Source organism: Chlorocebus sabaeus, chromosome 17, assembly GCF_047675955.1.
Source record: "Chlorocebus sabaeus isolate Y175 chromosome 17, mChlSab1.0.hap1, whole genome shotgun sequence".
NCBI classification, from domain to species: domain Eukaryota; kingdom Metazoa; phylum Chordata; class Mammalia; order Primates; family Cercopithecidae; genus Chlorocebus; species Chlorocebus sabaeus.
The window spans coordinates 34,317,285-34,596,196 of NC_132920.1; the positions used below are offsets into that span (position 1 = coordinate 34,317,285).

The following is a 278,912-nucleotide window of genomic DNA, read 5'->3' on the forward strand; positions in this document are numbered from 1 at the left end:
AGATTGTGCCGTTGTACTCCAGCCTGGGCAACAAGAGCAAAACTCCATCTCAAAAAAAAAAAAAAAGAAAGAAAGAAAAAAAAAAGATAAAGACAAAGATAAATAACTTAAAATAAAAATAGGCAAAGGATCTGAACACGCTTTTCAAAGAAGAGCAGGTCACTCATGCCCAATATACATGAAAAGCTGTTTAGTCTCACTAGTAATTAGGGAAATGCAAATTAAAACAAGATTGAAATACCATTTCACACCCAACAGACTGGCAAAAATTAATACACCCAACAAGAGTAATTGAAGAAATGGGAGTTGTATAGTTTGTCCATGGGAGTGTAAATTGGTACAACCACTTTGAAGAGCAATTTGACAAATCTTCATCAAGGTGAAGATGCGTGAGCATTATGACCCAGAACTTCCGTTTCCAGTTGATACTGTAGAGAAGCTTTTGTTTCTCTTCCAAGGAGATGTGCTCAAGAAGGTTCTCTGAGGCATTGATCATAATCATGAAATTTTACAAGCAACCTATTCTCAGCAGGAGAGTGGTTAAAATAAAAGACACACAGAGATTACAATGAATGGATTAAATTTACAAAGATAAGCACTGATCGATCTCAAAAGCATAATGTTGAGATAAAGCAATTTGCAAAATGACATACAACATTATGATACTGTTCATGTAAAATTTTAGAATATAAAGCAATACCATATATTGTTTAAAGATAAATACCTGGGCCAGGATAGTGGCTTACGCCTGTAATCCCAGCACTTTGGGACGCCGAGGAGGGCAGATCACAAGGTCAGGAGTTTGAGATCAGCCTGGCCAACATGGTGAAATCCTGTCTCTACTAAAAATACAAAACTTAGCTGGGCATGGTGGTGTGCACTTGTAATCCCAGCTACTTGGGAGGCTGTGGCAGGAGAATTGCTTGAACCCAGGAGGCGGAGGCTGCAGTGAGCCGAGATCACACCACTGCAGTCCAGCCTGGGTGACAGAGCAAGACTGAATCTCAAAATAATAATAATAATAATAATAATAAATAAAATAAAGATATATACCTATTGGGTGAAAGTTTTAAAACATGTTTGAGAATAAAAAATACAGACCAGGTGCAGTGGCTCACACTTGCAATCCCAACACTTTAGGAGGCCAAGCAGGGGTGGATCACGAGGTCAGGAGATCGAGACCAGCCTAGCCAATGTGGTGAAACCCCGTCTCTACTAAAAATATAAAAATTAGCTGGTTTTGGTGGTCTGCGCCTGTAATCCCAGCTACTCGGGAGGCTGTGGCAGGAGAATCACTTGAACCCGGGAGGCAGGGGTTGCAGTGAGCCGAGATCGTGTTAACTGCACTCCAGCCTAGGCGACAGAGCAAGACTCCCCCTCAAAAAAAAAAAAAAAAAAAAAAAACTTCAGGGAAGGGAGAGGGGTGAGGCCACAAGGGTGGTCTTTAGTTATTTCTGTGACTTTTTGTATTTTAAAAAAAAGAGGTCGGCTGTGGTGGCTCACACCTGTAATCCCAATACTTTGGGAGGCCTAGACCGGAAGATTGCTAGAACCCAGGAGTTCAAGACCAGTCTGAGCAACATGGAGAAACCCTGTCTCTACAAAAAATACAAAAATTAGGCCTGCCTCCGTGGCTTACTCCTGTAATCCCAGCACTTTGGGAGGCTGAGGCGGGCGGATCACCTGAGGTCAGGAGTTCAAGACCAGACTGACCAACGTGGAGAAACCCTGTTTCTACTAAAAATAGAAGATTATCCGGGCATGGTGGTGCATGTCTGTAATGCCAGCTACTCAGGAGGCTGAGGCAGGAGAATCGCTTAAACCTGGGAGGCGGAGGTTGCAGTGAGCTGAAATCGTGCCTGGGCAACAAGAACAAAACTCAGTCTCAAAAAAAAAAAAAAAAAAAAAAAATTAGTTAGGCTTGGTGGCACCCCCATGGTCCCAGCTACTCTGGAAGCTGAGGTGGGAGGATCACCTGAGCTGGGGTGAGGTCGAGGCTGCAGTGAACCGTAATCACGCCACTGCACTCCAGCCTGGGCAACACAGTGAGACCCAGTCTCAAAAAAAAAAAAGAAAAAAGATGCCCGGGTGTCGTGGCTCACTCCTGTAATCCCAACACTTTAGGAGGCTGAGGCAGCCAGATTACTTGAGCCCAGGAGTTTGAGACCAGCCTGGGTAACAGGAGACCTTGCCTCTACAAAAAATACAAAAGTTAGCAGGATGTGGTGGCATGCACCTGTAGTCTCAGCACTCAGGAGGGTGAGGTGGGAGGATTGCACTTAAGCCTGGGAGGTCAAGGTTACAGTGAACTGTGATTGCACTACTGTACTCAAACCTGGGCGACACAGTGAGATTGTCTCAAAAAAAAAAAAAAAAAAAGATCTGAAGCAAATAGCCAAAATATTAAAAACAAAATAATCTTGTTGGAGGGTGTATATGTATTTTTCTTTATGCATCAAATATTTTTAAATTAGTAATTAAAAGTAAAACAAACAGCTAGAGTGCTGGGATACCCTAGTGATGCCTGCCTGGTGCCGACAGGGCAGGGTAGTGACAGCGAGAGGGCACTGTTTTCCATCCCTGCCTGGAATCCCAGGGTCTCTGACCTCCTGCACCCCTGCCCTGTGTCCCCAGGACTCAGTGCCCCTACAACAGGGCTGGCTGGCACCGCCCCAGATCCCTAGAGGTCACCTGCCCTCCAGCCAGAGGACACTGAGAAGCAGAAATCCAGAGGGGCGTGCTCCTACACAGACGCTCCCTGGGCCCCCAGACACAGACCTCGCCCTAGACCTGTAGGGAGCCCCCAGTTTTCGAGACTCATTATCGACCTCACCCACTGACTTCTCCAGAAGGGGCTTTTGTCCCCTCTCAGGGTAGCTGAAGGCTGCTGACTGGGACCAGGATCCGACAGCACTAGCAGTGACCGTCTCATTTGCAGACAGACCAGTGCTTCTACCCAGTTTTTATATTGACCGCTTTTTCATTCATTTATGTGCAAAGTCTTCCTGATTAAAGTGTTTAGGTTTATATGTTGGCTGAAGAAGAAAAGAGTGGAGAAGAGAGTGTGAACCACCGGCGTAAGGGATTTACAACTGAAAGGCTGCGGGACTGAACGGTGGAACCTGAGCCTTGCCTCCTGAGCTCCAGGAGGGTCCTTGGCCCCAGTCTGCCTCACTCGGTGTTTCCTTCCCAGCTCGCCGCAGGCCTCAGAGGACCCTCAAAGCCTTGGTTTTCCCTCCCTCGGAAGACAGGAAACAGGTTTGGGAGTTTGTCGCAGTATCGCAGCCCAAGAGCCCAAATTGTCCCAACCCCAGTCCACCCGCGCCCTCCAGCAGCTCTGCTTTTAGAGCAGGCGCGGCGACGCGGGCCACGACCGCGAGGTGGCGCCAGGCAGCCACGCGGGACTCCCAGGGTCAGGCCCACGCGGGCCACCGGCCGCACTACTCTTCCGCTCCCCAAGTCGGCACCCACGGCCCCCCTGCCTCCACGCTGCTGACTGCTGCAGGTCGAATCCCTCCCAACTCCTGCCCGCACGGGACCCCAGTTTACAGGGGAGCCGGCTGCCTGGCATCCCTGTGCGGCCGCAGGGGCGTTCTCGTGGAAGGAGCCTGGGGACCGCTGCGCCCCATCAGGTGCGCCGCACGCCCTCCGTGCCCGGCCCGTCGGAGTGCACCTTGCTCCTCCTGCATTGTGAAAGGGAGTGGGAAGAACGGAACATGGACCCAAAGACACTGGCACTGGGAGAGCTCCGCCTGGGGCCGATGCCTTAGGCAGTACAGTACTGGCCATCTTGATTGGGGTGCTTCTGTGGCTTGCCGTTCTATGTGTGGATAAACCAAAACCTGGAGGGATTTTCTGCCCTGCCCAGGCTGCACAACTCACCAGTGGTGGGGCTGGCATTGGAGCTTCCGGTCCACACCTGGGCTCCTCAACCCATGGAAAGGCAGAGGTGCTGACCAGGAATCACCCCAGGTACCTGGCACATGCCTGACCGGAAGCCCAGGCTCCGCCTGCCTGAGCAAGCCGGGTCCCCAGGACAGGCCCACCCCAGTACTGGAGTCAACCCCCCACACACCCTCCTCACACTCTCCCCCCGACCCACCTCCTTGAGGCTCCCTGTCCTGGGAAGAGGAATCATAGAAAGAACAGGGGCTTTGGAGCCCCAGAGATCTGGAGATCTGGACTAAAATGGGTTCTGTCACTACTGGTTGTGTGATCTTGGACATGTCATTCAACTTTCCTTATGCTCCCCCTGGAGAAGTGAAACCATATGTGTGACATAAAATACCTGGAGTATTTTATTCCAGGAGTAGTGATTAACTCCTATTTTGTGCCAGGCCCTCTGCTGGGGTTCAGGGAACCCCAGAGATGAATGAGATGTTACTGCTGCCCTCCAGGAAGGACTGTGGGCCAAGATAAGGTTATTTTCCAGAGATAAAGCGATCCAGGAGAGGGAGACATGGGTTTGCCTGAGGGGAACCAAGAAGGGGTGTTGACCTTGAATGTGCTGCAGCTGACGGTCACTGTCACTGCCTTTGTGGAGCGCATACTCTGTGCCAGGTTCTTCACCTACATTCATTCAACAAATAGGTATTGAGGCCCTTTTGAGTGCCAGGTACTCTGCTGGGAGCTGGGCATAGCCATACACAACGGGGACCACCCACTTGGAGTCGAGTAGACAGCCTAGTAGGGAACAGATCTCTAAGAATCCATGACACCCTCCCTAAAAATAGAGAACAGAGGGGAAAAAATGAAAAAAAAAAAAAAAAAAGAGAAGTTATGACACAAACACAGTCTGAACTCATAATTGAGGCAAGTGCCTCGACGGGAAACGTCGGGAGTCAGAATCTCAGAGAGTGCACCAGGGGCAGGTGGCTGCGTGTCTGCACTGATGCCAGCAATAAGAGGCGGTGTCGGTAACACATTTTCAAACAATAAGAACAAGCTAAAAGCCACTCTGCTCTTCAGGATCACTACACACAAGCGACTCTAAACAACGTTCTCACCCGCAAATTATTTTGGTGGTTTAAAACCTCAACAATTGCTTCCCTTACTGTTGACTTTTAATAACCTATATGTAAGTTTCAAATTAACACATTTCTATTACTTATTATTTAATAAACATTGATTTTACCTGGAAGTTAATTGAGAGAATTCCCTATTATTTTAGCCAATCCCCAGCACAGGAGGACCCAGCTGCCCCTGTCCATATGGATTCAGAATTATTTACACTCACTGCAGAGAAAAGTTGCGTCTAGAATTCCTGTTGTACTATATTGTTCTGGGTTTAAACACTGGATTTGAAATAAACATTGGTAGCATAATTTTATGCGGTCACCTGGGAGTTTTATTTGTTTAAAGTTTTTCCACTGGGAAGATACTCAAAAGCTTTTAAAATCAATCTCAAAGAAACACAGATATTGACAGTACTGTAATTTCTGGAATTTAGTGTAAAATGAATTTTTTTCTGAATTTCTGCCAAACTTACCCTTATGTTTAAGGCTTTCCCTAACTATTTGTGTATCTATTGCCTCATGTGAAAAGAAACATTTCCAAATAATTTTTTTTTTTTTTGGAGATGGAGTCTCACTCTGGCACCCAGACTGGAGTGCAGTGGCGTGACCTCAGCTCGCTGCAACCTCCGCCTGCTGGGTTCAAGCAATTCTCCTGCCTCAGCCTCCCGAGTAGCTGGGACTACAGGCACAACGCCACTATGCCCAGCTGATTTTTTGTATTTTTAGTAGAGACAGGGTTTCACCATGCTGGCCAGGCTTATCTCCTGACCTCATCCTCCAACCTCAGCCTCCCAAAGTACTGGGTTTACAGGCGTGAGCCACCGCGCCCGGCCCCAAATAAAAACTAGTAAGAAGTGTTTTTCGGTCAACTATGATAGAAGATAAACAAATCTTCTCTGACAAATTTGCCTACACTAGAACACCAATATGCAAAGATCAGTTTTGACAAAGTCTTTGACAAATTTGCAGAAGGCTGGAAAGCAAAATGTAATATTGTTCATTGCTGAAATAGATCTAGATATTCATGTTTCTCTTTTATCAAAAAACCCATTAATATAATTTAAAAATATTAACCTAATACTTTTTTCTTTTTCTTTTTTTTTTTTTTTTTTTGGAACGAAGTGTCGCTCTGTCACCAGGCTGGAGTGCAGTGGTGCGATCTTGGCTCACTGCAACCTCCACCTCCTGGGTTCAAGCGATTCTCCTGCCTCAGCCTCCCGAGTAGCTGGGACTACAAGCACACGCCACCACGCCCAGCTAATTTTTGTGTTTTCAGTAGAGATGAGGTTTCACCATGTTGGCCAGGATGGTCTCTATCTCTTGACCCTGTGATCCGCCCGCCTCAGCCTCCCAAAGTGCTGGGTTTACAGGCGTGAGCCACCGCGCCCAGCCTCTTTCTTTCTTTCTTTCTTTTTTTTGGTTCTATCATATTTGTTTTATTTTTTACTAGGATAATTGTATATGTATGAAATTCAATAAAAGAAAATTTTTGGCCAGGCGTGGTGGCTGACACCTGTAATCCCAACACTCCAGGAACCTGAGGCAGGAGGGTGGCTAGAGCTCAGGAGTTCAGGACCAGCCCAGGCAACATAATGCAACCCAGTCTCCAGTAAAAATAAAAATAAGTGTGTCTGTAACTCCGGCTATTCAGGAGGCTCAAATGGGAGGATCAGTTGAGCCCCGGGTGGTTGAGGCTGCAGTGAGCTAGGATTGTGCCACTGCACTTCAGCCTGGGTGACAGAGTGAGACCCTGTCTCAAAAAAAAAAAAGGAAAGAACGAACTTTTTTTACTGCATTTTTATTGGTCGTTATTATTCAAGTCATGATTATTATTGAAGGTAATGTTGAATAAAGGAGAGGTGTTAAAAAAAAAATACCTGCTCTATGCTGTCCAAAAAAACCTTAAGAAAATTATGCTCTAGGTATAAAATACTGTAGGTATGACCTTGCAGTCAAGGAACGCTTCCTGGAGTAAGGAACATCCCACCTGAAAGGGTGAGTTGGAGATGACCAGGAACGTGTGATGAGGAGGGTGCTGCAGGCAGAGGAAAGAGTATACGCAAAGGCCCTGAGTCAAGAAGGTGGGTGTGCAGAAGAAACTCAACACTACCACTGTGGCTAGAGCAGAGGAAGCAAGGGGAAGGGCCCAGCAGGGCCATGTGATTCAGGTAGGATTTGTTTGGGCTGTGAGAAAATGCAAAATAGTGAGTCAAACAAGCTCAGCGCTTAACTGTTTTCCATAACCAAAGCCCGAAGGTAGGTTTGTGATTTAAGGCTAGTGTGTGTTCTTCTAAGGTAGCACTGCACCAGCCTCAGCAATCGTTTCCTCCTGCTGGTCCATGATGGGGGCTACGGTATCAGCCATCTTGTCTTCATTCTTATCAGCAGGCAAAAGGAGAGGTCAAAAGAAGCCCTGCCCCCTCTCTACCTAAGAACATTACATTTCTGTCTGCATTCAATTGGCCAGGATTTAGTCACGTGGTCCCACCCAGTCACAAGGGAGGCTGGGAAGTGGAATCTTTATTTAAGTGACTTTGTGTCCAGCTACAAATTGAAAATAATGGACAAGGGAGGGGCAACTGTTCTGCCACATCATTTAAAGAATGTTGGTCTTTATCCTAAAAGTAATGGCAAGCCATTGAAGACTTTTTTGAAGATTTTTAAGATTAGTGTGATCATACTTGCATTTTAAGATAGTAAAGAGCCAGGCGCGGTGGCTCACGCCTGTAATCCCAGCACTTTGGGAGGCCAAGGTGGGTGGATCACAAAGTCAGGAGTTCAAGACCAGCCTGGCCAACACGGTGAAATCCTGTCTCTACTAAAAACACAAAAATTAGCCTAGCAAAGTGATGCAAGCCTGTAGTCCCAGCTACTTGGGAGGCTGAGGCAGGAGAATCGCTTGAACGGGGAGGTGCAGGTTGCAGTGACCCGAGATCACACCACTGCATTCCAGCCTCGGCAACAGAGAGAGACTCCTTCTTGGAAAAAAAAAAAAAAGATAGTAAGGAATGGATGGGCAAGCAAGTCAGGGTAACTTCAGGGAGGCAGAGTAGGAGGCTATGGCAATAATCCAGTATGCAGGGGGATGGATGTGGAGGAAGAGGTAAAGGAAGGCATCAAAGGTGCCAACATTGCTAGTTGGAGGGTGGAAGCAGTTACTGAGATTGCCGAGAGTGGAAAAGCAAGTTTGTGGGTGATGTCATGAGTTTTTGTTTTGTTTTGTTTTGTTTTTTACACAGGGTCTCAGTCTGTGGTGAACTGGAGTGCACTGATGAGATCACGGCTCACTGCGGTCTTGTCTTCCTTGGCTCAAAGGATCCTCCTGCCCCAGCTCCTGAGTAACTGGGACTGCAGATGCATGCTACCATGCCTGGCAAATTTTTTAGTTTTTTGTGGACACAGGGGTCTCACTATTTTACCCAGGCTGGTCTCAAACTCCTAGCTGGGCTCTAGGATCCTGCTGCCGCAGCTTCCCATAATGCTAGGATTACAGGTGTGAGTCACCATGCCCAGCTATGAGTTCACTTTTTTTTTTTTTTTTTTTTGAGACAGAGTCTCGCTTTGTCGCCCAGGCTGGAGTGCAGTGGCGCGATCTCGGCTCACTGCAAGCTCCGCCTCCCGGGTTCACGCCATTCTCCTGCCTCAGCCTCCGAGTAGCTGGGACTACAGGTGCCCGCCACCTCGCCCGGCTAATTTTTTGTATTTTTAGTAGAGACAGGGTTTCACCGTGTTAGCCAGGATGGTCTCAATCTCCCGACCTCGTGATCCACCCGCCTCGGCCTCCCAAAGTGCTGGGATTACAGGTGTGAGCCACTGCGCCCGGCCATGAGTTCACTTTTAAACATAACATCAGGGTGCCTGTATGACACCCAAATGGGGTGTCAGATGGGCAGCTGGATACACAAGCCCAGAGCACACAGAGAGGTCTAGGCAGATAAGAGTGTTATAGGGTCGGTCGGGCGCGGTGGCTCAAGCCTGTAATCCCAGCACTTTGGGAGGCCGAGAAGGGCGGATCATGAGGTCAGGAGATCGAGACCATCCTGGCTAACACAGTGAAACCTCATCTCTACTAAAAACACACACACACACACAAATTAGCCTGGCATGGTGGCAGGCGCCTGTAGTCCCAGCTACTCCGGAGGCTGAGGCAGGAGAATGGCGTGAACCCGGGAGGCAGAGCTTGCAGTGAGCTGAAATCGCGCCACTGCACTCCAGCCTGGGTGACAGAGTGAGACTCCGTCTCAAAAAAAAAAAAAAAAAAAAAAAGTGTGTTATAGGGTCTTTGGGGTGTCAGTTTCAGGCCAGAAACCCCTGTGACCCTGGCACCTTTGCCAAGTTCTTGTCCTGTGTCCAGGTGCCCCCAGGAAGAATGAGGTACGCAGACAAGCAAAGCGTGAAGATGAAGATGAGCTTTATTGAGTGTTACAACAGCTCAGAGACCAGCAGTGGGTAGCTCCTCTCTGTAGACAGGTCATCCCTTGAGTTTTCAGTTCTTAGCAGAGAGGAGGCCCTGGAGAGGGTAGTACTTCTCTGCTGGCGGGTTGTCTCTGCAGCTCTCAACAGAGAGGTAGCTCTTCTCTATACCTGGTCACTCTGTCAGCTCCAGCTATCAGCAGAGAGAGCAGCTCCTCTCTGCAGCTGGTCATCCTGCCATCACTCTGCCCTCTTTGTCCTCTGGCCATCCTCTGCCCTGTTCTGGCTGAGCCCAGGGCTTTCATGGACCTCAGAGGAGAGGAAGTGCATGCTGATTGGTCCATGGGTGGCTATGGGCAGCCCAGAGAGGCACCACAAGTTCCCACTCCAGTCCTCGGGACTGGCAGCCTGGCCCCCAGACTTCAGGCTCTCCTTGGCCTGAAGGTAGGGCCTTACTAGAGACCTACCCACTTCCACTCAGGAATCAATCAGCCTCCCACTGCCATTCATGGCCCCTGGGGCTCTGCCCCAACCCCTGCTCCAAGATCCAAGCAGGCCCCGGGAGGGGAGAGAAGCTAGGCAGCAGGAGCAGACACCCCGAGCTTGCAGGAACAGAAGCGGGGTGGGTTCTTCCTGGGGCCCCAAGGGTGCAGGCTGCAGAGATGCCTGGGTCCTGCACAAGGGAAGGTGGTCGCAGTAGCACCTGGGAGCTCCCACCCCACCAGCTCAGAAGGGGCTCAGTTCCTGCTTGTCCTGGCTCCTGCCTGCTCCATATAGCGAGAGGTCCAGGTCTGCAGCCAACGGTCAGGTGGTTGCAGCTGCACCCAGGAGGGCAGCTCCTACCTGCTCCTGGCCCCGCTAAGAGCACAGGGAGGCTCAGATCCACAGCCACAGTTTGGGTGGCTGTAGTCCTGCCAAGGAGGGCAGGGCTTCTGTCAGCTCCATGGAGCTGGAGGCCCGGTCTGCCTCCGTTTGGTTTGGGTGGCCACGATTTGGGTGGCTGCAGCGGCACCCCAGGGCGCTCCTGCCCCAACTCAGAAGGGGCGGGGCTCCCACTGGCTCCATGGAGTGTGCAGCCCCACCCGTACCTCCCTGCTGCAGCCGGCGTGATGGCAGCAGCCACTGCCAGGAGTGTGGGGACATGGCAAGAGATGATATCTGATTTGGACCAGCGAACACAGGTGCAAGTGAGCACCTAGGGAACTCTGGAAGTGACAGGCTGGAAAGAAAAGAAAGTGGAGGAGCCTGAGGAAGAGAGGTCAAAGACCTGAAGAACAGCAGGAGAGAGAGGACTCAGGAAGCCAAGGGGACTGAGTGTCTTGAGAAGAGGATGTGGCCCTGCATGCCAAGGCCGGTGGGAGGCTCCCCCTGCCCACAGCCTAACCTGATCTGTATTGCTGCAGAAGCAGGAGAAGAATGGAAGAAAACTAAAGTCAGGAGTCAGCGGCCTGGCTTCTGGAGCCGGCAGCAACACCACCCACTCAGAACCCAGTCCCTATCTATAAAACGGGAACACAGCACCAACCCTACCATGGCAGATACTGCTGTTGCCTCCAACACCATTCCTCCTGACTCCCTAGTAGAATCCCAGATTTAATGGGGTAACTGTGGCACACACCACCAATTGCCCCAGTGTACATTCTCCATTCTTAGGTAGAAATGAAAATTTTAGGCCAGGTGCAGTGGCTCGTGTCTGCAATCCCAAGACTTTGAGAGGCTGAGGAGACAGGACTGCTTGAACCTAGGAGTTTGAGACCAGCTTGGGCAACATAGTGAGACCTCATCTCTACAACAACAAAAAATAATTAATTTAAAAAATAAATTTAAGTAGCAGTGTGCAGTAGCTCACGTCTGTAATCCCAGCACTTTGGGAGGCTGAGGCAGGCAGATCAACTGAGGTCGGGAGTTTGAGACCATCCTGACTAACATGGAGAAACCCCATCTCTACCAAAAATATAAAATTAGGCTGGGCCTGGTGGCTCACGCCTGTAATCCCAGCACTTTGGGAGGCTGAGGCAGGTGGATCATGAGGTCAGGAGATCAAGACCACAGTGAAACCCTGTCTCTACTAAAAAATACAAAAAATCAGCCAGGCGTGGTGGCGGGCGCCTGTAGTCCCAGCTACTCGGGAGGCTGAGGTAGGAGAATGGCATGAACCCGGGAGGCAGAGCTTGCAGTGAGCCGAGATTGCACCACTGCACTCCAGCCTGGGCAACAAGCAACAGACTTTGTCTCAAAAAATATATATATATATAGATATATATATATACACACACACACACTTATTTATTTATTTATTTATTTATATTTATATATATATATAATTAGTCGGGTGTGATGGTGCATACCTGTAATCCCAGCTACTTGGGAGGCTGAGGCAGGATAATTGCTTGAACCCGGCAGGCGGAGGTTGTGGTGAGCCGAGATCGTGCCATTGCACTCCAGTGCAACAACAGTGAATTTCCAACTCAAAAATAAAATAAAATAAGTAAATAAATTTAAAAAGCCAGGCATGGTGGTGTGTACCTGTGTGGTCCCAGCTACTTGAGAGGCTGAGGTGGGAGGTTCGCTTGAGCCCAGGAGGTTGAGGCTGCAGTGAAATGTGATGGCACCATTGCACTCCAGCCTAGGCAACAGGGCAAGACTCTGTTGCAAAAATACATACATACACACACACATACATACAAGAAATGGAAATTATAGCTAAGCACATGACTGTCTAGCTAAAGATTACATTTCCCAGCATCCCTTGTAGTGAGGTGTAGTCATGTGACTGAAGTGGGTTATTACAAGGGAGAAACCCTGAGCTTAAAGAATCCAAGTCTTGGCCGGGCGCGGTGGCTCAAGCCTGTAATCCCAGCACTTTGGGAGGCCGAGACGGGCGGATCACGAGGTCAGGAGATCGAGACCATCCTGGCTAACACGGTGAAACCCCGTCTCTACTAAAAATACAAAAAACTAGCCGGGCGAGGCGGCGGGCGCCTGTAGTCCCAGCTACTCGGGAGGCTGAGACAGGAGAATGGCGGGAACCCAGGAGGTGGAGCTTGCAGTGAGCTGAGATCCGGCCACTGTACTCCAGCCTGGGTGGCAGACCGAGACTCCGTCTCAAAAAAAAAAAAAAAAAAAAGAATCCAAGTCTTTTTTTTTTTTTTTTTTTTTTGAGACAGAGTCTTGCTGTATCACCCAGCAAGCTGTATCACAAGCAAGATGTGCAGTGGCACATCTCAGCTCATTGCAATCTCCACCTCCTGGGTTCAAATGATTCTCCTGCCTCAGCCTCCTGAGTAGCTGGGATACAGGCGTGTGCCACGACACCTGGCTAATTTTTGTATTTTCAGTAGAGACGGGGTTTCACCATGTTGGCCAGGATGGTCTCCATCTCCTGACCTCAAATCATCCACCCACCTTATCCTCCCAAAATGCTGGGATTACAGGTATGAACCACCGCGCCCGGCCGGGAACCTGAATATTTTGTAATGGGACCTAAGCAAACCTGCCCTTTGGTCAGAGGAAAACATTATCTTCCAAAGCTGTTGCCTATATAAACCTCCTTGAAAAGATAGAAAAAAGACAGTCAGAATATGTACAGCTATTATGTATCCAAAGAAAACACAAAAAAGACAGAAAAAGACAATCTCTGCTCACCTGATATGTGGAAACATGAATCATGGAGAAGTAATTGTCTCCCAACATTGCACTAATATCAGATTATGAGAGCAATGCTGTAATTATGGCCACTGAAACAGGAGGACATATTGTTGGCAGCTCCTGGGAAGGCTACTGTCTTTTCACTGCATGTTGTCGTGTCTAGACATAGTGCCTGGTGACAGGCAGTCATCTTGTGACCATGAGAAAAAACATGGCCTACCCTTTGGCAATGGCAGAAATGAAAGCTAAAAACAACCTCAGTCCTTGATGACGCAGTTGAGTCACTCAATTAACCAGCACGGAAACAACCAACTCTGGCCACCTTGTTACCAGAGAGTATAAATGTCCTCATAGTTGGAGCCATTTGAGTCAAGGTGTCCAGGGATAGGCAACCTGAATCCTGCTCACCAGTACAGCACTCCTCCCTCCCTCCTGGGCGTGTTGTGAGACCATCCAATGCAAAAGCCCCAGGTGAGAAGCACTTCCCCATGAGAGAGATGCTGGTATTATCCAGGGAGGTGGATAATACCACCCATTAAATACCTCATTCAAAACCGTGGACAATCAGCAGTCCCTCGCCTGCCTAACAGCAGGGGACTGGGCCAACTTGGGGTGCCTTGCAACTCTGAGCCCTGTGGCTGTATGACCCCACCTTACTCCACCCCAGCACAGCTGCACCTGCATTCCATGGGCGAAGGCTCAGGACAGGGCCCTACATCCCTGCCCAGGTAGTGTGTGGGGAGAGGAGTGGAGGCAGGGGCAATTTCCTCTCAACGCTCTGAACAGGAGCTTATCCTGCCTCAGGCTGTTAACCACCAGGGAGCCCCAGGAGGACCCTGAGGACAGCCCTTGGCCCTCAGAGCGGTAGGCTCAGGAGGGGAGGTGACCATGGGGACGGAGTCACTCTGGGGAGAATCTGGACCATGAGGGGGTGGCTTGGGGGCCTGAGGGGAGGACCCTGAGGAAGATAAAAAGCTGGTGCCACCCTAGCAGTTTCACAGTGTGGCTTAGGGCTGTGGGTGACAGGTGGTTTGTCAGATCAGTTAATCAGGACTCATGGGCCCTTTATTCCTCTCCCATGGAGCACACTGGGTGCAGGTTGGGACGGGAGCTTTCTGAAGATACCAGCTTTTAAGCTGGGACATGATTCTAATAGGAGGATTTCAGGCACCTTGAGCAAGCTGGTGTGGGGTTTATTTGGGGGAAAGGCAGGGATTTTATTACTCCACAAATGCTTAAATTACACTTCTCCCATCTAAATTCAAATTTTAATTTAACTATTGAGCACCTAAAGTGTGCAGATGAAAAAGATTCAATTTCCACCCTTTGCTGGCTAGACATCCTGGAGGGGCGGGAGGGAGGGACACCACTCATCCCCTCCGGGCAGCCTTCCTGGGCAGCTCTCCCCTTCCTCCTTCTCTCGCTGCTCCCCGTCTCAGTGGGTTACCCCGCTACTCCCCAGTCAGCCCAGTTAGCCCCTGGTGGCCCTTATCTCAGTTGAGTCATTGACACAGTCCCTGTGTGGATTTCTGCCACCCCAGGCTGTGCCCAGCGTGTCTCCAGGCACAGAGAACAAGGCAGGGACACTCCTGAGAAACATAGAGTACTCTGGGACAAAAAGCAGGTGAGGCCCTATCTGGGAGACCCCAGAGGGAAAAGCCTGGAGAAGAGATGAACAGAAGGAAGAGGCTGGGCAGGGGGATGGCCTGTGGGGTGGCGGGAATGGGGTCGCACAGGCATGGAGATGAAATTCAGCTGGCAAAGGTAGGTCAGGGAAGGCTTCGAATGCCCTTGGTGATGCAGGCTAGGGGAAGCCGCAGAGAATTCTGAGCAGAGAAATTAACTGTCAGAAAGCTTTATTTGAGTAATTCTGATGTGCCAGGCACTGTGTCGGCATTTTACATGTATTTCCTCTCTCAATCCTCACAACGCCCTGTAAGACGGATATTGGCATCCCCATTTGATGGCTAAGGCACTGCAACTACCAAGCGACGAAGTGGGGACTTGATCCTCAGTCTTTCCAACGCTGTCCTCACCAGGAGCTGACTTTGCAGTTGTTTGAAACAGGGTCTCACTCTGTCACCAGGGCTGGAGTGCAGTGGCAGTGGCACGATCTCCGCTTACTACAGCCTCAACCTCCTGGGCTCGATCCTCCCATCTTAGCCTCCTGAGTAGCTGGGACTACAGGCACACACCCAGCTAATTTTTGTATTTTCTGTAGATACGAGGTTTCACCATGTTGCTCAGGCTGCTCTCAAACTTCTAGACTCAAGCGATCTGCCTGCCTCAGTCTCCCAAAGTATTGAGATTATAGGTGTGAGCCACACTGCACCTGGCCTCAGGAGCTGAAATTTAGTGAGTACTTCCTGTGGGCCTTGTGCCTTATACACATGATTTCTCTTAATCATCAAAACTGCCCATGCTAAAGCTTCTCAGAGGCCACATAGCCTTCAAAAGCCCCGCCTGCGTGTCTAACCACCATGTGACACATGCCCAGGAAATGGCATCAATCTTTGCTCCCATGACATTTTCAGCACAGGGCAGGTTCCCATAACAAGTCGGCTCCTGTCTCCTCCAGCCCTTACTGATCTTCCCTATGTAGGAGCCAGCCTCAGGATTAGGCCCTGGGGTCCCCACCTCCTGGCACTGACACCTTTGTGTGGTCCCTTCCACATTGTATAAGGTGACCTGCATTACCAACAAGATACGGCAGAACTGACAATGTGTGGCTTCCAAGGAGGTCATAAAAGGCATCACAGTAACTGCCTTGCTCGCACTCTGGATAACTCACTCTAGGGAGACCAGCCACCACGTCACGAGGAGGCCCACGCAGCCCTAGGGAAAGGCACTTGTGGTGAGGAACTAGGGCACCTGCCTACAGCCATGTGAGTGAGCCATCATGTAACTGGCTCCTCTAGCCCCAATCAAGCCTTCAGATGACTGCAGTCCTGGCCAAGATCTTAACTGCAATCTCAGGAGAAACCTCCCAAGCCAGAACCACCTAGCTAAGCAGATCTCAGATTTCTGACCCCCCACTCATTAAGGTTTTGTAGTAATGTGATACTCTTTAATAGATAACTAATACGCACCCCATTCAGAGTTCAGCCCTCCCGGTCATATTACCAGGGGCATCTTTACCTCTCTGAACGTATCTATTTTCTCCAGTTCAGACCTTTCTACTGAACTTCAGATCAACTCAATCAGCAGCCCTCATGAAGGCCCTCAGGCCCTAGGAGCTTGGCATGTCCCAGACAGATGTCTCTTCAATCCATTCTCTGCCACTGTTCAGGCCCCTGGTCTCTTCCCTCAATTACTGAAACAGCCTCCTCATCAATTTTCTTGCCTTGTATACAACTGCAAAGAACAAAATCCCCCAATATCTGTAGATTCTGCTAGACAGAGGTGTATTTCTCTCTCCTGTTTGAGAAGGCCCAAGGCAGGCAGTCCAGAGCTGGTATGATGTGCTGCAGTGTGCCAGGAAGCCAGGTGGGTACCTTCCATCTGGTTGCTCTGCAGTGGGCAGCTTTCATCCCCAAGGCTACCTCATGATCTAAAATAGCTGCATGTATGCCAGCCATCATGTCCACACTCTAGCCATTAGAAAGGAGTAACTGGAGAAACATAAAACATGCCTTCCCTTTAAAAACATTTTGCTTGTTTTCCACTAACCATATCTAGCAAAGGAGGCAAGGAAAAGCAGTCTATTTTGAGGGTCAAAATGTGTCATGTGCTCAGCTAAAAATACAAAGCTTTAGTACTCAGGAAGAAAAGGAGATCAGGCATGAGGGACAGTCTGCAGTGTTCTCCACACTGCTGCCCAGCAACAGGGTTTTATTATTACTTTCATTTGCTTATTCTTCATTATAAAATATTGCAGTTTAGAAGGCTGAGGCCCAGAGAGAAGTCACAGAGTTGGTGGCTGGGCCAGAAGTACATCCTGCCCCCTGCAGTCCCTCCCTACTCTGGCCTTAGTTTCCTCAGCTGGTATTATTTTATAATCAGGGAGATGAAACACACAAACATACAACAAAAGAGGTTTTGACCCATGTTACAAAAGAAATTGAAAGCGAGTATTTATAGTTATATATTCTAAAATAACAAAAAAGGGCCAGGTGCGATGACTCACGCCTGTAATCCCAGCACTTTGGGAGGCCGAGGCTGAAGCAAGTGGATCACCTGAGGTCAGGAGTTTGAGACCAGCCTTGCCAACATGATGAAACTCCGTCTCTACTAAAAATACAAAAAAATTAGCCGGGCGTGGTGGCGGATGCCTATAATCCCAGCTATTCGGGAAGCTGAGGCAGGAGAATCCCTTGAACCTGGAAGACTGAAGTTGCAGTGAGCCTAGATCATGCCACTGCACTCCAGCCTGGGTGACAGAGCAAGACTCTGTCTCAAAAAATAGATATATAAAATAAAGTAAAAATAAAATAAAATACAAAAAAGGGTGACTCCATGTTTCAAGGAGGCAGATTTTCCTCGTCCAGTTCTCAGAACCAGGAGAAGTTATTGCACTATACTTTCTCTTCACTTCAGGATCTGTGCCTTGAACCTGTAGAAGAGAAGCCATTTTCTAGCCGGTGCGGTGGCTCACGCCTGTAATCACAGCACTTTGGGAGGCCGAGGTCAGGAGATTGAGACCATCCTGGCTAATTTGGTGAAACCCCGTCTCTACTAAAAATACAAAAAGTTAGCCGGGCATGGTGGCGGGTGCCTATAGTCCCCAGCTACTACTCAGCAGGCTGAGGCAGGAGAATGGCATGAACCCGGGAGGCAGAACTTGCAGTGAGCCCAGATCGTGCCACTGCACTCCAGCCTGGGCGACAGAGCGAGACTCCTTCTCAAAAAAAAAAAAAAAAAAAAGAAGAAGAAGAAGCCATTTTCTTTCTTTAAACATAAAACTTATTGCTAGGTGATGTTAACAATGGGAAATAAAACTAAAATATGTCGGAGCTGCCTAGTTTTTGGTTTTGTTTGTTTGCTTGCTTTTTACTTTTTTATTATTTATTTATTTTTAGAGACGAGGTCTCAGGTCTTTTGGTGTGGCCCAGGCTGGCCTGGAACTCCTGGGCTCAAGTGATCCTCCCACCGCAGGCTCCTGAATAGCTGGAACTATAGGCGTGCACCACCACACTTGACTTAATTTTACTTGTTTTAACTGACAAAAACTATATATAAGAGCTGCTTAATTTTGAAAAGATGACAAAATATGAAAGCAACAAACCTGAATGTAAGATTTAGCCTTTAGGGCCAGGTATTGTCGCTCCTGCCTGTAATCCCAGCACTTTGGGAAGCTGAGACAGGCGGATCACTTGAGGCCAGGAGTTTGAGGCCAGGAGTTCAAGGCCAGCCTGGGCGATATGGTGAAACCCCATCTCTACAAAAAATACAAACATTGCTGGGTGTGGTGGCTCACGCCTGTAATCCCAATACTCTGAGAGGCCGAGGCGGGTGGATCACCTGAGGTCAGGAGTTCGAGACAAGCCTGGCCAACATGGCAAAACCCCATCTCTACTAAAAATACAAAAACTGGCCAGGCACGGTGGCTCACGCCTGTAATCCTAGCACTTTGGGAGGCCAAAGCAGGCAGATTACAAGGTAAGGATTTCGAGACAAGCCAGGCCAACAGGATGAAACCCCGTCTCTACTAAAAATACAAAAATTAGCCAGGTGTGGTGTCATGTGCCTGTAATCCCAGCTACTCAGGAGGCTGAGGCAGGAGAATGGCATGACCCAGGAGGGGGAGGTTGAAGTGAGCCGAGATCACGCCACTGCATCCAGCCTAAGCAACAGAGCAAGACTCTGTCTAAAAAAAATACAAAATAACAAAAATTAGCCAGGTATGATGCCAGGTACCTGTAATCCCAGCTACTCAGGAGGCTGAGGCAGGCGGATTGCTAGAACCCAGAAAGTGGAGGTTGCAGTGAGCTGAGATCACGCCACTGCACTCCAGCCTGGGTGACACAGCAAGATTCCGTCTCAAAAAAACAAAACAAAACAAAAAAATACAAAACTTAGCCAGGCTTGGTGGCTCACACCTATGGTCCTAGCTACTTGGGAGGGTGAAGTGGGAGGATTACCTGAGCCTCGAAGGTCAAAGCTTCAGTGAGCAGTGATGGCACCACAGTACTCCAGCCTGGCAACAATGCAAGATCCTGTCTCAAAAAAAAAAAAAAAAAGAAAAAGAAAGAGAGAAAAAGAAAAAACATGTATATTTAGCCCTTAGAATATACACAGATTATTAACAGTGTCGGGAGTGAGCACAAGGGATTTGCCCTTGGGGGATTACAGATTTCTGTATGGTTTGAACCTTACAACAAGCATGCATTGCACATGTAAATTTTTTTAAAAAGCATTTCAAAAATATAGCCTATAATCTTCCTAAATAATATATGCTGATTAAAGAAAACACATGAATACAGGCCGGGAGCAGTGGCTCACGCCTGTAATCCCAACACTTTGGGAGGCTGAGGCAGGCGGATGGATCACCTGAGGTCAGGAGTTTGAGACCAGCCTGGGCAACTTGGTGAAAAAAAAGTACTCTCTACTAAAAAAAGTAAAACATTAGCTGGGCATGGTGGCAGGCGCCTATACTCCCAGCTACTCCGAAGGCTGAGGCAGGAGAATCACTTGAACCCAGGAGGCAGAGGTTGTGGTGAGCCGAGATCACCCCATTACACTCCAGCCTGGGGGACAAGAGCAAAACTCCGTCTCAAAAAAAAAAAGGAAAACAAAATAAAACACATGAATATGCAAAAACATATTTGTAATTACCAGCATTTTCACTCTTCAGCAAGATCACCACTGGTAATACGTTGGCATAATGCCTTCACTATGTTCCCTACACATATAGGTGTAGATAAGCAGAGAGAGAAGAAAGAGAGACCTTTTTTTTTTTTTTTTTTGAGTTGAAATCTTGATCTCTATCACCCAGGCTGAAGTGCAGTGGCGTGATCTCAGCTCACCGCAACCTCCTCCTCCTGGGTTCAAGCAATTCTCCTGCCTCAGCCTCCCTAGTAGCTGGGACTACAGGCGCCTGTCACCACACTCGGCTAATTTTTTTGTATTTTTATTAGAGACGAGGTTTCATCATACTGGCCAGGCTGGTCTCGAACTCTTGACCTTGTAATCTGTCCGCTTCAGCCTCCCAAAGTGCTGAGATTGCAGGGGTGAGCCACCGCACCAGGCCGAAAGAGAGATTTTTAAAACAAACTCAGTGCCACTGTGGATATAGATTTTTTTCAACATTTTATTATGAAAATTCAAACAGCAAAGCTAAAAGAAACGTTTGTTGAACACTCATCCCCACCACCTGGATGCTCCCATTAACACTGTTCTAAACTTGCACTTGCTTTATTACTCAGTTATCCAACTGGATATGGTTTTTTATTGTTTTGGGTTTTGTTGTTGTTGTTGTTGTTGTTGTTTTTGAGACAGAGTCTCGCTCTGTCACCAGGTTGGAGTGCAGTGGCGCCATCTTGCTCACTGCAATCTCCTCCTCCCAGGTTCAAGAGATTCTCCTGCCTCAGCCTCCCAAGTAGCTGGGACTATAGGCGTGCACCACCACCCCCAGCTAATTTTTGTATTTTTAGTAGAGACAGGGAGGATTTCACTGTGTTGGCCAGGATGGTCTCGATCTCTTGACCTCGTGATCCACCCACCTTGGCCTCCCAAAGTGCTGGGATTACAGGTGTGAGCCACCTTACCAGGCCTGGTTTCCTTTGAATTTTCATACAGTTGTGCTGACCTCTTTTGGTGTATAGTTCTATGAATTTTACTTGTACAGATGCACGTAACCACCTTGACAATTAAGATTCTGAACAGTTCCATCACTCCCAAAAAACTCCCTAGTTGTTCTTCCCTGTGGCCACACCTTCCTCCATCCCTAAACCCTGAGAAGCACTAATCTGCTCTCATCACCATTGTTTTGTCTTTTCTAGAATGTTATGAAAATGGAATCATGCAGCATGTAAACTTCTCAGTGTGACTTCTTCCATCCATAATGTTATGTGTATCAAAATAGTTCATTCCTTTTGATGACTGAGCAGTATTCCACAAATGGATGGACAGTTTATTTGTCCATTCACCCAATTGCGATTGCTTACAGTTTTCAGTGATTATGAATAAAGCTGCTTCAACATTCTCATATAAGGCCAGTCATGATGACTCACGTCTGTAATCCCAGCACTTGGGGAGGCTGAGGTGGAAGAATCACTTGAGGCCAGAAGTTTGAGACCAGCCTGGGCAACACAGCAAGACACTCCCTTCCCCCATCTCTACAAAAAATTTAAAAATTAGCTGAGTGTGTTGGTATGGACCTGTAGTCCCAGCTACTCAGGAGGCTGAGGTGGGAGGATTGCTTGAGCTCAGGAGTTCGGGACTGCAGTGAGCCATCATCACACCACTGCACTCCAGCCTGGGTGACTGAGCAAGACCCTGTCTCAAAAAAAAAAAAAAAAAAAAAAAAGGTTATACAGATTTTTGTGTGAACATAAATTATTTCTCTAGGGTAAATAACAGAAGTGTGAAAGGTGGGTCATTGTGATTTCAATTTACACTCATCCAGTGGCTAATGATGTTGAGCATCTTTCTTTCTTCTTCTTTTTTTAATTTTTTTTTTGAAACAGTGTCTCACTCTGTTGCCCAGGCTGAAGTGCGATGACCTCTTTTGGTGTATAACTCTATGAATTTTAGAGCTCACTGCAACCTCCACCTCCCGGGCTCAAGCAATGCTCCTGCCTCAGCCTCCTGGGTGGCTGGGATTACAGGCGCCACCACACCCAGCTACTTTTTGTATTTTTTGTAGAGATTGTGTATAGCCATGTTGCCCAGCCTGGTCTGAAACTCCTGAGTTCAAGTGATCAGCTTGCCTCAGCCTCCCAAAGTTCTGGGGTTACAGGCGTGAGCCACCACACCTGGGCAATGTCTCTCACGTGCTTTATATTCTGCACACTTGCATATTCTTTTTGGTGAGGTGTCTGCTCATTTTAAAATTGGTTGGTTGAAGGAGGGGTTGTGGAAATTATTTGGTTGTTTTCTTGCTGTTGAGTTTTTAGAGTTTTTTTTCTTTTTCTTTTATTTTTTAGAGAAGATCTCACTCTGTTGCTCAGACTGGAGTGACTTCAGCCTCGCCCTCCTGGGTTCAAGGGATCCTCCCATTTCAGTGTCCTGAGTAGTAAGAAGAGGTTTTGTTTTTGTTTATTTTGTTTGTTTTTGTTTTTTGACACAGAGGCTTTGTCATCCAGGCTGGAGAACAGTGTCATGACCTTGGTTCACTGCAACCTCAGCCTCCAGGGTAGCTGGGATTACAGGTGCCCGCTACCATGCCTGGCTAATCTTTGTTTTGTTTCACTATAGACAGGGCTTTCGTCATGTTGGCCAGGCTGGTCTTGAACCCCTGGCCTCCAGTAGTGATCCACGCATCTTGGACTCCTAAAGTGCTAGGATTACAGGCGTGAGCCACCGTGCCAGAGTTTTTAAAATATATTCTGGATACAAGTCTTTTGTCAAATATGTGACTTATAAATATTGTCTCTCAGCCTGTAACTTGTCTTTGCATTCTCTTAATGGTGTCTTTTGCAGAGCAAAAGGCTTTACTATTGATGAACTCCAATTGATCAATATTTTTTCTTTTCTGGATCTGGCTTTTAGTGTCTTTTTTTTTTTTTTTCTTGAGATGGAGGCTCACTCTGTCGCCCGGCTGGAGTGCAGTGGCACGATCTTGGTTCAACCTCTACCTCCTGGGAGTTCAAGCAATTCTGCTTCAGCCTCCTGAGTAGCTGGGATTACAGGCGCACACCATCATGCCCAGTTAATTTTTGTATTTTTACTAGAGACAGGGTTTTATCATGTTGGCCAGGCTGGTCTTGAACTCCTGACCTCAGGTGATCTGCCCGCCTCGGCCTCCCCAAGTATTGGGATTACAGGTGTGACTGTAATCCTGGACTTTTTTTTTTTTTTTTTTCTTGAGACAGAGTCTTGCTCTGTCGCCCAGGCTGGAGTGCAGTGGCGTGATCTCAGCTCACTGCAACCTCCACCTCCCAGGTTCAAGTGATTCTCCTGCCTCAGCCTCCCAAGCAGCTAGGATTCCAGGCACCTGCCACCACGCCTGACTAATTTTTGTATTTTTAGTAGAGACAGGGTTTCACCATGTTGGCCAGGCTGGTCTCAAACTCCTGACCTCAGGTAATTCACCTGCCTTGGCCTCCCAAAGTGCTAGGATTAGAGGCATGAGCCACAGCGCCTGGCCTAGTGTCATGTTTAAGAACTCTTTAATCCCAGATCGTGAAGATTTTCTCCTATGTATTCCTCTAGATGTTGTATATTAGATCTAATTATTATTTCCTTCCTTCCTTCCTTCCTTCCTTCCTCCCTCCCTCCCTCCCTCCCTCCCTCCCTCCCTTCCTTCCTTCCTTCCTTCCTTCCTTCCTCCCTTCCTTCCTTCCTTTTTCTTGACAGGGTCTCACAATTTTGCCCAGGCTGGTCTCAAACACTTGGTTCTAGCAGCTCTCCAGCCTTGGCCTCCCCAGGTACTGGGATTACAGACGTGAGTCATGCATATTTTGCATGTGGATGTCCACTTGTTCAAGCACCATTTGTTGCAAAGACTATCCTTTCTCCATTGAATTGCTTTTGCACCTTTGTCAAATATCAATTGACCGGCCAGGCATGGTGGCTCACGCCTGTAATCCCAGCACTTTGGGAGGCCGAGGCAGATGGATCACAAGGTCAGGAGATCGAGATCAGCCTGACTAGTACGGTGAAACCCCATGTCTACTAAAAATACAAAAAAATAGCCAGGCGAGGTGGCGGGCGCCTGTAGTCCCAGCGACTCGGGAGGCTGAGGTAGGAGAATGGCATGAACCCAGGAGGCGGAGGTTGCAGTGAGCCAAGATTGTGCCACTGCACTCCAGCCTGGGCGACAGAGCAAGACTCTGTCTCAAAAAAAAAAAAAAAAAAAGGCCGGGCGCGGTGGCTCAAGCCTGTAATCCCAGCACTTTGGGAGGCCGAGACGGGCGGATCACGAGGTCAGGAGATCGAGACCATCCTGGCTAACACGGTGAAACCCCGTCTCTACTAAAAAAAAATACAAAAAACTAGCCGGGTGAGGTGGCGGGCGCCTGTAGTCCCAGCTACTCGGGAGGCTGAGGCAGAAGAATGGCGTTAACCCGGGAGGCGGAGCTTGCAGTGAGCTGAGAGATCCGGCCACTGCACTCCAGACCGGGCGACAGAGCAAGACTCCGTCTCAAAAAAAAAAAAAAAAAAAAAATCAATTGGCCATACTTACGTGAGTCTATTTCTGGAATCTCTATTCTGTTTCACTGATCTATGTGTCCATTCCTCTGACAATACCATACTGTTGCTATACAGCAAATCCTAAAATCAGGTAGCATAATTCCTCCAACTTTATTCTTCTTTTTCAAAATTGTTGTAGCTATTCTTTGCCTTTCCATATAAATTTTACAATTAATTTGTCCATATGTATACAAACTCCTGCTGGCATTTTTATTGGAATTGTGTTAAATCAACAGATCAGCGTTATGGTTTGAATTGTGTCTCCCAAAAAGATATGTTGGGCCGGGCGTGGTGGCTCATGCCTGTAATCCCAGCACTTTGGGAGGCCGAGGCGGGTGGATCACCTGAGGTCAGGAGTTTGAATCCATCCTGGCCAACATGATGAAACCCCGTCTCTACTAAAAATACAAAAAATTAGCCGGGTGTGGTGGTGCATGTCTGTAATCCCAGCTGCTCAGGAGGCTGAGGCAGGAGAATCACTTGAACCTGGAAGGTAGAGCTTACAGTGAGCCAAGATCTCGCCACTGCACTCCAGCCTGGGCGACAGAAAGAGACTCTGTCTCAAAAAATAAATAAATAATAATAATAATAAATTGGCCAGGCACGGCTCACGCCTGTAACCCCAGCACTTTGGGAGGCTGAGGCAGGTGGATCACGAGGTCAAGAGATCAAGACCATCCTGGCCAACCAACATGGTGAAACCCCGTCTCTACTAAAAATACAAAAATTAGCTGGGCATAGTGGTGCACGCCTCTAGTCCCAGCTACTCGGGAGGTTGAGGAAGGAGAATCACTTGAACCTGGGAGGCGGAGTTGCAGTGAGCCCACATCACGCCACTGCACTCTAGCCTGGGCGACAGAGCGAGACTCTGTCTCAAAAAATAAAATTAAATAAATAAATAAGTAAATAAATTGGCCGGGCGCGGTGGCTCATGCCTGTAATCCCAGCACTTTGGGAGGTCAAGGCAGGAGGATAATGAGGTCAGGAGATCGAGACCATCCTGGCTAACACAGCGAAACCCTGTCTCTACTAAAAATACAAAAAAAATTAGCTGGGCGTGGTGGCAGGAGCCTGTAGTCCCAGCTACTTGGGAGGCTGAGGCAGGCGAATGGCGTGAACCCGGGAGGCAGAGCTTGCTGTGAGCCTAGATTGAGCCACTGCACTCCAGCCTGGGGGACAGAGCGAGACTCCGTCTCAAAAATAACGTCTCAAAAATAAATAAATTAACTAATTAATTAAAAAAAAGATTTACCAGGTGTGGTGGCCCACACCCCTGGTCCTAGCTACTCAGGAGGCTGAGGCAGGCGATTGAGCCTGGGAGGTCAAGGCTGCAGTGAACTGAACTGTGTTTGTGCCACTGTACTCCAGTCTGGGTGATAGACGGAGATCTTGTCTCAAAAAAAGAAAAACAAAAAAAAAGATATGTTGAAGCCCTAACCCTCAACACCTTGAAATATGACCTCAGTTAGAAATAGGCACATTGTAGATGTAGTTAAGATGAGGTCAACCCTTAATCCAATATGTTTGATATTCTTATAGGAGGAGAAGAGACACAGAGACACAGAGAGTACGCCAGGTGACAACTGAGGCGAAGTTAGAGTGCTTCTGTCGCAAGCCAAGGAACACCAGTGACTGCAGGTAAGCCACCAGAAGCTGGGAAGACGCTGAAAAGAATCCTCCCCTGGGGGCTTAAGAGAAAGCACGGCCCTGCCCACATCTTAATTTCAGACTTTTGGCTTCCATAACTGTGAGACAAAAAATTTCTGTTGTTTTCAACCACCTAGTTTGTGGCACTTTGTTATGACAGCCCTAAGAAACTAAATTCAATTAGTTTGGGGAGAAATAACATCTCTACTACATTGAGTCTTCCAGTCCACGAACACAGTATGTTTCTCCATTTGTGTAGATCTTTGATTTCTTTCATCAGCATTTTTTGTAGTTTTCAGCATAGGCATCCTGTGTATGTTATGTTAGAACATCCTGTGTATGTTGTGTAGGTTTAGTTATACCCAAATATTTCCTTTTTTGTTTCTTTCTTTTTAGAGATAAATAGTATTGTGTTCTTAATTTCAGCTTCCAATTACTCATTGCTAACATGTAGGAACACAATTGAATTTCATGTGTTGATCTTGTATTCTGTGGCCACGAGAAACTCAGTTATTAGTTCTAGGAGTTCCATAATAGGTGTCCAGCATTCCTAATGGCATTTACTCTGAAAAAATTATATTCATTGCTATAAAACATTCCATCATCTGGCCAGGCACGGTAGCTCGCCTGTAATCCCAGCACTTTGGGAGGCTGAGGCAGGTAGATCACTTGAGGTCAGGAGTTGGAGACCAGCATGGCCAACATGACGAAACCCCATCTCTACTAAAAACATAAAACCTAGCCGGGTGCAGTGGCGCGCACCTGTAATCCCAGTTACTTGGGAAGCTGAGGCAGGAGAACGGCTTGAACCCAGGAGGTGAAGGTTGCAGTGAATTGAGATCGAACCACTGAAAGCAAGTCTGGGTGACAAAGCGAGATTTTGTCTCAAAAAAAAAAAAAATTCCATCATCCTTCACTCTTTTTCTTTTCTTTTCTTTTTCTGAGATGGAGTTTCACTCTGTTGCCCAGGGTGGAGTGCAGTGGTACTGTCTTGGCTCACTTCAACCTCTGCCTCCTGGGTTCAAGTGATTCTCCTGCCTCAGTTTCCCAAGGAGCTGGGACTACAGGCACCTGCCACCACACCCAGCTAATTTTCGTATTTTTAGTAGAGACAGGGTTTCACCATATTGGCCAGGCTGGTCTCGAACTTCTGACCTTGTGATCCCGCCCGCCTTGGCCTCCCAAAGTGCTGGGATTACATGAGTGAGCCACCACACCCGACCTCTTTTTTTTTTTTTTTTTTTTGAGACAGAGTCTGGCTCTCTGGTCCAGACTGGAGTGCAGTGGCTCCATTTCGGCTCACTGCAACTCCACCTCCCAGGTTCAAGCGATTCTCCTGCCTCAGCCTCCTGCTAACTGGGACTACAGACGCACACCACCATGCCCAGCTAATTTTTGTATTTTTAGTAGAGACACGGTTTCACTGTGTTGGCCAGGCTGGTGTCCAATTCCTAACCTTGTGATCCACCCGCCTTGGCCTCCCAAAGTGTTGGGATTACAGGTGTGAGCCACCGCGCCCTGCTGTTCACTCTTAATATGTTTTACCAATTGCCTCCTGTTGGGCATTTATGTTGTTTTCTTTTATTGCTGTTATTATTATTACTATAATGATGGAATAAATTTCAGATGCTGGGACATAAACCTCTGACCCCTTTTTAAATTATGTCAGAGGAGAGATTCCTAGAAATGGGATTAGCAGGCCAAAGAGCTGAACCCTTCTCAAGTCCTACACACGATTGAGCTGCTTGCCAGAAAGGTCAAGCATGTTTCCCATTCTCATCAGCAACATGTGAGAGGACTCAGTGGGCTGAAACACAGCCAGCACTGAGACTGGTCATTTAAAAACTCTGCCAATTGGGGCCGGGTGTGGTGGCTCACAACTGTGACCCCAACACTTTGGGAGGCCCAGGCGATTGGATTACTTGAGGTCAGGAATTCGAGACCAGCCTGGTCAACATGGCAAAACCCCATCTCTACTTAAAAAATACAAAAATTAGCCAGGCGCAGTGGCTCACACCTGTAATCCCAGCACTTTGGGAGGCCGAGAAGGGCGGATCACAAGGTCAGGAGATCGAGACCACGGTGAAACCCCGTTTCTACTAAAAATACAAAAAATTAGCCGGGCGCGGTGGCGGGCGCCTGTAGTCCCAGCTACTCAGGAGGCTGAGGCAGGAGAATGGCGTGAACCCGGGAGGCGGAGCTTGCAGTGAGCCGAGATCGCGCCACTGCACTCCAGCCTGGGCGACAGAGCGAGACTCTGTCTCAAAAAAAAAAAAAAAAAAAAATTAGCCGGATGTGGTGGCACATGCCTATAATTCTAGCTACTCAGGAGGCTGAGGCAAGAGAATCACTTGAACCTGGGCGGCAGAGGTTGCACGTCTAAATGACTAATAACCCGTACCTGTTTCACACACTCATCGTGATGATTTAAAGATTTATGGGGGCCACAAACAGCGGCTCGCAGAAGTAATCCCAGTACTCTGGGAGGCTAAGGTGAGAGGATCACTTGAGGCCAGGAGTTTGGCAGGAGACACAGGTCAACCCATAACAGATAGCATTACAAACAATGAAGGATGGCTTGAGGTCAGGAGTTCAAGCCCAGCCTGGGCAACAGAGTAAGACCCCTGTCTCTACAAAAAATTTTAAAACAGGTGGGCTGATCACTTGAGGTCAGGAGTTCGAGACCAGCCTGACCAACATGGAGAAACCCAGTCTCTACTAAAAAATATAAAATTAGCCAGGCGTGGTGGTGCATGCCTCTAATCCCAGCTACTTGGTAGGCTGAGGCAGGAGAATCACTTGAATCTGGGAGGCGGAGGTTGCGCTGACCCGAGATCAAGCCATTGCACTCCAGCCTGGGCAACAAGAGTGAAACTCCGTCTCAAAAAAAAAAAAAAAAAAAAAAATTAAAAAACTAGCCAGACCTGGTGGTGTGCACCTGTAGTCCCAGCTACCTGGGAGGCTGAGGTAGGAGGATGCCTTGAGCCTAGGAGTTTGAGGTTCCAGTGAGGTTCCCTCATGCCACTGAACTCTAGCCTGGGCAACACAGCAAACCCTTGCCTCAGAAAAAAAAAGAGCTTTTTAAAGCTATGCATCATTCCCCTCATGATTATCATTTTTGCCCACACCCCTATTCTTGAAGGAGCAGGATGATGATGTTAAGAGCTGTGATTTATTGAGCACTCACTGGATGCTAAGTCCTGTGCTACCTCACTTAGTGCTCACCCTGCTGTATAGCAAACAGGGCCCAGGCAGGAAATGGAATCCAACCAAAAGGTACAAGAGGTTTTAATGGAAGGACGACAGGGGTGGGAGCAGGGTGAAGGAGATCAGCCTGGGTATTGGGACTAGCAATGATGACAAGCCACTGCAATTTCTGGGCTGAAAGGGTAATGGGAAAATGCAGTGTTCCCGAGCTGCCACCATGGAGGAGCATAGCCACAGTCAGACCAAGGACCAAAACAGGGCCAGGAGTACCCTGACTTCTCTCTCGCCACTCAGGTCGGCTGCATGGGTGCTGCTCAAGAGGAAGCCAGCTGGTAAGGGAGCCCGGGCCAAGAAGTCGGTATGGGAGGGGAAGGGGCGGGGCGAAGGAAGAATAACAAGCATAGGGAAGCAGGGTTATCCTGCTTCATGCCATTTCGCAGATGAGAACACTGAGGCCCAGAGACATGAAGTAACCTGCCGGCTGCCACAGAGCTGGGAAGGTGGCGCTAGAGTAAAGCCAGGCTCTGAGGCCTTCCGCCCAGCCTCCTAATACAGTCCCAGCCCCAAGGCGCGAGGAGAGCGCGGAGCAGGCCAGCACCCCATGCTCCCGGTCTCTCTATTTCTCCTCCCTCTCCTCACTGCTCAGCTCTCCCACCCTCCCACCTTCTGTCTGCCTTAGCTGGGCCTCCCCTGGCCTCCTCTCAGGAAGGCTATGGCCCCTTTCCTCTGTGTGCTTCCCCACTTTGTCTCTCCCTTTTTTATCAGTCTTCTTGTCTCCCTCACTCAGTCGCTGTCTTCATTTCCCTCAGTCTTTCCCTATAGCAGGCTCATAAGGGTGCATCCTCCTAAGGCTGTTTCTTTGCCACTCCCGAGCTCCGCCCCCTCTGCCCGCGTGGCTCCGCCCCTGCCGGGCCGCCCTCCCCTGCGCTGGGCGGCTGGCCGGGTGGCAGGCGGGGGCGGGGCCGGGGCTGGCGCGGCGCCGGCCTGAGTCACACGCATGAGGCAGCGTGAGTCAGGCGCGGAGGGAAGTCCCTGCGGAAGGGGCTTTCGGAGCCGCAGTCGAATCGCAGGGAAAGAGAAAGTGTTCGAAACGCTGTTTTGACACAGTGACCGTGTGTGAGCCCTAGCTGCACACACCCCCCACCCACGCCCTCCCCGCAGACAGAAGCACGCACACCCCCGACCGGCTCCCGGTACGCGGCCGTTGCCCGCACTCCCGGGCTGGGCCTGTGCGTCCCTGTGGGGATGGGCGAGCGGGGTATCGAGGGTCCAGCAGCCTGGACCCGGCGCCTCCACAGGGCAGTCCCTTTCCAGCTTCCAAAAGCTAGCGTTGCTAACCTATGGCTAGACCCCAGACCCATTTCTCCCACGAGGTGTCAAGAAGGACCCCTTGAGGGTCTTCCACGTCACCTGGTGGAGCCTCCTGAGGTATGGCAGAAGGAGGCGGCCAATCTGAGGTCCTGCAGCGCCCCGGGGAACCAGAGATGAACTCCCTCCTGCCCCCAGCCTCTCCTCCTCATCCTCTAAGGTTGCCCTAGAATCAATCGATGCGATTCAATTACAGAAATATTTATTAAACACCGACTATATGCCAAGTTATAAAATCCTGGGACAAGACGGTAAACAAAGCAGGACAGTAAACAAAATATATTAACCCCTGCCTTTCAGGAGCTGGCATTCTGGTTAAGTGAGGGAGATGATAAACAAAAAATTAGCAAATGATCTAGGCTAGTGCTGCCCGATAGAAATAGAAGGGAAGCCACGAATGTAATGTTTAATTTTGTAGTAACCATATTAAGATGGTAAAAAGAAACACATGAAATTAATTTTTTTTTTTGAGACCAAGTTTCGCTATTGTTGCCCAGGCTGGAATGCAATGATGTCGACTCACCACAACCTCTGCCTCCTGAGTTCAAGCAATTCTCCTGCCTCAGTCTCCCAAGTAGCTGGGATTACAGGCATTCACCACCACGCCCAGCTAATTTTGTATTTTTAGTAGAGACGGGTTTTTTCCATGTTGGTCAGGCTGGTCTCAAACTCCCGACCTCAGGTGATTCGCCTGCCTCGGCCTCCCAAAGTGCTGGGATTACAGGCGTGAGCCACAGTGCCCGGCCAATTTTAATTTTTTTTTTTTTTTTTTAAGGAACCGAGTCTCCTTAAAGGGTTTGTTAAGAAACTGGGTCTGTACTTTGTGGTCCAGGCTGGCGTTCAGTGGTGCGATCATACCTCAGTGCAGCCTCCAACTCCTGAAGCTCCTGCCTCAGCCTTCCAAAGCCCTGAGATTACAGCCGTGAGCCACTGGGCTTGGCCAAAATTAACTTTAATAATATATTATATTTAATCCAGTATATCCAAATGTTACCATTTCAACATGTAATCAATATACAAAAAACTATTTTTTTCTTTTTTCTTTTTTCTTTTTTTTTTTTTACTAGGTCTTGTAAATCCAGTGAGTACTTATGCTACCAGCACATTTCAGCTTAGCCTGACCACATTCCCAGCACTCAGTGGCCACATGTGCCTAATGGCTATAGCAATGGGCAGCACAGTCTTGATGTTAGATGTGGGCTGTAGAATATAAGGAAAGTAGAGGCGGGCAAAGGGGCTGGGATAGGAAGCGCTAAGTGGGGGTGGTCTGCCCTGGGCAGCCCTGATGGGGTGGTGAGGACAGGAGTTGGGCCACAGGTAAGACCTGCAGATATCTGCAATCTGAATCCAGGCTCAGCCACTGGCCTTCGCAAGTCACCTGACCTTGCTGAATAAGGGCATTTCCTCCAGTGTGGATTGGAGTTATGCATCTGAGGCTCTAAGGCACTCATTAAATGTTAGCCTTATCTCACCTATCTGTCTGCAGCAGCAGGCAGGACACAGGCCCCCAATCTCAGAGTCACATCCTCTCCACCCCCAACTCTTTTTTTTTTTTTTTTTGAGACGGAGTCTCCCTCTGTCGCCCAGGCTGGAGTGCAGTGGCGCGATCTCCACTCACTGCAAGCTCTGCCTCCCGGGTTCACACCATTCTCCTGCCTCAGCCTCCCGTGTAGCTGGGACTACAGGCGCCCGCCACTGCACCGGCTAATTTTTGTATTTTTAGTAGAGACGGGGTTTCTGTTTTTTTGAGACAGAGTCTCGCTTTGTTGCCCAGGCTGGAGTGCAATGGCGAGATCTCGGCTCACTGCAAGCTTCGCCTCCCGGGTTTACGCCATTCTCCTGCCTCAGCCTCCAAGTAGCTGGGACTACAGGTGCACACCACCACGCCCGGCTAATTTTTTGTATTTTTAGTAGAGACAGGGTTTCACCGTGTTAGCCAGGATGGTCTCGATCTCCTGACCTCATGATCCGCCCGCCTCGGCCTCCCAAAGTGCTGAGATTACAGGCGTGAGCCACCGCGCCTGGCCCACTCCCAACTCTTATGGCCACCAAAAGTGGCCTAGGCCCCACCCCACCCCCAGACCCTCCGTCTTTTATCCATTTCTACTCCTTGCTACAGCAAGATACTTAACCTTCTCAGGCTTCTGTTTCACTATGTAGTAGGTGCTTTAAGCTCTTCAAAGAAAAGCATTGTAGACTTCCAGAAGACCAAGCCACCCTCTTAAGATGGACTCAGGCCAATGCTGAGGTGGGTGGGGCCACCAGGTTCCAGGTGCCAACCCCACCACACTTCTTTGGGAACAGGGAGAAAGACTGGCCCTCTTTTCGGAAGGTTGCAGTGAGCCAAGATCACGCCATTGCACTCCAGCCTGGGCAATGAGCGAAAATCCCTCTCAAAAAAACAGACGGGCCCTCTTTTCTGCCCACAACAGCCATCCTACCCTCAAAGCCCCTTCCAGCCAAGGGCAAAAATGATGTGAAAGGATGCGTCTGAAATTCGGACAGATCCCAGGGAGCAGGGATGGAGGAGAGGGCCCCAAGTCAAGAAGCTGCTTCAAAAGGAGCTGTTGATCACTGTTACACACTCCACCTCCACCTGGGCTGGTAGCAACAGGCCCACAAACACAAGAGAAGTACTGGGATCAACAACCAGCCCTTCCTGGGGGACCTGTGGGTCCAGGATTGAGACTGCAGCAAGGCTGGAGGTGGGAGATGAGAGCAGGCCCAGAAGTGCCCAGACAAGAGGCAACAGGACCAGCCTTGGGATGCAGACCCACCCTTGCCCCTCACCAAAAGCTGGGGAAGTCAACAGGCCCCCTGTATGATGACACAGAAACCTGACTGTCAGCAGCTCCAGCCTGACACTGCCCATGGTGAGCTCCACTGCTCTTTGGGGGAGTCCCTGGCAGCTGCCAGCAGGGCAGGCCCTGGGGTTTCTCTGCTCGCTAGCTTACCAATCTGCCCTATAGATTCCATCCCAGACTGCAAAGCATGCCCAGTTCTCAGTAGCTGTATTTCCCACCATCCAGCAGACCTCAGAGAGAAGCCAGGAGTTGGGAGGTGTCCCAGCCTGGGCTGGCCACCAGATTTACGCTGCTTACCTCCTAGGCCACTCAGGTATTCTAGAGACCCCCTAGTGGCTGGGTTCCTAGAAAATAAGAAAATAAAGAGGCTCCAACCCAATTTACAGCAAGGACTAACTAGGTCTTAGAGGGCATATTGACCCCTAGGATTTATGGGTGGGGGAAAGGCCTGAGGACTGGGTGAGCAGGGAGCAGAAGAGGAGGTTGGTGTGGAAGCGGGAGCCGGCTGGGCCGCTCCCCGCCACCATCTCCTAGCCAGATTCCAGACCAGCAGGCTTGCCCAGCTCAGCCTGCCTCCCTCCTCCGCTCTCCCGCCAGTGGCTACCTCCCTTCCCCCACTCTGCTTTCCTCCCCTCCCCCAGCTACCCACTTCCTCTACCCCTCCCCCAGCCCCTTTCACTCTCATTCAACCATCCATTCACCAAACTTTTGCTGAGCGCCAAGGTCCCCTTAGGCCCTGGTGCGAAGCTTGTGGGTGTGGAGAAGAACAAAACAAAGCCTTGGAGGCTTCTCACGAATCTCCAGCGTGGTGTTGGCCCCTTTCCCCCCGCCCACCTCCTCCCCAGCCCAGACCCCCGCCCCTCGACCTCCACCCTGCTCTCAGTTCCATCTCCTGACTTTGGCCCACAGCTTGTGAGGCTGTACATCCCGCCCCAGGCGCCCCTGTGCTTCTGGTTTCAGGCAGGCAGCATACCCTCCTGCCCCTTCTAGGACGGAGACCCCATTACCACACTCAGCCTTGAAAAAGATTCGGGGTAAGGACGCAGGGTGGCCTGGAGTTCTGGTCTCACATGTCTCCCTAATCAGGGCAGTGTCCCCTAGCTGTGACACACCTTCGGTAAATGGTGCAGCCTGTAGCGGCAGAAGGAAATGACCCAAAACTCATGCAAACCCAGACTGCAGTGGGAGGGAGCCTGCCCACAGCTAATGATGGAGAACAGTCAGGCTTGGAGGCTCAGGGCAGCCAGCCTTGGGGTCACTGTTCCCCCTCCACAGCCCACGACACATTCCCACCTGGCTTAGAAAGCGGGAAAGAGACCAGGGTGTGGTAACTCACACCTGTAATCCTAGCACTTTGGGAGGCTGAGGTGGGTGGATCACTTGAGGTCAGGAGTTCAAGACCAGCCTGGCCAAAATGGTGAAACTCTATCTCTGCTAAAAATACTGAAAAATTAGCCAGGCATGGTGGCGTAAACTTGTAAGCCCAGCTACTCAGGAGGCTGAGACATAAGAATTGCTTGAATCCTAGCCAGGCGCCATGGCTTATGCCTGTAATCTCAGCACTTTAGGAGCCCGAGGTGGGTGGATCACGAGGTCAGGAGTTCGAGACCAGCCTGGCCAATATGGTGAAACCCGTCTCTACTAAAAATACAAAATTAGCTGGGTGTGGTGGCATGCGCCTGTAGTCCCAGCTGCTCAGGAGGCTGAGGCAGGAGAATCGTTCAAACTCGGGAGGTGGAGGTTGCAGTGAGCCGAGATCGCACCACTGCATTCCAGCCTGGGTGACAGAGCAAGACTCTGTCTCAAAAAAAAAAAAAAAAAAGAATTGCTTGAACCCAGGTGGCAGAGGTTGCCCTGAGCCAAGATCATGCCACTGCACTCCAGCCTGGAGCCTGGGTGACAGAGTGAGACTCTGTCTCAAAAAAACAGAGGCCGGGCACGGTGACTCACACCTGTAATCCCAGCACTTTCGGATGCCAAGGTGGACAGATCACGAGGTCAGGAGTTCGAGACCAGTCTGACCAACATGGTGAAACCGTGTCTCTACTAAAAATACAAAAATTAGCCGGGTGTGGTGCCGTGAGCCTGTAATACCAGCTACTCGGGAAGCTGAGGCAGGAGAATTACTTGAACCTGGGAGTGGAGGTTGCAGTGAGCCAAGATCGTGCCACTGCACTCCAGCCTAGGTGACAGAGCAAGACTCCATTTCAAAAAAAAGAAAAAAGAAAAAAAAAGCAGGCAAGAAATAGAAACAAGAGAAATAAGTTAAAGACCATATGAGAATCCCCTGAAACTTCAGTCAGTGCCTGTTCCCCAGCGGGTGTGACACGGGTAGCAGCAGTGGCTAAAGTTACAGGACTTGACCCCCCACAACCTAACGCTGGCTAGTGAGCCGACATGGACTTCCAATCCTGGTGTGTGGCCTGGGAGGCAAACCCAGCCCAGGCCTCAAGCTGGATTCCAGAAAACACACCAGCACCTGGGTAATGGGGTCACATGTGTGTGCAGTAGCCATCCTAACAGGCCTTCTTCTACCGGCTCACACGAATGCGGCTTTCACAGGCTACGCAGCTTAGTAGGGCATGTGTTTTCAGCTGGTCCTGGGTGGAAAGGGGCATTGTGTTTGGGGGTATTTTACCTGCAGACCCTGTAACATTGGACTGTGGGCTGCACGTTACTCAGACCAAAGGGTAACTATTTTGTTCCACGGAAAGCCAAAATCTTGCACTCATCCAGGCCAACTCACAGTCTGGTGAGCTGCCACCACGCCTGGTCACCAACAAGCAAACCAGCCAGTCTGCCCCAAGAAAGGGACAAAGTGGTTGTTGTCAGATGGTTGCCAGCTCCTGTGACTAAACCTGAGATCAAGTGAAAAAATTTGTTATTTTTAGTAGAGACAGGGTTTCATCATGTTGGCAAGGCTGGTCTCAAACTCCTGGTCTCAAGTGATCTGCCCACCTCGACCTCTCAAAGTGCTGGGATTACAGGTATGAGCCACCACACCTGTAATCCCAGCACTTTGGGAGGCGGAGGCGGGCAGATCACCTGAGGTTAAGAGTTCGAGATCAGCTTGACCAACATGGAGAAACCTTGTCTCTACTAAAAATACAAAATTAGCCGGGCATGTAATCACAGCTACTTGGGAGGCTGAGGCAGGAGAATCACTTGAACCTGGGAGGCAGAAGTTGGGGTGAGCCAAGATCATGCCATTGCACTCTGGCCTGGGCAATAAGAGAGAAACTCCACCTCAAAAAAAAAAAAACAAAAGCACTTACCTCTGGAAGGTGCAAAAGCCCTTGCACCTGTCTCAGGCTTGGCCACCCTGCCATTCCCATGATGATTGCTGGGTTCCCCGACCTCTTCTTTGCCTTGAGGTTTGGGGACAGAAGCCCTGTGGCTTGGCCTTTGCGGATAACCACTCTGGCTAATCATTCTTCATTTAACGCATTTTTTTTTGTGAGTTTGAACACTACGCTAGGCCCTAGGGATACCCCAAGGAACACAAAAGATAAAATTCCATAACCTAATGGAGCTGGCTTTCCAGTGGAGGGAGCTGCACGGAAAATACCACACATATTTACACTTGATAGCAGTTAAATAGATGAGTTTATTTATGTTAGAAATTGACAGGTGTTACAAGAAAAAAATAAAGCATGGTCAAATAGATGGTGGACTATAACGGGAGATGTACAGGTTGTTTGTTTGTTTGAGACAGAGTCTCTATCTGTCCCCCAGGCTAGAGTGCAGTGCCCTCGCCCTCTTGAGTTCAAATGATTCTCGTGCCTCAGCCTCCTAAATAGCTGGGATTACAGGCATGCGCCACAACGCCTGGTTAAATTTTTTGTATTTTTAGTAGAGACGGGGTTTCATCGTGTTGGCAAGGCTGGTCTCAAACTCCTGGTCTCAAGTGATCTGCCCACCTCGACCTCTCAAAGAGCTGGGATTACAGGTATGAGCCACCACGCCTGGCCAGAGATGTACAGTTGTAAATAGTGTAGATGAGTAATACTGAACAGAGACCTGAAGGCAGTGAGAAACTAAGCCCTGAGGACATCAGGGGAAAAGCAGGCAGAGGACACAGCAAGTGCAAAGGCCCTGCGGTGGGCTCATGCCTGGCAGGCCTGGGGAACATCAAGTGGCCCATGTGGCTGAAGCAGAGAGAGCAACGGGTAGGAGATGGGGTCAGAGGGCAGACTGCAGGGCCTTGAAGGCCTCTCTTTTTACTGTATGAGATGAGAACCGCTGGAGGAATCTGAGCAGAGGAGAAACATGCCTTAGGTCTCATGTAGAGAGATTGAATGCCAGGAATTAGGTGCTTACAAAACCATTGCAAGAACTGGAGGAGCCGGCTCCATGCCGGGCCCTGTGGAACAACATGACTGAACTGCCGGCCTGGCCTCTGCCCTGATGAGGAGGGTAGGGAATCAGGAGGCCCCACCGCCATGGTTGAGATCTGACCTAGGGTCAGGAGGCCTTGTGCCACTGCACCTGCCTCTTGAACACCACGAAGCTGGTGACTAGATGCTGGATGTCTTGTAGAAAACCCGTATCTCCATAGCCCACAGAGCAGTATTTCCCTCTGCGCTTCCTCCCACCAAATTTCACTTTATTATTTTTATTTTTTTTGAGATGAAGTTTCACTCTTGTTGCCCAGGCTGGATAGCAATGGCGCGATGTCGGCTCACCACCACCTTTGCCTCCCGCGTTCAGGCGATTATACTGCCTCAGCCTCCTGAGTAGCTGGGATTACAGGCATGCACCACCACGCCCGGCCAATTTTGTATTTTTAGTACAAACGAGGTTTCTCCATGTTGGTCCGGCTGGTCTCGAACTCCTGACCTCAGGTGATCCACCAGCCTCGGCCTCCCAAAGTGCTGGGATTACAGGCGTGAGCTACCGCGCCAGGCCACTTTATTAATTATTTTATTTATTTATGTTTTTGAGACGGAGTCTCACTCTGTTGCCCAGGCAGGAGTGCGGTGGCGTGATCTCGACTCACTGTAACCTCTGCCTCCAGCGTTCAAGCAATTCTCCTACCTCAGCCTCTCGATTAGCTGAGATCACAGGCATGCGAGACCATGCCTGGCTAAGTTTTTTGTATTTTTAGTAGAGATGGGGTTTCACCATGTTGTTGAGGCTCGTCTCAAACTCCTGACTTCAAATGATCCTCCCGCCTCAGACTCCCAAACTGCTGGGATTACAGGCATGACCCACTGTGCCTGGCCCCAAATTTCTTTCTTTGATGGAACCCAATTAATATCCAAAACTTGCTTCAAAGGAACGTAGGGCATGGTGCATACCAAATACCTGCCCACCACATCTCTCACAGCTCCAAGCCCATCCCCATGCCAAACACCCTACTGCTTCCACCTGCCTGCTTCCTAGGCCTCCTGGGATGCTCCACCCATGCCCTGGGCCCCTGCCCTGTGCTTCCTCAAGCCTGCATTACAGCATGTATCACATTGGTGGAACTGCCTGTGTACCTGTCTATTCCCTCATGCACCCCACTCAATGCAAGCCCCTTGAGGACAGGAATGTAGCTACCCATTTTAAGGCCACACCCGTGGTGGTGGTACCTGGAGGGATCCATCTGGCCAGGCTGGGAGGAAGCAGCAAGCCCACCCAGCCTGGGAATAGAAGCAGTAGAGGGTAAAGAGGCAAAATCCTTAGCTATTTAACTGCCCCAAGACTTGTTTGGTTATTTTTTTGAGAGGGAGTCTCACTCTGCTGCCCAGGCTGGAGTGCAGTGGCGCCATCTTGGCTCATGGCAACCTCTGTCTCCCAGGTTCAAGTGATTTTCCTGCCTCAGCCACGTGAGTAGCTGGGATTACATGCATGTGTCACCACGCCCAGCTTATTTTTGTATTTTTAGTATAAATGGGGTTTCCCTATGTTGGCCAGGCTGGTCTCGAACTCCTGACCTCAGGTGATCTGCCCACCTCGGTCTCCCAAAGTGTTGGGATTACAGGCGTGAGCCACCGCGCCCGGTCAAGACTTGGTTTTAATACCTGTGAAATGGGGCAATAGCATCACTCACCAGTAGGGACGTAAGAGAACATATGCATTCAGTATATGCTCATAAACTCCACCCTCTCCTTAGATTTCTTCAGGGGTTGGAGAGGAGCTGGGCTTCCTTGGGTAAAGCCCTGAAGAAGTAAGCTAAAAAGTCCATGGCATCTTGGGGCCATGCAAGGTGGGTTATTAGCTCAAGTAGGAAGGCGGAGAGGGCCCTGATTCCTGGGCCCTCCTTTTCACTTGAGAGTTTTTCCCTCGAAAGTTGGAAGCAGCAGAGGCCCTCCTCCCCTTCTAGGCCTGCCAGCCTTGCTGGCAGCAGAACTTGTGGTCAGCAGAGCCTGGAGGCCTGATCCTGCCAGATGACCAGATGCACTAGTAGCTGGGTGACTCTCGAGGAGAGTGGTCAAACATTGTGTACCAGGGTAGCCCCACCTCCTACCGGCCTGGGTCAGTCCTGGTTGATAGGGGCCAGGTCAGGTTTATGCCTGTTGTCTGGTCATAAGTATTAATCATGCCGCTTTCACTCTGAAGTGCCCTGCTCGTCTTTTGAAGCTGAGCATACATATCCTGTGATCCAGTAATTCCTCTCCTAGGCACGTACCCAACAGAAATTTGCACATCTACTCACCAAGATATATTCTAGAACATTCATGGCAGCACTATTCACAATAGACCCCCGCCAGAAACTATCCAAATGTCCTTCAACAGAATGGATATAAAATTGTGGTACATTCATATCACATCACTAAGCAGTCCTGAAAATGAACATTCTGCAGCCACACACAGTAGCATGGATGAACCTCACAGACATAAGGGTGAGCAAGGAAACTAACCCAGGAGAATACAAAATATAAGACTCCATATCTCTACATGTGCATAAACAGGTGAAATGAAACGTTGCTTAAGGTTGGGATGGTGGTTACATAGGGGTACTGCAGATGTTGTATTTATTGGTCTGCATGCTGGTGACACAAAGGTGTTCACTTTGTGAAAATGCATCAAGCCAAATACTTAATAGAACTAAATGGAAACATCCACACTAGTTTTTTCACCTACTCAACTAGAAAATGAGCTTAAGAGTCAGCGTCCCAATATATGTAAAGTTAACTCGAACTCCCCATTCCCTGGACATTCCTGTTGGGTTCACTGAAGCTCACTGGGTCGTCCTTAAGGAAACTGTACAGGCTGACTCCAGTAACCGAAAATGCTTCCTGTGGGGAAGACACGTTCTGGTATCGACCAACCCCTCAATCCTCCAGGCCTTGACCATGTCCTTGGCCTGGAATAGCTCCCTCTTCCTGCCTGCCCTGTCCCCAACTCCTCAGCCACCCAACTATCCAAGTCTCATGAAGGCCTGCTCAAGTCCGTCTCCTCCAGGACTTCCCTGACCACCCTGGGCTCCCATCCTCTCCTACTGTAGTTCCTTCTAAGTCTTTAAGCGCCTGACCCCTTGGTCCAAGTTTCAAGAGTGCGGGGGACTTTGTTCACTGATTGTACCCCAAGAATTTGGCCCAGTTCCTGCTACACAGTAGGTTCTCAATAACTACTGAATGAAATGTTTTCTAACATGGCATCTCCTGTACTGCTATTCAGTTTTCTCTAGGGCAGGCTTGATTTTGGTTTCTCTAGACGTGAAATTCGCTGGGACAAGGACTAGATCCTACTCATCTTTTTATCCCTACCACTCGCTCCTCTGCTTAATACTTATTCAAAGGGGAAAGAAAGGCAAGGCAGTGAACTCAGGGAATTTACAATCCAGAAAGCGTGGAGGTGGGGGTCAGTGAGTCGAGTTATTTGGATTTCAAGGGTGTGGGTAATCCTGGAGGGGAACAAGCTACTATATTTATTTGCCTACGAATTTATTTATACCTGCCTCCTTCCAGAGAGGGTTTGAGGTGGCTTACAAAAATACACACAATACAAGGTAAAAAACAAGTCGCTGAGGAAATCAGGCCGAGGGGAAAATAAGAGTAGGAAAAACAAGATCGAATCGCCTTGCTAGAAGTGGGCCAAAAAGTTGGCCAAGTTTTCCCACAGCCCACTCGAGGAGGAAGTCCCTCTCCCCTCCCCGTCCCAGGGGCGGCCGCGCGTCCCACACGGACGGGAGAGATGTACCCGAGAGAGGGGACCGACAGGACCCTCTCCGCACCTCCCCAGCCGCCAGGCCGCCAACCCGGGGCCGGGCCTAGCAGCCTCCGCGGCCTTGGAGAGCGCGAAGTGGAGAGGCGCGCGGCTCTGGGGGGCAGCCTGAGCCCAGACCTGGGTCCCAGGGTGCTGGCGGGGAGCTTGTGACCTGGGAGGGGGTGCTGGAGGCTGAGGGATCGCGCCTCCACGCCACGCCGCAGAGGTTCCCGCGCTCGAAACCTGAACGCCCTCCAGCCACCACCACTCATGGCCTACTAAGCGTGGGCTCGGGGCCCAAGGCACAAAGATGGAGGGAGCGGCGCGATCCACCGGCCCCACCCCCACCCACCCGCCCGCCAGACAAAGGGGCAGGTCGCCCCTCCCCCAGCCTCCTTCGCGGGCCCCGCCGCCCTCTCCTCCCCTCCCCTCGGGCCGCCCTTTGGTGACTTCCTCTCCCCTCCAGGGGCGGCCCCGGGACTTCTCAGGAACTGCGTTTCACCTGGACGCGGGGCGGGGAGCCGGCGCGCAGAGGGCGGCCTCCGGGCCCACCCCTAGGCCGGGCCGGCCCCAGGCCCGCGCCCTCCCCTTTGAACCCGCGCTCCCAGCCCCTGGCGCCTTCCCGCCCAGGCGCCCCCGCCCCCACCCGGCCGAGCACGTGCTGCCCGGGCCCCGAGCGCTTCCCGCCGCACGGGTGGGGGCTGGGCCCACCCCCCGCCCGCTCCCCACCCCCACCGGAAACATTCCTGCCACATTCCTGCAACTGCGAGGCCCAGCCCGCCGCTCCCCACCCCGCCTCCGCGCCGGGCCCAGGGCTTTCCTGCGTCCCCTCCACCGCCGGCTCGCCCCCTGAGGAGGGGGCTGGGCCAGGGCCTCGGCTGACCGGGAAGAAGGGGAGCAGAGAAAAACATGAGTCACAGCCGTGTGTCACTGGAGCGCATTTCAATTCCCTGCATCACAGGAGGTGTGGAAGGCCGCCTCGGGGACCGGGCGCGGGAGGTGCGCCCGAGAAGGCCCCGGGCCGGCCTGCAGGGCGCGCCTCTCCGCCTGCGCCCTTTCCTCCCCCACCGCCCTCCCCGCCATCTTCCCCTTTGGCTTCCTTCTCGCTCGGTGCAACAAGTCTTTGTTAAGCCGGGCGCCAGGCAGGCCAGGCGTGGCGGAGATGGCCTGCGTGCTCGGCCCCTGCCCTCAAAGCGCTTCCAGGCGACCTCTGGCCCACGTTTTATTTTTATTTACAGTCCCAGCGTAAGGGCCCAGGTCCCCAAGTGGGCCTGCGTACCTCCAGAACACCATCTAAGTCACCTCAAGGCATGAAGCTTCCCTTGGGTGTACCTGCCAACGAGCCAATCGTTGGTTTCGCTGGAAGGCTCCACCTTGATCATGGCTCGCTGGTGGCCATTAATAAAACACTTTGGATTTCACAAGTTTCACGTTTGAATTTCACAAGACTTGCATCTCACCAATCAACCACACGCGGGTTGACACTGAAAGGCACATGCTGACACCTGTCCGCCCAGGGGAAATCTACCAGCCCTCTATTTCAGTGAGGGGGCGGCGTGTAGGCCGCGGAACTCTCTAACGAGCGCGTTTCTCTTCACCCCCTCGGCCCGCGTGGACCCCCGTCCACCCCCGCACACCCTGGGGGGGGGCCTGGCCCACACGCCCAGGAAGCCCCTAGAGGTGACTCTCCCTGGGACCACTGTACCAGGGAGGAAAGATACCGCCACCCGTCACCACCCCCCGCGAGAAGCTCTTTCGTGACTCCTCTGTGCGTGCCTTCCCACACCTCCTCCGTCCGGGACTGCGAGGAGTGGGCGGTCGACTCGAGTTCGCAGCCCAGGCCTCCCACACGCCCCTCCCCGCCGTCAGCACCCACCCGCGCGGCAGCGGCGGCTGGCGGGCGGCCGCCCTTTTAAATCCCCGGGCTCATTTGCATGGCCCCGCCCCCTGAGTGACACGGCTGGCGCGGGCGGGCCCGTCCCCCCTGCCCCTGGGTCGCTCTTTTTAAGCTCCCCTGAGCCGGTGCTGCGCTCCTCTAATTGGGACTCCGAGCCGGGGCTATTTCTGGCGCTGGCGCGGCTCCAAGAAGGCGTGAGTTCGCGGCCGCTCCGGTGGCTTCTTTTTTTTATATCTATAATTTAATTAAATTATTTATTTATTGAGGCCGCGCACGGGCCGTGCCCAGCTTCCTGCCCCTCGCCATCCTTCGGGGGAGGGGGAATATTTTTGTCCCCCCGCCTGGCTGTGACACATAAATACCCCGCGGGGGCCTGGGCGGCGAGCACGCGGCGGCGGCGGTCTCTGAGCGCCTCTGCTCTCTCTCCCGGTTTCAGATCCGCATTTGCTACCAGCGGCGGCCGCGGCGGAGCCAGGCCGGTCCTCAGCGCCCAGCACCGCCGCTCCCGGCAACCCGGAGCGCGCACCGCAGGCCGGCGGCCGAGCTCGCGGTGAGTCGTCCCCGGGGCCCGCGGCGGCGGCGGCGGAGGGGGGCGCCCGCGCCCCCGCCCGCACGCCGCCCCTCCTGTGAGCCGCCCGGGGCTGCAGCGCGCGCCGCCGGCTTTATTCCCAGGCCGGGGCGGTGCGAGCCGGCGGCGGGGGAGGGCCGCGCGGCGCGGGGGCGGGCGGCGGGGCCCGGCGGCGCGGGGAGGACGCCCGCACCCCTTCCCCCGCGCCGCGGGCGCCCTGCGGGGGGCGGGGACCCGGGAAAGGCGCGCGGTGGGGGAGGGGGCGCGCAGCTGCGGCGAGCGCGAGTTGTGCACCCGGCGGAGCCCGGAGGAGCCCGGCGCACCTCGCGCGGCGGCCGCTCCCGCCGGAGCCCGAGCCCGGGCCCGGGTGAGGGGCGAGGAGAGACACGGGCTGCGGCGCGGCAGGAGAGTGGGGGGTCGGGCGCCCCCCGCAGCCCAGGGAAGTTCTGGAAGTGAGGGGGATGGGGAGGAACCCCGAAATTCGGCCCTACGCCCTCTCGGCCTTTCTCTCGCGCCCCCTCCGCAGATGAGGCCGGAGCGCGGGCCTGGGTTTGGGGCTTCACCCCGACCCCACCTCTGGCCTGGCCTGCGCCTCTTCAGCCCCAGGGGCCGGGCCTGCCCTCCGCCCCCACAAACTGGTTTCGCTGCTTTGCTGGGCTCTGTTGGAACTAGTCCCTTTGACTCCCCGTTTCTATTTTTTTTTCTTCTGGGGCTTTATTTTGCGGGGAGGGGACGGAGGGAGGGGGCTTTCTTCCTCTCCCCCGCTCCCGCGCGCGCCAGGTTTCCTGCCCCAAGGCGGGCTTGGGTGCCCCCTCTGGCAGGAAGTGGGGCCGGGTGCACCCGCGTGGCGGTGCATGCGGTCGGGGTGCGCTGCTTTCCCGCGCCTGCAGGAGCGGCCTGCGCCCCTCCCCCCGCGCGCCCTGGCCCCTAGTCCCGCCGGCCGGCCTGCAACGGCCAGGCGCAGACACTTGCAGAGTCACCCTGGGGCCGGGTCTGGAGCCTGATGCCTCGGGGGCTTAGCCCTAGCCGCTAGGCGGGTAGGCAAAGTGGCGGGTTGAAAGGGTCTCCGGGAACCTACTTTTTCCTGCTCGCCAACTTGCTGTGTGACCTTCGGCAACTCATCAGGCTTCTCTGGGCCACCATTTTACGGGGGACGGGGAAGAAAATAAGGGAACCCCCAAGATAATTTCCTAGGGCCTTTGCTGCAGAGTCCTTAAATATTCGGGGAGCACACTTTGCGTGCACAGCGTATGGAGGAGATAGGCTTGAGGCCCAAGCGGGCTTATTACAAAGTGAGGGATTGGGGTTAGGCCCTAAATGTAGTTCCTACAGGACAGGCCTCTGATGTTCCGAAACAGGTGGAAGAGACGAGCGTTTCTTGGCCTCACTGGAAAGGGCCTTGGGCCTTCGTTTAGTTCGTGGGGGGTTGGCTGAGGGGGATTAAAGGGTCCCCAGCAGCAAGAGGTGGGGAGGCACCAGATGGTATGAGAGCTTCCAGGGAGACCCGCCAAGATCTCTAGGCAGGCCGGGCCAGGCTCTCTGGGATTCCGGACTGGCTTCGCCCAACTGGAACCCCCTCGATGAGGGGGCCTCGGGCAGACCTTATATGAGGTCAGCACTCGTTTAGTTGATTAATTTTGATGTTTAGTTTGAAGGGGGACCTGTGGTGTAATATAAGATTCTAATCATTGCCTGTAATTGCATAGCAGGCCAAGCCACTAATGATGGAGCAGGATAAATCACCAACCACCTTGTTTAAAAGGGTCTCCAAGTCTGAAACATTATAAGATAGAATAATTAGCAAAGTCCCGCTGTCTGGAGGGTCTCTTGATGCTTGAGAATGGAGGTCCTGGGCCCTCCAGAAATCACAAGTTCGGAAAAATGTTTTTTTCCTCTCATTGGGGTAAAAACTCTTTTTTTTTTTTTTCTTCTTTTAAATTAGACACGGGGGTCCCACCGTATTGTCCAGGCTGGTCTCGAACTCCTGACCTCAAGCAGTCCTCCTGCCTTGGCATCCCAAAGTGCTAGGATTACAGGCATGAGTCACCTCACCTGGCCCATAAATCATTTTCAAATGGTCTAGTTCTTATTTTGGTTAGAGTGAAGATTTCTTTCCATTATTTTAAGTTTTTCTAAACTGTTACCTAGTTTGATCCTTGAAGCAGTCAGGAGTAGTTCAGGCAGGCACCTTATAATTACCTTGATCTTACAGATTGAGAGGGTTTCAGAAGTGGAGCCGCTTGGGCCCACCCCTTACTGTGGGCAGGCAGGGATTGGTTACTGGAAAAATGTGGAGCCTAGGCCTCCGGCGTCTCATCTATCTGTAGCCTGTGGGTGATAAGGACTGGGATGAAGATGTGGAGAACTGTCGTTTCTAAGCCTGTAGTACAGGGTGTTCAAAATACTGGTTGCAGGCCATCCTTCCAGTGGGAAGTTTTAGGAAAACTAAAAATTGATAGGGTTAATTAAACCCCAACAGACCCTTAAGAAGAAGGAAGATGCTAGAAAATGACCAAGAAGCTTTTTAGGATGAGCCCTGCCAGGGGGCCAGCTAGGGTCTGTTAGTGCATTTCAGTTGGGAGAATTCCCTGCCCATCTGACAAAGTCCCATCTGACTCCAGTTGGGCAGAGAAGGGGTAAGGGGAAAGAGGAGGATGGCCTTTGGCTTTGGGCTCCCTTTCCTCCCTCACCTCACCCACTGTAGCTTCAACCATCTCCTCCCTCCCTCAATTATACCAATCTTTGAATCGTCCAGGGATTTACCCTGGGTGAGAACAGAGAAGAGAGCTGATGGGTGGGCACCCCCTAGCTATGTGATTGGCTCTTTTTGGTCCTGAGTCTTGGACCTTGCCAGATAGGCAATATTGTCAGTGAGGTGGGCAGGGGATCAATGTCCGTAGCTGCCGGATCGCAAGGTCTCATTCTTTCCATTTTTTTTCTAGTCCCCACTGAACTGCGTAGACTGGGTTTTCTCTTAAAGACAAAGGGCAGCAGTTGGCTACAGAAGGAGGGGATGCTGGCAATATGTCAGACCCCACCTCCCCACACCTTTGTCCCAGGGCGGCCTCACCCATGTAGCTAGGTCTGGGCTGGCTGTACCTCCTGGGACCCCCCCACCCTGCTCCATTGGGGCGGTGTTAAGGCAGGACAACAAAGAGCCCTTCTTAACAGGAGATAGATAAGGAGCTGATTAGGGCCAACGGCCCTTCCCCGCCCTTGGCAGCATCTGGGGGTGGGCAGACCCCTCCATCCTGGGCAGAGTAGGAGGCCTCAGGGCCCCTGGGAGCAGTTTTCTGCAGTGTGCCTCGAAGGTATGGGTGATGAGGAGGTAGAAAGTGGCTGAAGTGAGATGTTTGTCTAAAAGCACTTTTCTGTTTCCTAGCATCCCAGCCATCACTCTTCCACCTGTTCCTTAGAGAAGGGAAGATGAGCGAGTCGAGCTCGAAGTCCAGCCAGCCCTTGGCCTCCAAGCAGGAAAAGGACGGCACTGAGAAGCGGGGCCGGGGCAGGCCGCGCAAGCAGCCTCCGGTGAGTCCCGGGACAGCGCTGGTAGGGAGTCAGGTGGGTGTCCAAACCTTTGCTTCACTCGGTTTACCCTTTGGGGCTAGGGAGGTGCCTGGAGTTTCATTCAGCAGGCGAGAACATGCATGGAGGGTGCAGAATAATTCTGTGCAGTAAGCATGTGGGTGTGTCCTCCCACCTGTGTCTACTCCTGCCCCACTTGCAACTCTGCTCAGATCTCTAGAGACCACCAGGAGAGAACGGGGGGCCGAGGAATTCAAGATGAATTCTGAAGCCAGTGGCAGAAAGTCAAACCTAAAGCACCCCAGAGGTCATGTACCCGGTGCTTGCTTAAAACACTCACCTATTTCTTAATTTCCAGTCCACTGTGGACCGGTGATTTTAAAATGTAGTAAAGATGAATGAACATCCGGATGCAGTGGCTCACGCCTGTAATTCCAGCACTTTGGGAGGCAGAGGCGGACGGATTACTAGGTAGATTGAGACCATCCTGGCTAACACTGTGAAACCCCGTCTCTACTGAAAATACAAAAAATTAGCCAGGCGTGGTGGCGGGCGCCAGTAGTCCCAGCTACTCTGTAGGTTGTGGCGGGAGAATGGCCTTGAACCTGGGAGGTGGAGCTTGCAGTGAGCCGAAATCATGCCACTGCACTCCAGCCTGGGCGACAGAGCGAGACTCTTTCTCAAAAAAAATAAACAAATAAAAAAGATGAATGAACAAAAATAAAAACACACACAGAAGCTCAGGGTTTTTAATAATTAGTTTCAGTGCACGTAAAATGATTTTTGTCAATTTGCTGTAAAGTTTCTGAGTACTTATGGTTGATTCTTGTACTTCCTCATCCCAGGTGAGAAACAGGTACCTACGTGGACCTGCACCTGTTCATGCACAGGCCATGTTATGAGTAGTTCTGGAATGGGCATTGCCCCTGGCACTGTAGATGGAAATTGAAGCCCAAGAAGTCAAAAATGTTGGGGAGTTTGTGTCAGTGACCCTCAGAACCCTGGTGCTGCTCTCCCCACAAGGTCCTCATAGAAGGATGAGGCTGCCAGCCTGGCACTGTGGGGCACCCTAGGGAGCATGGCCACTTGGGCTGGGGGGGCCGTATTGGCCTCTTACAGAGGCAGCTGTCACCCAAGTGAGGGGTAGCTGTTGGTGAAGCCCAGTTACTTCCCTTCCTTGGGGAGGAGGTAAGAGGAGTTGAGGTTGACCTCTGCCCTTTAAACATGATGTAGGTTGTTCATCTGCAGGTTTTCCCTGTCCATAAGGTGGAGAGTGGTCTGTGCTGACCTGGGCCTAGGGAGACATGAACTGTGATGAGTCTGCTGTGTTGGAATTCGGCAGCCACCTTTAGAGCCTGGGGTGGGATCATTTGTCCTCTTAGCCTAGCTCCCTCAGCCTCCCCTCCTACCCCAGCTGTTAGCCATGGTCAGTGGGAGGTGTCAAGCGGGGTGCTGGATTACTGGATCCTGGTTATAGACAGGCCATGGGCAGCCCCCTAGGAAACAGTAGCTGGCGCGCCTTCACCATGTACCTTCTATGCATTATGCAGCAGCTTTTTATTCTATTTAGGGCTTATTAAAATTTCAGTGGGAATGATGGCAGGGATCTCTGGGGTCCGGCTGTAATTCCCCTTATCTGGGGGCAGCCTGGATGGGCTCCAGGTTTGTAAGTGCAGGCAGGGAGTGTGTGTCCAGCATAGGTCATCTGAGAGGGTGGGCAGTGATCACAGGACAGTGCCAAATAACCATACATTACCCATTTAATCTCCATGACAGCCCTGCGAGGGAAGTCTGTACCATTTATAGATGAGGAAACTGAGGCTCCAGCATTACATATCCTGCCCAAGATCAGTGTCAGAACTGACACTTGGGCAGAGCCACCTAACAGTATCTTTCTGTCCCCAGAATGCTTTTCCTAGGGGTCTTCTGGGCTCTTGTCATTTTGCGTCTTAGAAGTCTGCAGGGAGGCAAGGGGAGGGGTGGGAGGCACTTTGCAAAGATGCTCAAACTGGAGCTTTGGATCCTGACGGGATTCCTGGGTCAGAGGTGGTTCTTGGTTCTTGCTGACTTAACCTTGTTGAGGAGGCAGAGGGCTGTGTCTTCTAAGGGGATGGAAACACAGGTAGTGACTGTCCCTGACTATCCTCTCTGTCTTTACAGAAGGAGCCCAGCGAAGTGCCAACACCTAAGAGACCTCGGGGCCGACCAAAGGGAAGCAAAAACAAGGGTGCTGCCAAGACCCGGGTGAGACTTGAGATGGGACCAGCCCTGGGTGGATGACCAGCAGAGGATCCCCTTATTGGCTCCATGGCCACGGCTGTGGGGAGGTCTGGGAAGGGGCTCAGTCATCCCAGTTGTGCACCCCCTTCCCTGGTACAGGGGTGGCAATGAGTCTTTGCTAATTGGGGAGAGTGGGGCAGTGACTAAGGTCTCACTTCTGTGGGGTTGGTCCTGCTCAGGACAATGCGGAGATGAGGTCAGAAGTCCCACGGTTTTCCTGATCTAGAGAAAGGCGGAGTGGGAAGAGTGGAGGGTCCTTGCCAGCCCCTGGGCTGAGAATGTTACCTTCTCCTCTTGGGGTCCCCTGGAGCCTGAAGGGGTGGGGACAGGCAGCAAAGGCCAGATTCACAGTGGCATCAGCCTTTCAGAAAAGTTGTTTTGTTTTTTATTTTATTTTTTCTAAGACACGACTCATATCCTCTGAGTCATGGGTGGAGATGGGAGTAGGGGGCGTGTGTGTATGTTGAGGGGGCAAATGTGGCTGGCCAGTCATCGCCAGCTGGACTTGGGTGGGCCTGTTGGGTGAGAGTGTTGGGCCGCCCTGAACAGGCAGGTAGGTCTGCCCCTCCCTCACCATTGGGCATCAGGTGAGCACTGTTGAGCATTTTGGACTTAGGAGATATTTTCTCTAACCCTCTAGAAAACCACCACAACTCCAGGAAGGAAACCAAGGGGCAGACCCAAAAAACTGGTAGGTGAAGAAGCAGACTGCTGCTTGCCTCGTGGGCTCTTTGAGTGAGGGTATTAAGAGTACACAGTACCTAATGCTATGCATCCCCTATGGAAAGGCTGTCCCTGACCTGCTGGGACATCAGATTTTACAGAAGTCCAGAGCGGGGAGGGTGCCTGGCCTGGGCTGTGCCCATGAGAAGTGAGGGGTCCCAGGTACAAACCAGACCACATCCCCCTGCCCTGCCCTAGTTGTGTGGGGGGTCCCTCTCCTGCTCCTAGAATCCTCAGAACTTCTGGGGGAAATCTGGGAAGTCATCTAGCCTGCATCCCCCTCAGTTAGAGATGAGGAAAGGAAGCCACAGGGCAAGGTTTGTCCTTCCTATCATCCTCTGGAGAAGAGAAACAGTGAAGGAGCTGGGCCCTGGGAGGGGTCAGTGCTGGAGTTCTGATGTAACCCACCACACTGCACTGAAGGGCACCATCCACTTCTGGGCCCTCAAACAGCTGGTGGAAAGGCTCGGTGGGCTGAGTCAGTAGGCTGCCTCTAGGGGGCCACTGCAGTTAGGGTCACCCCAGCCTTCCAGCTCCTGGCCCTCTCTTACCCCCAGCCTGCCCCCTCAAATCCCTGAAGCTGTCATTCCTCGAGCTGAGCCACTGCTGGGGTGGAGGGGGGTAGGGGGTGCTGCTGGCCAGGCCCCAAGAGTGAGTAACAGGAAACAAGTTGTTTTGGAGTTTGTGCCTGGCACGGGGGCTGTAGCCCCGTGTGGTGTCCCGACATTCCCGCCCAGTGAGTGAGCCCCGGCGGCACACACTTCCCCTTCCTCCCCACCCCGGCCTGGGGTCAGCCCTCGGCCACTCCCGAGGGCCAGGGCACCACAGCATAGCATCTGCCCCTGTGGGCCAAGGACCTGGTTCCCCTGCACCCACCAGAGGGCTCATGTACCTTCCAGCCACCCCTTCCCATTTCCTCCCCCAGCCACCTCCTCCCCACCTCTTCTCCCCTAGGGAGCCAGTCACGTCCTGAAGCTCAGTGCTGCCCTGAGCTCTGTCCTGTGCTCCATGGGCTTAGGGGCCAAGGGGGCTTGGCTTCTGGCTCTGGGTGACAGCAGCATGTGTGTGGGGTTTTTTCCTCCTTTTAAATTCTTTTTATGAATGAAGCCGGGCCGTGGAGGTTGCTGAGTCACCCACACACTCAGCCCTGACTCATCCCTCTTCAGGAGAGCCAGGGAGTGCAGGGAGCGGGTGGGGGCCAGCCTCTGGGGGTGGAAGAGGGGGGCCAGGCCAGAGCTCACACCAACAACTGCCCACCTCGCAGGAGAAGGAGGAAGAGGAGGGCATCTCGCAGGAATCCTCGGAGGAGGAGCAGTGACCCATGCGTGCCGCCTGCCCCTCACTGGAGGAGCAGCTTCCTTCTGGGACTGGACAGCTTTGCTCCGCTCCCACCGCCCCCGCCCCTTTCCCAGGCCCACCATCACCACCGCCTCTGGCCGCCACCCCCATCTTCCACCTGTGCCCTCACCACCACACTACACAGCACACCAGCCGCTGCAGGGCTCCCATGGGCTGAGTGGGGAGCAGTTTTCCCCTGGCCTCAGTTCCCAGCTCCCCCCGCCCACCCACGCATACACACATGCCCTCCTGGACAAGGCTAACATCCCACTTAGCCGCACCCTGCACCTGCTGCGTCCCCACTCCCTTGGTGGTAGGGACATTGCTCTCTGGGCTTTTGGTTTGGGGGCGCTCTCTCTGCTCCTTCACTGTTCCCTCTGGCTTCCTGTAGTGGGACCTGGGAGGGTTCCCCTGGCCTTAAAAGGGGCCCAAGCCCCATCTCATCCTGGCCCGCCCTACTCCACTGCCCTGGCAGCAGCAGGTGTGGCCAGTGGAGGGGGTGCTGGCCCCAGCATTCCCCCAGCCAAACTGTCTTTGTCACCACATGGGGCTCACACTTTTCATCCTTCCCCACCTTCCCTAGTCCCTGCACTAGGTTGGGCAGCCCCCTTTGGCTCCAGGAAGGCAGGAGGGGTGTGTCCTTACTCCCGCTTCACTGTGGCCACAGCCCCCTTGCCCTCCGCCTGGGATCTGAGTACATGTGGTGGTGATGGAGATGCAGTCGCTTATTGTTCAGGTGAGGCCCACGAGCCCTGTGGCCGTCACCTGAGGTGGGCTGGGGCTGCTCCCCTCACCCTACTTTGCTTCCGCCACTCAGCCATTTCCCCCTCCTCAGATGGGGCACCAATAACAAGGAGCTCACCCTGCCCTCTCCCAACCCCCCTCCTGCTCCTCCCTGCCCCCCAAGGTTCTGGTTCCATTTTTCCTCTGTTCACAAACTACCTCTGGACAGTTGTGTTGTTTTTTGTTCAATGTTCCATTCTTCGACATCCGTCATTGCTGCTGCTACCAGCGCCAAATGTTCATCCTCATTGCCTCCTGTTCTGCCCACGATCCCTCCCCCAAGATACTCTTTGTGGGGAAGAGGGGCTGGGGCATGGCAGGCTGGGTGACCGACTACCCCAGTCCCAGGGAAGGTGGGGCCCTGCCCCTAGGATGCTGCAGCAGAGTGAGCAAGGGGGCCCAAATCGACCATAAAGGGTGTAGGGGCCGCCTCCTCCCCCTGTTCTGTTGGGGAGGGGTAGCCGTGATTTGTCCCAGCCTGGGGCTCCCCCTCTGGTTTCCTATTTGCAGTTACTTGAATAAAAAAAAAATATCCTTTTCTGGACTGGAGTCTACTGTGGTGTGTGCCCCTAAAGCCTGGGGCAGGTAGGGTAGGTGACACTTGTGTTCTGGCCCTGTCCTTCAGGCTGTGGGAAGGGAGGGGAAACAGCACTGGAATCACCTCAGAGGAAGGTCATTTTAAGCCTCTTGATGAAATCAACAAAACCCCTAGCCACAAAACGTTTTATTTACAAAATATATACTGAATACTATACATCTGGCCCCATCACCATGGAAACAACTCCAAAGCCCTCCTGGGTATTTATGCCCAAGCCAAGCCCAGGAGGGCTAGAGAAAGCAAAGGTGTCTCCCAGCCACCCCCATCCCAGAAGGAAAACCTCCCATGAGTGCCTGTGGGTGGGCAGTGAGCTCGATACCCACAAAGGGCAGAAGGCCTGGGGGCAGTGAGGTGATGGTGAGGGCGTGGGAAGCAGATGCTGAGGGTGGGTGGAGGGAGAAATGGGAGACCCAGCACCCAGCAGGGGGAGCCAGGGGAAGCAGGCTGATGGCAGGGCCCCAGGCAGTCCAGGACGGCAGGCTCTGAAGGGTGGGGCAAGGGGGTCAGGTCACGTCTTGACATCCAGCAGCGGCATCCGCTTGTGCTGGTAGCCACTCTGCCAGCCATGTACCACCTGTCGGGCAAGGGACCACACCACAAGGCTGGGCTGTGTTCCCTGGGAGTCTGCAGCACTCAGTTACAGCCCAAGTAAGCAGAACCAGGCTCTGGTTTCAGTGTGGACGAGTATGGCTGGGAACAGGGCTAACCCCCACCTTGCCTCATTCTCCCCCTGGTGCCCAAGTGCTCACCTTGGGGTCTCCCATGTCAGAGAGCAGCTCCTGCTCAGCCTCATGCAGTTCCTCGGCTGGGTCATAGCTGTACATGGGGAGCAGGTGATGGCGCAGCCGGTCCACCCTGGGGAGCAGGGGAGGGGACTCAGCCTAGGAGGCCCCCCAGCCCTCATCAAACACCTGGCTGCCCCATCTCGCCTCCCTCTCCCAGGCAGGGGCACTTCCAGTGGGTGCCTTTTGGGACACACTATAGTTCCAAGAATACAACCCTGATTCTACAAAGGGGCTTTCCCCAGTGAGTAACCTCAGGCTGGGGCAAGGAAAACAAAATTCAGGCTTGTATCAGGATGGCTGAGGGACATCTTACAGAAAACTCAGAGCCTATGAGCAGGAATTTCAGAATGGGTGTGGGGATAGGGCAGGTGGGGAGACAGGGACACTCACCGCTTTTTCTTCTGTACATACATCACCTGCAACAGAGACACAGCACTATGGGGGCTGCTGAGCCCGGGAAGGCCCACAAGCAGAGAGAGGCCCACCTCCACACCCTTCACTCCCTCAACAGGACAGTGGGGACTCTGTGCAGACTGGACCAGGCCCACCCAGCCCCTGCCTTAGCAAAGCTGTGGGTGTCTGTGTGTGTATATGAGGGCTCCTTACCACAGCCACCACCACCCCGACCAGGGTGATGAGGAAGAAGGGCCCCAACACATAGCCCACCATGGAGTCGCTGTTGGCCTGGGGGGCATTGGGCACAGTGGTGTTACTCATGACATCAGCAGCCGGAGGGCTGGGTGGTTGGTCAGCATGGGCAGTGGCACTTCGGGAGGGCGCCTCCACTGGGCTCCCTGGGGAGGAGGAAGGGAGGTTATCAGTTGCACCCAGGTGACATCCAGACTCTGGATCCCTTCCCCAGAGCTGGAGATCTATGAAAACTGGTCCCAGGTCAAATCCTGGGAGGAGGGATCCTCCAGGTAGATGTACCGGGTATAACCCTCCAGTGAGTCTTGGCAAATCCTGGCAGGAAAGGGGATCAAGGGAAGGCCTGGATCCAGGGCTGAGTCCTGCCCAACTCCTATCCCTATATCAGGGCGGGGCCCAGCTAGAGACATTTACAAGTCTCAACTGGGGAAAGAAGTGCAGGTTTCCAGTGCCTGCCCCAGCCCTTTTGGGGCATTGGGCTGCCAGTACCTGTCCAGTGGAGCAAAATGGATAAATGAGGTCTAAAGGAGGGACCTGCACTGCAGCCAGGGGTGAGGTGGGAGCATCTGAAGGAGTTCCGCTTCCATCCTGGTCCAATCCCACTTCAAGCGATGGGCTCCATGCCTGAGTTATATGCCCTTGTCCCTGGTGTCACCTCAGACATACAGCCCGAACACCCTCTGCCCCATCGGTTTCGTGTGCCAGGGTGGACACGAGTGGGTAAAGCTGGATTGTATCTTCAAGATGATGTCACCTTCCTCTTGTCTCCACCCAGGGCTCCGCCCAGGTCCCTCCCCTCCTGGCCTGGGCTGACAGGCAGAGGTGGAGAGGGTCAGTCCCCATCGACAGAAGCAAAGAGATCGTCCTGGGGCGGTTTGCACGCTGATGGCCCAAGGTCCGCGACCCAGGTTCGCTTGAGTCTCTATCAGAGGGCAAGGTATGAACGACCTACCCCCGTGTCCGTAGGGCACGGGGCATCGAGCTTGCCCTTACCCAGTCGTATGCTCATCGTCCCAGGCCAAGGGGGCATGCCAGGGTGGGGAGGGCGTCAGGCCGCTGCTAGGATGCGGGCCAGCAACAGCGGACAGGAGGTGGTTCCCACGGCGCTGGGAGGCTCAGGCCGGAGGTGGGGGGTGTTGGGGGACGCGGATGAGCCGCCCCGCGCCCGAACATCCTGGAAGCCTGGCACCCCGAGGCGTGGACCCGTGCCGGCGCTCTGCAGCCCAGCCGGCCTGGCCATGCCTTACCTCCCGCCGCTGCAGCCCCGACAGGAACGCCCTCGGTTGGCTCCCCGGCCCCGGAAAAGCCGTCAGGCGCGTGATCAAAGGACCCGGGGAAATGGGCCGGGCCTTAGCGCCCGGGCGCAGCCAATCCGGTAGCGGAAAGCGGGTGGCCTGGAGATTTCTGGAGCCGCCAATCCGGAGGCGGGGGTGGGCGGTGCGAAGGCGGGGACAGCGGGGCTTGCAGGGTCCGCCCCGCGGCGGCAGGGGGCAGCCGAGGGCTACGCAGCGGGGGAGGAGCGGGCGGCTCGGGGCAGGATTGGGCAGGGCGGGGCGCGCGCAGTTTTCCGGAGGCCCCTGGCCCTCCCGCGTCAGGAGCTCTGATTCCGGGAGATCCCCGGCGACCACCTCACTCACCCGTCTCGTTGCAGCCAGAGTAGGGTCGCGCCGCGCTCTAACGTTGAACTCAGGCCCTTCGCGGCAGGACCCTGTTCCGGGCCCACTCGGCCTCCTTCTGTGTTTGTTCCCTGGCCTTCGGGCTGTGCTCGACTGGTAGAGTGCGGCAGGACTGGGCTACCGGGGGCCCTAGCACGCCCACCCTCTCTGCGCCTTTTTTTTTTTTTTTTTTTTTTTTTTTTTGAGATGGAGTCTGGCTCTGTCGCCCAGGCTGGAGTGCAGTGGCGCGATCTTGGTTCACTGCACCCTCCGTTTCCTGGGCTCAAGCGATTTTCCTGCCTCAGCTCTCCAGTAGCTGGGATTATAGGCGCGCACCACCACGCCCGGCTAATTTTTTTGTATTTTTAGTCGAGACAGAGTTTCACCGTGTTGGCCAGGCTGGTCTCGAACTTGTGACCTCAAGTGATCTGCCTGCCTCAACCTCCCAAAGTGCTGGGATTTCAGACGTGAGCAACCGTGCCCGGCCTATTGTGAGGATTAAATGATGACATGAGCAGGGAGCTTACCACATAATATCCCCTGAAATGTTAAGTTCCTCCTGTTCACCTGTTGTCGGTTTTAGGGAACACACGAAGCGGTGGGGTGAGGTTCCCCTGGGTCAAAGGCAACTTGCTAAGTTGGTAAACTTGGATCAAAGCTTTTGTGGTCTTATCATTAAAATGGCACACATTTACTGGGAAAATCTGACTAAGGCCAGTGGAATTTACCAGTGTCAATATTCTGGTTGCGATTATTACAGTTTTGTAAAACGTTATCATTCTGGGATTTTTTTTTTTTTTTTTTTTTTTTTTGAGACAGAGTCTCGCTCTGTCACCCAGGCTGGAGTGGGAGTAGCTGGAACTAGGGGCGCCCACCACCAGGCCCGGCTAATTTTTTTGCATTTTTAGTAGAGACAGGTTTCACTGTGTTAGCCAGGATGGTCTCGATGTCCTGACCTCGTGATCTGCCCACCTCGGCCTGCCAAAGTCCTGGGATTACAGGCATTGGGGGAATTTAAGCAAAGTGTACACAATCTTTCTGTATTATTATTATTATTATTATTATTATTTGGAGATGGAGTCTTGCTCTGTCAAGCAGGCTGGAGTGCAGTGGCACGATCCTGGCTCACTGCAATCTCCGCCTCCCAGGTTCAAGTGATACTCCTGCCTCAGCCTCCCGAGTAGATGGGACTACAGGTGCCTGCCACCATGCCCGGCTAATTTTTGTATTTTCAGTAGAGACGGGGTTTCACCATGTTGGCCAGGCTAGTTTAGAACACCTGACCTCAGGTGATTCGCCCACCTCAGCCTCCCAAAGTGCTGCAATTACAGGCGTGAGCCACCGCACCCGGCCTCTCTGTATGATTTTTTTTTCTTTTTTTTCTTTTTTTGTTTTTTTGAGACGGAGTCTCACGCTGTCACAGGCTGGAGTGCAGCGGCGCGATCTCAGTTCACTGCAAGCTCCACCTCCCACATTCACGCCATTCTGCCTCAGCCTCCTGAGTAGCTGGGACTACAGGCACCGGCCACCACGCCCAGCTAATTTTTTGTATTTTTAGTAGAGACGGGGTTTCACGGTGTTAGCCAGGATGGTCTCAATCTCCTGACCTCCTGATCCGCCCGCCTCGGCCCCTCAAAGTGCTGGGATTACAGGCATGATCCACCGCACCCAGCCCTCTCTGTATGATTTCTTACAACTATATATGAATCTACAGTTACATCAAACATGTATGTGTGTGTATACATATGCATATATATATATACACACACACACACACACATACATATATATAGTTTTGTAGCAGACCCTCCTCTACCCCCCCAAAATCACACGCGATTGGGAAAACTGACTGGCAGATTATGGAAACCACCCCAGAACCTGGCAGCTGAACCAGGCTAAAGCCCTCCTGGATCACCAGGTGGTAATGGGCAAAAGGCATGATCTAGGTCACCTGTTCTTGCCAGAGGAACCCTTAGGGGCAGATGTGAGGTTCTGGGAGCCCAGGCCCTATTAGCTAGAGGCAGCCAATGGTGCCAACATGGGTGAATTGCTTCGTCTGGTCCAGCTACAGGTTTCCTCAGGCCCTTCCAGGGAAGGCTGGATGAGGGCAGGTCTGGTGCAGAGGTCAGAGGGCAGATGGGAACTTTGATCCCTTGTCTCCAGACACCACCATCTGACTGTCGTGGGGAATCAAGGATGGAGGGAAAGGACTGAAAGAAGTATGTGAGTCTGGAAGCTCCAGTTGGATCTCCTACTGCTCTCAAGCTTTTGAGTCTGGAGAGTAGGGAGACCCCTCACCCTAGGCTTCTGTCAGACAGAGCTGGGCCTGCCACGCCTTGCAAGCAAGCTGAGGGTAAGTGATGGGGTTTGAGAACTTAGGCCCTTATGACTGCCCACACATTCAACTTTTGTCCAGTTCCTCAGGCCTTCTAACCACAAATCTTGAGGGCCCTCTATGAGCAGGCCCAGTGGTCACATTGCTTAGAGGGGTATGTGGAGAAAGCCACTCTCAGGGCCAGAGACCCAGTAAAGATTTTACTTTCTTTTCCTTTTTTTTGCCCCCCCTCTCCTGAGATGGAGTTTCGCTCTGTCATCCAGGCTGGAGTGCAGTGGCACGATCTCAGCTCACTGCAACCTCCACCTCCCTGGTTCAAGCGATTCTCCTGCCTCAGCCTCCTGAGTAGCTGGGACTATAGGTGTGCACCACCATGCCTGGCTAATTTTTGTATTTTTAGTAGAGATGGGGTTTCAACATGTTGGCCAGGCTGATCTCTGACTCCTGACCTCAGATGATTCACCTGCCTCAGCCTCCCAAAGTGCTGGGATTATAGGCGTGAGCCACCACGCCTGGCCAGGTTTTACTTTCTTTACTCCTAAGAGAGAACACCCTTGTGAGCTAGGCAGGGCAGGTGGAGCAACCGCGATTTGCAGATGAGTCAGTTGATGCCTAAGCAGTGTGATGACTTCTCAGGGCCCTTGGCCTGATCATTAACGGCAGAGTGGGATGACATGACAGGTGGGCCTCTCTTCTTGGACAACTCTCTGCTGACAGCTGCCCCAGAGCTACATTTGAGGCCTGGTGTCTTCCTGTGTTCAAGCTTCATATCTGATGAGAGTACCTCCAAGTATAGCCAGGAAAACTGCCGCTCTGCCTTCCCTCTTCGTGCAGCTGCCATTTCAGGAAGCGGGAGGCTGGGGGGGCTGAGACGACATTGTGCTCTGCTGCTCGAGTTTTGACTGCCTCCTTATCCATGCTGCTGTGGTTAGTGCCTGGACTTGTCTGCCCACTTCAGCTAATGCCTCACTCATCCTGGTGTCCTCCAGCTCCGGATGCACTGAACAAACCAAAAAAGCAAGACCTGAAAGGATTGAACTATTTTCGGTTAACTTCTAGAATGAAGCTCAAGAAGATTTATAGGAAGGCAAAAATACCCAGTTTTTATAATATCTGACATCCGTTAAAAAATGGACCCTGGTGGCCGGGTGTGGTGGCTCATGCCTCTAATCCTAGCACTTTGGGAGGCCGAGGTGGTGGATCACCTGATGTCAGGAGTTCGAGACCAGCCTGGCCAAAGAGGTGAAACCCCGTCTCTACTAAAAATACGAAAATTAGCCGGGCATGGTGGCGGAAGCCTGTAATTCCAGCTACTCAGGAGACTGAGGCAGGAGAATCACTTGAACCCAGGAGGCACAGGTTGCAGTGAACCAAGATCACGCCATTGTACTCCAGCCTGGGTGACAAGAGTGAAACTCTGTCTCAAAAATTAAAAAAAAAAAAAGGACCCTGGCTGGGTGCAGTGGCTCACACTTGTAATCCCAGCACTTAAGACAAGGAATGTATGAAAAATATCCCAGTGATCTTCTAGAGATGAAAACTACAATATCAGATTTTTTAAAAAACCATACTTGACAGGATTAATCACACTGGACAGGATTAATGGCAGGTTAGATATTACAGAAGAAAAGACAAGTGAACTTGAGGGCATAGCAATAGAAACTACCCAAAATGAAACCCAAAGATTAAAAAATTAAAAAAAAAAAAAAACAAAGAAAAATTTAAAAAGGATCAGTGAGTTGTGGGATAACCGTAAATGGCCTAATATATGGATAATTAGAGGTCCAAAAGGAGAAGAAAAAAAGGACAGAAAAATATTTGAAGAAATCATGACCAAAAGCTTTCCAAACTTGAGCCAGGCGTGGTGGCTCACTCCTGTAATCCCAGCACTTTGGGAGGCCGAGGCAGGTGTATCACCTGAGGTCAGGAGTTCAAGACCAGCCTGACCAACATGAAGAAATCTCATCTCTACTGAAAAATACAAAAATTTGCCAGGCGTGGTGGTGCATGCCTGTAATCCCAGCTACTTGGGAGGCTGAGGCAGGAGGATCGCTTGAACCTGGGAGGCAGAGGTTGCTGTGAGCTGAGATTATGCCATTGCACTCCAGCCTGGGCAACAAGAGCAAAACTCTGTCTCAAAAAACAAAACAACAACAACACAAAACTTTTCAAACTTAAAGATGACTATAAACCTACAGACCCAGGAAGCACGATAAACCCAAACACAAGCAACATGAAGAAACTATGCCAAAGCACATCGTAATCAAATTGCTCAAAGCCAGTGGTAAAGATGTTACACACAGAGGAACAAAGTTAAGAATGACATAAGATTTCACTGGAAACAATCCAGGTGAGAAGATGGTGGAGCAACATCTTTTAACTACTTAAAGAAAAAACTCTCAGTCTAGAATATTGGGGAAAAAATCTGTCAAAAACAAGAAATAAAGATGTTTTCAGGCTGGGCGTGGTGACTCACGCCTGTAATTCCAGCACTTTGGGAGGCTGAGGCGGGTGGATCACTTGAGCCCAGGAGTTTGAGACCAGCCTGGGCAGCATGGTGAAAGCCTGTCTCTACTAAAAATACAAACATTAGCCAGTCTCATAACCCAGTCTCAAAATAAATAAATAGATAAAAATTGAACCATAAAATTTAAAAATTTTTGAAAACCATGTTTTCAGATATACAAAACTGAAAGGAATCATCACCAGTAGACCTGCACTACAAGAACTGTTAAAGGAAATTCTTCAGGCAAAAAGGTAATTGTACCAAATAAAAATATGATCCAACAAGAGAAAGAAATAAAGAGCATCCAAATCGGTAAAGAGGAAGTCATACTGTCACTGTTTGCCGATGATACGATCTTTGACAAAGCAAACAAGAACATAAAGTTGGGAAAGGACACCCTATTCATCAAATGGAGCTGGGATAATTGGCTAGCCACATGAGAATGAAACTGGATCCTCATCTTTCACCTTTTACAAAAACCAACTCAAGATGGATCAAAGATGTAAATCTAAGACCTAAAACCATAAAAATTCTAGAAGATAACATCAGAAAACCCCTTCTAGACATTGGCTTAGGCAAAGACTTCATGACGAAGAACCCAAAAGCAGATGCAACAAAAGCAAAGAGAAATAGATGGGATTAATTAAACTAAAAAGCTTCTGCACAGCAAAAGAAATAATCAGCAAACAGACAACCCACAGAATGGGAGAAAATCTTCACAATCTATACATCTAACGAAGGACTAATATCCAGATTCTACAAGAAACTCAAACAAATCAGCAAGAAAAAAAACAAAACAATCCCATCAAAAAGTGGGCTAAGGACATGAATAGACAATTCTCAAAAAAAAAAAAAAAAAAAGATATACAAGTGACCAACAAACATGAAAAAATGCTCAACATCACTAATGATCAGGGAAATGCAAATCAAAACCACAATGTGATACCACCTTACTCCTGCAAGAATGGCCATAATCAAAAAACCAAAAAACAGGCCGGGCACAGTGGCTCACACCTGTAATCCCAGCACTTTGGGAGGCCTAGGCGGGTGGATCATGAGGTCAGGAGATTGAGACCACCCTGTCTAACACAATGAAACCCCATCTCTACTAAAAATACAAAAAATTAACCAGGTGTAGTGGTATGCCCCTATAATGTCAGCTACTTGGGAGACTGAGGCAGGAGAATCACTTGAACCTGGGAGGTGGAGCTTGCAGTGAGCTGAGATCGTGCCACTGCACTCTAGCCTGGGTGACAGAGCCAGACTGACTCCGCCTCAAAAAAAAAAGAAACAAAAAACAATAGATATTGGCATGGATGTGGTGAAAACGGAACACTTTTACACTGCTGGTGGGAATGTAAACTAGTACAACCACTATGGAAAACAGTGTGGAGATTCCTTAAAGAACTAAAAGTAGATCTACCATTTGATCCAGCAATCCCACTACTGGGTATCTACCCAGAGTAAAAGAAGTCATTATATGAAAAAAGACACTTGCAGCTGGACTCAGTGGCTCAGCACTTTGTAGTCCCAGCACTTTGGGAGGCCGAGGTGGACGAATCACCTGAGGTCAGGAGTTTGAGACCAGCCTGGCCAACATGGTGAAACCCCATCTCTACTAAAACTACAAAAATTAGCTGGGCATGGTGGCGCACACCTGTAGTCCCAGCTACTTCGGAGGCTGAGGCATGAGAATCACTTGAACCCAAGAGGTGGAGGTTGCAATGAACCGAGATCACGCCAGTGCACTCCACTCCAGCCTGGGCAAAAGAACGAGACACAGCGAGACCTTGTCTCAAAAAAAAAAAAAAAAAAAGAGAGAGAAAGAAAGAAAGAAGACACTTGCACACACATGTTTATAGCAGCACAATTTGGAATTGCCAAAATATGGAACCAGCCCAAATGCCCATCAATCAACAAGTGGATAAAGAAAATGTGATATATATATACACACCATGGAATACTACTCAGCCATAAAAAGGAATGAAATAATGGGATTTGTAGCAACCTGGATGGAGTTGGAGACCATATTCTAAGTGAAGTAACTCAGAAATGGAAAACCAAACACCTGTGTTCTCACTTGTAAGTAGGAGCTAAGCCATGAGGATGCAAAGACATAAGAATGATACAGTGGACTTTGAGGACTTGGGGGAAAGGGTGGGAGGGGGTGAGGGATATAAGACTACACACCGGGTACAGTGTACATGACTCAGGTGATGGGTGCACCAAAATCTCAGAAATCACTGCTAAAGAACTTACCAAACACCACCTGTTCCCTAAAAACCTACTTTAAAAAAACAACAAAAAAAATATGGACCTACCTAAAGGAATGAAGAGTACTGAAAATGGTAGTTATGTGAGTAAATATATATGTAAATATATTTATGTGTCAGTGTGTATATATGTTCATACACATATGCTCATATATTCCACACACATATACACATATATTCCCCCCCACACACCCCACCATTTTTGTTTGGTTGCTTTTTTTTACTTTTTTTTTTTTTTTTTTTTTTTTGAGACGGAGTCTCGCTCTGTCACCCAGGCTGGAGTGCAGTGGCCAGATCTCAGCTCACTGCAAGCTCCGCCTCGCGGGTTTACGCCATTCTCCTGCCTCAGCCTCCCGAGTAGCTGGGACTACAGGCGCCCGCCACTTCGCCCGGCTAGTTTTTTGTATTTTTTAGTAGAGACGGGGTTTCACCGGGTTAACCAGGATGGTCTCGATCTCCTGACCTTGTGATCCGCCCATCTTGGCCTCCCAAAGTGCTGGGATTACAGGCTTGAGCCACCGCGCCTGGCCTTTTTTACTTATTTTTGAGACTGAGTTTCACTCTTGTTGCCCAGGCTGGAGTGCAATGGTGCCATCTCGGCTCACTGCAACTTCCGCCTCCCTGGTTCAAGTGATTCTCCTGCTTCAGCCTCCTGAGTAATTAGGATTACAGGCACCCGCCACCACGCCCAGCTAATTTTTGTATTTTTCATGGAGACAGGGTTTCACCGTGTTGGCCAGGCTAGTCTAAAACTCCTGACCTCAGGTGACCCGCCCGCCTCGGCCTCCCAAAGTGCTGGGATTACAGGCATGAGCCACTGCGCCCGGCCTGTTTGTTTTTGGAGACCAGTTCTCCCTATATTGCCTAGACTGATCTAGAACTCCTTGGTTCAAGCAATTTTCATGCCTCAGCCTCCCAAGTAGCTGGGATTACAGATGCGTGCCACCATGCCCAGCTTGCCCCGTCTTGTTAGTTAAATCTTTTTAAAGAGGTAATTGAGGCCAGGCATGGTGGCTCACACCTGTAATCCCAACACTTTGGGAGGCCAAGGTGCGCAGATCACCTGAGGTCAGGAGTTTGAGACCAGCCTGGCTAACATGGCGAAACCCCGTCTTTACTAAAAATAGCCAGGTGTGGTGGCGCACACCTGTAGTCCCAGCTACTCAGGGAGACTGAGGCAGGAGAACCGCTTGAACCTGGGAGGTGAAGGTTAAAGTGAGCCGAGATCATACCCCTGCACTCCACCCTGGGAGACAGAGCAAGACTCTATCTCAAAAAAAAGAAAAAGTAATAGATTGTAACAAAAAACCCAATATTGTGTTGTGAGACTTTTGCACATGGAACATTTATCAAGACAGACCATATTCTGAGCCACAAAACAAGTCTTGGCTGGGCATAGTGGCTCATGCCTGTAATCCCAGCACTTTGGGAGGCCTAGGTGGGTGAATCACCTGAGGTCAGGAGTTCCAGACCAGCCTGGCCAACATGGTAAAACCTCGTCTCTACTAAAAATGCAAAAATTAGCCAGGTGTAGTGGCACATGCATGTGATTCCAGCTACTTGGGAGCTGAGGCAGGAGAATCACTTGAACCCTGGAGGCGGAGGTTGCAGTGAGCAGAGATCACACCACTGCACTCCAGCCTGGGTGACAAGAGTGAAACTCCATCTCAGAAAAAACAAAACAAATAAAACCAAGGCTCAATAAATATAAAGGATGCAATTTATGTATTACTTTAATAGCATAAAGGTTGGGAAAGAAATGGGAATATACTACTATATTCATATATATATGAGTTGTATAATATCACTTAATGATAGACTGTGGTGAGTTGACGATATATATAGTATGAACCCTAAAGTAACTAATAAAGTAACAAAGAGTTATAGATACCAACAAAGAAAATAAAGTGGAATATAAAATAAGAAATCTTAAAAAAATAAAAGGCAGAAAAAGAGGTACGGGGGGTGGGGCGTGGTGGCTCACACCTGTAATCCCAGCACTTTGGGAGGCCGAGGCAGGCGGATCACGAGGTCAGGAGATCGAGACCATCCTGGCTAACATGGTGAAACCCTGTCTCTACTAAAAAATATAACAAAAATTAGCTGGGCGTGGTGGCGGGTGCCTGTAGTCCCAGTTACTCAGGAGGCTGAGGCAGGAGAATGGTGTGAACCCGGGAGGTGGAGCTCGTAGTGAGCCGAGATCGCGCCACTGCACTCCAGCCTGAGTGAGACTCCATCTCAAAGAAAAAAAAAGAAAAGAAAAGAAAAAGAGGAACAGGGGAACCAAGAACAGGTAAGACAACTATAAAACAAATAGCAAAGGCCAGGCACGGTGGCTCACGCTGTAATCCCAGCACTTTGGGAGGCTGAGGCGGGTGGATCACCTGAGGTCAACAGTTTGAGACCAGCCTGGCCAACAGGGAGAAACCCCATTTCTATTAAAAATACAAACATTAGCCAGGCATGGTGGCGGGTGCCTGTAATCCCAGCTACTCGGGAGGCTGAGGCAGGAGAATCACTTGAACGTGGGAGGAGGAAGTTGCAGTGAGCCGATATCATGCCACTGCCCTTCAGCCTTGGCAACAGAACAAGACTCCATCTCAAAAAAAAAAAAAAAAAAAGGATGATAAAATGAAACATAACTATATCAACCATTACATTAAAAATAAACAGGGGCCGGGTGCGGTGGCTGACGCCTGTAATCCCAGCACTTTGGGGGGCTGAGGCAGGCGGATCACGAGGTCAGGAGATCGAGACCATCCTGGCTAACACAGTGAAACCCCGTCTCTACTAAAAATACAAAAAAAATTAACCACATGTGGTGGTGGGCACCTGTAGTCTCAGCTACTCAGGAGGCTGAGGCAGGAGAATGGTGTGAACTTGGGAGGCGGAGCTTGCAGTGAGCCAAGATCGTGCCACTGCACTCCAGCCTGGGCAACAGAGTGAGACTCCATCTCAAAAAAAAAAAAAGTAAATGGGAGCCAGATGCGGTGGCTCACGCCTGTAATCCCAGCACTTTGGGAGGCCAAGGCGGGTGGATCACGAGGTCAGGAGTTCAAGACCAGCCTGGCCAACACAGTGAAACCCTATCTCTACTAAAAATACAAAAATTTGCTGGGCGTGGTGGCACATGCCTGTAATACCAGCTACTCAAGAGGCTGAGGCAGGAGTATCTGCAGGAGGCAGAGGTTGCAGTGAGCCAAGATCACGCTACTGCACTCCAGCCTGGATGACAGAGCTAGACTCCATCTCAAAAAAAAAAAAAAAAAAAAAAAGTAAATGGGAGGCCAGGCGTGGTGGCACTTGCCTATAATTCAAGAACTTGGAGTGGCTGAAGTGGGAGATTTGCTTGAGCCCAGAAGCTCAAGACTTGCCTGGGCAACATAGGAAGACCCTATCTCTACCAAAAAAAAAAAAAAAAAAAAAAAAAAAGGCCAGTGTGTAGCACATGCCTGTAATCCTAGCTACCTGGAGGCTAATGTGGGAGGATCACTTAAGGCCAGGTGGTTGAGGCTGCAGTGAGCTGGGATTGCATGACAGAACTGCAGCCTGGAAAGCAGAGTAAGACCCTGTCTCAATAAAAATAAAAAAAAAATAATAATAAAGTAAATGGTTTAAACAACCTATTTAAATATCAGAGATTTTTAGACTGGATAAAAAAGCAAGATTCAATACATGCTGCCCACAAGAATACATTTTGAATGTAAAGATTCAAATATGCTTAGGGTGGAAAGATGCTTACACTATGTTTACATTAATCAAAAGAAAGCTGGAAGGGCTATGATAATATCAAGCAAAGTTAATTTCAGAGCAGAGTATATTACCAGACACAAAGAAGGTAATTTCATAATAACAAAAACGTTAATCAAGGACATAACAATCCTAAATGTCCATGTGCCCAATAAGAGAGCTTCTAAACGTATGAAACAGCTCACGCCTATAATCCCAGCACTTTGGGAGGCCGAGGTGGGCAGACCACCTGAGGTCGGGAGATGGAGACCAGCCTGACCAACATGGAGAAACCCTGTCTCTACTAAAAATACAAAAATTGGCCTGGCGTGGTGCCACACGCCTGTACTCCCAGCTACTCGGGAGGCTGAGGCAAGAGAATTGCTTGAACCTGGGAGGCGGAAGTTGCGGTGAGCCAAGATTGCGCCATTGCACTCCAGCCTGGGCAACAAGAGCATAACTCTAACAACAACAACAACAACAAAATATATATATATTATATATATATATTATATTATATTATATATATTATATATATATTCGCCACAAAAACTGATAGAACTGCAAGAAATGACCAGGTGTGGTGGCACACCTGTAGTCTCTGCTACTTGGAGGCTGAGGCATGAGGATTGCTTAAGCCCAGGAGCTAAAGATTGCAGGACACTATGATAGTGTCTGCGAATACCCACTACACTCCAGCCTGAGCAACACAGCAAGACCATGTCTCTAAATAAATAAATATTTTTTAAAAAGAAGAACTGCAAGGAAAAAAAAATCACAATTATAGTCAGCGATTTAAATACTCCTCTCAGTAATTGATAAAACAAGTAGAGAGTATAATCAGCCAGGACATGCAGACTTGAACAACACTGTCAATCAATCAACTTGATCTGATTGACATTTATAAAACACTCTACCTAATAATGGCTGCACAGAGAACATTTATCAAGATAGATAATATATTGGTCCATAAAATAAGTCTCCAAAGATTAAAAAATATTCAAGTAATACAAAGTATGGAGTGGGTGTGGCTGCTCACACCTGTAATCCCAGCACTTTGGGAGGCTGAGGTGGGTGAATCCTGAGGTCAGGAGTTTGAGACCAGCCTGACCAACATGGTGAAACCCTGTCTCTACTAAAATACAAAAAGTAGCTGGGCATGTTGGTGCATGCCTGTAATCTCAGCTACTCAGGAGGCTGAGGCAGGAGAATCTCTTAAACCCAAGAGGCAGAGGTTGCAGTGGGCCTTGCACTCTAGCTTGGGCAACAAGAGCTCAACTCCATCTCAAAAAAACAAACAACAAAAAAACACAAAGTATGTTATCTGATCACAATGAAATTACATTAGGAATGAATAACATAAAGATTCTTGGGTCTGGGCGCGGTGGCTCACGCCTATAATCCCAGCACTTTGGGAGGCCAAGGCGGGCGGATCCGAGATCAGGAGATTGAGACCATCCTGGCTAACACAGTGAAACCCCATCTCTACTGAAAATACAACAAAAAAATTAGCCGGGCGTGGTGATGGGTGCGTGTAGTCTCAGCTACTTGGGAGGCTGAGGCAGGAGAATGCGTGAACCCGGGAGGCGGGGCTTGCAGTGAGCCGAGATCGCGCCACGTCACTCCAGCCTGGGCAACAGAGTGAGCCTCCGTTTCAAAAAAAAAAAGAAAAAGAAGAAGATTCTTGGAAGATCCCCAAACACTTGGAAACTGAATTAACACACCTCTGGATCACAGAATAATTAGAATTTATTTTGAACTGAATGCAAATGAAAACAACATATCGCAATTTGTGGGATGCCTCTAAAATGAAGAGACACTTATAGCACTAAATGCCTGTATTACAGAAAAAAGAAAGGTCTCGTGTCAATGACTTTAGCTACCACCTAAAAACAAAGTAAGAAGAGGAAAAGAAATACCAAAAAAACCTGCAGAAATAAAAAAAATTAGAAAATAAAAAAATACAGAAAATCAATGAAATCAAAAGCTGCTTCTTGAGATCAACAACATGTATAAACCTCTAGCCAGATTGATGAGGAAAAAAGACACAAATCACTAATATCAAAAATGAGGGCCGGGCTTGGTGGCTCACACCTCTAATCCCAGCACTTTAGGAGGCAATGTGGGGGAATCACCTGAGGTCAGGAGTTTGAGACCAGCCTGGCCAACATGGCGAAACCCCGTCTCTACTAAAAAAGTACAAAACTTAGCCAGGAGTGGTGGCACGCACCTGTAGTCCCAGCTAATCAGGAGGCTGAGGTGGGAGAATTGCTTGAACCTGGGAGGCGGAGGTTGCAGTGAGCCGAGATTGCGCCATTGCACTCCAGCCTGGCTGACAGAGTGTCTCAAAAAAAAAAAAAAAGAGAGAGAGAGAGATAGGTAACTTCACTACAGACTTCACAGATAATAATAAAAGAATAATTAGGGAATATTAGGAACAACTTTACGCCAATACATTTGGCAGTTTAGGCTAAGTGGAGAATACATGGAAAGACACCAATTGCTAAAGTGTACTTAAAAAGAAATAGTTTCAAGTCCAGCCTGGGCAATATAGCAAGACCTCATGTCTAAAAAATGAAAGAAGAAAAATATAGATAAACTTAGAATAATCATAATCAGTTTGAACTGATACCACCTCAGCTTTAATAATGTACATTAACAGCCAGGCACGGTGGCTCATGCCTGTAATCCCAGCCCTTTGGGAGGCCGAGGCAGGAGGATCACCAGAGGTCGGGAATTCGAGACCAGTCTGACCAACATGGAGAAACCCCGTCTCTACTAAAAATACAAAATTAGCCGGGCATGGTGGCATATATGCCTGTACTCCCAGTTACTCGGGGGGCTGAGGCAAGAGAATCGCTTTAACCTGGGAGACAGCGGTTGCGGTGAGCCGAGATCGCACCATTGCACTCCAGCCTGGGCAACAAGATTAAAACTCCATCTCAAAGTAAATAAATACATAAATAATGTACATTAACAGCTCCTATTCAATTCTGCCCCTCCCTTTATGCTGTTATTGTTACAAATTTATCTTCAGGCTGGGCACGGTGGCATACACCTGTAATCCCAGCTACTTGGGAAGCTGAGGCAGGAGAATCGTTTGAGCATGGGAGGCGGAGGTTGCTATGAGCTGAGATCGTGCCACTGCACTCCAGTCTGGGTGAGAGATGGAGACCCTGTCTCAAAAAAAGAAAAACAAAAAAACCCAAAAACTAACAAAAAATTTATCTTCATATATTATGGACATATTAACACAGATTTATAATAATTGTTGGGCTGGGCACAGTGGCTCACGCAGGTAATCCCAGCACTTTGGGAGGCCGACGTGGGCGGATCACAAGGTCAAGAGATTGAGACCATCCTGGCTAACACGGTGAAACCCCGTCTCTACTAAAAAATGCAAAAAATTAGCCGGATGTGGCAGTGGGTGCCTGTAGTCCAAGCTACTTGAGAGGCTGAAGCAGGAGAATGGTGTGAACCTAGGTGGCGGAGCTTGCAGTGAGCCAAGATTGAGCCACCGCACTCCAGCCTGGGCAACAGAGCGAGACTCCGCCTCAAAAATAATAATGATAATAATAATTGTTTTATGCATTTGTCTTTTAAATCATACAGGAAACAAAAAGAGGAATTATATACCAAATATACACTAATACTAGCTTTTATATTTACCTATGTAGTTACCTTTACCAATGACCTTTATTTCTTTGTATAGATTTGAGTTATTGTCTAGTGTCCTTTTGTTTTAGTCTGAAAGACTTCCTTTAGCATTTCTTTACCAGAAACAAATTCCCTTAGTTTTTGGTTTTCCAGGAATGTCTTAATTTCTACTTCAGGTTAAAGGATTATCTTGCTGGATATAGAATTCTATTTTTTTAGAGACAAGGTCACCCAGGCTGGAGCTCAGTGGTGCAATCATAGCTCACTATAACCTTGAACTCCTGGGGTCATGCAGTCTTCTCACCGTGGCCTCTGGAGTAGCTGGGACTACAGGTGCACATCAGCACACTTAGCTAATTTTTTTTTTTGTAGAGATGTGGTCTGACTGTGTTGCCTAGGCTGGGTTTGAACTCCTGGGCTCAAGCATTCCTCCTGCCTCAGCCTCTCAAAGTGCTAGGATTATAGGCATGAGCTACCATGCCTTGCCTAGAATTCCTGGTTGAAAATTTTTTTCTGTTAGTACTTTAAAATATCAACCCATTGGTTTCTGGCCTCCATAGTTGTTTATGACAAATAGGCTATTTATTGGTAAGTTAGCTGTAATTCCCATAGTAATCATTAAGAAAATAACTAAGAAATAGGGCCAGGCGCAGTGGCTTATGACTGTAATCCCAGTACTTTGGGAGGCTGAGGCAGGTGGATCACTTAAGCTCAGGAGTTCAAGACTAGCCTGGGCAACATGGTGAAACCCTGTCTCTACAAAAATAAATTTAAAAGACAAGAAAAGAAAACAACTAAGAAATATATAGAAAATGAAATATAAATGGTATAGTAGAAAAATACATCAACCAAACACAAAAGAAGGCAGTAATGAAGAAATTGAGGAACAAAAAAGATAGGACAGGATGGGGGCAGTGGCTCATGCCTGTAATTCCAATGCTTCGGGAGGCCAAGGTGGGAGATGATTGAGGCTAGGAGTACAAGACTAGCCTGACTAACATAGTAAGACCCTGTCTCTAAAAAAAAAAATTAGCCAGGTGTGGTGTTATGAATCTGTAGTACCAGCTACCCAAGAGGCTAAGGCAGGAGAATCACTTGAGCCCAGGAGTTCAAGGCTGCAGTGAGCCATGATCTCACCACTGCACTCCAGCCTGGGTGACACAGTGAGACCCTCTCTCTTTCTTGAGGCAGGGTCTTGCTTTGTTGCCCAGGCTGGTCTTGAACTCCTGGCCTCAAGTGATCTTCCCACCTTGGCCTCTCAAAGTGCTGGGATTACAGATATGCTCCACCATGTCTGGCCAAGACCCTTTCTTAAAAAAAAAAAAAAAAAAAGCAAGGGAGGTAAGACAATAGAACACAATACTATGGCAGAAATAAGTCCTTTGAGATCAGTAATCACTTTCAATGTACATGGATTAAATTAACCAATTAAAAGACAGTGAATGTACTTAATGACACTGAATTCTACACTTAAAAATGGTTAAAATGGGCCAGGTGCAGTGGCTCATGCCTGTAATCCCAGCACTTTGGAAGGCTGAAGCAGGTGGATCACCTGAGGTCAGGAGTTCGAGACCAGGCTGGCCAACATGGTGAAACCCTGTCTTTACTTAAAAAACACAAAAAATTAGCCAGGTGTGGTGGCAGGCACACCTGTGATCCCAGCTACTCGGGAGACTGAGGCAGGGGAATGGCTGGAACCCAGTGGGTGGAGGTTGCAGTGAGTTGAGATCACTCCACTCCAGCTTGGGCAAAAGAGTAAAACTTCATCTCAAAAAAAAAGGTTAAAATGGTAAATTTTATATTTTATATATATACACACACACACATATATATACATGTATACATATGTGTGTGTGTGTGTGTATATATATATTTTTGAGACTTGTTTTTTTGGGAGTCTTGTTCTGTCACCCAGGCTGGAGTGCAGTGGCATGATCTCAGCTCACTGCAACCTCTGCCTCCCAGGTTCAAGCAATTCTTGTGCCTCAGCCTCCCGAGTAGCTGGGGTTACAGGTTCGCACCACCACGCCCAGCTAATTTTTATATTTTTAGTAGAGATGGGATTTCTCCATGTTGGCCAGCCAGGTCTTGAACTCCTGACCTTAAGCGTTTCCCCCACCTCGGCCTTCCAAAGTGCTGTGATTACAGGCGTAAGCCACCATGTTCGCCCTATTATTTATATTTTACCACTCAGAATACAAGACAGAGATTGGCAGAATGGATTTTAAAATGATCCGACTATTCTTGAACAGACATTTATCCAAAGAAGGAAGACAAATGGCAAATAAAAATATGTTCAACATCACTAATAATTAGGGAAATGCAAATCAGAACCATAATGGGTCAGGCATGTTAGCTCATGCCTGTAATGCCAGCATTTTGGGAAGCTGACATGGGAGGATTGCTTGAGCCCAGGAGTTCAAGATCAGTCTGGGCAATGTTGTGAGACCCCCATCTCTACCAAAAAATAACATAAAATTCAGAACCACAATGAGATACCACTTCCTACCCATTAGGATGCATATTTTCTAAATAATACATTTTTAAAATAATATATTTTTAGAAAACAGAAAAAGTGTTCATGAACATGTGAAGAAATTAGAACCCTTATACCCTGCTGGTGGGAATGTAAAGTGATGCAGTCACTAAGGAAAACAGTATGGAAGTTCCTCAAAAAATTAAAAATAAGCCAGGCATCATGGTGTGTGCCTGTAGTCCCAGCTACTTGGGAGGCTGAGGTAGGAGAATTGCTTGAGCTCAGGAGTTTGAAACCAGCCTGGGAAACATGGGAAGACCCCATCTTTAAAAAAAAAAAAAAGAATTACCATATCACTCAGCAATTCTACTTTTTTGGATATTGTATTAGTTCATTTCCACGCTGCTGATAAAGCCATACCCGAGACTAGAAAGAAAAAGAGGTTTAATTGGACTTACAGTTCCACATGACTGAGGAGGCCTCAGCATCATGGCAGGAGGCAAAAGGCACTTCTTACATGGTGGCAGCAAGAGAAAAATGAGGAAGAGGCAAAAGGGGAAACCCCTGATAAACCCATCAGATCATGTGAGACTTACTCACTATCACAAGAATAGCACGGGAAAGATCCGTACCTATGATTCAATTATCTCCCTCTGGGTTCCTCCCACAAAACATGGGAATTCTGGGAGATACAATTCAAGTTGAGATTTGGGTGGGGACCCAGCCACACCATATCATTCTGTCCCTGGCCCCTCCAAATCTCATGTTCTCACATTTCAAAACCAATCATGCCTTCCCAACAGTCCCCCAAAGTCTTAACTCTTTTCAGCATTAACCCTTAAGTCCACAGTCCAAAGTCTCATCTGAACACAAGTCCCTTCCACCTATGAGCGTATAAAATCAAAAGCAAGCTAGCTACTTCCTAGATACAATGGGGTGTACAGGTATTGGGTAAATATAGCTGTTCCAAATGGGAGAAATTGGCCAAAACAAAGGGGTTACAGGGCCTATGCATTCTGAAATCCAGCAGGACAGTCAAATTTTTTTTTTTTTTTTTTTTTTTTTTTTTTTTGAGACGGAGTCTCGCTGTGTCGCTCAGGCTGGAGTGCAGTGGCCGGATCTCAGCTCACTGCAAGCTCCGCCTCCCGGGTTTACGCCATTCTCCTGCCTCAGCCTCCCGAGTAGCTGGAACTACAGGCGCCCGCCACCTCGCCCGGCTAGTTTTTTGTATTTTTTAGTAGAGACGGGGTTTCACCGTGTTAGCCAGGATGGTCTCGATCTCCTGACCTCGTGATCCGCCCGTCTCGGCCTCCCAAAGTGCTGGGATTACAGGCTTGAGCCACCGCGCCCGGCCAGGACAGTCAAATTTTAAAGCTCCAAAATGATGTCCTTTGACTCCAGGTCTCATATCCAGGTCATGCTGATGCAAGATGGGGGTGCCACGGTCTTGGGCAGCTCCGCCTCTGTGGCTTTGCAGGGTACAGCCTCCTTCCCACTGCTTTCACAGGCTGTCATTGAGTGTCTGTGTCTTTTCCAGGTCCACGGTGCAAGCTGTAGGTGGATCTACTATTCTGGGGTCTGGAGGACGGTGGCCCTCTTCTCACAGCTCCACTAGGCAGTGCACCAGGAAGGACTCTGTGTGGGGGCTCCGACCCCACATTTCCCTTCCTCACTGCCTTAGTAGAGATTCTCCATGAGGGCCCTGCCCCTGTGGCAAACTAATCAGATCTTGTGAGACTTATTCACTATCATGAGAATAGCATGGGAAAGACCGGCCCCCATGATTCAATTACCTTTCTCTGGGCCCACGTCACGTGGGAATTCTGGGCGATACAATTCAAGTTGAGATTTGGGTAGGAACACAGCCAAACCATATCTGTATATACCCAAAGCACTGAAAGCAGGGATTTGAACAGATATTTGTACACCCCCGTTCACAGCATTAACAACAGACAAAAGGCGGAAGCAACCCAAGTGCTCCTCAACAACTGAGTGAATAAGCAGACTATGTATATCCATACAATTGAATGTTTTATTCAGCCTTCAAAAAGAATGGAATTCTCACATGTGCCACAACAGAAATGAACCTGGAAGACAGTGTGCTAAGTGAAATAAGCCCATCAAAAAAAGAACAAAAACTGTATGATTCCACTCATGAGGCGAATTCATAGAAAGAATAGGACTTTCCAGGGACTAGGAGGAGAGGAGAATGAGAGTTATTATTAAATGTGTACAGAGTTTCAGTTTGAGAAGAGGAAAAAGGTTCCAGAAGTGGATGGTGGCAATAGTTGTACAATGTGAATGTACTTAATGCCCCCGAACTGTAGACTGAAAAATGGTTGAAATGTTTATTTTATTTTATTTATTTATTTATAGATGGAGCCTCACTCTGTTGCCCAGGCTGGAGTGCAGTGGCGCGATCTTGGCTCAGTGCAACCTCTGCTCCTGAATTCAAGTGATTCTCCTGCCTCAGCCTCCTGAGTAGCTGGGTTACAGGCATGTGCCACCATACCTACTTTTTGTATTTTGTTTAGAAGAGACAGATTTCCCCATGTTGGTCAGGCTGGTCTCGAACTCCTGACCTCATGATCTGCCTACCTCGGCCTCCCAAAGTGCTGGGATTATAGGCGTGAGCGACTGCGCCTGGCCAGAAATGTTTATTTTTATTTTTATTTTTATTTATTTTATTTTATTTTTTGAGATGGAGTCTTGCTCTGTTTAAAAAAACAGAAAAAGTATTTTTTCTGAGCCACCATACCCAGCCTTGAAATGATTTTTAAAATCCAAGTGGCTGGGTGCGGTGGCTCAGGCCTGTAATTCCAGCATTTTGGGAGGCTGAGGTGGGTGGGTCACCTGATGTCAGGAGTTCAAGACCAGCCGTACCAACCCGGTGAAACCCCATCTCTACTGAAAACACAAAAACGAGCTAGGCGTGGTGGCATGTGCCTATAATCCCAGCTACTCAGGAGGCTGAGGCAGGAGAATCGCTTGAACCAGGGAGTCAGAGGTTGCAGTGAGCTGAGATCACGCCACTGCAATCCAGCCTGGCAACAGAGTGAGACTCTGTCTCCAAAAAAAAAAAGAAAAGAAAAAGAAAACAAATCCAAGTACATTAAGTATATGCGGTTTATAAGAAACTTAGACTCAAAGACACAAATAAATTGAAAGTGAAAGGATGGAAGAGGTATCCCATGAAGAGCATAAAGAGAGCAAAAATGGCTACACTAATATCAGACAAAATCGATTTTAAGTAAAAAATTGTTACACAAGATAAAGGAAGACATTTTATAATGATAAAGGAGTCAATTCATCAAGAAGATACAGTCAGTATAATAATATACATGTTGAACAACAGAATACCATAGTATATGAAGCAAATACTGACAGAGTTGAGGGGAGAAATAGAGTTTTCAAAAAAGAATTAAAGATACTTAATTTTTAAGAGAATATGGCACAACTGAAATTCTCATGCATCACTGGTAGTAGTGTGGCATGGTATAACCACTTTGGAAAACTGTTTAGAATTTTCTTATACATTTAAATATAAACTTACCTAATGACACAACAAGTGCACTCCCAGAAAAAAATGAAAATATATGTCTTCACAAATGTGTACAAGAATATTTATAGCAGATTATTATTTTTTGAGACAGGGTCTCACTCTGTCACTCAGGCTGGAATGCAGTGGTGCTGTCTTGGCTCACTGCAGCCTTCGCCACCTTGGCTCAAGTGATCCTCCCATCTTCACTTCCTGAGTAGCTGGGATTACAGGTGTGTGCCACCATGCTTGGCTAATTAAAAAAAAATTTTTTTGGCCGGGCTCAGTGGCTCACGCCTGTAATCCTAGCACTTTGGGAGGCTGAGGCGGGAGGATCACGAGGTCAGGAGATCGAGACCATCCTGGCTAACACGGTGAAACCCCATCTCTACTAAAAATACAAAAATTAGCTGGGCGAGGTTGCGGGCGCCTGTAGTCCCAGCTACTCAGGAGGCTGAGGCAGGAGAATGGCGTGAACCCAGGAGGCGGAGCTTGCAGCTTGCAGTGAGCTGAGATCGTGCCACTGCACTCCAGCCTGGGCGACAGAGCAAGACTCTGTCTCAAAAAAAACAAAACAAAAAATTCTATAGAGGTGAGGTCTCACTATATTACTTAAGCCAGTCTAGAACTCTTGGATTCAAGTGATTCTCCTACCTCGGACTCCCAAAGTGCTAGGATTACAGGTGTGCACCACGGTGCCTGGCCTATGCAGCATTATTTTATTTAGTTGCTATTTAAATTTTTTAATTTTTTGACAAATTATAATTTTACATCTTTAAGGGGTACAAAGTGATATTATGATATATGTATATAGTGTGGAATTATTGAATCAAGCTAATTAACATATCCATCTCCTTAAATACTTATCATTTATTCCTCCTGTCTAACTGCAACTTTATACCATTTGACCAACATCTCTCCATTCCGCCTACCCCCAGCCTCTGGTAACCACCAACATACTCTTTGCTTCTTTTTTTTTTTTTTTTGAGACGGAGTCTCGCTCTGTCGCCCAGGCTGGAGTGCAGTGGCGTGATCTTGGCTCATTGCAAGCTCCCCTTCCCGGGTTCACACCATTCTCCTGCCTCAGCCTCCCGAGTAGCTGGGATTACAGGCGCCCGCCACCACACCCGGCTAATTTTTTGTATTTTTTAGTAGAGACGGGGTTTCACCATGTTAGCCAGGATGATCTGGATCTCCTGAGCTCGTGATCCGCCCTCCTTGGCCTCCCAAAGTGCTGGGATTACAGGCGTCAGCCACTGTGCCTGGCCAATATACTCTTTGCTTCTATGAGTTTGATTGTTTTATTTTTCCACATATAAGCAGGAACATGAGGTATTTGTTTAGAAATAGACAGTTCTATAGTAGTTGGAGACTTCAATCCCCTACTCTCAATAATGGGTGGAATACATTCCTACAGAGATGATCAATAAGGAAACAGAGGACTTGAAAACCAGTATAAACCAGGCCGGGCGCAGTGGCTCACGCCTGTAATCCCAGTACTTTGGGAGGCAGAGGTGGGTGATCACCTGAGGTCGGGAGTTCAAGACCAGCTGGACCAACATGGAGAAACCCCATCTCTAAATACAAAATTAGCCGGGCATGGTGGCGCGCACCTGTAATCCCAGCTACTCGGGAGGCTGAGGCAGGAGAATCGCTTGAACCTGGGAGGCGGAGATGGCAGTGAGCTGAGATCGCTCCAGCCTGGGCAACAAGAGTGAAACTCTGTCTCAAAAAAAAAAAAAGAAAGAAAGAAAAGAAAACCAGTATAAACCAACTAGACCTAACAGACATACACAGAGCCCTCCACCAGCAAAAGCAGACTATACAGTATCCTCAAGTGCACATGGAACACGCTCCCAGATAGATGGTATGTTAGGCCACAAAACAGATCTTTTTTTTTTTTTTTTGAGACGGAGTCTCGCTCTGTCACCCAGGCTGGAGTGCAGTGGCCGGATCTCAGCTCACTGCAAGCTCCGCCTCCTGGGTTTATGCCATTCTCCTGCCTCAGCCTCCCGAGTAGCTGGGACTACAGGCGCCCGCCACCTCGCCCGGCTAGTTTTTTGTATTTTTTAGTAGAGACGGGGTTTCACTGTGTTAGCCAGGATAGTCTCGATCTCCTGACCTTGTGATCCGCCTGTCTCGGCCTCCCAAAGTGCTGGGATTACAGGCTTGAGCCACCACGCCCGACCACAAAACAGATCTTAATAAACTTAAAAACCTTCCAACAAAGAAAAGCCCAGAATTAGATGACTTCACTGGTGAATTTTTTTTTTTGTAACCAAACATCTAAAGGAGAATTAATACCAATCTCTCCTAAACTCTTCCAAAAAATTGAGAGGAGAGAATATTTTCTAACTCATTCTGACTCAGTTTTTCTCTGATATCAAAAGCAGAAGAAGGTGCAAAAGAAAACTACAGGTTAACATCCCTTACTAACATAGGTGTTAGCCCACAGAAGAATTCTCAATTAATTTCAAAGGACTGAACTCACACAAAGTACTTTCTCAGACCACAGTGGAATGAAGCTAGACATCACATGTGGAAAGAAAACTGGAAAATTTGCAAATATGTGGAAAGTAAACCACACACTCTTAAACCAGCAAGTCAAAGAAGAAACCACTAGGGAAATATAAGATATTTTCAGACCAATGAAAACATACCAAAACTGATGGGATGTAGTAAAGGCAGTACTCAGAGGAAAATTTATAGCTGTGAACGCCGGAAGATCTCAAATCAACAACCTAGCTTTACACCTTGAGGAACTAGAAAAAGAAGAGCAAACAAAACCTAAACCCAGCAGAAGGATGGAAACAATAAATATTAGATAACAGATAAATGATGTAGAGAATTTTAAAAAATAGAATTGGCCGAGCTTGGGGGCTCACGCCTATAATTACAGCACTTTGGGAGGCTGAGGTGGGTAGATCATCTGAGGTCAGCAGTTCAAGACCAGCCTGACAAATACGGTGAAACCCTGTCTCTACTAAAAATACAAAAAAGTTAGCTGTGTGTGGTGGCAGGTGCCTGTAGTCCCAGCTACTCCGGAGGCTGAGACAGGAGAACTGCTTGAACCCGGGAGGCGGAGGTTACAGTGAGCTGAGATCGTACCACTGCACTCCAGCCTGGGCGACAGAGGGAGACTCTCTCAAAAAAAAAAAAAAAAAAAAAAAAAGGTAGAATTAGTAAAACCAAAGTTGGTTCTTTGAAAAGACCAAAGAAGAAGTAAAACTTTAGACTAAGAAAAAGAGAGAAGATGCAAATACCTAAAATCGGAAATAAATGCAGAAATATTGCTACTGACCTTACGGAAATTAAGAGGATTATAAGCAAATACTAAGAACAATTTTATGCCAACAAATAAGATAATCTGGATGAAATGGAAAAATTCCTAGAAACACACAAATTATCTAAACTGACTAAAGAAGAAATAAAAAATCTCAACAGACCTATAATAAAAGATAGAATCAGTACTCAAAAATCTCCCAACAGCTGGGCACGATGGCTCATGCCTGTAATCCCAGCACTTTGTAAGCCCAAGGCAGCTGGATCACCTGAGGTCAGGAGTTCAAGACCAGCCTGGCTAACCAATATGGTGAAACCCTGACTCTACTAAAAGTACAAAAATTAGCTTGGCGTGGTGGCTCGCGCCTGTAATCCCAGCTACTTGAGAGGCTGAGGTGGGAGAATCGCTTGAACCAGGGAGGCAGAGATTGTACTACTGCACTCCAGTTTGGGCGACAGGGTGAGACTCCTCAAGAAAAAAAAAAGAAAAGAAAAAAAAGAATGGATACCAACCCTACACAACCTCTTGCAAAAATTGAAGAGGATCCACTTCCTAACACATTCTATTAGGCCAGCATTACCTTGATACCAAAGCCAGAGAAAGAGTCCACAAGAAAACTATAGACCAATATTCCTTATGAATATAGATTCAAAAATCCTCAACAAGCACCTATAGTCCTAGCTACTCAGGAGCCTGAGGCAGCAGAATCCCTCGAGCCTAGAAGTTCAAGGCTGCAGTGAGCTATGATTGTGCCAGTGTATCCAGCCTGGGCGACAGAGCGAGACACTGTCTGCAATCAACCAATCAATCAATCAATCGATCAATCAAATAAAAAGTTTTTTAGCCACGCGTGGTGGCCCATGCCTGCAGTCCTAGCCACTTGGGACATTGAGCCAAGACAGTTGCTTGAGGCTGGATGTGGTGCCTCATGCTTGTAATCCCAGCACTTTGCCAGGCTGAGAGGGAGGATCACTTGAGCCCAGGAGTTTAAGACCAGCCTGGGCAACATGGTGAGACCCCATCTCTACAGAAAATACAAAAAATTAGCTGGGCATGGTGGTATGCGCCTGTAGTCCCAGCTACTTGGGAGACTGAGGTGGAAGGATCACTTGAGCCCAGGGAGGTTGAGGCTGTAGTTAGCCGTGATAGCACCACTGTGCTACAGCTTGGGCAAAAGAGTGAGACCCTGCCTCAAAAAAACAAAAAACAAAACAAAACAAAAAACCCTCAACCAACTACTAGTAAACTAGTATAAAATGCCTGTAATCCTAGCACTTTGGGAGGCCAAGGCGGGAGGATCACGAGGTCAGGAGATCGAGACCACAGTGAAACCCCGTCTCTACTAAAAATACAAAAAATTAGCCGGGTGCGGTGGCGGGCGCCTGTAGTCCCAGCTACTTAGGAGGCTGAGGCAGGAGAATGGCGTGGACTCGGGAGGCGGAGCTTGCAGTGAACAGAGATCCCGCCACTGCACTCCAGCCTGGGCGACAGAGCAAGACTCCGTCTCCAAAAAAAAAAAAAAAAATCCAATAGCATATCAAAAAGGATTATATACCATGACCAAAGATTTATCCTAGGAATGTAAGGGTAGTTCACCAGAAAATCAATGTCATACACCACATTAATAGGACAGTGAGACAATAACATATCCCGTGTATGTTATTTCTTTCAATCTACTAATAATCTTTATGAGGTAGCTGTCATTATCTCCATTTTGAAGCTAGGGACTCTGAGATTAAGGTACTAAGTGACTGGAGGCTCCAAGGGTAGTGAGTAGTGGGGTCAGGGTACTCCATGCCAACCTGGCAAGGGTGAGCACAGGCAGTGTGATGGTGGGAAACAAGACTGTCCACATGATCATCTCTTTTTTTTTTTTTTTTTTTTTGAGACGGAGTCTCGCGCTGTCGCCCAGGCTGGAGTGCAGTGGCCGGATCTCAGCTCACTGCAAGCTCCGCCTCCCGGGTTTACGCCATTCTCCTGCCTCAGCCTCCCGAGTTGCAGGGACTACAGGTGCCCGCCACTTCGCCCGGCTATTTTTTGTATTTTTTTTAGTAGAGACGGGGTTTCACTGTGTTAGCCAGGATGGTCTCGATCTCCTGACCTCGTGATCCGCCCGTCTCGGCCTCCCAAAGTGCTGGGATTACAGGCGATCATCTCTTTTTTAATAAAAGTATTATATTATTTATGTTTGAAACAAAATCTCGCCTGTCGCCCAGGCTGGAGTGCAGTGGGATGATGTAGCATGATCATGGCTCACTGCAGCATCAGCTTCCTGGGCTCAAGTGATCCTCCCGCCTCAGCCTGCTAAGTAGCTGAGACTACAAGTGCACACCACCATGCCCAGCTAACTTTTTTAAAAAAATGTTTTGTAGAGATAGGGGGTCTCACTATGTTGGTCAGGCTGATTTTGAACTTGGGCTCAAGCAATCCTCCAGCCTTGGCCTCCCAAAGTGCTGGGATTACATGCGTGGGTCACTGTGCCAGCCATGATCATCTCAATGGATGCCAAAAAATGCATTTGACCATTCAACACCCTTTTATGATTGAAAAATCAGCAAACTAGGAATAAGAGGATTTCAGCAAATGGTGCTGAATAATTGGATATCTACATGGAAAAAAATCAATTTGGCTCTATACCTCACAACATATACAACATTTTAAAATACAACTTTTAAAAAAATGTGATAAAGAGGTTGGGAGCAGTGGCTCACACCTGTAATCCTAGCTCTTTGGGAGGCCAAGGCGGGTAGATCACCTGAGGTCAGGAGTTCGAGATCAGCCTGGCCAACATGGTGAAACCCCCTCTCCATGAAAAATACAAAAGTTAGCTGGGTGTGGTGGCGGGCACCTGTAATCCCAGCTACTCAGGAGGCTGAGGCAGGAGAATCACTTGAACCTGGGAGGTGGAGGTTGCAGTGAGCCGAGATCGTGCCATTGCACTCCAGCCTGGGTGACAAGAGCGAAACTCTGTCTCAAAAAAAAAAATAATAATAATAATAATAAAGAATGCCTTTTAAAGTCGGGTGGGGTGGCTCATGCCTATAATTCCATTATTTTGTGACACCAAGCAAGAGGACTGCCTGAGCTAGGAAACAGGAGATTAACCTGGGCAAAATAGTGACACCCACCATCTCCACTAAAAAAAAAAAATCAGCAGAGCGCGGTGACGTGTGCCTTTAGTCCCAGCTGGTCTCAAAATCCTAGGCTCAAGCAATTCTCTTGCCTTGGCCTCCCAAAGTGCTAGAATGAGGCACTGTGCCTGTCCTAAAATTATTTTAAATTTATTTTAAATATTTTAATTAATTAATTTTAATTAAAAAAAATTTTTTAGAGACAGGGTCTCATTTTGTCACCCAGTGGCACCATCATAGCTCACTGCAGCCTCAAACTCCTGGGCTCAAGGGATCTTCCTGCCTCAGCCTCCCAAGTAGCTGGGATTACAGGCCTGTACCACCATGCCTGGCCAGGTTTTTATTTTTAGTAGAAAAGGAGTCTCAGTTTGTTGTCCAGGGTGGTCTTTAACTCCTGGGCTCAAGCCATCCTCCCACCTCGGCCTCCCAAAGTGCTAGGACTGCAGGTGTGAGCCACTGAGCCTGGCCAAAAAAAATTGTTTCTTAAAGAGTCTTTTAAAAATTAAATAGTGGAATGAATGACTGACGACTCCACAGACCAAGCTCCAAGGACTGGGAAGGGGCGGACACAGTAAGGAAGAAGAGCTGAGGCTGCCCGCGGACTCTTCCTGCCTGCCATTTTGTTGCACAGGCCCAGCCTTGCCAGGCCAGCCCACGGTGTCCTGACCCCAGGCGCGCCTCCTTCCAGGCTTTTCCCTACACTGACTCACTTCTTTGTGAAATCACTTGGTGTTCCTTGTGCAGCCCCTGTGTTTTCCCACTTTCCTGCCTTCGCTCGAGCGGTTTTCCCACCATCTCAGCCAGTAAGAAGCCTGTTGGTCTCCTGTGGGAGGCTGGAGCTGGGGCCAGGTCGGCCTCGGGCTCCCACCCCACTCTGAGGTAAGGGGTCAGCGGGGCTGGGCAGGGCCCAGGCTAGGAGGAGGGAGGATGAGGTGCCCATGCCGGGCCTGCATACCCGCAAGGGACAAGTGAGCAGGGACTAAGTGAGTCCTGAAGATTTAACAGAGGGAACCCCTCACTGACCAGCCCCTGAGAACACCAGAGGCCTGACTTGCAAGGTATTTGTTCTCCGTCCCCAGCTTCCTTCACCTTCCCAACCTGCTCCACATTCAACTGATTTTCCCTCCTGTCCTCCAGCTCCCTGCAGGCTTCAGCTGCCTCTGCAGCGAGGCGGGGATGGAAGTACCTGCCCCTCAAGGTAGATGTGAAGGTCTGGGTCCTGGGCCTGTGCAGGTAGTAGGTGTTCAAGGAATGGTCTGAATTGATGGGAGAGTGTTTTATAAGTTGAAAAACATTAGAAAAAGAATATTAGCTCTTATAATTGGTCCACTCAACTTCCTCAGATGGAGTTTGCCCCAAGCAAAACAAATTTTCCTCAACTCCATCCCATAAACTGCAAGCCCCCATAACTTCCCCTCTTCTTCTCCTTTCCAGGCTCACCCAAACTTGGCTTCCTCTGCCTGGGCACAAGCCTGGCAGGAAGTGACCAGCCTCCCATTAGCTCTTGCCCCAGGTCTGGGAGAGTTCACAGGCTGCTGAGCTGAGCTAAGAGCAGCAGCAGGAACTGAGGGTTTCCTTATCCTAGAAAAGCACCTCCTCCTCCTCCTCCCTTGCCCTCCAGACTCAAGGCAGGAAGAGAAACCTGGGGAAGGGGCCTCAGAGGAGAAGCCTCCATCGCGTATTTGTTTTGACTGGTCAGTGAGTGCCACACTATTTGAATGTCACCCTTGCCCCAAAGGGAAGAGCCTCTTTACCTGGCTCTCCCCACCTCCTCCACCTGCTCCAAACGTCTCTGGCACCGGGTGCCAGGGGACCTTGCGTTTGCTTCCAGGGTTTGGGGGAAGTGAAGGGGTATGTGGAGGGAGGGGGTTGAGGGGACCCGGTGACACTGGCACACATTTCTTGTGCGGCAGACATCCCCAAAATGTCATTTGGCTCTCTGCTTGTTCCAACCCATATTTCATTTCCAGGGTACCTGCTCTGCATCACTTAGCTGATACCACAATGGAGAAATATCTTTCCTTCCTTCAGAAGGCACCTTCAGAACAGGGGCATGTCCAAGCAGACACACAGTCCAGTGTAGGGAGAAGTCTCAGAGATCTTTCCCAAAGGAGGGTACAGAACATGTGAAACAGTGTGATGGTGTAGCATGCATTTGGAGAACTGTAAGAAGTTCTATGAGGCCAGGGGAAAACAAGGATGAGACAGTGGCAAGAAATTAGTCTGGTGAGGTGGGCAGGGGCCAACTCACAAAAGGTATTGGGTACTCATCTAAGGAGGTGGAACCTCACCTAAAAGCTATGGGTAGGAAGAGAGCAAGAAATATTGCCAAGGACACCACAGGATTTGGGGGCCAGTGGTCAGATGAGAACTGATAAGTGACCTTTGGACTTGTCAATGTGATTGTCACTGGCTATTGACGGGAAGCACTGGAGGTGGAGTGGAGGGGAGACATGAACCCATAGTGACCCCATGGTATATATGGTTTTCTCTGGGCAGGCTCAGCTCTCACATAGGAGGGGATGAAAATGGATGGATTATCCCAGCACTTTGGGAGGCCGAGGTGGGCAGATCACGAGGTCAAGAGATCAAAACCATCCTGGCCAACATGGTGAAAGCCTGTCTCCACTAAAAATACAAAAATTAGCTGGCTGTGGTGGCATGCGCCTGTAGTCCCAGCTACTCAGGAGGCTGAGACAGGAGAACTGCTTGAACCCAGGAGGTGGAGATGCAGTGAGCCAAGATTGCGCCACTACCCCCCAGCCTGGTGATAGAGCAAGACTTCATCTCAGAAAAAAAAAAAAAAGATGGATTAATTCAGGTCTGGGATTCTGAGGGAGACTACACTGGAAGGACATGGGGACAAGAAAGATGGAGTAATTAATGGTGAATGAGTGATGAAGTCACGGGCATGGGTCTTGATGTGGCACTGGCTGATAGAGTTTGGTGGCCAGAGTGGGATAACCCTTTTTTTGGAGACAGAGTCTCACTCTGGCTTCCAGGCTGGAGTGCAGTGGCACGATCTTGGCTCACTGCAACCTCCGCCTCCTGGGTTCAAGCAATTCTCGTGTCTCAGCCTCCCGAGTAGCTGAGATTACAGGCATGCACCACCACACTCTGCTAATTTTTTTGTATTTTTAGTAGAGATGGGATTTTGCCATGTTGGCCAAGCTGGTCTCAAACTCCCAAGCTCAAATGATCCACCTGCCTTGGCCTCCCGAAGTGCTGGGATTACAGGTGTGAGCCACCATGCCCAGCCAGGATAACCATTTTTTAAAAAAGATTTTCATGTCAATAGAAACAGAGCAGCTATTTACAGCATGGCCAGTGATCTGTATTTTCCACTTAGAGTTCCAAATTAGAATACTGGTGAAATCCCTTCTCATTGTGTCTATTTCTAAATCTGTGAAACAGAGGATTGGACTAGATGATCCCTAAAATCCTTCCTGCTCTATCATGCAAGGATTCACTGCTATTGCTTTATCTGCATCCTCTTCACACCTACCTAAGCATAATGGCCACCCATCTGCCCTCAATAGATGTTTGTGGAGTACCTGATGGTCTCTCTCTCTCACACAAGAACCCTGTGAGCATCTAGGCCCATCACCAGTGCCTGTTTATTGAGTGATGGCGATGTCATGAGGAAGTCCCTCCCTCCACCTCCCTTGCAACCCTTCCTGTGAGGTGTGTAGGGAACAGGTGCACATCTAGCCTTCATTCGCCCCTCGCCACCTTCAATTTCTCCTTGCCCTGGTCCTTCTTACAGTCTGAAGTGACCAAGAAAGAACTGCCAAGTGGGCAGGTTCTGGCGAGCCAGACCCCCATGTTGAACTGCAGTTCTATTACCTTGGATATGTTACTTAACTTCCACATTTTCTTCTAAACGTTTATATGAGTCTTTTTTCATATTCGTGAATTTATTTTCATATGGTGTGTGAGGTCGGGATTTTTTTAGATGGAGTCTTGCTCTGTTGCCCAGGTTAGAGTGCAGTGGTGTGATCTCGGCTCACTGCAACCTCCGCCTTCCAGGTTCAAGCGATTCTCCTGCCTCAGTCTCGTGAGTAGCTGGAATTACAGGCACCCACCACCATGCCCAGCTAATTTTTGTATTTTTCGTAGAGATGGGGTTTAACCATGTTGGCCGGGCTGCTCTTGAATTCCTGACCTCAGGTGATCTGGCCTCCCAAAGTGCTAGGATTACAAGCGTGAGCCACTGTGCCTTTTTTTTTGGTCAGGTCTCCCTCTGTGTCCTAGGCTGGAGTGCACTAGTGCAATCATAGCTTACTGTAGCCCCCTGCTTCTGGGCCCAAGCAATCCTCCTGCCTCTGCCTCCCAAAGCACTGGGATTACAGGTGTGAGCCACTGTGCCTGGCCGCTATATCATTTTTTCCTGTTTGGTTAATTGATAGTCCCAACACCACTTGCTAAAGATCTCTTCCTTTCCCCACTCAGGTGCATGGTTCCTCTGGCTCCTACCATATTCCCATGTATGCACAGGTCTGTTTTTTGGTCCCCTGCTCACTTTTATTGTCTAATTGACTTCTATTTCTATCCAGCTATTCCATTTATCACATTTAGTTACTGTATCTTTATATTAAGTCTTGATACTGATTGAACACAGGACTTCCATTGTAGTCCTGTGTTTTCCCTGGCAGTTTCTCCAAATTGTCTTAGACATCCTTGGTGCTTTACCCTGTGGTTTTTAGACAAGTTTGTCTAGGTCTTTTAGAAAACAGTTAGCTTCCCTAAGCCTCCATTTCCTTTACCATGACCTATGCCTCACAGGACTGCAAAGATTAAGTGTAAAACAGTGAACACCACCTGGCCAAGAACACAAGAAACACTGAGTAGATAGTATCATCTTCCCCAAATGCCCAACCTGATGCAGTCACTGTTCTGTTAAAAACATTGTTGGCTTCCCAGGCATGCAGAGTAAAGTTCAAACACAGCCTGCTAAGCCACCTGACCCCAGCTAACCTTTCCCATGGCACCACCTGCCTCTCCCTCCTCCCTGCCCACTATCCCTATCATGTTCCCTGAACACAGTGCTCTGCCCTCGAACATGCTGTCCCTTCACGCTGGGATCCCACGCATCCCTCATGGATCCTCTCAGACAATGCCTCCTTTGAGGAGTTAGGCACTCCCTCGGGCTTCTTGTATTGCATGTATCGCTTTGCATTGTGATTACTTGCGTCTGTTGTGACTTTGTGTCTTATCTAGTGAACTCAGCACAGGCCTTGGCATTTCCAAAGAGGTGCCATCATTTGATAATCACACCCTGACTTTGGTGTCACACACACTCCTTCACTTATTTAACACAATAATCCTGCGAAGTAGACTTCTCCCCCACTGAACAGGAGGGAGCAGGGATGGTAATTTGTTCAAGATCAAAGAGCTTGTCAACAGAGGAGCAGAGACCTGCATCCTGGGCTAATTCCCAACATTTGTATCTTCTATTACAGCAGGCAGCCTTCGGATGACTGTCCTTCTTCCCTTTTCTCAATTTCTTATCTCCATCTCATCCTTCCATGGTCCTCCCACCTGAGCTCTCTCTGATATTGGTCCTTTCTACTTCACCCCCCACCCGAGACTTACTTTTCCCAGGTTGTCACCTCTCCCATTTCATGCCATCTGTCACCCAAGCAGGTGCCTCTGTGAGGACTGTGTGTCCTAGGTTTAGCACATTGCTGGTATTCAGAACATAGAACATGGAACCTCATGGCTACATCCTCAGATGTTGAGATGTTAGCTTGGTGTCACAAGATCAAGGATATAAAATAAATCCTTCACAGCCTCAATCTGTTGGAAACCAGAAAGCAAGCAAAGCCATGGCTTGTAACACCAGGCTTTCTTGGAACAGTTATCAGGTGTCCAGAGATGGAAGCCACCCTGACTGGGGATGAGCAGTTATTCTACCAACTCAAACTGGCCTAGACGGTCAGTGCTACCACCCGGCATGTCAACAAAGGATGGAGGAAGTGCAGTGCTGGTCCTCACAATGACAGGAGCTGCAATGGTGTCCTCAGGGCTGATTTTCTCTCTCCACCCATGTCCGAAGTTTTGGGGCGTCTCTTTAGAGTTCTTTCTCTCTAGCCACAAGTCCTGCAGGCCATTGGAAGACTAGGCTGCAGAAAGGTAATCCTGAACTTTGCAAATGAAATAGAATCAAGTAGTAAATGTGATGATGGATCAGCTTTAGAATGGTCCATAATGATCTGACATGGGCGAGTGGGGAGTTTCCAGAACACTCAAATCCCAATTAGAGGTGGCCAGTTGGTGGTTTCCTGAGTACATCACCTGTATCAGCATGTATGAGCTCACAGCCTCATCATACACACTAAATCTGGCAAAAGGAAGAATCCTTTGATGGAGGAATGAAGGGTGATCATCATGGAATGGACAAAGGAAGTCTGCAGAATCAGAATTTTAGGGGGAGAGTTCTCTGACCAACTGAAAGGCAATTCGTCTTGTGGTAGAATGGTCAACAGGTTATTATTATTGCTCAGTAACCCACTTTCTGCCTAGTTTTGGCCTCCCATACAGCCAGCCAGTACACAAACCAGGTAACTTTGATGTTTACCATCATATAAATGAACCGATTAGCATCTGGGCATATACATTAGTCTCTTACGAGTTAGATTTGTGTGAGTCTTGTTCCTGGAAGCGACTCTCTTCCACTGACCCCATCAGGTTTCTTGGCTTAAAATACTTGACCAGTGGTGATGCCAACAAAGTCCCATCCTAGAGAAGCCAGCTTGTCTTGGCGGATGGGTGTTTCTCTGTGATATGCTGTTCATTCTTGTTTCTATATCTCCCACTGCATTTCCAGGGAACTCCTTGAGTCTGCAGAGCCTCATGCATGGTATCACAACGGCTTCCAGACTGTTCCACTCCAAACTCTCCTGCTGGCTCCTCCTCAGACATGGTTGATACCACATGACTGCCCTGTTCAGGAACACGCCCATGCATAAAACAAAACTCTCTGGACTGGCTTTTGTGGTTTTCCATAATTTGATCCCATCAGACTTTATTTTCCATTACAGCTCAAACTGTTCCTTCCATTTTGGGACCAGGGGACAGAGTTCACTTAATGCTGCTCTCCCACTAAAGACACTCACCCATTCTCTGCCTGCAAGCCCTACCACTACACAACTTCAAAAATGGCTCCACCCTTCCTGATTCCACCCCACACAGAGGAAAGCAACTTCTTGCGACGCTTCCTTATTCTGGAAATGGCTTACCTCTTTCCCCTTCCAGCTCCTTTGTGCCCCCTAGAAAGCCTCCCTGGCTAAGGGGGACAGGCCCTCTCCTCAGCACTGGGCACTGACCGTCTAACCAGGGCTCTCTGGGCACCTGGTTGCAAGGATGGCAAGATACAACAACATGCTGATTTTAATAGCCTCTGGCTTCTCCACTGCATTTCTCACCTGAATGCCCTGCACACCAAATCTTCCATGGGATCACCCTTGACCTCTAGGGCAATTCCCATGAATCCAGCAGAGGAGTGGGGGAAACCAAAAGACTGACATGAAGGACTCAAGGGAAACCTCTGGAAAGAAGACACCAGACACTAAAAGGGATATGTGTGAAATACTGGTTTTTATTGGTTGGCACAAGATTACAACCTACAGTTTCAATGCCCTTCCCTCCCACACAGCTCAAATGGAAGGAAACTGATTAACACATAGAAAGGAATGGCAGGCTCACAGGTTTAAGCATTTGTTTTTACAAAAAGGAGTGGAATATGGGGGTGGTCAAGTTTTACGGGTAGTAACAACATTCTCTCCAGGTGGCAGGGGGTAAGTCTGCCTGTCCTCCATTGCTGATACCACATAAGGGACATATTAGTAAAGTAGGGAAAGGGTTATATGTGTGGCTGGCCTGTTCTTAAGAGAGGAAGGTGGGATAGTATCTGCTGTGTGCCTGTCTCAGACCAAACCTGGGGCTGAACCAGTGCCCCTTTCTTCTGAGCCCTCCTCCACAACCTGACAGTACTGCCAGCCGCACCCATGGGAAGGAGGTGTGAAGGAAGCCTGAGAACATCCGCCTCGAGAAAAGGAAACAGGAAAACTATTTCCTTCCGCCTTCTCTGGACCAAATTCCACTCCCCTCAGCTCCAGAGAGCGCTGCAAAAATCTTCCTTAGGAACGCTGTGAAGACACGGGGAAAAGGCCAGCCCAGACAGGTAGTCCTGAGCGGGCAAGAAGAAAAGCTTGAACTTTCCATGCAGTACCAAGCAAGATTGTTTTGGAAACACGCAAACAAAAAATGGAAACCAACACCATATACCCACAGGTTGGGTAGCTCCCAAATCCCAGACAGCATTTGGATTGGAAGTAAGGACAATTTTACTCCAGCTCCTTGTTTTATAACCCACACCAGGTGCCAAGAGGTTTAAGGACCAAAACTGACCTCTCTTTCCCTACAAGCACCATTCCTTGGATTCCCAGTTTTGTTGAGCTCATTTGGGGTCATCCTTGCCATCCTCTTCAAAAATGATGCAGCCTCTTGGTGGTTCCATTTGCTATCCCTTTCTACAATTATGAACACACTGTCTAAACAGGAGATCTATATATGCTGTCACCCTGCAGCCCAAGAGATTAGGTGATCTAACGATGAGAAGGCCAGCTTACTTGCTTTCCCGGGTGGTCCTGATGGAAATGAACAGCAGCAGAGTTCTGGTGGGACAGAGCAGTCTAGTCGGAGCCACTGTGTGATTCCCCAGGGGACTGGTCCCTGGGTACATGGGTCCCTGGCTCTGTCTCAGTTCCAGAGACATTACTCAACTTGGCCTTTTAAGCCTCAGCTAAAACATATGAGCATGAGGGAAAAGGGACAAGAAATACTTTTGTCCTCTGGAAAAACGTAAACGCAATACATTTTGGCTACTTAGGCTCAAGCCACACGGTTCCCTGGAAACACTTGTTGAACCTGGCCAAGAGGAGACTGTATATGGATGGCACACCTGGAAAAGGGGAGAAAGCACACTAGAGTTCATCTCTTTTATAAGTGGAATGGTCCCAGGGATGTTAACCTTTCTGATGCTGATGGTAGATGAGTGGAGTGGAGGTAATCCTGTGAGAAAACTCCTTAAAAACCCTTAAGCTGTGTGGAGACTACACATCACAGCTGAGCAAACCAAGGTGGGGCCTCACTGCCTCCTCAGAGCCCATCCCTGACCATGTCATTGGATAGGATGGAAGACAAAGTCTTTGAAATGGAGGCTGGGCTGGCAAAAGTAAGTATGAAGATGCTACTACTGTCCTTCCACTTCCTCTCTCTGATACACCTAAGAAGGCGAGAGACACTTACTTCAATTCCATTTTACAATAGTTCTTAACATCCTGAAATACTCTTGACTTCCTTAATTCAGCACAGGGAAAACTGGTAAGCTATCTTTCTAACTGAAATTTGACTTATTCTAACCACCAACCTTTTCTTTGATTATCAACCAGTTTGATAGTCTTCAGATCATAAAACAATAGAACAGACCTGACATTTACAAAACTGTACTACTTACTTCTTTTACAGTAGAGTTGACCAATCACTTTTCTAACTACTAATGCAACACCATGCCACTGGGCCCTGGACTCTGATGTTTCTGATCCCTGAGCAACACATCTATGTCCATTCACAGATGGAAGTGAAAGGGTGAGATTCTCAGAGTCTAAACAAAATTCTGGTAGCAAATTGGATTTCTGAAGGGAGAGTCCTCTTAGAAAATTCTGAGCAAAAATGCTCTCAGTCACCAGGGACGGGGTGAGTGGGCAGGTTTCCGTCTGTGAGCTATAGCTCAGGTACCTGTTACTCCCTTCGGAACTCCACGTTCTTGGGAACAAGCCTCTTGTTCATTAAGCAAAGGCCCTCCAAGTCTCCTTTTTCCTTCAGCACTTTGGAAACTCTCCAAGACTTAACTTCAGATCTGGGGAGGTTCTATGTAGAACAGACCTATCCCTTCTTATTCCTGCTCCTGGGTGTCTCCATAATCAGCTTCTACGTTCCCTGGCATAAGTCGTATCTGTTATGCTGCAGGAACTGAGTAACCAAAGCTAGATATCCTTTGGACCACTGATTAGTGACACATTTTCTCCACAACAAAGGGAGGTTAAAGACCAAGGTTTAACCTGAGAAACTTTTTTTTTGGCAAGACAATAAAGAGGTTAAAGAGGCTATGTGGATCTGTCACTGCTTTAGCTTACCATTTTCAATTTAGCACCAAAGTGCTCAGGAAGACAGGCTCAGATCAGGACGACTTCTTAAAAGGGATTCACAGGCAATCTTACTGGCAAAATGATTTTCCAAAGCTGAGCCACTTGCCCCACCCTACAGGGAGGGGAGTAGAGTCTTAAGGCCCAGCATTGGCATTGAGGCATCTTCCTTTTTTCTCTCAGAATTCCACAGAGGCTTAAGAGTGATCTAAATGCCTGGCTGGAAGCTCAAGTCTAGGAGAGCTAATTTACTGCACTGTTGAGATATTCTCTGCAAGGTAGTCACAGATAATAAGCAATTGAGTAGATAATTAATCCAGACAAGAATTAATGTTCTCTGAATCAGTGATTAATGTAATCTTCACATCTGGTCTGGCTGGGAGGCTTGGCGGCAGGAAAGGGACGGTGGAAGAATGGGTAGTACATCCAAATGGTGATGAACAAAATGACAATGCTGCTGTTTTTGTATCCTTTAAAGCCTCTATCCAGGGTTTTAAATGGCGCTTTTTTTGTCTGCTTCCTGATAGGAAGTCAAATAAGTTTTAGTAGTAAGAACTGGGGATAAAAACGAAAGGAAACCTAGAGTTATTAAACAACTGACTGCTGGAGGAACAGAAGCAATGACTTCTTTCTACCTTCTAGGTAGTAATCTTACTTTTTTGGCTAAAAGCACTTTCTTCAGCATTCTGAGTTAACATGGGTTCCCTATAAGCTCCCCTCCCCAGGTGGACAGTCTTATTTTCTAAGACAAGCTCAAACTCACCAAATTATCACCGTAAACAAAGCTTCAGGGAAGAGACATAACTCTTACTTCAAAAGCTTCAGGTCAGAGACATCCAAAATCACATGACTGCTAGCCTCAGCTCAAGTAGTGTGCCCAAATCATCACAAAATGGGATTCTCTTCCTATTTTTTTTTTTTTTTTGAGACAGAGTCTTGCTCTGTCACCTAGGCTGGAGTGCAGTGGCGGGATCTCGGCTCACTGCAACATCTGCCTCCCGGGTTCAAGCGATTCTCCTGCCTCAGCCTCCCGAGTAGCTGGGACTATAGGAGTGTGTCACCATGCCTGGCTAATTTTGCTATTTTTAGTAGAGACGGGGTTTCACCATACTGGTCAGGCTGGTCTTGAACTCCTGACCTTGTGATCCACCCACCTTGGCCTCCCAAAGTGCTGGGATTACAGGCGTGAACCACCGTGCCTGGTCCTCCATTTATTAATTTATAAGGGGACTAGGAGGACAAACTATTTGATTAATTTGAAGGTGAGAGGTATCATTTTCTCAGATGCTCCAACTAGGCTTCTCACATCCCTCAAAGGTTATCAGCTAAAGACAAGAGTTTCTGAGGCTAATGCAAAAACATGGTCAAATGTGAAACCACCCTTTTAGAGGCAGGGTTTGTGAAAGGCTGCTGGCCTCCAAAGGACAGCATGCCTAAACTCTCTGGGCTCCCAGGACCTGTGGTGATCTCAAGTCAACCTGATGCACAGATAACAGTATCTTTTAGGGATTGCAGCCAATGCTCCCCAATTCACTTTTTTTTGTTTTAATACCTTAAAATATCAAGTGTTTCATTTTTAGGTGATATTCCAAGTGACACAGAAACACAGCTCTCCTGAATGAAGTCTCCGCTGCAAAACTCACCAAACAGCACAGAGGATGACTCTGGGGTCCTCTCCCACTTGCTCCAAGTTAGGTGGGTGCCCTGATGAAGGCAAGGCTGAGTCACTAACATGCACAGCTCCACATCCTGGAAGCCTCTGGAGCCTCGAGGAGACAGGCTCTATCCAACAGGACTCCGAATAAATGACTGCCACCTCAACTGGGCAGTCTGACCTCTTCCACCGTCTTTAAGAAACAGAAGGGCCATCTGCATTATTTAATCACCATTCAATAATGTCCTCCCTCCCCACAGCTGCTTGAGTTAACTGTCTCACAAGTGTCCTATGTTTTGTAAAGATGAGGGTTATTTTCTGAAATGCAGATGAGACTAGGATAAAGCTGTATTATCAATTACAGCCAACTCTCATTTCTCTTAAAGCAAAAATTCATCCCACTGTGATTTCTCCAGGTATTTCCTTCAATTCTAAATCCACCCTTGATATTAGAGAATATTAAAATCACACAGTTGTGGCAAAAATCACAATGTGGCTATTAAATCCTTTTTGTGAACTAAAAAATGTGCATGTGACTTAGGCTCAGCTGGTTTTTTTTTTTTTTTTAAAAAGATGAGGATGGGGACTCCAACAAAGGCATTAAGAAAGTACTAGATGAAATGAGAAATAGGTGAAGGATAACATGTGAAACGTACACTCAGGTCTAACAAGTACCTATTACTTCTCTGGTTAAGAAGGTTTAGCAGGAGCCCCCAATGAGCACTGTATGTAGAGAAAAGGGAAGGAGCAGGGGGAGGAATGGATCGGCACAGAATTTTTTTCTTCTTTTAAAAACCACAGAGGGTGACTTTTTTCTTCTAAGCAAGCAAGCCTAAGAGATAATACATGGGCTGACTCCTAATATCAAAACAAAATATTGCTTTGCCACAAAGGAACTTGACTATGTAGCAACACATTTACAAAACTACTGCAAAACACTCCCAGAGGGCAGTGACCTACTCTGCTCCCCAGAGGCTACAAGAAGCAAGGCCTCAAGTGCCTCACGTTCCATGGGGCTGTGCAGCGCAATGCAGAAGGCGGAAATCCTGCTGTGACACCACCCTCAAGACCTTCTGCAGCCTGAGAGGCAGTGATACTCCCACACCCTTTGATCCTTCCAGATGGCTCAGCCTAGACCTAGCAGTGAGAGAGCCCTCTCCATGCAGGGCGGATGGAGTGGTGGACACTTGCAAAAACAAAACAGTCAATTCACTAACTGTTCCATCCTGTTATATTTGCAATGAGGAAAATTAAGATTCCTGTTTCATGGGCTGCACTGTTTCTGGAAGGCTACAGAAAATCTAACATGGTTGACACCTCCTGGTAGCCCTTCTGTCCTCCTACACACACACACACACACACACACATATACACACAGAGACAGAAGAGAGGAGAAAATCCTGGTCCAAAAGACCACATGACCTTACTAGTGTTTCCCCAATGATTATAATTTATAAACTAAAAAATTTTTAAAATTCACTGCTATCTTTTTCTGTCCTGAGTTTGGTAGACTTTAATGGATGCTCTAGCAATAACCAGAATCTAGGACATGCAAATTCACTGTGAGCAAGAGGCTAGGTTTCTGCCCTAAACATAGGAATCTGTTTCCACCAAGTCTGAATGAGGTCAGCACTGGCAGAATTAATGACAAATCAGTGTCAATGAAATATTCTGCAAACAGGGTAGTTTTTGTGCTTTCTTTTGATTCTTTTCTTTGGGGAGATAAAGGTATTGCAACCATGGGTCTAATGTATCACTAAAGGACTGTGATGATATTCTCAGTAAAGACAGCCATGGTGTTTACAGTGCCAGGGAGGGAAAATCCCAGATCATCAGAATCCCAGTGCAACAGAAAACAGCACCAGTTTCAACAATTCTGATGTTGGACAAAGCCTCTTTTTGTCAGTTAAGAAAGCATAAGCACAGTGTCTCAGTTAATTGCATTAACAGGAATCCATTCATGTCACTGAAAAATACTTGTTGGCACAGTTCACTTTCCTGACCCAAAGACACCAACAACAATCAAAACTGCCCTTTCAGGGTAGTATATTATTACACTAGCCCAGTCAAAACACACTCAGACCATTAACAAATGTATACATTACTGTTAGCACTGCAGGTCTGTTTTATTTTCTAATTTATTTATTGAGACAGAGTCTCGATCTGTCACCTAGGCTGGAGTGCAGTGGCATGATCTTGACTCACTGCAACCTCCGCCCCCCAGGAAGGTTTAAGTGATTCTCATGCCTCAGCCTCCCAAGTAGCTGGGATTACAGGCGTGCACCATCACGTCCAGCTAATTTTTGTATTTGAGAAGAGACAGGGTTTTGCCATGTTGGCCAGGCTGGTCTCAAACTCCTGTCCTCAAGTGATCCACCTGCCTTGGCCTCCCAAAGTGCTGGGATTACAGGTGTGAACCGCTATGCCCGGCCCTGCAGTTCCTTTTTTAAAAGAGTATTGACTTTTCCTGCAAAGGACTTTCAAATCCATACCATAAAAGTAGTATTTATCTGGAAGAATGTGTTTCTTGAATTCCACTTAGCACTTGGTTAAATCTACTTTATTTTGCTCTTTATTTGAACAGAACTTTAGAATGCTCTAGGTCAGGATAAGAAACAGTGTGTTCGTTTTTAAGAAGGGTATGTGAATAGGAAGTTGGCATTCAGACTCAAGTTCCACAGTGTTGTTCTTCTCCAATGGGACCTCTCCTTGGGGATATAATTCCTTTCCCAGAGGTATCATGGTATCCCAAGAATACAACTGCTCTTTGGCTCTGTGTTTCAAGATTGGGAGAGAGGATGTAAACTAAGAGTACACAGCAATTTTTTTTTCTTTTTTGAGATGGAGTTTCAGACTCTTGTTGCCCAGGCAGGACGACAGTGGTGCAATCTCGGCTCACTGCAACCTCTGCCTCCCAGGTTCAAGCGATTATCTCGCCTCAGTCTCACAAGTAGCTAGGATTATAGGCGCCCACCACGCCCAGTTAATTTTTATATTTTTAGTAGAGACAGGGGTTTCACCATGTTGGCCAGGCTGGTCTCAAACCTCTGACCTCAGATGATCCGCCTGCCTTGGCCTCCCAAAGTGCTGGGATTACAGGTGTGAGCCACCATGCCTGGTGAGTAGACAACAAAATTTAAAGTTCACCAACTGATGTTCCCAAAAGTGCTGAACACTAAATGACACAGGCCTATGAGGTACATACATTTCTTTTAGTAGGAGGGAAAAGTAAAAGTTTTTCAAAGTTTGAGTGCTTTATTAGAATTTTTAAATAAGGAGAACTACGATTTTAATTTCACATCTTGGCTAAGGAGATGACACTGGGGTACAGAGATAATCTCTTGTTCTAAGCCAGGGATCAGTGTACTCCTCCCTATCCCTCAATCTCAAGACCCTCTTACTTCCGAACTAAACAACACAATTGGCAAATGAAGTCAGCACGAAACCTGTATCAAAAAACAACAAGAGTCTGCAGTGAGCCAGTGTATTATGTAACCACTGTAATAAGTGATTACGTGGCTTCCCATATGGACCTTTCATATCCTGGTGGGAGATGGGAGACCAATTTAATAGCTCTGAGCATGCTTCATGGTGCAATCACAAGTGCCGTGCCATTACAAAGACAAGCAAGCAGGTGAATTTCCCCAGTGTACTTTTCAGGAACACGGTTACCCAGTTTGGGGACGGGACTACATTGATGCACCTGCAAAGTACAGTTGGATGCTTCAGAGCACAAGGACAATATCCAGGTCAGCACGGTGTAAGGCATATACGGACACAAAGAGAGGTCGTTGTCGGTAATAAGTAGCATTACGGAAAAGATTCCAAACCAGCAGGATAGAAATGGTACCTGATGCTCCAGTTTTTTAGATAAGCAATCCCACGAATCCAGTTCAAACCCTACTGTCAACATGTGGGGCAGAATTCAATTGCTATCATTGTTTTTACAGATCTGGGCTGAGACATTTGTTCCTAGCTTGGTTAAAAAAAATAATAATAAAATAAAGGTTTCTTCCTGTTTCTTTCTTGGTATGGAAATACAGCTTAAAGAAGGAAAGACCATTAGTCCTGGGAGCACTATGAAGGTAGCTAAACACTTCCCATACCTACAGTCAACGACTGGGAACTAGAGAGAGGACAGGGCAACCTGCCCAGCCACTAGCATCAAAAACGAAAAGGTATATTAATTGTGAGGCTCTCAATTCCAGAAATGCCCAAATTAAAAGAGAAAAAAATCTTGAAAAATTAAACAAATTTCTCTTTCTACAAGTCATTTATTTACATATTATATGTCCGATATATAATGTGTAGATAAATGTATCCTGCAGTGGAAGTGACCACTCTACTGAACTGTACAGCATATTATAGGACAAATTCTTGAAAGATTTCATCTTATACTGGTATCTTTTAATAAAAAAAAATTAAAAATCAAAGAAAACGTCTGGCCAGGGCTAGGATAAGACAAACAGGAACACTTCAGAATCCAGGGCAGGGGAAGGCTGTTGGCCTCTCTTCAGAGGACTGCAGGGGTAGGAAGAGGAAGGGACAGATCATGCACAAAAGTACTTACAAATTACACACCCAACCCCCACCCCACAATAAAAAGAGAAGAAAAAGCCCCATCACTTAACACCAAACAGCAACATTATCAATACACCCTTTCTTTGCTGCCCACCATGCCTTATTTGAAAGAAGAGGCCTGTGAGGAGAAGTGGAAAGAGCCAGGGTGAGAGGGAAGATTTGCATTTCAGTCTAGTTTCCAATTTCCATTTCTCTTACAGGAAGTCTTCAGTCATCTGATGCCTGACATCGAGCTCTGAGCAGAAACCGAGTATGTGGTGGCCACGACTGGGGTGCCATTGTTGGCTGAGTAGCCTTGCCTCAATGTTTCAAAATACGATGCCTGCACGGGTTTGTGATACTGCAGCACTTTTATGGCATCTTCTATTTTAAACCATTCCCTCTTCCTTCCTGTGGAGGCAGAGAGAAAAGAAACTAGTACAAGAGCAATAAGGTTTCTGAGCCTAGACCTTTTGAGAAAATGTAGAAAACGTTAAAGCAATGTTTCTTAATACTTTTTTTCCTTATAAAAGTAACTCAAGCGCACTTCGTATGCTTCAAATATTATACAAATGTCTATGTAGAAAATAGGCGAGAAACCTGAAAACTGAAGAGCTAAGAGTAATTGTGTAAAACCTGCCCTCCAGAGAGAACTATGGCTAGTGTTTTCCTCCTGCCCTCCTGGGTCTCTGAGCTTTCCTTGCTTGCACATACATAGGGATCAAAGCCCAGCAGCATCCCCATCTCTTGTAAAAAACTGACATGAGGGCCTGACGAGGTGGCTCATGCCTATAATCCCAGCACTTTGGGAGGCTAAGGTGGGCGGATCGCTTGAGCCCAGGAGTTTGAGACCAGCCTGAGCAACATGGCAAACTTGTCTCTACAAAAAATACAAAAATTAGCTGGGCATGGTGGCACAAGCCTGTAGTTCCAGCTACCCAGGAGGCTGAGGTGGGAGGATCACCCTAGCCCGGGAAGTTGAGGCTGCAGTGAGCTGTGATTGCGCCACTGCACTCCGGCAGGATGACAGAGTGACACCCTGATCCAAGCAGGGGGAAAAAGAAAATCAACACAAACATCAGCTTCCAGAATTACTAGGATGGCTGGTTTGTAATCACTAATTTATTTAAAAGTTTTCTTATAAGAGTGAATGTATTGACATAATAGAAAAAAAATTTTTACATATATATATATATATATATAGAGAGAGAGAGAGAGAGAGAGAGAGAGAGACAGAGTCCTGCTCTGTCGCCCAGGCTGGAGTGCAGTGGCCTCCCGGGTTCATGTCATTCTCCTGCCTCAGCCTCCCAAGTAGCTGGGACTGCAGGCGCTCGTCACCACTCCTGGCTAATTTTTTGTATTTTTAGTAGAAATGGGGTTTCACCATGTTAGCCAGGATGGTCTCGATCTCCTGACCTCGTGATTTGTCCACCTCGGCCTCCCAAAGTACTGGGATCATAGGCGTGAGCCACCACCCCCAGCCAGAAAATATTTTTTAAAATAAGAAAAAACAATCTCAATACAATCACACTTTTATTTTTCAGTTTATTTTCTTACTCTTTTCTAGTCCACGCTTTAGAATCCTTTATATTTTTTCTCTTATAAAAGTAATAAGTACCCATAATTTTGTAAACCAGAGAAGACCACTCTCAATACCCTAGCACAATTGCCTTTTTTGCATATACTTGAAAAAGAAACAATCTTGAGATAACTGAAACTGGATCATGCTTTCAGGTGCTCCGAATCCTGACCAGCTCTGCTAGAGTGTTATGGGCAGGAACACGGACTCCGAAGCCAAAGTGCTGGGCTCCAATCACATAAATGGCTCCAATGAGCTGTGCAGCCTCAGATAGCTGTGCTCCTGTTCCATTTTCCTCATCTATAAAACAGACAATAAATAGGGCCTATCTCACAAGTTTGTTGTGACGATTAGTATGCAAAGCACCTGAAGAGTACCTGGCTGCTAAAAGTATGTACTACTGAATTTGCTTTTTAATTTTTGTTACTGGTTCTTTTTTTCTTCACATTATTTTTTCTTTTCTTTTTTCTTTTTTTTCCCCCAGAGATAGGATCTCAGGCTGGATTGCAGTGGTATGATCATAGTTCACTGCAAACTCAAGCTCCCAGACACGAGGAATCTTCCTGCCCCAGCCTTCCAAGTAGCTAGGACTACAGGCACACGCCACACCTGCTTCTTCTTCTTTTTTTTTTTTTTTTTTGGTGTAAATGAGGTCTCAAATTCCTGGCCTCAAGTGATCCTCCTGCCTTAGCCTCCCAAAGTACTTGGAATTACAGGCATGAGCCACCACGCCTATCCTATGTCACACTATTTCTTAAGCAACCTATGTTATGAAAAAAATATGACATTACCATTGCTAGGAAGGTTAAGGCAGGAGGACTGCTTGAGCCCAGGAGTTTGAGGCTGCAGTGGGCTGTGATCCACTGTACTCCAGTCTGGACAACACAGTGAGACCCTGTCTTTTTTTGGTCAGACATTTATGGCTGCGTTATATCTTAATATCTGGCATGGATGTACTATCATTTATTTACCCATTTCCACATCACTGGACATCAATTGTCTGTGATTATTATTATTTTTGAGACAGAGTTTCAGTCTGTCACCCAGGCTGGAGTGCAACAATGTGATCCTGGCTCACTGCAACCTCTGCCTCCCAGGCTCAAGCGATTCTCATGCCTCAGCCTCCCAAGTGGCTGGGATTACAGGCACCCACAACCACGCCCAGCTAATTTTTGTTTGTTATTTATTGAGACGGAGTCTCACTCTGTCATGCAGGCTGGAGTGCAGTGGCATTAGCTCATTGCAATCTCTGCCTCCTGGGTTCAAGCAATTCTCCTGCCTCAGTCCCCAAGTAGCTGGGACTACAGGTGTACACAACCACGACCAGCTAAATTTTTGTATTTTTAGTAGAGATGGGGTTTCAGTATGTTGGCCAGGCTGGTCTTGAATTCCTGACCTTAAGTAATTTGCCTGCCTCAGCCTTCCAAAGTGCTGGGATTACAGGCATGAGCCACCATGCCCAGTGATTTTAACTATTATAAATAATCCTATTTTTAAAAAATGTTCCCCATTTTTTCTTTCTTTTTAACCATCTAGGGAAAGATATATAGCACAAGGACTACAAAAATAGAGCTTCTGAACTTTTAAGGGCTCCTGATTTATACTGCAAAATTGCTTTACAGAAAGGTGACACTGATCCCAAGTCCTGCTTGTGTCTGTCAGGATGTCAGTCTCACTACATCCCTGCCAATATTAGCTTTTCTTTAACATTGACTTTTTTTTTTTTTTTTTTTTGAGACAGTCTTTATCTGTTGCCCGAGCTGGAGTGCATTGGCGTACTCTTGGCTCACTGCAACCCCCACCTCCCGGGTTCAAGCGATTCTCCTGCCTCAGCTTCCTGAGTAGCTGAAATTACAGGTGTGTGCCACCACACCTGGCTAATTTTTGTATTTTCAGTAGAGACGGGGTTTCACCACATTGGCCAGGCTGGTCTCGAACTCCTGACCTCAAGTGATTTGCCTTTCTCAGCCTTCCAAAGTGCTGGGATTACAAGCGTGAGCCACTGCACCAGGTGGTGTTAAACTATGGTGTTTAACAGCTGTATAACATTCCATCAGACACATGTCATTCATTGATTTGTCATTCACTGAGTTATACATTTAAGATGCAATTTTTAACCAGTAAGAAAAATGGTAGTAAGATCATCTGAAGGAAGGCTCCATAGGCTTGTCATATTTTAGATTATTTCATTAGGGTCAATTCTCAGAAGTGGGAGTACAAGGTGAAAGGTTTGTTTGAATATTAATAGAGCAACGGTACCTAAAAAAATTAGTATCACAAGTGTGTGACTCCTGCCTGACAGAGTGCTCTGAGGATAGGGCCACACCACACATCCATTGCTGTCTCCTTTTCTGGCGCTAGCACAGCTGTCAGGGAGTCTGTTTTCAGCATATCCACAATGAATTTATTTCCTTGAGCACCCTGCATTATTACTAGATACAAAGCCATCAAGAGTCAAAGGGCTACAAACTGCCCAGAGTAACAATGTGAGGAGCATGGCAGCAAGGAAAACACTAACATTAAAGGGAGAATGTTGGCAAGTAAATTTTATCTGTCTGCCAATTTGTAACGGAAATTAGTGTTCTACTTTCTAGAATATACTTTCCTTCAGAGGTAAATAATCAAACCGTGAACCAACCTTTGCACCACCACAGTTTATAGTTCAAAAGATGTAAACAATAGCCATCTGAGATAAAAGAAAATGACTCCTTTGGGAGAAAGCTGGGTGTACCTAAAGAGTGCACCCAGCACCCTTTTATAAAAGTTAATAAATTTTATCATTTTTATATTCATATAAAACATGAAAAATATAAAAATATATATTGTAGATATATCATATAAGAATAAAACTAGAAACTACCTGCACTATTCTGCATCTACTAAATGATTTCTAGAGGGACTCACACTACCAAACAAACGGTTTTCTCAATAGGAACAAGACCAGGGTCCTGCTCTCACTCAGGTCCCCACGGCCAGCAGTGAGCCCGGCATGGCGGAGGCCCTCAATCAGTATCTGCTCAGGAGGTGCAGAAGTATAGCCCGTTTGGGAAGGACTCAGTTTGATTTTAGAAGCAACATTTCTTATTTTTAGGGGTCATGCGTCTATTTGTGGACCATATACTCACTTCAGATTCCATTTAAACATTTCAAAATACTATCGGGTTCAAAATGTACATGCTTGTTTTATTATACACATCCCTCAATTATTTCTATTCTTTATCCAGTTCTTGTTTTTTTGGTTGTTGTTCGTTTTTGAGACAGTTTCACTCTGTTGCCTAGGCTGGAGTGCAGTGGCATGATTATGGCTCAATGTAACCTCAACCTCCCAAGCACAAATGATCTTCCTGCCTCAGCCTCCTGAGAAGCTGGGACCACAGGCATGTGCCACCACACCCAGCTAATTCTTCTGATTTTTGTAGAGATGAGGTCTTACTAGGTTGCCCAGACTGGTCTTGAACTCCTGGGCTCAAGGATCCTCCTGTGTTGGCCTTCCAAAGTATTGGGGTTATAGGTGTGAGCCACTGAGCCTGGTAAGCTCTTGTTTCTGATTCTGGTAATGACCTGTGGCATGGCAAGGGCTGGTTGTGAGGAGCCCTTTCCAGGCTGTCTGAAGACGGCTTACCAATGTTAACTGAATCTTCCCAGTCTTCCAGCACTTCAGTGACAATGAGCACATAGACATACGTCCTGTGCTTCCTCTCCTGGTTCTGAAGGGCAAAGAGAGAAGGACAGAGAGAGTTTTTCCTTAGAAAGCTGGAATTACTTAAATGAAACACACTCTTAAGCATATGTCCAGAGAGCTTAGACACAAAGATTCTAAACTTTTACTTTTTATGGTCCTACATGATTTAAAACAGGCCACACTTGAATTTGAGGGTGTGCTCTTTGCCTGGACTTCTAAAACCAAGTATTTATATTGTTTTTTCCTCCCCTTCCCCTAAACACAACTTCACAGGAATGCTGTGACTCCTTAAGAAAAAGGCATCATGTAAATTTAACTAGCTAGAACACCAGGGAAAGGACTGTCGATGGGTGGGCCACCACAGAGGTCTCAAACTTCAGTGACCCCAGCAAGGCAAACAAGCTGAGTGTGACACACACACACACACACACTCCCCCACCCACCCCTTTTCCCACTAACCCCACTTACCTATTTTTTTGAGAGAGGGCCTTATTTTGTCACCCAGAGTGGAGCGCAGTGGCATGATCATGGCTCACCTCAGCCTTGACCTTCCTGAGCTTAGGTGATCTTCTCACCTCAGCTTCCTGAGTAGCTGGTACAGGCACGCACTACCATGCCCGGCTAATTTTTGCATTTTTAGTAGAGACAGCGTTTCACCATGTTGGCTAGGCTCGTCTCAAACTCCTGACCTCAAGTGAGCTGCACACCTAGGCCACCCAAAATGCTGGGATTACCTATGTGAGCCACCATGCCCAGCCAATTTTTGTATTTTTTTTTGTAGAGACAGGATTTTACCATGTTGCCCAGGCTAGTCTTAAACGCCTAGGCTCAAGCGATCCTCCCATTTTGGCCTCCCAAAATGCTGGGATTACAGGCATGAGCCACAGTGCCCAGCCACCTTTTAAAAACTTTTATTTATTGCCAGGGGCGATGGCTCATGCTTATAATCCCAGCACTTTGGGAGGCCAAGGTAGGTGGATCACCTGAGGTCAGGAGTTCCAGACCAACCTGGCCACCATGGTGAAACCCTGTCTCTACTAAAAATACAAAAATTGGCCAGATGTGGTGGTGGGCACTTGTAATCTCAGCTACTTGGGAGACTGAGGCAGGAGAATCGCTTGAACCTAGGAGGCGGAGGTTGTGGTGAGCCGAGATCGTGCCATTGCATTACAGCCTGGGTGACAGAGCAAGACTCTGTCTCAAAAAAAAAAAAAAAAAAAAATTATTTATTTACATATCTATTTTTTCATTAGAGATCTTTCTTCTGATATTTTTATTTTTAAAACTTTTTGTAGAGATAGAGTCTCACTCTCTTGCTCAGGTTGGTCTTGAACTTCCACCCTCAAGAGATTGTTGTGCATCAGCTTCCCAAAATGCTGGGATTACAGGGGTGAGCCACCATGCCCAGCATCTGCTCATCTTTATTTCTCCTGATTTCTCACTTTTTTTCCTGCCTTCTTTCAAATTTGTATCACAGCTTATTTCCTTGTTTTTCCTCTCTTTGTTATAGTTACTTATCTTCTATTTTTCTTGTCTCTCTACACTCAGCTACCCTTCCTCCTACCTTGGTAGGAGAGGAAGAAAGGTAGGAATGGGGTAAAATAATACTTAGAAATAATTCTAGTAGTTTAGAGGACAAGGCTATGGGATTTCTTTCTTTCTTTTTGTTTTAAAGCATGTTATCCTCTGTTGGTGCTGCTTTCTTTAAAAAACTAACCGAGGTTGGGCACGGTGGCTCACGCCTGTAATCCCAGCATTTTGGGAGGCTGAGGCAGGAGGATCGCTTAAGCGCAGGAGTTTGAGACCAACCTGGGCAACCTGGCAAGACCCTGTCTCTACAAAAAAATTTGAAAATTTAGAAGGCATGGTGGTGTGTTCCTGTAGTCTCACCTACTTGGGAGGCTGAAGCAGGAGATTGCTTGAACCCAGGAGTTCAAGGCTGCAGTGAGCTATGACTGTGCCACTGCACTCCAGCCTGGGCGACACAGTGAGACCTTGTCTCAAAAAGTTAAAAATAACTAAAAAAAAAAACCCAAAAACTCGCTGAAACAGAGATGGCATTTTTCCTATGTTAATATCTGTGTGGTTATTAATACATATCATTTGTACCAAAGATTTTAACAGACTTACCTCAAAAATTCCAACTAATCTTCCCAATGTCCCTTTTACTCCAGCCTGGAAAGTGAAAAGAATAATTAATGCACTGATAGTATTATATTGCTGGTCTCATTCTCAGTCTTCTTAAGCAGTTTATAAAATAGAAACAAAAAACAAGAGGACACAGCTTGGGCAGACTCCACACATCTGTGAAGTGATACCAGTGTTTCCTATGTGTCACAGACTGCTAACAGCAGTGTATGCTCTAGGAAGTTAGAATGCCTTTCATTTCTTCTCGTCTCTCTCTCTACTGCAAAGCTAGCTAAACCTAGCAAGATAATCAAGGCCATGAAGCCACCATACCAAAAATATTTTGAGGGATTGATTACTTCAGGTCAGGCACTGCCACTTTGGGAGGCTGAATTGGGAGGATCACTTGAGGATAAAAGTTCAAGATCCACTTGGGCAACATAGTGAGACCCTGCCTCTAAAAATTTGTTTTTAAATTAGCCAGTCATGGCAGCATGTGGCTACAGTCCCAGCTACTGGGGAGGCTGAGGTGAGAGGATCACCTGAGCCCAGGAGTTCAAGGTTGCAATGAGCTATGACTACACTACCGCACTCCAGCCTGGGTGACAAAGTGAGACCATGTTTCAAAATTAATTAATTAATTAATTAATTGGTCAGCTACTATGGCTCACGCCTGTAATCCCAGCACTTTGGGAAACTGAGGCGGGTGGATCACTTAAGCTCAGGAGCTCAAGACTAGGCTGGGCAACATAGTGAAACCCTGTCTCCACAAAAAATACAAAAATTAGCTGGGTGTGATGGTGCACGGCTGTAGTCCCAGCTACTCGGGAGGCTGAGGTGGGAGGGTTGTTGGGTCCAGGAGGTGGAGGTTGCAGTGAGCCGAGATCACACCACTGCACTCCAGCCTGGGTGACAGAGCCAGACCCTGTCTCTAAATACATACATACACACACAGATTACTTCATTCACTTATTCATTCAACAAATATATACTAAATGTCTAATGTGAACCAGAAAACAGTGTATGTGCCAGAGGTATAACAATGAATCGGCTAGAATGCAAGATCCCATAAGATTAAGACCCTTGTCTGACTTGGCTGTCCGTATACAATATGCTGGAAGAGAGTTCAGCACCCTGCAAGAACTCAGGAAAGCCTAGATCAACAAGAACATAAACATGGTAATTCTGCTATGGGCAAGTATCATGACAGAAATACACAGAGTGATGTGATGACAAGAAGTGGCAGGGAGAGGGGCAACTTCAGTGGTCAGACCTTTTTCTTGAGTGGGGGGATGAAGTCTCACTCTGTTACCCAGGCTGGAGTGCAACCTCCGCCTCCCAGGTTCAAGCGATTCTCCTGCCTCAGCCTCCCAAGTAGCTGAGACTACAGGTGCCCGCCACCACGCCAGGCTAATTTATTTTTATTTTTATTTTGTATTTTGAGGAGAGATGGGGTTTCACCGTGTTGGCCAGGCTGATCTCGAACTCCTGACCTTGTGATCCACCCACCTCAGCCTCCCAAAGAGATGGGATTACAGGCGTGAGCCACCATGCCCGGCCTAGACCTTCTTAATATACACTTTTGTTTTTTTCTTTTCCTTTTCTGAGACAGAGTCTCACTCTGTCACCCAGGCTGCAGTGCAGTGGTGCAATCTTGGCTCACTGCAACCTCTGCTTCCAGGGTTCAAGCAATTCTACCACCTCAGCCTCCCAAGTAGCTGGGACTACAAGTGTGTGCCACCAAGCCCAGCTAATTTTTCTATTTTTGGTAGAGACAGGGTTTCACCATGTTGGCCAGGCTGGTCTTGAACTCCTGACCTCAGGTGATCCGCCCGCCTCACCATCTCAAGTAGCTGGGACTACAGTCGTATGCCACCACACCCAGCTAATCAAACAAATTTTTTTTTGTAGACAAGATCTTGTTGTGTTGCCCAGGCTAGTCTCAAACTCCTAGCCTCAAGTAATCTACCCACTGTGACCTCCCAAAGTACGGGAATAACAGTTGTGAGCCACTGTGCCTGGCCTGGATGACATATTTTGAAATTAATTTTTGCTAATTATCTGTCAATGAACTCTGTTCTTTTCTCTTGCCAACATGTCTGCTTTCTCTACCATTTTATATTCATCTACCCACGTGGCTTTTGGTCTACTTGAATGGAAATGTCTGCCTTTTCTTAAATAAGAAAATAGTAAGTTGCTTCTATTTTTAGAAATAACTGCCCTCCACAGTCAGCTAAAACTAGCTAGCTTATACTTCATGAATTAACCAATGAAGCTGCCTGACAAGTGGGACAAGCTGCCAGGCCAGCCTGAGTTGGAAAGCCATTTCTGTACTCTGATCCCAGGCAGCCTGAACACACTCCGCTCATCTCCTGAGACATGTCACCTGTGCTCCTGCCACAAGCCTCCACTGAGGGTCTGGGAGGAGAGCTGTTGGGGCAGATGAGGGTCTTGGGGGACAGAGGTAAGAAAAAAAATTTCTTTTTTTTTAAAAAACTCTTGTCGCCCAGGCTGGAGTGCAGTGGTGCGATCTCGGCTCACTACAACCTCTGTCTCCCAGGTTCAAGCGGTTCTCTTGCCTCAGCCTCCCAAGTAGCTGGGACTACAGGTGCATTACAGGTGCACACCACCACACCCAGCTAATTTAAAAAAATATATTTTTAGTAGAGACAGGGTTTCACCATATTGGCTAGGCTGGCCTTGAACTCCTGGCCTCATGATCTGCCCGCCTCGGCCTCCCAAAGTGCAGGGATTACAGGCGTGAGCCACTGCACCCGGCCCGAGAAAAGATTTAAGAGGCCATCATTCACCTTTCTCCTCCGCAAAGGAGAGAGAGAGAAAGCATTCTCTTTAGCAGCTACTATCCAATTATTTTTTTCTTAAACTAGAAGTTTATAAAACAATCTCCAGGCTGGGCGCGGTGGCTCAAGCCTGTAATCCCAGCACTTTGGGAGGCCGAGATGGGCGGTGGGCACCTGTAGTCCCAGCTACTCGGGAGGCTAAGGCAGGAGAATGGCGTGAACCCGGGAGGCGGAGCTTGCAGTGAGCCCAGATTGCGCCGCTGCACTCCAGCCTGGGCGACGGAGCGAGACTCTGTCTCAAAAAAAAAAAAAAAAAAAAAGATCCCCAAACTTTTAGGGCACATATCAACTTAGTATTATGACAACTCAATATAATTCATTTAAAACCTTTGTTTGGCTGGGCACGGTGGCTCAAGCCTATAATCCCAGCACTTTGGGAGGCCGAGGCAGGTGGACTGCTTGAGACCAATAATTCGAGACCAGCCTGAGCAATAAGGTGAAACCCCATCTCTACAAAATACAAAAAATTAGCTGGGCATGGTGGCACATGCCTATAGTCCCAGCTACTCAGGAGGCTGAGGTGGGAGGATCACCCAAGTTCAGAAAGTCAAGGCTGCAGTAAGCCACGATCGCACCACCGCACTCCAGCCTGGGCAACAGAGACACCTTGTCTCAAAAAAACAAAACAAAATAACTTCAAAACACAAAACTTTCGTTTAGTAATAGTACCTCTGCATTTGACACCAACATGTGTCTATGATTCACTCTGTGTCAGATGCAGTTAAGAAAAATGTAGCCGGGCGCAGTGGCTCAAGCCTGTAATCCCAGCACTTTGGGAGGCTGAGACGGGCGGATCACGAGGTCAGGAGATCGAGACCATCCTGGCTAACACGGTGAAACCCCGTCTCTACTAAAAAATACAAAAAACTAGCCGGGCGAAGTGGTGGGCGCCTGTAGTGCCAGCTACTCGGGAGGCTGAGGCAGGAGAATGGCTAAACTCGGGAGGCAGAGCTTGCAGTGAGCTGAGATCCGGCCACTGCACGCCAGCCTGGGTGACAGAGCGAGACTCCATCTCAAAAAAAAAAAAAAAAAAAAAAAAGGAAAATGTAAAAAAAGTACCTACCTGAAATAGACACAAATGTGTAAAATCTAGTGTAAGTCAAATTATGCTGCCATTTGTGCATCAACATTTCGGTGGTATTTTTCACTTCCAATTAGTCTTCCAACTTGTAGAATGTAGAAAGTAATGATACTTGTTTGTTTAAAGAGGTGGTGTCTATGTTGCCCAGGCTGGCCTCAAACTCCTGGGATCAAGCAATTCTCCTGCCTCAGCCTCCTGAGTAGTTGGGATTACAGATACATGCCACCACACAGGGCTAAAGATATTTTTTATTTGTCCCTTAGCCTTTCTTTCATAGTATTTATGGGATCTAATTAGCAGAATCTATTTAATGTGATCTTACCAATAATTCTATACCATAAAGCAAATAAATATTTCTCTATTTACCAATTTTAGAAATTGGAATTCAGCATTTTTCTCAGGAAGAGGTTCCCCCTTTAGTAAAAGGATTTCAGTTCTTTAAGGTCATAGTGCTGACAAAAAAGAAAACTTTCTCACAGGCAAAGGTTCTCCCAGTTTACCTTAGCTATCTTACTTTTTCACAATTTTCCCAGACTCAGAGTCCAACTTTCATCTCCTAGTTTTTTCCCAAATGCTGCCACAAGCAATCTGAGAGTGAGTTATTTTTATCTGTCACATGATTCCTGCATGCAGGTCGGGATGTGTGTCAGGGCCACATCTGACAGATACTTGGCTCACACATTTGGGGATAAGATTAAATTCAGGGATATATTAAATTCGGTTCCATAAGGATGCTGGTATGGATCTGTCTTTTGCAAAATCATATGAAAGCAGTTACAATTTCAATCTATATGTCAAAAACCACTAATCTGGAGAAGGAGTCTTTATTTAAAAGTCCATCTTAGTAGAGATAGTTCTTTCACCCTTTTCTAGTACTTTAGGCCTGGTTAACAAAAATAATCTGAACAATTGCCTACCGTTTCTCTTTTTTTTAAGACACAGGGTCTCAGTCTCTCACCCAGGCTAGGGCGCATGGTCATAGCTCACTGCAGCCTTGAACTCCTGGGCTCAAGTGATCCTCCTGTCTTAGCCTCCCAAGTAGCTGGGGCTACAGGCATGTGTCACTACAACCGATACTTTCTTAATTTTTTTTTTTTTTTTTGGTAAGGCCAGGTGCGGTGACTCACGCCTGTAATCCCAGCACTTTGGGAGACTGAGGTGGGTGGATCCCCTGAGGTTAGGAGTTTGAGACCAGCCTGGCCAACATGGCGAAATCCCATCTCTACTAAAAACACAAAAATTACCGGGTAGTGGTAGACGCCTGTAATCCTAGCTACTCAGGTGGGTGAGGCAGGAGAATCACTTGAGCCCAGGAGGCGGAGACTGCAGTGAGCCAAGATTGTGCCACTGCGCCCAGGCTGGTCTTGAAATCCTGGTCTCAAGCGATCCTCCCACCTTGGTCTCCCAAACTGCTGGGATTGCAGGTGTGAACCACCTGCCTGGCCCTGCTTTTTTAAGAGGAAAAAACACAAGTGTCTCTTTCTCCTTTGAGGTGTTCTACTGGGATTGAGGTATTTCTCTGGAAAGGGCTGGATCTCAGCTTGCTCTGTGGCAGTCTCCCTGTATATGTACAAAAGCTTAGGCAGAGGCACTAATGTGGGTGATGGCCCTTTGAACCTGTGTCTAAAATGATCTACCACAAGGAATCCTGACTTTGTTGGCACAAAGTGGACCGCCATCTTCTGTAACCAGCTTTTCACTCTACAGTAGACATTTTGACCAACACTGATGCTGGCTCAGCCCACAGGCATTCCCCTTCCCTTGCTGCTACCAGGGAGACCCAGATTCTGTCCAGGTGGGGGCTGTGGTGTACTTTCAGAAGGCATACCTAAGCAAGGCATAGGAAATTCTGCTCCCCTCTGCAGGGACTGCTTCATGGGTGTTGCATGTTCAACAGCTCCTTAGAGGCTGTCTCTCAGGGACTTCTGGAAAAGATCTCCCACCACGATAAAAAGACTGCACAAAAAGAAACCCTGTACTTCCTTGTCAAGTGGGGATGTGAAAGCTGGAGCTGCTACCATCATCTGATCATAAGGGGAAGGCCAAAGAAATCTAGTGAGAAGCTGACCCAGCGCCCTGATGCTGGGGAGCTGTGAAGCAATGAGGTAATAACGGCCAATGTCTGGGCCCTTCATGTTTCTCACATAACTGATGATGCTGAAGCCACTTTTAGACAGGTGTTCTGTTATTATTCGCAGCTGAAAGGTTCCTGCACTTCTTCCCTTGATTTACAAGGCAGCTCTCTGAGAAGACCAAGAACTGTATTCCCCACTCCCTGCAAGAGGCAACTACTCACCTGTAAATGGTGTTTATCATTCTCTTGCATGTTTTTATACTTTTACTACTTGGGTATGTATCCACTATTAACAGTATTTGTGCAAGTTTCTCTACTGAATTAAAAAAAGGTATTTTACCTTCTATAACTTTTTCCCTCAGTATTATGTTTCAGAGTTTTAGCTATATTGACACATGTAGTTCTAGGTAATTCATTTTAATTGTTGAACAGTTATCTATTTTAGGAATTTACCATAATTTATTAATCCACTCACCTGTCAGTTTACTTCTGCTATTATTAAAAATGCTGCAAAAAATTCTCTTGTAGATCTAATCTATCTCCTCATTGTCAAGTGAAAGAGTTTCTCTGAGATTTACACTAAAAGTCAAATTTCTCAGTCACAGAGGATAAGTACCTCCAGATAATTTCAAGTTGGTCTCTTTTGGTAGGTCAACTGCAGATATGGTGACCACTCTCCACCTCTCCCTACATCCATATCCTTTGACACGTAATTCTGCAGCTCTTCCTATCAAGGGATAGAATCTACTCACCCATCCCTACATCTAGGCTTGCCTTGTGTCTTGCTTCGGCCAACAGAATGTAGAAGAATGGTTTACCAGGTCCAATCCTAGGCCTCAAGAGGCCTTGTAGTTTCCACTTTTCCTCCTGGAACTCTGCCATCGGCATATGAATAAGCCTGAGCTTAGGCTCCTAAAGGATGAAAGACCACAGCTGTCTAGGCTGAGTGGCCTACCGCCAGCTAACCTCCAAACTGTGTGAGAGCATAGCCAAGATCAGCAGAGGTGCCTACTCAACTCAGAGCTGGCTGCAGATATCTGAATAGTCCAGCTGACACCAGAAGTTGACCTTGGCTTGTAAGTAGTAATATGTACTATTTAAAGCCATTGCATTTTGGAATAGTTTGTTATACAGCAAACTGATACACTCTCCAAAGTACACAGGCAGTGTATGAGGTGCCATCACTCTTGTTCTTCAATACTTAGTATTTGTTGTTAGCCATTTTCCCTCCCCACTTTTGGGTCAATATAATGAGCGTGAAATTGTATTACATTAATTTTTTAACTGAAACTGTGTGCTTTTTCCTACTTCAGTGAACATTCAGATTTCCTCTTTGGAGAATTATATATTCATATTCTTACTTGACAGGTGACCATCATAATGAATCTACAGTTCTTTGTGTCTTTATTAATTATTTTTTTGAGACCAGTCTCTGTAGCCCAGGCTGGAGTGCAGTGGTGCAATCATGGCTCATTGCAGCCTCAACCTCCCAGGCTCAAGCGATCCTCCTGCCTCAGCCTCCTGAGTAGCTGGGACTACAGGCACATGCCATCACAACTGGCTTTTTGTTTTGTTTTGTTTTGTTTGTAGAGATGAGGTTTTGCCATGTTGCCCAGGCTGGTCTCAAACTTCTGGGCTCAGACTATTCTCCCATTTCAGCTTCCTTCTTGATACTTATGCTTTACGCTCTGTGGTAAATATTTTCTCCCAATCTGGCACTTGTCTTTTACCCTTGTTTACAATGTTCTTTCCTGAGCATGTTTTATTAGACACAGTTTATTTTACTTATCTTTACCTTTTGTGTTAGCTATCTTGTTTAAGAAACACATCCCTGGCTGGGTGCGGTGGCTCATGCCTGTAATCCCAGCACTTTGGGAGGCCAAGGTGGGCGGATTGCCACAGCTCAGGAGTTCCAGACCAGCCTGGGCAAAATGGTGAAACCCGTCTCTACTAAAATACAAAAAATTAGCCGGGTGTGGTGGCATGTGCCTGTAGTCCCAGCTACTCGGGAGGCTGAGGCAGGAAAATTGTTTGAACCCAGAAGGCAGAGATTACAGTGAGCCGAGATCATACCACTGCACTCCAGCCTGGGTGACAGAGTGAGACTCTTGTCTCAGTAAAAAAGGTAACACATCCCTATTCCTATGGCATAAAATTAGAGTCACATTATCTTTTCTAATTATCTGAGAGTTTTATCATATGATCCATCTGTAATTTATTTCCAAATAGCCAATGGTCTAGAGAGTCCAGAATAGAGCCATAGATATTAATTACTGTTTTACTAATCTAGTTGTTAATTTATGTACTAATAGCATATGCTGATGATTTTAACTAATACAACTTTATCTTAATACTTGGAATACCCTTCTCTGCTCTTCTTTTTCTTTTGAGACGGAGTCTTACTCTATTGCCCAGGCTGGAGTGCAGTGGCACGATCTTGGCTCACTGCAAGCTCCGCCTCCTGGGTTCCCACCATTCTCCTGCCTCAGCCTCCCAAGTAGCTGGGACTACAGGCGCCCGCCACCTCGCCTGGCTAAATTTTTGTATTTTTAGTAGAGACAGGGTTTCACCGTGTTAGCCAGTATGGTCTTGAGCTCCTGACCTCATGATCCACCTGCCTCGGCCTCCCAAAGTACTGGGATTACAGGCGTTAGCCACTGCGCCCGGCTTCTGCTCTTCTTTAACAAAAACTTCTAAGCCATTTTTGTACCTTTACATATAAATGCCAAAAATCAGTTTTTTCAGATATTTTGGCAGTGGTGCAAACACAGCTTACTGCAGCCCTGACCTGCTGGGCTGAAGTGATCCTCCCTTCTCAGCCTCCTGAGTAGCAGGCATCACAGATGTGTGTCACCATACCTGGCAATTTTTTTTTTTTTTTGGTAGAATTGGGGTTCTCATTATGTTGCCCAGGCTAGTCAGAAGCAGCAATACTCAGCTGGTTTTCTTGCATATCAATCTTCTCTCTTGCAATCTTTCTAAATGTGTTCACTAATTCTATTAATACTAGAGTTCCTGTTGTTTTTCTTTCATTTTCTAAGTTAATAATCACACCTTCTGTAAATAACAACAATTTTGTTTCTTTGGAATCTTTTTTTTTTTTTTGAGACGGAGTCTTGCTCTGCCGCCCAGGCTGGAGTGCAGTGGCCGGATCTCAGCTCACTGCAAGCTCCGCCTCCCGGGTTCCCGCCATTCTCCTGCCTCAGCCTCCCGAGTAGCTGGGACTACAGGCGCCCGCCACCTCGCCCGGCTAGTTTTTTTTGTATTTTTTAGTAGAGATGGGGTTTCACCGTGTTAGCCAGGATGGTCTCAATCTCCTGACCTCGTGATCCGCCCATCTCGGCCTCCCAAAGTGCTGGGATTACAGGCTTGAGCCATCGCGCCCAGTCGTTTCTTTGGAATCTTTACAATTTGTATTTATTTTTATTGTCTTAATTGCAGTGGCTAGGATCACAGTTCAATATTAAATGTTAGCATAAGAGCAAGCAGAACTATCTTATTCTTATCTGTCATGGGAATGCTTTGAACATTTCAAAAATATGATGTTCGCTCTTGGTTTTATTAGATGCTCTATCAGGTTAAGAGAGTTCCTTTTATTTTTAGCTTGCTAATAGTTTTTATAATGAATAGTTGTTGAATTTTAATAAATTTTTACTTAGAATTTGTGCAAATTCTCATTCATAAATGACAATTTACTGTTCCTTTCTAGTTTTAATTATCAAGATCAGGGGTCAGCAAACTATGGCTTATAGGCCAAATGCATCCTGCTATCAGTTTTTACAATTAAAGTTTTACTGGAACATAGCTATGTCATTCGTTTAAGTATTGTCTACAGCTGCTTTCACATTACAACAGGAGAGCTGAGATACCATATGAATTCTAAAGTCTAAAACATTTACTATCTGGCCCTTCAAAGAAAGTCTGCTATGAGGCCAGGCACGGTGGCTCATGCCTGTGATCACAGCACTTTGGGAAGCCGAGGCGGGTGGATCACCAGAGGTCAGGAGTTTGAGACCAGCCTGGCCAACATGGTGAAATCCCCCCATCTCTACTAAAGTTACAAAATCAGCCGGGTGTGGTGGTGCATGCCTGTAATCCCAGCTACTCGGGAGGCTGAGGGAGGAGAACCGCTCGAACCTGGGAGGCGGAGGTTGCAGTGAGCTAAGATTACGCCACTGCACTCCAGACTGGGTGATGAGAGTGAAACTCAGTCTCAAAAAAAAGAGAAAATTTGCTATTGCTGGGCATGGCTCATACCTGTAATCCTAGCACTTTGGGAGGCTAAGGTGGAAAGACTGTGAGCCCATGAGTTCAAGAACAGCCTGGGCAACACAGTGAGACCCCCTTATATAAAAAAAGGAAGGAAGGAAGGAAGGAAGGAAGGAAGGAAGGAAGGAAGGAAGGAAGGAAGGAAGGAAGGGAGGGAGGGAGGGAGGGAGGGAGGGAGGGAGGGAGGGAGGGAAGGAAGGAAGGAAGGAAGGAAGGAAGGAAGGAAGGAAGGAAGGAAGGAAGGAAGGAAGGGAGTTTGCTAATCATTAATCAAGATCTTACCAGTCTTACAAAAGGTATGTAACTATCCTCTAAACTGTCTTCAAGAATATACATATTTAAAATTTTTAGTAAAATTAATCTAGTCTGATCTTGGTATTTTTTGGCAGGAAGGAAGGTGCTTACTACTTAATTTATTTAAGGACTAATGATCTACATGTAGGTTTTCAAATTTTTCTTTTTCCTTTTTTTTTTGTTTTTGAGAAAGGCTCTCATTCTGTCTCCCAGTCTGGAGTGCAGTGGTGCAGATCATGGCTCATTGCAGCCTTGACCACCCAGGCTGAAGCAATCCTCCCACCTCAGTCTCCTGAGTAGCTGGGACAACAGGGTTCACCATCATGCCCAGCTAATTAAAAACTTTATTATTTTTTTTTTTGTAGAGATGAGGTCTCATTATGTCACCCAGGCTGGTCTTGAACTCCTGGGCTCAAGTGATCCTCCTGCCTTTGCCTCCCAAAGTGCTGGATTACAGGCATGAGCCATTGTGCCTGGTCTGATTTTTGTTTGTTTTTTTGATATGGAGTCTTGCTCTGTCGCCCAGGCTAGAGTGCCATGGTGTTATCTTGGCTGACTGCAACCTCCGCCTTCCGGGTTCAATTGATTCTCCTGCCTCAGTCTCCCTAGTAGCTGGGACTACAGGCACGCGCCACCATGCCCGGCTAATTTTTGTATTTTTAGTAGAGATGGGGTTTCATCATGTTGGCAGGCTGGTCTCGAACCCCTGACCTCAAGTGATCCAACTGCCTTGGCCTCCCAAAGTACTGGGATTACAGGTGTGAGCCACCACGCCTGGCCTGGATTATTCTAAAAGTAAATTTGGGTAGGACTTTCTGGAAAATTTATATGAAAGTTTTCAAATCTTTCTGTTTGTTACTCTTTGTAACATTCTTATAATTTAAAAACCTCTATTATAAATCTGTGGTTATTTCTCTTTTTTGTTCTTCATTTATTTTTGTCTTATTTATCAGTCTTGCCAGAAGTTTATCTATTTTATTAGACAAATAAAAATAATCCACTTTTGGTTTTGTTGATCATTTCTATTTTTCTATTAATTTCGACTCCTTTCCTTGTTATTTCTGTCCCTTTACTTCCTTTGGGCTTGCTCTTATTTTTTCCAGCTTGAGTTGATGGCTTAACTTATTTAATGTCCATTTAACTTTCTAATATAAGCATGTATGTAAGCATCAAAGAACTGACTGAGCTGTGTCCCCTAAGTCATGATGTGAAGTGCTTTCATAGTTCTTCAGCTCTATTTGCTTATTTCTATGATTAATTCATGGATTATTTAGAACATTTTTTTTTGTTTCCAAACCTGTTTCTCTTTTGATTTCTCTTTCTTCTCTTGCTGATTTCTAATTTTACTGCATTCTATCAGAGTATACACAGTCTATAAATACTGATGCTCTGGAATTTGTAATAATTCCTGTACAACATATGGTTATGTTCTTATCCTTCCATGCATGCTTGAAAAAATTACATAATCTTCGTTGGGTGGAAGCTTATCTCTCAACATAGCTACATGCTCAATCTTGTTAATGGTGTTATTTAACCTCTATTTTTCTGTTTGCCACTTTTTCAATCACTTTCTAAATGAGATTTTATTGTTCTTCATAGGGACTATTAAGCACAAAATGAGATGTTTTGAAGTCTTCAATATGGCTATTGAGTTGTCGATTTTCCCCATAATTCTGATAATTTTTACTTTATATTGATGAAGGTTTACTAGGTGTACATAAGTTCATGACTACCATACTGTCCTGGCAGTCCTTAAATTTGCTTCCTGTGTAGCAAGCTTTGTGATAAGCAGCTTGTATTTGTAAGTCCATGGAATTAAGAGAAAGCTGTTAAGTGGCAACTCGGCCGGATAAGTTAGAGTTGTCTAAATCCAGCAGCTGTTGGTAGTTTAATGATTGTGGCATCTCCAGAGGCAAGGGGTGCATTTAGTGTTTGCTGAAACCACTGTTAATTATATTGAAGTCAATGGAAAGTAAGCTGTGGATATATTTCCTAATGACTAAAAATCCTTTCCTGGAATGTGGAGCTGGATGGGAAAGCGAACACAACTGTTTTGGAAGACTCTTCTGGACTCAGTTCACTTCGCAGAAGGCAACTGGCTCCTGTCCCAGTAATTCCACCTCTATTCAGGGTTCCAACACAAACCAGCTCAAATACAGTACTATATTCTCTCTAACAGGGCACATTCTAATCTGTACACTTAGTCACTAAGCTTACTATTCGTCAACAGGTAGCATTCAATGTGTGTTATAACACAGACCACTAAACGGAGTAAAAAGATATCTTTCATTCCAATTGTTAAAAAGTGGTTAAAAACTAATTTAGGGTAGTTATTTGCACCAAAAGTATGCTAACAGCAAAATACCTGTAAATTAGTCAATTTAAAATACCAGCTCCTTGACTAAGGAGCAATTCTTTTTTAAATGCTACTAGCTTTTGAGATAAATCATACACAGAAATGAGTGATTTACAAATGTGGCCTATGTGCAATTTGTGAAGAGTAGTCTATTAAAAGCAAGATACTCCTGTGTAGTATCTTAGAGAAACAAAAACATTTATATCATTATTTTCAAGTCAAAGGAAAAAAAAGAGATATAATTCTAAAATGTTGGGTGTGGTGGTACACAACCGTAATCCCAGCTACTTGGGAGGCTAGGTAGCAGGACTGCATGAGCCCAGGAGTTCAAGACCAGCATGGGCAACATATCAAGACCCTGTCTCTAAAAATAATAACAATAATAAAAAACAATAATAATTCTAAAACTTAAAAAAAAGTTAAGGCCAGGTGTGGTGGTTCATGCCTGCAATGCAGCACTTTTGGAGGTCGAGGCAAGAGGATGGCTTGAGGCCAGGAGTTAAAGCCCAGGCTGGGAAACAAAGCGAGACCCCATCTCTACAAAAATAAAAAAATTAGCCAGGCATGGTGGCACGCCTGTAGTCTCAGATACTCAGGACGACGAGGTGGGAGGATCACTTGAGTCCAGGAGGTTGAGCCCGCAGTGAGCTATGACTGCACCACTGCTCTCCAGTCTGGGCAACAGAGGGAGAACCTGTCTCTAAAAATTTTAACAAAAAATGTAGTGGCAGACTATGTATATTATCTCTTCTTCCAAGGAACCCATTAAAATGAAGGATAAGAACAAAATAAAGAGAAAAATGAAATAATATAAGATGCTCAGTTAAACCCACAAAAGGCAGAGAAAGAATGGAAGACAAGAACAGGAACAGAAAACAAAGGGCAATGGATAGAAAGCTATCAAACATGGGAGATATTAATCCAACTACATCAATAATCACTTTAAACATCAATGGTCTAAATACATCAATTAAAAGACAGGGTCGGGCGCAGGGGCTCATGCCTGTAATCCCAGCACTTTGGGAGGCTGAGGCAGATGGATCACTTGAGGTCAGGAGTTTGAAACCAGCCTGGCCAACATAGTGAAACTCCGTCTCTACTAAAAATATAAAAAAAATTAGCAGGGCATGGTGGCACATGCCTGTAGTCCCAACTACTCAGGAGGCTGGGGCAGGAGTATCGTTTGAACCTAGGAGGCGGAGGTTGCGGTAAGCCAAGATCGTGCCACTGCACTCCAGTCTGGGAGATACAAAGAAATTCCGTCTCAAAGAAAAAAAAAAAAAAAAGGGCCAGGTGCGGTGGCTCACACCAGTAATCCCAAGACTTTGGGAGGTGGAGGTGGAGGATCGCTTGAGCCTAGAATTTCGAGATCAGCCTGGTCAACATGGGGAGACCCTGTCTCTACAATAAATAAATAAATAGCTAGGCATAGCGGTGTGTGCCTACATGTAATCACAGCTACTCAAGAAGCTGAGGTGGGTGGACAGCTTGAGCCTGGGAGGTCGAGACTGCAGTGAGCACTGATTGCACCATCGCACTCCAGCCTGGGAGACAGCGTGAGATCTTCTCTCAAAAAAAAAAAAAAAAAAAAAAAAAAAAAGACTGAGACTGTCAGAGTGTATCACAAAACAAGAGTCATCTAGTATGTTTAATATGTTGTCTACAAGAAACCCCGTTTAAGTATAAAAACACATACCTTGAAAGTAAAGGGATAGAGAGTGATACATACCATGCTAACACTAATCAAATGCAAGCAGGAGTAACTACATTAATCTCAGAAAAAGCACACTTCAGAGCACGAAAGTTATCAGGAATAGAGAAACATTACATAATGATAAAGGGATCAGTTCTACAAGACGATGTAATAATCGTCAATGTGTATATGCCTAACAACAGAATATCAAAATATATGAGGCAAAAACGGACAGAACTGCAAGGAGAAGTAGATGAATCCATTATTACTGTTGGGGACTTCAACACCCCTCTATCAGAAATAGGCAGATCTAGGTGGCAGAGAATCAAACTGACATAAGTGACCTCTATAGACCACTTTATCCAACAACAGCAGAATACACATTATTCTCAAGCTCATGTGGAACATCCAACAAGACAGACCACATTCTGAACTACAAGACACACCTTAACAAATCTGAAAGAACAGTAATCATAAAAATGTATGCTCTCAGACCACAATGGAGTTAAGAAATCAATTAACTTGGCTGGGCACAGTGGCTCACTACTGTAATCCCAGCATTTTGGGAGGCTAAGATGGCAGGATTGCTTGAGCTCAGGAGTTCGGGACCAGCCTGGGCAACATAATGAAACCCTATCTCAAAAAAAGAAAAAAAAAAAAGAAAGAAAAAAAAGAAGAAATCAATAACTGAAAGATTTCTGGAAAATCCCCTAGTATTTGGAGATTAAACAACACACTTCCAAATAACATATGAATCAAAGCAGAAATCTCAAGAAAATTTTTGAATAAAAATAAAAACATAACATCAAAATTTGTGGGATGCAGTGAGAGTGGTGCTTAGAGGAAAACTTTAGCACTAAATGCATATATTAGAAAAGAAAGATCTAAAATTAATAATCTAAGCTTTTACCTTAGGAAACTAGAAAAGGAGCAAATTAAATCCAAGTAAGCAGAAGAAAATAATTAAAAATGAGAACAGAAGTCAATGAAATTGAGACAGAAAATCAATTGAGAGGATGAACATAACCCAAAACTGGTTATTTAAAAGGTCAGTAAAATTAAAAAGCCTAAAAGTATACAAATGTATGTTTAAAATATACAATAAAAATAAAATCATATAAAAATTGATAAGCCTTTAGCCAGGCTAATTAAGAAAAAAAGAAGACACAAATTACTAATATGAGACATGAAAGAAGAGACATCACTAAAGATGCCATGAACAAAAAAGAGGAAAATAAAAGAAAACTATGAACAACGCTGTGCCCATGGATTTCATAATCTACACGAAATGACCAATTCCTGGAAAGGTAGAATCTGTCAAAACTCACACAAGAAAAAACAATCCCAATAAATTTCTATCTATTAGAGAAATTAAATCAGTAATTAATAACTGGCTAGGTGCGGTGCTGCATGCCTATAATCCTGCTGCATGCCTATAAACTTGGGAGGCTGAGGTGGGAAGATTGCTTGAGGCCAGAGTTTGAGACAAGGAGGAGCAAAACCAGTGAGACTCCGTCTCTGCAAAAAATAAAAAAATTAGCTTAACATAGTTGCCTATTCATGTAGTCCCAGCTACTCAGGAGGCTGAGGCTGGAAGACTGCTTGTGCCCAGGAGTTTGAGGCTCCAGTGAGCTATGTTTGTGCCACTGCCCGCCAGCCTGGCTGACAGAGCAAGACCCTGTCTCAAAAATAATAACAAGAGCAGGGCACGGTGGCTCATGCCTGTAATCCCAGCACTTTGGGAGGCTGAGGAATGAGGATCACTTGAGGTCATGAGTTCAAGACCAGCCTGGCCAACATAGTGAAATCCTGTGTCTACTAAAAATACAAAAAATTAGCTGGGCGTGGTGGTACATGCCTGTATCCCAGTTACTCAGGAGGCTGAGGCGGGAGAAACACTTGAACCAGGAAGCAGAGGTTGCAGTGAGCTGAGATCATGCCATTGCACTCCAGCCTGGGCGACAAAGTGAGACTCTGTCTCAAATAATAATAACAACAACAACAACAATAACCATAATAATAACCTTCCAAAACAGAAAGCACCAGGCCCAGATGGGCCACTGGTGAATTCTACAAGTTAAGGAAAAAATTATACCAATTCTCTACAATTTCTTTTAGAAGGAAGAATACTTTCTAACTTAAGTCTATGAGGCCAGCATTACCCTAATACCAAAACAGGACAAATACATCACAAGAAAACTACGGACCAATATCTTGTAGTAAATCAAATCCAACAATGTGTAAAAAGAATTACACCTACAACCAAGTGGGATTTATCTCTCCCAAGCCTGGTTCAATGTTCAATAATCAATTAATGTATTCCATTACATCAACAAGCTAAAAGTCACATGGTCAGGCACAGATGCAGAAGACGCATGTGACAAAATCTACCTACTCATGATAAAAAAATCTCTCAATCTCCAATCATAGTTGGACACAGAAAAAAAAAAAAAAGGAAAAAACCTCTCAACAAACTAGGAACAGAGGGAGACTTCCTCAATTTGATACAGAATAAGTACAAAAAACTATCGCTAACATCATGCTTAATGGTGAGAAACCAGAAGCTTAATGGTGAGAAACTAGAATAAAACAAAACTGTATTCGTTTGAGATGACATTATTTTAATTTTTTAAAAATCCAAAAGAATTGACAAAAAAATTGTGAAATTAAAACAATTAGCTTGTTTTTAGACTGCAAGACACAAGGGTAATATACAAAAGTCAATTGCTTTTCTACATCCCAAGAATAAACAAGTAGAATTTGAAATTAAAAACAGTATCATTTACATTAGCACCTCCTAAAGTGAAATAATTAGGTATAAATTTATAACATACACGTACAAGATCTATATAAGAAAAACCACAAAACTTTCCGATTTCAAAGAAAAACTAAATAAATGGCAACAATCCATGTTAATTAATAGGAAGACTCAACATTATTATGTCAGTTCTTCTGAACTTGATTTACAGATTCAACACAATCCCAATTAAAATCCCAGCAAGTTATTTTGTGAATATTGAAAAAGTGATCCTAAAGTTTATAAGGAGATGCAAAAGCCCAGACAGCCAACTCAGTAAGAAAGGAGAACAAAGTTGGAGAACGGATATCCAACTTCAAGACTTACTATAATGCTACAGTAATCAAGACAGTGTGGTTTTAGTAAGAGACAAATAAATAAATAAATGGACAAATAGCGAGCCCAGAAATAGACCCACATCAATACAGTATACAGATCTTTGACAAAGGAATGAGAGCAACACAATGGAGAAAAAAATTGTCTTTTCTACATATGATGCTGGCATTTTTGCCTGGCCATCCACATGCAGAAAAATCAATCTAGACACAACTTTATACCCTTCAAAAAAATTAACTCAAGATGAATCACAGACCTAAATGTAAAATACAAAACTATAATACTCCCAGAAGATAACACAGGGGAAAATATAGGTGACCTTTGGTTTGGCAATGATTTTTAGATGCAACACCAAAGGCAGAATATCTGAAAGAAAAAATTGATAAGGTGAACTTCATTAAAATAGAAAACACCTATTAGGATAGCTAAAATTTGCAGGGCACGGGTGGCTCATGCCTATAATCCCAGTACTTTGGGAGGCTGAGGCGGATGGATCACTTGAGGTCAGAAGTTCAAGGCCAGCCTGGCCAACATGGCAAAACTCCGTCTCTACTAAAAATACATAAATTAGCTGAGTGTGGTGGTACACGCCTGCAATTCCAGCTACTTGGGAGACTGAGGCAGGAGAATTGCTTGAACCTGGGAGGTGGAGGTTGCAGTGAGCTGAGATCTCATCACTGCACTCTAGCCTGGGCAACGAGACTCCGCCATCAAAAAAAAAAAAAAAAGGATAGCTAAAATCTAAAACACTGACAACACCAGATGCTGGTGAGGATGTGGAACAACAGGAACTCTCATTTGCTCACTGGAAAGAACGCAAAATGACACAGCCACATTGACAGCTTCTTACAAAACTATACATACTATTAACCATATGATGATAAATCAACTGCTTTATTGGTGTTTACCTAAATTAGGAGGTGAAAGCTTATGTCCATGAAAAAACCTACACATAAATGTGGGTCTGTTTCTGGGCCCGCTATTGTTCCACTTATTTATTTGTCTCTTACTAAAACTACACTGTCTTGATTACTGTATAGCAGCTTTATTAATAACTGCCAAAACTCGGAAGCAACCACGATTCCCTTCAGTAGGTGAATTCAGTAGGTGAATGGATAAATAAGGTATGCTACATCTACACAAAGGATTATTATTCAGTGCTCAAACAAATGAACTATCAAGTTATATATGTAAGGACATGGAGGGGGCCGGGCATGGTGGCTCACGTCTATAATCCCAATACTTTGGGAGGCTGAGGTGGGTGGATCACCTAAGGTCAGGAGATCGAGACCAGCCTGGCCAACATGGTGGAACACCCTCTCTACTAAAATTACAAAAATTAGCTGGGCATAGTGGCGCACAACTACAGGCCTGTAGTCCCAGATACTCGGGAGGCTGAGGCAGGAGAACTGCTTGAACCTGGGAGGTGGAGCTTGCAGTGAGCTGAGATTGCACACCTGCACTCTGGCCTGGGTGACAGAGCGAGACCCTGTCTCAGAAAAAAACAGAAAAATAAATAAAGACATAGAGGAATCTTAAATGCATATTACAAAGTGGAAAAAGTCATCTGAAAAGGCTACATACTGTATATTCCAACTACAAGACATTCTAGGAGAAGCAAAACTATGAAAACAGTAAAAGATCAGTGGTTACCAGGGGTTTAGGGGAGGGAGGGATGAATATACAGAGCACAGAGGATTTTTATAGGGCAGTGAAACTATTCTGTATGATACTATAATTCTGGATACATGTCATTATGTCTTTCTACAAATCCAAAGAAAGTACACCAAGAGGGAACCTTATGAAAACTATGGATTCGGGGTGATTATGATGTGTCAGTGTTGGTTTTTTTTTTTTGGAGACAGAGTCTTGCTCTGTCACCCAGGCTGGAGTGCAGTGGTACAATCTCGGCTCACTGAAAGCTCTGCCTCCCGGGGTTCCCATCATTCTCCTGCCTCAGCCTCCCGAGCAGCTGGGACGACAGGCGCCCGCCACCATGTCCAGCTAATTTTTTGTATTTTTACTAGAGACAGGGTTTCACTGTATTAGCCAGGATGGTCTCGATCTCCTAACCTCGTGATCCGCCCGCCTCAGCCTCCCAAAGTGCTGGGGTTACAGGCGTGAGCCACTGCGCTGTCCGGTGTCGGTACATTGATTGAAGCAAATGTACTGCTGTGGTGTGAGATGTTGATAATGGAGGCTATGCACATGTAGGGTCAGTAGATATATGGGAACTCTGTGTGGTTTACACTCAATTTTGCTGTGAACCTAAAACGGCTTAAAAAAAAAAAAAAAGTTAAGGCCGGGTGCAGTGGCTCACGCCTGTAATCCCAACACTTTGGGAGGCCAAGGTGGGCAGATCACAAGGTCAGGAGATTGAGACCATCCTGGCTAACACGGTGAAACCCCATCTCTACTACAAATACAAAAAATTAGGCCAAGAGTGGTGGCTCACCCCTGTAATCCCAGCACTTTCGGAGTCCGCGGCGCGTGGATCATCTGAGGTCAGGAATTCGAGACCAGCCTGACCAACATGAAGAAACCCATCTCTACTAAAAATACAAAATTAGCCGGGCATGGTGGTGCATGCCTGTAATCCCAGCTACTTGGGAGGCTGAGGCAAGAGAATCACTTGAACCCAGGAGGTGGAGGATGCAGTGAGCTGAGATTGCACCATTGCATTCCAGCCTGGGCAATGAGAGTGAAACTCAGACTCAAAAAAAAAAAAAAAAGAAAAAAAAAAAGTGAGCATAGAAAAATTAAATAAACCCTGGCTGGGGGTGGTGGCTCATGCCTTTAATCCCAGCACTTTGGGAGGCCAAGGCAGGTAGATTACTTGAGGTCAGGAGTTTGAGACCAGCCTGGCCAATATGGTGAAACCCCGTCTCTACTAAAAATATAAGGCCGGGCGTGGTGGCTCACACCTGTAATCCCAGCACTTTGGAAGGCCAAGGTGGGTGGACGATCTGAGGTCAAGAGTTTGAGACCAGCCTGGTCAACATGGTGTAACCCTGTCCCTACTAAAAAAAAATACAAAAATTACCCAGGCATGGTGGTGCGTACCTGCAGTCCCAGCTACTTGGGAGGCTGAGGCAGGAGAACCACTTGAACCTGGAAGGTGGGTGTTGCAGTGAACCAAGATCCCACCACTGCATTCCAGCCTGGGTGACAGAGTGATACTCTGTCTAAAAAACAAAAAACAAAACAAAACAAAACAAAAAACATTAAACCCTAATGCCAAAAGTAGTTTCTTTCCTAACTACGTAAAGAAGCCTAAAATTATTCATATAGTTCATTAACTTGATTAGCATACTCCTGACAAAGGTAATAGGGTGATGGGAGGGGAAAAGGGAACATGAAAGCCCAGGACTTTGGGAGACAGTCCTGAGGGTTCAGGTCATAAGTCACTGTGGGATTCAGGGCAAATTAGTACGTTTTCCTAGTAAGAATAATACCTAGCATTTGAGTTCTTACTAAATGTCTACCTGTGAAGCAGGTATTATATCATGATATCTATGCTCCACACAAGAAAACTGGTATCTAGAGATGATAATCAGCACCAGGACTAGAACCTAGGTGTCTTCGATTTTAAGCATATACACGTACCAACCTCCTGATCTCCGCTGCTGGGAAAATAAATCAGGACAGTTTCTGCAGGGGAGATGTTTATTTAGATGGAATATTAAATTATTTTTTGAATTTGCAGTTACTATTGGGGTATTACATAAATCCTTTGCCTTTTAGACTACCTGAAAAATCCGTATGAAGGGCCAGCTTTAAAAAGGGAGTTGGGGGAACAAACACTTAAGAAAAACTGGTTTTGCAGCCTTAAGTGATTCTGGTTCTCTTACTACCCGAAAGCCTCCTCAATTTTCTAGCTTTCATTTTAAAGGCAGAACTGGCAGTTTCAGTTTGAAATGACAAAAAAATTCAACTTTGCCAAATATCACTACAAACGTGGTCTTGTTCTTTCTGAAACATTTAATATCACATCTATTCACTCACCAGAGATGAACAGTTTATTTTAAAGCAGCAATAAGCTGCATCTACCTTTCTTATTTGCTAAATGACATCACTTTTTTATTTTAGACAAATAGGTATGTAGTGGCATCTCACTATTCAATGGCATTAAAGGTAATTTATTTCGTTAAAATTTTTTTTTAAGACAGCGCACAACCCTGTCTCAAAAAGAGTTTACTCATTTAGATCATGTACAGACGTATCTTTTATAAATATGTATTCAAAAGAAAAAACTGAAGGCCTGCATAGTTATAGGTTTCTGTTTGACCAAAAGTATGCTAAACTAGATAACTTCTTGATGTCCTTTCAACAATGTGATTCTATGACCCCATAAAAATAAATTCCACTTAATATCACAGTCCCTATATATGACAGGCATACTACCTTAGGCTTCTCAAGTTTAAGGATTTTCTCACTGATGTCCTCAATTCAGTTTGACGCCCAGAGCTTTGCTGGTCACACGGCCAGAAATAGCTGATCGTCTTTCTTCCTGCTTTCATAAGTCTCTGCTAAAGCATGTCATGGAGGAGCTCTCGTCATCTTGGTTAAAACAATCTCTTCCCCTCTTTGACTGCCTTACTCTCCACTCTAGAAACCCACTTCAAAAGCGTGGCTCTTTTCGCTTCGTTTTGTAGAGACAGGTCTCTCTCTGTTGCCCCGGCTGGTCTTGAACTGACCTCAAGCAATCCTCCCACCTCAGTCTCCCAAAGCGCTGGGATTACAGGTGTCGGTCACCACACCTGGCCCAAAAGCTTGGCTCTTTTGAGATAGTTTTTATGGCTTATTTTGAAACTAAAACCGTATCTATTTTAGGGCCTGATGTGGACCCCTACCAAGTCTCTTAACGGACAGAATGAGTTATTCAGATGGCATCCCAGACTGCCCTCAAATTCCCCTCAATCACAAAAGGTAGTAAAGAGGAACAATGGAGCCAAATGAAATGAACACTTCAGTGGCAAAGAGAGTCTCCTAGAAATTCCCGCCTCATCTGAAGGACAGGACTGCTTCATACGGAAGAGAAACTAATGAGCAAGAATGGCAGGTAGGTAGATGAAAAACAGTATTTCATGTGGCATAGGTGTGAATGCTTGGACCTGCTACTTCTAGTATAAACACATTCTGTTATTTGAAACTTAATTTCTCATCCTCAGTACCATGGCATTTCTTCACCAATAAAAGGCACTTAATAAAACACTGAAAAAAGCAACAGGATAAAGTCTCTCTCCTCCAGGTTTAATGTGAGACTGTCTTATTTCCAACCACGGTGATTTAGGCAGAGGGAACAGCAATCACAAGGGCACTGAGAGGGAAAAGGCCTAGTATTAGAGGAGCAGCAAGGAGGCTACCAGTATTGCTGGAGCACAGTGAGAAAAGGGGAGTGAGAGCTGAGGTCCCAGAGGCAGAAAGATCACAGGCCAGTCTAAGGGTTTCAGCTTAGAAAGCCTTTGAGTGACATGATCTGACCTGGTTTCTTTTTACAGGATCATTTTGCCTACTGTGTTGAAAGTAGTAGAGTGAAGAAGGCAAGAGTGCAGGGGGTATAGCTAAGGAATCGAGGTGAGTGGTGATGGTGGCTTGGACCAGGGGGATAGTGAAAAAGATGGTGAGAAGTGGTTGAATTCTAGACACACGTATTCTGAAGGTAGAGCCAACAGTATTTGCTGATGAACTAGGTATTAGGTGTAAGAAAAGAACAAAAATCAAGGATGACTTCTAGGTTTTCGGGTTAAGTAACTTAAAGGATGGACTGCCATTTACTAAGATGGGGAAGACTGCTGGAGAAGCAGGTTTGGGGGAAGGCAGTAGAATCAAGGTTTATACATATTGAGTTTCAGATGGCTATTGAACATTCAAATGGAAACACCAAGTAGGCAGGACAAGAATAGCAGTGGATGAGGATAGATTACTCACCCATCCACCCAACTACCTACCTACCCACTAATCCAACCACCTACTTACTGTATTTAAAGATTCCAGATTGGGAGAGATCACCAAGGAATAAATGAGAAGCAGACAAAGAAAAAAAAGACAAAGGACCTAATCCTAAGGTATCTAATGTTAAGAGGTGCAGAGAGAGAGAAAAGTAAGCAAAGACAACTCAGATGTAGGAGAAAAACTTACTGGAAGCCTACGGAAAAGGCATTCAAGCTTTTCTCCCCCCACAGTATTTTGCTCTCAGCCTTTGATTCTTTCAGCTGAGGCTCCAGACAACATGGTACATGCCTGTACGTTGTCTGAATTCATATCTAACAAAAAGCATGAGATAACAAATGATTATCCTTATTTTAAGTTTTATTAGGTAGCAACAGATAACTCATCGCTTCTCAATACACAAAAGCATAAATTTATACAAGAGCAATATTCTCTAGTTCTCAGGCTGATTAACACATCTGATAGTTCTTCATGGATTACTTCTAGTCAAAGTGTCTTTTACCCCTTTAAAGATTAACCCAGTCCTCTGGAAACATAGTCATCTCAGTGATCTCCATGTGAACCACCTCTTTGCCAACTAATCTTATCCTCACAAACAAAACATTTTAATTTAAATTTAAAAAGTTAAAACTCTAAGAACAGCAAGGTCAGGTTTAAAAGCCGAAAATAAACTTGCATCAAAAGCAAAAACCTAACTGAAGCTCTGCCATCTGCCCCCAGAGACATCTTTGCTTTCATTTCCTCGTACCCAAGGAGAAGACATATAGAACAGAATTTCAGCAATTCTAATTTTAACTTTTCTAGGCTCAAATATATCCCTTTAGAATTCTTGGGGGAAAGGGTGGCTGTATCCTTAAGCACTTTAAATACTGACTTTACAACTGCATGATTGCTTCACGTTTCTGCCCAGACTCTGGAAAAGATGACGGGGTTGTGAAAAATTTTTTTAAATTTTAGATAAAGTAAAAGTTTCCATGGCTTCCTTCCAGTCCCAATTCCTTCCCCAGAGGTAATTACTCTAATCAGTTTAATATTTTCCCTGCCAGATTCCACTCTATATATTTACATATATATGAACACATACAAATATGTTTTTGTACATTTTATTTTACCCAGATGGGATCACGCTTGCCAACTAACCTTATCTTCAACGAACATTTAACTATATGTCTTACAGGACGCTCTATGTTGGGATATATAGATTTCCTATATTATTTTTAAACTGCTGGATGATAATACAAAATATGAATGTGTCATATTTGACACAACCATTCTCCTATCAGTGGACACTTACTGTTTCTAATTTTTTGCTATTACAAATAAAGTTGTGATGAACCTCTTGTATATGCTTCTTAAAAAAAAATTTTTTTTTTAAATGAAGGCTCGCTATGTTGCCTAGGCTAGTCTCAAACTCCTGGACTCAAATGATCCTCCCACCGTGGCCTCCCAAAGTGCTAAGATTATAGGTGTGAGCCACCATGCCCAGCCTGTACATGCTTCTTTCTGCTCATAAATAAGCATTTCTCAGCATATACTTAGAAGTGAAAATGCTGGGGTGAGATATAACCAAAAGGCACAGAAAGTTACAAGATTTGGTCAATGTGTCCAAGCCTGTGGCAAGAGAGGATAGGGCTCTTCTAGGAAAAAAGGGCTGGGATGGTAGAAAAAGACAGCTGTGAGGCAGGGAAAACTCAAACCATGTTTTTTTCTGTGCTCTCACACCAAACAATCAACACAGAAGTCTTCTGTAACAAAATGTGTGGGGGTTTTCCTCTCCCACACCAAGCAGGGATCATTTCTGCAGGGGATGCCAGCAGGGTGTCATCCAATTCAATTCTGAAGCTATCTGCCAGGAGACAGCCTCAGAAACCAAAGTTGAGGGCTCAGTCCGACAAGACCCTCCTTCCTTCCTACCAGTCACAAGTCCGGGCCTCTGGAACTTCTGACTGACTAGTTTGAAGTTGGGATTTCCACGACCCCCTATTTGGGCTCAATTGCTAAAGCAGCTCACATAGCTCATGGAAACTCACATTTACCGGTATATTACAATGAATATAAGCCATACAGATTAAGAGATGCACAGGGTGAGGTTGGGGGAAGCTGCACAGAGCTTCCACACCCTCCCTGGGTGTGCTGCTCTCTAGGAACCTCCACGTGTTCAGTTACCCAGAAGCTCCCTGAACTCTGTCCTCTTAGGCCTTTTACGGAGATTTCACTGGATAGGCACGATTGGACAACCACGCTGAAATGTGATTGAACACAAAGGGTATGAGTTAATACTAATCGACCGAGTAGGAAAACCTAACAAGGCCTGTTTGTTCAGATTCTTCTTGGCCTTTCTGTGCAGGATTTCTTCCTCCAACATATGGGGCATGACCCTCTCTGGAATGAGGATCTTGTGACCCACAATTAGAAAGGCAGGGAAAGATTAGAGCCCTGTCTTGGGCAGGTAAAAGGAGGGCAGGAGGAAGTCAGAGACAGAGATTCTGTTTTCTGAGGCCTGCTCCTGAAGCCTAAAGTGCTCCAACATTATAACAAAACACTGTTAACTCCAAAAGGCTATGACAGTTAGAAGTCGGGAACCTGAGACGAAAACATATATATATGTTTCAGTATCACAAGAGTAAAGAGAAACTTTTGTCTCCTTTTTAATAATTTATATGAACCTCCTAGTTCACTTCTGTATCCAATATTTGAAAACACTCTTGAAAAGCCCACAGTCAAGAAGGAGGGCTGTTAATAGGCAAAAACTCAGACCGAAAGAAATACATCAAAATGTTACTAGTGGCGAGTATGAAAATTTTAAATTTTGTTCTTTTTACTTTTCTGCTCTTTATTTTTATTTTTATTTTTTTTTTGGAGACAGAGTCTCGCACTGTTGCCTGGGCTGGAGTGTAGTGGTGTGATCTTGCCTCACTGGAACCCCCACCTCCCGGGTTTAAGCGATTCTCCCGCTTCAGCCTCCCAAGTAGCTGGGATTACAGGCGCCTGCCACCGTGCCCAGCTGATTTTTATATTTTTAGTAGAGATGGGGTTTCACCATGTTGGCCAGATTGGTCTCAAATTCCTAACCTCATGATCCGCCCGCCTTGGCCTCCCAAAGTGCTGGGATTACAGGCGTGAGCCACTACATCCAGCGCCTACTTTTCTGCTTTTAAAACGTCCACACTAGGCTGGGCACAGTGACTCATGCCTGTAATCTCAGCACTCTGGGAGGTCAAAGTGGGTGGATCTCTTGAGTCCAGGAGTTCGAGACCAGCCTGGCCAACATGGTGAAACCCTGTTTCTACAAAAAATACAAGAAAATTAGCCAGGCATGGTGGCATGCACTTGCGGTCCCAGCTACTTGGGAGGCTGAGGTGGGAGGATCACCTGAGCTCAAGAGGTCGAGGCTGCAGTGAGCTATGATCACACCACTCCACTCCAGCCTGGACAAAGTGAGACCCTGTCTCAAAATAAATAAATAAATAGTCCACATTAAATATATAGGAAAAACACTTGAAATTTACATTACAATGAAATGGTGAAACAAGCACTTATGTATCAGCACGGAAAGTCATAAAAGCTTTGATAAAATGTAGTGACTAAGCTGAAAACCAAAAGAGGTGTCTCTAGGTGGCAAGAGGATAGGGTAGGGTTTCTAGAAGGAGGGACAGGAGGGAACCACATGCATTATGTCAGATGTGTGGGGTCCTGGAAGGGAAAGCAGTTAGAATGGCATATAGGGTCCGAGATAGCACAGACATCCTTAAGGTTATAATATGTGCTATCTCAGGCCAGGAACGGTGGCTCATGCATGTAAACCTAGCACTTTGGGAGGCCGAGGCAGTTGGATTGCCTGAACTGAGGAGTTCAAGATCAGCCTGGGCAACACGGTGAAACCCCATCTCTACTAAAATACAAAACATTAGCTGGGTCTGGTGGTGCGCACCTGTAATCCCAGCTACTCAAGAGCCTGAGACAGGAGAATTGCTTGAACCTGGGAGGCAGAGGTTGCAGTGAGCCAAGATCGCACCACTGCACTCCAGCCTGGGTGACAGAGCGAGACTCCATCTCAAAAAATAATAATAATAATAACAATAATAATATGTGTTGTCTCCTTAATCATTAATAGAATTAGTTTTAAAATCTTGGCTAATCTAATAAGAGCAAGATAACAGCTTGCTTTAATTTGCATTTATCTGATAATCAGTGAGGTATAATATATATATTTTTCACTTATTATTTCTTCTCTGCTTAGAAGTGGCAAATCTCAGGGAAGATCGACCATCACTATCTTTCCCAATCCATTCCATAGGTGTTCAAGTCACTCAGCAGTACTACATTCTCACCAAGGCGCCCAGGTACTAGAACCTCCTCAAGTGACATGAGCATCAGGAAGCACACAGCATACCTATGTGCAACTCACCAAAAATATTTATCCTAAATCTAATCAAGCCTCCAAACCTGGGCTGTTCAAAATGGTGACCATGATACACATGTAGCTATTGAGCACTTGAAATGTGGCTAGTGTAACTAAGAAACTGAATTTTATATTTATTTATTTTAATTAGTTTGTTTTTGTTGTTGTTGCTTTACTGCTTCTCGTGGAGCAGAACTATCCCATAGGCAGTGTGCCCAGAAAGCCTTAATTAGTTTAACGAGCCACATAAGCTAGTGGCTGCCATATGGAACGACGAAGATATAGAACTTTTCCTTCACTTCAGAAAGTTCTATTGGATGGCACTGTTTTAGACTAAGCTGCTGGAAATACAGAGGATGGGGAAAAGAGTTAAAGGAAACCAGGAAGAAACAATCAAACAAAACCAGGATGTGAGGTATTTTATAAGACAACCACCCTGGACTCTTTTTTTTTTTTTGAGACAGAGTTTCACTCTGTCACCCAGGCTGGAGTGCAGTGGTGCCATCTTGGCTCACTGCAACCTCCGTCTAATGGGTTCACGCCATTCTCCTGCCTCAGCCTCCCGAGTAGCTGGGACTACAGGTGCTCACCACCACTCCCGGCTCATTTTTTGTATTTTTAGTAGAGACGGGTTTCACTGTTAGCCAGGATGGTCTCAATCTCCTGACCTCGTGATCCACCTGCCTCAGCCTCCAAAAGTACTCGGATTACAGGCCTGAGCCACCGTGCCCAGCCCCTGGACTCTTACAAAAATAGTCAGTATCATGGGGGCTAGGCATATGGAAAGAATGGAAATACAGTTCTATGATAAAACAGCCTAAAAAGACATACAATCAACAGTAATGTGTGAACCTAAGTTAAGGCCTAGTGAGGAAACAAACGTAACAAACATTTCATGATAACTGGGGACATTTGAATATAGAATCAATACCGGATAATATTATGGAATTATTATAAACCTCCTTAGGTGTGACAATGGTATGCGGTTATGCAGGAGACTGGCCTTATTCCAAAGAGATGCATGCTACTATTCACAATAGCAAAGAGGTGGAATCAACCCAGGTGCCCATCAATGGTGGACTGGATAAAGAAAAGGTACATATACAAAATGGAATACTATGCAGCCATAAAAAAGAATGAAATCATGCCTTTTGCAGCAACATGGTTACAGCTGCAGCCCATTATCCTAAGCAAATTAACACAGAAACAGAAAACCAAACACTGCATGTTCTCACTTTTAAGTGGCAGTTAAACACTGGGTATACATGCACACAAACATGGGAACAATTAACACTGGGGATTCTAAAAGTGGGGTGGGAGGAGGTTGAAAAGCGACCCATCAGGTACTATATTTGCTAGTTGGGTGACACAGTCATTAGAAGTCAAAATCTCAGCAACATGCAAACATACCCATGTGCACATGTATCCCCCAAATCTAAGTTTTAAAATGGAAAGACAGAAAGAGAGGGAGGAAGGGTGGGCGGGCACAAAGAAAGACAGGCTGGGCACAGTGGCCCATAATCCCAGCACTTTGGGAGGCCAAGGCATGTGGATCTCTTGAACCCAGGCTTTTAAGACCAGCCTGGGCAACATGGTGAAACTCCATCTCTACAAAAAATACAAAAATTAGCTGGGTGTGGTGGCTCATGTCTGTAGTCCCAGCTACTTAAGGAGGGAGGACTGCTTGAGCCCAGGAGGTGGAGGTGACAGTAAGCAGAGATTGCGCCACTGTACTCCAGCCTGGGTAACACAGGGAGATCCTGTCTCAAAAAAAGAAAAGAAACAAGAAATGAGAAAAGAGAAGAGAAGAGAAGAAAAGAGGAGAAAAAAAGAAAAGGAAAAGAAATACATGCTAAAGAATAGAATTTAGGAGTGATGTGTCACACTATCTACAACTTTACATTCAAATGGAATAGCCAAAAAAAGTTAACAATATAGAAAGATAAAGCGAGTATGCAAAAGGTCAAAAGATATTATATCTAGAAGAAGTATAGTGTTTGTTTTACTATTTTTGAATTTTTCTTGCATGTTTGAAAATTTTCATGATTGAAAAGTTGGGAAAAAATAATTAGCCATGGAATTAGGGTACTATATAATCTTCTTTGCACTTTCTGTCTTTTCATTCTAGTAGGAACATGTATTATTTTTATAAACAGAAAAAAATGGTAAGCTATAGTGGGCACTAGCTTAATCAAGTGATCAAACTTGGCTACACTAATATATTAATAGCATCACTAAGTGCTTACAAGGAGCACTTAAAAACCTTCAGAATGGGCTGGGTGTGGTGGCTCACACCTGTAATCCCAGTACTTTGGGAGGTCGAGGTGCACGGATCACCTGAGGTCAGAAGCTCAACACCAGCCTGGCCAACATGGGAAACCCCGTCTCTACTAAAAATACAAAACTAGCCTGGTATGGTGGCAAACACCTGTAATCTCAGCTACTCAGGAGACTGAGGCAGAAGAATGGCTTGAACCCAGGAGGCAGAGGTTGCAGTGAGCTGAGATTGCACCACTGCACTCCAGCCTGGGCAACAGAGCGAGACTCCGCTTAAAAAAAAAAAAAAAAAAAAAGGCCGGGCATGGTGGCTCAAGCCTGTAATCCCAGCACTTTGGGAGGCCGAGACGGGCGGATCACGAGGTCAGGAGATCGAGACCATCCGGGCTAACACGGTGAAACCCCGTCTCTACTAAAAAATACAAAAATCTAGCCGGGCGAGGTGGCAGGCGCCTGTAGTCCCAGCTACCCGGGAGGCTGAGGCAGGAGAATGGCGTAAACCCGGGAGGCGGAGCTTGCAGTGAGCTGAGATCCGGCCACTGCACTCCAGCCTGGGCAACAGAGCGAGACTCCATCTCAAAAAAAAAAAAAAAGCCTTCAGAATAAAAGCCTTGTTCAGATTATATAGTTTTTTGTTATTGTTATTGCTGTTGTTTTTGAGATAGGGTCTCACTTGGTTGCCCAGGACAGAGTGCAGTGGCATGATCATAGTTCACTGTAATCTTGACTTCCTGGCCTCAAGTGATCCTCCTGCCTTGGCCTCCCAAAGTATTGGGATTACAGGCATAAGCCACTGCACCCAGCGTGTCTCCATTTTTAGGGTTAAAACTTTACAAATCACTCTAATGGTCTTAGTCAAAAGCACCTATATATTTAAAGCTAAAATGGTCACTAACACAAATATGTAATAACATTATGAATACCACTTTTCATACAGTCCATAGTATCTACCATGAATTTTTGCAAAAACCAGAATGACAGTCACTAAAAAGCCAATCATCTTAAGGATGACTCTAGAAGTAATCATGGAAATAATCCAGGGGCAGCCATTTACCATTCTGTAACAGCCTCAGAGCAGAGACGCTTCTCTGAAAAGAGAGAGAGGCGGTTCTACTAGGAACATGGCTCTGGGGCCAGTGTTGAATTACACTCAGCCACGTGAGCACAGAGCAAAAGCTGAGTACAGGAATCATCGCAATTGCATCTCAGCCAGGCCCTTCACTGGAGGCTATGTCTATGCCAAGGTTTGCCTTCATCCCTGAACTGTAACTGAGAGGGAAGGCCCTTTCTAAGATCTCAGCTGCCAGAAACAAGATTCAATACCAATTTACTTAAGGGTCTGAAAGGTAATGCCAGACATCTATGGGATTCATTCTGTCCTCTAATGTAAAACTGCCTCACACCACCTTCTACATTAAAACATGATACGTTTTTTCTGATCACTTTATATAATCAATTTTTTTTCTTTTCTTTTTTTTTTTTAAAGAGACTCATTCTGTTGCCCATAGCTTGCTGCAGCCTCAAACTCCTGGGCTTAAGCAATCCTCTCTCCTCAGCCTCCTGAGTAGATGGAACTGTAGGTGCAAGCCACCATGTCTGGCACATTAAAAAAAAATTTTTATAGAGACAAGGTCTCCCTTTGTTGCCTAGGCCGGTCTCAAACTCCTGGGCTCAAGTGATCCTCCCACCTTGGCTTCCAAAGTGCTGGGATTACAGGCGTGAGCCAATGCACCCAGACAAAATTATTTTTCTAAGGATAAGCTTTTAACTTCTTTTGCTATATTTTTGTGTATGAGTTTTCCTAGGAGGGCGGAATAAAGATGCTTCCTCACCCAAAAATATATGTTCATGTTAGGTGAACAAAGGCTTTCCTGCAATTTTTATTATAGATCCACATTTCCCACTAAATCCTTTAAAAAGAATAAATTGTCAGAATAAGATCCTCACATATAATGTACTAAGACACGATGATTCTTATATACTGTAGTGCTGTGACCAAAGGAGCTAAAAATATCTGTCTTCTTACCAAGTAAAAATAAAGACACGGTAGTGCTGACGGACATGGCAATACTGACAAACACACACTCTATATTAGGGAAAGTGGCATCTATCACATCACTGTCCTTTGTAGCTTCCAGCTCAGATCTTGAATGTAGCTAGTATATGATAAGAATTTATGCTTATTTTCTCAACTTTTCATTTTGAAAAATGTCAAACATACAGAAAAATTACTTGCCTATTTTAGTTCTGATTTTAAAGATAAAGCCACAGGCCATACATGTACATTGTTATTAGGAATTCATATTCATGTGATTTAAAATCCTTTAAAAATTAAATAATGGAAGTTCAAGAATTCCATCTAAATAAAGCCTGCTTTTAAACAAACGGGGTAACTCACAGTCTCTCTTATAGCAATTTACATCTAGATACACTTTCTAATTTTAATATTTTTATTTAACAGTAAAATATTCCCAAGGTTAAAAACCTTTATTTGCTTTCGGAGACAAAAAACAAAAACAAAAACTATCTTCTAAGAGGTTGGAGTTTATCAATTTACAGTTTAAAATAAAGTTAAAATTTGAAACACAGCTCATTCATTTAATTAACACATACTTCGGTTGTTTTTCACTATGAGCCTTTCAGTCCTACTATTGTTGTTGTCTTTTTAATTCATATGCAGATATTACTCTAACATTTGTAAAAGCCAATTTTTAAAATTAGTTGCCCACATTGAAAGATCAGAAGATCTTACATGAGAATCCAGCTTTTTTTTTTTTTTTTTTTTTTTTTTTTGAGATGGAGTCTTGCTCTGCCGCCCCGGCTGGAATGCAGTGGCGTGTTTTCAGCTCACTGCAACCTCTGCCTCCTAGGATCAAGCAATTCTCCTTCCTCAGCCTCCCAAGTAGCTGGGATTATAGGCACCTGCCAACATGCCCAGCTAATTTTTGTATTTCTAGTAGAGACAGGGTTTCGCCATGTTGGTCAGGCTGGTTTCGAACTCCTAACCTCAGGTGATCCACCTGCTGTGGCCTCCCAAAGTGCTGGGATTACAGGTGTGAGATGTAGGGTCCAGCCCTAAGGGGTTTGGCGGGTGTTCTCCCCATGTGTGGAGATGAGAGATCATAAGAAATAAAGACACAAGACAAAGAGATAAAGAGAAAACAGCCGGGCCTGGGGGACCACTACCACCAAGACACAGAGACCAGTAGTGGCCCCGAATGGCTGGGCGCGTTGATATTTATTGTATACAAGACAAGGGGGCAGGGTAAGGATGGTGAATCATCCAAGTGATTGATAAGGTCAAGCAAATCATGTGATCATAGGACGGGGGCCCTTCTCTTATAGGTAGCCGAATCAGAGAGGGAAGGCAGCATACATCAGCGTTTTCTTCTACGCACTCATCAGAAAGATCGAAGACAGGCTGGGCGCGGTGGCTCACGCCTGTAATTCCAGCACTTTGGGGGGCCAAGGTGGGCAGATCACGAGGTCAAGAGATCGAGACCATCCTGGCCAACATGGTGAAACTCTGTCTCTACTAAAAATACAAAAAATTAGCTGGGCGTGGTGGCATGCACCTGTAGTCCCAGCTAAGGCAGGAAAATCGCTTGAACCTGGGAGGTGGAGGTTACAGTGAGCCGAGATCACGCCACTGCACTCCAGCCTGGCAACAGAGAGAGAGAGACTGTCTCTAAAAATAAAAATGTTCTACTCTTGTATAAAATGAAACATGAAATTCTGCTTTCCTGTTAGAGACTGTTCGGAGATACCATATGGAGCCTTCTGGTTGCTATGTGTGTGTATATATATAGAGAGATATACATATAAATACATATATACGTATACACACATATATACAAATATATATTTTATATATATATAATATATATACGAGAATATGAGAACAACCTTTTTTTTTTTTTTCTGAGATGAAGTCTCGCTCTTATCCCCCAGGCTGGAGTGCAATGGTACGATCTCGGCTCACTGTAACCTCCACGTCCCAGGTTCAAGCGATTCTCCTGCCTCACCCTCCCAAGTAGCTGGGATTACAGGCGTCTGCTGCCACGCCTGGGTAATGTTTGCATTTTTAGTGGAGACGAGGTTTCACCATGTTGGCCAGGCTGGTCTTGAACTCCTGACCTCAGGTGATCTGCCTGCCTCGGCCTCCCAAAGTGCTGGGATTACAGATGTAAACCACCGTGCCTGGCCAAGAACAACTATTCTTTTGCAGGGACAGGGAATACACGGTACAGGAATTAGGATAAGACGACACATATTTTTAAAATAAAGTTCACTAAGGCATTTCCCACGTTCTTATTAGAAAATACAAATGGTGCCGGGCATGGTGGCTCATGCCTAGAATCCTAGCACTTTTGGAGGTCAAGGTGGGCAGATCACTTGAATTCAGGAGTTCGAGATCAGCCTGGGCAACATGGTAGAACCCCGGCTCTACAAAAAATATAAAAATTAGCTGGGTGCGGTGGTGTGCGTTTACTTGTAGTCCTAGCTACTCAGGAGGCCAAGGTGGGAGGATCACTTGAGCCAGGGAGGTGGAGGTGGCAGTGAGCTGAGATCACGCCACTGCACTCCAGCCTAAGCAACAGAGCAAGACTCTGTCTCCAAAAAAAAGAAAGAAAAAAAGAAAAGAAAATATAAATAGAATCAAGAGTTAAAATAACTTTTTAAATTTTTCTTTTTGTGTTTTTTTTTTTTTGAGATGGAGTCTCCCTGTGACGCCCAGGCTGCAGTGCAACGGCACGATCTCGGCTCACTGCAACCTCCGCTTCCCAGGTTCAAGCAATTCTCCTGCCTCAGCCTCCCGAGCAGCTGGGACTACAGGCATGTGCCACCATGCCCAGCCAATTTTTGTATTTTTAGTAGAGATGGGATTTCACCATATTGGCTAGGCTTGTCTCGAACTCTTGACCTCAAGCGATCCACCCACCTTGGGCTCCCAAAGTGCTGGGATAATAAGGGTGAGCCACTGCGCCTGGACTAAAATAACTTCTTGACAGGCTGCTATAAGATAGATTAACAAAGTGAGAGATAATTGAGCAGATCTGAACTCTTGCGGTGCCATCAGGAAGGCAACCTCAATTATTCTACATTAAGGTATTTAGACTTTCAAACTTTATTTTTAAGTTGTCCATGACCTGCTGGATTTTTCTTTTTTTCTTTTACAAACTTTCTTTAATGAAGGTTAATTAAGTAAAACATGCTGTGGAGTTTTTATTTTATGTATGACACTGTACATACATAACTTGTACAAAAACTTGAGGGAGGGCAGCAAAGACACAGGGAAATCTAAGCAGACATCACCAACCTGAAGATGGACTGTTTCTACGGCAAAGCAACAGGTGGCATGAGCCAGAGGAGTAGCACAGAACTACTATTACGACATAAGTGAGGAAGTCACAGAGAACTAATCGCACTTTTTAAACAAGCAATGGCTGTGTCACAAACTATCAGGCTGACTGCAAATACAGTTGGCGCTCCGTATTTGTGCACTACACATCTGTGGATTCAACCAACTGCAGATCAAGAATTTAAAAAAAAATTGTATCTGTACTGAACAGGTACTGACTTTGTTCCCTTGTATTTTCTACTAAACAATACAGTACAACTATAGTTGATCCTTGAACAATGTTGATCCTTGAACAAGTTGGTAGGGTGCCAACTCCCACGCAGTCAAACATCTGTGTATACTTTTTTTTGTTAACAGACAGGGTCTTCATCTGTCACCTAGGCTGGAATGTACTGGTGCAATCAAGGCTCACTGCAGCCTTGATGCTGGGTTCAAGCAATCCTCCCTCCTCAGACTCCCAAGTAGCTGGGACTACAGATACATGTCAACATGCCCAACTAATATATTTTTTTAATTTTTTGTTTTTTGTAGCAATAGGGTCTCACTATGTTGCCCAGACTGTTCTCAAACTCCTAGCTCTAGCCACCATGTCCGGTGAGTAGATAATTTTGACTCCCCCAAAACTTAACTACGAATAGTCTACTACTGACCAGAAGCCTTACCAATAACAGCTGATTAACATATATTCTGTATGTTGTGTGTACTATTACTATATTCTTATAATAAAGCTAGAAAAAGAAAATGTTATTAAGAAAACCGTAAGGCAGAGAAAATATATTTACTATTCATTAAGTGGAAGTGGAGTCCAGTAAAGGTTTTTATCCTCATCATCTTCACATAGGCTAAGGAAGAAGAGGAGGAAGAGGAGGGGTTGGTCTTGCTGTCTCAGGGGCCACCTCAGAGGCAGAAGTGAAGGAGGTAAAAGAGGAAGCAGGAGAGGCAGGCACACTCAGTATAATAGTGTAACTTTTACTGGAAAAAAATCCACATATAAATGAACCCGTGCAGTTCAATCCCCTGTTGTTTAAGGGTCAACTGTATTTACATAGTGTTTACACTGCATGAGGTATCATAAGTAATCCACAAATGGGAGGGTATATGTAGGTCATATGCAAATACTTTGCCACTTTATATAAGGGGCTTGAGCATCTGCTGATTTTTATATCCACCAGGGGTCCTGAAACCAATATGAAGGAATGGATACCAATGAATGGCTATACTTTAGGCCCACAATTTTCTCCTCCTTTTTCTGTTTTTGGATGTTCTCTATTTTTGTGATAATATTCTTGGGATGGCTGAGGTGAGAAAAGGTAAAGGAAATGGGAATGTAAGACAAACAGAAAACAGAACAGTTTCAGACACAGCTTCCCTTTTTTCCCTGTCAGCCAAGAGTTTTACCTTTCCCACTGAATTAGCAAGAAAGAATAGCTCTGAGATCATACAAAGAGGTGCTTTCCTTTTTTATTACAGAAAGACTATCACATGGCTGGCTCACACAGCTTTTGCTGCCCTGGTCTAAACAGGCACTGTTACTAAAGCCCATGGCAGGCCATGGGAGCAAGCCTGTTCCCCTAACCCTGTAAGGGGTCACTCTAATGGGATTTTGACCATGAGCGGCTAAAAAATCGAGGCTAATTTGCAAAAGGGAATATTTTAGCCCTCCCCTTAAATGTGGTTGCTAATGTGTCAACTGCTTCAGATTTATCTGTTTCTGAAATTCAGCCAATATGCTACAATTTTTAAGCTGGGCTGAACAAAGCTTTAGAACAGGTGGAATTTAATGAGACCTAGGACTGACAATGCCATGATAAACTACTGAATAATCTCAATCCTTTCATGTTTATATGGAAACTTTTTCTAGTAATAAAAGAAACATACACTCAATGCAGAGAACTGGATAACCTATAAACTAACATAAATATGACCACTGCAAACATTTTGGTGGACATCTTTCAAGGAGCCATAGCATTAGGAGTGTTGGGGACGAAAGATGTCCTGGATGCAAATCTTACCTTGAGCACATTAGACTGGACACAACTTGTTGGGGCAAATCACTCAACCTCAGCCTTTTCTCTCCTGTAAAATGTAGATAATAACAGTTCCTACTACATACACAGGACCTTTGGAAAAGCTGCTGCAGATGGTACTTAACCATGGGTTGCCATGCTTTTATAGCATGTGACTTCACTACTCTGAGCACAGCTAAGATAATTAAATATCAGCAACTGATGCAAAGGTAAGGTAGACAGTTTCAGAATGGCCAGACGCTGATGACGTGGCCTGGCAGCTCTGCCTAAAGGGGCATACTACATGAAGTTGTCACTAGGCAAAACCAATCAGGTCCTCTCTTAGGAAGGCCGAATACAGAGTCAACAGATCAGTAAGTTTTGCATAAGAGAGGAAAAACACAATATAAAAGCAGTAAGCGAGGAGGCTGAGAAGAGATGAGATAGGCAGGTCCTCCGCAGTAGAAGAGAGGGGCTGAGCCATTGGCATGTGACCAGGCTCCTTGAGCCACTCTGCATTCCCACTGTTGTTCCACCTGCCACGAGTGATGCCTGCCTGTGCACTGTGACCCAAGTTTCCAGCTTTGTACAGCCTTGGGTGGGCAGGTGCTGTGACAGCGTTATGTTCTTCCTCACTTAACTGATGCATTTGGAGAATATGTCTATTTCTGACAACCTAAAAGGATATACTGCAGTTGCATTTCTGCAGCTGTTCCAATAGTTAGGTCAATAATTGTAGCACTCTATGAAGCACTTGAGATATGTGTTGAGCACAGGAGATTCAACAACGAGCAAGAAAAAATGGGGCCGGGCGCGATGGCTCACACCTGTAATCCCAGCACTTTGGGAGGCCGAGGCAGGTGGATCACCTGAGGTGAGGAGTTCGAGACCAGCCTGGCCAACATGGAGAAACCCCGTCTCTACTAAAATACAAAATTAGCCAGGCATGGTGGTGCACGCCTATAATCCCAGCTAGTTAGGAGGCTGAGGCAGGAGAATCATTTGAACCCAGGAGGCAGAGGTTACAGTGAGCCAAGATCGTGCACTCCAGCATGGGCAATAACAGTGAAACTCCATCTCAAAAAAAGAAAAAAGAAAAAATGAGGACCAGGTACAATGGCTCACACCTGTAATCCCAGCACTTTAGGAGGCTGAGGGAGGAGGGGCTGGAAGCTAGGAGACCCTTGGCCACATAGCAAGACCCTGTCTCTGATAAATAATAATAATAATAAATTAGCCAGGCATGGTGGCATGTACCTGTAGTCCCAGATACTCAGGGTGCCAAGGCAGGAAGATTGCTTGAGCCCAGGAGTTTGAGGTTACAGTAAGCTATGACCACACCACAGAACTCTAGCCTGGGTGACAGAGGAAGGAAGGGAGGGAAGGAGGGAAGGAGGGAAGGAGGGAAGGAAGGAAGGAAGGAAAGGGATGGAAGAGAGGGAAGAGAGGGAAGGGAGGGAAGGAGGGAGGGAAGGAGGGAGGGAAGGAAAGAGAGATCAAGAGAGAAAGAAAAACAGAGACAGAAAAACAGAGAGAAAGGAAGGAAGGAAAGAAGGAAGGAAGGGAGGAAGGAAGGAAGGAAGGAAGGAAGGAAGGAAGGAAGGAGACTATACAGAGTATAAAGTCTAGCACAAAAGACAGATAATTCAACAAGCAACATCGATAAAGCATGAACAATACCACAGTGCTAGAAATACAGACTGCAGTGGAAACATATAGCATGAGTGAACCTACTAGGAGGAATCACAAAGACTTCATGAATGAAGTAACCTTCAAGCTGACGCACTAAATTAGCTATGTTGATTCATGCTATGTGAACTCCATGACCCCTAGCCTTGTGAAGTTATGGAGTCTTGACGAAGCAAAAGTGAACAGAGTCATGCCCTATCAGGTCACCCAAGGGTTGTAGCCTCATTTAATAGGAAGACTCAGTTTCTTCAGCAGGTAAGCATCTTTCAATCCTAGAAACATTTAGAATTAAATATAAAAATGTTCAAGGGAATCAATAAGTATTTTATAATTTATAATACTTTAGTCTTAAATATTATAATGTTTATTACCACATTAAGTATTTCTGTGTTAAGGAGACCAGACATAATCTAAGATCTTGTAATGCTTACAAGAATGTTATCTATTCTGGCTGGCAGTCTTGTGGCCTCAAATTTCAAAAATATAGTTGAATCATTTATTTCTGACTCATGATTTTAAGTTAAAAATCTTACAAACCTTATATATAGCATGGGAATATTTAAAGACTCTAAAACATCTTATTTCTAAGAGTAATATATGAGATTTACAGGAGTTTGTAAAAAAAAAAGTGTTTCTCTGTGTTTTATAAAACTTTGTATTTCTTTGAAAACGCTATGTTTTGTTTTTCTTTTTGTTTTTTAAGATGAGGTCTTGCTATGTTTCCCTGGCTGGTCTTGAACTCCGGGGCTCAAGTAATCATCCTGCCTCAGCCTCCCCAGCAGGTGGGACTATAGGCCCATACCACCAGGCCGGGCTATAAGTATTTTTGTCATTAATTTTAACTGACACATAATAATTGTACATATTTATGGAGTAAAGTGACATTTTGCTATATGTATACAATATATAATGATAAATCTGGTTGGGCATAACGTGGCTGTAATCCCAGAACTTTGGGAGGCCAAGGCGGGCAGATGGCTTGAGCCTAGGAGTTGGAGACCAGCCTTGGCAACATGGTGAAATACAGCCTCTATAAAAATATAAAAATTATCTGGGCATGGTGGTGCGTACCTGGAGTCCCAGGTACTCAAGAGGCTGATATGGAAGGATCATTTGAACTCAGGAGATGGAGGGTGCAGTGAGCCACGATCCTGTCACTGCACTCCAGACTGGGTGACAGAGCAGGGTTCTATCTCAAAACAAACAAACAAATGATGATAAATCAGGGTAATTAGCATATCCATCATCTCAAATATTTATCATTTGTTTGTCTTGGGAATATTCAAAATCCTTACTTGTAGCTATCTGAAAACACACAATTGTCTATGGCCATACCACCATGAACGTGCCCAATCTCATCTGAAAATAACACAGTAAGTATTAAGTATAGTTACCTTACAGTGCTATAGAACACTAGAGCTTGTACATACAAGAAAGAACATGTGGTGTTCATCTTTTCTGTGCCTAGCTTATTTCTCCTTTATTTTAATTTTTTTGAGACCAGGTCTCGCACTCTGTCATGCAGGTTGGAGTGCAGTGGCATGATCACGGCTCACAGTAGCCTCGACTTCCTGGGCTCCAGCAATCCTCCCAACTTCAGTCTCCTGAGTAGCTGGGACCACAGGCATGTGCCACCACACCCAGCTAATATTTGTATTTTTGGTAGAGGGGAGGTTTCACTGTGTTGCCCAGGAAGGTCTCGAACTCCTGACCTCAAGCAATCCACCCACCTCGGCCTCCCAAAGTGCTGGGATTACAGTTGTGAGTCACCCAGCTGGCTTCACTTACTGTTAATGTCCTCCAAGTTCAGCTGCCATGAATGACATTACTTTACTCTTTTTTATAGATGAATACTATTCCATTGTGTGTGTATATGTGTGAGTGCTGTGTGTGTGTATACTTATATATATCACATTTCCTTTATCCATTCATCAGTTGGTGGGCACTTAGGCTGATTCCATATTTTGGCTATTGTGAATAATTCTACAATGAACATGGAAGTGCATACTTTGAATACACTGAGTTCCTTTGTTTTGGATATACACCCAGAGAGATCACTAGATCATATGGTAGTTCTATTTTCAGTTTCCTTTTTTTTTTTTTTTTTTTGAGACAGAGTCTTGCTCTGTAGCCCGGGCTGGAGTGCAGTGGCACAATCTTGGCTCACTGCAAGCTTTGCCTCCCAGGTTCAAGCAATTCTCCTGCCTCAGCCTCCCAAGTAGCTGGGATTACAGGCACATGCCACTGTGCCTGGCTAATTTTTGTATTTTCAGTAGAGACGGGGTTTTGCCATGTTGGCCAGGCTGGTCTCGAACTCCTTATCTTGTGATCTTCCCACCTCAGTCTCCCAAAGTTATTTTCAGCTTTCTGAGGAACCTCCATACAGCTTGCCATAATTGCTATACTAATTTGCATTCCTACCAATAGCATATAAGAGTTTCCTTTTCTCTGCAGCCTCCCTGGCGTTGTTTTTGTTTGTTTGTTTGTTTGTTTTTCTTCTTGAGACGGAGTTTCACTCTCGTCACCCAGGCTGGAGTGTAGTGACGTGATCTCAGCTTACTGCAAATTCTGCCTCCCAGGTTTCAGAGATTCTCCTGCCTCAGTCTCCCAAGTAGCTGGGATTATAGGTACCCACCACCAAGGCCAGCTAATCTTTTTTTTTTTTTTTTTGTATTTTTTGTAGAGAGGAGGTTTTACTATGTTGGCCAGGCTGGTCTTGAACTCCTGACCTCAGGTGATCTGGTCACCTCAGCCTCCCAAAGTGCTGGGATTATAGGCATCAACCACCATGCCCGGCATCCTTGGCTTTGTTACTGTCTTTTTAAGTAACAGCCATCCTAACTAGGGGAAGATAATATCTCGCTGTGGTTTTAATTTGCATTTTCCTGATGATTAGTGATGTTGAACATTTTTTCATATACAGCTTGACCCCTGAACAGCACAGGTATGAACCATGTGGCTCCATTTATACATGAATTTTCTTCCACCTCTGCCATCTCTGAGATACCAAGAGCAACCTTTTTTCTTCTTCCTCCTTAGCCTACTCAATATGAAGATGACAAGCATAAAGACCTTATGATTATCCACTTCCACTTAATGAACAGTACATGTATTTTCTCTCTCTTATGATTTTCTTAACAACATTTTCTTTTCTCTAGAATACAGTATATATAACATACAATATTCAAAATATGTGTTACCTGACTATGTTAACGGTAAGGCTTCTGGTCAACACTAGACTGTCAGCAGTTAAGTTTTTGTAGAGTCAAAAGTGATATAAGGGCCGGGCACAGTGGCTCATGCCTATAACCCCAGCACTTTGGGAGGCCAAGGCGGGTGGATTGCCTAAGGTCAAGAGTTTGAGACCAGCCTGGCTAACATGATGAAACCCCATCTCTACTAAAAATACAAAAATTAGCCAGGCATGGGGGCAGGCATCTGTAATCCCAGCTACTTGGGAGGCTGAGACAGGAGAATCGCTTGAAACCCAGAGGCGGAGGTTGTAGTGAGCACTCCAGCCTGGATGACAGAGCGGGACTCCGTCTCAAAACAAACAAACAAAAGGTTATATACACACTTTTGAGTGGGGTGGGGGAGTTTGGGAGCGGTGTTGCTGTCCCTAATCCCTGCCTTGTTCAATGTATTTCTTGGCCACTTGTCTTCTTTTGAGAAACGTCTATTCATATCATTTGCACATTTTAATATTGGATTCTTTTTTTGCTGTTGAGTTCTTTGTATACTGAATAGTAATCCCTTGTTGAATGAATATTTTGCATATATATTTTCTCCCATTCTGTAGACTATCTCTTCACTGTTGATTCTTTCCTTTGCTGTGCTGAAGGTTTTTAGTTTGATACAATCCCACCTGTCTATATTTGCTTTTGTCACGTGTGCTTTTGAGGTCTTACCTATGAAATCTTTGTCCAGACCAGTGCCCTAAAATGCTTCCCCCTGTGTTTACTTGTAGTAGTTTTTCCCAAGACTTTTTTTCACTGAAGAGCTTTATGAAGTTTTTTTTTTTTTAAGTAGGACAACTGAAATTCTCAAAAAAAAATTAAATATATTAAATTTATAAATGCAATCTGAAACATCTGAAGGTTTTCAACTAATTGGTATAGAGGTATTATCCACAAAGCCCCTCAAAAAGTGGCTATTAAAATCTACATTTCCAAATAAAAAATCAGATCTGAAAGCATAAACATCTTGAAAACTAAATAAACTTCTAAATAGTGCTTTGTTTACAAAAGGTTCCCTTCAAGGACAATAAAAAAATCTATCAATATTTCAAGTCTCTGATTTCAAGTCTAATTCTCTGTTAATAAAACTGGAAAATCCACTTCTTTCATTCTGTTTTGACGGAAGCCACTGAACTGTTTCTGTTTTTGTAATGACATGTTCTCTTTATTTTTATTGTGTGTACATTTTATTTATTTGGATACTTACTCTAAAGTTCAAAGCAGTTCACAGACTTTTTTTTATCCTCTCAATAATGCTGGAATAAAATATGGGATAAGATGAGACGATTCTCCTCTGACTGCAGAAAAAAATTTGCTCAAAGTCAGAAAGGATTATTTTTTTTTTATTTTTTTTTTTTGAGACGGAGTCTCACTCTGTCACCCAGGCTGGAGTGTAGTGGTGCAATCTCTGCTCACTGCAAGCTCCGCCTCCCAGGTTCACACCATTCTCCTGCCTCAGCCTCCCGAGTAGCTGGGACTACAGGCGCCCGCCACCACGACCGGCTAATTATTAAATATTTTTTTTTTTTTTGTATTTTTAGTAGAGATGGGGTTTCACCGCGTTAGCTAGGATAGTCTCGATCTAAAGTCAGGAAGGATTCTTTAAGGCTGAGAATGGCAGGCAGAGCTTGCCTGCAGTCAAAGAAGAATCACATCATCATATCCCATACTTTATTCTACTATTACTGAGAGAATAAAGTTTCAAGATCAAGACTCTTTCAAGAGAAGAGCTAGGTAAGATACTAAACATATGAGGAGTGTAGTTTAATTATTTGTGCTGCACTTTTCATTTCCTTACTTCACGAGCACTTTATTCCTATTTCACACTATTCTCCCTTTTACCTATAGAAGGATAGTATGCAATTTCCAGGAAACAAAAGTACAGTACCCTATATCCTTCCTACTCCCTCAATGCATTTCCTGTTGCAAACATCTGGTTTTCTACATCTTAGCTGCACTTGTATAACCAAGGGACAACTCAACTGTAACACTCAAACACAGAACAGCAACAGTGACAACAAATAAGGTAAGCTTTCCTGAAACAGACACAAATTCCAAATGTGCTCTACAAAAGTAGAATGGCCAGAGATATTCCAACCACAACTCCCAAAACCAAGTATCAAGTCTTTGCACAAGGTCTTTGAAATTTTTCCTCTCTCTCTACTGGAGAACCACCACTCCATTTCAGGTCTTGTAACAATCTGTCTGAATCCACAACTGCATGGTCACTCTCAAACACTATTTTTGCCTTAAGCACCTTAGAACCTACAGAAGCCAACTGGATTTAAATCAAAATTATTCAGTTTAGGTCCACCAACGGGCCCTACCACACCACTTATTTGAACAGTCAAACTTCGAGTTCCTACAGAAAGAATTAGGCAAAGCTTCTGGTGCCCTCAGGCCTAGGGATGCAAAGTACAGAATCATACCTGCCCTTCAGGGTGTGTCTACACCCTTCTAATTCCGCATTATCTCAGGTCTGACAGGAAAGTGGGAACCCAATTCTGCTTCACAGTAAAGAAAAGCTCACCAGCTACTTCATCCCTCCTCTATCTAATCTCCCTTATGTGGGGATATCATGTACAAGACCACCTCACACTACCTACTGTATCCCCAAAGTCCCACCAAAATGGAAAAATCTTAAATGAGCAGGTCTATAACCATCCAGACATTCTCCTAGGAGCCAGTCTTTGTGCCAGAGTTGGCTACTCCGCCAACAAGTGCCCCAGCATGCTGTACAAACTGTTCCCTCAAAGTTGAACTTTCAAATTATAGTTTCCTATTAACTCTGTATTCTTAGTGAGACGTTAAGCTCATGTGATGATGGCAGAACCCAAATTTCTGTATCCCCAATTTGTGGCCCAGTATTTTGTGCAAGATGGATAGGCACTCAATATTTGTTGAACAGACAAGTAACATTCAATCAAGTAAACAGTTATGAGGAAGGTGCAGATTCTGAACTGGATTCTGTCACAGCTTCATTTTCCCACAGAAACAGGTCTGCCTGATTAAACTACTGACACACTGTAGATCAGACACCTCCTCTCACAGGCCACTGGACACTCTTCTCTAGAGGGGGATGCTTTGCAAAGACACCTCAATTCCTTGATGGGTTAGCATGGCCAAGCAGAGGAGAACGTCTGATACAACTAAAGCAGCTGTTAACATTCACAGGGAATCTGGTTGGGTCGAGATTTTTAATTGCAGACAACAGAATTCCACCTGATTAGTTTAAGATAATGGTTTATAAGGGATAAAAACAGTTTACAGAATCACTGGGAGAGCTCAAGAAACACAGGCCAAGGTTCCAAGAACAATTCTTAAAACCACATGGCAGAACTGGACTGCCAAGGGAGTTGCTGTCTCTGGGGTGGATCAGGAAGCTGCCAAATAAAAGCCACCAGCCAAATCAGGAAGTTGACACTATAGCTGCCAATTCCAAAACCATATCTCCTTTGTCTAAATGTGTGCCACCAAAACAGATGGGCCCGCTGCTCTCAGAACATGACCTCCTCGTGACTACAGCAATCTTGTACAAGTGCTTTGTATTGGGGATATCTAAATATCATCAAGGAGACTTAGTTGCATTCCTTACCTGAGTCTAGGAAAAGTACTTTTTAGCTTTCTAATCTCTCCACGTCAGAAGAGTCATTGGAATGGGTGTGGAGACCACCAAACAACAGTCCATCCCTCAAAGAGCATTTCTCTCCACAGATCCATCAGGAAGAATTCTCAGAACACTCATTGGTAAGAATTCAATACTCTAAGGCAGTAGGATCTCAAAATCACCAGAGGTCCTATTAGAATCAGATTCTGATACAGTAGATCTGGGTTGGGGTCTGAGATTTTCCATTTCTAACAAGCTCCTGGCTGATGCTGATGTTGCTGGTCCACCAATTACACTCTGAGTAGCAAGAGCTTAAACCAGGCGTTATCTATGGTTCACCACAGTTTTTATAAATAAGGCTTCACTGGAACATAGCCATGCCCATTTGTTTATGTATTTTACTGTCTATGGTTACTTTTGTCCTATAATGGCAGAGTTAAGTAGCTGTGACAGAGACTGTATGGCCTGTATAATAAATTTTTTCTCACTCTAAAATTATATATTATCTATTCATTTTTTTTAGAGTAAACATGTATTGGCACATTCCAATATAAGTTAAATTTCTAACAAAATAAACATTTTATCTTCTCTTATTGGTCATGCTTTTCAATTGCTTTAAATTAAAGTCTAAGAGGTTTCTCAAAGTCAAATCCTAGACGGTGAAGGCTCTAGTAGTTTAAACATGGAACTGATATACCTTTTGCCAGGAAGTTTAAGCACAAGCATGCGAAGCAACTCTGGAACACCAACATAAAAAGTCCGCTGGGGGACCTTCTGGGGAAAATTTCTTTTCTCTCAAATAAAGAGACCCATGAGGTAAAACTGTGTGCCCTACATTTGAAAAGAATGTGTAAGGATAGAGCTGTGATAGCCATCTTGTCACCACAGGAGACAAGCCCGCAAACAAAAGCCAATGTACCAAGGATGGCAGAAAAGAAAGACGGGAAGCACCTGGGTTCTTAATACTGCTGAGTCAGCCAACCTGGGACAACTTATTATGTGATATAATAAGCCTGTTACAGAACAGTAATGGGCATAATATTATTTTCAGCTGCACACATCCTACGTGGTAGAGTGATACATAATTCACAAAGGATATTCATACTCATGTTCTCATTTGAACCTCATATTCCCCTCCCTCCCTCCACAGTGGAGTAAAAAGGAAGATATTCAAATGAAGGACAAAGGGCCAGGGTGTTTAAAGTTATTTTCTCACAGGTCACACAGTTATTAACTGACAGTAACAGAAACCAGGATTCCCATGTCAATGTTCTCTTCATTACACCCTCTCTTGATTCCATTTGGTTCTACCCGGGTTAGCCTCCTGTAAGAATGCCTTCTCATATCCTCTCTGTCAATGTTTATCACTTTCTATACTCTGACAATTTCCATTTAGGGTATTTCTTCAGCATCTGCATTGTTCCAACCATTGTTCCATCTATCAAAGAAGCATATATTAATTACTTTCTGTTCACCTAGCTGTGTAATAGGCACGGAAAGTAAGGATTTTTGATGGGAAACGTGATTTTTGCCCTCAGAGAGAACAATTTAGTTATGGGTGTAAGATAGATGCTACGACAGTAACATAAGCCAATGTAAGTGTAGGAATTCAGAGCGAGAATCAAGACTTCCTTGGATATTCCAAGGGTAAGATTATTCTAAGTGCACTTTACCAAAAGCTGGATCCAAAAGAAACACAGAAATTAGACTTGTTGTAAGTGCTTTTTTATATGTTCTTAGAATCAATCTTAAATTCCCTCTAGAACAAGGAAATGGATTTCAAAAGCACTACCTACGTGACCAGGGCGAGTAAACTGTGGCAATAAAGCTTACACAACTGAGTTATGAGTCCTAAATGAGATAACAAGAAGAGCAGAGCATGGTGTCACCACAAGAGGCTATGGGAAAACAACAGTTCGTTTCTCTGGGTTTTGAATTGCAATCTGTTTCTCAGTTTCCCCCAGACTGTAAATTCTTGAAATAAGAGAACTAAGGGTCCATGACTTTATTTCTTCTATTTATTCTGGAGTATCTAGTAGGATATCATGGCCCAGAAACTCAACACATGTATGTGGAACATCTTGTGACTAAATAAAAAAGAAGATACTATTATCTCTCAAGTTGTACCATTAACAGTATCTGGCTAACAGATTCACTGCTTTAGCCACAGTTCCATGGCTAGGATGCAGTAAGCACATGAAAACAAGGGCCTCCTCCAAAGCTTAATGACAATGAGTCATTTATACTAATGCTGCCTGTTCCTCTTACTCCTTAGAGGTGAGGAACGATTTGCTTCTTGATTTTGTGCCACAGGTAATAGGCAGTGTTGGAAGAAATCCATGGGAAGTCACAAAAGTCTGGCATAAAAAGTCATGGGAAGTCTGGCATAGAGTGCCTGGTTAACATTACCATGTCACAACTCCATCACCTGGTAACAAAGGAGGGACCGGGTAACCATTCATTGCCCTTTTTCTGTGACTATACATTTATTCAGTGAGTGCTGATTTATTAAAGAACTACACAGATAGGACAGGTTCATGATGACGAGGCATAGCTGTGCCCCTCTTCTCCATGCATACCTCCTCACAGACTTCACGAACCGCTGCCACACTTGGCTCCTCCTCAGGCTCCATGCCTCCTCCAGGGACAATCCATCTGTCTGGATGGCGACTACTGCTCACAAGTAGCACCTGTTAAGTCACAAAGGTTGCATGGGGGGGGGTTAAAAATTCAAAAAGACACATCCACACAAATTCAGAGTTTAAACACCACAAACATCAAAGTAACCAAGACCCATTCTTTGTTTATGCCTTCCCAAATCACTTCTTGCAAAGTAGCTTTCGTTTCTATTTGAAAAAGTAGGCAATCAGCCAGTAAAAGCAGAAGGGCATCTGAAGACCATTATCTCTACACTCCCCCTAGACACTCAATCACCTGCTCATTTATCCCCTCCTTGTTCCTTTTGCCCTTTGGACACAGACCTGACAAGGTGGAAAAAATACTTTAAAAAAAGAGAAGATTGTCACTGATGAGCCTGTCAGCACTGAAAAAGCTGGCCAGAAGACAGAAGGCCCTTGACCATGACTGCCATTGTGATCCAACACTTCCCCACCAAGTTTCTCACTCATGAACTGGGAGCTGTATCCCAGTTCCTGCTCCATCAGATGGCCACAGGCCAATCCAATACACCACCCTAGACTCTAAGGGACCCTAATTCTCCTGGCCACATGAGAAGTAGAAAAATTCCTTTCATCACATTTTCAGCTAAAATAAAACTGGACTTTTTTTAAAAAACTCAGCCAGCATTCTGGTCAGAGTTGAAATAAAAATCTAGAATTTGCCTAGTTCCTTTTCCTTCCTTACCCTTCCCTGTAGGAAAGATGCTAAACAAAGTCAGTTGGACTCCCTGTTTGGAGGCTGAGTTGAGTTGGCATTATTTCCAAAGGAAATAAAGGAATCTTCAACTGCTCCCTAAACCATTACTTTCTGATGATGACCTGTGAGCCTACAAACCAAACTCTGCAAACATCCTTGTTGCCTCAAATGAAATGCTACTTCCTCTCTGGCCCTTACAGATTCCACCACTGCCTTCTAGTTAATGACATTCCAGTTATCCCCAGCCTCTTCCTTGAGGTCTCTGCAGCTATGGATCCTTGGAAACTCTACCTTCATCCTCAGTCTCTCTTTTCCCTGTCATAAGAGATTCTTCTGATGCTCATCTACAAAATATGTGATCTGTAGATTCATAGAAGATCATGGTGTTATGGGAAGGAAATCCATGAATCCATATTCAGTCACTTGTGTATAAGCCATGGACTGAAAAATTGTCTTAAACTTACAAGTACTATTTTTCAAATATATTTTAAGTTCTGCTTTGATTAATACAATGCAAAATAATTTAAAATACTATGAAATCCACAGTTTTTGGTTGATATGTACATATACTCAGTTAAAAGGTACTATAAGAGCCAGGTGTGATGGCTCACATCTGTAATCCTGGCACTTCGGAAGGCCAAGGCAGGAGGACTGCCTGAGCCCAGGAGGTCAAGACTAGCCTGGACAACATGATGAGACCTCGTCTCTACAAAAAAACAAAACAAAACAAAATACAACATTTAGCCAGACTTAGTGGTGCACACCTGTGGTCTCAGTTACTTGGGAAGACTGCTTGAGCCCAGGAGTTTGAGACTGCCGTGAGCTATGATCAAGCCACTGCATTCTAGCCTAGGCCACAGAGTGAGACCCTCAACTCAAAAAAAAAAAAAAAATCCTCTCATTGGACTATCTCAGACCTTATAGGAAATCAAAATAGACCAACAACCTAAACGTAAGAGCTAAAACTATAACACATTTAGAAGAAAACACAGGAGTAAACTGTCATGATCTTGAATTTGGCAAGATATGCCAAATTCTTAGATATGAAGCATGAGCAACAAAAGGGTAAACAAGATAAATTGATCTTTACTGAAATTAAAAACTTCTGTGTAACAAAGGACATAATCAGGAATGTGAAAAGACAACCTACACAACAGGAGGAAATATCTGCAAATTCTATATTTAATACAGGTACAGTATTTAAAACAACGAAAAGATAAACAGCATTTCTACAGAGAAGATATACAAATGGCTAATAAGCACATGAAAAGATGCTCAACATCATTAGTCATTAGGGAAATGCAAAGTAAAACCAAAATGAGATACTACTTCACACTCACTACGATAGCTATAATTCAATCAACCAAACACAGCATAAGAAGTGCTGGCAAGGATGTAGAGAAATTGGAATCCTCGTACACTGCTGATAGGAATGTACAATGCTTCATTCAGCCACTGTGGAAAACAATTTGGTTGTTCCTCAGTAAGTTAAACATAAAGTTACCATTAGATCTAGTAACTCCACTGCTAGGTATGTAACCAAAAGAACTAAAAACAGGTACTCAAACAGATACTTCCATACAAATGTTTATAGCAGCATTATTTACAATAACCAAAAGGTAAAAACTCAAATATCCAATAAGAGTGAATGAATAAACAAAATGTGGCCTATACATACAATGGGATATTATTCAGCCATTAAAAAAATGAATTACTGACAGATGCTACAACATGGATGAACCTTGAAAACATGCTAAGTGAAGGAAGCCAGGCACAGAAGGTCACATACGGTATGATTCCATGTATATGAAATTCACAGAATAAGCAAATCCAGAGAAACAGAAACCAGATTGGTGGTTACCAGGAACTGGAGGAAGGGGAAAATGAGTAGCAACTGCCTAACAGGTACAGGGCTTTATTTGGGGAAGATGAAAGTATTCAGAAAGTAGATATGAAATGGTGATTGCTAAATGCCAATGAATTGTTCATTTTAAAATGGCTAATGTGGCCGGGCGCGGTGGCTCAAGCCTATAATCCCAGCACTTTGGGAGGCCGAGACGGGCGGATCACAAGGTCAGCAGATCGAGACCATCCTGGCTAACACGGTGAAACTCTGTCTCTACTAAAAAAAAATACAAAAAACTTGTCAGGCGACGTGGCAGGCGCCTGTAGTCCCAGCTACTTGGGAAGCTGAGGCAGGAGAATGGCATAAACCCGGGAGGTGGAGCTTGCAGTGAGCTGAGATCCGGCCACTGCACTCCAGCCTGGGCGACAGAGCGAGACTCCATCTCAAAAAAATAAATAAATAAAAAATAAAAAATAAAATGGCTAATGTTATGTGAATTTCATTTCAATTAAAAAAAACTAGTTTTGCAATCACAGTATTATTATTATTATTATTATTTTTTGAGATGGAGTTTTGCTCCTGTTGCCCAGGCTGGAGTACAGTGGCGTAATCCTGGCTCACAGCAACCTCTGCCTCCTGGGTTCAAGTGATTCTCCCGCCTCAGCCTCCCGAATAGCTGGGATTACAGGCACCTGCCACCATGTCCAGCTAGTTTTTTGTATTTTTAATAGAGATGGGGTTTCACTGTGTTGGCCAGGCTGGTCTTGAACTCCTGACCTCAGGTGATCCACCCACCTTGGCCTCTCAAAGTGATGGGATTACAGGTGTGCGACCACGCCCAGCCAATCACAGTCATTTTTTAAAAGCTGAAGGGAGTCAGTGCTACTTTTTTTCCCCCAGAGTCTATACCTCAATGGAGTAAGCTTCCAGGTTATCCTTAGTTTTGTTTTGAGATGGAGTTTCGCTCTTGTTGCCCAGGCTGGAGTTCAATAGCATGATCTCAGCTCACCACAACCTCCGTCTCCCAGGTTCAAACGATTCTCCTGCCTCAACCTCCTGAGTAGCTGGGATTATAGGAATGCACCACCATGCCCGGCCAATTTTTGTATTTTTAGTACAGATGGGGTTTCTCTATGTTGGTCAGGCTGGTCTCGAATTCCCGAACTCAGGTCATCCGCCCGCGTAGGCCTCCCAAAGTGTTGGGATTACAGGTGTGAGCCACTGTGCCTGGCCAGTGATTTACTAAATCATAAAACTAGTGCCACACTCATTCTCTTCAATAACTGTGACCAATCTTACATTTTAAAACATTCCTTATCAAAAGAAAATAAACCCAAATATAAGCATGTAGGTTAATTCAAATTACAAGGTTAAAAAAAAAAAAGCCCTCCAAAGACTCTAGACAAAGGCATTTAAGTCATATTTATCCAACTACAAAAAGATTCAAGAAAAAAATTAGTAAAATGGGTTAATCCTCCACTGACTTGTTGTATAAATAACAACACATAGTCTTTCTTCCCTCACTTCCCGGTAAAGTGCTTGCCAGCCATTATAAACCTACGCATTGCTTCAAAGGCTGACTAAGGCCATGTAATGAAGTTACAGTCCAAAAGAAAAACCTTTACAGGAATATTTCAAAGCTAAAGCAAAGAAAAGGAAACCTCTGACAAAGTATAAGCATTCAATTTCTAAATTTCAATCAATGTGAAACACTAATTAGTAAACCTAGCAAGTGTTATTGCTTTGCACATTCAACCATGACTATATGAACTAAGACTACAATAATGAGGCTGAAGGAAGCAAGCCTCATTAGTTTGTAGCCACACTTCAAAGCAAACACTGTTACTGGTAAATAGCTCTCCTCAGTAAGTTTCCTTGACAACCTATTGAGAATTTACTACAAAAAAAAAAAAAAAAAAAAAGTTTCTGTTTCTGTTTTGTAGAGACAGGGTCTCATTCTGTTGCCCAGGCTGAAGTACAGGGGCAGGATCAAAGTTCACTGCAGCCTCAAACTCCTGGGCTGTAGGGATCCTCCAGCTTCAGCCTCCCGAGTAGCTGGGACTACAGGTACACAGCACCATGCTCGGCTAATTTAAAAAATTTTTAAACTTCATTTTTTTGAGATGGGCGTCTCACTATGTTGGCCAGGTTGGTCTTGAACTCCTGGTCTCAAGTAATCCTCCTGCCTTGGCTTCCCACTGTGCTAGGATCAAAGGCATGAGCCACTGTGTCCACCCACAAAAAATTTTTCACTTTAGCCAGTGGTTTTACTCCTTCCTATCATATAAAGTACTAAATGGTGTTCTGGTCAGTAAATTCTTATTCTGAAGTTTGATTTTGACATATACAATTATCTGAAAAGAAATTAAGTGCAAAAGCTCCAAAAAGATCCTGAAAATAACACACTAAGGGGGAAAAATTACCTATTCAACAAACGTTCATTAAGTATCATCATGAGCCAGGAACTGGAGACGTAGAGATTAAATACACTGCAGTTTGCAGGCAGATCAAAGTGGGAAACCAGTTGACCAGGTATCAGACCATTTTGAAGCTTTAGTCATTGAGACAGGTGATATCTATGCAGAGGTGGATAAAGAGACCCACAGAACACACCCACCCATAAACAGACTCTTGGATTCATGATACAGGTGGCTCTGTAGAGCAGGCAGAAATCAACAGGTGGCGCAGTGACAACTTGTTTTCCACAGGGGCACAGCAGAAAAAACATTGTATTGATTTGTGACATGTGTGCAGTGAAATGATAAAGAAATCTGTGTGAATGATACACCTAATGAAGGGAGGGAGAAATACAGCAGGAACACGACTGTTTTATTTCTTAGAAATTGTTGTCGGGTTTTTTGCTAAATAGTGCTGAATACAAATTTTTAAAATATAAAAGAAACCCATAGTCCCTGCCCTAAAGGAACCGAGTATCTAGTGGAAGACCAAAAAAGAGTAATTATACAGACTGAGAAATACTTAGCTTGAGGATACCACAGTGATAATGAAAAGAGATACTTGCCCAGACGTACTGGCTCATGCCTGTAAACCTTACTTGGGAGGCTGAGGTAGGAGATGCACTTGAGCCCAGGAGTTCAAGACCAGCCTGGGCAACATAGAGAAACCCCCATGTCTACCAAAATCAATCAATCAATCAATCTCTATATACACACATATATGTACACATACATATATAGATGTGTGTATATATATATATAAAATTAGACCAGGTGCAGTGGCTCATGCCTGTAATCCTAGCACTTTGGGAGGCTGAGGCAGGCAGATCACTTGAGCTCAGGAGTTCAAGACCCCATCTCTACAAAAAAAAAAAAAAAAATTAGCCAGGCACGATGGTGTGAGCCTGTAGTCCCAGCTATGCAGGAGGGTGAGGCAGGAGAATTGCTTGAGCCCAGGAGGAGAAGGTTGCAGTAAGCCAAGATTACGTCACTGCACTCCAGTCTGGGCAATGGGAATGAAACCCTGTCTCAAAAAACAAAGCAACAACAACAGAAACCCTAAACAAAAAAAATAGCCAGGTGTGGTGGTGCATGTTTACAGTTCCAGCTTCTGGGGAGGCCGAGGTGGGAGGATTGCTTGAGCCCAGAAAGTCGAAGCTGCAGTGAGCTATGATCCCACTACTGCACTCCAGCCTGCGTGACAGAGCAAGACCCTGTCTCAAAAAAAAGAATCAACAACTCAGACTCGGGGAGTAGGGGATGGATCATGACCGAGAAATGATATGGGAAGGTTTCTCTTTTTTTTTCAGACAAGATCTCGCTCTTTTGCCCAGGCTGGAGTGCAGTTGTACAATCATAGCTTACTGCAGCCTTGGACTCCTGAGCTCAAGTGATCCTCCTGCCTCAGCCTCCCAAGTAACTGGGACAACAGGCATGTGCCACCAAGCCTGGTTAATACTTTTTATTTTTACTTTGTAGAGACGGTGTTTTGCCATGTTGTCCAGGCTGGTCTTGAACTCATGGACTCAAGGGATCCTCCTGAATTGGCCTCTAAAACCCAATTTGAGTTTTAGAAAGGTAACTTTGACATATGTTGGAGATGGGAAAGCATGCTAATGGAGCAGCTTCCTGCGGTAATGCAGGTTGAGAAATGATTAAGACAGTAGGAGTGGGAAGCGGAAGGAAGTGACAGGTTTCCAGATACACAGAAAGAAGAGTCTATAAGGCCAAGTGACTGACAGGACGTGGGAATATGACTCCTTGGATATCGGCTGGGTCAATGGTGTAGCAGCCTTCCAAGGAGAATATGGAGGCGTCAGTGGAGGAGGGAACCACAGGGAGGAGTTGTGAAATCATCCTCTGAGCATATGAATTTGAGGGTTCAGTGAGACGTCTAATGAGTATTTCTGGTGAGAAATTGTATGAATGTGGTACTGGAGTTACGAGGGAAACCGACGGTGGTTTTGTAAACAACGGTATCAGAATCTTCCAGCCAGAATAAGACTAACACAAGGGGAACATAGGCATTTGCAAAGCTCTGGCCAGAGGATCTGACCCCTTTCTCCCTATCCACCCACCATCCACCTTGGTATCAGACAAGTCTCCATTCCTACTGCCAAGGGTATAGTGGGCATAGATACACTCTAGAGATCCTAGGTCAAAGTTCTGGAAATACTCTCCTTAAAGAAATTAGATTAGGCCGGGCACGGTGGCTCACGCCTGTAATCCCAGCACTTTGGGAGGCCGAGGCGGGTGGATCACGAGGTAAGGATTTGATTAAGATCATCCTGGCTAACACTGTGAAACCCCGTCTCTACTAAAAATACAAAAAATAAGCCGGGCGTGGTGGTGGGTGCCTGTAGTCCCAGCTACTCGGGAGGCTGAGATAGGAGAATGGTGTGAACCCGAGTGGCGGAGCTTGCAGTGAGCCGAGATTGCGCCACTGCACTCCAGCCTGGGCAACAGAGTGAGACTCCGTCTCAAAAAAAAAAAAAGAGATTACTTACGGTGATAATCTATGCCATAAGAAATCCTGATTAACAAACTACATGATTAGACATGTTACTGATTTCTAGAGAATCAACTGCATGCAGTAAAGCACTCAACATGATCTTGTTTCCAACAATGCAATTCCCATGACATTTTACAAGCCCCTCAACACTGCCAATACTGCCAGAGTGCTCTGCTGGTACCCCAGATGGCACCAGGACCATATTCTATCAAATCTGTTATATGATCTGTAAATTGCATCTTCACATGAGCCCTTTAAATAATTTATGTGTCCCTTCTTAAAAATAAGGCCAAGATAAAAGTGAGTAATTATCTGTAAAAGTGAGTAACTATCTGTACTTGTTTGGATTCCAGATAAATGGACATTTACTATATTTTACACAATGTTTTAAAGAACAGCTGTCACAAGTTCTTGTGCATGATGATCCCATAAAATGTTTAAAAGATGAGTAAAACTGAGTATGAGGTTAAATAACTTGCTGAAAGTAAATCAATAAATTATCATAGGGCTAAGCACAGAAGTTTCAGTTTCTACAGCTTTAAAGCATTTTACTATTTTTAACAACTCTTTTAAAAATTTAAAACTCTTTTTTTTAGCTACAGAGGAACTAAAAAAAAAATGCTCAAAGAAGGAACCACTAGACATAAACAGTCAATTTACGAAATGCCTTATAAACATTGCTTCACCTTAGTTAGCTTATCAGGCCGCTTATTTAACCAAAGAGGAAATTCCCTGCCTAGTACAAAGAAACATCATACTGTGTTATGAACAGATATTCTGACAGTTTTTACCTTGGGAGCAACAAGATTATTTTAAGAACAATATGAAAAGGTTTCCACAGACACAAACTATTACACAGATATGGGGGCCAGGCACAGTGGCTCACATCTGTAATCTCAACACTTTGGGATGCACACTGACAGAAATTTTAAAAAGAAAAAAAAAAAACTTTGGTGGCCAGGCGCAGAGGCTCACCCCTGTAATTCCAGCACTCTGGGAGGCTGAGGTGAGGGTATCACTTGAGCCCAGGAGTTTGAGAGCAGCCTGAATAACGTACTGAGACCCCATCTCTACACACCCCCACCTCAAAAAAAAAAAAACAAAAAAAAAAACCCACACACACACTTTGGGAGGCCAAGATGGGAGGATCTTTTGAGGCCAGGAGTTTAAGACCAGTCTGGGCAACATGGAGAGAGACCTTGTCTCTATTTAAAAAAAAAAAAAAAAAATTAGCCAGACCTAGTGGTGTATGCCTGTAGTCCCAGCTATTTGGGAGGCTGAGGCAGGAGGATCACCTGAGCTCAGGAGATTGAGGTTACAGTGAGCTATGACTGTGCACTGCACTCCATCCTAGGCAATAAGGCAAGACCCTGTCTTCAAACAAAAAAAAAAATTAGAGGGCCGGGTGTGGTGGCTCATGCCTGTAATCCTAGCACTTTGGGAGTCCGAGGCGGGCGTGTCACCTGAGGTCAGGAGTTCAAGACCAGCCTGACCAACATGGTGAAACCCTGTCTCTACTAAAAATACAAAAATTAGCTGGGCGTGGTGGCAGGTGCTTGTAATCCCAGCTATTGGGAGACTGAGGGAGAATTGCTTGAACCCGGAAGGCAGAGGTTGCAGTGAGCTGAGATCGCGCCATTGCATTCCGGCCTGGGCGACAAGAGTCAAACTCCGTCTCCAAAAAAAAAAAAAAAAATAGAAAAACTATATATACACATAGATGTATCATTCTTAAGTGAGTCCCCAGGGTGTACAGAGATTGCCTCTGTACAGTACAATCAGCAGTGCTAAGGAGGAAGTGTTTTACTTTAAAACCTTGAGGATGGCTTGAATATTTTAGAACAAGTATTTAAGATGTATAAATGGAGGTGGGCATGGTGGCTCACACCTGTAATCCCAGCACTGTGGGAGCCCAGGAGTTCGAGAACCACGTGGGCAACAAGGCAAGGTCCCGTTTCTACAAAAAAAAAAAAAATTCTTATAATTGGCCAAGAACAACGCCAAACACTATTTCTTAGGAAATTTCTGAAAGCCAAATAAAGTGAATGAAATATTTAAAATGCTCCAGTTTCTCGAGGTTATTTTACTGTATCATTATTTTTTGAAACAGGGTCTCACTCTGTCGCTCATGCTGGACTGCACTGGAGCCATCTTGGCTCACTGTAGCCTGAACTTCCTGGGCTCAAGCAATCCTCTCAATACCCCCCACCCACTCCAGCAGCTGGGACTACAGGTGTGCACCACCACACCTGGGTAATTTTTGCATTATTTGTAGAGACAGCGTTTCACCACGTTCCACAGACTGGTCTCAAACTCCTGGGCTCAAGCAATCCATCTGTTTCAGCCTTTCAAAGTGCTGGAATTAGAGGCATGAGCCACCACACCTGGCCTTGAGGTTATTTTAATAAACAAAGTCACAGTAACAGCATTTCCTGACATCCATGAATTGCATAATTTTCCCACAGTCTTAGAACTATAGGAATATACTGTAAAATTCCTGCTCATCAATATGTTGATTTTGCCAAGCCATGTACCAAATTATAGCCTCCATAATACGTGCTCAAACAGAAGACATTCACTGTAAACTCAAGGGCAGCTATTGTGTTCCCGAGGTAGCATCAACTTATTAACTACAATTCAGTCTATTTTAAGATGTCAAAGTTTAAACCACAAATGTATACTGTCGTCTTTATAGAGGAGGACAGTCAGGAGACTTTGGGTTACAGGTCTGCCTCCGAAGCCAGTCACATAAATGCAATGAAAAAATTACATCTCTCTAGACTTCAGCTTTTTCAGTTTTAAAATGAGATGGCCCAAATCTATAAAATTCTTTCAGCATTAATATTCTATCATTCTAAATTTATACAGGTATATGTGTCTAGAATTTGTCTTCCTAATTCTACTCTTTTCAAACAACTATTTTTTCAATAGTACACAATGTGTATACTCAAAGGGCATAAAAAAAAAACATAGTGAAAAGCAAGCCTTTTCTCTTAACTCTGTCCCAAGAGGCATTTCTTGTGAAGACTTCTAGAGATATTCTAACGTATGAGTATAAATAAATACATATTTATTCTTTTCTTTCCTCTTTGTCAACCCCAATAGTAACCCATTATACACATTGTTCTACTTTGCCTTTTCACTTAAATCTTGGAGATCATTTTATCAGCACACTCTGAGAGCCCCTTCCTTTTTTAAAATAACCACAGGGTATGTTTTTAAAACTTATTATTTATTATACACAAATTTCAAACATGCATAAAAGTAGAGAGAAAATATAATGAATTCCTAAGTAGTCCAACTTCAATAACTATCAATGTTTGCCAATCTTGTTTTACTTACCTATACACAACCCCAAAGTATTTTTTTTTTTTTTTTTTTTTTTGAGACAAGAGTCTTACTCACTACAACCTCCATCTCCAGGGTTCAAACGATTCTCCCACCTCAGCCTCCTGGGTAGCTGGGATTAAAGGTGCATGCCACCACATCCAGCTAATTTTTGTATTTTTTTTTTTTTTGGTAGAGACAGGGTTTCACCATGTTGGCCAGGCTGGTCTCGAGCTCCTGACCTCAAGTGATCCGCCTGCCTTGGCCTCCCAAAGTGCTAGAATTACAGGCATGAGCCACACCTGGTCTTGTTTTTTTTTTGTTTTTTTTTTTTGTTTTTTTGTTTTTTGTTTTTTTTGAGACGGAGTCTCGCTCTGTCGCCCAGGCTGGAGTGCAGTGGCGCAATCTCGGCTCACTGCAAGCTCCGCCTCCCGGGTTCACGCCATTCTCCTACCTCAGCCTCCCGAGTAGCTGGGACTACAGGCGCCCGCCACTGCGCCCGGCTAATTTTTTTTCTATTTTTTAGTAGAGACGGGGTTTCACCATGGTCTCGATCTCCTGACCTTGTGATCCGCCCGCCTCGGCCTCCCAAAGTGCTGGGATTACAGGCGTGAGCCACCGCGCCCGGCGGGTCTTGTTTTTAAGACAGAATCTCGCTCTATCACCCAGGCTGGAGTGCAGTGGCGCATCATAGCTCACTGCAGCCTTGACCTCCGGGGTTCAAGAAATCCTCCCACTTCAGCCTCCTGAGTAGCTGAGACTACAGGCACCTGCCACTATACCTGGCTAATACTTATTTGTAGAGACAGGGTTTCGCCATGTTGCCCAGGCTAGTCTTTTTTTGTTTGTTTGTTTGTTTTTTTGAGACAGAGTTGCCTAAGCTGGAGTGCAATGGTGTGGTCTCAGCTCACTGCAACCTCTGCCTCCCGGGTTCAAGCGATTCTCCTGCCTCAGTCTCCCAAGTAGCTGAGAATACAGGTACCCGCCACCAAGTCCGGCTAATTTTTATATTTTTAGTAGAGACACGGTTTCACCATGTTGGCCAGGCTGGTCTCAAACTCCTGACCTCAGGTGACCTGCCCACCTCAGCCTCCGAAAGTGCTGGGATTACAGGCATGAGCCACTGCGCCTGGTCCCAGGCTAGTCTTGAACTCCTGGACTCACGGGATCCACCTACCTTAACCTGCCAAAGTGCTGGGATTACAGGCATGAGCCACTGGGCCTGGCCAGGAGTTTGAGGCTGCAGTGCTCTATGATCATGCCTATGAACAGCCACTGCACTCCAGCTGGGCAGTACAGTGAAATTTCATTTCAAATACACACACACACACACGTGCACACACACACACATTTGGCCAGCCGCAGTGGTTCACGCCTGTAATCTCAACACTTTGGGAGGCCGAGGCAGGTAGATTGCTTGAGGTCAGGAGCTCGAGACAAGCCTGGCCAACATGGTGAAACCACATCTCTACTAAAAACACAAAAATTAGCCAGGCGTGGTGGCGGGTGCCTGTAAACCCAGCTACTAGGGAGGCTGAGGCAGGGGAACTGCTTGAACCCAGGAGGTGGAGGTTGCAGTGAGCCAAGATCGCACCACTGCACTCCAGCCTGGGCGACAGAGCAAGAGTCTATCTCAGGAGAAAAAAAAAAAAAAAAAAATATATATATATATATAATATTTATATATGACTTTATATTCTGTGCCATACTAAATTCACTTATTTGTTCTAGCAGCTTTTTGGTGGATTCCTTAGGATTTTTCTACATAGATGATCATGTTATCAGCAAATAAAGATAGTTTTGCTTCTTCCCCTTTAATTTATACGTCTTTTATTTCTCATTCATGCCTTACTGTACTGGTTAGGGCTTCCAGAATAATACTGAATAGAAGTGGTAAGAGCAGACAACCTTATCTATTCCCAATCTTAGGAGGAATGTATTCATTTTTTCAATATTATGTTTCAATATGATGTTAGCTGCTTGGCGTAGATGTCCTTTATCAGGTTAACGAAGTTCCACTCCTAGTGCTGAGTTTTGCTTTGTTTTGTTTTGTTTTGTTTTTTTGAGACGGAGTCTCACTCTGTCACCCAGGCGGGAGTGCAGTGGCTGGATCTCAGCTCACTGCAAGCTCCGCCTCCTGGGTTTACACCATTCTCCTGCCTCAGCCTCCTGAGTAGCTGGCACTACAGGCGCCCGCCACCTCGCCCGGCTAGTTTTTCTGTACTTTTTAGTAGAGACGGGGTTTCACCGTGTTCGCCAGGATGGTCTCGATCTCCTGACCTCGTGATCCGCCCGTCTCGGCTTCCCAAAGTGCTGGGATTACAGGCTTGAGCCACCACGCCCGGTTGTTTTGTTTTTTTTTTTTTATAAATGGATGTTGGATTTTGTCAAATGCTTTTTCTGAATCTACTGATACGATGATATGGTGGTTCTTTTTTTTAGTCTGTCAGTGTGGTAAAGTACACTGACCAGTTTTTAAACGTTAAACCAGCCTTGTATTTCTGGAATAAATCACAGTTAGTCATGAAGTGTTATTCTTTTTGTATACTGCAAGTTGCTAATGTCTAGTTTAGGGTTTTGGGGTCTCTGTTCAGGAAGGATACAGTGTCTGATGTTCTCTTTTGTAGTGTACCATCTTGGTATCAAGGTAATACTGGCTTTATAAAATAGGCAAATGTTTCCTCTTCTAAAAATAAAGAAATTATACTTCTTTTATTTTCTAAAAAGTAAAGAAATTGTATAGAATGGCACTATTTCTTTCTTAAATATCTGTTAGAATTCACCAGCAAAGCCACCTGGGCCTACAGCCTTTTTTTTGGGGGGGGGGGGTTTAACTACAAATTCAATTTCTTTAATAGACATAGGCTTATTTATTTCTTCTTAAGGAAGCTTTAGTAGCTTGTATCTTTCAAGAAATTTGGATAAAAACTCAAGAGGACAGGGTTTGGGGAACTCCAGACAGCTGAACATGTGCAGGTCCTAGAGGGTGGTGCACCCAGGGAAGGCAGGGAAGCTCGGTCCCCTTCTCCCATACCTCCCTTATGCATCTCTTCATCTGTATCCTTTGAAATATCCTTTACAATAAACCAGTAAACATAAGACCCTGCTTAGGAGTAGAATGGGACAATCTCAAGAGAGAAAAGCGTGATAGGAGCCACGAAGGGACTGTGTATTTTAAACACAGGACACACTGTTCCTGGTTGTGTCTGTGATACTGGACATCTTAGGAACCAGATGCTTAACAATGCAAGAAATAAAGCCCTGGAAAGAAAGTATAAATGCCTGAGGTAATGGATACCCACTTACCCTGATGTTACTGTTACTCATAGTATGCCTGCGTCAAAATATCTTATGTACCCACAAAAATTAAAAATTAAATTTAAAAAAGAAATTTGCCCATTTCATTGAAAACACTGATTTGATTGCCTTATAGTTATTCACAATATTCCCTTATTATCATTTCTATATCTGTAAAACCAATAGTGATTCTTTGTATAGAATGCTGTACTTTCATTCCTGATATGGCTGATTCCATGACCAACAGGAAATATACAAGATAAGTCTGAAACATCTTGTCAAATCAGATACTGAAGAAGCTATCAAAACCCACTAGGACTGTATCAAAAGGATTCAGGATTTAACTTGAAAAGGCTCACGCTGGTCAAATATAGGCCAGTAAGAATAACTGTAACAGACTAGAATATCAAATATATTTAAATCTATGAGTTTATATTGATAATTTTTAAAAAATAAAAACAGAACTGGTAATCACCGAGGGATGCCAATGAACCAACTCACTAATTTGGGGAATAATGACAAATTGAGGGGGAAAAAAATCAATCATTTATTTTGTGTTTTCTATATAATTATTTTTAGGTATAATTATGGAATTGTGCTTTGGTTTTTTTTTAATCTTTTATTTTTTGACAGAGTCTCGCTCTGTCGCCCAGGCTGGAGTGCAGCGGCACAACTCTGCTCACTGCAAGCTCTGCCTCCCGGGTTCACGCTATTCTCCTGCCTCAGCCTCCCGAGTAGCTGGGACTACAGGCGCCCGCCACCACACCCACCTAATTTTTTGTATTTTTAGTAGAAACAGGGTTTCACCGTGTTAGCCTGGATGGTTTCGATCTCCTGACCTTGTGATCCACCCGCCTCGGCCTCCCAAAGTGCTGGGATTACAGGTGTGAGCCACCGTGCCCAGCCGAATTGTGGTTATTTTTTAAAGACAGTATTGTTTTAGAAGTACTTACTGAAAATTTACAGACAAAATTATATGGTGTTTGAGATCGGACCCAAAATAATAGTGGAGGGGGAGGAGTGATTAAGAACACATCCTACAAAATTGGCCATGAGCTGGTACATGTTGAAGCTGACTGAGGAGTACACAGGGGTTCGCTATACTATTCAGTCCACTTTGGAACAGGTTTTAAGTTTTCCATAACAAAAGGTTTTTTTAAGGCCAGGCATGGTGGCTCATGCCTGTAATCCTAGCACTCTGGGAGGCCAGGTGGACTGCCTGAGCCCAGGAATTCTAGACCAGCCTGGACAACATGGCAAAACCTTATCTTTACAAAAACTAAAAAATTTGCGGGGCATGGTGGTGAGCACCTGTAGTCTCAGCAATACTAGGGAGGCTGAGGTGGGAGGAGCACCTAGCCTGGGAGGTTGAGGCTGCAGTGAGCCGTGACCATCCCACTATACTGCAGCCTGGGTGACAGGGCAAGACCCTATATCCCCTGCACCCTGCAGAAAAAAAAAAAAAAAAATTAACGCATTGGTTATCCTTAGCCATTTGTACTTTCATATATTTTAGAATGAAAATATTTTTTTTAAAAGAAAAAACCTGCTGAGATTTTGATTAGTATTGTAAAACCAAATAGATTTCAGAAAAACTGTATGTCTTCTAATCCATAAGCAAGGTGTAGCTTTTCATTCATGTAGGTCCTTCAAATCCTTTCTTCTATGACTCAAATTAGCATAATTAGAAGGTCCTGCCTTAGTCCAAGATTACAATGAAATTATCCCAGGTTTTTTTCTAGTAATTTATGGTTGTAGTTTTTCATGTTTGTATTTCCCATCTATGTAAAAATTATTCTGATTATAAATATGAGGAAGGAACCCAACTATACTTTTTTCCAGGTATTTTTGTCAGTCGTTCCCATATGCATTGAGGTCTATTTCTGGACTATCTATTTGGTTCTATTGATTCATTTGCCAATTCATGATCCAGTTTAGTAGCATTCTATTTTAAGTACCACGGTCTGCAACATGGTTTCATGGGGCTAACATCACCATACTTGCCCTTCACTCTTCTTTTTCAGAGTTTTACTGGCTTTTCCTTCAAGGTTTCTTATCCATTTGAAATCAGAAACTGCATGAGTGGTTTACACACACACATACACACACACCCCTTATAATTTCTACAAGAATCAAGTTGAATTTATAGACTAATTTACAAGAATCGACAGGATGCTGAAACTTCCCACCTAAGAGCAAGATACTTTTTCAAGTTTTTTCAATAACATTTAAAAAGTTTTATCTTCACTGACCTTATCCATGTCTTAAATTTATTCTTTTTTGCTACTGTTATTATGGGTTCCTAACTCCATCCTATGGCGTATTATTTCAAAGGAGTCACAGAAAATTTTCACAGGTTAGTATTAAAATACTAATTCCACACATAAGCACAATCAAGTGACTATGTGGAAATTATTTTTTTAAGTAAAAAACAAATTTTTATTTTATACCAATAGATTATAAACCATGATAGCTTGGCCTGATGCCCAGTTAGAGCCATGAGATATAAAACCCATGCCTCACAGGGGGGCCAGAGCTAGGGCTAGGCAGAGGAGCAATAACCAGAGAGTAGATAGGGCACAAACAGCTCTTCATAGATGTATGAATTCAAGTTTATTGTTCTTACAAACATGAGAACAAAAAAAAAAAAAGAGCCAATCATATGGTGGGCCAGGAATAAAACATTAACTATATAGCAGAAAATTAAGATAGAAAGATAGTTATTGCAAGGAAAATATTTTTATGTAATTTCAAGTACTATTTCACAAAGTTTTGTGTTCTGAAATGAATTAAATTTAACCATCAGACTGCTTTATTCTACTAGAAATAACATTTACTCAATTCAGGAAGGTAAGGAGTTATCACAAGAAATCACAGAAAAAGATAGGTAACAACCACATTAAGATTGAGAATTCAGCTGGGTGAGGTAGCTCACGCCTGTAATCCCAGCACTTTGGGAGGCCGAGACAGGCGGATCACCTGAGGTCAGGAGTTCGAGACCAGCCTGGCCAACATGGTGAAACCCCGTCTCTACTAAAAATACAAAAATTAGCAGGGTGTGGTGGCAGGCGCCTGTAATCCCAGCTACTTGGGAGGCTGAGGCAGGAGAATTGCTTGAACCTGGGAGGTGGAGGCTGCAGTGAGCCAAGATCGTGCCACTGCACTCCAGCCTGGGGCACAAGAGCAAGACTTCGTCCAAGAAAACAAAAAACCCCAAAAAACCTCATACCCATTTAGCAGGTATTCCCTGTCCCCGCCCTCCCACTGGCAACCATCAATTTGTTTGTTGTATCTATGGATTTGCTTATTCTGCATACTTCATATAACTGGAATCATACAATAAATATGTGACCTTTAGTGTCTGTCTTCTTTCACTTAGCATATTTGAAGGGTTCATCCACAGTGTAGCATGTATCATTCCTTATAGTTGAATAACATTCCAATTTATGTATACACCATATACCACAATGTGTTTATCCACATCTACTGGTTAACATTTGGTTGTTTCTACCTTTCGGCTATTGTAAATAGTGCTGAACATTCCTCTACAAATGTTTGAGTACAAGCTTTTCAATCCCTTTAAGTACATACCTAAAAGTGAAACTGCTGGGTCAAACATAATTCTACATTTAAGCTTCTGAGGACCCACAAATCTTCCACAGCAGCTGAGCCATTCTGCATTCCCACCAGCAACGTATGAGGTATTCAATTTCTCTACATCCTCACTAACACTTGCTATTTTCCACTCTAGTGGGTGTGATATGCTAAAACTAGTTTTAAGAATGTCTATACTTTGGGAGACTGAAGCAAGCAGATTGTTTGAGTCCAGGAGTTGGAGACCAGCCTGACAAAATGGAAAAACCCCATCTCTACAAAAAATACAAAAATTTAGCCAGGCATGGTGGCATGTGCCTGTAGTCCCACCCACTCAGGAAGCTGAGGAAGGAAGATCACCTGAGCCTGGGGAAGTCGAGGCTGCAAAGCTGCAGTAAGTGGTGATTGTGCCACTGCACTCCAGCCTGGGCAACCAAGTGAGACCCTGTCTCAAAAACAAACAAACATACAAAAACAAACAACAAATGCTGGGCACAGTGGCTCATGCCTGCAATCCCAGCACTTTGGGAGGCCAAGGTGGGTGGATCACCTGAGATCAGGAGTTCGAGACCAGGCTGGCCAACATGGTGAAACCCTGTCTCTACTAAAAATACAAAAATCAGCCAGGCATGGTGGTGGGCGCTTGTAATCCCAGCTACTCAGGAGGCTGAGGCAGGAGAATCACTTGAACCCAGGAGGTGGAGGTTGCCATGAGCCGAGATCATCAAGATCGTGCCACTAGGCTACAGAGCGAGACTCCATCTCAAAAAAAAAAAAAAAAAAAAAAAGATTGTCTATAACAATTACTTAATTTTTGAAGGAAGGCATAATGACCATTTAGTAAGACTCGAAAATGTTACTCCTATTCTCTCTCCCTCCCCCATAGACACACATGCAGAAAAAGTTCAAATTACTAGATTTTATTTCCCCTGGAAAATAAGTTAAAATGTACTAAATACCAAGAGAATGAGAAGACACAAGCCACAGGATGAAAAAAAAGACACTTGCAAAAGACTTATCTGATAAAGGATTCATCCAAAATATACAAAGGACATTTAAAATTCAACAATAAAAAACCCAATTAAAAAATGAGAAAAAGGCCGGGCGCGGTGGCTCAAGCCTGTAATCCCAGCACTTTGGGAGGCCAGGACGGGCGGATCACGAGGTCAGGAGATTGAGACCATCCTGGCTAACACGGTGAAACCCCGTCTCTACTAAAAAATACAAAAAACTAGCCGGGCGTGGTGGTGGGTGCCTATAGTCCCAGCTACTCAGGAAGCTGAGGCAGGAGAATGGCGTGAACCTGGGAGGCGGAGCTTGCAGTGAGCTGAGATCTGGCCACTGCACTCCAGCCTGGGCAACAGAGCGAGACTCCGTCTCAAAAAAAATAAATAAATAAAATAAAATAAAAATGAGAAAAAAGATGTGAACAGACACCTCATGAAGAAACACATACATATGGGGCCAGGAGGAGTAGCTCATACTTATAATCCTAGCACTTTGAAAGGCTGAGGCAGGAGGACTGCCTGAGGTCAGGAGTTTGATATCACTCTGGGCAACACAGCAAGACCCCATCTCTATAAAAAATTTTGAAAATTAGCCAGTGTGGTGGTGTGCACTTGCAGTCCCAGCTACTTGGGAGGCTGGGATGAGAGGATCACTTGAGCCCAAGCGTTCAGTTACAGTGAGCTATGACTGCACCACTGGCACTCTAGCCTGGGTGACAGAGTGAGACCCTGTCTCCAAAAAATAATTTGTAAAAGAACTATGCAGATGGTAAATAAATATAAAAAGATGCTTCACATCATATGTCACCAGGGAAATGCAAATCAAACAACAAGAAGACACTACTTAACACCTATTAGAAAAGCCAAAATCCAGAACACTGAACACCACCAAATGCTGGTGAGGATGTGGAGCAACAGAAACTCATTTGCTCACTGAGGTGAAAGCAAAATGGTAGAGCCACTTTGGAAAACAGTTTGGCAGTTTCTTACAAAACTACATATACTCTTACCCTATGATAACACAATCATATTTCTTGGTATTTACCCCAGAAAGTCAGAAACTTAAGTCACACAAAAACCTGCACATGTATGTTTATAGCAGCTTTATTCATAATTGCCAAAACCTTGGAAGCAACCATGATGTCCTTCAGTAGGTGAATGGATAAATAAGGTGTGGTATGACCACACAAAGGAATATTATTTGGTACTCAATCAACCTATGAAAAGACATAGGGGAACTTTAACGCATATTACTAAATGAAAGAAGCCAACATGAGAAGGCCACATACTGTATGATTCTAACTAGGTAACATTCTGGAAAAGGCAAAACTATGAAGACAGTAGATCAGTGGTTGTTAGGGGTGAGCAGAGAGGGAGGGATGAACGGGTAGAGACAGAACAGAGAATTTTTAGGGCAGTGAAACTACTCTGTCTGATACTGTAATGGTGCATACGTTTGTCCAATCCATAGAAAGTATACCAGCAAGAGAGAACTCTAATGTAAAGTATGGGCTTTGGGTGATAATCATGTGTCATGGTGGGCTCACTGACTGTAACACATGCACCACTGTGTTCAGGATGCTGACAGTGAGGGAGACTGCCTGTGGAGGCAGGGGACCTATGGGAACTCTGTACTTTATACTCAATTTTGCTATGAACCAAAAACTGCTCTAAAAAGTAAAGTTTATTTTTAAAAGTACTAAATATACATTTATTATACACACACACACATACACACACACACACAGAGAAAGAGAGACAAGGTCTTGCTCTGTACCCCAGGCTACAGTGCAGTGGCATGATTATAGCTCACTGCCACCTCAGCCTCCAGAGTAGCTGGGACTACAGGAGCATGCCACCACACCTAGCTAACTTTATTTTTTGTAGAGATGGGGTCTTGCTAGATTGCCCAGGCTGGTGTCAAACTTCTGGCCTTAAGAGATCCTCCTGCCTTGGCCTCCCAATGTGCTGGGATTACAGGTATGAGCTAGTGGGCTAGCTCGTGGATTAAAAATATTTTTAAATTATATGCTAGATTACCTCAACAGATCACTAAGGGTTCAATCTAAACTCAAAAAAGTATTAGTAACAAGTGATTCTCCTGCCTCAGCCTCCTGAGTATCTGGGATTACAGGCATCTGCCACCATGCCCAGCTAATTTTTGCATTTTTAGTAAAGACAAGGTTTCACAATATTGGCCAGGCTGGTCTCAAACTCCTGACCTCAAGTTATCCCCCCACCTCAGTCTCCCAAAGTCCTGGGATTACAGGTGTGAGTCTCGGTGCCCGGCCCCAAGTTCTATTCATGTAAATATAACCTAATTAAATTCTCACAGTAACCCTAGGAATCAGATGGTATTAGTGGATGTATTTCTATTTTACACTGGAGGAAAACTGGTTTAGAGGATAATTCAGACCTGAACTTCAGACGTGACTCTAAAGCCATTATTTCCATAAACCACCTGTCTCCATTTGACAGCTACAGCACTAGCTTCCATGAGCTAACACTCATGATAGTCCTGAGAATTTACATCTGAATAAAGAGCTTTTGGTAGCTTCAGTTCTATACGGCACATGGATTCTAACAACTTAGACTAGTAAAATGTGCTCAGAATATACAGTTAACGATTGAGCACAACATTCAAATCAGCCAAGACGTGGCTTTCCCCTCTACTTTGCTGGGTAACCAAAACAGCTAACAGACATTCATAGCTGGTTTATGAACTGAGAGGTTGCATAAAATGCTAGCAGCCACACCAAAGTTTATTGGGTTCTAGGGCAGCAGAGCTTGGGGGTCCTCTAGATCCGTATCAACTCATGAAGGTTAAAAGATTGCTTGGGTTCCTTTGCAAGTTAACAAGTATTGGCATTTAGTCACTTCCACTCGAGGCAGGTAACTATGCAAAAGAGATTAGCAGAAATGGCAAATAACCAAGGTAAATAAAGGGCAGACTTAACTGCTCATCCACCTCAGCACTCAAAAATAACTGGATTTTTATCCTAACTCATGAAGGGGAGTAAGGGAAGCAGGCTTGTCATTTAAGGATAAGAAGCAAACTCAGCAGTTGTGAGAGATTAGAGAGTCTTGGCAGTGGGAAAGAGGGCCCAAAATAGACATATTAAGCATGGGCTAGGTGAGAGTTCTGATCAGCATATATTTTTAGTAATTGCACATTTGTAACTTTCCCATGTCCAGTTCAACATTAAGCTAGCCAGTCTTCTGATATGTCAGAAAAGTTCCTTCTACCCCCACAATCATCCTCACAATAGAAATAATCATAATCAGTGCCCAGCAGTAATTTTTTTTTTTTCTTTTTCTTTTTTTTTAGATAGAGTCTCGCTCTGTCACCCAAGCTGGAGTGCAGTGGTGCAATCTCAGCTCACTGCAACCTCCGCCTCCCAGGTTTAGGCGATTCTCCTGCCTCAGCCTCCCAAGTAGCTGGGATTACAGGCACCCACCACCAAGCTCAGCTAATTTTTGTATTTTTAGTGGAGACAAGGTTTCACCATGGTTGTCGCCCAACGTCTGCTTCTCCTCTATTCCAGAGATGCTAACAAGTAAGCTAGCTGCTAACTAACCAGGCTGTGTCAAGCTCTCAAGTAAGACTAAACCTGACCATGCTCTGTTTTAAGTAACAAATTTTTCTGCTGGTGTTTTCTATTGCTGTCAAATTATTATATAACAAGGGCTGTTTTTACCTACCTATGTTGGGCATTAAGAATGAAGAAACATGTAACATGATTATAAAAAGTTAGAAAACATGACTTGGTGGAGGAAACAGTTAACAGCTGACAAGATGTCTTACTGTAAATTATTGTAAATATAATTGAATTTAAATAAACGTACTAAGGTTTTGTCCTCATCTAGAAGCCAAGCCCTTTTGTTCTTTAGCATTATAAAATTCCCTTATCATTTCCAGTATATCCAACAGCAGCTCAACCTGTTGTTTGCCTTCTGTAGAATTTTTTTTTAATACGTTGATTTTAAAAATACGAGTGCTACTGACAGTTTCTAAATCTAAACAATGGTCTGCCATGGCCTAGGATATTAAAAAAAAAAAAAAAGAAAACAGAACAAATTTAAACAATGGGAAGTCATACATAAATCCTCTCCATTCTTCACAAATACTGTGTCTTTTGCCCAACCTTTACCTTGCTTGTAAGTGAAGCTTTCCCTCCCATCATAAATCACAAACTCAGGCAGGGCCTAAGAACTGGCCATTTATGTAACACACCAACAGCATCCAGTAGAGTGTATATGAAGTGCAACAAATACTTATTAAAAGAACCAACCAGTAAAATATTAGTCCATCCAGGACATGATGTTAACAAATGATTTCCAAATTTTTAAAATTTCACAGACGTGTTTTTAAAATAAATCGGCCAGGCAAGGTGGCTCACACCTGTAATCCCAGCACTTTGGGAAGCCAAGGCGGGTGGATCACCTGAAGTCAGGAGTTTGAGACCAGCCTGGCCAACATGATGAAACCTCATCTCTACTAAAAATACAAACATTAGCCAGGCGTGGTGGCAGGCACCTGTAGTCCCAGCTACTCAGGAGACTAGGGCAGGAGAATCACTTGAACCTGGGAGGCAGAGGTTGCAGTGAACCAAGATTGTGCCACTGCACTCCAGCCTGTCAACAGAGCGAGACTCCGTCAAATAAATAAATAAATAAATAAATAAAATTCTGGGATATTATTTAGCCTTAAAAAGGAATGAGATTCTGACACATGTTGCAAGATGAATAAACTCTGAAGACATCGTGCTAAGTGAAATAAGCCAGTCACAAAAAGACAAAAATTATATGATTCCACTTATATGAGCTACCTGGAGTAGTCAAATTCATTGAGATAGAAAGTAGAATGGTGGCATAGTGGCTCATGTCTGTATTCCCAGCTATACAAGAGGCTGAGGCAAGAAGATCCCTTGAGGCCAGGAGTTCGAGACGAGTCTGGGTAACACAGCAAGACCTCATCTCTAAAAATAAATACAGGCCGGGTACGGTGGCTCACGCTTGTATTCCCAGCACTTTGGGAGGCTGAGGCAGGTGGATCACATGAGGTCAGGAGTTCAAGACCAGCCTAGCCAACATGGTGAAAGCTCATCTCTACTAAAATACAAAAATTATAAAATACAAAAATTAGCCAGAGGTGGTGGCGCAAGCCTGTAATCCCAGCTACTCAGGAGACTTAAGCAGGAGAATTGCTTGAGCCCCGAAGACAGAAGTTGCACTGAGCCGAGATCATGCCACTGCACTCCAGCCTGGGAGTCAGAGCGAGACTCTGTCTCAAAAAGTCTAAATAAATAAATAAATAAATAAATAAATAAATAAATAAATAAAAATTTTTAAAAAGTAAGTAGAATGGGTCAGGCTCACATCTGTAATCCCAGCACTTTGGGAGACCAAGGCCAGCAGATCACTTGAGCCCAGGAGTTCAAAACCAGCCTGGGCAACATGGCAAGACCCCATCTCTACCAAAAAAAAAAAAAAAAAAAAAATTAGCTGGGCATGGTGATGCATGCCTATAATCCCAGCTGCTGGGGAGGGCTGGGGTGGGAGAATTACTTGAGCTGAGGAGGTTGAGGCCGCAGTGAGTCATGATTTTGCCACTGCACTCTAGCCTGGGTGACTGAGCAAGATCCTGTCGAAAAAAGAAAAGAAAAGAGAAGAAAGAAAGAAAGGAAAGAGAGAGAAAGAGCGAGCGCGAGAGAGTGAGAAAGAGAGACAGAAAGAGTGAGAGGGAAGGAAGGACGGAAGTATGGAAGAAAGAAAGGACGGAAGGAAGGAAGAAAGGAAGGATGGAAGGACGGAAGGGAGGGAAGGGAGGGAAGGGAGGGAACGAGGGAAGGAGGGAAGGAGGGAAGGAGGGAAGGTAGTTGCCAGGGGCACAGAAGAGGCCAGAATGGGAACTTACTGTTTTGTTTTTTAGAGATGGGGTCTCACTCTGTTGCCCGGGCTGGAGTACAGTGGCATGATCATAGCTCACTGTAGCCTCGACCTCCTGTGCTAAAGCAATCCTTGCACGCCAGCCTCCCAAGAAGCTAGGACTGCAAGGTGTGCCACCACATCTGGCTGGTACTTATTGCTTAATAGGTATACGGTATCAGTTTGTGAAGAGGAAAAAATTCTTGAGATGGACAGAAGTGATAGTTGCACAACAATTGGAATGTACTTAATGCCACTGAACTGTACACTTATAAAAAAAGTTGTGCAAATTTTACGTTACATATATTTTACCACAATTTAAAAAAAAAAAATTTTTTTTTTGAGACAGAGTCCCACTGTGTCACTCAGGCTGGAGTCCAGTGGCACAATCTCAGCTCACTGTAACCTCTGCCTCCCGAGTTCAGGTGATTCTCCTGCCTCAGTCTCCTGAGCAGCTGGATTACAGGCGAGCACATACCTGGCTAATTTTTGTATTTTTAGTAGAGCCAGGGTTTTGCTATGTTGGCAAGGCTGGTCTCGAACTCCCGACGACCTCAAGTAATCCGCCCGCCTCGGCCTCCCAAAATGCTGGGATTACAGGTGTGAGCCACAATGCCCGACCTAAAAATATTTTAATAAATTGGCCAGGCACAGTGGCTCACGTCTGTAAGCCCAGCACTTTGGGAAGCTGAGATGGGTGGATCATCTGAGGTCAGGAGTTCAAGACCAGCCTGGCCAACACGGTGAAACCCTGTCTCTACTACTAACACAAAAATTGGCCAGCTGTGATGGTGTGCACCTGCAATCCCAGTCTCTTGGGAGGCTGAAGCAAGAGAATTGCTTGAACCTGGGAGGTGGAGGTTGCAGCAAGCCGAGATCGCACCACTGAACTCTAGCCTGGGTGACAAGAGTAAGACTCCATATCATTAAAAAAAAAATAAAGAAAAAATAAATAAATAAGGTACTAATAGTTGCCATTATCATATTTTGTAATGTAAGTAAATAAAAGATTAAACATAAGTACCATCCAGCATGACCATCCAGTTCATAAAGAACATTTTAGTACCAAAAACACTAGGACAAACCTAATTTCAGAACAAAAGTGGCAACTTTCCAAAGCACTTATACATACATTGGCTTTCTTTTTCTCATTTTACCATAAAATAAAAACTTGCTCTTAGCCTTGCATTTGGACACTGCTGCTCTAAGGGAAGTTCAGAGCAATACTTCATACCCTAGAAGGAAGAAAAGATGGAGAAGAAAGAGCTGTGCCATGGGCAAAATTGGCTACCATTTTGGGGAGTGGGGAAAGCTGGGGACTGCCAAAAGAATGGAGAGGTTAAAAGCTGTATCTTGGCCAGGCGCGGTGGCTCACGCCTGTAATTCCAGCACTTTGGAGGTCGAGGCAAACGGATCACAAGGTCAGGAGTTCGAGACCAGATTGGCCAATATGGTGAAACTCCGTGTCTACTAAAAATACAAAAATTAGCCGGGCATGGTGGCTTGCACCTGTAGTCCCAGCTACTTGGGAAGCTGAGGCAGAAGAATCACTTGAACCCAGGAGGCGGGGGTTGCAATGAGCTGAGATTGTGCCACTGCACTCCAGCCTGGGCAACAGAGAGAGACTCCAACTCAAAAAAAAAAAAACTGCATCTTCCATAAAGAATATTGTTTTCGGGTGTTTGTTCCTTGAGATGTTTTCATATTAGGACTACTTCAAGTTGCTTTTTCCCTCTCCTTCTTCCCTACTAAGTAGCTGGGGCCTGAGAAGGCCTAGCCTCTCTACAAGCTTGAGAAGGGACCTGAACTCTTGGAGGAATAACTGATCTGGAAAGGCACAGGCCAGGAGACCTCATAAAGCAAAGAAGCCCAGTAGCATACAATCCTCTGGGCTCTAGCGCGTGGAGAGAAAGTCTTGTTTATTTGGCTGTCATTAAATATCATCAAAACATACTACAGAGGAAAAACAAAAACACAGTATAGATGAATCTCAGACAGCAATTTTCAACTGGTAGCTCACAAACTCCCAGGTTTAAGCATCAATGTATGAAACAGTAGCTCTTTTTGTTTTGTTTTTCATTTTTGAGATGGAGTCTCACTCTGTTACCCAGGCTGGAGTGCAGTGGTGCGAGCTCAGCTCACTGCAAGCTCTGCCTCCCGGGTTCAGGCCATTCTCCTGCCTCAGCCTCCGGAGTAGCTGGGACTACAGTGCCCACCACCACACTCGGCTATTATTTTTTGTATTTTTAGTAGAGATGGGGTTTCACCGTGTTAGCCAGGATGGTCTTGATCTCCTGATCTCGTGATCTGCCCACCTCGGCCTCCCAAAGCGCTGGGATTACAGACAAGAGCCACCGCGCCCAGCCCAACAGTAGCTCTGTTTTATAAGCAATTCACTGTCTGTTTTCTGGAGTGGATCTTGAGAAGCTTCCTCACAGTTCAACTCCCTTAGTAGCCTAGCTGATTCTGATTTAGTTCTATACTGTTTATTGGGTACCTGTAATAGACCACTGGTTGAACACAAGATATAGAAGGAAAACTTGTATAGAAATATATGTTAACAAGGAACATAAATACAATTCTGCAAATTTCTTTTGAAATGATTTCTACCAGATCTGTGAGTTAAATTCAACTCACCAAATGACTACATAAAAGAAAAATATATAATGAAGACTATCTCTGTCTTGACTTTTTATTTACTGGGGGTTAAGTTACTCATAGCTACAACATTATTTACAAAAGGATACTTACAAAAAGCATCCTGAAATCTCTCTTCTTTCATCATTCAGAAATAAAATTAATCTAAAAATATGAAATAAACCAGTAGTTTTCTTACAGTGCAAAGGCAAAAATTCCAAACATTAAGACATGTGTGTCAGACTTCTGTCTAGGCGATGGGACTACAATGGTAAGCAAGACATAGGAGACAGCTGCTCTGATGAAGTCACAGCTAAGGACGGGGTCTTGTAAACAGGTAAGTAAGATAATGTCAAACAGTGATAGGTGCTGGAAGGAAATTAAAGACCATGATGTGACAATGTGTGGCTTAAGAGGGCAGCATCAAAGACAGGGAAGTCTTTGTCTAAGAAAAATCAACATATTGATCTAAAGTCATTTACCACGTCACCTCAGTACAATGAAAAGATTTTTTAAAATTCTACTGAATATTACAACTTATTTTAACTGAATAAGCCACAAACAGAGCAGGTGCCTGGAGGGTCTTCCCAGGAAACTTAGCAGTATTAGGCAACCGGCTGGTAGAAACTCCAAGAACCCAGACACCCTAATTCTGACCTCTTCCTAGTATGACTAACACATGCCACTCATGAAAGGTACATAATATTCATAATCTCGGAGACAAAACTGAGGTTTCCTAGAGGCAGTTTATAATGTCTATTACCTGAAAATAAATTTTTTTTTTTTTTTTGAGACGGAGTCTCACTCTGTGGCCCAGACTGGAGTGCAGTGGCACGATGGCACCATCTCGGCTCACTGCAAGCTCCGCCTCCCGGGTTCACGCCATTCTCCTGCCTCAGCCTCCCGAGTAGCTGGGTCTACAGGTGCCCGCCACCATGCCCGGCTAATTTTTTGTATTTTTAGTAGAGACGGGGGTTTCACTGTGTTAGCCAGGATGGTCTCGATCTCCTGACCTCGTGATCCACCCACCTCGGCCCCCCAAAGTGCTGGGATTACAGGCGTGAGCCACCACGCCTGGCCGAAAACAAATCTTTTTTAAGTTACATTTGAATAAAGCCCCGAAACATAATATTTAGAAAACGCTACATTTTTCTTGATTTATTTTTAAGAATATGGCGTTATTAATCAAAATCCAAACAGATTATCCATAGAACATTTATGACCATTTGCACCTGCCCTAATGGTTTCTGCTGCCTTCTTGGCACCATTCTGCAAGTCATATCCACTATGCTCTATGAGTCTAAACCTGCATAATGCTGGCTAAAATAAATAGGAACTTAACTTTTCTCACTAACAGAAATCTGAGGAAGACTGCTACTGGAGCTGGTCTGACCACTTGATGCCATCAAGGCCCAGACTCTGTATCTTTGCACTCTCCCATTCCTCCTCATGGCCTCAAAGTGGCTGCTACAACTCCAGATACAACTTCAACGTTCAAGGCAGATGATAGAAGTAATAGTGCCAGTCACATCTGTTCTTCAGCAAACTTCTGCTTCTGGGTCAGACAGCCACTCCTAATTGCACAGAAAACTGGGAAATGAGTATTTAGCGAAAAGAGGGTTCAGGATGTGGGGTCAGCCAAAGAACAGTGTCTGTCACACACTGGTTGAGCCAAATATGGGAAACCAATGTCCAACTTCCTTCCCCGGACAGGACTTGACAAGTTGAACAATGGTGTTAATTTTAGACTAAGCTGACCATCAAGCCAGTGAAGTCCAGCACCTCTGGGTGAATTCTCACGTGTTTTCTTTGGCTAAAACATAAACACAGTTTTTGTTACAGGTGTTGTACTGTTAATGACAATCACCAACAAAGAAAAAAATGCATTAAAAATGTCTAATACTGGCTGGGCACGGTGGCTCACACCTGTAATCCCACCACTTTGAGAGGCCAAGGCAGGTGGATCACCTGAGGTCAGGAGTTCAAGACCAGCATGACCAACATGGTGAAACCCGTCTCTACTAAAAATACAAAAATTAGCCAGGCATGGTGGCACATGCCTGTAATCCCAGCTACTCAGGAGGCTAAGGCAGGAGAATCACTTGAACCCAGGAGACAGAGGTTGCAGTGAACCAAGATCGCGCCACTGCACTTCAGCCTGGGCAACACAGCAAGACTCTGTCTCAAAAAAAGGAAAAAAAGAGTCTAATATCGCTTTGCTGTGTCTTTAAAGAGCAACTTTATGGCTACTGAAAATGCTCTGGGCCAAGTGCGGTAGCTCAGGCCTGTAATCCCAGCACTTTGGGAGGCCGAGGCAGGCGGGTCATGAGGTCGAGAGATTGAGACCATTCTGGCCAACATGGTGAAATTCGTCTCTACTAAAAATACAAAAATTAGCTGGGCGTGGTGGCATGGCGGTAGTCCCAACTGCTCGGGAGGCTGAGGCAGGAGAATCGCCTGAACCCGGGATATGGAGGTTGCAGTGAGCTGAGACTGCACCACTGGCGACACAGCAAAACTCCGTCTCAAAAATACAAAAAAGAAAAAAGAAAAAATGCTTTGAAGATAGCAAGTCTCATACTCAGCAGATGATATGCAACATGGGAAACAGGAAAGTACAATCACTACTAAATTGCTGATTCCTTACTGCAAATAAATCCATACGAGATCCTTTCTGAAACCATCAGAGATGTCAGTCTGTTTATGTGGTTCACTGATTAGAAGAATAGAGAATCACACTAATTCTTATTGAGCACTGGGGAAATAAGACTGGTAAGAGGAGAATTATAATCCTTTAAGACGGTTGGCTGTCACTTTTTTTTGGTATTATACTTTAAGTTCTAGGGCACATGTACACAACGTGCAGGTTTGCTACATATGTATACATATGCCATGCTGGTGTGCTGCATCCATTAACTTGTCATTTACATTAGGTGTATCTCCTAATGCTATCCCTCCCCCCTCCCCTCACCCCACGACAGGCCCCGGTATGTGATGTTCCCCACCCTGGGTCTAAGTGTTCTCATTGTTCAATTCCCACCTATGAGTTAGAACATGCAGTTTGGTTTTCTGTCCTTGCGATAGTTTGCTCAGAATGATGGTTTCCAGCTTCATCCATGTCCCTACAAAGGACATGAACTCATCCTTTTTTATGGCTGCATAGTATTCCATGGTGTATATGTGCCACATTTTCTTAATCCAGTCTGTCACGGATGGACATTTGGGTTGGTTCCAAGTCTTTGCTATTGTGAATAGTGCCGCAATAAACATATGTGTGCATGTGTCTTTATAGCAGCACAATTTATAATCCTTTGGGTATATACCCAGTAATGGGATGGCTGGGTCAAATGGTATTTCTAGTTCTAGATCCTTGAGGAATCACCACACTGTCTTCCACAATGGTTGAACTAGTTTACTATCCCAGCAACAGTGTAGAAGTCTTCCTATTTCTCCACATCCTCTGCAGTACCTGTTATTTTCTGACGTTTTAATGATCACCATTCTAACTGGTGTGAGATGGTATCTCATTGTGGTTTTGATTTGCATTTCTCTGATGGCCAAGTGTCACTTTTTTTTTTAAAGTGTACTTTGTGCCAGGCGTGGTGGCTCACACCTGTAATCCCAGCACTTTGAGAGGCCGAGGCGGGGGGATCATCTCAGGTCAGGAGTTCGAAACTAGCCTAACCAACATGGAGAAACCCCATCTGTAGTAAAAATACAAAATTAGCTAGGTGTGGTGGTGAATGCCTGTAATCCCAGCTACTCGGGAGGCTGAGGCAGGAGAATCGCTTGACCCCAGGAGGCAGAGGCTGCAGTGAACCAAGATTGCGCCACTGCACTCCAGCCTGGACAACAGAGGAAGACTTCGTCTCAAAAAAAGAAAAAAAAAAGTCTAATACTGCTTTGCTGTGTCTTTAAAGTGCAACTTTATGGCTACTGAAAATGCTTTGGGCCAGGCGCGGTAGCTCACGGCTGTAACCCCAGCACTTTGGGAGGCTGGAATATATATACACACAATTTATATATATTAAATATATACATACATATATGTATATATTTGTATATGCATATATACATTTTTTGTATTTTTAGTAGGGACGGGGTTTCATTGTGTTAGCCAGGATGGTCTCGATCTCCTGACTTAGTGACCCACCTGCCTTGGCTTCCCAAAGTGCTGGGATTATAGGTGTGAGCCACCACCGTGCCCAGCCATATATATATATTTATATATATTTACATATATATTTATATATTTTTATATATTTTTTATATATATAAACACTGTCATCTACAACAAGAGAAGAACATTTAAGTACCTTCTTTCATCATTTTCATGGGCATGTAACCATTAAAATGTGTATACAGAATTCAAATTAGGAGAAATTGCATATTATATGTGAAAAAACAGATTACAAAACTGTATATAATCTAAACCTGTAGCCCAAGCTACTCAGGAGGCTGAGGTGGGAGGATCACTTGAACTCAGGAGTTCGAGGCCACCCTGGGCAACAAAGAAATGTCCCATGGGTTGGGGGGGAGGAATTGTATATAAATTAAACACAATGTTATAAAATTTAAAGCCAGAATGATTAAAGAGAATAATTTCCTTCATACGTTTTGGAGGAAACTAGAGGCTGCATGATATTTATCTTCATAAATAACTGTGGGCCTACTGTGTATGGAGCACCATGTAGGCAGCACAGAGGATAAACTATGAGCAGAAGAGAACTCTGGTAACTTATAACCTAATGGGTTAAAAAGAGGGTATTTTCCAAATTTGCTATGGTGAATGTGGAACATCTTTATAACGAAAGGACGACTACTAAAACTGCCTTAAAAAGTATTTTATGGCATTCAAAATTTGCCAAAAATATCCACGTTTCTGACAAATTCAGCTTCTTCCTACAACACACATGCACTGGTGCTAGGATTCGTGATCAGCTTCAGCTAACAGTGACAACAGCAATAGATGCTGCTGAAGTTGGTATAGATTATACTTCTATAATTGTGGTACAGCCTTTCATTCCACCTGCTTTTGTTCTTTTAAATACTGGTACTCGGAGTCTGCTTTAGAAATATATTTTTATTTGGCTGGGCGCAGTGGCTTATGCCTGTAATCCCAGCACTTTGAGAGGCCAAGGCGGGCAGATCACCTGAGGTCAGGAGTTCGAGACCAGCCTGGCAAACATGGTGAAACCCCCGTCTCTACTTTAAAAAATACAAAAAATTAGCCGGGTGTGGTGGCATGCACCTGTAGTCCCAGCTACTCGGGAGGCTGAGGCAGGAAAATCACTTGAACCCGGGAGGCAGAGGTTGCAGCAAGCCGCGATCACGCCACTGCACTCCAGCCTGGGTGACAGAGCAAGGCTCCCTCTCGAAAAAAAAAAAAAAAAAAAAAAAAATTATTGCATTCTACTTGTTTAACTCCTTTTGTGGATCTGTCAGAAGAAAACTGTGTTATCTTTGTATTGTTTTATCTTTGTTATTATTTTACCAGAAGTATCACAGTAGACAGATTTCAACACTCTTTTGGTTTCAGTTCCCTTATTTCACTGAGGTGGCTGGATAGATCATGTCTATGTTTACTTCCAGGTTTACAAATGTAAAGATTCTATAGCTTCAGGTCTTCCTCTCTTTCCATAAAAGCCCTTTCACTGTAAATTCAGAGCACCACTTACTGCACCAAATCTTTCCTTTCTTTCTCAGTTCTTATATTTTTTAGATCACATATCAGTCTGTCTTTGTGACGCTGTTATGATCAGCATCTGATTTTTTTTTAATGCCTGCACAATCTGTATTGGAGTAGCAGCAAATTTACAGTCATCCTTCAACATTCAGATCTAGTCCTTTTCCACTATGTCTGACTTCTCAATCCAGCATTTGTCTACTCTTTCATTCCTAAAGCATTCGGAGAGGGTTCTTTTACAGCACTCATTTCACTGTATCATCATCATTTCTTGGCCAGTGCGATTCCTTCTGTGGTTCCGGCTTTTGTTACAGTACCAACTATGTTATCTGGGAGGCACTTTACTTTCCTCATTCAAGTCTCACAACAACTTCATGAATTAGGTATTATTTATTCCCATTTTACAAATAAAACAACTGACTCTCAGTCTACTTTCGGATTCCTCTGACCTTATACCACGCTCTTGAATCAGTCCCCAATCTAGGAACATCTCTACAGTTCTCTTTCCCCTCTCCAGTGTCTATATGCAAAGGGATAAGGAAATATATAAAACTTAAACAATATAAATTCCATCTCCTTTTGAGCCCACTAGGTTATAAGTTACCAGAGTTCGGCTGGGCACCGTGGCTCACGCCTGTAATCCCAGCACTTTGGCTGAGGCAGGGGATCACCCGAGGTCAGGAGTTCGAGACCAGCCTGAACCCCATCTCTACTAAAAAATACAATAATTAGCCAGGCATGATGGTGCACGTCTGTAATCCAAGCTACTTGGGAGGCTGAGGCAGGAGAATTGCTTGAACTCAGGAGGCAGAGACTGCAGTGAGCTGAGATCGTGCCACTGCACTCCAGCCTGGGCAACAGGGTAAAACTCTGTCTCAAAAAAAATTTAAAAAAAAAAAAAAAAAAGGTTACCAGAGTTCTAAAATAGTCTCTCCTGCTCATAGTTTATCCTCCGTGGAGTCTACATGCTGCTTTGTACACAGAAGGCCCACAATTGTTTGTAAGGATAAATACCATTCAGCCTCCAAATGTACCCCCTTATAAAACTATCACTTCAATCCTGACCACACCACAGTAACTCTGCTAGACTTTTTCTTGCCTCTCAAATCACCAGATCAGTATATTGACTGGAAGAGCAAATACGGTGAACTTCTTTCCTTCTCAAAATAGATCCATCCGGAAGGAGTTTTCTCGAATTCATGTCAGGCTCTTGGATTTTTTCATTTATCCACCTTCCAATCTCAGAAGAAAATGTGCTTCTTTCCTAAAGCCTGATTTAATCAACCCAAATCCACATGTCCATCTTACCACCCTTCTAACAGTTTTATAAAGTCATCGTTAAATCTGTTGCTACATCTCATCTTCATTATACTTGACGGCTCTAGGTGTGACCTATCACCCATCACATCTTTGTGAAATGTTCTTCCACCTTCGCTTTTATGATAGTGCCTCTTTGACTATGATGATGCCCAAAGCTCAGGGTCTTTGCTTTCTGCGTACTTTCTCTCGTGCTAACTTTCTATTCTCCCTCTCCAAGGTCCCTGACACTCCACACTGTATCTATAGTCCTAACTTCTTACTCCCGTTCTAGTCCCACATCTCCAACTATCATCAGTTGAATTCAGTTCACCACCTCAAATTCGATATGACAAAACCAACGTTCCATCTTCTCTATGAAACCAACCTCCTCTAAATTTCCATTTTTCCTGTCACCCAGGATCAAAATTTAAAAGTCATCTTCAACCATAAGCTCCTTCATCTTTTTTTTCTTTTCTTTTCTTTTTTTTGAGACAGCGTCTCACTCTGTCACCCAGGCTGGAGTGTAGTGGCACTATCATGTCACTTGACCTCCCAGGCTCAAGTGCAATGGCACTTACTGCAGCCTGATCCTCCCACCTCAGCCTCTAGAGTAACTGGGACTACACGCATGCACTACCATGCCCAGGTAATTTTTTTTATTTTTGTAGAGATGGGGTATCCCTATGTTACTCAGGCTGATCTTGAACTCCTGGCCTCAAGTGATTCTCCTGCTTCCGCCTCCCAAAATGCTGGGATTACAGGCATGAGCCACCATGCATGGCCTCCTTTATCTTTAACATATCATCTGTTACCAAACCTGTCCACCCTTTGATTGCATGTCATTTAACTCACTACTTCATTCCATTCTCCTGCAACCATGGCTCTCACTTCCAGAAGAGAACATCATTCTCCCAACCATTCCCTCTGGTAGCCCCCATTAAGTTTACCCTGCATTCCACTCTCACACAAACCTTTCCACAACCCTTCGAAGGACAACTGTGGTTCCCCGCTGTGGGATAAAACCCAAACTCCTCATTATCTCAAATCAAGACTCTATAACCTTAGCTCCCTGCCAGCTGATATCCTCTATCACTCCCCATAGATACCCTGCCACACCAGTATCCCAGACCCAGGTTCATATGCTCAGAGTCTCTGGCATGCAACAAACTCATTCCCACCCTCAGTCATGCTGGGTCCCCTTCTCCTAACATACTCTTTCCCCTTTGTACCTAAGTCCTATCAACTTCTTATAGCCCAAGATTGACTATTTCTGTATTCTGCATCCAAAATGAAGCACTCCGGAAGCACAGACTTTCCTACATTTTTTCTAACTGCTCCATGTACTTTATGTCCCACCTCTTTAATTTTTCTATCTGATCCCACCCAAGGCACATAGTGCGGCCACTTGTTCAACTGTACTGAAATGCCTAATGGTAATTTAATTAATTCATCAATTTAGAAAAGCATTCTTCCTGGAGAGCAGTGGACATGTCCACAGTTTTAAAACCATCACTGCATCAAGAATAATGTTTTGCAAAAAGTGAAGACTCAATAAATTCTTGTTAACCAAGACAGTATTTGGAGACTACAATATGTGTATTTTAAGAAGCATCATACAGTTTTCATAAACTTGGATTTCAAAAATTCATTTAAAAAAATCTGGTCCTTGATACCCCCAACATTTAAAACATTAAGAATTCACACATTCTCAAATACTATTTAGGATAATTCTAAAAAGAGAATTTAAAAAGCGTGGAGAGGGCAGGGCACGTTGGCTCATGCCTGTAATCCCAGCACTTTGGGAGGCTGGGACGGACAGGTCATTTGAGGCCAGGAGTCTGAGATCAGCCTGGCAAATGTGGTAAAACACCGCTGCTGCTGAAAATACAAAAATTAGCCAGGTGTGGTGGTGCACCCCTGAACCCCAGCTACTTGGGAGGCTGAGGCATGAGAATTGCTTGACCCTGGGAGGCGGAGGTGGCAGTGAGCCAAGATCACACCACTGCACTGCAGCCTGGGTGACAGAGCGAGACTCTGTCTCAAAAAAAAAAAAAAAAAGTGTGGAGAGAGCATGACTATGCTGATAAGCATTTTATAAAAACACTGGTGTTCAGGTTACTGTTAGTTATAGTGCTCTGATTTGCTCTAATTTGACTGAATTACTTTTTTGCCATTTAAAATCAATTTTACAAACTTTAGCATGAAGAAATTTTTACCACAAAAAGCGGAAAAATGGCCAGGTGCAACGGCTCACACCTGTAATCCCAGCACTTTGGGAGGTCTAGGCAGGAGGACTGCTTGATCCCAGAAGTTTGAGACCAGCCTGGGCAACACAGCAAGATCTCATCTCTCTCACACACACAAAAAAAAAGCCAGATGAAGTGGCACACACCTGTAGTCTCAGCTACCTGGGAAGCTGAGGTGGGAGAACTGCTTGTGCCCAAGAGGATGAGGCTGCAGGGAGCCACGATCACGTCACTGTACTCCAGCCTGGGAGACAGAGCAAGATCCTGACTTGGGGAGGAAAAAAAGGAAAAATGTTAAAGTTTGCTTCATAAATAAAATGAAAAGCTCTCCCACACACAAAAAAATTTCTGACTCAACATGTACACGTTTCTTCTGGTGCACTGGATTAGTTGAGGAGTCTACCTTAAAAACTACTGAAGTGATATATTAGACAAAGTTCTTGGTTGCAAGCAAAAGAAACGAAGCCTGGCTGTCTGAAGCCAAAAATAATTTATTGGAAAAAATATCAAACGCTCAGAATATTGCAGTGGCAAGGACTATAGGGCGAAACCCCATCTCTACTAAAAATATAAAAATTAGTTGGGCGTGGTGGCAGCTGCCTGTAATCCCAGCTGCTCAGGAGGCTGAAGCAGGAGAATCGCTTGAATCTGGGAGGCAGAGGTTGCAGTGAGCCAAGATCACACCACTGCACTCCAGCCTGGGCGACAGAGAGAGACTCCATGTCAAAAAAAGAAAAAAATAAAAAAAAAATTAAAGGTAATCCACAGAAGTTTTTTTGTAGAGACAGGGTCTTGCTATGTTACCCAGAGTGGTCTCAAACTCCTGGCCTCAAGTGATCATCTCACCTTGTCCTCCCAGGATGCTGGGATTACAGGCTTGAGACACTGCACCTGGCACAGAGATTACATTTTAAAATTTATGCCAGGCGCGGTGGTTCATGCCTGTAATCCCAGCACTTTGGGGGGCCAAGGTGGGCAGATCCCTTGAGGTCAGGAGTTTGAGATCCCCTGGCCAACATGGTGAAACCCATCTCTACTAAAAATACAAAAATTAACCAGATGTGGTGGCACGCACCTGTGATCCCAGCTACCTGGGAGGTGGAGGCAGGAAAATCCCTTGAACCTGGGAGGCGGAGGTTGCAACGAGCTGAGATTGAGCCATTACACTCCAGCCTGGGCAACAAGAGTGGCATGATCTCGGCTCACTGCAACTTCCGCCTCCCAGGTCCACACGATTCTACTCCCTCAGCCTCCATGGCTGGGATTACAGGCACCCACCACCATGCCCGGCTAATTTTTGTATATTTAGTAGAGACAGGGTTTCACTATGTTGACTAAACTGGTCTTGAACTTCTGACCTCAGGTGATACACCCGCCTTGGCCTCCCAAAGTGCTGGGATTACAGGCGTGAGCCACCGTGCTCAGCCCTTTTTTTTTTTTTTTTTTTTAAAGAGAAAGGATATTGCTCTGTCACCCAGGTTGGAGAATAGTGGCAAGATCAATGCTCACTGCAGCCTCAAACTCCTAGTCTCAAGTAATCCTCCTGCCTCAGCCTCCCGAGTAGGTGAGATTATAGGCAAGATCCACTGCAGCCAGTTAAAGTACTAATTTTTAGTGGTATATAGTATTCATACCATGAAATGAAAAGTACGTGAAACCGAAATCATGGATTTTCCTGGTTGATTTCACTGTTAGTTACAGGGTTCAAAATGGATAGAATTCTCTGTTGAGATCTTTGTTTTCATGTCCTTGGGGATGAGAAAAAGGGTCATCACTCTCTCAGACACTGAATTGGGCCCTCTTACTTTCTCTCTTTCTCCCAGCACAGATTAGGGGGACAGGCAGGGCATAAGAGCTCTCTTTATCCACAATACGTTGATACAAACAGGCTTCCAAAGGCAGCATATCTGGGCCTCTGACTTTCCGTGGTCTAGCTGGCCCAGTGTCCTTCACCTAGGATATTCTTCAACTACCCATACTCGACCAAGCTGTTCAGGTCTAGCCTGCTCCATAAAGTCATCCCTGACACTCCAGCCCATCTTTCTTCACAGGCTTCTCCAATTCCTATAAACACCTTTCTCCACACTTCTCTATTTTACACTCCAAACTGCATCTTATTTTTCTTTTGAGACAGCGTCTTACTCTTGCACTTACAGGCTGAAGTGCAGTGGCACAACCATGACTTACTGCAGCCTTGACCTCCCAGGCTCAAGTGATCCTCCCACCTCAGCCTCCCAAGTAGCTAGGACCACAGGCGCATACCACCACACCAGGCTAATTTTTAATTTTTTTTTATAGAGACAGGGTCCACTACATTGCTCAGCCTTGTCACAAACTCTTGAGCTCAAGTGATCCTTCCCCTCCACTTCCCAAAGTGCTAAGATTGCAGGTGTGAGCCACTGCACCCGGCCTAAATTCCATCTTGCTAGTAGACTGAAGCTCAGATTCTGTATTCTGCACATTTTAAAACTCCTCAGTTTGAAGTATTCTTTATAGATACCACAATACAGTTACTTTTGTAACCAAAAATAATAATTCCCTTTTGAAAAAAAATGACCCACACACCCTGGCAGAAGGATGATCGTGCCCAGCTAGCTCCTCATAAAATAGTTATTGAACCTACAAAAAAACCCCACAGAAATACAATTATCATATACAGAAACTCTCTGGATTGTTTTCCTAACTTATATTGGCAATAAAATCTAAAAGTTTTGTCTTACTATTATTAAAGGCAAACTACCCAAACTGCAAAGCTTCTTAGGAAGAAATCAATACCACAGTCATAGGTGTAAAAGCCCTGAGTCAGGGCTCAGCACATTTGGTTAATGAGGCTGAATATAAGTCTAGCAATCAAATCATTTCTGCAAAGAGGAAGCAAATAAAAGTACTAAATAATAGGCCGGACACAGTGGCTCACGCCTATAATCCCAGCACTTTGGGAGGCCGAGGCAGGCAGATAATGAGGTCAAGAGTTCAAGACCAGCCTGGCCAACATGGTGAAACCCCAACTCTACTAAAAATACAAAAATTAGCCGGGCTTGCTGGTGGGCGCCTACAACCCCAGCTACTCGGGAGGCTGAGGCAGGAAAATCACTTGAATCTGGGAGATGGGGGTTGCAGTGAGCCGAGATCGCACCACTGCACTCCAGCCTGGGCAACAGAGTGAGACTCCATCTCAAACAAACAAACAAAAAAAGCCAGGCGCGGTGGCTCACACCTGTAATCCCAGCACTTTGGGAGGCCGAGGCAGGCAGATCACGAGGTCAGGAGATCGAGACCATTCTGGCTAACACGGTGAAACTCCGTCTCTACTAAAAAATACAAAAAAATTAGCCGGGCGTGGTGGCGGGCGCCTGTAGTCCCAGGTACTCGGGAGAATGAGGCAGGAGAATGGCGGGAACCTGGGAGGTGGAGCTTGCAGTGAGCCGAGATGATGCCACTGCACTTCAGCCTGGGTGACAGAGTGAGACTCTGTCTCCAAAAAAAAAGAAAAAAAAAATTAAATAATCAAACAGGCCAGATGTGGTGGTTCGTGCATGCAATCCCAACATTTCGGGAAGGCAAGGAGGGAGGATCACTTGAGCCAGGAGTTCCAGACCAGTCTGGGCAACATAACAAAACCTCACCTCTACAAAAAATAAAAAATATATATTAGGAGGGTGTGGCAGCACATGCCTATAGTCCCAGCTACTCAGGAGGCTGAGGTGAGAGGATCACTTGTGCCCGGAGGGTTGGGGCTGCAGTGAGCTATGATGGTGCCACTACACTTCAGTCTGGGTGGCAGACCCAGACCCTGTCTCAAAACACAAATTTCCAAGTATAATAAGCACAATGTGATTTCTCTTGTTTTGTTTGTTTTGTAACTTCCCTTAATGTGTATTTTATTAGGATTCCTAAATATTCAAAGAAAAATCATGGTTAGGTATAGTGGCTCACACCTGTAATCCCAGCACTTTGGAATGTCAAGGCAGGAGGGCTGCTGCTTGAGCCCAAGAGTTTGAGACCAGTCTGAGGAACACAGCAAGACCCTGTCTCTACTAAAACTGAATTAGCCAGGCATGGTTGTGCATGCCTGTAATCTTAGCTACACAGGAGGCTGAGGAAGGAGGATCGCTTAAGCTCAGGAGGTCAAGGCTGCAGTGAGCCATGATTGCATCACAGCACTCCAGCCTGGATGACAGAGCAAGACCCTGTCTCAAAAAAAAAAAAAACGAAAGCCCGGGGCGGTGGTTCACGCCTGTAATCCCAGCACTTTGGGAGGCCGAGGAGGGTGGATCACGAGGTCAGGAGTTTGAGACCAGCCTGACCAAGATGGTGAAACCCACATCTCTACTAAAAATGCAAAAATTAGCCGGGTGTGGTGGTAGGCGACTATAATCCCAGCTATGCGGGAGGCTGAGGCAGGAGAATCGTTTGAACCTGGGAAACGGAGGTTGCAGTGAGCCGAGATTGTGCCACTGCACTCCAGCCTGGACGACAGGGCTAGACTCCATTTCCAAAAAAAGAAAAATCACAATCCTTCTTCCAAGAAAAGTATCAGCACTATGTCTGAGTTCATATCCATTTTTATTCAACATTGCTAAGCTGCTCTTATAAAACACATCAGAAATATGTTAAAAAACCAAGTCAAAGAAAAGATTTCCTAAGCAGTTCTTTAAAAGGACTTTACTGTTCTATGAACAAAGAGATTAACTAACTGTATACAAAGAAAGCCTATTTAAAGAATCATTTCATTATTTTATTTTATTTTATTTTATTTTATTTTATTTTATTTTATTTTATTTTTTCTTTTGGGAGCCAGGGTCTCTCGCGCTGTTGCCCAGGCTGGAGAGCAATGATGCAAACACAGCTCACTGCATCCTAGACATCCCCAGCTCAAGTGACCCTCCCACATAGGCCTCCCAAAATGCTGAACAGTCTTATTTATCCATGTATTCCCACGGTCTTACACAGACACTCCGAAAATGTGTGCTGAAGAAATGAATAAACAGTGGGCCGGGCGCGGTGGCTCAAGCCTGTAATCCCAGCACTTTGGGAGGCCAAGACGGGCGGATCACGAGGTCAGGAGATCGAGACCATCCTGGCTAACACGGTGAAACCCCGTCTCTACTAAAAAATACAAAAAACTAGCCAGGCAACGCAGCGGGCACCTGTAGTCCCAGCTACTCGGGAGGCTGAGGCAGGAGAACGGCGTAAACCCAGGAGGCGGAGCTTGCAGTCAGCTGAGATCCGGCCACTGCACTCCAGCCTGGGTGGCAGAGCGAGACTCCGTCTCAGAAAAAAAAAAAAAAAAAAAAAAAGAAATGAATAAACAATCGTATTCCTGAAAAAGGGCCCTTCCTTTCTGTACTAGGCTATGAAGAAAGATATAGATTGCTTCACACAGCACACAGTAGATGTGCAGCACTATTTTTATTGAGAAATGAGAATTGAAGCAGAAGCAAGAAGTAGGATTGGGGCAAGGAGTTAAAAGAATGGAGACTGCAGTATGAATTTAGACCAGAATTCACACCTTGGGAAGGAGGCAAAAAATAATGTAACGGAAGAAATGACTAACTGGTATTAGGCAAACAGAAGGGGAAGCAGGGGAAAAAAGCTTCCAGGAAAGATTTTGAGAAATGAGGAGTAGAAATGTCCAGTCATGACTGGATCAATGAACCCATCATGATCTTAGAGCAATGTAATATTGAACAGCGACCAAGATGTGTTACAAAAGGACTCCCTAACCACCTTGGGATCTACCGGAAGCCCTTTGTCATGGTTATTGCCTCTGGGATTGCTCCTTGTGTCTTACTCCCTTCTCTAGAGCCTGCTGTCGGTTCACCTGCTCCTCTGGGGCATTTTACAGACAAACAGGCCACCAGTTTCTGCCCACTGAGGAGCTCCAATGTCAATCATCTCTCCATTCCAACCTGGTGAGCTGAAGGATCTGAGAAAATGTGAAGCAGCTCCCCGTTTGCCAAGAGACATAGGGCTTCTAGTGGAAAAGTACAACAAACAAACCTAACACCTTAGGAACAGCTTCATCCTTTCTTTATTAAAACAGCTTTAAGGCACAGCGAAATCTAACTCACACAATCCTATTAGTATTCATTTTTCTCCCTGGGTAAAAACAGACCCGTTAGGAGCAGCTTTAACTTTCCTAGGCACTGTGATGTCATTTGTTGTATGTTCTGTATCATCTGGCCTTTCTAAGAGTACAAACAAGCCCACCCCTGTCTCTCACTTCTCCTCACAGAGGCTCTAAAAAAGGAAAGACTGGGGGAAGAAGGATAATCTTACTGGAAGTACTTTAGGAGGGCCAAAGTTGAATAATATGACAGATGAATATCATATTACCCAATTTAGGATAATAAAATCTTACTCAAGAAGTTAGTCTTCTATACAGTTTATGCTAAAGTTCAAGTAAAGGATACTGCTGATTAAAAAATATAAATGTAAGCTGAGCGCGGTGGCACACGCATGTAATCCTAGCACTTTGGGAAGCTGAGGTAGGAAGATCGTTTGAGCTCAGGAGTTCAAAACCAGCCTGAGTAACAGAGTGAGACCCTGTCACCACACACACACAAATTAGCTGGGCAAGGTGGCATGCACTTGTACTTCCATCTACTTGGGAGGCTAAGGTGGGAGGATCACTTGAGCCTGGGAGGTGGAAGCTGCAGTGACCTGAGATCACATTACTGCACTCCAGCCTGGTCAACAGAGCAAGACCTTGCCTCCAAAAAACAAAAACAAAAACAAAAAACTCAAAACAAGATCTTGGCCCTAAGAACAAAGATTAGCAGATAAATATACATTTATATGTACATACTTCATATATTAATTATATATTATTTGCAAAAAGAAAACAAATGAAAATATTAAATAATCAAACAGGCCAGATGTGATGGCTCATGCCTATAATCCCAACACTTTGAGAGGCCAAGTAGGGAGGATCACTTGAGCCAGGAGTCCCAGACCAGTCTGGGCAACATGAGACCTCATCTCCACAAAAAATAAAAAATATGGCCAGGTGCAGTGGCTCACGCCTGTAATCCCAGCACTTTGGGAGGCCGAGGTGGGCGGATCACCTGAGGTCAGGAGTTCGAGACCAGCCTGACCAACATGGAGAAACCCTGTCTCTACTAAAAACACAAAATTAGCCAGGCATGGTGGTATATACCTGCAATCGCAGCTACTTGGGAGGCTAAGGCCGGAGAATCGCTTGAACTCAGGAGGTGGAGGTTGCGGTGAGCCAAGATTGTGCTACTGCACTCCAGCCTGGGCAACGAGAGCGAAACTCTGTCTCAAAAAAAAAAAAAAAAAAAATACATATACATATACAGGCAAGGTAAGGTGGCACACACCTATAGTGTGTATGTATATAATACGTATATGTATACATATTATATATATACATTATACAAATGCATATACAAATACATTATACAAAATTATACAAATAAATCTTTTATATGCATATAAACATGTATTTATTTGCTAATCTTTGTAGGGCCAAGATCTTGTTTTGAGTATGAGTCTATTGTTGAATTGTAAGTTGTCTTTCTTTCATATGCCACACCCATAATGAATGATCTGTTTCCCAGTCCTAGTTTCTATAAAGAACAAAAACCTAAAAACATTCATGAAGTAATCTATGAGCAGAGTCCTAGACTTTTAAGATTCCCTCTCCAATCTTCTTCAGTTTATTTGTCCATATAAGTGAGCAGTAATTTATTTTCTTTTTCTTTTACTTTTTTTTTGAGACAGACTCTCACTCTGGAGTGCAGTGGCGTGCTGTTGGCACACTGCAACCTCCGTCTCCCGGGTTCAAGCAATTCTTGTGCCTCAGCCTCCCATGTAGCTGGAACTACAGGCACACACCACCATGCCTGGCTAGTTTTATGTATTCAGTAAAGATGGGGTTTCACCATGTTGCCTAGGTTCGTCTCAAATTCCTGGGCTCACATGATCCGCCCACCTTGGTCTCCCAAAGTGCTGGGATTACAGGCATGAGTCACCATGCCCAGCCTTGTTCTTTTCTGAACTCAAATTTCACTGGTTAAGTTGCACAATTACAATAACAAGTACAATGAACATAAACAGATACAGGAATAAAGGTAACTAATTGTAATCACACAATTTGGCAGCTGGGAGGTCATCTGGTTGGGGTACACCAGACCCAGAAGCCTGCTGAGTAACTGCCAAGCATTCAGTGTACCAAGCTGGTTAAAGTAATGGTTGGTTAAGAAACCGTGTATCAGGTTCAACCTACTGTAGTAAATGTTAGTTACCACAAATACCCAATTTAAAGATGTTATCAACATATCAATAACAATCAGTAGAACTTGTTAAGTGGGAGATTTTTTTCTGTTAAATTTTGTTTATCAACAAGAAGAGAAGCCAGAAAGAGAAAAGGGAATCATTTTCATCACGCTGTTGGGTCTGTGTGTTGTTCCATCTCTCCCATTAGACTCTAAGCTCCCTGCATGTCTGTCTCCTTCATAACAGTATCACAGAACTTGGCACTCAATGAGTGTTCAATAAACTTACTATGTTGACACATCCTAACCTGGATCAGAATTTCAGCCTCTCATTGCTGGTCTATAAATAAAGTTTTCTGGAGCTGGGGAAAAAAAAAACCTAGAATGATAGGTTTGGCTACTCATGAGATATTATCTTCTAATATAGTCATGTACTACATAACATTTCAGTCAACTACAGACTACATATACAAGAGTAGTCCCAAGAGATTATAATGGAGCTGAGAAATTCCTATCCCATCGTAGCTGTGGGTCATAGCACAATGTGCTACTCATGTGTTTATGGTGAGTACACAATCAAACCTACTGTGCTGCTGGTCACATAAAAGTCTAGCACAGCTGAGCACGGTGGCTCATGCCTGTAATCCCAGCACTTAGGGAGGCTGAGGAGGCAGACTGCCTTAGTCCAGGAGCTCAAGACCAGCCTGGGTAAAATGCCAAAACCCTATCTCTACAAAAAAATACGAAAATTAGCCAGGCATGGTGGCGCGTGCCTGGAGTCCCAGATACTTGGGAGGCTGAGGTGCGAGGATCACTTGAGCCCAGAAGGTCAAGGCTACAGTGAGCCGTGATAACACCACTATACTCCAGCCTGGGCAACAAAAATGTAGCACATACAATCACGTGCAGTACACAATACTTGATAGTAAATGTATTACTGGTTTATGTATTTACTATGCTGTACTTTTTATTACGTTAGAGTGTATTCTCTCTTCTTACTTATTTTAAAAAGTTAATTGTAAAACAGTCTCAGAAGAAGGGATTGTTATCACAGGAGATGACAGTTCCATGCCTGTTATTCTCCTGAAGACCTCCCAGTGGGATAAGATGCAGAGGTGGAAGACAGTGATACTGACGATCCTTGACCCTGTGTAGGCTTAGGTTAATGTGTGTTTGTGTCTTTGTTTTCAACCAAAGAAAAAGCTTAAAAAGCAAAATATGGGCCAGGCACAGTGGCTCACGCCTGCAATCCCAGCACTTTGGCAGGTCAAGACGGGCGGATCATGAGGTCAGGAGATCGAGACCATCCTGGCTAACACGGTGAAATCCCATCTCTACTAAAAATACAAAAAATCAGCCGGGCATGGTGGCGAGCGCCTGTAGTCCCAGCTACTCAGGAGGCTGAGGCAGGAGAATGGCGTCAACCCGGGAGGCAAAGCTTGCAGTGAGCTGAGATCACGCCACTGCACTCCAGCCTGGGTGACAGAGCGAGACTCCGTCTCAAAAAAAAAAAAAAAAAAAGTAAATTATGGGTAGGCAGAGGAACAAAAAATAAAACAAATAAATAATAAATAATATCTTTAAATAAAAGTTTCTAGAATGAGGATATAACGAAGAAAACATTAGCCAGGCATGGTGGCATACACCAGTTGTCCTAGCTAGCTATTGGGAGGCTGAGGTGGAAGGATCACTTGAGCCCAGGAGTTCAAGACCAGCCTGGGCTGTTGCCTGGGCAACAGAGCAAGAGCTCAACTCTTTAAAAAAAAAAAAAAAAAAAAAAAAAAAGTGATTTTAGTGTGACAGGAAAAAAAGAAAAAATATTTTTATACAGATGTACAATGTGTTTTAAGCTAATATTACAAAAGAGTCAGAACGTTAAAAAATGTAAAAATTTATAAAGTACAAAAATTACAGTAAGCTAACATTAATTTTTGAAAAAAATAATTTTTTGATTTAGTGCAACCTAAGCTGTACAGTGTTTCTAAAGTCTACAGTAGTGTACAGTAATGCCCTAAGCCTTCGCATTTACTCACCACTCACTCACTGGACGCATCCAGAGCAACTTCCAGTCGCGCAAGCACCATTCATAGTAAGTGTCCTGGTCAGGTGAACCATTTTTTATTTTTTGTACCGTATTTTTCCCGTACTTTGCTTGTTTAGATATGTTTAGAAACACAAATACTACTGCATTACAATTGCCTATTTATTCAGTACAGTCACATGCTGTACAGTTTTGCAGCTTAGGACCAACAGGTTATATACCATATAGCCTACACGTGCAGTAGGCTATACCAGCCAGGTATGTGTAAGTACATTCTATGATGTTCACACAACAACAAAATCACCTAATGATGCATTTCTCAGTACGTATCGCCAATGTTAAGCAACACACGGCTGTATTTTCATCTCTTTTTCTTCACATTGCATGTATGCTTCTTGATATTGCTTAAATTTATAAATCAAGGTCCTATATATACTTACATTACTATTGTATTAATGCTAATAATATTCTGTAAACTATTCCATCTTGATTAAGGCCATCAGTGCCCATTAAAAATTTTTTTTAATTGGGTTGAATGCCCTATTCGTTTTGAATTTTACATTCCCACAATGTGTGGCAGCTAATGCTTCTGGCACATCTATTGAGAACATAAAAGTTCTCCTGGAACTAACAAATTACTTTCCTTCCAACATAATTATATAATCTGAGAGTTGAAAAGCACCCTAGAGATTATTCTGTGGTCCAAAATCCCTCCCGATTAAGGAATCTCATCTAAAACTACTCAACTCTGTCCGCAGGAAGGGATGCTAATCTTTAGATTCCCCATGACACAGTGCTGCCGCCATCGTAGGCTCTTTAATACATGCTTATTGTTGTTTTTAATACACGTTTGTTGAACTGAACAAATCTAAAATGGACGTATTTCACTCATTTTCTTTTTCTTCCCAGGCTTTAGCTGTAACACCCACTGCATCTGTAATTGAAAGCTTTGCATGATTCCTCTGCACATTAACCAACATTCAAAAAGAAATTCAATAAAGGAAACTAAATGTTTCAATGCATTAAAGAAACTTCATTTTAACAGTTTAAAATTTTAAGCTCCTGGACTGGCAAAGTGGCTCTTGCCTATAATCCCTGCAATTTGGGAGGCTGAGATGGGAGGATCTCTTAAGCCCAGGAGTTTGACAATAGCCTGGGCAACAAAGGGAGAACCTGTGATATGGTATGGCTCTGTGTCCCCACTCAAATCTCATCTCGATTTGTAACCCCACCTGTGGAGGGAAGGACCTGTAATCCCTCCCATGTGTTGAGTGAGGGAGGTAACTGGATCATGGGGAGTTTCCCCCATGTGGTTCTCATGCTAGTGAGTGCTCACGAAATCCAATGGTTTTATAAGTGTTTGGGAGTTCCTCCTTCGCTTCTCTTTCTCCTGCTGCCTTGTGAAGAACGTTCTTACTTCCCCTTTGCCTTCTGCCATGATTGTAAGTTTCCTGAGGCTTCCCCAGCCATGTATAACTGTGAGTCAATTAAACCTCTTTCTTTATAAATTACTCAGTCTCAGGTATTTCTTTATAGCAGTGTGAAAATGGACTAATACACCCTGTCTCCACAAAAAATTTAAAAATCAACCAGGTATGGTGACTTGCGCATGTAGTCCCAGCTACTTGGGAGGCTGAGATGGGAGGATTGCTTGAGCACAGGAGGTTGAGGTTGCAGTGAGCCATGATCACACCACTACACTACAACCTGCGTGACACAGTGAGACCCTGTCTCAAAAAAATAAATAAATAAAGGCCGGGCACGGTGGCTCATACCTGTAATCCCAGCACTTTGGGAGGCCGAGGCGGGCGGATCACAAGGTCAGGAGATTGAGACCATCCTGGCTAACACGGTGAAATTCCATCTCTACTATAAATACAAAAAATTAGCCGGGCGTGGTCGCAGGCACCTGTAGTCCCAGCTACTCGGGAGGCTGAGGCAGGAGAATGGCGTGAATCCAGGAGGCAGAGCTTGCAGTGAGCTGAGATCGTGCCACTGCACTCCAGCATGGGAGACAGAGCCAAGACTCTGTCTCAAAAAAAAATAAAAAATAAAAAATACAATATAAAAACTAGCCAAGCATCATGGCAGGCGCCTGTAATCCCAGCTACTCAGGAGGCTGAGGTAGGGAGAACTGCTTGAACCCGGGAGGTGGAGGTTGCAGTGAGCTGAGATCAAGCCACTGCACCCCAGCCTGGGCGAAAGAGGAAGACTCCGTCTCAAAATAAATAAATAAATAAATAAATTTTTAAAAATAAAAATGTAAGCTCCTAGAATCGCCTGAACCTGGGAGGCGGAGGTTGCAGTGAGCCGAGATCCGGCCACTGCACTCCAGCCTGGGCGACATAGCGAGACTCTGCCTCAAAAAAAAAAAAAAGAAAAAAAGTAAGCCCTAGAAGGCAAGTCTTATGCCTGGTCTGACTTGTAAGATGCCGTGAGGTAGCCTAAACAGACAAGTAAGCTTTCAACATTAATGTTCCTAATGTCAGTGCATAATAAAACATTTAACAGAAAATGGAAAATTAAGCCTTTGTTAGTTTGCTTATGATCTATAGTTTTCAATTTATCAAAAAGACGTTTTCCATTTCTAGTATGATTTATTATTATTATTTTTAATTTAGAGATGGGGGTCTGTTGGCCAGGTTGGTCTTGAACTCGTGGCCTCACCACCTTGGCCTCCCAAAGTGCTAGGATTACAGGCATGAGCCACCGCGTCCGGCCTGGTGTGATTTTTCAAAACAAATAGTCTTGCATCATTTGTGCAACTAAACTATACTTATAATTGGGGTGCTCACAGATTTAGGCATACTAGTGTAGTAAGACATGCTATTATGCTAATCAGCTTTCCCTTCAGTTAAGAGCCTGTGATCCCATCTGATTTCCCATAACATGATATGATAATGAAGAGAATAAAGCCTCCGGAGCAGTAAGCACCACGAATAATTTTACTTTACTCAAATATGCATTCCAAAACAGTGTATAATTTACAGCACGGCCCTGGTTAGCTGTTACAATGCATCTGTTTTGGGGACTTTTACAATATATGGTAGGATACAAAGCATACGTTTGCAAATCTTTCTTTCTGTTTTGCTGAAAGGGCGCACACATGGGATCCCTTAACAGCACAATTCACTAACTAATTTTCTTCAGGCAGTAATTCAAATTCCCACTTCCTCCTAAATACCTCTGGACAGCAACTCCTGGCAATCCATCTGTCTCTTTCGCCACAGCTTCTTTTCATAACTAACGGGTCAAGTTCCTTTCCCCATTTCGACACCATGCACTGTACTGCGGCCCTGCCACCATAGCCCACTGCTGAATGCTGGAGTATAACATATTGGATTTCACTGTCCTTCACTGTTTGCAGTTTAACTGCCATTTTACCACAATGCACACAAGAGAAATGCATTCCCACAGGCATCTTATGAATTTCCAAAGCAGCTATTCTTTGTGGATTTACAAAACATGTGCTTCTCTGAACTCCCTTCATCACCACAGAAACGGCTTTGGGAAGCCGAGATTTTTGTTTGAAGTACCCTACCTATTATAAAAAAGAAACTGATTCTAAAACATCTTTATTTTCCTAGCTAATTTAATTCTAAGGCTCTTCCCACAAGGCAGTGGAGGAACGTCAGAGCAAAAATATTAAATCCTGCTTTTGGTCTTCCCAATTAATATGAAACATTGTCAGCACACAAAGATTATTATATCAAATGTCCTTTCTTCTCAGACTACACCATAAAGGCTACCCAGCGCACTGTAAAATAAACAGCTGACTGTGGCTTATGCACAACGCCCTAAATCTTCCGAAGACACCCCCACCCCCACCCCTCGGCTTTGGGCTCACAGACACCTAATCCCTCGGCAAACCCCAAACCTGCCAATGAAGCGCACTATTTCTCTGCCACAAAGGCCGGCCCGCGCCTCGTGCACACCAGCCTCCGCACACATGTGCCTGGCTGACAAGTGCGGAGCGGCTCTTCCTGGATCAAAGCCGTTGGCCTGAACCGAAAGCCGCACTCTTCCCAGCCCACTGCCTTCTCCCGCGGCCGCTCTCCCCGGTAACAGGCGGCCGAACCCAAGCGCTCCGGCTGCAAGCCGGTCACCCCCTCCGCCCGGCGCGTCCTGTGCGGCCACACTCAGACCCGCTTCCCCTCAGCCCCAACGTCCTTGGTCCTTCCCCCCTTTTTCGCCTCAGGAAATTCCGTCGGAACATCATTCTGCACCAGCGGGGCGGCGCGGGCACACCCTCCTCCAGCGGCCGCGCCCCTCGCGCCTCCACCCGAAGGGGCCGGAGACCCTGCGACCCCGGCCCGCCCAGCCTGGCGCCTCACCTCCTCCTCGCTCTCGCTGCGGAAACACAGGCATGCGGCCCGCTTCTTGTAGCCGTCGCCGTCGTAGGTGCGGGTCTGGTTCGACTTAAGCTTCATCATCCTCTGGGCCCGGGTGGGGGGTGCGGTGCGGGTCGCGGGAGTCGAGGGGTGGGGAGCCCGCTCTGGACGGCCGCGTGCGCGCGCGCCCCCGGCTTGGCCAAGGGAAGCAGGGAGGGGGAGCTTGTCCGCTACACGGCTCCGCCGCTGGCCTGCCGCGGCCGCCTCATTCCCCCCGGCCCAGGTCCCGCGCCGCCGCTGCCACCGTCACGGCTGCCGTCTCCGCTGCCGCCAGGGCCGCCGCCCCCTCTGCCACCGCCACCCCCGACGACGACCGCGCCGCCATCTTGGGCGCGATGCGTCAGCGGCGTAAGGCCGCACCGGCCTGCGGGACGACCGCGCGCTCGCAGCGCAGGCCGCGTTCGGGAATCGCGCCCTCCCAATCCGCGCGGCGGAAACCAGCGTCTGAAAGGAGCTGGCCGCGCGACTACAGGCGGCCGCTACGCCGCCAGCGTAGGCGTAGAACTGGGGGTGCCGCGCGGAAGAAGCCGGCGGAGATAGGGTACCCGCGCAGGACGCCTAGCGGCCTGAGCGGAGACCCAGCGGTCCAGCTTCGCCAGTCAGCGGATGGGGAAGCGGGGACTTGGCCAAGGTCACGCCGCTTCTCCGCGGCCGAGGATGAACCAAGGTCATGCCACCCGCCCCTGGGCCGTGCCTGTCGGTCTCGAAGGGGTTGAGGGGGAAGGTCTGAAGGAAAAGGCAGGATGTAGTTAAAGGCAACGGAAGCTGCAGCTGGAAACACTTGAGATTTGGAACTGCACGGAAAAGGGGCCTGGGAGGCGTGCTCACTTTCGTTGATAACCTGAACCTCTGGATGTCTTATGGGCTGGCGCATGTCGCCCATTACGAAGAACAAATATTTATCCTGAAATCCTTTATTGATGCTAAAAGCAATTGCTTCCTCTTATGGTAAACGAGGGCCCGAAAGGAAGACGTGCGCGTGTGTGCGTGTGTTACACACATAATGTAAATCATAAAACATCATCGTTTCTGGCAATAAATGAGGAGTGTGTGTTGTGGATGTCAAACAGATTCTCCAGAAAAAGATACACAGACAGAAGCTCTCCAGAAAGGAAAACTGGTGTATGACCTGTGAATGTTCTCAGCAACCCAGAACAAAGCTAGTACCATGCAGATGCCCTAAACATACCAAAACTCCTATGCAGTGTCTGTCTGTGAATTGCTTAATACCCTTTTTGGTTTTTTTACTTTTTTAATTTAATTTTTTGTTGAGATTGGGGGTGCGCCTCATTTTGTTGCCCAGGCTGGTCTGGAATTCGTGGCCTCAAAGCTATCCACCCTCGGGCTTCCAAAGCGCTGCGATTACGATTACTTGTGTGAGCCACTGTGGCCGGCTAATCACCCTTTTTGAATTTGCTTGTGTTTAGCGTAGTCAAAAAGATCTGGGTTTAAAATCAAATACACCTTGGTTGTAACCTCAATTACATTTTTTTAATGTTCATACCATCCGATTACATCATTTTTTAACTTCTGCAAAATAAAGATGATAAACCTACTTGGCCCTGGCACATAGTAGGCACTCAGGGCACCCCAAATGCTATTAATAGTTTGTTTGCGTATTAAATATTCCTTTCTTCAAGAAAAGAGAATTAGAGTCCAGTAAATGTTGAATGAGTAGATAGCTGGAGGTTTTCTTTTGGTTTCTAATTCCTTACCCTGGCTTTTTTATGGGCATGATTTTGTTTGGGATTTTTTATTCGATTGTTTGTTTTTTGGAGACAGGGTCTTGCTGTGTCTATTAAGGTGGCGCATAATCTCAGCTCAGCTGCAGCCTAGACCTCGTGGGCTCAAGCAATCCTCCTACCTCAGCCTCCCAAGTAACTGGGACCACAGGCGCCTGTCATGCAGCCTGGAGCACTACCACATCCAGCCAACTTTTGTATTTTTTTGTAGAGACAGGGTTTCACCATGTTCCCCACGCTGGCCTCGAACTCCTGGGCTCAAGCAGTCCGCCTGCCTCAGCCACCCAAAGTACTGGCGTTACAGGCATGAGCCACTGCTCCCAGCCTATGGGTATGTTTAGTTTCAAGAGCCAAAAAGATTACCCCCAGATTCCTTGACTGAGTAATAATTACTTTGTCTTTGTTGAGGGAACATTAACCAAGGGATTCTGTCATTTCCTTGAAGACAATGGGTAAGTAGTACGTTTAAATTTGTTTTAAAAAATTATACTTGGCTGGGTGCAATGGCTCAAGCCTGTAATCTCAGCACTCTGGGAGGCCAAGGCAGGCGGATCATCTGAGGTCAGGAGTTCGAGACCAGCCTGACCAACACGGTGAAACCTGTCTCTACTAAAAATACAAAAATCAGCTGGGTATGGTGGTGCATGCCTGTAATCCCAGCTACTCAGAAGGCTGAGGCAGGAGAGTCGGTTGAACCTGGGAGGCGGAGGTTGCAGTGAGCCAAGATCATGCCATTGCACTCCAGCCTGGGCAACAGAGCGAAACTCTGTCTGAAAAAAAAAAAAAATTATAGTTAACATTATTCCACTTAAATACCTCTCCAGAAGTCCTACAAGAAGCCAGGGCGTGGTAGTAGTTGCCTGTAAGTCCCAGCTACTCAGGAGGCTGAGACAGGGTGATCACTTGGGTCCAGGAGTTCAGAGCTACAGTGAGCCATGATCATGCCACTACTGCACTCCAGCCTGGGGGACAGAGTAAGACTCTGTGTCTTAAAAACAAAAAAGTCACATGAGAAAACACCAATAGGTTATTTATTCATTTTGCTAAGCCAGAAACTTGGGAGGCATTGTCTTTTTTGTTTTCAGACAGAGTCTCACTCTGTCTCCCAGGCTAGAGTGCAGTGCAGTGGCACAACCTTGGCTCACTGCAACCTCCACCTCCCAGGTTCGAGCAATTCTCCTGCCTCAGCCTCCCCAAGTAACTGGGATTACAGGTGTGTGCCACTATGCCTGGCTGATTTTTGTATTTTTTTAGTAGACACGGGTTTTCACCATGTTGGCCAGGCTGGTCTCGAACTCCTGAGCTCAGGTGATCCACCCACCTCAGCCTCCCAAAGTGCTGGGTGTGAGCCACCACGCCCAGCCAACTGGGAGGCGTTGTTGACATGTTCTTTCCCACCATCCAGTTGATAATAAACTTCACTGCTTCTACCTGTCAACATCCTTGGGCCCAGCCCTTTCCTGCCTTGCCCTGTGTCATTACTTCATTGGGACTCTTCTCTCTGAACTGTGACCTTCCATCTGGTCATCTTGGCTCCTGTCCAGCACTCCTCAGTCCCATCCACCCACTGCAGCAAGAGAAATCCTTCCCAAATGCAAATCTCATTAGGTCAAGCCCTTGATTAAAACACTGCAGTTGTTCCTCAATGCTTTGAAGACAAAAATTAAAACCCTACCAGAAAATATAAGACTGCAGGAACTAGGTCCCTGCCGACCTCACCCCTCCCTTCATTTCCTATATTCTAGGCCTTCAGAAATACCTACAGTTTCTTGAACCTTTAGAGAACCTTCCATATATGCTTTCTCTAGTGTCAAGAAGGCTTTTCTTCCAAGACCATCCCACACTCCATTGTCCTATCCCTTCCTTTCACTCAGAGAGAGGCCAAATCATGTTTATCCTTCAAAACTCGAAAGTCACCTCCTCCGGAAAGCTCTCCCTGACTACCTCCGTTCATCCTAGTGGTCTGGGTTTGTCCTGATTAATTATATGGTTTTTCTTTTTTACCTTGAGACAAGGTCTCTCTCTGTTACCCAGGCTAGAGTGCAGTGGTGCAATTATGACACACTGCAGCTTCAACCCCTGGTGCCCCACCAGGCTCAAGTGATCCTCCCACCTCAGCCTCTCCAGTAGCTGGGACTGCGGGTACACATTACCATACCCACCTAATTCTTAAATTTTTTCATAGAGACAAGATTTCACTATGTTGCCCAGCTGGTGTTGAGCTCCTGGGCTGAAGCTCTCTGCCCACCTCAGCCTTCCATAGCACTGGGATTCAGGCATGAGCCACTGTGACTGGCCTTATCATACTATTTGTAGCATAGTATTGTCATTGTTTTCTTGATAATCTCCCCTACACTTGTCAAACTTCTTGAAAGCAGAGTCTGTGACTCACTTATCCTTGCTTAATTCACCCAGCAGTTATCCCAGGGCTTAGCATAAAACAATTGAAAAAATGTTTTGTTAAAGAACAGATATTGGCTTGGTGCAGTGGCTCACGCCTGTAATCCCAACTCTTTGGGAGCCCAAAGCAGGAAGATTGTTTGAAGCCAGGAGTTCAAGACCATCCTGGCCAACATAGTGAGACCCCTATCTCTATTAAAAAAAGAAAGAAAGAAAAGGCCGGGTACAGTGGCTGATGCCTGTAATCCCAGCACTTTGGGAGGCCAAGGCGGGCAGATCACGAGGTCAGGAGATCGAAACCATCCTGGCTAACACAGTGAAACCCTGTCTTTACCAAAAATACAAAAAATTAGCTGGGTGTGGTGGCGGGCACCTGTAGTCCCAACTACTCGGGAGGCTGAGGCAAGAGAATCGCTTGAACCCGGGAGGCAGAAGTTGCAATGAGCTGAGATCGTGCCACTGCATTCTAGCCTGGGCAACAGAGTGAGACTTTGTCTCAGAAAATAAAAAAGAAAAGAAAAGCTATTGTACTTCCAGAACCTGATCTTTATTGTAAAGCCCAATCACTTGTTCAGGATGAAATGAGACTAACTTGTCTGTAGGAATACCCCCACCTGACACAACCTAAAATCTGTCTTCCAAATAAAGATCACACAGCATTCTCTTGATGCTACATTTCAGGGACCATCTGTAATAACCTCTTAGAGCCAATCCTGGATGAAATGGTGAGTAAAATACAAATTGATTTCACAGGTTCTTTACTCCACTTTGCTCCCTTACCATGCCTCTCACTGCTCCCGCCTCCCCCAGCCTACCTTGCTATATCCCATCAAGTCCCCCAGGAGCACCTTCTATTTCTGATCTTTGCTTTTGTATTAGTTGCCTACTGCTGGATAATAAATCTTTCCCAAAATTTGGTGGCTTAAACCATGAATTGTTACTTCTTATGGTTTCTGTAGGTTAAGAATCCTGGGGTGAGCTAGGCACAGTAGTGCATACCTGTAGTCTTAACTATGTGGGAGGCTGAGTCGGGAGGCTTGTTTGGGCCCAGGAGGTCAAGTCCAGCCTGGGCATTAAAGTGACACCCTATCTCTAAAGACCATTCATGGTGGTGTACGCCTGTAACCCCAGCACTTTGGGAGGCCAAGAAGGGTAGATCACCTGAGCCCAGTAGTTTGAGACCAGCCTCTACCAAAACAAAAAATTAGCTGGGTGTCGTGGCACATACCTGTACTCCCAGCTATTCGGGAGGCTGAGGCTACAATGAGCCAAGACCATGCCACTGTACTCCAGGTTGGGCGACAGAGTGAGACTCTGTCTCAGAATAAATAAATAAATAAATAAATAAATAAATAAATAAATAAGAAATTTGAAGAATCGTGGAGCAACTTGGCTGGTTTATTCTGGCTTAGAGTATTTCGTGAGATTGTAGTCAGGTGTTGGCTGAGGCTGTGGTCATCTGAAGCTGTGACTGCAGGTGGAGGATCCATTTCCAAGGTGGCTTCTCCTGTGGCTGGCAGTTGGCAAGAGGCTGTAGTACCTGTGCATGTGGGCCTCTCCATGGAGCTACTTGAGCATCCTTACAGCATGGTGCCTGGATTCTCCTCAGAGTGAATGATATAAGATTCCAAGACTGAACTAGACTGCCTTTTATGACCTAGCCTTGAAAGTCACACTTTATCAATTCTACAGCTTTCTATTGCTCACATAAGTCAGCCTTGATTCAGTGTGGGAGGAGATTACTCAAAGGCATGAATACCAGCAGGCAAGGATCACTGGAGGCCGTATTAGAACCTTCTTACCACACCTCCCATAAAAGTTACTTGGTCTGTGGTTCAGTCATCCATTTTCCCTATACCCAGACAATGTTCTCAACAGAGGTGAAAGATAATTCTTGGGGGGAAGAGGGTATCCTTCCATAGGTGAGAGTGGATCATAATAGATTAAGTCAAAAAATGAATCCAAATGTCATTCTGCTAAAAATGCCCAATTTTCCAAAAGTCGTCTAGGATAAAGCTCTAATAAATATATTTTAAGTCCCAGGGTATGCCTAAGAAGAGATTTTTAAATAGAGTTGGGAAATTGGACATGCTTATTTCTTCCAGGGTTCAGTCAGAAGTTTTGGCCCATGCCTCCCGTCTACTTTCATGCCACTGTATTTACCACTATGTAGTTCTTTCTGCTAAAAAATAGAGCTTCAAAATACGTAAAGCAAAAACCAGAACTAAAGAAATATACAAATCCATAGTCTTAGATGGAGATTGTTACCCCTTCTTTAGTAATTGATACAACAGCTCAACAAAAGGAAGAATATTAAAGATCTGAACATTATCAACCATTTTTACCCAAATGACATTTATTGAGCACTATAACCAACGAGTATAGAATACACATTTGAAGTACACATAGAATATTTACCAACATAGGCCAGGTGTGGTGGCTCACGCCTGTAATCCCAGCACTTTGGGAGGCCAAGGCAGGCAGATTGCCTGAGCTCAGGAGTCCAAGACCAGCCTGGGCAACATGGTGAAACCCCATCTCTGCTAAAAAATACAAAATGTTACCCAGGTGTGATAGTGCCTGTAATCCCAGTTACTCAGGAGGCTAAGGCACAAGAATTGCTTGAATGTGGGAGGGGGAGGTTGCAGTGAGCCAAGATCATGCCATTGCTTTCTAGCCTGGGCAACAGTGAAAGACTGTCTCAAAAAAAAAAAAAAAAAAAAAGAGCCGGGCATGGTGGCTCACTCCTGTAATCCCAGCACTTTGGGAGGCCGAGGCAAGTGGATCACGAGGTCAGGAGTTCTAGACCAGCCTGACCAACATGGTGAAATCCCATCTCTACTAAAAATACAAAAATTAGCCAGGCATGGTGGTGCGTGCTTGTAATCGCAACCACTCAGGAGGCTGAGGCAGGAGAATCGCTTGAACCTGGGAGGCAGAGGTTGCAGTGAGCTGAGATCATGCCACTGCACTCCAGCCTGATGGACGGTGCGAGACTCCATCTCAAAAAAAGAAAAGAACATCTGTCAACATAGACCATAAGTTTGTCCATAAAATAAGCTTCAATAAATGTCAAAGGACTGAAGTTGCATAGAATATGTTCATGGGGAAAAGGACTTAAATTAGAAAAGACCAATAATAGGATATCTAGAAAAGCCTCAAATATTTGTAAATTAAATCTATTTCCAAGTAACACATGAAACAAAAGTCACAAAAGATAAAATGTTTCTAACTGATATCAATATATATGAGGCTTGACTAAAGCTGTCTTTGCGCAGTGACTCACGCCTGTAGTCCCAGCACTTTGGGAGGCTGAGGCAGGCAGATTGCTTGAGTCCAGGAGTTTGGAGACCAGTCTGGGCAACATGGTGAAACCCCATCTCTACCAAAAAAAAAAAAAAAAAAAGCAGTGCTTAGAAGGAAATAAATTCAACTAGTATTAGAAAGGAGGAAAAGTTTAAAATCAATAATATAAATAAATTTCCACCTTAAGATGCGAGAAAAGGCTGAGTGCAGTGGCTCACACCTGTAATCCTAGCACTTTAGGAGGCTGAGACACGCAGACCACTTGAGCCCACGAGTTCAAGACCAGCCTCGGCAATATAGTGAAACCCCATTTCTATGAAAAATACAAACGTAGCTGGGTGTGGTGGCACCTGTAGTCCCAGCTACTCAGGAAGCTGAGGTAGGAGGATCACTTAAGCCTGAGAGGCGGAGGTTGCACTGAGCCAAGATCACACCACTGCACTCCAACCTGGGGAACAGAGCAAGACCCTGTCTCAAAGTAAATAAATAAATAAAATAAGCTAGAAAAAAGGAAACCCAAATTAAGTAGGGGAAGAAATTAATAAAAGAGAAGAAATCAATGAAATATAAATCAAACAATAGAAACAACAAAGCCAAAAGTTGGTTCTTTGAAAATATTAATTGTAAAAAATAAAAATAGCCAAGCGTGGTGGTGTGCACTTGTAGTCCCAGCTACTTGGGAGGCTGAGGTGGGAGGAGAGCTTGATCCCTGGAAGCAGAGGTGCAGTGAGCCAAGATTGCACCACTACACTCCAGTCTGGGCAACAGAGCAAGACCCTGTCTCAAAAATAATAATAATAATAATAATTACTGATATTGGTTGTGACAAATGTACCATATTAATGTAAGATGTCAACAATAAGGAAAACTGGGTGTGGAGAACATGGGAACTCTACTATCTTCACAACTTTTCTATAGACCTAAAGCTATTCTAAAATAAATCTATTCAAAAAAACTTGCCATAAAAAAAATTCCAGTGCCAGGTGGTAGCATTGGTAAAATCTATCAAATACCCAAGAAAGAAGGGATACAAATTCTACACAAGCTTTTTCAACAAACAGAGGTGGAAAGAATACTTTTCAACTTATTTTATGAAGCTGAAGTAATTCTGGTATGCAAATCTGATAAAGACATTACAAGAAAAAAGTTACAGACCTGTATCCTTCATGAACACACACACACACACAAATCATGAAGAACATATCAATAAATAGAATCCAGCAATATATGCAGTGAAATATATTATGACCAAAAAAAGTTTAATACAAGAATATAATGTTAGTTTAACTTTACAAAAATCAAACGGTGAAATAAATCACATCAACATAATAAAAGAGAACAACTATATGATTGTCTTGATCCTAGAAAAGCACTTCACTTTTAAATAAAATTATTATTTCACAGTCAATACTCTCAGCAAGCTAGGAATGGAAGCAAACATTCCTCACCTGATAAAGGACACCTATGAACAACAGGTGAAATGGTGAAAGAATAAATGTTTTCCCATTAAGATCAAAAGCAAGGCAAGAATATCTCCTCTCACCACTATTATTAAATATTGTATTAGAGATCCTAGCTAGTGAAATAAGACATGAAAAATAAATACAAGGCATAAAGACTAGCAAGGAAGTAAAACTGTCACTATTCACAGACAACCTATTTTTAATTTTATTTATTTGTTTATTTATTTATTTATTTTGAGACAGAGTCTCACTCCATGAACCAGGCTGGAATGCAGCGGCACAATATTGGTTCACTGCAGCCTCCACCTCCCGGGTTCAAGCAATTCTTCTGCCTCAGCCTCCCAAGTAGCTGAGACTACAGGCGTGCACCACTGCACCCAGCTAATTTTTGTAGTTTTAGTAGAGAAGGGGTTTCATTATGTTGGCCAGGCTGGTCTCAAACTCCTGACCTCCGGTGATCCACCCACCTCAGCCTCCCAGAATGCTGGGATTCAGGCATGAGACACCGCGCCTGGCTGACAACCTATTTTTTAAGTAGAAAATCCAAAGGTAGGTACTAGCCAAATACCCAAAATAGTAGTATTAATAAGTGAAATTGGGCTGGGCACAGTGGCTCAGGAGAATGGCTTGAACCCAGGAGGCAGAGGCTGCAGTGAGCTGAGATCATGCCACTGTACTCCAGCCTAGGTGACAGAGCGAGACCCTTTTTTTTTTTTGAGACAGAATTTCACTCTTATTGCCCAGGCTGGAGTGCAATGGCATGATCTTGACTCACTGCAACCTCTGCCTCCTGGGTCCAAGTGATTCTCCTGCCTCAGCCTCCCAAGTAGCTGGGATTACAGGCATCTACCACCATGCCCGGCTAATTTTTGTATTTTTAGTAGAGACAGGGTTTCACCATGTTGGCCAGGCTGGTATTGAACTCCTGACCTCAGGTGATCTACCCACCTCGGCCTCCCAAAGTGCTGGGATTACAGGCGTGAGCCACCGTGCCTGGCCAGATCTTACACAATTCTTGTTAGGTTTACTCCTAGGTATTTGATATTTTTTGATGCTATTATAAATAGCATTCTGTTTTAAATTTAATTTTGCAATTGTTTGTTGTTAGTGTATATATACCTTATTTATATTTATGACTTTGAGTCCTTTCACCTTAACATCTTTTTTTTTTTTTTTTTTTTTTTTTTTTTGAGATAGCATTTCACTCTTGTCCCCTAGGCTGGAGTGCAATGGCACAATCTTGGCTCACTGCAACCTCTGCCTCTGGGTTCAAGCAATTCTCCTGTCTCAGCCTCCTGAGTAGCACGCACCACCATGCCCAGATAATTTTGGTGTTTTTACTAGAGACGGGGGGGTTCTCCATGTTGGTCAGGCTGGTCTCAAACTCCCAACCTCAGGTGATCTGCCCACCTCAGCCACCCAAGGTGCTGGGATTACAGGCGTGAGTCACCGTGCCTGGCCTAATTTTTTTGTATTTTTAGTAAAGATGGAGTTTCACTATGTTAGTCAGGCTGGTCTTGAACTCCTGACCTCAGGTATTCCACCCACCTCAGCCTCCCAAAGGCTAGGATTACAAAGCCTGTAATCCCAGCACTTTGGAAGACCAAGGTAGACAGATCACCTGAGGTCAGAAGTTCAACACCAGCTGGGCCAACTTAGTGAAACTCCGTCTCTACTAAAAATACAAAAATTAGCCACATATGGTGATGGGCATCTGTAATCCCAGCTACTCCGGAGGCTGAGGCAAGAGAATTGCTTGGACCCGAGAGGCAGAGATTGCAGTGAGCCGAGACCATGCCATTGCACTCCAGCCTAGGCAACAAAAGCAAAACTCTAACTCAAAAAAAAAATTTAGAAACGCTCAGCACTTTGGGAGGCCGAGGCAGGCGGATCACGAGGTCAGGATATCGAGACCATCTTGGCTAACGTGGTGAAACCCCATCTCTACTAAAAACACACACAAAAAAGTAGCTGGGCGTGGTGGCTGGCGCCTGTAGTCCCAGTTACTAGGGAGGCTGAGGCAAGAGAATGACATGAACCCGGGAGGCAGAGCTTGCAGCGAGCCGAGATCGCGCTACTGCACTCCAGCCTGGGCAACAGAGCAAGACTCTGTCTCAAAAAAAAAAAAAAAAAAAAAGAAAAGAAAAGAATTGTGTAAGATCTGTATATTGAAAACTACAAAATGTTGCTGAGAGAAATTCAAGAAGACCTAAACAAATGGAGACATACTCTATATTCATGGTTTAGGAAACTCAGTATTAAAAAGACAAGCCGGCCGGGCGCGGTGGCTCACGCCTGTAATCCCAGCACTTTGGGAGGCCGAGGTGGGCGGATCACAAGGTCAGGAGATGGAGACCACGGTGAAACTCCGTCTCTACTAAAAATACAAAAAATTAGCCGGGCGCGGTGGCAGGTGCCTGTAGTCCCAGCTACTCAGGAGACTGAGCCAGGAGAATGGCGTGAACCTGGGAGGCGGAGCTTGCAGTGAGCCGAGATCGCGCCACTGCCTGGGCGACAGCGTCTCAAAAAAAAATAAAAATAAAAATAAAAATAAAATAAAATAAAAAATAAAAAGACATCCATTTTGCCTAATTGTCATACAGATTCAACACAATTCCTATAAAAATTCTGGGCTGGGCGCAGTGGCCTATGCCTGTAATCCCAGCTCTTTGGGAGGCCGAGGCGGATGGATCATGAGGTCAGGAGTTCGAGATCAGCCTGACTGAGATAGTAAAACCCTGTCTCTACTGAAAATACAAAAATTAGCCAGTTGTGATGGTGGGTGCCTTAGTCCCAGCTACTTGGGAGTCTGAGGCAGGAGAATCACTTGAACCCAGGAGGTGGAGGTTGCAGTGAGCAGAGATCATGCCACTGCACTCTAGCCTGGGCAACAAGAGAAACTCTGTCTTAAAAAAAAAAGAAAAATCTGGCAGTTTTTTGGGAAGAAGCTGTCAAAATTATTCTAAAGTGCATATGAAAATGAAAAGGATGTAAAACAGCAAAAAAAAAAAAAAAAACTTGTAAAAGAACAGAGTCAGAGGATTTATATAACTTATTTTTAATACTACAAAATGACAGCAATCAGTGTGTGGTGGCACTCGCCTGTAGTCCCAGCTACTTGGGAGGCTGAGGCATGAGAATCGCTTGAACCCAGGAGGCGGAGGTTGCAGTGAGCCAAAGTTGCGCTATTACACTCCAGCCTGGGTGACAGAGTGAGACTCTGTCTCAAAGGAAAAAAAAAAAATAGTAATCAGGACAGTGTAACATTTGTGTAAGGATAGATTAATTGATCAATGGAACAGAATAGAGAATCCAGAAATAGACCCACACTTCATGGTTATTTATTTTCAACAAAGACACCGGAGCAATCCAATGAAGAAAGGACAAGTGCTTTTTAACAAATGGTGCTTGGCCGGGCGCGGTGGCTCAAGCCTGTAATCCCAGCACTTTGGGAGGCCGAGATGGGCGGATCACGAGGTCAGGAGATCGAGACCATCCTGGCTAACACGGTGAAACCCCGTCTCTACTAAAAATACAAAAAACTAGCCGGGCACGGTGGCGGGCGCCTGTAGTCCCAGCTACTCGGGAGGCTGAGGCAGGAGAATGGCGTGAACCCGGGAGGCAGAGCTTGCAGTGAGCTGAGATCTGGCCACTGCACTCCAGCCTGGGTGACAGAGCGAGACTCCGTCTCAAAAAAAAAAAAAAAAAAAAAAAAAAATGGTGCTGGAATAAAGGGGTATCCATATGGACAGAAATGAACCATGACTCCTACCTCACATCATACACAAAGATTGATTCAAGATGGATTATAAACTTTAACATAAAACTGAAGACTTTAGACTATAGACTTTAACATAAAAACTAAAACCAAGACTTTTATGGAAAACATAAGCTGTCTCTTCATGACTAAAAGGTAGAGGAGGACATAGGAAAACCCTGTCTCTACAAGTAATTTTTTTTTAATTAGTCAGCCATGGTGGCGTATGCCTATGGCCCCAGCTACTCAGAAGGCTGAGGTGGGAGGATCACTCAAGCCTGGGAGGTTGAGGCTGCTATGAGCTACGATCATACCACTGCACTCCAGTGTGTGCAGTGAGCTGTGATTGTACCAGTGCACTCCAGCGTGGGCAACAGAAAGAGACCCTGCTTCCAAAAAAACAAGGAGATGAGGCCAGGCATCGTGGTTCACACCTTTAATCCAAATACTTTGGGAGGCAGAGGCAAGAGGATTGCTTCAGGCCAAAAGTTCAAGATTAGCCTGGGCAATATAGGAAGAACGCACCTCTACTAAAAATTTAAAAATCAGTGGCCAGGCCCAAGGGCTCACACAGGTAATCCCATAACTTGGGGAGGCCAAGGCAGGAGGATTGCTTGAGCCCAGGAGCTCGAGACCAGACCTGACAACATGGAGAAACCCCATCTCTACAAAAAATACAAACATTAGCTAGGTGTGGTGGTGTGCGCCTGTAGTCCCAGCTACTTGGGAGGCTGAGGTAGGAGAATCGCTTCAGCCTGGGAAGTAGAGATTGCAGTGAGCTGAGACTGTGCCACTGCACTCCAGCCTGAGCAACAGAGACCCTGTCTCAAAAAAAAAAGGAGGCTGAAGTGGGAGGATCACCTGAGCCAGGGGAGCTGGAGGCTGTGGTGAGCTGAGATCGTGCCACTGTACTCCAGCCTGGGTAACAGAGCGAGATCTCGTCTCAAAAATCTGGTCTCAAAAAAAAATTGGGGCTAGACGTGGTGTCTCACATGTGTAATCCCAGCACTTTGGGAGGTCCGAGGCAGGTGAATCATTTGAGGTCAGGAGTTTGAGACCAGCCTGGCCAGCTTTGTGAAACCCCATCTCTCTGTCTCTACTAAAAATACAAAAATTAGCCGGGTGTGGTGGCGGATGCCTGTAATCCCATCTACTTGGGGGGCTGAGGCAGAAGAATCGCTTGAACCCGGGAGACGGAGGCTGCAGTGAGCCAAGATCACACCACTGCACCACAGCCTGGGCAACAGAGCAAGACTCGTCTCAAAAAAAAAAGAAATTAGACATGGTAGTGCACACCTGTAATCCCAGCTACTCAGGAGGCTGAAGTGGGAGGATCACTTGAGCCCAGGAGTTTGAAACTAAAGTGAGCCACTTCATTCCAGCCTGGGTGACAGAGTGAGACACTGTCTTGGAAAAAAAAAAAAAAAAGTGAAATATTTTGTATCTTGACTGGGACATCAATGATCAATGCCTTCCAGGCAAAGATTAGAAACATAATTGTAGTTGAACAAAGTTGGGATTTTGCTAGTTGTCATGAAAGAGAATACATATCGTGGAAAAGCATAGGGTGTCTCAAAGAGGGTGATAAGAAGGATATAGGATTTGGACTTGTGTTAGGTGGTTTTGGGGAAGGTTAAGGGACTGAGGCTTTGCTCTGGATTGGATGACCTCGTGTGATCCACCTGCCTCAGCCTCCCAAAGTGCTGGGATCACTGGCGCGAGCCACCGCACGTGGCAGTCTTGGTATTTTTGGTACACTTTATCAGGGTCACAAAGCGACCTTGTCTGATTGTTGATGTTTGATGATGTTGTTTATGTCCACAGGAGAATGGCATGGCCTCGCTGTGAGCGCCAGGCCAGTTTCAAACATGCCAAGGCCTAGCTATAAGGATCAAGTCAGTTCCTGACATTAGGGGCTGCTTTTCTCTTTCTCAGGGGTATGAGTTACATGGTTGTATCCATCATCCAAGAGTAGAGTTAATATTTGTGTATTTCAATGTCAATTTGACTTTAAAATGCCTATATAAAAAATAAATAAACAGGCCGGGCGCGGTGGCTCACGCCTGTAATCCCAGCACTTAGGGAGGCCGAGGTGGGCAGATCACTTGCGGTCAGGAGTTTGAGACCAGCCTGGCCAACATGGTGAAACCCCGTCTCTACTAGAAGTACAAAAATTAGCTGGGTGTGTTGGCAGGCACCTGTAATCCCAGCTACTCAGGGAACTGAGGCAGAAGAATTGCTCAAACCAAGGGGGTGGAGTTTGCAGTGAGCTGAGATTGTGCCATTGCACTCCAGCCTGGGTGACACAGTGAGACTCTGTCTCAAAAAAAAAAAAAAAAGAAAAAGAAAAAAGAATAAACAAACTGTAGGCTGGATGCGATGGCTCATGTTTGTAATTCCAACACTTTGGGAGGCCAAAGTGGGTGGATCACTTGAGGCCAGGAGTTCGAGACCAGCCTGGCCAACACGGTGAAACCCCATTTCTACTAAAAATACAAAAATTAGCTGGGTGTGGTGGCGGGCACCTGTAATCCCAGCTACTCAGGAGACTGAGGCAGGAGAATCACTTGAACCCAGGAGGAGAAAGTTGCAGTGAGCTGAGATCACATCACTAAACTAGAGCAAGACTTCATCTCAAACAAACAAAAAACCCTGTAATACATCCATGTAACAGAATACTACTCAGCAATGAATAGGAACAAACTACTGATGCATGATGCATGCAACATAATGGATGAATCCCTAAACACCATGCTGAGCAACAGAAGCCAGTCCCAAGAGTACATACAATATGATTCCACTTATCTGACATTCTAGAAAAGGCAAAATTATACTAAAGACCAAGAAGAGTGTTTGCCAGGGGTTGACCACAAAGGGGCAGCATGTGGGAACACTTTTTAGGGTGATGGAAAAGCTCCATTGTTTCACTGTGATGTATATCTTTTTATCAAAACTCAGAACTCTATATCTAAAAAGTGAATTTTGGCCAGATATGATGGCTTATGTGTAATCCCAGCACTTTGGGAGGCCGAGGTGGGAGGATCACTTGAGCCCAGCAGTTTGAGACCAGCTAGGCAACATAGGGAGGCCCTATCTCTACAAAAATAAAAATAAAATATTAGCCAGGCATAGTGGTGCAACCTGTGGTCCCAACTACTTGGGAGGCTGAGGTGGGAGGATCACTTGGGCCTGGGCGGTAGAAGCTGCAGTGAGCCATGATGGTACCATTGCACTCCCACCTGGATGACAGAGTGAGACTTTGTCTCGAAAAAACAAAGTGAATTTTACTGTATGTAAATTGTACCTCAATAAACCTGACTTAAAATAATAATCAAATTAGGGGTGGGGAGTGGGCATAGGTATCAATGTAACAACAATAGCAGAGGCCATGCCTGTAGTCCCAGCTATTTGGAAGGCTGAGGTGTGAGGAGTTTGAGTACAGCGTGGGCAACACAATGAGACTTCATCTCAAAACAAACAAAAAAGGAACGGCAGAATGCTGATGACTATTAAAGCTCAGTGATGGGTACACTGTGGTTTAATATACTATTTTATTTATTTTATTTTATTTTATTTTTTTATTTTATTTTATTTTATTTTATTTTATTTTATTTTATTTTATTTTATTTTATTTTATTTTATTTTATTTTAATGAGACGGAGTTTTGCTCTTGTTGCCCAGGCTGGAGTGCAATGGCACGATCTCGGCTCACCTCAACCTCCACCTCCCGGGTTCAAGCGATTCTTCTGCCTCAGCCTCCCGAGTAGCTGGAATTACAGGCATGTGCCATCACACCCGACTCATTTTGTATTTTTAGTAGAGATGGGGTTTCTCCAGGTTGGTCAGGATGGTCTCGAACTCCCAATCTCAGGTGATCCGACCGCCTCAGTCTCCCAAAGTGCTAGGATTACAGGTGTGAGTCACCATGCCCAACCTTGGTTTATTATACTCTTATTTTTATTTTATATGTTTGAAGTTTTCCATACTAAATGTTTTTTATTTTAGTGGAAGGGGAAATCTCTGTGTAATGGAGGCAAAGATGTCAAAGAGTCAGTTGACTGTTCAGCCTCCCAGTGTACTTTTTGCACATTAATAAATGGATGCCCCTAGATTCTGAAACTGACCTTCTGCTTTTCACACACTTAAATAAACTAGAACTTAAATAAACTATTTGCTTTGACATTTCTTGCAGATACTCTTCAGAATTTCTTTCTCTCATTTGATTTGTAACTTTCATAAATTTTGCCCCATTTTGAGGCCTCCTTAATTCCCTCAGCTTGGGTATCCTCTCTCATTTAATATTTCATTTTTAAAGATGCCCTTTTCCTCACAATGGGCTCTTTGATATGTCAGTAAACCATGCAGGGCTTATTTTTCAAGTGGCTGTTCTCTTGGTCTGGTGCCATGCATTTATCACGGGCTTCCAATAAAGCACTTTTCAATAGAAATGGGCTCCCTGCTTTCTATGGGCTGTAACTTTTTAAACAATTCCTTTCATTCCCCCGCTACTGCCCTCATTCTGTCCTAGTTTCCCTTTCAAAAACTGAGCAATCAAATGATGGATTTTGTCCCCTCCCTTTCCTGGTAGCAGCCTGAATGTGTATTGTAGTCACCACTGACCAAGTGGCTTACCCATGAACACTCGCTGCCCCAGTGTGGTCACGGCGCAGACCCAGTCCAGCCTACAGTATTCCGCAGTGTGGGGTCGAGTACTTCCCAAGCATCCAGCATTCTTGGTTGTGTCAGTCCTCCCCTCCATATTGCTTTTAAGTTTTATTTATAATTGTATACGTTTATGGGGTACAATGTGATGTACATATTGTGGAATGATCAAATTAGGCTGATTAGCATGTCCATCCCCTCAAATATTTATCGTTTCTTTGTGGTAAGGACGTGTAAAAACCTCTCTTTCAGCTATTTTGAAGTATACAATACAGTATTATTAACAAGAGTCACTGTGCTATGCAATCGAACACCAAAACTTATTCCTATCTAACTGAAACTTTGTATGCGTTGACCAACATCTCCCCTTTCCCCGTCCACTGTCCATCTCCCACGTTCGTATTGTTCACTGGCTCATGATCGCCTGTGGGATAAAATCCAAACTCTTCATGCCTACTAGAATGGCTAAAATGAAAAGGCTGGCCAGACCAGGTGTCGGTGAAGATGAGAAGCAACTGAAACTCACACACTGCTAGAGGGAGTGTAGAATGATGCTGCTACTTTAGAAAGCAGTTTGGCAGTTCCTCTAAGTGTTAACCATAGAGTTACCACATGACCCAGCAACTTCACTCCTAGGTATATACCTAAGAGAACTGAAAACACATGTCATCACAAAAGCTTGTACACAAATGTTCACATTAGTCACAGTAGCCAAGCACTGGAAACAAACAACCCAAATGCCCAAGTACAAGTAAATGGATAAGCAAATCATGGTATAGCCACACAATGGGATGCTGCCCAGCACTAAGGAGGAACTACTGATACACGCAGCACTGATGAATCTCAAAACAATTATGCCAAAAGAAGTTGGACTGAAAAGAATGCATACCGTATGACTCCATTTATATAAAACTCTAGAAAATGCAAACTATCCTAACAATGCCTAGCCTCAATGGGCCCACCCATGCCAGGCACCAGGTAGGGAGCGTTCTAGTGAGCCCTCATGTCTACAGAGCTGCCTCCTCAAAAACAAGTATCTTATGGGATCTTTATTTTTTATTTATTTATTTATTTTTGAGACAGAGTCTCGCTCTATGGCCCAGGCTGGAGTGCAGTGGCATGATCTTGGTTCACTGCAACCTCTGCCTCCTGGGTCCAAGTGATTCTCCTGACTTTGCTGGGATTACAGGCACACACCACCATGCCCGGCTAATTTTTTCTATTTTTAGTAGAGACGGGGTTTCACCAGGCTGGCCAGGCTGGTCTCGAACTCCTGACCTCGTGATCCGACCACCACAGTCTCCCAAAGTGCTGGGACTTTTTTTTTTTTTTTTTTTTTTTTTGTATTTTTAGCAGAGACGGGGTTTCACCATGTTGGTCAGGCTGGTCTTGAACTCCTGACCTCTTGATCTGCCTGCCTCAGCCTCTCAAAGGGCTGGGATTACAGGCGTGAGCCACTGTGCCTGACCTCTTAGGGCATTTTTTTTTTTTTTTTTTTTTTTTTAGCAGACAGAGTCTTGCTCTGTTGCCCAGGCTGGAGTGCAACGGCGCGATCTTGGCTCACCGCAACCTCCACCTCCCGAGTTCAAGCGATTCCCCTGGCTTAGCCTCCCGAGTAGCTGGGAGTACATGCATGTACCACCACGCCTGGCTAATTTTGTATTTTTAGTAGAGACCAGGTTTCTCCATGTTGGTCAGGCTGATCTCAAACTCCCGACCTCAGGTGATCCATTCGCCTCGGCCTCCCAAAGTGCTGGGATTACAGGCGTGAGCCACCACACCCAGCCTCTTAGGGGATCTTTTAAGCTGCTCTATCTTGCCTCCCAGTATCTAACATGCCTACATGATAGCTGCTTCCTGCTCTGTTTATTAATCAAAACAGAAGTGGTGCTTCGAAAGAGTCACTGAGACTTAAAGCTGTTGTTGGCACTGGCCGCAAGGGGATTCTGTTTTTCAGGGAAGGGGATTTGTGTTCCTATCAGGAAGTTTATGTTAAGTTAGGAAAATGTATCTTCAGCCATCAGCTTCCAAAATCCCTTGAAAAACCCTTTGGTAGTTAGTAGTAGTGGTGGTCGGGATTATCTGATGAACCATTGGGCTGTGGGTAGATTTGAGGCTAAGGTGCACCTGGAGACCAACCCTGGAAGATGGGTTAAACCTCTTCAAAGCTTTTCCCGAGTGATGGCTGGGCCCATGCAGCCACCCAGGTGGGCCTCTCCCTGTCCCTTTTAACCCACCTTCTCCAAGTGACCTCCTCAGGCACCTGTAGTGGGACTTAAAATGTTCCTTTTTAGCTTTGCTTGAAAAAATAAAAGAACTTAATTTTTTGACATCAACCATTTTCCTAACCTGACACCACCTGACATTTTTATTTTCCAATAAAACTTCAAGATGCCCTGACTAGTCTCACCTCTCCCCTGCCCCGCAACTCACCTCTGGGCCACTTCAGCCTTCATCCATCTCCCTTGCCCTACACATCCTTAGAATTCAGTCTGGATGCGATTTACCACTTACAGAATAGTTGTTCTGGACTCTTCATGTATAGCTTTGGTTTTGTTTTCCCAACTCGACTGTCAGGTGCTTAAGGGCAAATTTTGAGCCTTGCTTCTCAGAGCTCTTATTCGCAATGATCCTTGAGCAGCTAATGAATGATTATTGATTGGAAGGGCTGTTTTCATCTACCCAGGTAGGGATAGAGCTGGCAGGCACCAAGATCCACTTCTACCTGCATGTTTTTATTCACATGCTCTTTTCTAGACTCCTCGGGTTTCCCCAGAGTCCATGGGTGATCTTGGAGTATATATTATGAAATTAATTTGAATCATGAGGAAAGAAGTTGGCAAAGAGCCCTAGCTAAAAAAGTAAGATTTTAGGGCCAGAAAATCACTAAGGTCGTAGAGGAAACCTATTCACTAGCTGGCCTGTGGGAAACAGAAAGGCAGGAGCTCCTAACATTTCACAGTGGAATCCAGGTTAAACAATCACAAAGCGTGTGAACATGGGCAAACCACTTGACATCACTCGAGCCAGCAGAAAAATTGGATAAAAAGCAATCTTTGAAACGAGCCAAGGCCGTGCTGAAACGAGCTTCCCCAAACACTGCTGCTTTCTGCCAAAGCAAGCTTCTATTTTATTGGTGGCTCAGATTCCAAAGTTCACTTCCCAGGACTAACAGTTAAGTGCATATTTGGAGTTGCCATCAGCTGCCACCTCGTGGTCTACATTACAACTGCCTATCAATACTGAAGGTGGTTTAGAATTCTCATCTGTGTAGTTTAGAATTGTCACAAATCTCATTTGACCATTTTTTTTTTTTTTGAGATTGGGTCTCAATGGATGGTTTCAACTACTGGGCTCAAGTGATCCTTCTACCTCAGGCTCCTGAGTAGCTGGGACTACAGGTGTGTGCCACAGTGCTCAGCTTCATGAGATCAGTGATTATTATTGAGTCTTACTCTGTCGCCTAGGCTGGAGTGCAGTGGCACAATCTCAGCTCACTGCAACCTCTACTTCCTGGGCTCAAACAATCCTCCTGACTCAGCCTTCCAAGCAGCTGGAACTACAGGTGAGCACAACCATGCGAGCCTGATTTTTGTATTTTTTTTTTTTTGTGGAGATGGGGTTTCACTGTTACCCATGCCGGGTCTTTAACTCCTGGACTCAAGTGATCCACCCATCTTGCCCTCCCAAAGTGCTGGGATTAAAGATGTGAACCACAATGCCGAGCCCCATTTAACCAATTCTTGTCCATTTCTATACAATGCTTAGACCACGGTACTCCACAAATGATTCCTAAGTTCCCAAAACCCATAAGATGCACTTCCAATTAGCTACTAGTTTTTCTGGCTAAAAAACATTACCTTGGGCCTGTCTTGAGCCACTGGTTGGTTCAGAGCTGTTATATCATGTTTTAACCACCTCCATCCCAGTAACTCGTATTTACTGCAGATAGTCATGGTGACTGATCTGCAAGCCAAGGTTGGTGTCCTGCTCAGCAAGTCTGCAGGATTGTCTCAGCTCTCACTGGGCTATGCCAAGTTTCCCTTCTGGCATGGTGCCAGGTATATAGTATATTTGCAGTCCCTCTCCTGCATCCATGCTGAGATCACACTTGATCAACAGAAGACTGTACACACATCTCTAGTCTATTTAGTCATGCCATGACGGATCACCACTCAGACACCAAGGAAAACTACAACTCTTATTCCTTCCTTAAAGGAACCCTGGACAGCAAAGCTCCTACTGCCCAATATTTATTCCAATTATGTTAAGACATAAAAATGTTGGTCAGGCACGGTGACTCACACCTGTAATCCCAGCACTTTGGAAGGCCTAGGTGGGCATCTCACCTGAGGTCAGGAGTTTGAGACCAGCCTGACCAACACACAGAAACTCCATCTGTACTAAAAATACAAAATTAGCCGGGCATGGTGGCAGAAGCCTGTAATCCCAGTTACTCGGAAGGCTGAGAGAGAACTGCTTGAGCTGGGAGGCGGAGGTTGCAACGAGCTGAGATTGCGCCATTGCACTCCAGCCTGGGCGACAAGAGCTAGACTCCGGCTCAAAAAAAAAAGTTGTCAGATGAGTTTCAAATGTTTTGGTCCTTGAGACAGGGTCTTGCTATGTTTCTCAGTCTGGTCTCAAACTCCTAGCCTCGAGCAATCCTGCCTCAGGCTCCTGAGTAGCTGGGACTACAGGCCTTAGTCACTGTGAACAGTGTTTTTTTTTGCAGTTTTCTCCCTTGATTCTTGTCAACAAACGCCGAGCCTTGAAGACTTATATTAGTAATGTTGGCCTAAACACCATTCCTGTGCTTCTTCCCCATAAATTGAAGGATAACCATTTCCTTGGTTACTTTTCATCCTCCCTCTCCAGCACTTCTTATAGTTCCCGACAGCAGGCACAAATCACAACTCCCAGGCAACCAGCAACTTTCCCACCACGCAGAGCTGAGGCAGCATGCCTGGTCTGGAGAAGGGACCCAGTTTTCCAACTGCCTCCGAGGTGCAGCACCATATGGGACACCACTCTGCAGGGAGGCGCTGGCTAGAGAAAGCAGGGCACATGCCAAAGCCAAGGACAGCAGCAGCCGGTGTCACCCAGGACAACGACAACCCCCCAAACCAAGCCAGTACTGTCCCATTTACACTCTGACCCTTAAAACGTTCCTGTTCAAGCTGCACAAGGCAAACAAAATGGACACAAGATTAAGGTTTTTTAGCTGTAAGTTTATTCAATGCAAAATAATCCTCTTCAATTTTACTGAGGTGGCTGACCACGTCCACGACCAAATCCGCCTCTCTGTAAAAGAAAGCACATCACATCAGCATGAGCAGCACTCTGGTTCGGCCTTGTGGTTTTGCTAACTTTCAGGCCTCATTATAACTCCAGAGGCCCCCAAATGTAAACAGCTGGGAAAGAGCTGAGTACAGGCTGTAAATCCCAGCACTGCCCCTTACTGGATGTGGGGCTATATCCAACGTCTAGGCCCATTTCCTTGGTAGCTGTAATTACCTCTATTTTATAGATGGGGAAACATCATATGAAAAAAGATGGAGGATTTGATTTCATACCATCTTGGTTCTTAAGCCCACTCACCTTCCACTGTTTAGTTCAATGTCAAGCATTAACAAAACAGAAAATAACAGCAGGCCACATGTACTGATTACTGAGACTCATTTCAGTAATTTACATATTTACAAAAGTTTGCATGCTACATCTCAATGTAAAATTGGAATTTGAAAAAAGGGGGAGGAGGGAACTGGCTGACAGGACCATACTATACTACATCCCCACAACTTGCCGAGCAACCAGACTGAGGCCGGAACAAATGACGGCTCATGGAAAACAAATAGGAAGATACTCACAAACTGGAATTCGGTTGCTGACCCAGCCCCAGCCTCGGCTTTCTTGTCAGCACCAGCTAGAAAGTGAAACATCGATTTAGAATCATCATATTATCCAATCTACTATAGAACAAGGGAAGACAACTCACCGACTCCAATCTTGCAGGAAAAGCCACGCACCACCCCATTAAATATAAGCAAATTACACCAGTGGTGGGGAACACCACCTCAGCCACCTTTGCCTCTCCTGGGGTGCCCTTCTCAGCCTTCCAATACTCACAGCCCAAACTATAAATCCTCCCAAAGGATTCCCACTTCCGATCACACTGACTGACTTACCCACTTCAGAGCAGCATCTAGATAACAAAGGGAGCGTAATTAGGGAAGAACTAACATGTAAAGGGGCAAGGGCCCACAAAAGCCTTAATTACCATGGGAGAAAAGCAGACAAGATGCTGCCCTGTCCTATATCCCAGTCACAGCTCATCTTATACTTATTTGAGACAGGGTCTTACTCTGTCGCCCAGGGTAGAGTGCAGTGGCACGATCTCAGCTTACTACAACCTCTGCCTCATGGGCTCAAGCGATCCTTCCACCTCAGTTGGACTGTAGGCAGCTAATTTTTATATTTTTTGTTTGTTTGTTTGAGACAGAATTTCGCTCTTGTTGCCCAGGCTAGAGTGCAACGGCACCATCTCGGCTCACTGCAACCTCTGCCTCCCAGGTTCAAGTGACTCTTCTGCCTCAGCCTACTGAGTAGCTGGGATTACAGGCACGCGCCACCATGCATGGCTAATTTTTTTGTATTTTTAGTAGAGACGGGGTTTCTCCATGTTGGTTTCTCCAGGCTGGTCTTAAACTCCCAACCTCAGGTGATCTGCCCGCCTCAGCCTCCCAAAATGTTGGGATCACAGGCATGAGCCAACTGCGTCTGGCCCTAATTTTTATATTTTTTGTAGAGATGGGTTCAGCCATGTTGCCCAGGCTGGTCTCAAACTCCTGAGCTCAAGTGATCTGCCTGCCTCGACCTCCCAAAGTGCTAGAATTACAGGTGTGAGCCACTGCACCCAATTACAAAGACTTAAGGAAAAAAAGAATGTAAAATATTTCAATACTGTTTATACTGATTACATGTTAAATTAACACTTTTGGATATTTTAAAAATCGATTTATTTATTTATATTTATTTATTTTTTTTTTTTTTGAGATGAACTCTCACTGTTGTTCCTGAGGCTGGAGTGCAATGGTGCCATCTCAGTTCACTACAACCTCCACCTCTGGGGTTCAAGCAATTCTCCTGCCTCGGCCCCCCGAATAGCTGGGATTACATGTGCATACCACCATGCCCGGCTAATTTTTTGGATTTTAAGTAGAAATGGGGTTTCACCATGTTGGCCAGGCTGGTCTCGAACTCCTGACCTCAGGCGATCTGCCTGTCTCAGCCTCCCAAAGTGCTGGGATTACAGGCGTGAGCCACCGCGCCTGGCCCTGACTTATTTGAGTTGGGGGGTCTCACTGTGTCGCCCAGGCTGGAGTGTAGCAACAAGATCATAGCTCACTGTATCTCAAACTCCTAGGCTCAAAACAATCCTCTTGCTTTGGCTTTCCAAGTAGCTAGGACTACAGGCACATACCACCATTCCCAGCTCACTTCTACACATATTTGATTAAATAAAAGACATTAGTAATCAAATAACCTGTTTCCACTTGCTTTTTCAAGTGTGGCTACCAGGAAATTTTGTATTAGATCTATGGCTCACATTGGGCCCAAGGATAGGGGGAGGAAAGCAAATGCCAATAACGAATATGATTTCAGTAATCATTAAATTTCTTTTTTTTTTGAGACAGGGTCTTGTTCTGTTGCCCAGGGTGGAGTGCAGTGGCATGATCTCGGCTCACTGCAACCTCCGCCTCCCAGGCTCAAGCAATTCTCCTGCCTCACCTCCCGAGTAGCTGAGATTATTACACGCAGGCACATACCACCACGCCAGGCTAATTTTTTCAAGTAGAGATGGGGTTTCACCACGCTGGCCAGGCTGACCTCGAACTCCTGACCTCAAGTGATCCACCTGCCTCGGCCTCCCAAAGTGCTGGGATTACAGGCATGAGCCACTGTGCCTGGCCCATAATCATTAAACTTCCAATATCACCAACTTCCTCTCAACCAAGGGCTGGAGAAATTCTTTCCTTCTACTACCCTGTATGGTACTCAGGTCAAGTGGTCACTTCTCCAAAAGATGACAGGAGGAAAGTAAGAATGGTAGAAGTTAGTAAAGACTCTTCTTGTATGCCTTGCTTTTGTATCACAATCAACAGTAAGTGACTTTAAAAACAAGTTGAATCCAGCCGGGCAAGGTGGCTCATGCCTGTAAATCCTAGCACTTTGGGAGGCCGAAGCAGGCAGATCACGAGGTCAGGAGATCCAGACCATCCTGGCTAACACGGTGAAACCCCGTCTCTACTAAAAATATAAAAAAAATTAGCTGGGCGTGATGGCGGGTGCCTGTAGTCCCAGTTACTCGGGAGGCTGAGGCAGAAGAATGGTGTGAACCCAGGAGGCAGAGCTTGCAGTGAGCTAAGATCGTGCCACTGCACTCCAGCCTGGGCCACAGAGCAAAGACTGTCTCAAAACCAAACCAAACCAAACCAAACCAAGTTGAATCCTATTATTCCTTTACAAAAATACTAACAAAGGCTCCTCATCTTACTGAAGTGTTTTTTTTTTTTTTTTTTTGAGACAGAGTCTTGCTCTGTCATCCAGGCTGGAGTACAATGGCATGATCTTGGCTCACTGCAACCTCTGCCTCCCAGGTTTAAGCAATTCTCATGCCTCAGCCTCCTAAGCAGCTGGGACTACGGACCCCCACCACCACACCACCCTAATTTTTGTATTTTTAGTAGAGACAGGGTTTCATCATGTTGGCCAGGCTGGTCTCGAACTCCTGACTTCAAGTAATCTGCCCACTTCGACCCCCACCAAAGTGCTGGGATTACAGACATGAGCCACTGAGCCTGGCCTGAGTTTTGTTTTTTAAAAAATTCCAGTCCCTAACTCAGAAGGCTTTCCTCCTAATTCTCATCTATGAAATCACTGCATAAGGAAAGAAGCACAAAGGACTCCAGCTGTTCTGATGCTCTGCAGAATGAAACCAAGAATCTTTCCTGGTCATTGTGTCATCATCAAGGGCTGAGCCCCACCCAGCCAGAGCCAGCTGTGAGAATCCAGATATTTCACCCCAACACCCCTAATATAGGTGATGCATTTACTCACGTGGTACAGCACTCCGTCTGTAGGTATCTCTGTCAGCTTCCCCTCTTGTGAGTCTCGCAGGTCGCTCACCCTCCAGACCTACGTAAATCAAAACACACTGTGAACATAGGGCAATCTGGGAACTCTGTCCCTTAAAGCCAAGAAAACTGGCATTGCTCTCCAGTTTTCACTGAGCAACCACTTGGTTAAGATGGGTTAATGGGGACAGGAACTCCTTAAACCTATAACGTCAGCTAGAAACAATTATTTCTCCATAGAAACTTATTGACAATCGTGGCTGCAAATCTGCGAAGAAAAAAAAAAGGCTTCCATTTTGTTTCAACATAAAACCATTGTCCAATTATTGGACCAATCTAGATATCCAGCTATTTCTGTGAACATCTGGATAGCCAAACTTTTGAACCTGACCCACGTTAAGTGGAAAACTTAGTATATGCAAATGGAAAAGGAAGTATCCTAAGCTGAAAGTCCCAACTCCAATATTAAGTACATAATCTACGGGTTACCAAGAATCCTTTAGTTCCTCCTGGGCTTCTTCACATACCTGTTAGGCTGTGGGATACATATTAAGGGGGAAACTGTATTATCTCTTTTTGAGACGGACTCGCGCTCTGTCACCCAGGTTGGAGTGCGGTGGCACAGTCTCAGCTCACTGCAACCTCCCGAGTAGGTGGAATTACATGCACGTGCCACCATGCCCAGCTAAGTTTTGTATTTTTAGTAGAAAGGGGCTTTCAATCTGTTGGCCAGGTTGGTCTCCAACTCCTGACCTCAAGTGATCCGCCTGCCTTGGCCTCCCAAAGTGCTGGGATTATAGGCGTGAGCCACCATGCCCAGGCCTTTTTCTTTTTTTTTGGTTGTTATCTTTAGTAGTGACAGGGTTTCACCATGTTGGACAGGCTGGTCTTGAACTCCTGGCCTCATGTGATCCTCCCACCTTGGCCTCCAAAAGTGCTGGGATTGCAGCTGTGAGCCACCACACCCTAAGGCACAAACTTTAAGAGCTACCTTTTAAAAATTATCATAGGCCAGTGCGGTGGCTCACACCTGTAATCCCAGCACTTTGAGAGGCTGAGGTGGGTGGATCACAAGGTCAGGAGATCAACACCATCCTGGTTAACATGGTGAAACTCCGTCTCTACTAAAAATACAAAAAAATTAGCCAGGCGCGGTGGCAGCCACTTGTAGTCCCAGCTACTCAGGAGGCTGAGGCAGGAGAATGGCGTGAACCCGGGAGACGGAGCTTGCAGTGAGCCAAGATCGCGCCACAGCATTCCTGCCTGGGGGACAGAGTGAGACTCCGTCTCAAAACAAACAAACAAACAAACAAAATCATAAATGGCCAGGCACAGTGGCTCACGCCCGTAATCCCAGCACTTTGGGAGGCCAAGGCAGGTGATCACCTGAGGCCAGGAGTTTAAGAACAGCCTGGCCAACATGGTAAAACCCTGTCTCTACTAAAATTACAAAAATTAGCCAGGTGCGGTGGTGTATGTCTGTGATCCCAGCTACTCAGGAAGCTGAGGCAGGAGAATCACTTGAACCTGAGAGGCAGAGGTTACAGTAAATTGGGATCGCGCCACTGTACTCCAGCCTGGATGACAGAATATAAACAAACAAACAAACATACACACACAGTAAGTAACGGTTTAATCAAGTATTTTCTCTACCCAGTTACCTTGGAACTTACCCGGAGTCTGTGTGATTGGAATATGAACTATGTCTCTTTTTTTTTTTCGAGACAGGGTCTTGCTCTGTTGCTCAGGGTGAGTGCAACGGCCAATTGCAGCTCAATGCAGCCTGGAGTTCCTGGGCTCAACCACAGGTGTGCACCACCATGCCTGGCTAATTTATTTTTTTGTAGAGACCGGGTCTCACTATACTGCCCTAGCTGATCTCAAACTCCTGGACTCAAGTAGTCCTCCTGCCTTGGCCTCCCAAAGTGCTGGGATTACAGGAATGAGCCACTGCACTCAGGCAGAATGAACTGCTTTCAAAGCAGAAATAAATCATGTAATGAGTGGCAAAAATAAATGTCAGGCCCAACTAAATCAGAATATATCAAGCACAGATAGGCACTGGTATTTTTTTCCCCCAGAAGATTCCAAGATGTAGTAGAGAACTCTTGCTAAAAAGATGTATTATGGGCTGGGCACGGTGGCTAACTCCTGTAATCCCAGCACTTTGGGAGGCTGAGGTGGGTGGATCACCTGAGGTCAGGAGTTTGAGCCCAGCCTGGCCAACAGAGTGAAATCCCATCTCCACTAAAAATCCAAAAATTAGCTGGGCATAGTTCTGGACGCCTATAATCCCAGTCTCGGGAGGCTCAGACAGGAGAATTGCCTGAACCTGGGAGGTGGAGGTTGCAGTAAGCCTAGATCGCACCACTGCACTCCAGCCTTGGCAACAGATGTCTACCTGATCACCAGAATCCGTTGGGGAACTTTCCTAACAAATTCCTAAGCTCCATAAAGTAACTCTCCAGGGGAACCTGGACCCTCTGATGATCACATTTAGGAATCTGTGCATTTTGTCACTCCAACCTATGCTCTCTGCAGCTCCTACAGTTTCATAACAAAGAACCATAACCTAGACAAAATACAGGCCAGGCACGGTGGCTTACCACTGCACCCCAGGCTGGGCAACAGAGCAAGACTCCGTCTCAAAAAAAAAAAAAAAGCAACTGTAAGCCAGCAATGATCTCAAGAATCAAAAGATAATTCTCCTCGCACCACACATGCGTGCATATCCTTTCACACCGTGGTATACACCATCCGTTCTCCACTCCACTGTTTCTAATTTTTTCCCCTGCTGGCAAGAAAACTACAAACTCTTCTGTTTCTTTCAAGGTGGTAAATGGCTTTGCTTTGGACTTCTTGGGAAGAGTACAACACACTCTGCTGGAAAAGTTACTCAACGTTCTATACCACATGTGTCTGGATGTTTGTACGGGTGTGGGTGAAGAAAGCGACAGACTATCTGTGCTTAAGGCCATCTCATGGATGGCCTGAAGAACTGAGTCTAGTTCTATTCCAAGTCCCAAGCTGCGGGACAAAGGTTCTAGCACTTGACCAAATGCCTGCAGGCCAAAGCCCTCTAAAGCTAACACCAGCTATGAATGCTTCTGTCCCTTACACAAAAGAAACTATCTTCAAATAGCTGAAGGCATTTGTTTGGGCACCATACCTTTAGGCCGAGGCCTGCCAGTCTCTGGACGGCTACGGCGTAGGGTGGCAGGCACAATCTCCGGGGGCAGATGAAGGTAATCACGGAGATACTGGATACCCTCATTGGTAAGGTACCAGTAGAAATGTCTCCAGGCAAACTGTTCCTTCACGTAGCCTCGGGACTTGAGAGACTGTAAGGCAAAAAACTTACTGTTAAGGTATAAGTAGAAACTTGGATCATCCTAGACAAGTCTCCAGTCCCAGCCCTTCAAGTTAGCAAGCAGCCCTGGCAGTCCTGACCTCCCCTTTGGAACTTGCCTTGAACGTTAGGGGAAGATCCCTCCATCCCATCCCAGTCTTCCTCCTCACCCTCCTACCTGCATGGCCTTCATGACATGAAGGTTGGGCACATTCTTGTCTGCCAGCTCCGGGTGCTTAGGCATGTGGACATCCTTCTTGGCCACCATGACTCCCTCCTTAAAAAGGAGTTCGTAAATGGCAATCCGGTTCTTCTTAGGCATCAACATCTGCAAGAAGGAGATGACTGTCAAGAGCACTTCTGAGTAACGAGGCCGGGGCCCAGTAATCAAGTTCGTGACCCTAAAGTGACCCACACAAAACCGTAGAAAACATGCCGGTGGGAGGACTCAGCTTCACAAAACAGATTCGGCAGAGGCCAGCTCCGTCCCTCCCCATCCCCATAAACAGTTCAGGATGAACAAAAAACATGTCAGCATGTTAAAACCAGCATAGTGGTGCACATTCGCGCCAAACTTCCTTAAGTTATCACAATTACAAAGGTCGATGGCGGGGTGAGAGGAGCAGACCCTATATTATCGGGAGCAGCTGGAGGCCATCAGCGACTGTACCCAGCGCGGAATCGCGCGGCTGTACCATAAGGTACACAGGGAAGGCCCGGAGGAGTAAACCCCTGCTTCTTGAAGGCGGCAGACCCCAAACCTTAGGGCTAAGGCCTTCGCACCCTCGTTTCCTACCACACCTCCCCCAAAGTAGAGCTCCAGTGCCAGGCAAGGAGGCAGTCGGGGGAGTCCTGTCCCCAAGGAAAAAGCGTGTCGGCGGGACACTGTCTCCCTAGTCTCACCTGGCAGGTCTCCGCCACGCACTGCCTTCATCCTCCCCCTCTCCCTCGGACAATCTTCGCCTACCAGCTGCCCCCTACCCCATAAAATAAACCTCCAGCCCCTGTCGCTACTCAGAAATGGGTGTGTGGGGAGTGGGAGAGAGGCCCCCTGCCCGCATCCTGGGAAGGAGCAGCCGCTAAGGCAGCAAGATGTCCCGGATGGGAGCCGATGGAACTCGAACTCCACAGAAACTCACCTCGGCGGCTGCAGGGTCCGGGGCCGGGGCTGGAAAGGAAGGAGCATGCGCGGTGCTGCGTCTCTTCCGGGCTGGCGTGGCCCCGCCCCCCGCCAGGACCCGCGCGGAGCCTGGGGTGGCCTCGGCGGTGCCTGAAGGACTGGCGGATCTGACCACAGAGCCCGACCGCTTGAGGGACGCACGCACTCACTAGGAAACCGCCGCCGGGAACTTCTGAGCTTGCGTGCTTTATCAGTATAGGGTCACCTATTTTGGGCTGTCATTTTAGAAACGCTTCTTCTTTTTTTCCCCGCCCAAAATTTATTATGCAAGTGATATATGCTCTTGGAGCAAGAAAAGAGAGAGAACATACAAATTAGATGACAATAAAAGACTAAAAAGGTAATCCCATCAACCAAAGAGAATCACTATTTTTTTTTTTTTTTTTTTTTTTTTGAGGCAGAGTCTTGCTCTGTCGCCCAGGCTGGAGTGCAGTGGCCGGATCTCAGCTCACTGCAAGCTTCGCCTCCCAGGTTTACGCCATTCTCCTGCCTCAGCCTCCCGAGTAGCTGGGACTACAGGCGCCCGCCACCTCGCCCGGCTAGATTTTTTATTTTTTAGTAGAGACGGGGTTTCACCGTGTTAGCCAGGATGGTCTTGATCTCCTGACCTCGTGATCCGCCCGTCTCGGCCTCCCAAAGTGCTGGGATTACAGGCTTGAGCCACCGCGCCCGGCCAAGAGAATCACTATTAACATTGTGGTATATATTTTTCCAAACTCATATGCACTCACACAAGTAGACTTTTTTTAAAAAAAATAAAAATAAAAAAACAGAGGCCGGGCGCGGTGGCTCACGCCTATAATCCCAGCACTTTGGGAGGCCGAGGCGGGCAGATCATAAGGTCAAGAGTTTGAGACCAGCTTGGCCAATATGGTGAAACCCTGTCTCTACTAAAAATACAAAAAAATTTAGCGGCAGGCGCCTGTAGTCCCAGCTACTCGGGAGGCTGAGGCAGGAGAATCGCTTGAACCCGGGAGATGGAGGTTGCAATGAGCCGAGATCATGCCACTACACTCCAGCCTGGGCGACAGTGAGACTCTGTCTCAAAAAAAAAAAAAAAAAAAAAGTTGACTCAGCATTTGGGGAGGGTGATGCAGGAGAATTGCTTGAGCCCAGAAGGTCCAGACCAGCCTGAGCAACGGTGAGACTTAATTTCTACAATTTTTTTTTTTTTTTTTTTTTTTTTTAAATTAACTGACTGTGGTGGTGCACACTTGGAGTCCCAGTTATTCACGAGGCTGAGGCGGGAGGATCGCTTGAGCCCGGAAAGTGGAGGGTGCGGTGAGCCGGGTTCATGCCTCTGCAGTGCAGCCTGGGTGACAGAGAAATACCCTGGCTCTATTTAAAAAAAAAAAAAAAAAAAAGGAAAAAGAGGCCGGGCGCAGCGGCTCAAGCCTGTAATTCCAGCACTTTGGAAGGCCGAGGTGGGCGGATCACGAGGTCAGGAGTTCAAGACCAGCTGGCCGACATAGTGAAACCCCATCTATACTAAAAATTCCAAAAAATTAGCCGGGCGTGTTGGTGTACGCCTGTGATTGAGGCAGGAGAATCGCTTGAACCCGGTATGCGAGGTTGCAGTGAGCCGAGATCACTCCCCTGCACTCCAGAGCTTCGGCGACAGAGCGACACTCCGTCTAAAAAGAAAGAAAGAAAAGGAAAGTGGGGTCGGGCGCAGTGGCTCACGCTTATAATCCCAGCAATTTGGGAGCTGGAATCGGGTGGATCACCTGAGGTCAGGCGGTCGAGACTACCCTGGCCAACATGACAAAATCTGATCTCTACTAAAAAACAATACAAAAATTAGCCAGGCATGGTGGCGGGCGCCTGTAATTCCAGCTGCTTGGGAGGCTGAGGCAAGGAGAATCTCTTGAACCTGGGAGGCGGAGATTGCAGTGAGGCGGAGGTTGCAGTGAGTTGAGATTGCATGGTTGCACTCCAGCCTGGGCGACAAGAGCGAAACTCCGTCTCAAAAAAAAAAGAAAGAAAGAAAGAAAAGAAAGAAAGGAAGGAAGGAAGGAAGGAAGGAAGGAAGGAGGGAGGGAGGGAGGGAGGGAAGGAAGGAAGGAAGGAAAAGAAAAGAGGACCTGGCACAGTGGCTCAGGCCTATAATCCCAGAACTTTGGGAGGACGAAGTGGGCGGTTCACCTGAGGTCAGGAGTTCGAGACTAGCCTGACCAACATGGTGAAACCCCCTCTCTACTAAAAATACAAAAATTAGCTGGGCGTAGTGGTGGGTACTTGTAATCCCAGCTACTCAGGAGGCTGAGGCAGGAGAATTCGCTGGAACCTGGAAGGCAGAGGTTGCAGTGAGTCAAGATCTCGCCACTGCACTCCAGCCTGGGTGACAGAGCAAGATTCGTCTCAAAAAAAAAAAAAAAAAAAAAAATTAGCCGGGCATGGTGGCGGGCGGCTGTAATCCCAGCTACTCATGAAGCTGAGTTTTGAGGATCGCTTGAGCCCGTGGGTCAAGGCTACCGTAAGCTGAGACTGCACCACTGCCCTCCAGCCTGGCCAGCCTGGGTGACAGAGCAAAACTCTGTCATTTAAAAAAAAAAAAAAAAAAAAAAAAAGGCTGAGCATGGTGGCTCACACCTGTAATCCCAGCACTTTGGGAGGCCAAGGCGGGCAGATCACGAGGTCAGGAGATCGAGACCATCCTGGCTAACACGGTGAAACCCCGCCTCTACTAAAAATAGAAAAAAAATTAGCTGGGCGTGGTGGCGGGCGCCTGTAGTCCTAGCTACTCAGGAGGCTGAGGCTGGAGAATGGCCTGAACCTGGGAGGCGGAGCTTGCAGTGAGCCGAGATTGCTGCCACTGCACTCCAGCCTGGGCGGCAGAGTGAGACTGCCTCTCAGAGAGAGAAAAAAAAAAAAAAAAAAGACTAAATAGCCAGGTAAGGGGTGCTGTGAACCTGTAGTAGTCCTAACTACTTAAGAGGCTGAAGTGGTAGGATCACTTGAGCCCAGGAGTTGGAGAGCAGCCTGGGCAACATAGCAAGACCTCCTCTCTAAAAAAAAAAACAACTCCAAGAAAGTAAAAAAAAAAAAAAAGGCCCAAAAGACTGAACAATAGATTTGACAAACTGACACTTGAAGAGAAAAGTCAGTGAGATTAAAAGTAGAAATGAAAATATATATACAGATATACACAATGTAGTCCTGAGACTGAAAGAGAATATTTGATTGATTGTTTTTTTGTTTTTTTGTTAATACAGGGTGTCCTTTTTTTGCCAAGGCTGGAGAGCAGTGGCACAGTCACGACTCACTGCAGCCCCGACCTTCAAGCCATCCTCCTGCCTCAGACTCCCAAGTAGCTTGGTCTACAGGTGTACACCACCATACCCAGCTAAAGAGATAGAATATTTGAAAGAAAGGATGAGACATGAGGGATAGAGTGAGAAAGTCTTCTAGGTGAAGTCTTACAAGAAAATAATAGAGAAAGTAGGGAAGAAACACTGTCAGAGTATTTTCCAGAATTACTGGAAGACAATGTGAATCCTGAAAATCTGAGACAGGTCTGTTAATTTAGAAAGCTTATTTTGCCAGGGTTGAGGATGGGCCCACGATGCAGCCTCTGGAGGTCCTGATGACATGTGCCCAAGGTGGTCAGAGCACAGCGTGGTTTTATACATTTTAGGAAGACAAGAGATATCAATCAACATATGTAAAATGAACATTGGTTCCGTCCAGAAAGGTGAGATAACTCAAAGCAGGGAGGGGGCTTCCAGGTCACAGGTAGGTGAGAGACAAACAGTTGCATTCTTTTGAGTTTCTGGTTAGCCTTTCCAAAGGAGACAATCAGATACACATTTATCTCAGTGACCAGAGAGAGGACTTAGGTTTTGTTTGTTTGTTGTTTTGAGACAGTCTCACTCTGTCACCCAGGCTGGAGTGCAGGGGCACAATCTTGGCTCACTGCAAGCTCCGCCTCTGGGGTTCAAGAGATTCTCCTGCTTCAGCCTCCCAAGTAGCTGGGATTACAGGCACATGCCACTGTGCCTGGCTAATTTTTGTATTTTTAGTAGAGACGGAGTTTCACCATGTTGGCCAGGCTGGTCTCGAACTCCTGACCTTAGGTGATCCTTCCGCCTTGGCCTCCCAAAATGCTGGGGTCACAAGCATGAGCCCTTGCACCTGGCCAGAGGGATGATTTTGGGGAAGATCTTAAAAGCAGCCAGCAAGAAAAGACAGGTGTGACTGCCCACTTCCCTGCAGCAACGCTGGGATGCAGTCAACTGAAATATGGTCTCCCAGTTCTCTTCCCTTCCTAGGGCCATGGTGATCCTGCTGCAACATCAGACCATGTCACTTCCCTGCTTAAATCCCACTAATGGCTCCCCAGCTCACTTGAAAAAATACTCAGTCCTTTTTTTTTGACAGAGTCTTACTCTGTCACCCAGACTGGAGTGCAGTGGCATGATCTCAGCTTAAGCAACTATTGTGCCTCAGCATCCCAAGTAGCTGGGATCACAGGCATGCACCACCAAGCCCAGCTGATTTGTGTGTGTGTGTGTATTTTTAGCAGAGACAAAGTTTCTCCATGTTACCTAGGCTGGTCTCAAACTCCTGAGCTCAATCGATCTTCCCACCTCGATCTCCCAAAGGGCTGGGATTACAGGCGTGAGCCACTGTGCACGGTTGGATTCATTTTTTATGTTTACATCTTTTATTCTCCTGGAATGTTCTCTGATGTAAAGCATTTTCCCTCCAAAGGGTTAGCCATTATCTCAACACCATTTCCCCAATGAGCTATGCTTCTATTTATCTGAAATACCACTGAATTGTTTATGAGAGATGAATTCAGTTTTAGATTTTGTTGCATTTGAGGTTCCCATGAGACACACTGGTGCAAATGCACAGTATAATTTTAGATAAAGGGTTCTCAATGTGTCCTGTGGAAGAGCTGGGTCAGATGAGGAAAGGGCATCATCTAAGACCTTGTGAGGTTCTGAGGTCACCTAGAAAGGATAAGGAGTGAGGAGGAGGTCCACAGCACTGCCCAGCTCACACTTGAATTATAGCATTCCCTTGGTATCTCCATCCTGGATGGCACTTCCCTGAGGTCAGGAACCACGGCTTCCCCTCTCTCAGTGTCCTTTCCAGCATTTAGCATGATGTCTCACACGTTAGTTAATAAATGTTTCAACATTAACAGTAACCGCATGGCGAGTGGAGGAAACAAGGGATGATGACTGACTGAGGAAGGAAGTGAATAATACTATCTCTGCCATTACCAAAGCCTTCTGAGATGCCAGCGCTTCATGGAGTTCGCCAAATTCCATTCCGCACTTAGGCACTGGGTCCCTAGTCCTGGGCCAGATGATGGGGCTGACTGGGGACATGAGCACACAGGGATCCCACGACAAGCAACGTATACTTCTGTCATGTGCTGGGAGCTATGGAGAAAATGATCAGCCTGTGGTGATGGAGAGTAATGGCGAGTGAGGAGGTGATGTTTGATCTGAAACCTACAGAGAACTGGGAGAACTGGGAAGGGGGAACAGGGCCTCTGAAAGTCCCCGATGCAGGAAACAGCTTGAGCTGAAAGGCAGCCAGGATGGTTCGGACATGGTAACAAGGTGAAGCTGGACCGCACATCGACCTCACCTCAGGAGGGCATCAGGATTTTATTCAAAGTGCAACGAAAAGTCGTGGAAAGGTTTCAAGCGGTAATGGCAGGATTCAATGTATGTTTTAAAGATATTACTTTCATTTATTTATTTATTATGAGATGGACTTTCACTCTTGTCACCCAGGCTGGAGTGCAATGGCACGATCTCAGCTCACTGCAACCTCCGCCTCCTGGATTCAAGCGATTCTCCTGCCTTAGCCTCCCAAGTAGCTGGGATTACAGGCATATGCCTCCATGCCCGGCTAATTTTTATATTTTTAGTAGACATGAAGTTTCATCATGTTGGCCAGGCTGGTCTTGAACTCCTGACCTCAAATGATCCACCCACCTCGGCCTCCCAAATTGCTGGGATTACAGGTGTAAGCCACTGTGCCCAGCCAAAAGATTACTTTTGTTGTGTTGTTTTTTGTTTTTTGAGACACAGTCTTGCTGTGTCGCCAGGCTGGAGTGCAATGGTGCAATCTTGGCTCACTACAACCTCCACCTCCCAGGTTCACACCATTCTCCTGCCTCAGCCTCCTGAGTAGCTAGGACTACAGGCACCCACCACCACGCCTGGCTAATTTTTCATATTTTTAGTAGAGACGAGGTTTCTCCGTGTTAGCCAGGATGGTCTTGATCTCCTGACCTTGTGATCCACCCACCTCAGCCTCCCAGAGTGCTGGGATTACAGGTGTGAGCCACCATGCCCGGCCAACTCAATGCATTTTTACATATATGTATGTGTGTGTATAAATCCATGTTAATTACCATCCAGACCAAGATATAGAATATGGCTAATACCGCAAGAATCTCCTGTGCAGACAGCCCACCCCACCTGCATTCCCAAGGGCACATGTTCTGACCGATATGGCCACAGTATGCACTGGCGTCGGGCGACCTGCCCCTCCCTCTCTGTGAGGATCATGCATGTAGGTAGCTAATTTTTGCTGCTGAGCTGTGTTCTACCGTAAAGCTATACCATAATTTGTTTATCCATTCACCAGCTGATGGACATTTACGTTTTTCCAGGGTTTAGCTATTTATAAATAAAACTGCTAAGAATGTTCTTATGTGTGGCTTTTGGTGGACATAGGTATTGAGCAGCAGCTGTTTTCTCTTTTTTTTTTCTTTCTCTCTCTCTCTTTTTTTTTTTTAAGAGATGGAGTCTTGCTCTGTCGCCCAGGCTGGAGTGTGGTGGTGGCGTGATCTTGGCTCACTGCAACCTCTGCCTCCTGGGTTCAAGAGATTCTCCTGCCTCAGCTTCCCAAGTAGCTGGGATTACAGGCGTATGCCACCACGCCCAGCTAATTTTTGTATTTTTTTTTAGTACAGATGGGATTTCACTATATGTTGGTCAGGCTGGTCTTGAACTCCTGACCTCAGGTGATCTGCCCCTTCTTGACCTCCCAAAGTGTTGGGATTATAAGTGTGAGCCACTGTGCACGGCCTTTTCTTTTTCTTTTTCTTTTTCTTTTTTTTTTCTGAGTCAGGGTCTCCCTCTTTTGCCTGACTGGAGTGCAGTGGTGTGATCACAGGTCACTGCAGCCCTGACCTTCTGGACTCAAGCGATCCTTCCTACCTTAGCTACCCAAATAGCTGGGACTATAGGTGTGCACCATGCCCAGCTAGTTTTTAAACTTGTGTAGAGACACAAGGGGCATGGGGTGGGTCTCACTATGTTGCCTAGGCTGGTCTTGAGCTTCTGGGCTCATGTGATCCTCCCACATCGGCCTCAAAGAGTGGGATTATAGGTGTGAACCACCGTATCCGGCCTAAATGACTATTTCTAAAGCAGCCAAAGTTGTGAACTCGTGACTCTGAGGAACCTATGAACACCAAGGGAAGCCAGGGTTTAGGTCCCCAGTGACCCTGGGGGTCTCCTCAGGTTGGAAAAAAGTAAACTGTGGTTTCTAAAGATTTTCAAGTTTCAGTCCCTTGCCTTTTGAGATTCCTGGGTCTTTCATAAAATCTCTGGTGTCACAGCAGGAGTGGAGGGAGACCTAGAGGAGCAGTGTCCTCTGTGGCCAGCACTGCAGCCAGGAGATGTTTCTATTTCCCAGGCTCTGGGGATGGGGCGGAGGACACCAGTTCATGGCCCCAGTACAGCGATGCACTGGCTGTAAGAACACTGAAACAGACATTCCTCAAGAGACACCCTGGGTCTCACCTCTTCCCGCATCTCCTGGCACCACACCTAAAATAGCTTCCTAATGCTGTGGAACATTAACTCTTCCCACTCATCCAGAAACCCCTTCAAAAGAGCCATCTGTGCTGCAATCTTCATCTGTAGCTTGCACGGCATATGTGAGTTTGCGGATGTAGGTAGATGGCTACTGATGCATTCCCGGGCACACACATATACACACACACACGCACACACACACACTTGACGCCATGGGCTGAAGGGCTGTTTTCTCCTCTAAATGGCACCTGCTCCCCTCCACATGAGATGTCCCCTCCCCTTCGGTGGGCCACCTCTTTTCCTATTGTGGTTTGCAGCAGCTCCTCTGACCTCACCTTCCTGATGCTGCTGTGATTATTTTCCTGAATTATTTGATTATGACCAGTATCAAAGTGAAAATAGAGTCCAGGGAATGTCGCATATTTATAGCCTGTTGGATCTGTTGCTTTAGGCCTCGCTCTTGGGGAGATGATCCACACTGCTGTGGAGGTGGTCCACATTGGAGGCCATCACGTTATTGTCAAGGTCTATGCTCAAGGTATAAACCTCTGAGCATTTCTCCTGCTTCTTAGATTCTCTTTAATTGTCCTTTTCTTTTCTTTTGAGACATATAATAATAATAATTATTATTATTATCACCCAGGCTGGAGTGCAATGGTGTTATCTCGGCTCACTGCAACCTCCACCTCCCGGGTTCAAGCAATTCTGTCTCAGCCTCCCAAGTAGCTGGGATTACAGGCACCCACCACCACGCCCAGCTAATTTTATTTTTTGTATTTTTTTAGTAGAGGGATTTCACCATATTGGCCAGGCTGCTCTCGAACTCCTGACCTCAGGTGATCCACCTGCCTTGGCCTCCCAAATGTTGGGATTACAGACATGAGCCACCATGCCCAGCCACAATTATTATTATTATTATTATTTTGTTATTATTATTATTATTTTTTTTGGAGACAGAGGCTTGCTCTGTTGCCCAGGCTGGAGTGCAGAGGCGCAATCTTGGCTCACTGCAACCTCTACTTCCCAGGTTCAAGTGATTCTCCTGCCTCAGCCTCTCAAGTAGCTGGGACTACAGGTACACGCTGCCATACCCGGCTCATTTTTTGTACTTTAGTAGAGACAGGGTTTCACTGTGTTGCCTAGGCTGGTCTCGAACTCTTGAGCTCAGGCGATCTGCCCGCTTCGGCCTCCCAAAGTGCTGGGATTACAGGCATGAGCCACCACGCCCAGCCTAAAATTTATTTGTAAACATTTAATTATAAGCTAAAATCAGATACGAGAAACTACAAAAAACAGAGATATAGCTTAGTGAACTTTTTTTTTTTTTGAGACAGAGTTTTGCTCTTGTTGCCCAGACTGGAGTGCAGTGGCTTGATCTCGGCTCGCTGCAACCTCCGCCTCCCAGGTTCAAGTGAATCTTCTGCCTCAGCCTTCCAAGTATCTGGGATTACAGGCATGCGCCACCATGCCCAGCTAATTTTGTATTTTTAGAAGAGACGGGGTTTCTCCATGTTGGTCAGGCTGGCCTCAAATTCCCAACCTCAGGTGATCCACCCTCCTCGGCATCCCAAAGTGTTGGGATTACAGGCATGAGCCACTGCCCCCAGTGCCCCCCCCACCTTTTTTTTTCTTTTTTTGAGACAGAGTCTCACTCTGTTGCTCAGGCTGGAGTAGAGTGGCACAATCTTGGCTCACTGCAAACTCTGCCTCCCAGGTTCAAGCAATTCTCCTGCCTCAGCCTCCCAGATAGCTGGGATTACAAGCGTGCACCATTATCAGTTAATTTTTTGTACTTTTAGTAGAGACGGAGTCTCCCTATGTTGGCCAGCCTGGTCTCGAATGCCTGACCTCAGGTGATCTGACCCCCTCTCTCTTCCAAAGTGTTGGGAGTACAGGCGTGAGCCACCATGCCTATTCATCTTAGTAAACTTTTATAAGGCAGACACCCTTGTAATCACCACCCAAGAACTAGAACTTTGACATCCCCCAACTCTCCCCTCATAGAAGCCCTTCCCTGCCGCATCCCAGTTATAGTCCCTGACTCTCTCCAACTGAGCCCACCATCCTGACTCATAGGACTCACTTGCAGCGGGGTTCATCACCCAAGAGTGCCTCTCTAGACGCCACACTTCAGTCTTACCGATTTAAAAAGACAACTTTATTCAGGTATAATTTACATCTAATAAAATCCATCCATTTTAAGGACACAATTTTGATGAGTTTGACAGGTGTATACAATCATGTAACCACCAATCCTGATTCAAGAACATTTCTGTCACTCCCAAAATTCCCTTGTACCCCTTTATACCCACTCCCCTTCCCCTAGTCCTGGGCCCAGGTAACCACTAATTTGCTTTTTGTTGCTATAGATTAGATTTCCCTTTTCTAAAATTTTATATAACTAAAATCATGTTGCATTCTCTTTTGGGTACAGCTTCTTTCACTAATGGTTTTGAAATTTATCGCTATTCAGTATTTCCTTCCCCCTTTTTTTTTTTTTGAGACGGAGTCTCGTTCTGTTGCCAAAGCTGGAGTGCAGTGGTGTGATCTCGGCTCACTGCACCCTCCGCCTCCTGGGTTCAAGCAATTTTCCTGCCTCAGCCTGTCAAGTAGCTGGGGCTACAGGCGCACGCTGCCCCGCCTCACTAATTTTTGCATTTTTAGTAGAAACGGGCTTTCTCCATGTTGCCCAGGCTGGCCTTGAACTCCTGACTTTGAGTGAGCTGCCAGCTTCAGCCTCCCAAAGTGCTGGGATTAAAGGTGTGAGCCACCGTGCCTGGCCTTCCTTCCTTTTTATTGCCAGGAAGTATTCCACTGAATGAATATACCAAAATTGTTCACGCATTCTTCTTTTGAGGGACATTTGAGTTGTTATCAGTTTTTGGCTATCGCCAATAAAGCTGCTACAAGCATTGGTTACAGACTTCTGTATGGACATCTACTTTAATACACTTGGGTAAATAAACACCTAGGAGTGGGATTACTAGGCTTTATAGGAGGTATGTGTTAAAATTTATACAAAACTGTCAAACTGTTTTCCAAAATGGCTGTGTGTTCAGGAAAAACTCTCAAACTGAGCTTATCTTCCACTCTTGGATCAATACAACAGTCAACATAGAAGACTTCCATGACCCCAATATATATGGGGATTTCTCCTCACCAGCAAGCAAGTGATCAATTCTGCAGCACACACCAACTGGGTGCCAATTCCCACGCTATCTACCTGGAGATAGTGTCAGATTCCACAGATTTGGAGCTCAGTCCCCAACGCTGTCCCTGCCCCGCCCCCCCAGATACCAGTAGCAAGTCTGGGCCTCAGGAACTTCTGACTAACTGGCTTCAAGTTGGGGGGTTCCCACAACCCCAACTTTGAGTGCAATTACTTTGCTGAAGCAGCTCACAGAACTCGGGGAAACATTTACTTATGTTTACTGATTTATTACCGTAAATAAAAAATACAATCCTAAGTTCCCCAACTGACTGAACAGCTGAACAGACCCCTTCTAGCATCCGAGAAACCTGAAAAACTGAATTCCTGACCAAGACTGGAAGGGAGGTCATGCTCCCTCCTTTCTAGAGTTTAGGCACAACTGACCAGCATTAACATGAAAATAGAGAAGTAAGACTTAATACTGGCAGAACAGACTCTTCGGGCAATAGGATACCAAACTACAACCTTACTCTGGTATAGCATCATGGGACAAACAGCGACCCTAAAGGAAATAACAACATTTCACCCCAAAATATATTTCATTGACATATTTTGAAATAGTTCTGCAAAGCCATCTTTTGTGGGGGAAATTTTCATCTGTAGAGAATCTCCATTAATGCAGCCAGGCTTCCCTTTCTAGGCCTTTCTGGAACCTATGAGAGATTAAATTCGAACCTGACACGTTTAAGTTCTTAAAAGAGATTTACCATCTATTCTTTCTGAAAAGGGCTACCTATGAGGCATCATCGATATAACAAGAAGTTTGGGCCTGGCACGGTGGCTCACGCCTGTAAATCCCAGCACTTTGGAAGGCCAAGGTGGGCGGATCACCTGAGGTCAGGAGTTCGAGACCAGCCTGGCCAACATGGCGAAACCATGTCTCTCCTAAAAATACAAAAATTAGCCAGGTGTGGTGGCACATGCTTGTAATCCCAGGTGAACAGGAGGCTGAGGCAGGAGAATGGCGTGAACCTGGGAGGCAGAGGCTGCAATGAGCCAAGATCATGCCACTGCGCTCCAGCCTGGGCAACGGTGAGACTCCACATTAAAAAAAAAAAACAAAAACAAAAACAAAAAAAACCTTGGCCTCCACACTCGCCTTATCTGAACTCAGTCATTTCCTTCTGCTAACTTCAAGTCTTTAGACAAAGCTTTAATTCTTTCAACCAACTGCCAATCAGAAAAATATTTGAATCTACCTAACGAAAGGTGAAGCCAGCTGGACTTCCTCGGTGGAGTGCAGACTTGGAGAACTTTTTTGTCTTACAAGAGGATTGTAAAATGCACCAATCAGCACTCTGTGGCTAGCTAGAGGTTTATAAAATGTGCCAATCAGCATACTGTAAAATCGACCAATCAGTGCTCTGTAAAATGGACCAATTAGCATGCTGAAAAATGGACCAATCAGTAGGACATGGGTGGGGACAAATAAGGGAATAAAAGCTGCCCTCCCCCTGCCCCCCCAAAACAGCCCCCATACCCCACAGGAGGGACAACCTGCTTGGGTCCCCTTCTGTGCTGTGGAAACTTTGTTCTTTCGCTCTTCACAATAAATTTTGCTACTGCTCACTCTTTGGGTCCATGCCACCTTTAAGAGCTGTAATACTCACCGCCAAGGTCCGTGACCTCATTTTTGAAGTCAGCGAGACCAAGAACCCACCGGAAGGAACCAATTCTAGACACACTGACTTGTAAACTCATCTCTCCTTCAAGATGTCCCAGCTCTTTTGGCTGAACCAATGTGCACCTTCCACGTATTGATTTATGATTTTACCTACAATTCCTCTCTCCCTAAAATGTATAAATCTACACTAACATGACCACCTTGGTACACTTTCTCACTTTCCCCAGGCCATGGGGAACAATCATATTGGCTAAGGATAAACCTCTTTAAAATACAGAGTCTGGTTTTCCAGTAATATTACAAAGGCTATTACAAAAGATACCAGTGAATATGAGAGGTGAAGCCAGCTGGACTTCCTGGGTTGAGTGGGGACTTGGAGAACTTTTCTGTCTAGCTAGAGGATTGTAAACACACCAGTCAGCACTCTGTGTCTAGCTAGAGAATTGTAAATGCACCAATCAGCACTCTGTAAAAACGCACCAGTCAGTGCTCTGTGCCTAACTAAAGGATTGTAAATGCACCAATCAGCATGCTGTAAAAACACACCAATCAGCGCTCTGTGTTTAACTAAAGGATTGTAAACACACCAATCAGTACTCTGTAAAATGGACCACTCTGTAAAATGGACCAATGTGCAGGACATGGGTGGGGACAAATAAGGGAATAGAAACTGGCCACACCCCTCGCCTTCCCCCCTGCGAGCAGCAGCAACCTGCTTGGGTCCCCTTCCACACTGTCACACTGTGGAAGCTTTATTCTTTCGCTCTTCACAATAAATCTTGCTACTGCTCACTCTTTGGGTCCGTGCCACCTGTAAGAGCTGTAACACTCACTGCGAAGGTCCGCAGCTTCATTCTTGAAGTAAGGGAGACCAAGAACCCACCAGAAGGAACCAACTCTGGACAGAAATGTGTAGGGTGAGGTACTGGGGAAAGGTGCACTGAGCTTCGAGGCCCTCCCCAGATGCAGCAGCTTCCAGGAATCTTTATGTGTTCAGCTATCGAGGAGCTCTCTGAACCCTGTCCTCTTGGGTTTTTATAGACAACCTGGTTGAAATGAAGGTCTCCAGGGTATGGAGCGGGACCCTCTCTGGAATTAGAGTCCTGTGTCCCACAATCAGAAAGGTGGAGGAAGATTAGAGTTCTGCCATGGGGCAGGTGAAAGAAGGGCAGGAAAAAATCAAAGAGATTCTGTTTCATGAGGCCTGCTTCTGAGGCCCACAGCACTCAGCATTATTATTTTTTATACATATCTTTTTTGAGACGGAGTCTTGCTCTGTCACCCAGGCTGGAGTGCAGAGGTGCGATCTCAGCTCACTGCAACCTCCGCCTCCTGGGTTCAAGCAATTCTCTGCCTCAGCCTCCTGAGTAGCTGAGATTATAGATGGCTGCCACCACGCCTGGCTAATTTTTGTATTTTTAGTAGAGATGGGGTTTCACCATGTTGGCCAGGCCGGTCTTGAACTCCTAACCTCATGATCCACCTGCCTCAGCCTCCCAAAGTGCTGGGATTACAGGCATGAGCCACTGGGCCTGGCCTACAGCACCCATCATTATAACAAAAGACTGTAACAAGGGCTATGGGAGTTACAAACCAGGAACCATGGAGGAAGCCAATACATATTAATATATATATGTAAAATGACACCACACTGTGCCATTGTACATTCTCACCAGCAATATATAAGAGCTCCAGGGCGCAATGGCTCACGCCTGTAATCCAGCACTTTGGGAGGCCGAGGCAGGCAGATCACCTGAAGTCAAGAGGTCAAGACCAGCCTGGCCAACATAGTGAAACCCCATCTCTACTAAAAATACAAAATTAGCCCAGAGTGGTGGCATGCACCTGTAATCCCACGTACTCAGGAGGCTGAGGCAGGAGAATTGCTTGAACCCGGGAGGCAGAGATTGCAGTGAGCTGAGATCGCACCACTGCACTCCAGCCAGGGCAACAGAACAAGAATCTGTCTCAAATAAATAAATAAATAAATAAATAAATAAATAAATAAATAAAGGCTGGGCGCAGTGGCTCACGCCTGTAATCCCCACACTTTGGGAGGCTGAGGCAGGCAGATCACAAGATCAGGAGATCCAGACCATCCTGACTAACACGGTGAAACCCCATCTCCACTAAAAATACAAAAAAAAAAAAAAAAAAAAAAAAAAAAATTAGCTGGGCGTGGTGGCGGGCACCTGTAGTCAGTCCCAGCTACTAGGGAGGCTGAGGCAGGAAAATGGCGTGAACCTGGGAGGTGGAGCTTGCAGTGAGCCAAGATTGCACAACTGCACTCCAGCCTGGGCGACAGAGTGAGACTCTATCTCAAAAATAAAATAAAATAATAAATAAATAAAATAAAATAAAATGTACCATCTTAATCATGTTTAAGTCTCTCTCTCTCTCTCATTCTCTCTCTCCCTCTCTCCCTGTCTCCCTCTCCCTCTCTTCTCTTCCTCTCTTTCTCTCTTTCTGTCATTCTATTTCCTGAGACAGGGGCTCACTGTGTCACCCATGCTGGAGTGCAGTGGCATGAACACAGCTCACTGCAGCCTCGACCTCCTGGGCTCAAGCAGTCTTCCTGCCTCAGCCCCCCAAGTGGCTGGGTCTACAGGTGCATACCGCCACACTCTGCTCTTTTTGTATTTTTTGTAGAGAAAGAGTTTTACCACATTGCCCAGGCTGGTCTTGAACTCCTGGGCTCAAGCAATCCAACAACATCGGCCTCCCAAAGTGTTGGGATTACAGGTGTGAGCCACTGCGTTCAGCCTACTTTTCAGTCTTTCGTCCATTTTAAAAACTGGGGCGACTGGACGCGGTGGCTCAAGCCTGTAATCCCAGCACTTTGGGAGGCCGAGACGGGCGGATCACGAGGTCAGGAGATCGAGACCATTCTGGCTAACACGGTGAAACCCCGTCTCTACTAAAAAAATACAAAAAACTAGCCGGGCGAGGTGGCGGGCGCCTGTAGTCCCAGCTACTCGGGAGGCTGAGGCAGGAGAATGGCATGAACCCGGGGAGGGGGAGCTGGCAGTGAGCTGAGATCTGGCTACTGCACTCCAGCCTGGGTGACAGAGCGAGACTCCGTCTCAAAAAAAAAAAAAAAACAAAACAAAACAAAAAAAAAACTGGGTCATTTGTCTTTTTTTGAGTGTAGGAGTTATTTATATAATCTGGATATCCATTCTTTTTTCGGATATATGTATTATGAATATTTTCTGTTACGTTGTGGCTTTTCATCTTCTTGACAGTGTCTTTTGAAGACCAGGGTTTTACATTTTGATCAAGTCTAATTTATTATTATTATTATTATTATTATTATTTGAGATGGAGTCTCACTCTGTCACCCAGGCTGGAGTGCAATGATGTGATCTCGGCTCACTATAACCTCCATCTCCCGGGTTCAAGCGATTCTCCTGCCTCAGCTTCCTGGGTAGCTGGGATTACAGGCACGCACAACCATGCCCGGCTAATTTTTATATTTTTAGTAGAGATGGGGTTTCACCATGTTGGTCAGGCTGGTCTCGAACTCCTGACCTTGTGATCCGCCTGCCTTGGCCTCTCAAAGCACTGGGATTACAGGCGTGAGCCACTGTTCCTGGCCAAATTTATTATTTTTTATTATTATAATTTTTTTTTTTTTGAGATAGGATCTCACTCTGTTGCCCAGGCAGGAGCACAGTGGCAAAATCCCAGCTCACTGCAGCCTCAAATTCCTGGGGCTCAAGTGATCCTCCCACCTCAGCCTCCTGAGTGGCTGGGACTACGGGCATGCACCACCATGCCTGGTTAATTTTTAAATTTTTTGGTAGAGACAGAGTCTCTGTGTTGCCTCAGCTAATTTTTTTTTTTTTTTTTGAGACGGAGTCTAGCTCTGTCGCCCAGGCTGGAGTGCAGTGGCGCGATCTCGGCTCACTGCAAGCTCCGCCTCCCGGGTTCGCGCCATTCTCCTGCCTCAGCCTCCCGAATAGCTGGGACTGCAGGTGCCCGCCACCACATCTGGCTAATTTTTTTGTATTTTTAGTAGAGACGGGGTTTCACCGTGGTCTCGATCTTATGACCTCGTGATCCACCCGCCTTGGCCTCGCAAAGTGCTGGGATTACAGGCGTGAGCCACCACGCCCGGCTTTTTTTTTTTTTTTTTTTAAATGATCCATGCTTTCCAAGTCCTAAGAAATCTTTGCCTACCCCAAGGTTACACGGACTTTCTCCTGTGTTTTCCTTTAGAAATTCCTTACTTTTGACTTTTATGCCACAATTAATTTCAAATTAAATTTTGTTTATGGTATGAGATAAGAATCAAGATTTTTTTTTTTTCTCGAGATGGGGTGTTGCTATGTTGTCCAAGGATGGTCTCAAACTTCTGAGCGCAAGAATTCTGCCGGCCTCAGCCTCCCACATAGTGCTGTCCACCATGCCCAGCTCAAGATGCTTTTTGTTTCAAACAGATATCTAGGCTGGCAGGATGGCTCACGCCTATAATCCCAGCCCTTTGGGAAGTCGAGGAGGACGGATCACCTGATGTCAGGAGTTCGAGACCAGCCCGGTCAACATGGTGAAACCCCACCTCTACTAAAAATACAAAAATTAGCCAGGCGTGGTGGCACACACCTGTAATTCCAGCTACTTGGGAGGCTGAGGCAGGAGAATCGCTTGAACCCAGGAGGCGGAGGTTGCAGTGAGCCAAAACTGCACCACTGCATTCCAGCCTGGGCGACAGAGTGAGACTTTGTCTAAAATAAATAAATAAATAAATAAATTAGCCGGGCATGGTGGAGCATGCCTATAATCCCAGCTACTTGGGAAGCTGAGGCAGGAGAATCACTTGAACCCGGGAGGTAGAAGTTGCAGCGAGCCGACATCATGCCACTGCACTCCAGCCTGGGCAATAAGAGCAAAACTCTGTCTCAAAAAAAGAAAAAGAAAAAAAAAAAAAAGGATACCTAGTTCTTCCAGCATCATTTGTTGAAAAGACATTGAATTACCACATCAAATTACCTTGGCACCTTTGTTGAAAATCAAGAGACCACAGACCATGAATTTGTGAATCTACTTCTGGTACTCTCTTTTCTGTTCCATTGATTTACAGATCTATCCTTATCCTTACATGAATAGCACAGTTTTTTTTTTTTTTTTTTTTTTGAGATGGAGTTTCGCTCCTGTTGGCTGGAATGCAATGGTGTGATCTTTGCTCACTGCAACCTCCGCCTCCCAGGTTCAAACGATTCTTGGCCTTGGCCTCCTGAGTAGCTGGGATTACAGGCACGTGCCACCACCCAGCTAATTTCTGTATTTTTAGTAGAGACGGAGTTTCACCATGTTGGCCAGGCTGGTCTCAAACTCCTGAACTTGTGATCCACCTGCCTTGGTCTCTCAAAGTGCTGGGATTACAGGCGTGAGCCACAGCGCCTGGCCAAATAGCACAGTTTCTTAACACTAACTTTACAGAACATCTTGAAATCAGGTGGTATAAGCTTTCCAACTTCGTTCTTTTTAAGAAATCATGAAATCATTTTGGCTTGCTCAAAACAAAACAACAAACAAACAAAACCCCGAAGCTTGCTAAGTGTCATGAGAAACAAAGGAAGACTCACAATTGAAGGAGACTAATGAGGAATAATAACTAAATGCAAAATGGGATTCCAGATCACATCCTGGAACCAAAAAGGGACATTAGTAAAAAATTCATGAAATTCAAGTCCTACAGTTTAATTAATCATATTGTTGGCCAGCAGCAGTGGCTCATGCCTATAATCCCAACACTTTGGGAGGATGAGGGGAGAAGATCGCTAGAGTCCAGGAGTACAAGACCAATCTGAGCAACATGGTGAAACCCTGTCTTTTTTAGAAAAAAATAGAAAAAACAACTAGCTGGGCATGATGGCGTGTGCCTGTAGTCCCAGCTCCCTGAGAATCTGAGGTGAGAGAATTGCTTGGGCCCACAAGGTTGAGGTTGCAATGAGCCAAGATCATACCAGTGCACTCCAGCCTGGGAGACAGAGCACACCTGTCTTTTTTTTTTTTTTTTTTTTTTTTTTTTGAGACGGAGTCTCGCTCTGTCGCCCAGGCAGGAGTGCGGTGGCGCAATCTCCACTCACTGCAAGCTCCGCCTCCTGGGTTCACGCCATTCTCCTGCCTCAGCCTCCCGTGTGGCTGGGACTACAGACGCCCGCCACCGCGCCCGGCTAATTTTTGTATTTTTAGTAGAGACGGGGTTTCACCGTGTTAGTCAGGATGGTCTCGATCTCCTGACCTCGTGATCCGCCCATCTCGACCTCCCAAAGTGCTGGGATTACAGGCGTGAGCCACCGCGCCCGGCCACACCTGTCTTGAAAATAAAAATAATATTGAGGACGGAAGAGGTGGTTCATTCCTGTGATCCCAGCACTTTGGGAAGCTGAGGCAGGAGGATTGCTTGAACCCGGGAATTCAATACCAGCCTGGGCAACATAGAGACGGCCCATCTCTATAAAAAATATAAAAAGTATGTGGGCATGGTGGCACATGCCTGTAATCCCAGCTACTCAGGAGGCTGAGATGGGAGGATGGCTTAAGCCTGAGAGGTAGAGGTTGCAGTGGGCTGAGATCATGCTACTGCACTCCAGCCTGGGCGACAGAGAGAGATCCTGTTTCAATAATAATAATAATATTGGCCCGGCATGGTGGCTCACACCTGTAATCCCAGCACTTTGGGAGGCCGAGGCAGGCAGATCATGAGGTCAGGGGTTCAAGACCAGCCTGGCCAATACAGTGAAACCCTGTCTCTACTAAAAATACAAAAATTAGCCTGGTGTGGTGGCATACGTCTGTAATTCCAGCTACTTGGGAGGCTGAGGCAAGAAAATCACTTGAACTCAGAAGGCGTAGGTTGCAGCGAGCTGAGATCACACCACTGCACTCCAGCCTGGGCGACAGAGCAAGACTCTGTCTCAAATAATAATAACAATAATAATGTACTAATATTAATTTCCTATTTTTGGTTACATAAGATTATTAACACTAAGCAAGCAGGTTGAAAGATACAAGAAAACTCTACTATGTTTGCAACTTTTCTCTAACTTAAAAACTAGTTCAGGCTGGTCGCAGTGGCTTACAACTGTAATCCTAGCACTCTGGGAGGCCAAGGCGGGTGGATCACCTGAGGTTAGGAGTTGGAGACAGCCTGGCCAACAGGCTCTACTAAAAATACAAAAAGTATCTGGGTTCGGGGCACATGCCTGTAATCCCAGCTGCTCAGGAAGCTGAGGCAGGAGAATCGCTTGAACCTGGGAGGCAGAGGTTGCAGTGAGCTGAGAGGACGCCATTGCACTCCAACCTGGGCAACAGAGAGAGACCCTGTTTCAAAACAAACAAACAAACAAACAACTCGTTCAAATAAAGTTTTTGAAATTCACAGGCCGAGCATGCCTGTAATCCCAGCACTTTGTGGGATCTGTGAGGGAGGATCACTTGAGCCCAGGAGTTGGAGACCAGCCTGGGCAAAAGAGCAAGACCCTGCTTGAATTTAAAACAAAAACAAAAACGAAAAACCACAATTGTCATCTCACAGCTTCCATGGGTCAAAAGGCTATGGCACAACTTAGCTAGATCCTCTGCTCAGGAGCTTATAGGCTGAAATTAACCTGTTATCTGGGCTGCATTCTCATCTGGAGGTTTCACGAGGGGAAGAATCCACTTCCAAACCCATTCAGGTTGTTGGCAGAATGAATTTCCTTGTGGTTGGATGACTGATGACAGCCAGATGTTTGCTGGCTGTTGGTTGGAGGCTACCTTCAGGTCCCAGAGTCCTAGAAGCCATCCACAGTTCCCTGCTGCATGGCCCTCCCCATAAGCTGGTCATGGCATGGCTGTTTGCTTCTTCAAGAGTAGCAGTAGCATCTCTCCCCACAGTTGGTTAAGATGAAATCTATAAAAAAACAGCAGGTGAGTCACATCCCATCACATATGCCCTACTCTGTGGGCCAGGAGCAACTCACAGTTCCTGCGCACACTCAAGAGGAAGGAATTACACAAGGGCAGGACCCACTGGGGGTCAGTTAGGGTGTGCTGGCCACACTCTCCATTCCCTTCATTCTTTACAACAAATTTGTCAAAGTACCTGGGCTGTGTAACCCGCAGAGTTTCCTACAGTCTGGATTTTGCTAATTGTACACTCCTGGTGCAATTCAGCATGTTCCTTTGTTCTCTGCATTTCTGGTGAATTGGCAGCTGGACACAGAGAATTGATCAGGCTCAGGTTGGATCCCGTTAGCAACATTTTAGGTAGTGATGTGTGGTCTTCACGCAGGAGGCACACAGCATCTGTCTTTTGGTGATGTTACTGGCTATTGAGACTTAATGCCTACATTAATTAATTAACTAGGGGCAGCAAAATTATGGTATTCTAATTCTATTCTTTCTTTTTCTTTTATTCATTGTATTTATTTATTTATTTATTTATTTGTTTTGGGATACAGTCTCGCTCTGTCACCCAGGCTGGAGTGCAGTGGAGTGATCTTGGCTCACTGCAACCTCTGCCTCCCGGGTACAAGCAATTCTCCTGTCTCAGCCTCCCTAGTAGCTGAGACTACAGGTACACACCACCATGCCTAGCTAAATTTTGTATTTTTAGAAGAGATGGGGTTTCATCATATTGGTCAGGCTGGTCTTGTACTCCTGACCTCAGGTGATCCACCGCCTCAGCCTCCCAAAATGCTGGGATTACAGGTATGAGCCACTGCACCCAGCCTGTAACATTTTCATAAGATGATGCTTTCCTTCATCTATTATTTAAGTCTAGTTCATATAGGGAAGGAAGGATAAATATTTGATTCACTTATTTACCAGTTTTCGAGATAAATATATTGGTGACCAGTTGTTTTTTAACAGTATTATGAACCCATAGATTTAAACCTCTTTGATTGATTTGAACTCATTGCAATTCTTGTCCTTACTAAAGCTCACATGGTCTAGTGGGAGCCTCTTCAAACTGGCTCTTGAGTCTTTTTGACATTATCCTATTAGTCTTTGAGAGCTGCCTTGTAAGCTGGTATGTAAAGGTGATCCTACTCTAGTCTTGAAGCAAAGCATTTTGCCAAGAAGCCCTGATTTTTTTTTTTTTCTTAAGAGATGGGATCTTGCTCTGTTGCCCTGGCTTTAAGACATTGTAGCTCACCGCAAACTTGAATACCTGGCTTTAAGCAGTCCCCTCACCCGGGCCTCCCAAAGTGCTGGAATTACAGGCGTGACATTGTACCCAGCCCTCAATTGAAACAATATTTCAAGACCACAATCCAGGCTCTGGGGATGCTACTGTCACTTCGTTAGCCTTTTTGGGGGATAAAAGTAGGAAAAAAGGCCAGGCATGGTGGCTCATGCCTGTAATCTCAGCACTTTGGGAGGCCAAGGTGGGAGGATCACCTCAAGTCAGGAGTTAGAGACCAGCCTGGTCAACATGGAGAAACCCCATCTCTACGAAAAAAATACAAAATTTAGTGGGATGTGATGGCGTGCACCTGTAGTTCCAGCTACTTGGGAGGCTGAGGCAGGAGAATCACTTGAATCCCGGGGGAGCAGAGGTTGCAGTGAACTGAGATCACACTGTCATACTCCAGCCTGGGCAACTCTGTCTCAAAAAAAAAAAAAAAAGTAGGAAACATATATAATGTAATTATTTGGGAGCTCATCTGATATGAGGAAGAAGAGGGAGAGGTTGAAACCGAGAGGCAATAAATAACTGACACATCCACTCTTTTCTGGCCTTTCTGGCCTTCATTTCTGTGGTCCCCGTTCTGCTGCTTAATTTTATTCCATGGCCAGCAGTTTCTGCCGGGTCCTGTCTGCACAGAACAGGGAGCCCTGGAGGGTCTGTTTCAGGATGTGGAGAAGCTTGATCAATCCCATATGCTGCCTCAGCCCCTGCAAGCTCCGTGTGCTTGGTTGCACCCAGTTTCAGCTGCTCTTCTCAAACTCACTGCCCAGCCTTCTCCTCAATGTCTGCTGCCTATTTCAGGATCCTCCTGTTTTCAGGTCCACCTGGTGCTACCCTGGTTGCCTCCCTCTCCTTCCTCCCCCACAAGTCTTGTGACTGTCAGTGTTTTGTCCTCATTCACTCCTGTTTTAGGCTTCACGGACATAGCTTGTCACCAGTTGTGTTCTAAACCTTGTCCAGTGGTTTTTGGAGATGGCTAGGCTCATTCACTCAGCTGGTCGTTGGGTTAAGCTGCAAGGGCCACAAAAACTTCACTCAGCTTTCCCTATCATGCAGTAATCTGAGCTTCTTAAAGGCATGGCGGTGGCTTTCCCAGAAAGCACAAAAGGAGAAGCTTCTAGGTCTCCTAAAGGTCAGGCCGTCACTCCCACCACCTTCTGGTAGTCAGAGCAAGTGGCAAGACCAGCCCACAGTCAAGGGCAGGGACACAGACTCCGCCTCTCAGTGGGAGGAGCTGCAGGTGCACACAGGCAGAAAGGGGTGGATAGTGTCATCTTCAGAGATGCCAGCTCAGCCTTGTCTGACCCAGAGCCCAAGCAGGTGCCATCCCCCTTAGGAAGCTTGCTGCAGGCCAAATGAACACTGTACCTTAGCTGTCGCTAAAGGGTGGGGCGAGGGAGGGAAAGGATTCCTGCTGTTTCCACTACGGGATTCCACGTAGGTATGGAGTTTCCACCTGGGGCTATGGGGAGCACAGGGGTTGGCACAGGACTGGCACTGTGGAAAGGAATTAACTCCCATCTTTCCTCTCCACCCTTGTCGCTTGCAGGCCCTCCCAGGGCTGGCGGGGCATACGGCTCTGTCAGTGGTAAGTCAAGCCGGGAGCCCTGCCAGGGAGGGCCAGATGGAGAAGGAGGAAAGCACAAATCAGCCCTGTGGCCGGCACCATAAATAATGCTCCTGGGTGTGGGTGGCAGCTCTGCAGGCCCATTTGATCAGCCGTGGAGTGTCAGTGCCTCAGCCCTCCCTGTCTCTGGCCTGAAAGTCTTAATCCGCCTGGCATAACAGCTCCCTGCAGCCTGCGGTGGGGAGGACAGCTGAAGGGGAAGGCAGATAATCTGACGTATCAGGGCCACTCCAAAAGCCATTCTTTTGTTCCCTCCTGGCTGGGGGGAGGTGCATGGGGCTGGCTGCGTGGGGAAGAGCCACCGCCTGGGGCCTTGACATTCTGATGGACCAAAGGGCAGGCATTTTCCTCTCTGATGCCTCAGCTGTTTTTCTGGGGCTGGCTCGGAGCACTGGCAAGGCTGATGCCATATGGCGGTCCCGCTTCCTCAGCCATGGAACTGGATCTTTGCAAATTGGAGAGCAGGCGCTGAGCCTCACTCCTGCTGTCTTCTGTACCTGACTGTCTCCCTTCAAGGTGGAGATTTGACTTTCTGCTTCAGGTCAAATTCCACAGGCTGCCCTTTTTATCCTTAGGAAGCAGAAACAGGGAATTCCGCCTGCCAGAACTCCCCAGATATTTTTGCCGTCAGGCTCCCAGTGAGCCAGAGCGGATCAGAGGGTGCAAAGATGAGAGAGGGTGAGGGAGGAAGTTGGGAGCTCCATGCTGCTGGCATCTCGTGGTCCCTATTCTCCCTGTATTGGGTGTCACTGCATTTTTTTGAACAGGGAAACATTTTAGAGCTCTGATTGTCAAAGTGTAGCTTGAGTCCCATGGGAATCACCTGGGGGAAGCTTTAAAAAATGGCAGGTTCCTGGGCTACACCAAGACCTGCCAAATCGTAATCCCTAGAGAAGAGGCACGCTGGAAACTGCATTTTAAACGAGCCCTCTGGCGATTCCTTAACCTTTCTTGTCTTTGATGGCGTTGTTAAGAAAATGGACTCTGAGGCAGGGTGTGGTAGCTCAAGCCTGTAATCTCAGCACTTTGGGAGGCTGAGGCGGGCGGATCATGAGGTCAGGATATCAAGACCATCCTGACTAACTCGGCGAAACCTCTTCTCTACTAAAAATACAAAAAACATTAGCTGGACATGGTGGCAGGTGCCTGTAGTCCCAGCTACTCGGAGGCTGAGGCAGGAGAATGGCGTGAACCCGGGAGACAGAGCTTGCAGTGAGCCAAGATCACTCCACTGCACTCCAGCCTGGGCAACAGGGTGAGACTCCGTCTCAAAAAGAAAAGAAAAGAAAAGAAAATGGGCTCTGAAACCAAACTGCCTAGCACCCAAACCGAGCCTAGAAAAGCAATTTGTGTGGCCGGGTAGCTCATGCCTGTAATCCCAGCCCTTTGGGAGGCCAAGGCAGGAGGACTACTTGAGCCCAGGAGTTTGAGCCAAACCTAGGCAACATATAGAGGTCCCTGTCTCCATTTAAAAAATAATAAATAGGCTGGGTACAGTGGCTCATGCCTGTAATCCCAACACTTTGGAAGGCTGGGGCAGGCGGATCACCTGAGATTGGGAGTTCGAGACCGGCCTGACCAACATGGAGAAACCCTGTCTCTATTAAAAATACAAACTTGTCCAGTCGTAGTGGTGCAAGCCTGTAATATCTGCTACTCTGGAGGCTGACACAGGAGAATTGCTTGAACCTGGGAGACGGAGGTTGCGGTGAGCCGAGATCGTGCCATTGCACTCCATCCTGGGCAACAACAGTGAAACTCCATCTCAAAAAATAATAATAATAATAATAATAATAAGTAGGCCAGGTGTGGTGGCTCACACCTGTAATTCCAACACTTTGAGAGGCCGAGACGGGCAGATCACCTGAGGTCAGGAGTTCGAGACCAGTCTGGCCGTCTCTACTAAAAACACAAAATTAGCTGGGCATGGTGGTGCATGCCTGTAATCCCAGCTATTCAGGAGGCTGAGGCAGGAGAATCACTTGAACCCAGGAGGCGGAGTTGGTCGTGAGCTGAGATTGCGCCACTGCACTCCAGCCTGTGCGACAACAGCAAAACTTCGTCTCAAAAACAAACGAAATAAATAAATAAATTAATTAACTAATAAGTTATATATATATTAAAAAGAAAAGCAACTTGTTCTTTCTGTATATCAGTTTTCTAATTTACACAACAGGGATGATAATAGCACCTACCCACAGTGTGGAGAGGGTTAAATGTAGATAACAATCATATATTGTAATTATGATGATCAAGCACTTTGTTTTGTCCAAAGGCGGAAGGAGGAGGCTGGGAGAGGGGCCGTGCCTGTCTAAGTTCTCTCATCAGTGTGGTGCCAGAGTCAGAGGAGGGCGCAGACCCAGGTCAGGTGCCATGTGTGCTGTCCTGGGCCTCAGTCCCTCAGGGCCCAGCCTGGACTGGGTGGTGACAATGACAAACTGCAGAAAGACACAAACTGAACTCACTTGCCTTTCCCCAGGATGTTTCCAAAGTAACGCTGCATTAGCCCATTTCCCTGGCAGACAGGGCAAGGGCTCACTTTAGGAAAGTCAGGGACACTGGCGGTGGGGCTGGAGGAGCTGTGGGTATGTTGCCTGATGTCCTGGCTACTAGGGATGGTGTCAGCAGCATGGGATGGCACTGGTACAGAAGTATATGGAGCACAGCCTTCTGGGAGGGTCCCTGGTCCTGTGGAATAACTGTACAAACAAATGAAACCTAACAAAAGTTTAGTATAACACTAAGAACAATAGCAGATAGAACAGGTTTCCTGTTTATTATATGCCAGCTCTGTTATGTTTATAATCTCATTTTACAGATGGTGAAACTGAGACACAAAGAGTTTAACCAATTCACACCAAGCCATAAAGCTGGTAAAGTGCAATAAGCCTGGGCGGCATCCTGAGGCCTGGGTTTGGGTTCCATCTTTACCCTGAGTAGGGGTGCAGTGAGGTCTATTGGAATGGCCTGTGTCCAAACCCCAGCTATGTTACTCACCACCCGTGTGACCTTGGGAAAGCCACTTAGCTTCCCTGAGCCTTGGTTTCTCCGTCTGTTAGATGGAAATAACCATTACCTTGCAAGGCTGATGCAACAGTTAGAGTCTAGCAGCATGTATTAATTTCCTACTGCTGCTACAATAATTACCACAAATTTAGTGGCTAGAAACATCATACCTTCGTTCTCATACAGTTCTGGAGGACAGACGTCCAAAAATAAGTCCTACAGAGCTAAAATCAAGGCATCAGCAGGGCTGGCTCCTTCTGGCAGCTCCAGGGAAGAATCTGTTCTTTGCCCTTTTTTCTGGCTTCTACAGGCCTCTTGCATTCCTTGGGCACAGGCCACATCACTCCAATCTCTGCTTCTGTTGTCACATTGCCATCCTCTCTTCTGTACTCAATCTCCCCCTGCTCCCTTCATGAGGACACTTGTGATTACACTGCCCCTGCTCCGATAATCTGGGATAATCTCCCCATATCAGAATCCTTCACTTCATCACGTCTGGAAAAGTTTTTTTTTTTTTTTTTTTACCATGCAACAGAACATATTCACAGGTTCTGGGGATTCGGACATGACATCTTTGGGGGTCACCCTCCGGCCCACTGCACAGGAACTAGCAAAAAGGAGGGTGAGACAGGTGGTCATTTTATATTCTAGCCTCAGGTCACTGCCAACTAGTATTGATTCTGGGCAAGGCATTTTACTTCCCTGAGTCTCGGCATCCTCCTCTGTAAAGTAGGGGCAATGATAGAGGCTGTCAAATGAGGGAACTGCATTCAGAGGTGAAGATGGTCGGTGGATATTTGTTGCATGAGTTTGGAAAATGATGCACAGACTCTGAGGTCCCTGTGCTTCTTAGTATATGCCCCGGACGGAGGAGGGGAGGCCTCAGGAGGGAGGCTCACTCCACAGCATGGAGGAATGGGATTGGAACAGGGTGAATCAGAGGCCGCACTTCTGGAGGTGCATCTGGAGTGGTGGACACTTATTGCAAGCCTGCTGCTGGTGCTTGTGATGGGGGCACAGTCAAGCACAGTGGGATCTGATGGGTCTTGGCCCCTTGGGGTCTGATGGGTCTGGGAACTTAGCCACAGCACACCCCTGGTCTGGCTTGGTTTTTTGTTGTTGTTGTTCTGTTTTTTTAGATGGAGTCTGGCTCTATTGCCCAGGCTGGAGTGCAGTGGCATGATCTCAGTTCACTACAACCTCTGCCTCCTGGGTTCAAGCAATTCTCCTGCCTCAGCTTCCTGAATAGCTGGGACTACAGGCACGTGCCACCACTCCCGTCTAATTTTTTGTATTTCTAGTAGAGGCAGGGTTTCACTGTGTTAGCCAGGATGGTCTCTATCTTCTGAGCTTGTGGTCCGCCAACCTCAGCCTCCCAAAGTGCTGGGATTACAGACGTGAGCCACCGCGCCTGACCGCACTTCCTGATTTCAAAACTACAGGACCAGGTGCGGTGACTAATGCATGTAATTTCAGCACTTTGGGAAGCTGAGGCAGGAGGATCACTTGAGCCCAGGAGTTTGAGACCAGCCTGGGCAACAAAGGGAGATCCTGTATCTACAAAAATAAAAAATAAAAAAAATTAGCCAGGCGTGGTGGCAGGCTCCTGTGGTCCCATCTATTAGGGAGGCTGAGGTGGGAAGATTTCTTGAGCCCAGGAAATCAAGGCTGCAGTGAGCCACGATTAGTGCCACTGCAGTCCAGCCGGGGCAACAGGGGAAACTCCATCTCAAAAATAAAAAAATAAATTAAAATAAATTAATTAAATTAAAATGCATACAATTCCCCAGGATGGTGCTTACACTTGTAATCCCAGCTCTTTGGGGGACCAACGGGGAGGACTTCTTGAGACTACAAACTTCAACATAGGGAGACCCCATCTCTACCAAAACTAGGAAAACATTAGCTGGGCATAGTGGCACACAACTGTAGTTCCAGCTACTCAGGAGGCTGAGGTAGGAGGATTGCTTGAGCCAGGGAGGTTGAGGCTGAAGTGAGCCACGATGGCGCCGCTGCACTCCAGCTTGGGTGACTGAGTGAGGTTCTGTCTTAAAAAAAAAAAAAAAGTGTACAATTCAGTAGCGTTTATTACATTGAGAATGTTGTGCGACAATGACCACTACCTAATTCCAGAACATTTCTATCCCCCCAAAAGAAACCCCATATTCACAGTCACTTCCCATTCACCCCTCCCTTCAGCCCTTGGCAATTACGAATCCACTTTCTGTCTCTATGGATTTGCCTATTTGCCTACTGACACCCTCCTTTTTTTTTTTTTTTTTTTTTGAGACGGAGTCCCGCTCTGTTGCCCAGGCTGGAGCGCAGTAGCTCAATCTCGGCTCACTGCAAGCTCCGCCTCCCTGGTTCAAGCGATTCTGCTGCCTCAGCCTCCTGAGTAGCTGGGATTAGAGGTGCGCGTCACCACAGCTGGCTAGTTTTTGTACTTCTAATAGAGACGGGGTTTCATCATGTTGGTCAGACTGATCTCAAGCTCCTGACGTTGTGATCCGCCCACTTCGGCCTTCCAAAGTGCTGGGATTACAGGCGTGAGCCACCGCGCCCGGGCTCTATTGACCCTATTTTTAAAAATAGAATTTTAATCAGATTTATTTTCATTATCAATTTTCATTGAGAAAATATTTTCTGGAGTGAATAGTATTAAACAAGATAATTCCTTAAGTAATCTTCTATAGCATGCAGTAACTCTTTTGCCATTTTGATTTTTACCTTGCTGAGATTATTATCACTGGGATCAATTCTTTTGTAACAAATTTTAAAATCCCATGTGACTTATTGACTTTTTAGGGAGCCTGGGGGAGTTTCAAACTTACACGGCAAGTTTCATTGTTTAAATTTCCTCTAATTGTGAGTATTTTTTTGTGGCCATTATTTTTTACCAGGTATCATTTCTCCAATCAAATTTTGCAGATTCGAATTTCTTTGAGATGTTTTGATTCTTTCTTCTGACCATTTTCAATTTTAATGCTTTTATTTATGTATGTATTTATTTATTTATTTATTGGGGACAGAGTCTTGTGCTGTCATCCAGGCTGGAGTACAGTGGTGCTACCTTGGCTCACTGCAACCTCCGCCTCCCAGGTTCAAGCGATTCTTGTTCCCCAGCTTCCCAAGTAGCTCAGATTACAGGTGTGTGCCACCACACACCGCTAATTTTTTGTATTTTAGTAGAGACAGGGTTTCACCATATTGCCCAGGCTAGTCTTGAACTCCTGAGCTCAGAGGCAATCTACCTGCCTTGGCTTCCCAAAGTGCTGGGGTTATAGGTGTGAGCCGCCACGCCCAGCTCTTCCAGTCATTTTTATGTTGTATTGACGATTTCTTGGGAGCATTCACTGACTTCCCCTCTAAAGAATATCTCTTAATATTCTCTAGCTCTCCAATCCCCTGTTATGCTTTGTAGCATTTATCACCAGCTGATGTTATTTTATATTTACTTGTTTATCTGCTTATCATCTTCCTTTCCTTCCAGTCTTTGAGCCCCATGAGGGCAGGGATTTTGTCTGTCTTGTTCATGGCCATATTTCCAGCACTTAGAACAGTGCCCGGGACACAGGGGGCTCTCAACATGGAAAGAATGTGCTGAAGGAATGAAGTATAGCTTGGATAGAACACTGATGGTCTGAATTTGTCCCTTGGTTGGTCCATGGGTAAAATCATGAGGAACCTTCTTAGACACACAGAAAGAAACAATGCCAGACAGAGAAGAGTCCAGGGCCCAAATGATGGGGCCAAGCCATCCCACTGCACACTGAGGATGAGCCAAGTTCCTAGGAGTTCCAGTTTTGCCAGGGAGACACAGGTAGCCAGCAGAGCAGCCTCGGCTTTTGTATTTGATTTACTGATGCTAAAAAATGGTGACCTATGGCTTAAAGGCAGCAGAGAACATTGTCAGTATGATCAGAAATGGTGTTAATGGTGCTACACAGACCATCAGGGCAAAAGGAGAGACCAAAACAGACAAGGAGGTGGAGCTTTGACAGCGTTTGAGCCAGCACCTTACGATAGCTGTTGTTGCTGGAGCTGACACTGAACAGCCTGGCTGGGGTCTCTGCCTTCTCTCCCACCATTTTGCCCAGTTGAACACTATTAACCAACAGAACCACAGCCAAGACCTGGGACCCACAATGAGTGATCTCATTTTTAAAAAAATTTAGGGGGCCAGGCGTGGTGGCTCACACCTGTAATCCCCACACTTTGGGAGGCTGAGCCCGGTGGATCACGAGGTCAGGAGATCGAGACCATCCTGACTAACACGGTGAAACCCCATCTCTACTAAAAATACAAAAATTAGCTGGGCGTGGTGGCAGGTGCCTGTAGTCCTGGCTACTCGGGAAGCTGAGGCAGGAGAATGGCGTGAACCCGGGGGGCGGAGCTTGCAGTGAGCCAAGATGGCACCATTGCACTCCAGTCTGGGTGACAGAGCAAGACTCTGTCTCAAAAAAAAAAAAAAAGAAAGAAAGAAAAATAAAAAAAATTAGGGACAAGATCTCGTTATGTTACCCAGGCTGGTCTCAAACTCCTGGGCTCAAGTGATCCTCCCACCTCAGCCTCCTGAGTAGCTGAGATTACATGTGCGAGCCACCATGGCGGGTAAGCCACTTCACTTTAAAGCCTCCATCTGGGCTGTCCCTTGCTGCATAACAAATCACCCCAAAGTTTAGTGGCATCAAACAACAATGTATGAGTATCTCTTCTGATGCTGTGGATTGACCCAGCTCAGCTGGGTGGAGTCTCTTGTGTTTTTGCAGTTGGTTTACTGCTGGGGCTGGAGTCTCTGAAGGCCTGATGGGGCTGGAAGTCTAGGACTTCCCTCTCTCTGTCACAGCTGTGGGTTGGTGGTGGCTGTCAGAGGGCTGCTGAAAGGAGGAGTATCCACACGAGGCAGGAAGCAGAAACTGCCGGCTGGTTAAGGGCTAGGCTGGGAACTAGCACATCACTCTGCCATCTTCTGTTGGTCAAAGTAGTAACAGCACCCTTCGTGAAAGGGATGGAGAACAGACCCTCCTTTTTCTTTTTTTTGAGATGGAGTCTCACTCTGTTGCCCAGGCTAGAGTGCAGTGGCGCAATCTTGGCTCACTCCACCTCCTGGGTTCAAGCGATTCTCCTGCCTCAGCCTCCCAAGTCACTGGGATTACAGGTGCGTGCCACCACACCCGGCTGATTTTTATATTTTTAGTAGAGACAGGGTCTCGCCATGTTGACCAGCCTGGTCTCCAACTCCTGACCCGAGGTAATCCACCCACCTTGGCCTCCCAAAGTGCTAGGATTATAGGCGTGAGCCACCACACTCAGCCCAAAGTGAGTCATTTTTATTTTTATTTAATTAATTAATTTATTTTTGAGACTGAGTTTCACTCTTGTTGCCCAGTCTGGAGTGCAATGGCATGATCTCGGCTCACTGCAATACCTCTGCCTCCCGGGTTCAAGCAATTCTCCTGCCTCAGCATCCCGAGGAGCTGTGATTAATTATAGGTGTGTGTCGCCATGCCCAGCTATTTTTTGTACCTTTAGTAGAGACGGTTTTACCATGTTGGCCAGGCTGGTCTCGAACTCCTGAACTCAGGTCACCTGCCCGCCTTGGCCTCCCAAAGTGCTGGGATTACAGGTGTGAGCCACTACACCCGGCCCTGGGTGGTTTTCAGGCTTCAGCTCCAACACACCATGCTGCGAACCATCTTCACTGCATTGGTGAGGAAACCAAGGCTGAGAGGTGATGTCCCATCCCAGGTCATATGGTGAGTTGGTGGCGGAACCAGAATCAGATGCAGTCCCTGGCTCTAAACTCGGTGATGTATTCCTTCTCATCTGGGCTGGGCCCTCCTGGCTCTCAGAAGAAGGGGAGCATGAAAAAGGGACAGAAGGCAGGAGGGCCAGGGCATACGCAGGCTGATCTGCCTGAACTGTGGTTTTCTTCTCCTTGGCCTAATGCTTGGCTACTTGATGAAGGAGGCCCAGCTGGAAAGAAGACCCTGTGCTCCTAGACTGAAAAGCAGCAAGGAGATTGTGGGCTGGAAGGGGTGCTTTGCAGCTGTGAGCCTTGTAGGAGCAGACAGGTGTGATCTCTTTCCTCACCCATCCTAGGGATCATGCCAACACTCTATAACAAAAGACAGGTTAACAAGACAAAAGCATACCACATTTATTTAATCAAGGTTTTATGTGACATAAAACTTTGTCACATAAAGTGACAAAGCCTTCAGAAATGAAGGGCCAAAGACCCCTGGGAAATGGTCTGTTTTTAAGCTTAGGTTGAAAAATGGACAGCCATGTAGAAATGGAATTGGCCAAAAGGGCATGATCTAGTGGTAACAGACTGAAAGGAGAAGTCTGGTGATGGCAGTGGCTGCTGCCCTCACACTGGTTGTAGCAGGGAGGCACGGCTGGGGCTGCACATTCTATGGAGCCGGTGGGGGTCCCACCCCTTCTGAGTTGGGGCGAAAGTTTTCTGGGTGCCCCTGCAGCTGCCCAAACCATGGCTGCAGAACCAGGCCTCCCGCTCTATGGAGCAGGCAGGAGCCCTTGCTGTCCTGAGCAGGGCTGCAGTTACCCAAACTGCGGCTGTGGATGCCAGCCTCCCTGTGCTCTTGGAGGGGGCCAGGAGCAGGTAAGATCTGCCCTCCTGGGTGCAGCTGCCGCCCCTGTCCAACAGCTGCAGACCTGGGCCTCCTGCTCCATGGAGCAGGCAGGAGCTGGGGACGAGCAGCAGCCCTGCCCCTTCCGAGTTGGTGGGGTGGGAGCCCCGGGGTGCAGCTGCAGGTGCAGGACCTGGGAGTCTCTGCAGCCTGCAACCTCAGGGGCCCCAGGACGGCCCCCCAACATCACCTTATCCCTGCAGGCTCGAGGGTGTCTGCTGCTTCCACTGCCTGGCCTCTGTCCTCTCCCAGCACCTGCTCCGATCTCAGAGCAGGGTTGGGGCTGAGCCCTAGGGCCCAGGCCATGAAGGAAGCCTGGGCAGAAGGAGGCAGGTTCCTAGGCCCTACCTTCAGGCTAGGGAGGGCCTGAAAGCTGGCGGCTGGGCTGCCAGTCCCGGCAAACTGGAGTGGGGTCTCATGGTGCCTCTTCTGACCCGCCCATGGCCACCCTTGGACCAATCGGCAGACATTTCCTCCCCTCTGAGGTCCATAAAAGCCCTGGGCTCAGCCAGAGCAGGGCAGAGGATGGCTAGAGAACAAACAGGGCAGAGAGATAATGGGACACAACTAGCTGCATAGAGGCGCTACTCTCTCTACTTATAGCTGGAGACAAGAGGAACTACCCTCTCTGCTGATAGCTGGAGACGACTGGATGACCAGCTGCAGAGAGGCGCTCCTCTCTCTGCTGAAAGCTGCATAGCTGGAGACAACTGGACGACCAGCTACCCCCTCCAGGGCCTCCTCTCTGCTGAGAACTGAACACTTGACTGAGGGATGCCCTGCCTACAGAGAGGAGCTACCCACTGCTGGTGTCTTCTGGGCTGTTGTAACACTCAGTAAAGCTCATCTTTGTCTTGTTCACCTTCACTTGTCTGTGTACTGCAGGATGAGAACTCAGGCAAAGGCACCGTGTCTGGCCAGAAAATTGACACCCCAAAGATCCTGTAATACCAGCAAGGCCCAGCCAGGCCTTCTGTTCAGATTCATCATGGTCTCTCTGTGTAGCATTCCTTTCCCCAGGGTCTGGGGCAGGACCTTTCTGCAATGAGGGTCTTCAGGAGAGAAAGGAGAGAGTGATCTTTCTAGGTTTTATGGCTTGCTTTGGGGGAAAGGGGTTCTAGTTTCTATGTCTCACCTTGGAGAAAAGCACTTCTGGTTTCTATGACTTCCCTCGGGGAGAAAGAGGGGCGAGAGACAGGAGCGCAGGCACGAGAGAAGGGTGAGAGACTTTGTTTCTGAGGCTACTTTGGAGGCCTTCCCTTTAGTTCAAAGTACTTAACCTGCCAATGTGTCATACTCTGGGGTATTGCATGCTCAGCCCAACAGCCTCATGGCAGTGCCTCTGCTTAACTCTTGTTTTCTTCTTAGGTGCATTTGCTTTGGAGGAAATAGAAGCTGAAACACAGCCCAGGATTGCAGAGGAACTCAGCCCTAAAATTCTGGAGACCAGGGCTTGAGGCCTAAGCCTGCCACGGACTCACTGGAACCCTTGGGCAACTCACCCAGCTTTTCTGGGCCTGGGACATGGGAGCTTGACCCAATGGGGCCTCTCCAGTTACAAGATACAGATTCTGGCCATCAGGCTTGGGTTCAAAGACTAGCTCAATTGATGCTCCTTGGATGAGTCAATTTCTCGTTAAAAAAAAAAAGTAGGAGTCAAAGTAATATTTGGCGTGATAAGAGTCAAATGAAACAATGCATGTGGAGGCTCTTGGAAAACTGAAAAATCAATACTTTGTACAGATCCTCCCCTGCAACCCCACCATTAATTTTGAGGATGACATTACTAATGATGAATTCTGCCCAAGACCATATCTTAAATACAAAAGATGATTCTTGACCGGGCGCACTAGCTTGCACTTGTAGTCCCAGCACTCTGGGAGGCTGAGGCGGGTGGATGGCTTGAGGTCAGTTCGAGACCAGTCTGGCCCACATGGCAAAACCCCGTCTCTACTAAAAATACAAAAATTAGCCGGGCATGGTGGTACACGTCTGTAATTCTAGCTACTCGGGAGGGTGAGGTGGGAGGATTGCTTGAGCCTGGGAGGCAGAGGTTGCAACGAGCCACGATTGTGCCACTGCACTCAAACCTAGGAGACAGAGCAGGATCTCGTTTCAAAAAAAAAGAAAAGAAAGTTAAAATTACCTGGCATCCTAAACAAGCAAACAAAAATTGCAAAATCTGTCACGTGTTGAACCTGACAGCCAGCCTTCGCTTAGGTATTCTGCTTGCGTTTAAGGTACAGTGCCACTAGGTGGCGATGGTATCTGGGCCATAGAGGCTTGTTCCAGAGCCATTACCCTCAGGACAATCTCAAGTGTCCTTTCTTTTTATACTTGGAGACAGGCATCCCCGAAGGACCCACTGAGCCTCAATTTCCTGAGTTGTAAAATGAAGATAAGAGTACCTACATGAGGGCAAGTATGTAAGCTCTTCCTGCACATAGTAATGCCTTTAGTAAATATTTGCTTCTTTCCTAGCTGTATGATTAGGAACATGGCTTTTGGAACCAGACTGCCTGGGTTTGAATCCCACTCTACCACCTACCAGTTTTGTGACCTCAGGCAAGTTACCTAACCTCTGTGGGCCTCCATTTTCCTGCCCGTGAAATAGGGGCTGGTAATCCCTGTAGTTTCTATGTGTAAAGCTTAGAAAGTACCAAGGCCGGGTGTGGTGGATCACCCCTGTAATCCCAGCACTTTGGGAAACTGAGGTGGGCAGATCATCTAAGGTTGGGAGTTTGAGACCAGCCTGACCAACATGGAGAAACTCTATCTCTACTAAAAATACAAAATTAGCTGGGCATGGTGGCACATGCCTGTAATCCCAGCTACTCAGGAGGTGAGGCAGGAGAATAGCTTGAACCCAGGAGGCAGAGATTGCGGTGAGCCAAGATCATGACATTGCACTCCAGCCTGTGCAACAAGAGCAAAACTCCATCTCAAAAAAGGAAGGAAGGAAGGAAGGAAGGAAGGAAGGAAGGAAGGAAGGAAGGAAGAAAGAAAGAGAAAGAAAGAAAGAAAGAAAGAAAGAAAGAAAGAAAGAAAGAAAGAAAGAAAGAAAGAAAGAAAGAAAGAAAGAAAGAAAGAAAAGAAAGAAAGAACGAACCTGGTCCAGGAAAAGGGCTATGTTCGCCACAGTGTCTGTACGTCCTGGGGTGAGTAGACTGGGTCTGGGTCTTAACTCTGGGCACCTCCCAAGACTGAGGGCCTTGTCAAGGTGAGACGTCATCTTCAGGGAGTTTTTAACCTCCCAGGCATGAGTCATGGACTGAAGAAGGCACCGTTCTGAGGCTCCTGATATCCTGGTTCAGGATTCAGGACACAGCTGGCAACAGCCTCTGTCCACCAGGCAGGTGATGGCACTCAGTTTGCCAGTGTGAAGCCAGCTGATGGGAGGATAAGGCGAGGGCAGAAGGAGCTGTGAGGCTGTTTTTAAAGTACTTTTGTGCCTTGGGGGTGTCCTGCTCACGCCCCTGCGTGCTGCAGAAAGGCAGCTCAGAAAATAAAACACCACACTGGGCGACTGGGCCAATTGCTTTCCATGCTCTGACCTGCCCACCTCCATGCAGGTTTGTGGGGGAGGAATCATGTGGCAAAGACAGCACCTGACCAGAAGTCAGGAGATCTGTTTTTAGCCCCAGCTCTGTCACGGATGTGCTGTGTGACCTTGAATGAGTCACTTTCCCTCTCTGGGCTTCAGAGTCCTGCTCTGCCAAAATTAGGGAAAAAAATCCATGTCCTTTCTTTTTACCCAGAGATGTGGTAAGAATAGAGAAACTCGTTAAAACCCCACCTCCTCCTTGAAGCCTTTCATATTGGATGGAACAAAAGGGAACCCACAGTGTTACCACCACCCTCCTGCTCTCCTAGTCTAAACATGCAATATTAATTAGCATCCATTATTCATTTATTGGTTGGTTGATTTCACAGGCTTGTCCAGTGCTGGTCTGTCCTTTCCACATGTTATGTCTGCATGTGAAAAATCCTCTGGGGAGGTCTGTAGGCCTGCCTCATTGCCCTCTATGGTACAGACAGCCTAACGGAGGAGGCTGCTGATGGAGGGAGGGCTCGAAGCTCTCAGTGGGAAGGAAGGTACCATGGAAACTGAGGCTGGTCAGATCTTAATGGGACTGAGAAAAAGTGCACTGAGGCCGGGCACCGTGGCGCACGCCTGTAATCCCAGCACTTTGGGAGGCCAAGGTGGGCGGATCATGAGGTCAGGAGTTAGAGACCAGCATGGCCAACATGGTGAAACCCTGTCTCTACTAAAAATTCAAAAATTAGCCAAGCGTGGTGGTGGGCGCCTGTAATCCCAGCTACTCCAGAGGCTGAGGCAGGAGAATTGCTTGAACCTGGAGGGCGGAGGTTGCTGTTCGGAGGTTGCCGTTAGCCGAGATTGTGCTGCTGCACTCCAGCCTGGGTAACAGAGCAAGACTTCGTCTTGGAAAAAAGAAAAAAAAGTGCATTCAGGAGAAGAAAGATGTGAAAAGCACTTTGAAAAGTGAAAAGTGCTGTGCAAAAGGGAGAAAGTCTTATTCTCTGAGCAGGGGCACAAAAACAATAAGAGAAAGAGGTGAGAGGAGAGAGAGATGGAGAGAGAGAAAGTTTATCTTTGATGAACATAAGTTTTGCAGACAGAAAATCTAGAAGAAAGCTAGTTTAATTTTAGGAGGCATGGAAGTTGTGTCAATTCCTAAAATAACAGTTTATTTTAGATTACACAGGACAGGGGTGTGTGTGTGTGCATGTGTGTGTATTCCACTCTCATTTTTTCAGGGCTTGAGGCTGCTAAGGCCTGAATTCAGCTTTAGGGAAGCCTCAACTCCTAAAGGAATAAGCCCAGCTCAGTCTTCTCTCTCACCTCTTTCCCCACCCACCTCCTCCCTCTCCCTACCTCTGCCCAATCAGGTCTGCCCAGCCATTGCCCTTCCACACTGTCCCCAAGTGGCTCCACCCTTGCGAAGGCAGAGTCCTCCCTGTGCCCTCTGCATTACACCCCCTTCCCTGTGAATGTCCTCTTCCTGCTCTAGCCATCCTCCACCGACTGCCTGCGGCCGAGGAACATCGCGTGTCCTCTCTCAGTCAGTGTCCTCTCTCAGTCAGTGTCCTGTGCTCTGGACTTCACTGCCTTTTCAAAACCTTCCAGGCCTGGGCTCCATTCCATCTACATCAAAGCTCCTGACAACACATTGAGCCAGGCTAATGTATTAGTAGGGGAGGGGCCAATTGTTAGTCTATCCATCCTAGATTGTCCTTTAAGAGCCTCTTGGGGAATTAGCTTCTTTACATTAAAAAAAGTCCTGGTAGGCCAAGCACGGTGGCTAATGCCTGTAATCCCAGCACTTTGGGAGGCTGAGGTGGGCAGCTCACTTGAGCCCAGGAGTTTGAGACCAGCCTGGGCAACATAGCGAGACCCTGTCTCTACAAATAATTTTTTAAAATTAGCTAGGTGTGGTGGCATGCGCCTGTAGTCCCAGCTACCCGGGAAACTGAGGTGAAAGAGGATTGCTTGAGCCTAGGAGGTCGATGCTGTAGTGAACTGTGATTGCACCACTTTATTCCAGCCTGGTCGAAAGAGTAAGACCCTGTCTGAAAAAAATAAAAATAAAAATAAAGCTCTGTCTAAAGAGGGGTGTTTCATACCACTGTGGTAGACCAGAAAGGGAGAAATTTTGGGGTGCATGTAGTTGGTGATAATAATAATACCATTATTTTGGCACACCTACTAAGTCCCAGGCACTATGCTAGGTGACTTACGTTCTTTGTCTAATTGCAATAACCCTATGAGGCAAGTGTAATCATCATCATCATCATCATCATCATCATCATAAATACAACAAAATTAACTGAGTATGTATGTGCTAAGCAGTTCACCTAATTGTCTTGTGAGGTAGGTGCTGTTGCCATGCCCATTTTCCAAGCCGGGGAACCAAGGAACAGATCAAGTAAGCAACTTGCCGCATGGCTATTAAGATGAAAAGGCTGAATCTCAAGGGGTTGAGTTACCTGTCCATGCTCACCCAGCAAGCAAGCAACTAAGTGAAGTTAATGTTCCTCCCCACGGCTACCCACATGCTCATCACACCTCCTTCTGGGGCTACTGGGAAATTCTAGGTTGGGGTAAGGGCAGCCAGGACCAGGAACTGCTGGAGTGGGAGTGGAGGGTGGGGCTTCACCAACCCAAGACAAACAGCATACCTCTTGCATAGAGGGTGTCCAGCAGTGCTCCACCACCCAGCCCTAGCCACTTGCCAAATGTCCCCTGGCCTTGCTGTCCTTTCCCAGCAATTCATCCCTGCCTCCTGCCCTGTCTGGCTCATCAGAATCCCAGTTAACCTTTGGCACCCTGTTGGAATGCTGCCTCCTCCAGGAAGCCTTCCTGGATGGCCCTAAACCAGAATCTTATACTGACCTTCTCCAGAACATTGTCCACTCACTTGGCCGTCCTAGTCAGCCTTGAGGTACATACTACCATCTGGCTTCCCCAGCTAGGTGTTGAGTTCCCCCAGACTTCAACACCTAACATGCAATCAGTGCTCAAAGAATTCTTATTGCACGAATAAATACTGCATTCAGGCATTCCCCTGGGTCACTGGGGCAGGAATTTCAGTGCCTCTGGTGAAGTGCGTGGAGAGGGAAGTAGGGAAATACAAACATGTGACTATTCCAGGCTCAAACAATAGGGAGTAGTTAGGTCTGTGGCAAACTAGAGTCTGCATGCCTACCTGAGGGGCTCACATTCAAATTCAGCCACCACCCCCACCTCCACCCCCAATCCCTACACATGTAAAGGGCAGGGACCCATTCTGGTCCTGAGCAATCTCACTTCCTTTCCCTTCCTCCGGCTCTATTTTTCTACTCTGTGCATACCACTTTAAAATACACTCTGGGCGGGGCGCAGTGGCTCACGCCTGTAATCCCACACTTTGGGAGGCCGAGGGGGCGGATCACCTAAGGTCAGAAGTTCGAGACTGGCCTGACCAACATGGATAAACCCCATCTCTACTAAAAATACAAAATTAGCCGGGCGTGGTGGCGCACGCCTGTAATCCCAGCTACTCGGGAGGCTGAGGCAGGAGAATCGCTTGAACCCGGGAGGCGGAGGTTGCGGGGAGCCGAGATCGCGCCATTGCACTCCAGCCTGGGTAACAAGAGCGAAACTCCGTCTCAAAAACAAAACATAACAAAAAAACACTATTAGCTGCTGATACTGAATATCTATCTTCCCTCACATGTGTGAACTATGAGACGGCAGAGTTTTGGTCTGTTCTGTCCTCTGCTGCAGTCCAGCTCGTCATCAGTGCCTGATACAGAACAGGCCTTCAATAGGTACGTGCCCCGCTCCCCCCTGCAGCGTCCAGGCTCCAGGCAGCATTCAGGGCTGAAGTTCGGAAGAGTGAAGGCCGTTGAGGGTCCCCTGTTAGGCCCCAAGCCCCCTGGAGAGCCCCAAGGACATGGCCTGGAGTTTGATTGGCGACAGACGGTCCTGCTGGAACTAGGACATAAGGGTTAGCGACCCTGCCCCATGGGGTCACAGGGCAGAAGCTGCGGGCGGGGGTGGGCATCG

General features: G+C 46.0%; 4 protein-coding genes across 19 annotated transcripts; 1 reads left to right on the plus strand and 3 right to left on the minus strand.

The window, feature by feature from the left end:
- Positions 1 to 43,495: 43,495 nt before the first annotated feature.
- On the plus strand, positions 43,496 to 53,191 carry HMGA1 (high mobility group AT-hook 1). 8 transcript variants are annotated; one of them, XM_007972893.3, is made up of 6 exons: positions 43,496 to 43,624; positions 43,867 to 43,980; positions 47,381 to 47,559; positions 49,684 to 49,767; positions 50,444 to 50,494; positions 51,791 to 53,191. In XM_007972893.3, exons 3-6 carry the CDS (start codon positions 47,425 to 47,427, stop codon positions 51,842 to 51,844), a joined length of 324 nt encoding a protein of 107 aa, XP_007971084.1. In that variant the 5' UTR covers positions 43,496 to 43,624; positions 43,867 to 43,980; positions 47,381 to 47,424; the 3' UTR covers positions 51,845 to 53,191. The 8 variants fall into 8 exon arrangements, with proteins under 8 accessions (XP_007971084.1, XP_007971088.1, XP_007971089.1 ...); XM_007972897.3 differs by having other exon boundaries at positions 47,381 to 47,526; XM_007972898.3 differs by lacking the exon at positions 43,867 to 43,980 and having other exon boundaries at positions 43,511 to 43,624; positions 47,381 to 47,526.
- A 165-nt stretch (positions 53,192 to 53,356) lies between these two features.
- On the minus strand, positions 53,357 to 56,495 carry SMIM29 (small integral membrane protein 29). 6 transcript variants are annotated; one of them, XM_073005924.1, is made up of 5 exons: positions 56,316 to 56,495; positions 54,637 to 54,824; positions 54,421 to 54,446; positions 53,995 to 54,100; positions 53,357 to 53,819 (listed from the first exon to the last, which is right to left on the minus strand). In XM_073005924.1, the coding sequence occupies exons 2-5, from the start codon at positions 54,745 to 54,747 to the stop codon at positions 53,754 to 53,756; spliced, it is 309 nt and encodes a 102-aa protein (XP_072862025.1). In that variant the 5' UTR covers positions 54,748 to 54,824; positions 56,316 to 56,495; the 3' UTR covers positions 53,357 to 53,753. The 6 variants fall into 6 exon arrangements, with proteins under 6 accessions (XP_072862025.1, XP_037861916.1, XP_037861919.1 ...); XM_038005988.2 differs by lacking the exon at positions 56,316 to 56,495 and adding an exon at positions 55,672 to 56,265 and having other exon boundaries at positions 54,697 to 54,824; XM_038005991.2 differs by lacking the exon at positions 56,316 to 56,495 and adding an exon at positions 55,926 to 56,262 and having other exon boundaries at positions 54,697 to 54,824.
- Positions 56,496 to 57,366: 871 nt separating this feature from the next.
- Positions 57,367 to 207,854, minus strand: NUDT3 (nudix hydrolase 3). Of its 3 annotated transcripts, none has more exons than XM_038005986.2 (6): positions 207,192 to 207,854; positions 155,943 to 156,053; positions 107,075 to 107,119; positions 104,885 to 104,969; positions 99,903 to 100,094; positions 57,367 to 59,668 (listed from the first exon to the last, which is right to left on the minus strand). In XM_038005986.2, the coding sequence occupies exons 1-5, from the start codon at positions 207,288 to 207,290 to the stop codon at positions 99,916 to 99,918; spliced, it is 519 nt and encodes a 172-aa protein (XP_037861914.1). In that variant the 5' UTR covers positions 207,291 to 207,854; the 3' UTR covers positions 57,367 to 59,668; positions 99,903 to 99,915. The 3 variants fall into 3 exon arrangements, with proteins under 3 accessions (XP_037861914.1, XP_037861913.1, XP_007971083.1); XM_038005985.2 differs by lacking the exon at positions 57,367 to 59,668 and adding an exon at positions 90,842 to 99,644 and having other exon boundaries at positions 207,192 to 207,853; XM_007972892.3 differs by lacking the exon at positions 57,367 to 59,668 and having other exon boundaries at positions 90,842 to 100,094; positions 207,192 to 207,852.
- A 21,931-nt stretch (positions 207,855 to 229,785) lies between these two features.
- On the minus strand, positions 229,786 to 238,325 carry RPS10 (ribosomal protein S10). 2 transcript variants are annotated; one of them, XM_007972890.3, is made up of 6 exons: positions 238,201 to 238,325; positions 237,240 to 237,389; positions 236,882 to 237,053; positions 233,696 to 233,773; positions 230,446 to 230,501; positions 229,786 to 229,879 (listed from the first exon to the last, which is right to left on the minus strand). In XM_007972890.3, exons 2-6 carry the CDS (start codon positions 237,387 to 237,389, stop codon positions 229,838 to 229,840), a joined length of 498 nt encoding a protein of 165 aa, XP_007971081.1. In that variant the 5' UTR covers positions 238,201 to 238,325; the 3' UTR covers positions 229,786 to 229,837. The 2 variants fall into 2 exon arrangements, with proteins under 2 accessions (XP_007971081.1, XP_007971082.1); XM_007972891.3 differs by having other exon boundaries at positions 237,965 to 238,209.
- Positions 238,326 to 278,912: the final 40,587 nt, after the last annotated feature.

Excerpts from the sequence above, each read along its gene's own strand:
- HMGA1 (XM_007972893.3), top strand. The coding sequence starts at position 47,425 with ATGAGCGAGTCGAGCTCGAAGTCCAGCCAGCCCTTGGCCTCCAAGCAG. Across the intron at positions 49,768-50,443 it reads AGGGTGCTGCCAAGACCCGG|AAAACCACCACAACTCCAGG; the intron begins GTGAGACTTGAG and ends CTAACCCTCTAG. Across the intron at positions 50,495-51,790 it reads GGGGCAGACCCAAAAAACTG|GAGAAGGAGGAAGAGGAGGG; the intron begins GTAGGTGAAGAA and ends CCCACCTCGCAG.
- SMIM29 (XM_038005987.2), bottom strand. The coding sequence starts at position 55,708 with ATGCCCCCTTGGCCTGGGACGATGAGCATACGACTGG. Across the intron at positions 54,447-54,636 it reads TCGGGGTGGTGGTGGCTGTG|GTGATGTATGTACAGAAGAA; the intron begins GTAAGGAGCCCT and ends TCTCTGTTGCAG. Across the intron at positions 54,101-54,420 it reads TATGTACAGAAGAAAAAGCG|GGTGGACCGGCTGCGCCATC; the intron begins GTGAGTGTCCCT and ends CCTGCTCCCCAG.
- NUDT3 (XM_038005986.2), bottom strand. The coding sequence starts at position 207,290 with ATGATGAAGCTTAAGTCGAACCAGACCCGCACCTACGACGGCGACGGC. Across the intron at positions 156,054-207,191 it reads GCAGCGAGAGCGAGGAGGAG|GTGCTACTTGTGAGCAGTAG; the intron begins GTGAGGCGCCAG and ends GTGACTTAACAG. Across the intron at positions 107,120-155,942 it reads TTCGTGAAGTCTGTGAGGAG|GCTGGAGTAAAAGGGACATT; the intron begins GTATGCATGGAG and ends TTCACTTTCCAG.
- RPS10 (XM_007972890.3), bottom strand. The coding sequence starts at position 237,389 with ATGTTGATGCCTAAGAAGAACCGGATTGCCATTTACGAACTCCTTTTT. Across the intron at positions 233,774-236,881 it reads TGGCAGGCCTCGGCCTAAAG|GTCTGGAGGGTGAGCGACCT; the intron begins GTATGGTGCCCA and ends TGATTTACGTAG. Across the intron at positions 230,502-233,695 it reads CAGACGGAGTGCTGTACCAC|CTGGTGCTGACAAGAAAGCC; the intron begins GTGAGTAAATGC and ends TTCACTTTCTAG.